Genomic DNA, 288,358 nt, shown 5'->3' on the forward strand with positions numbered 1-288,358 from the left:
TTTTCCCACATCTGAACTTCCTTAATGCTTTATTTGCACCAATCTCAGAACACTTACCCAATTCTGCCTTGCATTATAGTTATTTGGGCATATGTCATTTTTTTCCCTAAAAACAATCATAAACTCCTTGAGCAGAATGGAAAAAATATCTCTAAGTTCCTTGCTGATTTTATGATTTTGAGTTAGGAAGAGTGTGAAAGGGCTTTATTTTCAAAAACATAGCCCAGTATCTTGGCACATAGAAGGCATTCTATCACCATATGTCATTGAATATGCATTTTATCAAGGTACAGCTGAAGTTTTCCCTGCTTTGTGGTACCCTCCTCACCCTCTCTTTGAAATTCCTATGACACTTATAGTTTACACGACACCATTTAGCCCTTCTTTATTTATTATAATTGGGAGATCATCAAGGTTTCTTGCTGGCTAGAATAAAGGGCTCTGAAGACAGAGCAAACCTACGGTCATTCTTTTCTAATCTGTTCTTGAAATGCTTGGCCCACTCAGAACTTACAGTTCCCTTAGACATGGGTTCTGCATCTTGGGATTTTATTCCTGACAGATATTCAGGATAAAGACAAGAATATGAAACAGGTTTGAGAAGGCATGATGAGCTTGACTCCATCTAATTTTTGTCAGAGTCAAGAGTTCTCTGGGAGCAACATAGGTTTCTGTACCCCAGCTTTCACACAGCTCCTTTTTCAAGGCTCCAAAAGTTTCAGAAATACAGGATCACAAACAGTTAATTAACAGGAATTAAAACAGAATTTTCTATTCCAATCAAATAGTTGTCTGGAGGAAAGGACCATTGTTGAGTCTGCACCTGAGAAAAGCAGTCCAAAAATAGACAAGCTTAGCCTGTGGGATTCTGATAGACTTTGTTGGCTGTCTGGATCATAGACTCAGCTAAGTACTGAAGGGACATTAGCATTGTCCCTGCAGCTTCTAGGCACTCCACCGCAGTAGTGAACAGCAGCAGATGACTAACACCCAGCAGATGGTAGCAAAGAGCAGCTTGGCAAATATAATCAATCTTCCAATCAATCAACAAGTATTCTTATTTATATGTACTTTGTGCTATGCTGAAGGCCAGCAGGGGCAATATAAGGGAGAGGACATGAGACCCCTGGTAGAAATGAAGCAATGGCCAGTAGAAAGCTGGGGAGGAGGGATGACATTTCAATGACCTTACCAGAAGATATTGATAGCTCTGCAGTATAGAAGGTTTGCCTTTGATGCAATTTAGGGTTGCTGGAAACCCCAAAATGTAAGGGTAAAGGGAGAGTCTGCCTGGGAAAAATTCAGGCACCCAACCCTTTTTCCAGTGACAGTAGCAATGTTTATTGTAACACCAATAAGAGCAGGCAAGATTCCTAGTGAATCTGGGCCTCAATGGAAGTGAGGTTGATACTTACAAACAAAAAAAGACAGTGAGAAGATTTGGATCAGATTAAGGAGTGGTAATTAAAATAGTGAAAGACTATTAAGTAGTCTAATCAGGTGATCTAGAAGGGATTGAGGAGTGGTAGGTATATGCCAGTAGTCTGGGGTAGGCCAAGAGCAACAGTGAAAGGAATGTCAAGTAAGTTAATTAAGTGATCTAGGTGGGCCAGTGAGCTGGGCTACTGAAATGTATGGGAAAATTCAGGGACTGGGTTGCTTTTGAAGACATGGTCTTTTCCTTTTTTCCTTCCAGGTCCCATCACTTTGACTTGGTCACAAGTTTATCCTTGTCACAAGCTTTCCCACTATATGTGCACTCTGGCCACATGAGTCCAATACAGGTGCTTTCCATATCTATGCCTGGCCACTATATTCCCTCCATATGTTACCATATATGGTCACATATCTTCTCTCCATGTATACCCTCCTCCATTGATGTCATGGTTACCTGTGGACGAGTGGACACCCTGTGTATATACATGATGGGGAATAGAGCAGGCAGGCGGGAATCTTTTTTTAAAAATCACTTTATTTGTTTTTAGTTAATTTGCCAATCCCAGTCTAGCTCTCAGGTTAAACTGCTTAGTAGATACTTGACTGCTTCATTCAAACACTGAAGATAACAAAAATCCTCAAGACATGCTTCACAAGGAGGTGAAGAGGCAGCCCTATTTCTAGAGCTATTAGAGGAAATTAACCATCAGGACAAAAGAGGGCTGGGCTTCTGTCCAGGAAATCACCTTCAATCTAAAAATAAGACTTGCTCCGCCCCAAATTCTCCTCCTTCTAGATCTCTTCCTAAACTCAAGGTACTTCTACACTCTTGAGTTCTCCAAGCCTTCCCTGTTGTCATCTGCCCATCATTTACATCCCTAGAGAGTGATTTTTAAAGAAGATGAGCAAATATAAGTAAAATGGGGTATAAAGGTGGGGGAAGTTGAATAAAAATAAAGTTGGTACACTGGTATTCAGAGTTTTGTTTTTGGTAAAGGTCATAAAATGTATATCATCATTACTTAACTATGTGCAAAATACTGAATTAGATGGCATTTTGATATAAACCCCTTTAGACAGGAACTGTGGCTTTTATTTCCTTTGTGCCTCCCCCACAGCATGCTTCAGGCTCAATAAATGTTGCTGACTTTGTAGGAGCAAAATGACAAAAATGTAAGAGGCAGTTCCTGCCTTCCAAAAGCTTATAGTCTTAAAGACTCAGCTGCCATGGTTAGTTGAGCTGTACCAGTCTCTTGTGGTATTTAGCATATTCTGTCTTACAGCAATAAATGTTTGAAGAAGAAAGAGATGGAAAGAAGAAAAATAAAATTCACCAAAGTTCACAAAAATGAAAGTGGTAGAAGTTGTTTACTAGTGAGAAGAAAGGGAAAAAAAGGAAGGAGAAAAATGGGAAAGAGAAAGATCACAAATGAAAGGGAATGGGAAGGAAGGGAAGGATCATAAGAGCAAATGAGGAGGAAACAGACTTAGAAACGTGAAGTGATTTATCCAAAGTCTCAGAGATGGTAAGTAGTCAAGAAGAGAGAGGGATAGGGAAAGAGACAGAAAGAGCAAGAGTGAGGGAGGGGATGAAGGGGGAAGGAGAAGAGAGAAGAAGAACAAAAGAAAGTGAGAAAGGAGGGGAAAGAGGAAGGAGAGGGAAGAAGGGGAAGAAAGGAGAAAGGGGAAGAAAAAGGAAGGAATGAAGGAGGAAGAAGGGCAAAGGGGAGAGTCTGGGTCTTTGGCCCTTTTTTTTTTTGCTTTTTTCCATTCTAAATGCGAAAAGCAGAGTTTCTGATCTGGGCCAGGAGTCCAGAAATCCAGGCCATGTGTCAGAGCCAGACCAGCAGCAATACCCTGAGGAAAAAGGGTCTCACCCAGTAGAAGCTAGTAGCCATGTTGTTGGATATGAGCTTAGATCAATGATATATAGGAAGTAAGTTAAATCGTAAGCCTGACTCCATCCCTGGAGACTGAAGTAATACAGAAGGAGTTATGCCCATGAGGTGTTGGGGCAAATGTTTCTATTTGGTCCTGGTTAGATCTCTGAAATTAGTATTCCTTTGTAGGAACTGGAATGTTAGTCAGTGGCCCCTTAAAAATGGGAGGAAAATAGCTAGTGGGGGCTTGAGCTGATGGCAAAAAAGAGACACTCCAACCCCCTCTGGTAATCTGAGTACCCTGAGGGAGGAGATTTAAGAGGCCTGACCCTCAGAGAGCCAGGCCAAAGTCAATTCATGTTACATTTGGATGCTTGTAGAAGAGAAAGAGTGTGCCTAGGGTCAGAGAAGAGAATAGCCCAGTTGGAGTATAAAGTTTATATTGAAAAGTAGTGGCAGACAAGGTTGGTGCACAGGTGGGGCCAATTGGAGATCCAAAATGAAGGGGTGATGATAAGACAAAACTAAAACATTAAGGTATAGATGTACCAGAAAGCTATGGCAAATTGTTTATATCATTAGTCAGTAAATATTTATTAAGTGCCTACTATGTAACCAGGCACTGTACTGGGGCATGTCCCAATTCAGATTTGTTGATCTCTCTGGACTACATTTCCCAGAAGGCTGTGCACAGAATCCACTGTGCCCCATCATGCATCATTGACTTAGATCACGTAGGCATTCCTTCTACAAAGAATTTAAAGACAAGACAGTCTCATGGTGGGCTATGGGAAGGAGGAGGTTAGCTAGCAGAGAAGAGAGACTGGAATGAATGGCAGCTTCACTGTGACCTTACTGAGGTGGGTGAGAATGGACTACAAGATCTGGGATGCCCAGAGGAATAGAGCCAACATGGAAATAGACCAAACGCTGATGGTGGTTAGGGCCCAGAGCAGGGCCATGAGCTGAGTTGATCAGCACTCTCTATCCTGTTGGACTAACAGTAATTAGGCAATGAGTTAAACCACCTGTGTGCTTTCTCATTCTGTCACACTGACAAAGAGAGATGGAATGCCAGGTTGGCTTACAGTCCTTTAAGGAATAGGCAGTAACTATTACTGAGTATGGGGGCTAGGAGTGCTTGCTATGTCACCTAATTCTTTGTTACTACAATGCTTTTGGCTTCCTTAAATGGTTTTCACTTTGAACTCCTCTCATCTACCTTACTCTGGTAAAGTGAATGACAGCTCATGAGCTAAGGATTTTAAAAGAGGGTAAGTGTAGCTTTCAGAGGGTCATGTTGAGAGGACCACCAGACCTAAATTTCACATTCACCTTACATTCAAAACTAATCCTCCCTTGTTTCTTCATGCCAGGCATTCCTAGACCTAAGGGGTAATCTTTCATAAAGAGGATGAAGAGAAGCCTGCCTAAATAGACTGAGAGTCCCCTGCCATGGTATTCCACCTCATCACCATCCTCTGTTCCTCTGGAGGGTGGCACCATGAACTTCAGATCTCCATTTATGGAGGTTTCAGTTCAAAACATCTCATTTCTCACCTGGCTGCACTACTGCCTCAGGAAGCTCCCCCTCCTCCTCTGCATTCTTTTTTGTGTTATCTTCCCTAATAGACTGGAAGCTCCTGGAGGGCAGGGTCTCTCTGATTTCCTATTTGTCTCCTCAGTACCTGGCACATAGTAAATGCTCAATAAATGTTTGTCAACTGATTGACTTACTGAGCACTCAATTCCCTAGCTGGGAAAGGCACGAGAGACCAAGCTCCTAAGAATTCAATTCCTCTCAAATCGTCTATTCATCCTTCCACTTCTGTTGAAACGTTATTACCTTTTGACTCCCAGAGATCCCTCTAGTAGGCATATACCCCAAGGAAGTAAAAGAATAGTAAGGATTTAAGGGAAAGCACTTTATCAGGTTTATGGAACTTTTTCAATAGGAAAGAAAAAAGGACGATCCAGCACAGTTGTTTTCATACACATGCCCAGGGAATACTCTCCTTCCTGTTTTGACACAAGCCAGCAATACCACTAGGTTCCAGCTGGACACTCAGACAACATATTTCTTTCCAAAGTAGAGACATGATACTACAGTTAAACAAAAATGTTATTATGCCTGGCATCAGAGAAGGAGAAAATACTGGCCCTAAAAAATAAAATTCAATAAAGGAAAGTGTGGTTGAAAGAGTGATTTTCCTCCAACACCTGTCCTCAAAGACAGACGTATTTCTAGTTCAATTCATAGCATCATAGATCCAGAAGGGAGCTCAGAGGCCATCTAATACTAGTAGTAATAACTAGCATGTACATATTACTTGGTTTGCAAAGTGCTTCACATGTTATCACATTAGATGACATTAGCATCTTCCTCCCAGGGGTGTTGTGAAGATGACGCCCCTGGGCAGTAGGGGCTAATGTCATCTCTATTTTATGGAAGAGGAAACTAAGGCAGAGACAGATTAAGTGATTTACTCAGGGTCACCCTCCATCTGACTCATCTCATTACACTAATGATTACAATATTTGTAATTCATGCAGCATTTTAAAGTTTACAAAGAGCTTTATGTCCCACAACCCTATGAGACAGTTACTAAGGTTTTACCATCCCATTTTTCAGATGAGCAAAATGAAGCTCAAAAAAAGTTAAATGGGAAAGGAATTAGCGTTGTTCAGTTTGGTCCCAGAGGGAAGCTAGAGGAATGATAGGTGTGTATCATAAGGAGGCAGATTGAGACTGGATCTCACGAAGTTCCCTCCCACTCAGAGCTGTTCCCAAATTGAATGGGCTACTCTGGAAGGTAATGGGTTCTTCCTTCATTGGGGATCTTAACCAAAGGCTAGATGGACATTTAGGTAGTTTATTGTAGTGGGGATTCTTTTTTGGGTATGGATCCCTTCTATCTCGAAAATTCTGTGATAATCTGATCATCGGTTCATGTTCACATCTAGTAAGCATCAGAAATTGAGGGCTTACCGAGAATGCGAGAAGTACTATAAAAATCAAAATAGTTTGGTTCCCCAACCCAACACTCATGAATATTTTCACAGGAGTTATGATAAAATTTACCTTTGTACTATGTATTCAAGAATTTGAGAATCAAGTCAATTATGTAAGTGAAAAGAGAAGCAATCCAGTTATTTAAGAGAATGTTACTTGTTAAAAAAAAATTTTTGCATCATTGCCCCCAAAAGGGTTGATCATTTTAACTTTTAACAAACATTCAAATGTATACCAAAAAAAAAACTCTACAAGCGAATACACACACACACACACACACACACACACACGCGCGCGTGCGCGCGCACAAGCCTAAACCTTCTAAAAACAAGGGGACCTAAACATTACAAAAAAGCATTTTAAATTATTTTATACTTAATTATATATTTTTGTAATTACAGATTATTAAAAGGAACAAGCATCTGTATTAACTTTTTAAAAACTGTCTTTTGTTTTTATTATCACTTTCATATTTCAAAAATGGTGGTACCAAGATTTCAAAAGAGTGGGGGAAACATTCAGCAAATCTAACCAATCCATATTGCAGGATCATAGATTCAGAGCTAGAAGGGAGGTAAGACGTCATTTAATTCAACCCCCTTATTTTGTAGATGAAGAAACAGAGACCCAGTGATGTCACAAAAGTAATAAACAGCAAGGAATCAGCCAAGCAAGCTGACGATACTTTCAATGTTTAAGACCCAGTCTCCTACCTCTGCAAGTAATGGAGAGATGCACATTTTCTCATCTCCTCTGGGGCCAAGCCTGTTTATTATCATTTTATTATATATGATTTTTTTATCCTTTTCTGTCCTAGAGGAAGATGGATGGTGCAGTGGTTAAAGTGTTGGGCCTGGAAGACCTGAGTTCAAAACCAGTCTGAGATAATTCCTCAATATGTTACCCTGGGCAAGGCACTTTAACCTATGTTGACTTCTTTTTGTCAACTGTCTCTCACAGGGTTATTGTGAGGATCAGATGAGATATTTGTAAAGTGCTTAGCACAATGCGGCAAATAGTAGGTGCTTAATAAATGCCAGTTCCCCTTCTATTTACATTGTTTTTCTGGTTCTGCTTAACTGCACTTTGTATTGGTTCATATAAATCTTCCCATGATTCTCTGAATTCTTCATAATTATCACTTACAATGCTGAAGTGTTCTATTACATCTATGTATCACAATTTGTTTAGCCATGCCCTGACTAATGGGCTTCCATTGTTTCCACCTCTTTGATGCCACAAAAAACATTGCTGTAAATATGATGGAATATATGAGACCTATTCTTTTACTTCCTTGGGGTATATGCCTACTAGAGGGATCTCTGGGAGTCAAAAGGTAATAACGTTTTAGTCACTTTCTAAAGCAAAATTCCAAGCTGCTTCCAGAATGGTTAAACTATATGATAAATGAGGTAGCACCAATACCATCAAGTACACTTGATATGAGCTTGGTAGCTGATTCAAGTCTTTATCTACAGAAAGGTAGAGTGAGTGTACAAGTGGTTCTTTCTTTATTCTTCATCACTTCACGTAAGTTTTCCCATATTTTATTCAAGTTCTTCATATATTATGACACAATCATAATTCATTCTGTCCTTATGAAGAATTTAAAGTCATTTCCCAATTGTTAAGTGGTTGAGAATTTTTCACCCTTTCTACAATTGTGAAAGGTATAACTTTACAATATCCTCTAATTTTTTCAATATTAATATATTGAATTAATATATTGCTATATTTGGATCATTGTGTCATAAGTTGTAATATTAGAATGATGCAACTTTCTAGGACTACAAACTACAGAGAAGTTGCTATCTGCACTGGTAAAGGAAGTTTCTTTACTGGGAGCTCCCTACCCCAAAGAAATTAAAGGTTTGCTCTTCCTACTTCTCCTTGGTGCAAGATACTGGTCTGTGCTCATTTTCTGCCAAACTTAATTTAGTCTTCTCACTAGTTTTTGTTGTACAATGAATCCTTTCTCTAATAATGTGTGTTCTTTTCAACAAATATTTACCAAATGCTTACCACTAGCCAATACACCGTGGGTCCTATTGAACTTACTGTTGGGCCAACACATGTGGGTGATTAGATGAATATCCTGGTGGGGAATGGCACTCTATGTTGGGGGATAGAAAGGATCTGAATGTGGAGCTTAAGCCAGTAATCCAAACTAGGTTAGTACAAGCCTGTGTTCAGACCACTGAAATTCAAAGAATCAGAAGGCAATGGGGGGAATGGCTTTTGGAGGAGAGATAGAGTCAGTTATAGATCAGAAGGCAGAAATGCATGGAGTTCCAGGGAACTAACCATTTGTCTGGCTGAACTTGCCTCTCCAAAGCCTCAATCCTTTTATGGTAGCTGTTTACCCTTCCCTGTGCCCACCCTGGTCCCCATGATGATATGCTAGGGGCAATAAGAGGCAAGTTTTTCCCTGTCCCCTCCTGACTCTTCTATGCCTATCAAGAGGTAGGATAACTCACTGTGCTAGTAGGGGCTTAAAACACAGGAAGTCTCAGTTGCTACAAGCACTTCAGTCATGGAACCAACAGACCCGGGAGGAATGTTAGAGATCACCAAGTCCAATCTACTCATTATACAAATGAGGAAACCAAAATCCAGTGAAGTCATACCCCAAGGATGATACCTGGTGGATTAGAAACCAGCTCCCTGTCCTCTGTGCTGGTGCTGTTTTCACTGCCTTCCAATGGTCTTCTCCTTGGCCCTAACTAGGAAACTGTTATTGAACTCCAACCCAAGGTCAAAAGGTTATGGATCCTGGACTCAATTTTATGCATATAATTGGTTAATAAAGATTCCAGGTTTCATCAATGACTATTTAAAACGGTTTAGGAATATAAACACTTAAAAAAAATTTAGCATTATAAGAAATTATTGCATTTTTCCACATACCATATAGATAGATGTATGAATAGGGAAAACACATTAAGTGAATGCATTTATAATGTTTCACTCGTGGGAAAAATTAAAGAGGAAAAAATGAAAAATTCAGCTTACTTAGAACCAAACAATTTACTCTGTTGAAGTAATTTTAAAAAATAAACAAAAACACTCCCCTATGCTTAACAAATTATTTACCATGTGGAAAGCAGAGTCAAAGATCTGGACTGGAGTTGTTTAGCTCTGCCTCTTACTAGCTGTGGGACTGGGAAGTCACTTAGTCCATCTGAGCATCAGTCACTCCTCATCTGTAAAATAGAGCTATTGACATGCTACCTACTATATAAATTTGTTCTTTGAAAAATGTGAGCTCTCATTATTTTGCTGGTCTCATTTTTTAATTTATTATAGCAAACATAAGGATGTGTCGGCTCAATTTTCACATTTTCCAAACTATTTTACATCATAAAAAACACAATTAAAACTAAGCAAAACATCTCTCCTCTGTAGATCATGCAGGACACTTAAAGTATTAACATTTTTTAGTCTTTTTTTTTTTTTGGAGGGGTAGTCTGATACGTCTGTTCTAAGCTTTTTGCCAGATGAGACCAAACCTTATTGAATAAGAAAACAAAATAGTAAAGGAAAAAAAGGGATAAGTAAGTATAGCATAATATAATAATAAGTATAGAATAGTATAATGTGATATAGTATAATATAATAACAAATATTCATGCAAATGTATATGTCTATATATGACTATGATTATCAATATTTATATGTATGTATAAGTGTATGCATGTACAGGTATGTGTTCACATGTATATCTTTGTGTGTATGTCTATATGGGAAAAAAGAACAAAGTAAAAAAGTGCACAGCAGAGAACAAAAGAACTTACAAGGAAGCAAAGATAGAGAGTTTTGAATACAATGCGTAGCATTTATTACATAGGCTTTCTTGAAATGAGAATTTATTGCATGATACTTTGAATCCTCTCTCATGTTCTGCTGTGCACGTAACAATTCTTTTTTTTATTTTGTATTATTTTAGTTTTAGAATTTAAGTTTGTTTCTTTTTTTTCTTGTTTTGTATTTAAGTTTAAAATAAAATAAGAAAAATGTTTTCACTACTCACTTCTCTTTAGATGTTAACATGGGATTTCTAGACAAGCATTCTGTGATTCTTTTCCATGAAGCTATATTAGAACATTGACCACTCAAAGCAGTTAAAAACATTTCTCTCTAAACTCTCAAATCACTTGTATTACATTGTATTACATCTGTATTTGGTAGACCAAAAGACAGCATTAAACAGGTCCATGTTGTGTCTGCTCCAAGAACTGAGTTTTGTCTTTTCGATTTCATTCATATTAGTATTAAAGTGACCAGAGATAAGTTTTGTCTTTTCAAGTTCATTTATATTAGTGCTGAAATTACTATGCACTTTAAAATCATCCACAAATATTTATTACCATTTTGTAAGATAGTGCTAGGTGCTATAACCAAGAGAACACTGTATACAGTAACAGCAGTATTGTTCAAAGAATAATTGTGAACAACCAAGTTATTCTGAGTACTATAAATACTCAAATCGACTACAAAGGACCTATGAAAGAAGATGCTATACACCTCCAGAGAAAGAACAGATAAATAGAAGTATGCATGGTATGGTTTTACATATATTCATAAATCTGTGTCAAATGGTGGCCTTCTCTAGTAGGGGATGGGGTAGGGTAGTAGGAAGGGAGAAAGTTCAGAACTTAAAAGGTAATAAAAAATTAAGTTAAATTTTTAAAAAAATTAAACAGGAAGTAGTATCTAAAGAGATCCAGAAAGCTAATTATTTTTGTAGTACTTAATAATAATTCTGTTCCTTTCAATTTGCTGTAATAACAAAAACCCCAAGACACTGCAAGTTCCTTTAAAAGTTCATTTATTTACAATGTAAGCAGAAAAATTTTCAAACATAAAAATGCACTGTTACAGTCTCCTTGGGAGCGATAAACAAGTGGTGCATTTGTCAAGTGAAAACAAATGAGATATTTTCAAATAATGATGTAGTAATGGGTCCTGAATTTTACACACACACACACACACACTCTCTCTCTCTCTCTCTCATTCAAAAGGTAATTTCCAGTTTGCTCTATAAAAAATAAAAACTACCACAAAGCTTGGCCAAATCAAGCCTAATTTCAAGGAATCATGTTCTATGAAAACATGGGACTGAATGTTAGCTACATAACATTTTCGTATTGCAGAGTGCAATCAAATTATGATGGATGCCTCATTCAGAGCCCCAGGTCCCTCCTCCTTTTTCAACCTTTTTTAATCCCTAGCAACGTAACAAGATGAAAATATGCATTATTATCAACCCCTTTTGCACTGCATGCTACTGAACAATACCCAGACTTCTCTGCCAGAAAGAAGTAGATGAATGTAAGCTGCTTGAAAGGCAGGGCCTGTTCCATTTTTGAATGGGTATCCCCAGTGCTTAGCACAATGCCTGGCATATATAAGGTGCTTAATAAATGCCTATTGAATTGATTTTAACTCAATCAAGGAATGAGGGGGGAGAGAATAAAGGGAATGGGGTACAGGAGATGGGAATGGCTCAGTGACCTCACCGCCAATCCCTTAGCTTACCCTCACCTAATGGCATTAATGCTACAGGTTGTTGACCTCTGCTAGCACTCAAATCAGAGGGTAAATCCATTCCCTCCCTTTCAACACACACAATTCAACATTTTTCATGAATGTAAATAATGTATCACATTCAGCCTTTTGGTTGAACACATGCAATTTTGTCATTACTTCCAAATATAATGATTTCATATGAGTTAAGGAGGTTTTGATGGTGCCGTTATTCCATTTCTCGTCCACCCTTTCAGGACTGTGTAAATGACAAGGTTACGATTGCATTAATATATCGAGTTACCAACACCATAAGTGTAACATGAAAAATTACACATTTATGACTTACAAATTCCCATTGTCAAAATAAATGCCAGATAACTTACAAGCAACTTGAAATGAGTGCATTGAGTATGAAATGTGTATGACTTAAAGTGAGAAATGAAATCTATCATATTAAAATAGAAATCACTAACTTTTTTGAAATGGCAGTAAATAAGTTAACTTTCTAGCTGTTCATTGTCTATAAAGGTTGGAGTTTTCCACTTAAACCACAATGTGTGGGGAGGTGGGGAGGAAGAGGGAGAGAACCTTGCTGGAAAAATACTCAAATTGGGCCTTATTTTCCTTACCTGCAAAATGAAGTGGTTCAATTTGATGGCATTTGCATTCCCTTCTTGCTCTAAATAGATGATTCCGTGATTTCTAGAGACATTTGCTGAAAATCTCAGGCCTAACACATAAAACATATCTCAGGATGACTGGGTGGAGAGATTCTTAGGGAACTCAGAAATCGCCCTTAGTCCTATGACCCTCATTTTTCATTATTATTATTGCTACTTTTTTTTAGAAATAAAAACAGACTCAAAGAGGCTTGCCCAAGGTCACATAGGTGGTAAGGGATCAGATCGCAGACTCTTTAAAATTCAAACTCAGTGTTTTGTTGTTCATTATTTCAGGATACCTCTAGTTTTCTAATAGCAACTCTGTTTCAGTGTCAAATGAAACAATAATTAGTCACAAATGTTTTGCAGTGTAAAAAGCAAACACCACTCAACTATTTTCTTTCTCAATCAAAACTCAATTGTGGCTTTAGAATAGCTGACAGCTCATGGGAGCTCAGATGGCATATTAATGACAGGACATTTGTAGTTCTAAGATTCTGGGGTTTCATAATGAAGCAGCTAGATTAGAATTAGACTAATCCCATTAAATGGGGGGGGTGGCAATAAGGAAGAGGGTAAATACTGCCTTTTGATAACTTCTTGGCCATAAGAGACAAGCTGAGTTAGTTGGAAAAAGATGTCCCTATAGTGTAATATGACAAGAACAGACACACTTAGAATATGAGTGGTCCCTTTGTGCTTTGCAAATCAAAGCTTCTCCATCCCTTTTCATACTTTGGGATTCTTGTCCATATGCTGGGTCCTCAGACTAAAGTGTGGGATAATTAATGGGATAGTTCAAATACTTCATTGCTGGGTTACCAGGGAAAGGGAAGAGAATGGGAGGTGAAGACTTGGATACAAGAAATGCAGGTAGCTTTTTCTAGTAGCTGGCAGAGAAAGGGAGAAGGAGCAATGGATAGAGTGCCAGGCCTGTGTCAGAAGTCTCATCTTCTCGAGCTCAAATCTGGCTTCAGATACTTATTAGCTGTGTGACCCTGGGCAAGTTATTTATCCCGGTTTGCCTCAGGTTCCTCATCTGTAAAATGAGCTGGGGGGTGGGGAGGAGTGGCCATTGCCAGTTGTCTTGACTACTGTTTTGCCCTGGACTTTGATGATTCTGGAGTAGAGAGGCTGGTTATCTGTGCCTCACTTGAATCCAACTCATACGCAAGTCAAGATATCACCCTCATGATATGTCCTCTTTGAGAACAAGGGATGAACAAGAATAGTGATTTACCATTTCCTTCTCCAGCTCATTTTACAGATGAGGAAACTGGGGCAAACAGGGCTAAGTAACTTGTCCATGGTTACACAGGGATTAAGCGTCTAGGGTCATATTCGAACTCAGGTCTTCCTGACTCCAGGCTGGGTGCTCTATCCACTGCACCTACCATAGCTACCCACTACACCACACTGTCTCCCTAACATACTCTTTTAAAATCACATTCCAGTCATGCTTCTGATCCCACCAAGTCTCTTTAATAGTATAAGGTCAAATTTACATGCCCAACATTTGCAGGCTTTCCTTTGGTTCCTCTTCCACTTTGAGGCTACCAACACTCTTCAGCCAAATTAGGTACAGCCAAAACCAAATGTATTTTGATGCAGAAAGTCACAAAAGGATTCACAATATTTACATTTTTATACTTTTTCTAGGACTTAACAGGGTGGAGTCCTGGACTCCTGGGCAGCTCAGTATCCTACCTACCACAGCAGCAGAACTTGGGTTTTCCTTTTCTTGGCTGTTCAAGTCTCTTATGGAGAGAAGCATCCAGAATTGTGAACTAATTGTAAACATATTTATCACTATAAAAAGGCACTGCTTTTAGTTATATAGAGAAAAGATTTTTATATAGTTATCCAGTTCAGGGTTCAGAAACAATTTTTACTTTTTGGCCCTGAATGCTACCACCATCAGGACTAAAGATGTCTGTGAAGACAATGGGGAAAGCCTAAGGCAGTGAAAGAAATACTGGATAAGCAGGCAGACAATAGGGGTTCCAGCTTCGACTTTTTCAGAGGTGTCCCTATTCAACTGCCTATGTATGGGATCTTTGGCAAGTAGCAATAGAGTCTTCTAAATTAACTTTCCTACCTGTTAAATGGGGATAACATCTGGCCCACACTCCCCTCAAAGAACTGTCATGAGGGAAACCACAGATTTAGAGTTTCTTGGAAGCTATCTGGTCCAACCTTATTTTTATAGAGGGAAACTAAGGCCCAGAGAGTTTCGTGTCTCAGCCAAGATCATACAAACAGTGAGTAGCAGGACCAAGTTTCAAACTCAGGTCCTCAGACTCCAAAGCCAGCAGCATTTCTACTGCCTCTGCAGCACAGTTATCTAGTCAATCAATCAACTGAACTTTGTTAATCGCCTGATATTTGCCAGGCACTGCTGTAAGCACTGAGGATTCAAAAAGAGGCAAAAGACAGCCCCTGCCCTCCAAGGGCTTACAATCTAATTGGGGAGACTCCCTCATTTTACTGGTAAAGAAAAGAATGCTTAAATAACAGAATGGGAGAGTCAGGATTTAAATCCTGAACATCTGGCTTCAAATCCAGTGGTTTCTCCACTGAAATATACTGCCTCTCAAAATACATGTAAGCAAACCCTTTGAAAAGTACAGACCTACAGCATCCCCGAATGATTACAATCTCACGGCACCAAAAGGAGATGAGGGGAGACCCCTGTGTAAGAGGAGAACTTCCTCTACTCTGCGCAGGTCCTAGGACATTAGTATTTTCTTGGCAAATGCATAAACTTAAAGCAAAGTATAAAACAAGAGAGTTTCTGTGGCCAGCAGAAAGTTAAATTTTCTGCCAATTCAATTGGCTAAACACTTTGGTGTCCATTACAACAAGGTGGAGTTGCCTTTCAATTTTCTTCTCTTGCCAAAGAGCTCAGAGACATTAGATACCTGATGGCTGGGACTCATGAAGATGGAAGCTAGACAATACCTCTGTGTGTGTAAATACATCTCCCTGCCCCGCTCCATAGCTCAATAAGCTCCTCAGGGGGTTTAATGATTACCGTATTTCCTTTTTGAATCTATTGTTGCCTAGTAAGTCCTGCAGGTTCAGAGTCTCCAAATGACATGGAAAAACTTCTTGTGAGAAGCACCTTGAGAAATCCTTATTGCCAGCGACATTGCCTGATAAAAACCTAATTAATGGGAACCCCGAATCACTTTGGAGTTCTATCAAGAGCCTTCAAATGGCACACTGTAAACACAAAATTCATCGTCTCTTTTTCTCTAAGGCCACTATAGATGATCTTGGCATATATGCCCGAGTTTACTTACACTACCTCTCACAGATGTGTTGTCATGGAAAAGGCAATTGAACGGGCACTGTCTCCCTCAGGAGCCCGGATGGTGGTAAGGTGCCAATCGACCTTTAATATTTCTGTGCAGCTAATAGGAGTCAGAAAGCTCCCAAAGACTCCTTTTCACATCTAGTTTATACTGTTGCAGCAATTTTTTATGAGCAGTAACATGAAAACCTACCAAAAAAGAGATTTTAAAAAATCCTTTAACAAAAAGCATACTCCATTGAAGCAAAATCAATACTGCAAAATTTCTGCAAGCATTTTTACTGACAGTCTGGGAGCATCATGAAACTGTGAAAGAGGATCCAGCCTGCTTCAAGCTTTTTCTATCTCCTTGATCATGAGAGATGCAATAATCTGCCAACAATAAACCAAATTTAGAGTATCTAAAGAAAAAAAAAGACCAGAAGGTGTATTTAATAATACATCCTGTTGGATCTGAGGTGGACAATGACATGCTTCTCATACACTCTCTTCATCGTTTTCTCAATCTGCTTCAGAAAAACCTGCGGAATCCGTCCACATAAAGTATGTACGGTTTCTAAAAACTTCAGCTGAAGCGGGTAATACATGGATTGAAAAAGATTGTCTTGAAAGGGAAACTGAAAGACAGAAAACACATAAACACAAAGGAAAGCAAATTAATTTTGGCAACTGAAAATACTATTCAAAGAAAGAAATGCAAACCATTCTTACAGGAAAGGCATAAATGGTAAGGAGTTTCATGGCTTCATATGGAATCTTTTTTTATTCTGCTGTGGCTGAAGAAGTGATTTTTTTTTTAAATTTTAAGTCCTTAATATAAACATTTTTAAATTTGAAAAAAAAGGACTCTAAGAAATAAATGCGAACCATTTTTACTGGGAACTCAATAAAAGTGGACAAATACTGATAAAGGAGATACAGTTTGTGGCTTGTTTTGTAAGTATGGTGTGGTGGAAAGAATACTGAATAGGGACTCATTTGGCCTGGGTTCTACCTCTAGCTCTGCACTAAAAATGGTGGACTTGGAATCATATGGCCATAATTCACAGCTCGTTAGCTGTGTGACCTTAGGGATGTAAATTTACTTCTCTAGGCCTCAGATTCATTATCTTCTGGGTGTATAATTCTTCATCTGTAAAAGGAATGAGTAGTACAAGACCACCTCAAAGAAATCTTAAATTAAATTGAAAATTCAGATTCTCCAAAGATGGGTTCAGTTTGAATAAGAAATACTGAATAAGGTTTCTGCTTAGTGCAAATGTAGTTTGTTTTTTAGGCATTTTTGTTTGTGTGTTACAAATTTCATACATTAAAATGGTGTGTAGGAGGCATAGAGAACCTAGGTCATGGCAGGTGCTTATTTTAATTTCACCCTCAAAGGGGGTGTCAAAGAGAGCAAATAAAACATAATTGGGAAATATTCAACAAAATAAATAAAAAATACAACAGAATATAGATAATGTGGCTTTCTAAGTTATCACATTGCCTACGGGGATCCTTATGAATGGTTTAGTGGCTACTGTTTCTATTTGAATTTGACGCCATCACTCCATCACACTCCACTGTGAAAAGATGCTAACTCATACTGTTAGCTACTTAAGGGAACTTTTTTTTTTTTTTTGAAAACTTTTTTGGAGGTTTATTATTTTAATTGTCCAAGTAGTAAGCATTGTAAAAATTTAATCTGTCTTGCCCACTGTCACTTTCCCCCAATGAGAAAATTAATGCAAACTAGACCGAAAAGCAAATCCCTCAGGATGTATCTACACAATCGAGAAAAAAAATTCCTTCATTGGCCATGTCAAAAAAATGTCCGTCTCTGCATTTTAAGTTCATCACCTTTCTGTTAGGTGAATGGAACATCTCATCTTCATTTCTTTTGGACATGGCCTACATGGTAACGACTAGTGTTTATATAGTGTTTTAAGGTTTGCAAAGCGCTTTACAAATATCATCTCACTTTATCTTCACCATAATCCTGGGAGGTAGGGGCTATGAATGATGATTACTATTCCCATTTCACAGATGAGGAAACTGAGTCAGGCAGCAGTGAAGTGATTTACCCAGGGTCATACAGCTAGTAGGCAAGTGAAGCAGATTTTGAACTCAGGTCTTTCTTACTCCAAGTGTAGCAATCTATGGTACCACCTAGCTGATTGCATGTAACATGTACATTGCCTCAATTAGAACCCTCAAGTCTTTCAAAATGAGGCTCCTTCTCATGTGGTTACCACAGTATAACTGCTCGCCTTGTTCCGCATGGATTCATAATGATCTTCCCCATTCCCTCCTCCAAAATTGTACATTTGGTCATTTCTTATTGGCCCAGTAATATTCCATTACATTCAAATACTAATACTCACTTAGACTCCAATTTCTGACTACCATGAAAAGAGCTGCTATAAATATTTTTTTGTACAGATAGATCCTTTTCATCTTTCTTTGATTTTTTTTTTGGGGGGAATATTCCTTAGGGAAACATAGTTAAAGATTAAGAGGTGGGGCAGCTAGGTGGTGCAGTGGATAGAGCACCGGCCCTGGAGTCAGGAAGACCTGAGTTCAAATCCGGCCTCAGACGATTGACACTTACTAGCTGTGTGACCTTGGGCAAGTCACTTAAACCCAATTGCCCTTCCCCCCTCCAAAAGAAAAAAAAAATTAGAGCCATAAAAAAGATTAAGAGGTCATCTAGTCAAACTCCCTCTTTCATTTCGCAGCTGAGGAAACTGAGGCTCCAAGAGATGGCATGACTTGCCCAAGATTACACAGGTAGTAAAAGGAGCAGAGCTGATATTGAAACCCAGATCCTTTGACTCCAAAGCCAGTGTGCTTTCCAATGGGCCACACTGTCTCTACTTGGATCAAGTATCAATCAACCTTTAAGTACTAGTTGGGTAAGCACTTAGTAAGCTCCTACTATGTTCTAGGTGTTTGAGCCACAAGGACAAGAGGGAAACTAGTCTTTGTTCTTAAGGAGCTTATGCAATCTAACGTGATGCAGCATATCTATACAAAGATATATACAAAATAAATCCAAGATAACTGGGGGGAAAGAGCAGAAGTAGAGAGCAGTCATTATTAAAGCATCTGACCAGTATTCAATGGGCTTTTTGAAAAAATCGGGCTTCTTAGTCTTCTTACTTTTTATTTATTGTTAGGGTAGGTTTAAAAAAAAGAAACATGCGCTGCTGTTGCTCTGGTTTGCTTCCTGGGACTTCTCCTATGGAATGTGCTTATTACAGCACTTCCCAAACGAAGTTGGTCATGGAAAACTTTGGGGATTGAAATATCTTCACTGAAACCCATAAAAGCCTTGTCCGGGTAGTCTGAGGCATCCTACTGAGGTGACATGAAATCCCAGCTCAGATACTTAGACATTTTGTGACTGTGGGCAGGTCATCTAACCTGTTAGAGCCTCAGTTCTTCATCTGTAAGAGGAGGATAATACTTGCTCTCCCTATCTTGAAGGGTCACTATGGGAAAAGTGCTTTACCAACCACATGAGCAATTTTTATTGCTCAATACTTTAGAAGAGGAAATAGCACTAAAACTAATATTTTCTCAGGGAGCCTCTGGTCGTGTTGCAGGGAATGATGCCAGGGATTGCAAAGAAGACAGTTTGGGATGGCAGGTCTATTGGAGTACAGCCAACCTACCTGTGAGACAGACAAGCTATCTTAATATGATAATGGCTATCTAGTCCAGGGATGGATGCTGCAACTGAGGAAGGGAGAGAAAGCTAAGAGGCACTGGCTTGGGCGAGGTGTTGGTTGGGTACAGACATAAATCCTTTGGGAAAGTCCATTTTAATTAGCCATTTTTCAAGTGATTATTTTTTGTTCCTGAATAACCACTTCGATGATGTGACTCTGTAGAACCAGTCCAAGCATGATCTTAAATGTTTCATGCATGACCAGGAAGGCAACACAATTTGTCCACATGCTAGACATTGTAATTCAGCTACAACATCAGCTCAGTGTCATTCAACCAGAGAAACTCACAAGTTGCCTCCATGTGCCCAAAATTTGGTTTACTTGTGTATTCTAGTAGGATCTTGCTTCACCCCTTGATTATCTGAATGTGTTGATTATTACCAAAAACAGAAGTTTCTGACCTCTTTTCCCTAATTCAGTTTTCCAAGCTTTGAAAACCCTGGAAAAGAGAATATTCAAGGGGGAAAGGAGAAGAAAATAAGTATTTATGTAGTACCTACTATGTGCCAGGCACTATGATAAATGTTTTTTTAAAACAAATATCTCATTTAATAATACTTGAGAGAGATAAAATATAAAGGAGCACACACAACATATAAAATGTGCTCTGCTTTGCCCCTAATCAAGCAAATCCAACTTTAGCACAAGTGCCAGAGGAACCTTATTGGTGTCAATATTTCCTTTTCAAATGTGTGATAAATAGAATGGAAATAACCCCTGGGAGTTTTCAGCAATGCCTTCTAATGTCCTAGGCATGTTTATGGCGTTGCATACATTATAAAATTTGGTGTAGTGTAGTCTACAAATAGGCAATCGACCAAAGAATCCTATTTGTCATTTTGTCCAGCCTGTAGGGTCCTCCAGCTGAGGTAGCTAGGTGACTCAGTGGATAGAGTGCTGGCCCTGGAATCAGGAAGATGAGTGCAAATCTGGCCTCAGACACTTGTAACTTGTGACTTTGGGCAAGTCATTTAACTTCCATTTGCCTTAATCCACTGGAGAAGAAAATGGCAAGCCGCTCTAGTATCCTTGTCAAGAAAATTCCGTGGATGGTATTGGCATGCTATTATCCATGGAGTAGCAAAGAGTCAGACATGGGTGAACGACTGAACAAAAACAACAAAAACCAACCTGTATTTCCAGTAAAAGAGTGCACTCATTACCTCCCAAGGAGCTAATCACACTTTGGGATAGTTCTCATTCTTGGGAAACTGTTCTTTCCATCAAGCTGAAATTAGCATCTGCAACTTCCATACATTGATGTTAGTTCAGTCCAGTGGGACCGTGAAGAAGAATTCCAATCCCTCCTCCCAAGTGACAGCCCTTCAAATATCTGAAGACAGCTATCACGTCCCTCCAGAATATTCTATTCTGCTGGTCAGACCTCCCCAGCTGCTTCAATCATCCTATGACATGCCATCAAGGTCCCTCAGTGCCTAGAAGGTTGCCAGGAGGAAAATAAGCACTTAATAAATTCATATTGCCTTCATTCCTTCGTGGTCACCTGGTCATCCTCTGAAAGTATCCTGGATACTTTCAGCCTTAGAAGTGTCTTTCTTACCACATGACAGATAGAACTAAATGCTCTCCTTCACATGTGGTCTTTGGTATCGTGCCTTCCTTAATAAAAGCCTCAGATGGCATTAGCTTTCTTGGTTGGCATGCCGCTGTTCACTTATTCTGAACTTGCAGCACAATGAAAGAACCAGGTCTTTCTCAATCTCACTGCTCTCTAGCCACGACCCCCTCCCCACATTATACTTGGGAAGTTTATTTTTTAAACCCAGTACTAGACTTTCCATTGATGTCCATGAGATTTCATCTTTGTGAATCTGGCCCAATGTGTTAACCTATCAAACTCTTCTTCAAACCCTAGCTCTGTCACTCAGTTTTATAATTATCCCTTCTCAGCTCTGCATCATCTCAAAATCAAAGCCTTCTATGCCTTCACTCAAGTCACTGATAAAAATATTGAAGGACAAAGACAGCCAGGGACAGATTCCTTGGGGACTCCTTTCCTCAGCCTCTTAAGCTGTGGAACATGATAGGTATCATGTTCCACACTATATCAATCAATCAATAAACATTTATTAAATGCCCATTAGGCACTAGGCACTGTGCTAAGAGCTGAGGATGCAAAAAGAGGCAAAAGACAGTCCTTGCCCTCAAGGAGCTTGCAATCTAATGGGGGAGACAACATGCAAACAAATAGACATAAAACAATCTACAGGATAAACAGGAAATGATGAGCATATTAATGACTACCTTTTGTGCCTGGTTGTTCAAGCAAGCATGCTTCTTGCCTGGAAACAAGTTTATCCCCAGAATTAGAACTTACATCACGCATTACTTCATATAACGCTTTGAAAGTTGGTTGCTTGTCATCATGATAGACACCTCGATTGCCATGAAGAACAGACACACCTTCTTGTTCTGCTCCTTTACAATTACTGCCGTACATGCAGTGGTCAGGCCTGTAATTCCACTGGCATGGAAACACATAGAGACACTCTGGGGGCAAAAAAAAAATGTATATGCATATATATATATGTATATATATATACACACACACATATATACATACACACACATTATATATATATATATATATAAACAAATTCAATTGACTCAGTAGTAATTTCTAATATTTTAAAACAGCAATTCTGCCTGCTACAAATTTCTTTTAATGTGTTTCCAGATCTCCATAATCTATGCACACCCTTATAACCCAATTTCATTGAAATCTGCTAAAAACGATGGAATAGATGTCCACTGGCAAACTTTTACCAGGCATAAGTTTGTCTTAACATATTGATTGAACCAAAAATTGTACAGAGGTGGGGGTGGAGGGGATGTCCTGATACCCTATAGGAATGTAGCTTATTTCATCAAAATCACAGGCTTGTCAAAGTGGATTTAAAGCAGGAAGGGGCCACAGAGGTCATCTATTTCTACCCACTCATTTTATACATAAAGAAACTGAGGCCTCGAGAGATTAAATTATTTGTCCAGGGTCACACGGTTAACAGTAATCTTAGTAAATAAAAGAGCTTAGATCCCAAATCTAATCCTCTTTCCAAGATGAATAATTTCGTTCTCTTTAATGTTCCTCTCAAAAAAAACATGGACTGTACAAAAAAAGCCTAATCATTCACTGGAACTGTGAGTTCCAATTCTGTGGGCTAAATAACTGGGAGAATCTGCAGAGCTAGCATTTATACGGATAGCATTTTAAGGTTTGCTAAATGCTTTACACGTATTACCTCATTTGATAAATACCTGGTGTGGTCTTTGGTCATAAAGCCCAGTTGGTTTAAGAGGTCAAGTTCCTAGGTTTGATTCCACAAATAACTACAACACAAAGTGGTTTACGATGTGCCATAAGATAGGTACAAAGTGTTATGGAAAATCAGAGGAGAGTTCACTTCTAGGAGAAATCAAAGAAGAGAAGGCTTCATGAAAAAGGCGGCCTCCACGGACCTTGTAGGATGGATTGATTTCAGCAGGCAGAAATGGGAGTGGGAGGAGGGCAGGACATTCTAAAAGGAGGGAACAGCAGAAGCCAAACCCTGGAGGCATAAGAGCACAGACAACATCCAGAGAATAGTGAGTGACTGGCACAGGGGACAGAGCGCTGGAAGACCTGAATTCATAACCAGCCTTAGACACGTAAATTATCCAACTTCCGTCTCAGTTTCCTCATCTGTACGATGGGGATAATAACCATACCTACAGATAATAACAGTGCAAAGTTGTTGTGAGGATAAAATGAGATAATATTTGTAAAATGCTTTGCAAACCATAAAGTGCTACCTAAAACCTAGCTGTAATCATAATAATTCAAGTCTAGACATTGTGTAGGGTGCATGGAGAGGAGGAGGTAAATGAAAGGCTGGAGGTGTCATCAAAAATGCCACTTTGGTCCCAGTGCTCATGTCGCATTGGGCCAAAGGACATTGGGAACCAGAGTCTAAATTTTATCCAAGTCACTGTCACATTCCGCCATTTCCCCAGTGGTCACAATGTGAAGGTAAAAAAGTATTCATTCAGCAGAAACGTAATACGTGAAATGGACAAGCGGCCGATTTAAAAAGATGGCACAGTGAACTTACTACAGGGGTGACGTCGCTGAATTCCCTTCACCAATCGGCGCCTTAGTTTTCCACATCCATAGAATGAGAGGATTAGACAAAATAATCTTTAAGTTCCTCTCCTAGTTCTGAATCCATTAAACTTTCAGCTTGTTCTTGCTGCCCTCATGATAACCACAATGTAACACGCGGTTTTGACATTTTAGCTAAAAATTGCCATAATTTTTAAAAATGACTTTGAAATAGCACTGTCTTTTGAATTTCTGTCCCTAATTCACTCCATAATTTACAGAAGTAAAGAGGCCCTTTAGTACAGTGCCTGGTGCACAGAAAGTGTTTAATAAATGCTCACTGATCCATCCATTTGCTCACTCATTCATTCAGTAACTGACTTTCCTTAGGACCTTAGGTTTTCCTGGAAAGGTCCATGTTCATTTCCAAAGCATCGTGAGCACTTAAAGAATGCTTTGAGAATGGCCTCTTCTTTCCATTTATGTTCTTGAGTTTTTGTAATCTGTTTACTACAGCAGATCAGTTCTATCCCTCATCTACCACCTTCCCCATGGAACAAGGCAGAATGAGTTAATAAGTTCTCAGCAACAAAGGTTTTCCACTACTCTGCTAATAGTTTTGGAAACCTGACTCATTCTGGGACTTCACCTCCCTTAGACTCCTTTTCATTCTCCTCCCTAAGGACTCACCATAAAAACAACAATGATTCATATTTATGGAGTGCGTTGGAGCTCACGAAGGAAGGCTTCTCTACTCTGTATGACTCTGTGAGCTATTCCAGTGTCAGAACTATTACCCTCAGTTTATAGGTAGGGAATGTGAGCTTCAGAGACATTCAGAGACCTGTCCAAGGTCATACAGGTAGTAAGTGATGTTGGGCCACATATGCCAGGGGTGAGCAACCTGTGGTACCAGTCACCTCGAGGAGCATCTGAAGTCATGAGGTTCTCTTATTCAATCAACAAGCATTCAGTAAGCACCTACCATGTACTAGGCATCTGCTAAGAGCTGGGGATATAAGGACAAAAGTGACCTTAAGAAACTTACATTCTATAAAGGGAGACGACAAATACATATATAGTCATATGCTATATATGTGTATATGTATATGTATGAGAGGAAGAAAAAGTATGTCTTAAACACTTATTATGTTAAAACACTGCGAATACAAAACCACAAAAATGAAATGCCATCCAAGCCCAGTGGTATGATAGACAGAGCACTTCCTGACTCAGGCAGGAAGGCCGGAGTAGGATCTTGCCCTAGGGACTTATTCCTCCTCCAGGCCTTACTTTCCCCATCTGTAAAACGAAGGGAGTTAGACTTAACGACTTCTAAGGCGCCTTCTAGCTTTAAATTTATGATCCTAAAAGAGCTTAAAAACAAAACACAGAGGGGAGTGGTAGCCAGGGAAGGGAGGCTTAGCTGGGGAGCTACAGGGATGATGAAATGCCATATAAGGCAGTAGATGGACATGCCCTTTCTAGGAGCAGTGGTCCCACTGATTTGAATACTGTGCTAATGGTATGAGGGAGAACAATGGGGATGGCCAAGGATGGGGCACCTACATAGGGCCAGACTGATGGCTAAATGGTCTAGGTAAATGGCTAACTAGGATACAAAGATGAAGCAGTCTGGGGTCTGGGCCAGCTAGTAAATCCAGCTAGGACATTAATCACTTAGTCTAACTCCTATCAAATCAACAGACAAATGTGATTCATTCAGTCACCAATCAGGAAGGCTGGCCTCTGGAACACCCAAAGATGCGTGGATTAATTTCAACAGGGACCCAAGGATTCCAGAAGTGTAATTCAGGTGAGAGGGCGAGCCAAGCAAGAAAAGGAAAGAGGGCAAAATTCTTTTGGAGAAGGCCCTAGCAGCTGGGAGAATCAAGAAAGGCTTCCTGTAGATAGTGGCAACTGGGTGGCACAGTGGATAGATTGCCTAGTCTGGAGTCAGGAAGAACTGAGTTTAAATCCAGCCTCAGACGCTTATTAGCTGTGTGACCCTGGGCAAGTCACTTAACCCTGTTAGCCTCAGTTTCTCATCTGTAAATTGAGCTGGAGAAGGAAATGGCAGACCACTCCACTATCTTTACCAAGAAAATCCCAAATGGGGTCATGAAGAATCTGGCACAACCTGAACAACAGCAGACAGTGACAGCTGAGCTGTGTCTTCAAGGGCCCTTGGGATTCTAAGATGCAGAGGTGAGAAGAGCAGATTCTAGTGGGGAGGGGCAGCTTATGCAAAGGTATGATGGTAATATATGGAATATCTTAAATGAGTCATAGAAAGACCAGTTTAGCTGGCAGGTATGTGAAAGCTGCAGAGACAGGATAGGGCTAGGATGAAAAAACATTTGATCCTAGTTGTAATGGGGGATCACTAGAGATTAGTGAGCTGAGGAGAGATGAGATCTTTTTTCTTTTTTTGTTTTCTCATTTTTTTTCCTTTATCCCTTCCTTTCCTCAGAATCTCATTTCCACCCAGCTGCACTCAATCTGGGCTTCCTTTGCCTTCTCCACCATGCCCCCATCATTGGGAAATCTCATCATCTTGCAAGATCCAGTCAGCCTTGTTACCCTCTGCCCCTCTAACTAGCACCATAAACTCCTCCACTTAAGGAAGAGAACAGGACTGACATCTCCTCATCTGTCACCCAGCTGCCACCTTTGTCTTCTCCACCATGCCCACTCCTGCTATCTTCCTCTCCCACCCTTTCCAACTTGTTTTTCTATGTTGACTTGCATTAAATTATAACCTCCTAGAGGGCAAGAACTGTCTTTTTCTTATTTGTACCCTCAATATTTAGCACAGCGCCTGGCACAATTAATAAATGCTTACTGACCATTGACTTCCCTCACTCTTTTCTCTTTCCTCCTGCTTTCTCTGATTTCCTTTTCTCCCCCTTTATCCCTGGAGGATGGAGAGGAAATCTGGCATAGTGGGTAGAGTATTGCACTTGGAGACAAAGAAGACCTGAATTCAAATCTTGACTTAGACACTTATCTCCTGTATGATCCTGGAAGAGTCCTTCATTTAGCCTCAGTTTCTTCATTTGTAAAATGAGGACAATAGTAGCACATATCTCACAGGGTTGTTGTGAGGATCAATCATCATCATCATCATCATTGTTATTATTAGCAGCGGCTAGGTGGTACAGTACATACAGCATTGGGCCTGAAGTCAGAAGACTTGAGTTCAAATCCAGCCTAGATACTTACTAGCTATGTGACCTTGGGCAAGTCATTTAACTTCAGTTTCTTTCTCTGTAAAATGAAGATCAAAAAAGAACCTACTTTCCAGGGTTATTCTGAGGATCAAATGGGATATTGCTCAAGCTTAGCACGGTGCCTGGCAGATAGTAGGCACTTAATAAAAGCTTGTTTCTTTCCTTTTTATTACGATGCCTAGGGCAGAGCCCTCACTGGGGGGTACTGCAAATGTAAAAGATGATAAATCCTGACTCTGTAGTATTTTATGGTAGTATAAAGTGGGTTACAGGATGTTCTGTTTTTTATGTTGAGCTTCTAAAAGAGGATTTTTAACATGCTTTTAAAATCACATTCAAATGAATGCTTTTGGCTCCACAAAGCCAGGATTACTTGAAAAGCAGCAGTTCTGTGGAACCACTCTAGATAATAATAGATATTACAATCTGATGGTATTTACGATAAGCCCAGGGGCAGGGGGAAGCCTGATTGACTCCTGTCATGCTCTGCTCCCTCTGGCTCAGGGTAACAAGCTTTCCCACACCGTCTTGCAGCTTGCTCTCCAGCTTGGAACATTTAGGAACTATGCTGGCCAGCAACCTGAAGCCTCTTTAGGAACTAATCTCTGCCACACCCCCATTGGTCATTGATGTAACATGTTTTTATTTTTATTCAAACATACCGAACAAAAACAGACTTCATTTTTACATAAAAGGGAGTTTTTTTTTTAAGGCAGTTTAAGTCACCTTGTCCCCATCACCATTTCTAAGCAGACTCACCCCTACTCTAAGCAAGGTCCTGGGTCAAGTGCGAGGGATACAAAGACAAGGAACAGCTAAGTGCTGAAGTGGATAAAGCCCTGGACCTGGAGTGGGGAGGACTGGAGTTCAAAGCTGGCCTCAGACACTTAGTAGCTACATGACTCTAGGCAAGTTACTCGACCTGGTTTGCCTTGGTTTCCCCATCAGTAAAATGAGCTGGAGACGGAAATGACTGAGCAACAAAAAATACAAAGATAAAATCAAGAACGGTCCCTGACTTTACAGATCTTAATTCTACTAAACAGGTGATAATCTAATGACTATGAATTTGGAAGGGCCTCAAGGAGAAGAGAAGGAATAAGGAAGAGAGGAGGAGATAGAGGTCAGGAGGGAGGGAGAGAGAGAGAGAAACAGAGAGAGAGAGACAGAGACAGATAGAGACAGAGAGAGGGGAGGGAGACCAGAAAGAAAGAGGAGATTGAGAGGTCAATGGGAGGAGGAGGAGAATATTGAGGGCAAGGACTTGTTTTTCCTTTCCTTTGTAACCCCAGTACTTAGCAGAGTGGCTGGAATATAGCAATCCCTTAATAAATGCTCAATGATTGATGAGATCAAAGGCACTAGTAGAGTGCCTTCTCTCAATAAGAGAAGGCCCACCTCTTCATAAGAGACTGGACCATAGGAGACAATGTTGAGGGATTCTGAGGTGTAGATAGATGAGGGGACTGGTGAAATTCATGACAAATGGTCTCTTGTTGCAGTGAAGTATGAATCAAGGTTATCTGTTGAAAGGGAGGTAGGAGAGAACTGGTATGAGAGGCTTGAGGAAAAATGAGAAAATCTGGAAGTCATTATGGGGAGTGTAGTAGAGTCAATAGGGAAGAATAAAAGTATTGCCTTGCTGTAGTGAGGGCCCACTTGGGATTAGATATTCGTACCTGACCTTAGCCCAAAGGCCAAGAAGTTATATTAAATTGATAGGCAATACAATCAACGACGTTCTGTGACTCCCTGGAGCCTTATTCCAAGCAAATAAATAGCGACACAGAAGGCTGATGGTGAAAATACAGGGGATTTCTTCCTTAACAGTCAATCCTCATTGAACTTTTATTGAAAGTCCAAAATTATAAAAGGTATTTATCTCCTTAGTCCTTTTCAAAGCAATACATTTTTTGTTAAAGGCCTACTACATGCAGGGTGTTGTACTATGCAGGGTAGGAAGCAACATTAGCCATGGCCCTGCCCTTCAGGGGCTTATAATCTGTTTGGGGGAAGAGATTTATGTCTTTGAGATTTGAATTGCAGCTCAAAAAATAATAGCTGTCACATGGCAGCACATGAATCATGTAGACAATGACTGCCACAGATGAAGGGAGGGACAGGTCACTTATATCAATGCGGGAGGCCAGAGAAGTTTAGAGGAAAACATGCATAAAATGTTTATGAGTGTCTAAGGTAGACAAAACCATAGGGAGGGAGCACTAAACATTTAATCATATTTCTATCGGATCAAAAGACAAAAGGCTGAAAGCCTTCTTACTACTATTCTATCTCAATCCTGGGGACATAGTAGGCACTTTAAAAAAAAATCTATTTCCACTTGGTCTAGGCACAGCTTTGGGAACAGGACATTCTGTTAACAGAACTTCCTGACTCACTCATTCACAGATGCATTAACGAGCTCCTGTTGACAACCATTCTCTAGGCAGGCATTTCCAACTGCCTACTAAACACCTCCACTTAGGTGTTCTGGAGTATGTGGAACACGATGTTTGAAATAAAACTTGTCATCTTTCTTCCAAAATAAGATCACTCCACCCCCACCTTCTTCTTCTGAGTTCCTGTTTCTGTCAAGAGCACCAGCTGATTCAATCATCCCCTTCCTGGATCCCTAAATTGTCTTTCCCTCATTTGCCCTATCCAGTTAGTTACTTCCATACAACTCCAGAAATCTGATCTGGCCAGGAGTTAGAAAAAATGCCCCTAGACCCTGAGGGAATTAGTTCCTTCTGCTTTAGCCTCCTGTAGGCAGCTGGGCCCAGACAATCCATCCTTCTTTTTCCTCCAAATGACTCCAAAACATTCCTCTTTGTCCAAAACTTATGCTGTCGATTGGAAGGTAAGCTCCTTAAGGACAGGGATTGTCTTGCTTTTTCTATGTGTATCGCCAGGGATACAAACAGCATAGTGCTTGGCCCAGTAAGCCCTTAACAAATGCTCATTCTTTTATTCATTACTGCTCTGGGCTCAGTAAACAAATCTATAAAACCATTTTTCCTGGAAAAGTAGGAAACGAAATGTCCTTTAGACTCCTCATTCTAGGATTCCCCAGTCTTTCTCTGGCCATCATTACCATCACTGTACTCTTTTGAACAAGAGAGAGATTCTACCATTTTTCTTTCCATTTGAAGGGCAATGGAAACTGATATGGTGGGGTGCATATGGTTTGGTAACAGGTTAGGAAAAAGTTTGAAAGTCTGGTTAAATTACAAACCTGTGCCTTGTTCATTTGGGGCAGTGTTTTAGAACTCCGCTCTCAAAACCAGTCTCTGATATACTTTATAAGAATATACAGAGTATGCCATGCAGGACCTGTGATTTCTTCCATCATGGGTGAGTGGGATGGTGAAGCCCTCTCATGGAATCTGGATCTCGGTCTTTCTGTGAGTTCAGTGGGATGAATGGGGTGGGGACCTTTTGACATGGCTCAGGGCTTCTGATTGACAGCTAGGCCTAAGTTTCCAGTTACTAAAATCACCTGAACTGTGTCCTCACCAAATAAGGATAAAAGTGTTCTTAAGAATTGTTATTGGCTCAATTAGCATTTCCTTGTGCCTTGTACCTGGGTTAGATTTCTCAGGAAACTGTGAGCCTGGACTCCACCAATGAGAGTAAAAGGTCAGTGATGGTGGGGTGGGGGTTGTTTGCAAAGTATAAAGCTAAGTTCTGCCCTCTGGGCCCCGCCTCTCCCTACCGATTGTCTATCAGTTGGGAGATTGCCCTTTCTCGAGGGATCATAATAAAGAAGTTTTCTGTTTCTATCTTGAGACCTCAGACTCTTTTAATTAATTGTTGGTGGGTGGTCTCACCCCATACCTGGGGAAACCCCTAATAAGAGAAATCACTTCACTAATGCAGATTTCCATCCATCTATAATTTAGTAGGTAAGACTTGAAGGAGTTGCCTGAGGTACAGAAAGATTAAAGGACTAACCGAAGATCCCATGGCTAGGAAGTGTCAGAGGCAAGATTTGACTCTAGGTCTTATTCTAAGTTAAATATTCCATTTGCTATGCAACATTGACCCCAATAATAATCACCAGTCAAGAAAAACAATCATGTCTATCTTACCAATGAGAATACCTTAGAGCTTCTGAGAAGCCCGTTAATTTTTTTTTCTATCATAAAGGTCTTACTTTTATTCAAAAGCAAATTATTCTTTTATGGAAAATGGTTCCAGATACAGTTAACATTAATTTAATTCAGTAATCATTTATTAAAAATGCTCCCTTCTACCGGAAGCTTTTCCGGATTCCCCTTCATGCTAGTGCCTTCCCCCTTGATTATCTCTAATTTATGCTATCTATAGTTTGTTTGTATATACTTTTTTTTGTTTTTTACTTGTTTTTTACTTTTCTTTATCTTTCCAGAGCTTAACACACTGCTTTGCACATAGTAGGCCTTAATAAATGTTTACTGATTGATTGAATGACTAACTGCTGGGGGGAAGGAAGGAAGGAAGGAAAGAAGGAAGGAAGGAAGGAAAGGAGGGAGGGAGGAAGGAAGGAAGGACCCAAGGGAAATGTCCCTGCCCTCAAGGAGTTTACATTCTACTAGACAATAAGGAAAGGAGTAAAGACATTTAAAGTCCCTGGAATTTGACACCATTATATCTTATGCCAAATAGAGACTATGTAATGATCAAATAAAGAAATACCTGATGATTTTAAAAGAAAAAACTTATCAGTTACTTAACGCTGCTAGGAATCAGTTCTTTGAATTATTGCATAGTTCTTCCAAAATAATTTACAGCAAAACATCTGGATTTAATATAGCAGAGTCAAGCATGGCCAACAGTCCAAGGAAGGCTGAGTTCTATAGCTTAGTTGTGGAAAATCAGCAGTCTCCATTCTATAGAGAACATCAGCAGAGTAGCGACTCCCCTGGGTTTCTCAGTAAGTCACTTAAAGACATCAGAGGCCAGCTATTCCAACTCCTCATTTTATAACATGAAGAAACTGAGGCCCAGGACCTCCCTGGCCTTCTTTATGTCCCAACTGAAATCCCACCATCTATGGGAAGGCTTCCCTAACCCCTCTTAATTCCAGGGTTTTCCCTCACTTAATTATTCCTTATTTCTTTTATACATAGCTTGCTTTGTATATATTTGTTTGCATGCTATCTCCCACATTAGACTGTAAGGTCCTTGAGGGTAGGGACTGTCTTTTGCTTCTTTTTGTATCTCCAGTGCTTAGCACAGCGCTTGGCATGTAGTAGGTACTTAATAAATGTTTACTGAATTGAAGTAAATTCTCTAAATGGAAAATTAGCTCAGGTCTAATCATGACACTCGCCTGCTCAATAAATCAATGGTTCCCTACTTCCTCTAGAATAAAATACAGATTGGCATTTAACACCCTTCACAGTATGGTACCAGCCTATTTGGTTTCCTTCCCATTACATAGGACTCTCCCTTATGCATTCCATGTTTCCTCCAAACCTGCTGACTTTCTGTTTTCCCCACACATAACAAACATCCCATTTTCCATATCCCTGCCTAAGTGGAGGTAACGTCTGTGCCTGGAATCCCTTCTCTCCTGCCTGAGCTTCCTGGGACCCCTCGATGACTTGAACAGTGTTATCCCCTACACAAGGCCTCTTGCTGATTCTCCTCCTTGCTCCCATTAATTCTCTCCCTGCTCCTTGGTATTAATTATGTTGCATTTTTTTTCTAAATATTTTGTATTTATCTGGTCACATGTTGTTTGCCCTCCTGGTAGAATGAAAGCTCTTTGAGGAGAGGAAGCATTCTGGGTTCTGTTATTGTATCCCCAGGGCTTGACACAAAATAACAATTAATAAATGCTTATTGAATTATGTTGAATTGAAAGCAGGCTCAGTCATTCAGTTATGTGACCTTGGGCAAATTATTTAATCTCTCTGGGTTCACTCTATCTGTAAAAATTAGAAGATTTATGAGAGTCTTCCAGCTCTTAAATGTCTAGTCCTAGTTAGGGCTTAAAAGCAACCCTCCTAAGTGTGGAAAGCATCCAACACTTATTAAGCACCTACTATGTGCCAGGCCCAGGCAAAAGACATTCCTGGCCCTCAAGGAACTTACCCCGTAATTAGATTAAAAGTACAAACACTTCCAAGAAGCTCTGTATCTGAGTGTCTGTCGGGCTTAGAGGATTTCTCATTCTTCTAAAGTCAACTAAGATAAAGCCATCCCAGAGTTTTGCTCCTAGGGGCCTTGATCATCTGGATAAAGTATATTTTCTGGCCCAAGGACACTAACATAAAGCAGAGGGCATAGAACCCAAACTTCCAAAAATGAAACTGAAAAAAGTGGTTCTTGGTAAACAGAGCTTTCTTAGAGAAAAGATGTGTGTGTGTGTGTGTGTGTGTGTGTGTGTGTGTGTTTGTGTACACATGCTGATGCTGATACTAAATAAAGGCTACGAGCTTGCTTACCAGATGTGCGTAAAAGAAAGAGAAGGAAAATTCATTAGCTTCATGTGTGAATATGATAATAACTTGCATCCCAAAATTCTAATTGTTTTCATTTTCTCAAAAGCATTGTCCTGAATGCAAATAAAGAGTTCCTTGCCTTGTGTATTCTTTTGCCATAGATGATGAGGGGGGAAAATGAATGATCAGAAAATCATGGATTCCAGGGAAGGAAGGAACTTTTCTCCTCCCACACTGCATGAATCCCATTTATAACACCCCTGAGAAGGGCTCCTCCAGTCTTAGCCAGAAGACCCCTGAGGAAAAGAGGACTCCCTGCCCCAAGGCAGCCTGGTCCATTTCTGGTTTGGCTCTCATGGTTAAGAATGTTTCCTTATGTTAACTCCCAATCTGTCTTCTCCTCTGGTTCATCCTCTGGACCTAGTACTGCCCTCCAGGGCCAAATAGAGAAAGGTTAATTCTCTTCGACTTGACAACCTATTAAATATATGAATGCTGCTCTCATGCCCTCACCCCTCAAGTCTTCCCTTATCTAGACTAAACATTCCTAGATCCCACGACCAATCCTCCTGTGGGCTCATCTTCTTAGAGAATTTAGCTTGGATGTGTTTTCATTATTAATGAACTTGGGGACGTAGGGGATTCCTTCACCAATCAGGGCATGGCACTCTTCAATTTCTAGGCTCCCTTTACCAAACCAGTCATACTTCCTGTGGAGATGCTCTAGTTTATTAATGTCCCTATCAAACTATGGCATCCCAAACTAGACATGACATTCCAGAAGTGGTCTGACCCGGACAAAATAATAATGGGAAAGGGGGATGGGAAGAGAAGGGAAGAGAATTTTTGTGTCTTTATATACACACATATGTATATATGTGCATATGTGCACATGTATGCACAGATACACATACATAATTTGTGGGTTCACATAGATAAATGAACTGCTTTCTATGTGCCAGACACTGCGCTAAGCACTTTTAACAAATATTATCTCACTAGATCCTCACAACTAACTACCTTGGAAGGAAGGTGCTATTATCTCCACTTTACAATTCGGGAAACTCAGGCTAATAGAGGTTAAGCGACTTGCCCAGGACCACACAGCTAGGAAGTGTCTGAAGCCACACTTGAACTCAGGCCTTCCTAACTCCAGGCACCAGCACTCTATCTGCTGCACTCACTCTCTGCCAATAATAACAGCTGGCGTTTCTATAGCTCTTTCAGGTGTACAAAGCTTCCTACAGTGTCATCTCATCCGAGCCTTACAACAACCCGGTGAGGAAGGTGCTGTTATTATCCGCATTTTACAGATGAAGAATCTGAATCAAAGAGGTTAAGTGATCTGCCCTGGGTCACATAAGGTATGTGAGAAAGGAATTGAAGTGGGCTGTTCCTGATGTCCAAGACCAAGCTCTATCCAGTGTACCAGCCAGCTTGCCTCGAATACAGCAGAAATCTCACTTCCCTTGGTCCGTACACCATATTTTTAATGTAGCCTAATCTATGAATATAGCCTAAAGCCACATTAGTTTTTCAGATTACCACATATCACTGTTAACTAGTACTGAGCACATAGTATCTACATATAAATAAAACACCATTAATTTTTTGGATCCCAAAGCTAGGACTTTACATTTAACCTTAGGAAACATGATCTTGTTTTTTTAAAAAGCCCAAAATAACAGAAGTCCAGGTAGACTTGGAAGGGGACTTAGAACAATTGCATTTTATTTTCTGTTTCTAAACTGTTTTTTCTGCTTTAAGTGCTGAGGGTTTCATTATTCCTCACTGCATATGTCTCCTGGATTGTTTTTGGGCATGATTACTAAGTTTGTAATAATGTGGGTTTTTAGAATTATTATTTGCATCGGGTTCAGCATTTTTTGTGCGCACATGATAAGCATTCCATCTCTATACATGAATCTAATTCTAGTGGTCAGAATTTCTGAGTCCAGAATCCAGACTATAAGCATTTATTAAGTGCTTATATGATAAGCACTGAGCTAGGCACTCACTGCAGATATAAAGAGAAGCAAAGAGATGCCTCCTGACTTCAAGAAGCTCACTTCCTAATAGAGGAGACAACATACAAATAACTATGTACAAGAAAATTATACTCAGGGTAATTTTGGGAAGAAGGCACTGAGGGGGAAGGAGGAAGGCTTCTTGAGATGGTGGTATTTGAACTGAGACTTTAAGGAGGTCAGGCAAACCAAGAGGTCAAGATAGGGAAGGGGAATATTCCAGGCATGGGAGGTGGGGGCAGGCCATGAAAACACAGAGCTGGAGATGGAGTATTGTTTTTGAGGAAATAGCAAGAAGGCCAGTGTAAGAGGACAAGCAAAAATTTTTGAAGTTAAGAAGAGTTTTAATGAGTTAGGAAGAGTCTTACGTTATATATGTCTCCCTAAGTTACAAAGAACTTTGAATGCCAAATAATGCCAACTTTATATTTGATCATGGAGGTAATAGGGAACTATTGGAGTTTAATGAGTAAGGGGATGGCATGGATTGGAGGAAGGGGATTTGAGTGAGGGAGACCTACCCAAAGGCTATTGCAGTAGTCCAGGAGGGAAGTAATAAAGCCTGCGCCAGGGTGAGAACCGTGTGAATGCATGGAGTTATTTTTTGTTTCTCTACCAGGTTTTTTGTTGCTGTTATTTTTTAAATCCTAAATGAGGCCAGCCTTGGTGGCACCTGCCTGTAAACCCAGTTACTGGGGATGCTGATGTTGGTGGCTCTTTTGAGCCTGGACGTTCTGAGCTGTAGAGGGATAAGAGGATTGGGTGTCTGCAAGAACTCTAGCATTAATATCATGAGTGCCACGGAGGGCCACCAAAGTCACCTAAGAAGGGGCAAACCTGCCCAGGTCAGAAACAGAGTAGGTCACAGCTTCTTTGCCACTCAGGAGTGGGATCAGGCCTACTAGTGGCCCTTGTATTTCCAGCTTGGGTAAGACAAGGAGATCCAATCTTTAAAAAAAAACAAAACCCTTGTTTATAGGAATTTAGAGGCTCAAAAATCCCAAGAATCAAATCCCATCAACCCATTTCTATAAATTTGGTTTATAATCCAAATCAATCTTAGCTAAACTTCCTATATGCAAAGTGTTACATTCTTGGAAAGAAATTATCTCAAAAATTAGTCCAGCAAAATGGATTCTTCAGTATTTTGCCTTTTGTGCTGGCAGTAGCAAGGACACGCCTACACTAGTTGGGGGGTAAGGGGGAAGAAGGGGGGGGAGAAGCAACGTTTGCCAGGAACACACAGACTGCCACTGTGTACAATCTGACCTATTCAGTGATGGAGCCAAGCTCTGGAATGTGCTCTTTGGGGTTCGTGTGGGAATCCTCCTACACACACAGCCCTCCCAATGAGTGACCTACCTGGGTTAAAGTAAAAAATAATATTCAGTAAATCCTGGTCTCCCCACGTGATGTAATTCTTGTACTTCTGGTACAGAGGGTACAGCATGTCCTCCCAAGCCAAGCCCGTTGGAATCATGCTATTCTGTAGATGAGAAAAAGCACAGGAATAATGGATCGAAGGTCACCAGGTTTCCCCTATTAACAGAAAGTACAGAGGGGCCATTTTCAGGCCGTAAAGGAAATGAGACAAATAGAGTATGGCCGACATTCTTCTTACCTATGAGTTCTTAACCTACAGTCCATTAACTTGCCTTTTTTTAATGATGGTAATAGTAATAACAAGCATTTACATAGCATTTTCAAGTTGCAAAACATCCTATATGTTAACTCATCGGTTCTTACAACAACCCTGTGAAGTAGGTGCTATTCATATCTCCATTTTACAGATGGGAAAAATGAGAGGGGAATGACTTGCCCAGGGTCACACAGCTAGTGAGTGTTGTAGGCATGATCTGAACTCGAGTCTTCTTGACTCCATTTCCAGACCAAGGCATCTCAGTATTTTAAGATATTTCGATAACTGTAATTCAATATAACTGGTTTCCTTGGTAATCCTATGGGTTTTTTTTCCTGGGAATTTGAGAAAATTTATTCTGAGAAGGGACCCACAGGCTTCACGAGATGGCCAAAGAAATCCATACCACAAAAAAAAGATAAGAGCTTCTGTTCTAATCTCAGCACGTGAGACAAAACTGGTCCAGGAGGAGAAAGTTTTACAGGAGAAACAATGAAAACTTTACTGGGTCTTATGTCAGCAGTCATGGCAGATGCTACTGTGATGTTATGGTCCATGGCTTCTCCTAATCATAATCTGTTCTCCATTACAAAGATGATTCTTGACATTAGAAATGCTAACACAAAAAATTAAAATAGAGACAGAAGAAACGTGGCCATTCCTTGCTGCACTCTGGAAAACCTGAAGCTGGAGCAATCTGATTGAAAGAAACAAGATTCTGATCCTAAACTGAATTTTTTAATACATAAAGGATCCTAGTCAGTTACCTCCGTGCCTCAGTTTCACTGTCTGTAAAAAGAGGAAAATATCTATAGTATCTACATCCTAGGCTGTTGTAAATGAGATGACACATGTGAAATATTTTGCAAACCTCAAAGCTCTGTGCAAATGACCAATGTTGTTATTGTTGTTAGCATCTGTGATTTTGGAAGAGCAAAAATCCTCCATTGTGAAAACTTCCTTCACCAGCTCAAACACAGATCATAACTCACCTCTGCCTTCATAGACAGTACTAGGGCACTGAGTGAAGGAGAGATAAATGACTTGCCCAGGGTCACCAAGCTACTGTCAGAATCAAGATTTCAACTAAAAATTTCCCAAAATTTCCCAACTCCAGGCCCAATACTCTGTCCATCATGCTGTACTGCCTCTAACCAAATATGACTAAAGGGCTTAAAAATGAACCCTGATATTTCTGAATGCCAACCATAATTATGCTCTCAACTCAGTAATACCACAGACTGCACATTCAAACAATAAAGCTCCTTTCTTTACCCAAAAGCCTTACCCAACCCATGGAACTAAGTCAATACATTATTCATCCAAGGAAATGCCACCATAGAAACATGAAAGTCCAGTTTCCTAAAAAGTGAATTTTTTTTGGGGGGGGTAGGAAAATTTTTCTTTTATAATGCTACATTATCTTACCTTGAACTGTGTATTTCTTATACGAGTTAAATTCATAAGCATCACTCCTGAATTGACTCCAGTCATTCCATAGTAGGGGTGACGAGCAAAACGGCTGTACCATCCAATCTTGGGGATCTCATGCTCTGGGGCCATGGCTGCAAGCTGGGTGGAATTAAATTGCTTCAGAAGCCTCCAGATATCATCAATGGGCCGAAGAAAGAGAACATCAGTGTCTACATAGAGAAGTGAGTCCACGTCCTTTAAAATCACCTTGGGGAACAAGTCATTTAAAAAAAAAAAAGAGGGATAAAAAAATAATTATAAAACACACTGCTCACTTTTTACTGCTAAACTGTAAAATCTGTGTGTAAATAAAAATATGAAAAGTCTTTTATAGACAAGGCAAATACTGCTGATGTCATGGGTGTTTTAGTAATAAAGACTGGAATGAGTAACTACCCAGTTTTCTTTCCTCCTATGAGACAAACTTTTATTGAGCACATACTGAGTCAGGCACTCTGAAAACAAAATGAAACAATACTTGCCATCAGGGAGTTTACCTTCACCCAGGAGGCAGCGAAGGGAGATATGTGTATATATTTTTAAAATATTTATTTAAATATAATTGAGTTTATATAAATATATTTTAAATTTAAATGTAAATAGATTTTTTAAAATTAAAAATGTATATAAATTTAAAAAATATTTTTATGAATATCTTATTTTTAAATATCCCAGATTTTATTCATCTCTTTCCTGCTTCGCAGAGTACCATCCCTTATAATAAAGACTTTTAAAAAGAAAACAAGGAAGAGAAAAAAAAATTCTACAAAACTGATCACCACATTAAATACAACTGACATTCTATGCAAGATTTCACATCTGTGGAACGCAACTTCTGCTAAGGAATGGGGGTGGCATGGGAACGGTATCTTTTCATATACCTTTTTTGGGGTCAATTTCACAATAGTATGAATTTTAGTTGGGAGAGAGCACTAACAATGGGGGTTGTGGTTGTTTAGTTGTTTTTCAGTTGTGTCTAACTCTTCTTGACCCCATTTCTTGGCAAAGATACTGGAGTGGTTTGCCATTTCTTTCTTTAGATCATTTTACAGATGGGGAAAGAGGGTTAAGTGACTTGCCCAGGATCATATATTTAGTAAGTGTCTAAGACCAGATTTGAACTCAGGAAGATGAGTCTTCCTGATTCCAGGCCCAGCATTCTATCTCTCTATCCACTGTACCATCTAGCTGCCCAACAACTGTGGGGTGGGGTGGAGAGGGGGGCAATAAGGGAGTATGGTCTCATGCAACCTGTACTCTTAAGGAAGCTAGAGATTCTAAACCATGGAACTAAGAAGGAAGTACATTACAGGCATAGGGACGGGGGGGGGGGGGGGGGGGGGGGAGGTAAAGAAAGGAGAGGATCTGTTCAAAGGCCAAAAACAGTCTTATAGAAAATAAAGTCCTTGAGAGCAGAGAAACAAAAGATCATTCTTCATCTATGTTCCCCAGCACCTGGAACAGTGCCTGGAACAAAGCAGGCATTTAATAAATGCATGTCGATTGATGCCTTTTGTCTTTTATTGACATTTATTTCTAGATACGATCATTTTCTTGCCTCTCTCCAGAACTGACATCCTCTTGTAACAAACTGCTGCCCCCCTTTGACTACTCCTTCAACTGATACTCTCAGGTTGGGCTGGGACAAGAGTGGGGAGGAGGGGTGGGCAGGGGGGGAATGACTGCTCCAAGCTGAAGGCAAATGTTTGGCTCCTCTCCTGGACCTCATGATCTCCACAAATTCAGGATCCTTCAAGATGACATCAGCTTCGAAATTCACACCTCTTCAGCACCTCCTGTCCTGACCTAAACTATGTCTGTCTTGGACTTAAAAAGTATTTAAGTCCTTAAGTCTAAAGCCAAAACCTGAAAGGAAAAAAAATCCTAAATGTAAGCAACATTTTTCCGTTGTATATATGTAACCTACAGGCTAGAAGCCAGCTCTGGGCTTGCAAAGAATAGGTTTGATTTTAGAGGCTCCCTACAAATCATGCTTTTTGGTTCATGCCTCCATTAAGGGTTTCCTCTAGAAATTTCCAAATATGGCTCTCATCTGTCTCTAAAACAAATACAAAAAGAAAGCAACAACAACAAAAAAAAAAGTTAAAAGGCCTATCATCATCTATATAAGGACTCAAGCTAATAATACTCAAATATAAGACAGACTTTCTGTCTTATATTTAATGAGTTCTGTCACCTAACAAAATGCAAAGGCCAAAGGATTCCCACTTGAGCCCATAAACCATGAAGACAACCCTCTTTCCTTCACCAGTGAGCCTGACTTGTCTGGAGACTTAGGCAGTCCTCTAGACTTGTATAACCCTGTAGTAGAAGCTCCAAGTAACTGTTTAATGCATTAGAACAGAGCTGAGCACAGATCCCTGGGGCACTTTACTAGAGACCTCCAAGCTCACAAGCAGCCAGATTTGCATCCAGCCATTTGGCCAGTTTTAAATCCATCTAATTATATAATCATCTAGCACATATCATTCCATTTTTTCCTACAAGAATAACTTGAAACATTTTATCAAAAATCTTGCTCAAATGTGAAGAAACGCTATCTACTGCATTCTCCAGATACGTCAGTTTAGTAACACTATTGACACACAGTGGCCCTTAGTCCTTATCATGATGAGTCCAAACAGTATAATAATGATGATGATGATGAAGAACTCATTCTAACAGCTGCAGTTTGACACATACTTTTCAAAGTATGGTCTTAGAGCCTTTAACTTTTCTTAGGTCATGGGCCCCTTTGGCAGTCTGGTAAAAGGCGCGGGAACCCTTCTCAGAACCGTGTTTTAAAATAAAATACATAGGACCACAAAGGAAACTAAATTATACCGACATCAAGATGTGATTTTTTTTTTCCCATTCAAGTTCACAGATCCCAGGTTAAGTATCTAGTCTGAGAGTTAACCTGGGAGACTGGGAGGTTAACTGATGATCATACAACTAGTATTTGCCAAAAGGTGGGCCTTGAACCCTGATCTTCCTGATTCTGGCTCTCTATCCATTAGGCCCAGCTGCCTCTCAACAGTAATAACAGTTCACATCCCCTTTAAGGTTTGCTAAGTCCTTCATAGCCATTATCTCGTTTGCTATGGCAACTAAGAGTTCACAACATCTCAGGCTGTATATCAACAGACACACAGTGTCTAGGAATAAGGAGAGGAAAGTCTGGCTACATTCTGCTCTGGTCAGACCTCTCTGTCCCCATTGTGTTCAGTTCTGGGCATCCCATTTTTAGGAAGGGCACTGATAAGCTGGAGACCACACAGAAGAGGGAAGCAAGCAGAATGCTGAATGGCCTTGAGTTCATTGCAAATGGCCTTGAGTTCATGCCTTATGAGAATTGGTTGAAGAAAGTGGAGGGTGTTTATCTTAGCTGAGACAAGACTTGGGGTGGGAGAAAGGAGGGAGATGTGGGTTGTCATCAAGTATTGGAAAGGCTGTCAGGGGAAAGATGAATTCAAATTGTTCTGTTTGGCTCCAGGGCAGAATTAGGAGCAATTAGGAAGTTACAGATTCTGGGCTGACAAGAGGAAAAACTTCTTATCAAGAAGTGCTGTCTAAAAGTGAATGAGCTTCTGTCTTGGGAGGTAATGAGTGGCTCCAGATGATCCTAGAGGACCATTTATTAGGGACATAGTAGAAAGACTTCTTGGTCAGATAGAGATTGGACCAAATTGCTCCACCACACCTCCCCCAACCCCCCTACTCCGAACTCTGTCCCTTCCAGATCTTATATTCTGTGATTCAGCAACATTCTAGCTATCAAAGAAATGAGAAGACATAAACTGCAGTTAAAAGAATCTTCTTCAGAAAGGCAAATTAAACAAGCTGGCGAACATGGTTTAGTGAAGGGCACAGAGACAATAGGAAATGTTTCATAGGACAATTGCCATGATTACAATGAGTATAAGCAGAGAGTCCACCATAAAGATAATTGTAGCTTATATACTAACATCTGTTGCAGAGAATGAAATAGAGAAATTCTCCAAAGAAGTTGACAATTTTCTCCAAACAAGGTTAACACGTACCTTGATCACTGGTGATTTCAACAGAAGGGAAGACATTGAAAACTAAATTGGAAAATAGAGACAAGCTACAAATATTTATGTGGTTTCATATTTATAAACGAAAGAGGTCAAGGTGGGTAGATTGCTCAGAAGACTCATGCTAGACCACATGAAGACATTCTTCAAGAACAGAGTGGGAGATACTAGACATCGCAGGTGCCAAATACCAAAAAAAACAACTTGATGAATAGTAACAGACAGGAAACAACTGTAAGAGTCATTTCAGAACCTGCTATCTTGGTATTCTGATTACTGAACAATTAAAGGTCAAAGTTCACACCAAATAACAGGGATAGGTAAAGATTTATGGGTAAACAGTTCTGGCTAAACTGGCGATGGATTCTAAAAAGCAGAAAATGGACAAAAGGAAAGACATTTACTCTGATCATAAAATGATCACCCAAATGAGGCTAAAACTGACCCTGAGATGCAGTAAAACTGATCCATAAGAATAATAAACAACACTGAATTAGGGATTTAAAAGTTTGCAAAGCACTTTACATGTATTATTATTTCATTTGAGCCTCACAACAGTACTGTGTGGTAGGTGCTATTATCAGCCACATTTTACAGATAAGAAAACTGTGGTTGGGAAGGTAAGTGACTTGCTCAGGGTCACGCAGCTACTGCAGCTTAGTAAACGACTTGCCCAGGGTCACACAGCTAGTAAGTGACTGAAGGGCAGCATTCACACTTGAGTCTTCTTGATTCCAAGTCCAGCACTCCATCCCCTAAGCCATTAGCTGCTCTCCAATGAGATTGTCAATGTTATAGAAGATATCTCATGTGAAGTCCAAGTGAAAGAGGGATTTCTTATAGGTGGTGAGGTTACCAGATGCTCTTGTTTGTGGATGAGATTGTACTGATTGAATTCAGTTCTGGAATACAATCAGGCTTCTTCAAAGAGATGGTCAGTTACTTGAAAGAAATCAGCCTTGCGATCCACATAGGAAACACCAAGTTGATGAAGAAAGTATATTGCTCATCCCATAGAGTTAGCCCATCAATGCATATACCATGGAGAGATACCGCCCTTAGATGATGAGTTGGACCCTGAGTTGATTATGAAGAAGAGAGTGGGTTAGGGAAAAGCACAGACTTTTCCCTCTGCAATAACCTATCTTTTAACTCTATTGTTCTCCTGGAGGTAATTTATATGATGTGTGGAATATCACAACCTCAGAAAGAATCAGTATGGCAGGTGACCCAAAGGGCAATGCGGAGATGCTTGACAGCACGCTTCCCTCCTCTTGGTAGAGATGTGGTAAATTGCATGCAGAATGTTGCAGATATGGTCATGTGTAGTCTCTGTGTCAGTCGGCTCTGACTAATTGTTTTCTTTGTTACTGGGGAGGGATTATGGGGAAATGACTAATATAAAAACCAAAAGGCATCATCAAAACAGTTTTTTTCTGAAAGGAAGACATATGGTAGATATAAGTAGGATGCAGCACACTGCCAAAGATGATTCTGTGGGTGAGAAGTGGCATAAAAAATATCATTAAAGACACATATGATTAGAAAAGACTACCAATAACAAATGGACAGCCCAAGTCTTGCAATGCTATCCACAAAATTTTAAAGGTTTCAGAAGAAGGTGACCAGCACACTGTGTGGAGGAGGCATGGAAGAGATTGGGCAAAAATTGCCCGGGTTGAGAAGATGTGTAAGTTTGCTACCTGCACTGGAAGAAAGAATAGCCACATTAACAAACTCTTGGATCCATCAAATCTAGGCTCATTGCTGCGAGAATGAAGAATTCAAAGATGAATGAATCTTAATAAAGATAATTGTGGTCCCAGACTCAAATGTTGTATTCCTGGCCAAAAAAAATCTGAGGGAAATGGGTAAAACTATGATGAATTACAGAAAATGCTAAACCATAACTGAAATGAGCAGCAGAAGCAAAAAAAAAAAATGGTCAAGATGGGAGAGGACCTCTAAAATATGTTTAGCAGGGGCGGAGAGAACAGAGGGAGAACCACGAAATGGCTGATAATTGGAAAGCCAACAGCTGGACGCAGCCTTCTGTTTGCATGGGAATTTTGGCAAGAAGCTGTGTACTGTCAATCAAAGGCAGTTGAGCAAGCTAGTGGGAGAAGGAGGGAAAGACTGCCATAAGTAAAGATTTGCCAGGAGATGCCAATGACTATATCTTCAGTAAGGTAAATCAGGAAGTTGCCATGGCAAGATTTACTGTAAGAGTTAGCCTCAAAAGTCTCTACTGACTAAGGATCTACATTCTAGCCAATGGCAGCTAGGTGATGTAGTGGATAGAGTACTGGCCCTGGAATCAGGAAGACTCATCTTCCTGAGTTCAAATCTGGCCTTAGACACCTACTAGCTGTGTGACCCTGGGCAAGTCACTTCACCCTAATTGCCTCAACTTCCTCATCTGAAAATTGGCTGGAGAAGGAAATGGCAAAACACTGCAGTATCTTTACCAAGAAAATCCCAAACAGGGTCATGAAGAGTTGGACATGACTGAACAAGGGGAATTTTTTTCTCTATTTTATTTCTCTCAATTAACAAGTATTTGTTTTATCTCCTTCCTATATCCTTCCCCCCTCCTTAAAAAAAAAAAAAACACCAAAAAACCCTTGTAACAAATACGTACAGTCAAGCAATGCAAATCGCTACACTGGCCACATCCAAAATGTCTAACTCGTTCAGTGTCTTGAGCCCATCATCACCTCTCTAACAGAAGTATTCTTCACCATCATTCCTCTGGAATCATGGCTGGTCAATGCATTGATCGGAGTTCTTAATCTTTCGAAGTTGTTTAAAGCACTATATAAATGCTAGCTGTTCATTGCTTTACAATGTTGCTTTTATTAAATAAACTGTTCTGCTGGTTCTGCTTGCTTCACTTTGCCTAAGTTCAGACAAGTCTTCCCAGGTTTCTCTAAAACCATCCCTTTTGTCATTTTTTACAGAAAAAGTCTTTCATTATAGTCACACACCATAATTTATTCAGCCATTCCTAAATTGATGAGCACCTCACTAAATTGATAAGCACCTCGACCAAGATAATTTTTCATTGATTTGTAGCAAATGTGGCTACAACTATTTATGTTTTTTCAAGTACCAAGTAACAGTAATGTATGTAAAAAATTCAGGTTGGCTTCTCTCTTTCAGAAGAAGGTTAAAAAAACAGGAGGGGAGAATAAAGACCTTTCCACTTTCTAGGTTACTTATCAGGGGAAATGAGAAACATTACCTAAATGAATAGAAGGAACACCCCAACAAACTTTGGATAAAAAAGACAAAGAAGGAGAAGAATCTGGCAAAAAAGAACAGAAACCTGACCTAGAACAGGAGTTGTAGGTTGAAAAAAATGTAGCAGAAGAGGAAGGAAAGAAGCTGCCAAAAAAAAACTTTAAGCTAAGTGCTAATGATGAGGCTTTTGCCAATAAAGGCTATCGGAGCTCTTCAGCTTCTTGGGAGCCAATGAACAGTAGCATGAGCCTACAGCTGACATCAGGAGTGGGGACATCAAGGAAGAGAAAGAAGAGACGGGGAGATGGTGGCTGGTGATTCCCAGAAAAGGCAGTGTAGGATCACAGAGTTAGGGCTGGAAGGGTCTTTGGGGGCTGCTGAGTCCAACCCCCTCATTTTGTAGATTTCAAAACAAAACTGAGCCCCAGAGAGATGAAATTACTCAACAAAGGTCAGAGAACTGGTAAATATCTAAGCAAGGATTTGAACTCTGGTCTTCCTGACTCCAAGCCCACTAAATTTTTACTCTCTAAGTCACCAAGCTGAGGTGACTGTTTATCATGCTGGCATTAACCATAGAGAAACTAGCCAAGAATTGGCAAACCTGACAACCACTACCCAATTCTGATCATTCATGGGGAAGCATACAATATCACCAGAAAGAATCTAGAAAATATTGTGAACAGGCCCAATGGATGTGGTTTGTTTTTTTTTTTTTTCAAACCAATGCAACTGATTGAAAGTAGAAGATTCAAAAAAGAAAAACCAATCTGGGAAGTGACCAGCTAATTAACAAAAAGGTGTGAGAATGGGATTTGGACGTTTGCAACACAGCTGAAAAATAGGAATGATGAGCTTTTGGCCACAAATGAAGTATATTGAATGGGGAACGGTAAAAATATATTCCCCAGGATCATTATTACAAACCTTTTTTGTTTCATTTTACTTAGGTCTTTTTTAATAGATATGGATATCTAAAATGTGTCCATTTTTTTTAAATTACATCTAGAAGATAGAAGAAGCTAAGACAGGGAAGAGCAAATGAAAGCAAATGGGCGGCATCAACCTATAGGAATAATTCTAGGATTGCTAAAGCCCAGAAGGAACTGAGGTTAGTGATGAATGCTAAGATGAATAAAAAGGGCTTTAAAAATGTGCTGGGTTTAAAAAGGGAATTAAATAAAGGATGGGAAGGAAAAAGCAGAAGTACTCAATTTCTATTTCTATTTTGCTTTTCTTGGCTAAAGAGAATGAATTCTGGACCAAGAAAGGTGGAACAAAAATGGGTTAATACGGCACTCACAAGTCCCATAAGGGACCTTAAGAGAGCACCTGTCTGCCCTCAGAGTTCAGGACATCAGTTCCAGAAAGACTCCACTTCAGAGTCCTGAAAGAACTGAGGGACTGTGACAGCCTCCCAACCAGTCTCACCGAAATGACTGAACTAGCCTCCTTACTGGCCTTAGCATTTCCAGTCTCTCCCCCACGGACTCCATCATCAATAGAGCTACTAAAACCACCTTCCTACAGCACAGATCTGGCCATGTCATTCCCCGGTTCAAAAACCACCACTGGCTCCCTAGTCTCTAGAGTCAAGTATAAATGCCTTAGACTGGCAATTAAGACTCTCCACAATCTAGTTCATTCCTGTCTACCTTTCTTGGCTTGTGCCAAGATCTGTCCTTCAGATACTATGTATTCCTACCAAAAGGGAAGGACTCCTGACTGTACCCTTAACGCAGCATTCAAATTTCCTAAAATCTATCACCTATCCCAACTCTGCCTCTTGGAATTTTATCTCTCCTTTAAGGCTCACCAGAGAAGCCACCTCCTCTTTCAATCAATTAATAAACATTTATTAAGCACCTACTATGTGCCAGGTACTGTGCTAGGTGCAAGGGATACAAAAAAATAAAAAGGCAAAAGACTGTCCCTGACCTTAAGGAGCTTAGGAATCCTTCTCCAATCCTTCTAGTTGTTAGTACTTTCTTATTTCTCAAATCACCTTCAATTTAATTCAACAAACATATATTAATTACCTACTATGTGCAAGGCACTGTGGTGCTTGCCCTCAAGAAATTTAAATTCTGCTGGGGGAAAGGGAGATACAACATGTACTCAGACAAATAAATACAAGATACCATGTAAGCTCCTTGAGGGCTGGATTGTTTCTGTTGTCTATGTGTCATCAGAGCCTAGCACAGTGCTTGGTACATAGAAGGCCAAGAAGTAATCTGCTGAAATTAATTGAATAACACAAGGTTAGGAGAGGCAGCTAATTCACTGGGCGAAAGAGGTTATGGCCATAGTTTTTTCTTATAATAATTTCCATAATTATTTAATGTACAAGAGACAGTATAGGATAGCATGTAGATTGCTAATCTTAGAAGCAAGAAGACCTGGATTCAAGTTTTGCCTCTGACATAATGGCATGGAGTCCATGGCCAAGTTCTTTACCTTCCAGTGACCAAGATGGCTTTTAAACTAAAAATTGATGAGTCTGCATGTGAAGATGGAATTTCCACACAGGGAGTTCCTCATACTGACGAGATCACAGTTCTCAAACAATGACAACAAAATACACTTACATTCAAAGACAGAAAATCAGGCTAGAATGTGATCTACACAGACACGGAAACAGACACTAAAATCACTATTCAACTCTGTGATTTCTGGGTATAGATAGAACTATGTAAGTGTTCATAAACATACTGTACATATAAAGTAAACATTTAAAATATTTTTCCCAGGGGTCTAATTTATTTTCCTTTTATTTCAACTGTGCAATGAACAAAGAACTTCCCGTCCTATACTAAATTCACTCACATGGGAGAAACCCTTTGAAAATATGGGAAGTATTTTAAAAAAATAGGAAGATAAAATCCTAAATACACAGTAATTGTTATTTTCATCCCATGCTTTTTTAATAGCAAAAATACAGCAGGCAATTCTTTAACAAAAGTCCGCATTAGTGTTTTTTTTCCAAGTCATAAAGTTGACTTCATGATTTTAATTCTACAATTCCAAACTGTTTTGCTGTGTAGTCAGTAAAACAGCTGGGAGATGTATGTATTTAATTTTTATTTTTGCTTCAACTGTGCCCCCTTGTGGAACTCCATATTCATAATTTGAGCAGGGATTTACTCTAGCCCTTTTTGGAGGACAAGTGAATACTTCTACTATAACAGACTTAGAGGGAAAGGGGACCCCCCCCTACAGAACATAGAGTCCAACTCTCCCATTTGACCAATGAGGATACAGAGGTTAAGTGTTCTGCTCATGGTCACACAGCTCATGAGTGGGAAAGTCAAGATGTGAACTTTTGTCTTTCTATTAAACTAGAGAAATGTCAGTTTCTATCCCCTAGTATCCACTGGAGCAAATTTGTAGGGTATTTGGATTGCTATATAAGAGAGCTTAACCTATATAGATTGCTGGTGGTGGTGGTGGTGCACATGTGTGTGTGTGTGTGTGTGTATGTGTGTGTGAGAGAGAGAGAGAAACACATGTACATATATACATACACACCACACAGCTTTACTCTACCATTGGTGGTGTGGTATGTGTTTACAACAGAGTGACAAACATGCAAAGTCTCTATTTTCTTTTACAACTTTAACTGACTTTACACAGGTGTCGTCAAGGAGTCTACAAACAAGGTACCTAGATTCCATTTGCAACTATCTCCACATTTCCCTGGCTCACTGGGGCAGACGTGTTTGATCATGTTGGTCTTGGTCTTAGAAATATCCAGGCTGCAACAGGTTGATCAATGCATACTAGCTTATACAGGATGGTCTTCCTATGTTTCTGGGTATTCAACTTGGGTTAAGTGTTCGATTCCACCATCTTAATCATGATGCCAGCTGTCCCGTCCAAAGACACAATACTGTACTTAAGACTCCTACATTTTGCAGCACCTGGTTTCTGTGTGTTCTGATAATAGCGAGCAAACGCTCTTCCACCTGTTTTAATTCTTCCTTTGGTCTGCCTCCCACTCTCTTCATCCCCCACCTTTAATCAGGTGTTACAATACCAGCCAGGGAACATATCCAACTTTTTTATGTTGACTTTAACTATCCCTGCTTTTTTCATGACAATTCATGTAAAGCAGAATCCAGTTTCTTCGGTAGATGGATTCTATGCCATGTACACATAACCTGTCATAAAGAGGAATATGGCAGAATCAGTGGATCACGAGGTATCTAGGTTAGCTGCCAGACAACCCTGAGGGGACTACCTTTCAAAGGATGTTGTTTCTAGTCCTGATTCTCTTTCTTTTTTACGTTTTAAAAGAAATTATCACACAGTAAAGTCACCCTATACACACACACAAACACACACACACACACACCACACTCCTGCCCCTCCAAGTCAACTCAGGGAAAGTTTTTTAAAAATTTAATCTTTACAAAAATGTATTTTCTCTCCCTCATGTCTCCCTCCCCTACATTGGATTTTAAAAAAAAGGAAAAGAAAAACAAAACTCTTATAACAAATGTGCATAGTCAAGCAAAACAAGTTCACCCACTGGCTACGTCCAAAAAAATATGTCTGGTTCTTTACCCTGAGTCTATCATTTCTGTGAGGAGGTGGCTAGCATGCTTCATCATTGCTTCTGTGGAATTGTAGTTAGTCATTCATCAGAGTCCTTAAGTACTTTCAAGTTGTTTGTGCAATGTTATTATTATATAAATTACTCTGGTTCTGCTGGCTTTACCTTGTATCAGTTCATGCAAGTCTTCCCAGATTTCTCTGAAACTGTCTCCTTCATCATTTTATACAGCACCCTAGTATTCCATCATATTCATATGCCATCATTTGTCCTGCCATTCCTTAATTGATGGGCAGCACTTCAGTTTCCAGTTTTTTTGCCACCACAAAAAGCTGCTATAAATATTTTCGTATATATAGGTATTTTTCTTCTTTTAAAAAATCTCTTTAGGGTACAAAATCTGATTCTAAATATTTAATTTCCAATTAGCTTTTTGAGGAGGTTGTCAATGGAAATCTGTCACTTGTGATTTGGTTGGTTTGAAGTGAACACGAGTCCCCATGGTGAATGTCAGTTGGGCAAAATCTGGGATATATTATGTCACTGATGCAGTTAAATGTTTTTCAAACTAGAATAGACCTATTGCCACAACTCAGTTTTTCTAGAAGTTGAAGGTTACTAAAAGATGCAAAAACGTCTTACCACCCCCCCTAAGAAAAGTCTAATGGAAGAAATCTGCCTCCAGTGAGTAATATCAAGTTCAACTGTTTTTCTCATTAACTGTATGACTTAGGTTGGCACTAAGTTCACTTAATGTTTATGGAGCGTTAAAATCATCCTTGTTCTACTTGGTTTGTAGTCTGATTACTATTTCAGGTACCAAATTTGGAGTTAAAGCTGTAATTCTAGCTGACGGGTTTTCAGGAATGCCATATCCTGGATCCAGACTTTTTCCCACTCTCTTTGCCAAGATCAGGTGCAAATGATGATTCCATTCTAGTACTCCATTCCCAATGCCTTAGACCAGCTGGGCATATTTATTCAAGTCCATATGGGTATCCAACCTTGACCACAGTCTGGATATCTTGGGATCAGTCCATATGAGCCAGTTAAAAGAGGAGGTTTAAAAGAAATGTATGACATTAATTTGTCTGACTAGTTCCCAAATCCCAAATGATGGTTTAGCTGAGGGAAAATTCTGTAATTCTTATTTTACTTTGACTTGTACTAGTCTTTGATTTCATGAGGCCTTTTGGTTTCATTGGATCCAAAGACTGGTGAGGAGCTTATAAATCTGAAAGGAAATTTTAGCTCTATTCCTAGATGTCACAAAGGTCAAATGGCTGGAACTAGAATGAAAGATGATTATACTTGAGAATGAAATAATTCTATATTGTGAAATTTTCTGTTGTCAATTTGTGCCTGTGTAAGAATCTATCCACAGAACATAAAAAGAGAGTGCCACTGTTTAAAAAAATTACTGACAAGCTGCAAGAAGCATAGTACCTGGCACGCAGTCAATGCTTAATCAATGCTGGCTGCCTGCCTGCCTGACCAGAGGAGGGACACCAGGATAGTGAAGGGTCGTGAGTCCAAGTCATAATGAGAACTGTTTGAAAGAACTGTGCAGGATTATCCTAAAGAAGGAAGACTTAGGGGAGACATAATAGCTCTATTTAAGTATTTGAGGGGCTGTCCTTGGAAGGCAGGTTTAAACTTGTTCTTTCTGGCCATGAAGGGCAGAGTCAGGAAGAATGGCTGGTAAGTTGCAAAGAGACAGATTTAGGCTGGATATAATGAAAAACTCAACAATTAGAGCTCCCCAAAAGTTTAATGGGCTGCGTGAAGCCTTCAAGCAAAGATTGGATGACCTCTTGTCAGGTCTGCTTCATTGACAGTGCCTTTTGGTTATGGATTGGACTAGATGGCCAATGAGATCCCTTCCAACTCTCAAATTCTGTGATTCTAAATGCTGGACACCAAAGCTCTGCTCCGATTCTGTTTTAGGCACCAGCCTGGTGTGATTCCCCACCTAGTTGCTAAGAATAGTTCAGTGTGGCTCTTTCCCAATCAACTCCACCTGGATGCTTATTTTTAAGATTCCCATTGTCTGTGCTATACTTCAGCAGTATAACTGACTTGGTTTTTAAAGAGATGGATTACAAGGGAAAATTCCACCTAGACTTGATTTTAAATTACCTCAAGGCTCAATACATCTCTACTATACCTCTGAAATGCCAAGTTTTTAAGCTGATGCCATGATATACTACTGAAAAAAGGTAAATGCACTGCCAACTATAATCGACCTTTACTGTCTGAAGTAAGGGCTGGTTTCTATTATCAACAGAAGATAAGTAATGGCAGCATCCATTTGTCATTCAAAAGGGAACATTCAGTCAGCAGAGAATGAATGGAAACCAACAGCAAGGGTTTTTGTTGTTCTAGTGGTGGAAAGGAAATCACGATTCTAGATCAGGGTATGATCACGTGCCCTTTCCATTGATTCAAGAGCACAAAAAACTACATTCTTCTTTGGGGTGTGTGTGTGTGTGTGTGTGTGTGTGTGTGTGTACATACATATGCTCACTGTGTATATGTACACATATATACATATACACACATACACATACGCACACATATGTGTACACATGCCAAAGAAGATATTATTCTTATAATGCAATTTTTTAATATATTTGGTATTTGGCATATTTTGTATGTGTGTGCCTACATACACACACACACACACACACACATACATACACATATACCATACATACAAAAAAAGTCATTATTCTTTGGTCTAGGTATATACACACATATACATATACACACACATATAAATATATATTCGGTCCATCCCTATGACTTCACAAGTGTACTACAATTATGGGGACTTTTCTTTAACTTTTAGTCACTTGGAGACACTAGAGATTACGGATGGAAACCAGACTTGTGATTTCATGTATACAAGGAACTCCCAAATAGGGAAATGTCTTCTACTGAGGTAGGTGGGCATTTTCTCTCTCTGTTATGTCTAGTTTTAGAGAGCTGCCTAGAGAAGTAAGGAACCAAGTGACTTGCCCAGGATCACACAGACAGTTAGTGGCACAGTCAGGATTTGAATCCAGGTTTTTCTGGCTTGGAGGCCAACTTTTTACCCACCATACCACACTGTCTTTAAGTCTGAGATTAAGCATATACAAAATAAATATCAATATTGATGGCGTAGAGCAGAATGGAAGGGGGGGGGTAGTGGTGGAGCATCAGCACGGTGCCTGGTGGATGAAACGTATTTAATGCATGTTGAATTGGGTTAAGGGAACTCAGGACCCGGTCATGGCCAGAGACAATTACTTCCTTTGAGAGTTTCTCAAGTTGTCATCCAAACACTGCCTCTTGTATGAGATCAGCTACTCATTTTCCATTAGAATGTAAGCTCTTTAAGAGCTGGGCAGAGTTTTGCTGTGTGTGTGTGTGTGTGTGTGTGTGTGCGCGCGCGCGTGCGCGCACATGTGTGGGTGTGGTGTATCCCTAGCATTTAGTACAGCACCTGGCACAAGAAGCCATGTTTTCTGACTGATTAATTGCTTCATGTACATATTGTTTTCCCTGGTAGGACGTGAGATCTCTGAGGGCAAGAGTCCTTTCACCAATGTCTCTGTATCCTTAATGCCTGGCAAAGTAGGTGTTTAATAACACTGCTAAAAGACTGACTTGATCTCACCTAGCTCCCTTTAATCAAATTTTTTTTTAAAAAGAAAAAACTCCCATTTGGATTATGAAGAATATTTCAGAATAGAAGCAGAAAACATTCTAATCATGGAGAAGCCATGGATAAGGCCTATTTGTTCTGATGAGAATCTTGTAGATTCTTCTCCCCTATGCATATTTGACAAGCAAACCCAAAATGACTGCATTTTTAGTGCTAAGAGAGTGATCTCCAAATACGCTTGGACCAACACAGCCCTCCATCCAAAAGTGCTCCATTGCCAAATTGCCTTTGATGGAAACCAGGTGTCCCTACCGGAAGAAAGAGCCTCTGGGCAGCGCAAGGCTTGAACAGCTTCTTCCACTCCTGAGCATTTCCAACAGAAAATGTGATCGGGTAGATGCTGTGTTCAAACTTCTTTGTGTATGAGGAAGGCCACTGTCGCAACTGAAAGACAGGGAAACAAGAGAGGGGAGATTAGAACCCAAGAAAGAGTGAAATGACCTGTAATGCTGTCAAATGCAGGAGGGAGGAAGTCGAACAGATAAGCCATAAGGTGGTGTGCTCGACCCCTGATATTAATATCTGGCTGGAGTTCTGCCGCCACCACCTCCATCACCAGTACACATAGGCTGGGGGAGATTTATACCCAATTAACCCTACTAGATGTAATCATCAAAAGAGTAGCACACGCTTATACATTTTCTGCAACCTGTTCAAAAACAGTGCCTAAAATTCCCCCATTTTTTGGAAGAAGAATGAGCTCTGGGGTCGGAGAAGCTGGGTCCCAATTACCTTAGATAAGTCACTTAACTGATTTGGGCCCGTAAAATGAGGGTGTTGGAACAGATGGTCTCTGAAACTCCAAGCTCCAGAGCCATAATCTTATATTAGTATATAGAAAGTTGGACTTGGAAAAAGAAAGACCTGGGTTCAAATCCTACTTAAGACACTTGTTAGCTGTGTGACTCTGGGCAAATCACTGAACCTCTCTGGTCCTCAGTTTCTTCAACTGTAAAGCGGAAACCATAGCACCTACTTGAAAAGGTGGTTGTGAGGCTCGATGAGATACTATGTGTAAAATGGTAGCCAACTTTAAAAGTGTTATATAAATATGAGTTATTATTCCTATTATTATCATTATCATCATCACTATTCTCTAGATTCCTGTATCACCCTAAAGACCCATAGGCTTTGCCACCCACCTTGACACTGTGTCCTGAGGATTTCTGAACCTTTCTATCCACCTACGGTTGAATTCTTTGCTATGGTGGTCTCCCCCAAATGGAGTGGGGGCTTCTTTAGGGAAGGAATGCTTCCCCCGCTTTTTTTTTCTATTTGTATCCTTAGGGCTCTGCCCAGTGCTTGGCACATAGTAAACACTTATCAAATGCCTTTTCACTAATTCATTCATTATCCTGTGACATAGCACACAATATTGATAATAAAAGTCCTTATTAGGCAGTAGGGCCTTTTTATAAACTCCTTTGTACTTTAGTTAGCAAGGTAGTGACAGAATGAGACCTAGAACACAGATGTCTGACGGAGCAGAAGGTTGGCAGAAAGTCTGAGCAAGGGGAATTCAGAGCACGATGCTGAAGCTAAATAGCATCAATGGTGCTGGCCTTTGACACCTTCTCCTGTTCCTTCCAAACCTTCTAGGCTTCTGGGGAGCAGAATGAAGACCAAAGCATCGTTGATAGCACATAATATGTGTCTTGATTTTTTATTCTCCCTCTGCCCTGATACCTTCCCCCTTAAACTCAACACAGTAAAACACAGATGACTTTTTGTGGGGTAGCAAACCCCTGCAAACCAAGTGGGTGTCCATGGATTGGGGAAGAGCTGAACAAATTGAGATATGACAGCAAAGACGTATTACTATACTTTAAGAAATGATGATATGAAGAAGTCAAGTTGACAAGCATTTATGATGTACCTACCATGTGCTGGGTACTGTTCTAAATGTCAGGAGAACAAAGAAAGGCAAAAGGAGCCCCTACTCTCAAGGGGCTCAGTCTAATGTGAGAGACAATGTGAAAACAACTACAAACAAGACACATCCTCCACGCCTGGAATCCTCTCCTTCATCTCTGCCTCCTGGCTTCCTTCATATCCTTGCTGAAATCTCACCTTCTACAAAGAAGGTTCACTTGTTCCCCTTTAATGCTAGGACATTTCTTCTCTTGATCACCTCCCATTTATCCTATATATGGCTTCCTTGTATATAATTGTTTTTATATTTTCTCCCACATTGGTCTGTGAGCTCTTTGAAAGCAGGGACCATCTTTTGACTTTTTTTGTATCCCCAAGACTTACACACAGCAGGCATTTAATCAATGCTTGCTAACTGACTGATAAATTGGAAATAATCTCAGAGGGAAGGCATTAACATTAAGGAAGAATTCAAAAGGCTTCTTTCAGAAGGTGGGACTTTAGCTGAGACTTGAGGGAAGCTAGAATGCAGAGCTCCAGGCACCGAGGAAAGACATCCAGTAAGATCCATGTTTTTGTCTAGAGCCAAGAGATGGAGTGTTATGTAAATGGATCAAAGAGTATGAAGAATGGGTAAGGTGTATGAAGACTGGGAAAATAGGAAGGGGTCAGGTTGTGAGGGCCTTTAAAAGCCAAACAGAGGATTTTACATTTGATTCTGGAAGTAACAGGTTGCTGGAGGTGATGTGGTCAGACCTGATTGATTTAACAGCTGAGCAACTTGAGACAGGCAGACCGATCACAGGTTAATTCAATAGCCCAGGTGTGAAGTGAAAGGGCCTAGACCGGGGTGGTGGCCGTATCAGAAGAGAGAAAGTGGCTTCTAAAGGAGAGATGGGACAAGGGTAGAAATGACAGGGCTTGGCCACTGACTGGATGAGGAGGGTGAGAGAGTAAGGAGTCCAGGATGGCCCTCTGGCCACAAGCTTGGCTGACTAGGAGGATGGTGGTACCCCCCACAGTAATAGCAAAGTATTAAAGAACTATGGAAAAATTTGTCCAAACTAAACACATAGTTTTTGTGGTTGCTCAGTCATATTTGACTCTTTGTGACCCCATTTTGGAGTTTTCTTGGCAAAGATACTGGGGTGGTTTGCCATTTCCTTCTCCAGCTTATTTTACAGATGAGGAAACTAAGGCAAATACAGTTAAGTGACTTGCCTGGGGTCACCCAGCTAGCAAGTATCTGAGGCCAGATTTGAACTCAGGAAGATGAGTCTTCCAGACTCCAGGCCTTGCCCTCTATCCACTGTAGCGCCACTTAGTGTCCCCTAAAAGACAGTCTTATAATGTTAATGAAAACAATACTAAAAGTCATCTCAGTCCTCCACAGAAGTGAATGTGAAAACATCCTTTCCTCCTCTCAGTAAAGAAGTAGGAGACTCCTGATGTGAAATAAAGAATTCTCTCCCTCTTTGCCTCTGCCTCTGGCTTTCCTGGCTTCCTTCAAAGCTCGGCTCGAATCCCACTTTCTATAAGAAGGCTTTCCTCCACCCTGCTGGCCCATCCCTAAGGTTAGAGTCTTTCCCTTAAGACTAACTGCAAGGTAATTATTAGTAACACTGTATATATCTTATATGTAGGTAGTTGTTTGCATGTCATCTCCCCCATTTAGAAAGTAAGTTCCCTGAGGGCTGGAACAGGTCTTGCCCTTCTTTGCATCCCCAGCAATATTAGCACAGTGCACACAGAGCATGATAAATGCTTGTAGATTGACAGCGTTGGTGGGCTCTATTTAAATGCTCTTCTTTGTTACAAAAGAAGGGTTCAATTAGGGGTGGGGGAAGTTAAGGGGAAATATCTGGAGTAAAAACAAAAAGGACCAACAAAATTAAAAAAAAAACCCCACAACAACACTCCTGATACTTCAATGAACTAAAAGATATTTCAGTGGTGGCTGACAGGAGGTCACCCCTTTTCCTCCTCCCCTTCCCCGCGGATTCCAGCTCTTCCTCTGCCATTTTCAAACCAATTTACGATCCCAATTTATTCCAAATATTCCTCAGGCTGCTCTTGATGAAGACATTAGCGCCGCCCCCCCTTTTTTTTGCTCAGAAAATGTAATATTTCCTAGCTTTCTTATCATTAACCTTCTACCCAACCTACTCCTCTTAGGTATTTCTCATTACTATAACTAGCCCAGAGGCATGATGTAAATTGGGGGATGGAGAAGATAGGTATGAAACAAGAAAGGTTCATTGTTCTTCCACAAGTGAAAAACATCAGGGATTGTCAAATTAAGAAGAAATGAAAAGGGAGAAAATAAGGTCTCTATAAACAGATTTGATCACAAGATAAAGTGATGGTCTCCATGGTTGACGCGTGGAACTAAGAGAGAAGAGCTGTGATCCAAGCTCTCCTATCATCAGGAAATAGACAATTCTCTCTGGGCCCTGTCCAAGTTTAGGCCTTATTTAGCCTGGGCCTCATATACAGTTACTACGATTTCCCATAAATTCACCTTCTTATCAAACTCAGGCTTCAGTGAATCCTCAGCAAAGATGTGAAATCGAATCTTCCGATAGCTGAAGAGGATGGCTGATTTGAGCATAATGAGCGTCTCTTCCAGACGGTCCCCACATGCCACGACGGCCAGGTGCATCCATTGCTCTGCTGGTGAGGCTGGTGAGTGTTTTGGCTCCCCATGCTTTCTAGGAAGAGAAAATAAAAACATTATTGGGTATAAAGCATAAAAATATCCCAAGACTGCTGAGATCAGTCAGTCAACAAGCATTTCAGTGCTAAGTAAGTTATCTCCAATTAAAAAACACATCAACAGACAAAATCTGTTACATTTTGTGACGTGATAAACATTTTGACAATCCTGTTTATTTGAAAAGTACAAATTTAGACCTATGTTTATTCTATTCAATTCAACATGCACATATTAAGCGAATCCTATGTACCAGGCCCTGTGCTGGCTTTGGGGATACAAAGACCGTTCTCAGAACCCTTGCTGCCCCTCAAGTCGCTGCATTTACTGGGGTGACGAAACATGCACACAGACAGGTACATGAAAAATATACATGCTATTTCAAGAAGGATTGAACCCTAACATTTGAAGGGCGATCAAGAAAGGCCTTGCATAGAAAGGTACTTGGCCTGTGATTTCAATGAAGTTAAGAGATTCTAAGGTGGGGATGAGGAAGGAGAATATTTTGGACAAGGGAACAGATGCAAGAGATGGGGTCTCATATATAGAAGATGAAATAGATAATGTTTCACATATAATATGTACATAAACATGCATATATACGGTATATACCATACATGTGTATAATATAAATATATGCATGTATAACATACGTCTATGTATTGTCTATTCTATTATATAGACACACACATATATATATATTTGTATATTATATATTTGAGGCAGCTAAGTAGTTCTGTGGCCCTGGAGTCAGAAAGACCTGAGTTCAAATCCGACCTCAGACACTAGCTGTGTGACCCTGGGTAAGTCACTTAAGCTCTGTTTGCCTTAACCCATGGGAGAAGGAAATAGAGAACTACTCCAATATCTTTGCCAAGAAAACCACATGGACAATATGGTTCACAGGGTCATGAGGAGTTGGACACAACTGAACAACTAAACAATATTATATATATTGTGTGTATATGTAGTATATGTGTATGTATATGCGTGTGTGTATATATGTCTCTGTGTGTATACACACATATATACATACCAGTATCAGCAGATAAATCACTTGGATTGTTAAGGGTTTTTGAACTGTTTCTGCCTCCACTAAGGGAAGGCTACCCAACTACAGCTGTGAGTTTCATTCAGCCTATTTTGAAATAACACCGCTGATTTTCAACAACTGACCCGGTTTTCCTGACGGCTGAAGAGGCTTTCTATTTGCACAGGCCATGGAAATTTGATTTGGGCATAACCCCAACAAGAAGTTGGTGGGAGGGCCCTCTACAACTTTCCCATGTATCATGAGCAATACGATATTTTCCACCCCCCATCTGGATGTTTTTATTTTAAGAGTGGAATGCATGACCACAGCATAAAAGGAGAATGTGCAAGTCAGAGAGAAAGGGAGGAGGTGAGGACAAAACATTTGGATTTCTAGGCCCAGTGAGAGCCTCAATGCACACAAATTTAATACTGGCCATGCCTCACTGCAGGCTCAGTGAGCCGATGTGTATTAAGTTCAGCACGGAGGAGAAACAGAGGCAGAGTGAGGCTAAGTGATCTGCAACACCAACGTATCAAGTACTGAGTCAGTCGTTGGACCGGGAACACCGTCTGAGAGGCCAGAATCTTAATTCAGTTGCCGAACAGACATTTCCTCCCCATAAGAGACCTGTTCCAAACAAGGAGAAGGAGCCAATTCTCAAACACGCTGAACGCTGAGAAGAGTTTTCAAGAGAGTGGAGGAGGTCAGTAAGGGGCACTTTGAGACAACTGAAATTAATCTGAGAATTGGATGCCTCCTTCCCACCTGCTTTCCAAAAGTGCACAGGCAAATGGGCCGTGCCACTTATTCAGCTAATAGAAAGCTTAATCAGCTAATAGAGGGCTCTTGGCTGCCTTCACAATCACAAAAGTTGAAGATCTGGGTGGAGTCATTTGGCAAGCTTTACAATTTGATTATCTCAGACTGTAACCGGTACTCAGAAACTCTAGGCGCTGAGTCTCAGACATACTGAGTCTGAGAATAACCTTCATCCCATTTCCTTTTGAGACCACATTTCTCTAACAGTGCACCTAAAAATTAACATTGCGTGGCAATGAGGACAACTTAGCACTTTTCCCCAGACCCCAACATCTGTCTCTTCCTGGATCTCTCACCCTCACCCACCTCTATGATTTCCTCTCTGTCCCTTTGCCTGTCACAACAGTAATCAATCAATAACAATAGCTGACATTTATATAGCCCTTTAAGACTCACAAAGCACTTTAGAGACATATTCTCATCTAGGTCTCACAACCTTGATGGTTGGTATTCCCATTTTCCAGATGATGAAACTGAGGTCGTTGTCAGAGAAACTAAGTGACTTAGTGTTGGTCACGGAGCTGCAAAGTCCATCGGCAGATGGCACCGGACCCACATCTCCTTCATCTAGGGGGCCTCGGCAAGTTCTTTCCACTACTCTGTCCCGCCCTGCCCATCTCCTCTGTGCCAGCTGCTGCAAGCTCCCCTGCAATTAACCTGGGGTTTCCATAGCCCTGCATGTGCTTGAGGAAGCAATGCCACTTATTTCTCTTGGGTCAGAATTAGGAGCCAATTGGCCTCTTCAGCTGTTCCCTACCCTTTCAGCCAAGCGCTGAGCCGGGGATCGCCGCCTAGCTTGGTGTCCGGTGACAAACACTTTTTCTAAATCCACAGGGGCCAGAAGGAATAACAGCCCCTGGAGACACGGCAGCACCCCTCGGCCTGCCTCTCACATTACCCTAGTCATCTCAGGCTTCAGGTAATGAATTGGTCTTGTGTAGGCACAGTACAAGATGAAGCTTTAGGTCACTAAAGTGGGCACCTTTCCCAATCTTCTATTAGAGGCGAACGTAGCTGGCTATCACTTTCTGGCCAGTGCTATTTAATGACGGCAGAGAATCTGGCTCTAAAGGCTGGAGCCCATTTCCCCCCTCAGATCGATAGTCTTTGGGAAGGTATTTACTTCATTGTTTTGACCATTTAATTATTTTTATTTTTTTCCTTTATTAGATGAGACTCAGAGGCTGTTTCTAGTCTCCCCCTCCCTCTCCTCTCTCTCTCTCCTCTCTCTCTCTCTCTCTCTCCCCCCCCTCCCTCTCTCCCCCTCTCCCTCTCTCTCTCTCTCCCTCTCTGTCTCCCCCTCTCTCTCCCTCTCTCTCTCCCTCTCTCTCTCTCTCTCTCTCTCTCTCCCTCCCTCTCCCTCTCTCTCCTCTCTTTCTCTTTCTCTCTCTCTCTCCCTTTCCCTATCTCTCTCTCTCTCTCTCTCTCCTCCCTATCTCTCTCTCTCTCTCTCTCTCCTCCCTATCTCTCTCTCTCTCCTCTCTTTCTCTTTCTCTCCCTCTCCCTATCTCTCTCTCTCTCCCTCTCCCTATCTCTCTCTCTCTCCCTCTCCCTATCTCTCTCTCTCTCCCTCTCCCTATCTCTCTCTCCTCACTATCTCTCTCTCTCTCTCCCTCTCTCTCTCTCTCTCTCTCTCTCCCTCTCCTCCCTCTCTCTCTCTCTCTCTCCCTCTCTCTCTCTCTCCTCTCTTTTTCTTTCTCTCCCTCTCCCTATCTCTCTCTCTCTCCCTCTCCCTATCTCTCTCTCCTCACTATCTCTCTCTCTCTCTCTCCCCCCCTCTCCCTCTCCCTCTCTCTCTCTCTCCTCCCTATCTCTCTCTCTCTCTCTCTCTCTCTCTCTCTCTCTCTCTCTCTCTCTCCCCCTCCCTCCCTCTCCCTCCCTCTCTCTCTCTCTCTCTCTCTCTCTCTCTCTCTCTCTCTCCCTCCTTCCCTCCCTCCCTCCCTCTCCCTCTCCCTCTCCCTCTCTCCCTTTTACCTCCACATATGAGCGATCATCACAGCTTGAAGACATATCCATTAAAAGGCTTCTCATCACCCATGCTTCCCAGTCCTCCTGTTGTACGCCACCATATGTGATCACGTAGGACTGGAAATTTTCAGAGCCATGAGGGATTTTAGAGAACATTTGGTCCATTTTCCTTATTTTTCAGATGAGGAAACTGAGGTTCTGATGATCTACCCAAGGTCATATACTCCAGCAAGAGGCAGAAATAGCATTTGTACCAGAGACCTCCTTATTCCTGGGCAGTATGGTATAGTGGATAGAGCAGAGGACTTAGAAGTTGGGACGACACTTGTTCAAATCCTGCCTCATATACTTACTTACTGGATGTATGTCCCTCAGTAAGTTGCTTTACATCTCAGGGTTGTGGTTTCCCCATCTGTAAAATGAGTTGGATTTGATGGCCTCTGAGGTCCTTTTCAGCTCCAAATCTGATTCAGCCCATTGTTCTTTCCACCACAGAAACCTCCAAAAGTGAGCAACTCAATTCTACAAATAATTATCTAGCACCTACAAGATATAGAATTCACCATTCTGAAATATATCTCTGTTAATGATACAACAAAGACCACCATTCTGGCAGCCTTGGGATCATACAGGGTTCATTCTATCCCTTGCTCCAGACACTTGGACAGCAAATTCCATTTGTTCTTAACTCTTCCTTTTGACTTTTATGATCCTAGATCCTAATCCATTCTACCAGAATTCAACAAACCTTCCTCCCCTCCTCTTCTCAGCAAGGTGACTCACGCAAGGGCCCCATGTGGTCCTCTGATCCAAGCCCCTCATTGTGGCACATTATTCCTGGAAGTTAAAAAGTTCTACAACCCTGTGGACACATCAGAAAAGCAAAGTCTTCAACACTTTATAGGACAGTTAGGTGGTGCAGTGGATAGAGTGCCAGGCCTAAAGTCAGGAAGACTCATCTTCTTGAGTTCAAATCTGGCCTCAGACACTTACTAGCTGTGAGACGCTGGGCGAATCACTCAATCCTGTTTGCCTCAGTTTCCTCATCTGTAAAATGAGCTGGAGAAGGAAATGGCAAACCACTCCAGTATCTCTGCCAAGAAAACCCCAAATGGAGTCAGGAAGAGTCAGAAAGGACTGAACAATACTTTATAGCCCAATTTAGCCCCGTAAGGCTTGCAAACCTCCTTTGCAAAGAGACAGTGTGTCTTCTTCAAACAGGACTGACCCACTCCAATTCCTAGACAGTCCCCTCATATAAAAGTCTCACATTTATCCTTTCTTTCCATTTCCACTGTGAGACCCCCTCCAGCTGTAGGGATAGGGCAAGGGCAGGCCCAGGGCAGGAAGGCCATCAGCCTCCTCCCTTCCTGCCAGGGCTCCACTCTCTGAGGTGCCTATTCATTAATCATCTTGGGCATGGGTTGAATTTAAGACTCTGAGAAACATGCGAAGCCACTTTTTACAGTGATTCTCATCCAGAGGATAGGAGACTCTTACTCTGAAAACACTGACCAGAGACGTCACTAGCGAATCACTTGTACCTTATGTCATTTTCAAGTGCCTATCATCAGTATTCCCATAAATTATCTGTTAACCGACCCACTTGCAGGTGGAGCTACACCAGTTGCTGAACCAAGACCACCCAGAGTGACTGCCTACAAGCCTATGATATAATAAATGCACATTTACCTAACAAGAGGATCAAAGTCATGAAGCTCTGTGACCTTGTGCCAAGCATCGTTGCTTTGAAATCTGTTTTTCTATAACACCAAAAAAGAGTATTTCTGTACGCACAACAGAGCACAAAAGAGGATTCTAAATGAAATCATGAGTTACAATTTCATACTCTTTGCTTTTTTGCTCTAGGACTAACACCAATACCTAACTGCAGCATCTATTGTGTTGACCACTCAAAACATAGATCTTTCCAAAGTCATCTTACAATTCAACAAGAATTCACAAACACCTACTATGTGCTAGCCAGCATACATAGAGTAGGCTAGAGAGAACTGGCAAGGGCCCTCCCTCCTTGTTCTCCCTTCTTTTCTTCCTCCCTCCCCCTTCTCCTCTTTCCTCAGACCTTGATCCACCCTGTCACCAACTCCAGGGGCTTGGAAGGAATTTATAACTGCTCTGCAGCTGCTTCTGTGGTCCCCAACCCCAGGTTCAGGGCTTCCTTCCTGCCAAGGTAAAGAAATACAGGAAGCCAATAACCAAAAGTCTTCCCTTCAAAAGGCAGAAGCGTTTTCCTTTTGCTCCTGAAAGGCTGGATATTTTCACAGCTGGCAGCAGCTGCCCCATAATTCTGCCCCACATTTTCCCGGGGCAGCTCAGCCCAGCTCAGGGCACCCTGCCCATGCTGGCTCTACTCAGATCAGCCCCAGCACTCTGATTCCTTATTATAGCTGCAGACCTCCATAAAGACCTTTTAAAAGCTTTTGCCATGCTAATTCTGGCTACTCAAGGATGTGGGTAACCAAAACTGGCCATTTATAACACTGTACCTACAGATCTAATTATCCCCCTGAAACAGAACTTTGTCAAATGGATGCAATTAAAGATGTTAGGGTATGTACTAGTAGATTAAAACCTAGTCTGAGGTGGTATCATGGATGTACTGCTAGACCCAATCTTGCCTCAGACACCAGCTATGTGACCCCAGTTAGGATAACTTAACTTCACTGGGCCTCTGTTTTCTTATCTACACAAATGTTGGTGTTAGACTTAGCCTTCACGGTCCCTTTCAGCTCCAAATGCACGATCCTATGGCAACCTTCTATTCAAAAAGTACAACCATTTCTAAAAAAGAAATACTGGGAAGTGTGTTTCTTGTGTATCCAAGACATAATAGCACAAAACCCTATGGATCTTACTGAATTCTACTGGTTCACATGGGAACAAAGTCAGAAGACATCTGGAACACATCTGGAGAAAAAAAATGAAGTTCAGGGCCTTGGATATTGCTGGGTAATGCATTCCTTTGTCTGCTGCATGACTCCACAGCAAGTGTTTCAAGGCTGTCACATTCTCCTTTTAAATGACCAGTACTCATCCCCAGACCTTGTCACCCTTTACATGTTAACAAAAAAAAAGTCAAGGTAAAGAAACAGACCTAGAGATTAAAGGATTCTCCCATGCAGACTGTTAGTGGCAGAGTCAGGACTAGGACCCAGATCTCCTGCCTCCTAACTCAGTAACCTTTCAAGTATATCAGATATGAGGAACTCAGTGGATAACTGTCCATTGATTCTAAGAGAAAGGTCCCACCCAACTCCAAATTCTATAATCCTGTGATTGCAAAAAGCAGCAATTTTGAAACAAGTTTATTTAATTTACCACAAAAATCAATCAGTCAAGCTTTTATTAAATGTATGCTGTGTGCCTGAAGATAAAGAGACATATGAAATAGCCCCTACCCTTAAGCTCTTTCTATTGGAGGAGATAATATGCATACATGTAAGCATTTTTAAAATGGGGATGGACCTGTGATTTCCCAGGTGAAGAAATGCCTTCTACCACAGCAGGTTGGAATCTTTTCCATAACTTAAGTTCTTACAAACTTGCCTAAAGTAATGATTCAAAGTATGGTCTGGGGACCACTTGGGGAGTCCAAGACCCTTTCCAGGAGCCTATGAGATGAACTCTTTTAAAAGTAATATTACAACATTTGAATTTTGAATATGATAAATATCAATAGATATAACCCACATAAACAAAAGGTCTTGGGGGCCCTCGTTTTTGTTTTTGTTTTTTGGCAGGACAATTGGGGTTAAGTGACTTGTCCAAGGTCACACAGCTAGTACATGTGTCAAGTGTCTGAGGTGGGATTTGAACTCAGGACCTCCTGACTCCAGGGCCAGTGTTCTACTCACTGTGCCCACCTAGCTGCCTCCTCAATAATGTTTAAAGAGTCCTGAGGCCAAAAGAACCTTTTAAATGACCAGTACTCATCCCCAGACCTAGAGTAGGAAGAGGTAGGTGATTTGCCTAGGGTCAGAGGAACAGTAGGGATATATTGTACAAAATAGATATGAAATAAATACAAGACAATCTGAAGGAAGGAGAGACTAGCGTCTGGGATGAACAGAAACAGGCTCACATAGGAGATGGCATTTGAGCTAAGCTTTGAAGGAGACTGGGGATTTGAAGAATACCATTATAAGTACCAGGCAGAAGTCCTTCAGGAAGCTAGCAGATTAAAGGAAGAAGATAAGAGCATCTACCAGGACTCATTACCAGCTTCCCTTTCCATTATGCTTACAAAGCTGTCTATGGAGCTGATTTTGGAGACAAGAAAAGACATGCTTTTAGACAGATTCAGAAGAAAGCAGCAAATTACATCTACTCTGACTCAGACCCTCTGCTCCCAGGAACCCCAAACAAAAATTATATTTGGGATAGAAACTCAAATATTCAGCATGATGTAATGGCAAGAGTGCTTTAGAAGGAGTCAGGAAACCTGGGCTCTGCTCCTAAATCGACCTCAGGCACACCCCCTCCCTCCCTGGTACTCAATTTCCTCATTTGTAAAACAAGGGTTAAGGCCCCTCCCAACTTTGAAAAAATTAATCTAGAAATTCCAGAGTATCTGAAAAATTGGCGTTGCTTGTTTTCCTGGCTGCCTGAGATGTAACGTTTTCTTAATAGCTTAAATGTCTCAGGCGTTAGAGTTAATTAAACCTCAATTTCTAGAGATTATAAATAATGAAATACGGCATTTATGTGAAGTGGTATTTACTTTCCAGCCCATTAGTGCAAAAAACACTGAATTATTAAAGTGAATAATTGACTCTACAAACAGAGTCTTTCCTCTTGTCTTCTCTCTCTTTTTATTGCTCCCTCTCAGTTGATGAGCTAAATTCCTCCATCCAATCCAACCCTACAATCATTTATCACATAGTACCTACTATGTGCAAGGCAGTGAACTGGGTACACAAAAGCAAAACAAAAATACAGTCCCTATCCTCAAGGAGCATGCTTGTGCATAAATGTGATGCTTTGCTACTGGCCAGTGAATAAGCTTTTAGGACTGCAGCTTGGTGGCATAATGGATAGAATGATGGACTTGGAGTCAGAAGTCCTGAGTTCAGATCTCATTCCAGATACTTCCTAACTGGGTAACCCTGGACAGGTCACTTAATCTCTCTGGGCCTCAGTTCCTTCATCTGTAAAATGAGGATAATGATAGCACCTACCCCATGGGGTTATTGTGGGGATCAAATGAGATAGCATGGGCAAAACGCCTTGCAAAAACTTTAAAGTGCCCTATTATTATTAGGAAACAACCAGCCTCTAAATTAAGACCCAAGTCAGGGTTGTCCACAACTAGTCAGAGCAATTAAAAGATATCAGACAAAGGGAATTGATGCTTCCAGCTTAAAGGATGATGTACTCAACTTATAGGAACATTACATGAGCCCAGTTCTTCCTCCTTGGTTGAATTTCTTTTAAGATTCCATCATAATGATCTCTTTTTAGGATACATTGTCTTACTCCTGGAAGAAAGACCTTACCAAAATGGCAGCATCTACTATAACTGAGCATCACCTATAAAATGAGGCGGTTGGACCTGAGGGCCTCTGAGGACCCTTCTGGCTCTAAATCTATGATCCTGCCAGTCTAGAATCACAGAATCACAGAGCTGGAAGGGCCCTTAGAGACCATCTGGTCCAATACAGATCAGGACAAGAATCACTCCTACAATATACCTGACAGGTCATCACCCAGCTTTTGTTAGATGGGTGGTGAATAATTAATTCCTAGGGGTAATTCAGAATGGCTGATTAGGAGCACATTTACTTTTCTTAGATGAGATTTCAATCCTGGGGTCTAGCTATAGCTAGGGGCTATAGCTGGGGCCTCAGCTATAGGGATATGTAGAACATACCAACTCCAGACATGGCAATTCAGTGAAATAAAACAAGCATTTATCAAGAGTCTTAATATGTGTGGAAAGAACAAAAACAAGGAAATTGAAAGTTATATAATTACAGTCAAGTCAGTCAGCATTTATTAAGGACCTACTATGTGTCAGGCACTGTGCTAAGCTCTTGTTTGTTCATATTTGGTTGCTTGTTATCTCCTCTCTTAAGACTGTGGGCTCCTTGAAGGAAGGGGCTGTTTTTTGCCTCTCTTTATATCCCCAGCAATGAGCACAGTGCCTAGCACATAGTAGGTGCTTAATAAATGCTTATTAACAGATTGCCTATTGTCTTAAGGAGGAGAGGAGGGAGAAAAATTTGGAACTCAAAATCTTATAAAAATGAATGTTGAAAATTGTCTTTATATGTAATTGGAAAAATAAAATACTCTTAAAAAATAAATGCTTATTGACTGACTGGCCCTGGTGATACAGAAACAAACAAAATGGATGGTCCATACCCTTAAGGAATTTATACTCTAATGGAGGAGACAGCACATAAAAGAGAGATGAAAAACAGGCGGGATGTGCCCATAGTGGGGTAGGGTGGTAAAATTCAGAGAGAGAGAAGCAGAGCTGCTACAGGCTCTTCCTGGAACTCCCCAATGGGAGAAAGGGGCCATTAGGGTAGAGGGACAAGTGGGCTGAAAGATTTTGGCAAAGTCCAGAGAGAGTGATCAAGCTTGGCCCTGCAGAAGAAAGAAAACTCCCTTCCTTTCCTTCCAGCAGAATTTGGGGGACTCTGGGTGTGAAACATTGAATATACTGTTAGACCCAATTGGTATGCTTGGTTAATTTTACTAAACTGCTTTTTTGGAGTATCTTTTTTATTCTTATAAAGGATGGTCTTCTGGGGAGAAGAGGAGGAAGGTATATATTTAGAAATGAAGGTGATGTTAAAATATATATTTTTAATGTTTTTAAGCACCTAAGGTATGAAAGTTTTATATCATGTCATGGGCATTCAAAAAAATTTTTAATTGTCTCTGCCCTCAAAGAGCTTACAATCTAATGTGGGGGTTGGGTAAAAGCACAACATAACATAAATAAGTATGACACTTGAAAAAATGTAATAACGGCAAGAGAACATCCAGAAAAAAATTTGAGTTGGGAGAGATGACTTTCTTCTAGGTGAAGGGAAGGTGTCAGAGAAGGTTTTGTGAAGGATACTGAACCTAAGCTTGACTTTGGAGGCAGAGGATTTCAACAGGCCAGAGGATTTCGGGTGTGGGGAATGGTGGATAGGCAAGAGATAATCCCATTCTACTTCAATGTTAGTGGGAAGAAAGAATGCTAAGGAGATGGAGAATTCTCCTAACTGGCCAGAAGAGCTATCAGAATGACACAGAAACGGAGTTCTTGCTTCCAGAAAATACGGAGAACCAAGGGAATTTCACAGTGAATGTGCAATGACTACCTTTCTGTCAAAGCCAAGGGGTGATTATCTATGGTCCACTAAGTGACTTCAAAGCCCACTTCTCCACTGTCTAATTTATTAGAGACAATAAAATTGTTTGTTTGTTTTAAAACAGAAGAGGCTTGAAGAGGCAGGGAGTAACCTGGGCCAACCCTAACTGCCAAGCATTCAAACTCTGCTTCAGAGAGCACAACTCCGATGGGCTGGCCACGTTGTTCAAATGCAAAATGCACGCTTGCCAAAAAGACACAGGGCAAGCGTTCACATGGTGGTCAGAAGAAGTGATACAGGGACACTCTCAAGGTCTCTCTCAAGAACTTTGGAATTGATTGTGTGACATGGGAGACACTGGCACAGGATGGCTCAGCGTGCCGTTCCCACATCAGAGAAGGTGCTGTGCTCTATGAGAAAAGCAGAATTGAAACAGCTCAAAGGAAATGCATGATACGCAAATTTGGAGTATCCACCCCAAATGTTCACATGGACTATTTATGCCTGACCTGTGGTTGAGCATTCCGAGCTCATATTGGCCTGATCAGCCACAGTCAGACACATTGAATCTTGACTCAAGCATAGTGATGTCATTTTGGTCCTCTTTGAGAATGAAGGACAACAACCAATATCAGGAAGTGGAGGGTAGGAGAATGTTACACAGTGAAGGTGAAGAAGAAACACTAAACACTTGGAGCTAATGGGCAGATAATAGGTGCTTCTGAAAGAGGGGAAAGCTGGCCCCCTCCTCCAGCAGTTAACAAGAATTTACTAAGTCCTTGCTATGTACCAGGTACTGTGCTAAGTTCTGATGACATAAAGAAAGGCAAAAACACCCCTACCCTCATAGAGCTAACATTTATTGAATGATAAATGATCAAGCTTTCACCATACATAAAATGGAGAAGACAGAGTATAGGTAACTATGAGATACATGCGAAATAGATGGGAGACAATCTCGGAGTGGAAGACCTCAGTGGCTGAGGGGATTAGTAGAGGCTTTATGTACAAGGTGAGATCTGAACTGAGTCTGGAATAAAGTCAAGAAAACTATGAGGTGGAGAAGAGGAAGGATGGGAAACAGCCAGTATCGAAGCAGGGAGATGGAAGATGGAGCACCATGTTTACCTTCAGGTAGAACAGTATAGCTAGGAGGGGAGTGAAGGTAGAAAGTGGAAAGGTAGAAAGGGGCCAGGGTATGGAGAACTGTAAATGTCTAACAGAGGATTTTATATTTGGTCTTGGAGGAAACAGGGAGCCACCAGTTTTTATTAAGTAGGAGGGTAACATGGTCGGACCATCACTTTAGGAACCACGGCAGCTATTTCTCCACCTGGCATTTACAATAATGATATCTACCTTCTTTCCTATATATATTATGTGAAAGAATTATCAAGTTTAATGGATATTATAGAGATTTACCACAAAGCAAAAAGACCAACAACCCTAAAGACCCTTAGAAATTCCTAGGTGACAAACACAAAAAGGAGGCAGAAAAAAAAAACACAAAACCCTACGGCATCCTATTTTTATATGCATACATAGAGTATGGATGACAAGAAAGATGAAATAGAGACACTAAAACAAGGAGGAAATTTTGACTTCATAGATATTATTGAAACTTGGCAGAATGAGACCCATGACAGGGATACTGCCACGGAAAGGGATATCTTTTTTTTTCCATTAAAGATTTTTTTGAACCTAAACAACAAGCAAAATGAGCATTTGCATGTATATTGTAGGACAGAAGAAGTTTGTACATGAAACTGCAAAACTCTATTATACACAGCCCACCTTCTTTTTAAATAAAAGTAAGAGGACTGACCAATGAAAACCCAGCCCTTTTAATCATGTACAGTATACTTGGCTTTATGCAATCCCATGTGTGGACTTCAGAACACACGCAGATATTGTATTACTGTTTTCCTGTCTGCTTAGCATGTGGTGAAGAAAAAGGCCTTGTGGCTGGTTGCTGAGCTGGAACTGAGTGTTCATTCAGAAAGGCTAAAGAAAGCCCTCTCTTTCCTGGTGGCGAGTGAGGCAAGGAGTTCTAGAAGACCCTGAAGTCTATGTAAGGCACAGCATCAGGCAGAGGCTGCTACATATGCTCAAAAGGACCAGGCTTTCATTGGCCAATCACCTGTTACATATATAAAAAATTCAATATGTAACTTTCAAAATTACCCTGCTTATCTCTGATTCCTTCTGGCCTTCCTTCCATTTGGTTTTCCTTTTTGGAGGAGGGAATCACATCCCCAGACCATTTCTCTTTCATACATCTAATGTTAAACAAATAACTAGAAAAAAATGGACACAGAGGAATGGTTAGTCAGTCATGAAAAAGTCCATTAAGCTCCTACTATGTGCCAAAGTGCTGGGGATAGAAATGGTAAAAAAACAAAACAAAACAAAAACTAGTACCTGCTTTCAAGGAGTTCACAGTCTAATGAAACAATCTAAGAATCACTGGTATTCTTGAAAATTATGATTAAAAACAAGCCTGGATACTATATTTTAAGAAATTATACATTGAAACTGTCCATATTTATTAGAACCAGAAAGCAAAGACAGAAAGAAGCCATCTTTTTCTGAAAGGAAGCCCTAAAATAAAAGTCCCAAGAATATCCAAAGTTCCCATGTCAAAGGGAAAAAAAAGGATTGTAAGCATCCAGGAAAAAGCCAACCTCCCCGGGAGCCAGAGTAAAGCTCACATAAGATCTGAGAACTTACACTAGAAATAAAGAGAGCCTGAATTACAATATTCCAAAAGGCAAAAGAAATAGGCTTGCAACCAAAAATAATTTACCCTGCAAAGCTGAGTATCATTCAACTGGGGGGTGGGGGGAAGATGACCCTTTAATGGAAGAGACAATTTTCAAGCATTTCTGATGAAAAAACCAGAGCTGAGGAGGAACTTTGAAATACAAACACAAGAGGCCAGAGAAACCTAAAAGATAAGTTTATTTATCTAATTAGAAGGAGCTGTTTAATGATAAAGCACTAACATTTAATGGGGGAGAAGAAACAGATGTCCCTTTAGAATCTAATATCTTCAAAGGCTATTGATGGAGTGAAATAAGAAAAACAGAAGTTCAGGAGGGCAGATTGCTCCTGTTCTGAAGACTAAAAGGGAAGGCAAAAAGAAGGAATATACTAGTGCAGAAAGGAAGAAAAAAAGGGTACAATTAACTACTTTTCATAATTGGGGTATCTGAAAAGAAAAGAACTGTGAGTTGTTGTTCAGTCACAACTGACTCTTTGTGACCCCCATTTGGGATTTTCTTAGTCAAGATACTAGAGTGGTTTGCCATTTCCATTTCCAGCTCATTTTAGAGATGAGGAAACCGAGGCAAGGAGTATTAAGTGACTTGCCCAGGGTTACACAGCACATGGAAGAAGGGTGAGGAGCACCTATATCACATGAACCTAGCTCATTCTGAAACATAGCTATTAAGAAGAAAGTTTTTGTTATCTTTATCTTTCTCCACCAGCCTCAGCTCCTTCTGAACCTTGTATCAGTGACAGTATTCTTGCTGGATCATAACATAGTTTTATATTCATCCTCCATGATATGCCTTTGTTTCTGTCCAAAAAAAAATTTGGATTCATTCAAAACAAATTTCCCAATCCAAAGGGGGGGTGGGGTAAATAAAAAAGAGAGAAAAAAACTCTAATTAGAATCTAAGAAGGTACCTTAGATACTTCTTAGATAATTAGGTCAACAAATTATGGTATATGAATGTAATGGAATGTTATTGCTCTGTAAGACATGAAGAAAGAGCCAACTTCAGAGAACCTTGGGTAGTGTGAATGGATGAGGAGTGAAGTGACCAGAACCAAGAGAACAATTAATTATACAAGGACAGCAACACTGTAATGAAAAAGAACTTCGAAAGACTTCCGAACTTTGGTCGCTGGATGTCTCCAGAGTGCCTAGGATGAAGTACATTACCATCTCCTGACACTGAGGTAATGAGCACAAGGTGAAGAAACTTCTATTTCCAGACAGTGCTACTGTGTGGATTCATTTTGCTCCACTATGTTTATTTGTTACAAGGGAGTCTTTTTCTTTAACTTTTTACTGAGCTTGGAAGCTCAGGGGGTTAATTTAAACTGTGGCTAGTTGGAGTTACTAGAGAATAGATTTTTGTTCTGATGGGATTCCCTCTCGGATCCCTTCTAAATTTGAGACTGTTAGCCTCCAAAGCCAGAACAAGAGAGAACAGGGAGCAATCAAGGGACTGCAGGTCACGATGAGGGAAAACAAAGGTCAGGTTGAGCAGTAGAGGAGTAATCAGCAAAAAGCAGGCTAGGGGACTTATGGAAGAAGGAGATTTCAGAATCCAAGATCTTGGATATGGGGCAGTTTTTAGTGATGGTAAGTCCCTCCCCTGTCCACATTCCTGTATGTGGCCGAAGTAGAGTGGGGAGAAGTGCAGGTCATGGAAACTGAAGAGGTCAGAGTTTTAGAAGGATAATGAATATGAAGGAAAAAGTCATCAAAATGACATCAGAAGCTAGGTAGGAAGGGAAGACTGACAGCCAGGTGATAATGTTATTGAAAAAGGTGACAAGAGTTTCCTGGAGGTTGACAGATGGCAACCAGCAAGGATGCATCCAGGGTGATATAATTGGATGCCTGGAACATCAAAGGAGGCTGGATTCTTGAGTGAAGGCACTCAGGGCTTTACTAATTGGTTAAATCTGTTGTGGTAGCCAATGTTTAGGCCTCTGCAGTTACATAAAGTGTAATTGGCTTGGCCTGACTGATGGGAAATCTGATAGTTGACTCTGATCCCAATATTACTTTCTGTATCAAGGACTATGCCATACGTCTGAAACTATTCAAGGGTACAGTCAAAATGTCTCTTTTGTAAATATTAGAGGAATCATCATAAATCAATTCGTCATATTGAATTTGGTTCATAAACTTTAAAGGAAAAAATAACTGTGTTACATACAAAGCCCAGGCCTCCCAAACAATAGGCATTCAATAAATGTTCAATGGTGATAATGGTGATAATGAAAAATAGGCTGATTCCAAAAAATGTATAGTAATTAATCCAAGCTGTAAGTGACCCCTTGTTTTTGTTTCATTTAAAAAATAATTTTAATGATATTTTTTGTTTTTATATCTTATTATATCTTTTGGGGTTTTTTATCAACCACATTTCTAAGTGAAATCTGTCTTCCTATCCAAGAGCTGTTCCTTATAACAGAATAAAATGGGGGGGGGAACCCAAGTGAGCAAAACTAACCAACACACGAAAAAAGTCTGACATTATATGCAGTGTTCCATTCCCATAAACTCCCATCTCTTCAAAGGAGTGAGGGAGATCCCTTTTCATATCTTTTGTCTGACCACTTGGCTTTATCATTTATAATTTCATTGGATTTGTGCCCATTTCATCCCTCCCTCCCTATATACCCTCTCTTTTTCTTTTATTCAAAGTATGTTATGGAGATATGAAATACAAACCAGTAGCATATTAGAAATAATTGGCTGTCAACCTATTAAGAAAAGGAATTGACTGATTATTTTCCCTGCTTGCTCTAAAATTCGTTGACTCCATATGGACTGTAAACAGACAGAATGCCTATTTTCTCTTTCCAAGCAAGGCTCAAGTAAATAGGGATGGCAATAGGAGGAGAGGAAAAACCATGTCTTGAACAAAATTACATCTCACAGATGGGAACTTTATTAAGGGGATCTATTTCAAAGGGATTCCAATAAGGACTTAATGGCATGAATTAGATCACAAAGTTTCTAGCTATGTACAGTTTTAATCTCAAAGAGTAGAACTTAAAATAACTTAGAAACCTCCCCTGACATAAGCAAAGTCTTTAGAACTGAACTTGGTACATCTATGCTTAAAAGGGCAGCCTTAAGATCCAAGAGACTTTGTTATCGGCTCCCATTATCCCATCCCTGGAGAGCAAATGGTTATGAGCTTCATGCTTCTACAGATTGTAGGATTCCATCATTTGTAGTCATATGGCATCACCAGAAAAATATTGCTGCTAAAAAGATGAGATTGTGCATCAGAGAGTAGCTTGTACTCATTTAAAACACTGCACAGTATCTCAAATACAATCAGCCTGCACACTTCTCTGTTCACTGTATATCTGCAATGCTTCCCCCAAGAAAAAAAAAGTGTAGTCCAGGAAAGGAAGCATTAAAATTGGAGTCAGAGAACCTGGGTTTGAATTCTTTCTCTGCTATGTATTGTCTATGTGATCTTGGGCAAATAAGTCACAGACAGTGTACTGAACTTGGAGGCTGGAAGAATTGGGTTTAGATCCTATTTGTGTGTGACCCTGGACTCTTAATTTCTCTGACCCTCAGTTTCCTTAACTGTAAAATGAGGAGTGGAACTAGATAACCCTTCTTAGGTCCCTCTGGCTCCAAACCTATCATTTTAAGTGGCCACACAACCAAAGTTCTCCTAATTTTTTCACTTAGACACACAATATACAACTCGGAACATGAAGCCAAAGCTAAGCCTCTAGAAATGACAAATCCAAAAAACTCAGGCCCAAAAATTAGCAGGGTCTTTGGGAGAGAATGAATTTGATTTCTTGGGAAAATTCATGACTCACAGGAAACTCTAAACTTACTCCATGCTTTTCCAAGCTGGGCAATCCTAGCTTTTGGCTGCTGGAGAGGCGGCAAAACTAAAAATTCGATGGAGGGAGAAGATTCCAACTCAATAAATATCCAAGCCTTTTACTGCAGCCCAAAGGTTCTAGTCACTTTTTCAAGTCTTAAATCATGAAACAAAATACTACATGATTTTTAGTGCATTTGTCCATCACATTTCCCACTTCATTCCCCTTTTCTCCCTCTCTTGAGGCTTTTCCAGAAAAGGTCTTATTGCCTCATAGCTCGGAAGATTTCTAACTTGGAAAGAAAGAGATTATGGGAGAAAGAGACTAAGTGGAAAGGGAGCTTGGTGTGGTAGAAAGAGCCAGAGGCTCTTGGTTCAAATCCCAGCTCTGTCTCTTACTCCCTGTGTGACTTTGAGCAAGTCTCATGACTTTTCCACATCTGTAAAAGTAGAGGGCTGGACTAGATAATCTCTATGGCTCCTTCCAGCTCTAAGTTTATGTTTGCATATTGTCTCCCCCATTAGATTCTAAGCTCTGTGAGGGTAGGGACTGTCTTGCCTTTTTTTGTATCTTTGGCTGGGTGCTTGGCACATAGTAGGCACTTAATAAATGCTGATGGATTGGTTGAACCTAAAAGTAACTTGGTCAAGGGCACACAGTTCTCAGTTAGTGCACAAACATTTATTAAGTGCTTCCTATGTATAAGGTATTGTGCTAAACCCTGGGGATAGGTTCAAAGACAGGCAAAAGGTCCCCACCTTCAAGGAGGTTCACTAGCTAGTCTCTTGATCAAGTCTTAGGATCACAGGTTTAGAGCTGGAAGGCACCTTACAAGGCAATCTAGTCCAACTTCCTCAATCATAGATGGACCAGTGAATCACGTGGGCCTCAGCTTCCTCAAGGTCATTAGGGAAGAGATGGCAGAATCAGGATTTGAACCTAGGTCCTCTGACTACAAATCCAGTAGTCTTTCCACTGTACCAGGCTGGCTGTGCCTAAGATTCCATTTCCAAGAGGGTTAAATTAGATAATCTCCGAGATTTCTCTCAACTCTCAGGTCCTACAGATCTATTGTGCTTATTTTCCTCTGAAAGATTACAAGGATACATTTCATCTTTTTCAATCAAAAGATCTCCTAAGGCTGGGGGCTAAAAGCTAAGAAATGCCATCTTCTTGGCGGTTTGGCAAAGGAAGTCTCATCTAAGTGGACATCTTCTGAAAACCAACAAGAGACCATGTAAGAACCCATTCCACCACCATTTTGTCTACTGGGGCACTGTTTGTCACTGAGATACTAAAACAGCTAGGAGGCTTCTGTGAAGCCTTGCTCAGAACACAAAATGAAATATGGAAATTGGCTAGTGAGAGAAGATGAAGTATTTAGTGAAAGGGAAAAGTGAGAGAGTAGAGGGAGGGGTAGAGTATAAGAGGTAGCTCGTAATAACAAGTGAGGAAGCATGAAGGGAAGATGATGATGCTGATAGTACTGGTGATAGCAGCTAGCATTTCTGTATCACTTTAAAGTTTACCAAATGTTTATTGTGTGTTATCATGACTGATCCTCACCACAACCCTGTGAGGTTGGTGATATTATCATCATCCCCTTTTTACAGATGAAGGAACTGAGGCTAAAAGGTCTTAGAGAGCCCTAAATTAAAGAACTGCCTAGGGGACTGAGAGGTTAAGGGGACTTACCCAGAGTCGTGAAGTTGTCAAGTGGCTGAGAATTTGAACTCAGGTCTTCCTGACCCAGGTCCAGCACTCTATCCACTGTATGACCCAGCTGCTGCCTTATAGTGAATAGAGAGCAGAGACTGGAGATTCAAATAGCACCCCTGACACATATTGACTATGTGACCCTTGGAAAACCCGATTATTCTCTCAGTAATCTGGGAAACTCTCTCAAGCTATAGATTGCAAAGCAAGCAATGATCTACATCAGTAGAGGGCATTTCCTCATTGGGAGTTGACTACACCACTGAAATCAAACAACTAGTCTAAAAACAAGAGCTCTCATGATCAGGTGATCCTCATGCCTCTTTTCTAGTAGGTGTAATCCTTTCTTACTTTCAACTCATTATAAAATGGTTTCTTGTTTAGGGGGATGGAAGAAAGAAAGGCTGACATCAAAATATTTTATGATTTTAAAAAGTGATGATGGATGCAAAGTCATGATGGCAGATGGTCCTTCAAATACAACCTGTAAAGCATTTACCATATTCTAAACCTGCACTCTTTGCAGACCTGTGCACGTATATTCAGCCTTCAGAATAGGTTTGCAAATTGTAAACAAACAAAAAGGGTGGAAGTATTTTAATATTAGAAAATTGCATTTATAAATGATCTGCGTTAGAATATAATAAATCTCCAGTATAGTAAACTACTACCTGTATTGTACAACAGATACCTTCTATTTTAGTTGCTAATTAAGGACTATACAACTTAAAATAAAATAAAAAAACAACCCTGGGAAGTAGGTACTATTGTCATTCAGTCATTTTTCAGTCATGCCCAACTAAAGGTTTTCTCAGGAAAGATACTGGAGCGGTTTGCCATTTCCTTTTCCAATTCGTTTTACAGATGAGTTAACTTAGGCAAACAAGGTTAAGTGACTTGGCCAAGGTCACACAGGTACTAAGTGTCTGAGGCCATATTTGAACAGAGATCCTCCAGACTCCAGACTCGACACTCTCTATCCACTTCTCCACCTAGTTGCCCCTAGGTACAACAGGTATGGTAAAGTGGGGACATTTTACAGAGCTGACATTTCACTGAAGCTCTGAGAAGGTTTAAGTGAAAACAGTTAACCCATTATGAAACTGGGAGAAGAGAAAATAAAGCAAGAGCTCTCGGTTGACACCACGGTGGGCATAAAGTTTTGGAAGAAGGAGCTCCAAGCTCTAACAAGAGTTTGTATTTTCCCATCACTGTTTAGAGTGCTGAGGTTAGAACCAGTATTGAATCATCATCTCACTATCAGAGAAACACCAGAACTTCAGAGCTAGATTCAAGCTCTTAAAATCATCCAGTTCTTTATGTGTGTGTGTGTCATAGACACCTTGGGTAGTCCAGGTGAGGCTATGGGCCCCTTCTCACAAGCATGTTTTTAGATAATGGAAGGAAATGCTAAATTTCAGTTAGAAGTTAGTGAAAATAAAGGTATAATTTTGTTTCCAATCCCTATTCACCCACCCCTTGACTAGCCATAACACCCTTTGATGGTCCATATTTAGTCCAACCTCCTCACTGAACAAACAAGGAAACTAAGGCTGGGGGAAGTAGAAGAGCTGGGACTAGACCCCAGACCTCCTGACTCAATCTATTACTCAATCCATTACATAGTTCTGCTCCTGCCTCTTCAGCCACATAGAGTTCCACTTTTAGATTTGACATTAAGTATTCATTTTCTTGCATGTAATGACATTGTGGTCTCATTTCACAGACCCCACCAAGAAAGGGAATGCCTTATCCAAGGCCTATCTCTTTTTTTTATAGAGTCTACGCCTGTTGAGAGCAACATTGCAATCAAATGACTAGTTGCAAAATTGTAGGGTCTGGATGAACCTAAGCAAATCCCTGGAAACTTAATTAAAATGAAAACAAGATGTTGGAAGAAAAAGAGCATTGTGTTTCATGAATCAACGTGGCAGGACTCCACCTCCCCCCGGTATCCCTGGGGAACAACCCACTGCATCTCGGATGGTAGGCAGGTGGTAATCTGCGTCTTATCCAACTCCAAACATTTTTTTGCTCACCACAACCACAAGTCTGACCTTCCTTAGGCCAGAAATGATGAGGTCACCCATATTGCTCCACATCTCTTTTGGGTTCTAGCCACTTAAAGGGATTGAAGCATTTGTATTCTAAAACACATGTAGCCTTTTACCCAAGGTGAAATTCTTATTTAACTATACAGTGTAACCCAGTCAGGAAAAAGTACTTCAATGCAGTGGTCCTTGACTAGGCTGCATTTGGTACCATGCCCATCAAGGTGGCTCAAGAAAAAATGAATAAATAAGGTTCTAAAAACTGTCAACTTTTCCAAAGGATATGAGAATGAATTTCATCTTTATTCATTTGAGTCAGAGATTTCCTGGGGCTTATTTACTCTGTGCAAAGTTTTCTCATTTTATTCCTTATTCCTCCAGTGTTGGCCACGATTTCCATGATAATCTAATCGATATGTTCAAAAGAAAAATGACTTTGGGAGGTATTGTTGTTCATGGAAGTAATCCTACTTTAAAACACCCATTTATATTCTGCCCATGACCTGCTCTGTCAGAGCAAACTTGGCCAGCTGGACAATAATATGCCACCCAAATGTGTTTCCCAAACATCTTTTTTTTTCTTTTTACCAAGTTTGAAAGTCTCTTAGGTCTCTCATCACATTATTTTCTTTATAAAAATCTCTGTAAAATGACGAGCTAGTACTTTTCATGTGTTGACTCATTCTGTTCAGTCAGTCAATAGAATGTAGTCAAGGAGAAACTCTTAAGATACTTAGGTGTCTGGTGTGTGAGTTTGCACATTAAGCACAACTAAAATACCATATTTGCTACTCTGAAATAAGGATGGCTTTTTAAATCTCCCAAATCCCAATGAACTTGCATTTGAGCCCAACACAGGAAATTAGAGGAACCAGGTGATATATTTTCTGAGATCTGAATAATTTTCTAACAGAAATATCTCAATTTTTTTTTAAATCTTAATACCTCCTAACTTTGAAGGCTATTGTCAGAAGGGGTAAAGGTGCCACACTTACACTTAGTATACCACCATAGCCTACTCGAAGGTTGAAAAAAAGCAACTTCAGAAACAATCAAGTTTTCTCATTTTACAGATGGGCCACTGGACATAATGTATCAGAAACAGGATGCAAATCTAGGTCCTCTGACATGAAAACCTATGCACTTTCCAAAATATTATGCTGCGCAATATTAATCTTCAACCCCATCCAGCCAACTAATCATTCAGTAAGTACCTAAGTTGTTCTGGGTACAGTGCTAGGCACACAGGAGACCAAATAATCAAACTAAAGACCCAGTTATCTCATGTTTCCGATAAATATCCACATAGTATCAATGGAATGTATGCCTCCTGAGGGAAGGCACTGGGTTCATATTCTCTCTCTCTCTCTCTCTCTCCCTCTCTGTCATTATACTCCCAAGGTATCAAAATTCTTGGCACAAAATATGCTTATTGAGTGAGTGGTGAGTGCTTACTGAATGAATGGACAAGTGGAAATAAAGGCAGAGTAATCAAGATTTACTTTCCTTTTACTTCATAATAATACCTCACATTTATAAAGTATCAAACACTCAGCAAAGTAGTTTTCCTCATATATTTGATCCTCATGAGACAGGCTACGAGGTAGGCAGGGCACCGTGCTGTTATTCCCATTTTAAAGATAAGCAGCGAGGGTCCAAAAGCTTTCATGAGTTGCTCAAGGTCATCCAATGAGCCAGATACCAGGACTCTGATTTTCTGACTCCAAGCCTAGTGCTTTTTCTCTACACCTGGCTGCATTCCATTTATCTTCAGTTAGTTTCTGCCAAAACACTAGAACAGATTTAGTAGTTTCAGCTGGGGGAAAAAGTTCTTCAATTATTTGCAAGCTATTAAAGACTCCAACAAATGTGTGTATTGCATCTGAAGTGCGGCAAGTTGGAAACATCAAAAGCTCTAATCAGACTAAAAGGAAAAGGTCCAACTGACAGGAGATTGTAAAAAGCTGTTCACAACAAAGGAAATGAACACAAATCCTTAAACTGCAAGAGAATGGGAAAGCACGGTTAAGGTCAGGGACAGAAAGAACCCTTTGATGAATACTCACAACATTTATATCTCGCATCAAGAAAAACACACATATTTAAAAGTAACCACAGCATCTTGCGATACAAAATTGCCAGCCCCAGGACCTTTAAAGAATATTTTTTAAACAGGCGCTTTCTCTCCCTTCCTTGCCACCACTCCCCCTAAAGTAGAGACATTTACCAAACTACAGATTGATAATTAGAATTGCAAGAACAAATAAAAATTGTTCTGGTGCAATAAGAAAAAGGGGCTGCCAGCTGAGTAAAACTTGAAACCACAAACGTATGGAGGGATCTAGCGAAGGGCTTCCTCTCAGCCCCTGGGTAGAAACTGACAACATTCTCGGTCAATTACATTGCAAAGCTCGGATTCCAGGGCTGTCGCCCCGGGCAAACCCGAGGGGGAAAAGGAAGATGGGGGTGGGGGGCGAGAAACCTGGGCTCAGGGCGGCGGCGACAGCCCTTCGACAGGAGGACAGCCTCCGGCCGATGTCTCCCCCTCCTTCGATCTCTCCCCATCTCCCTGGAAGGGCTTACCTAACGCCGGCAAACTTGTCTTGCCTCCCCGAGCTCCTCTTGCCTGGCTTCGTGTGGAGACGTGGCTGCCTAAGCCGCTTAGAAACTTGAGCTGCTCCCAAGGGTCTGACCAGGGCGAAGGGAGAGGGCGCGCTGGCTCCCCCGGGGCCGGAGAGCGCAGCGCGCAGCCAACTCTTGCCCGGGGGCGCTCTGGGGGGCGCCTCGTCCGCGCTGCCCCCGAGCAGATAAAGAAGCAGCAGACTGCCCAGGCACAGCAGCACCGCCACGACCTTGCAAGAGAGTCTCATGGTGCGGCGGAGCAGCCCAGGCGCGCCGCGGCCGCCCCACTGCTCATCGCAGCGCAAAGAAGCGCCGGGACAGGCTGCCTCGGCCGCTGTGGCCGCGGGCGAGGGGGGCAGCCAGGCGGCGCGCGCGCCAACGCGGCTCCTCGGGCCAGCCGCGGGGCTCCGCTGGAAGAGGAGGAGGGGAGAGAGCCAGGGGAGGTGGGGGCCTCGGGGGAGGGGCTGCGAGCCACTACCGTACTGTATAGAATAGCCGCTCTCTTGGCCAGGGAGCTGGAGGGGTCCAGGAGGAGCAGGCTGTTTGTGGGTCTCAGGAGCTCAGGTGTGTGTGCATCCCTGTTATCCACCCTGGTGCCTACTGTGTGCACAGCGTACTGCATGCCGTTGTGTACCTATGCTAACAATTGGGCACATCCACCAAGTAGTAGGTGCAGAAACAATAGTGAATGAATAAAAAAGGACTTATTAAGCTCTTTGTAAGAGGGCTGTGTTTGCGGAGGTCTTAGCTTTAGAACTGGGAGGAACTTCACTTTTCCCATTGTTTTCTTTTCTCTTCCTCCCCCCTCCCCCCTTTGAAAAAAGAGGACTGAGGCAATTGGGGACGAGCTAATCAAGTTGTGGCACTTGAATGTAATGGAGTATTACTGTGCTGTAAAAAAAATATGCGTGATGATACAGAAAAGCTTGGAAAGACCTACGTGAACTGATGCGGGTGAAGTCAGCAGAGCCAAGAAAACAATGTATACAGTAACTACAACAATGTAAATGGGAAAGAAAAACTACGCACCAAAAATTCAAAACTAAATGTAACAAAATTATAGATTTTTTCACTCGAGTGAAGAGGTATGAGAGGACACTCAGTGGGAGGTCCACGGGTGTTACACATGATTTACATGTTTTTGGACTTTTTTTGTTTACATGATTTTGGACTGTTTTTAGGGTATCAATCAGTTGTACTGACTTTATTTTCTTCTCTTAAAAAATACTATTTGTCATGTGGGAAGGCTCTGTGGGAAGGAGAGAGGGAGGTATACATGGGATAACTACAGTGATGTAAGAAAACAGAAAATATCAATAAAACATTTTTAAAGGGGGAAAAGAGGGGAGGAAACTTTTAAAAATATTCAGTAAAGCAAACCGAATTCTCATATTGGCCGTGTATGTCTCAAATAACCAAGGGACTCTGATCAACTCAACGTGAAGACCATCGAACAATGAACAAGTACTTACTATGTACCTGGTGTGGTGCTAAGCACAGTGCTAGAGGACTCAATGATGAAACATGCTCCTCATCTCTTGATACATGAGATGCCTGTGATGTTTTTGATGGGTACTTGATATTGTCACAGGATTTCATCTCAGGTGGTGAGGTGTTGATGTGATAACAGTGTAAACATCAGGTGATCTCTTTACTAAGTATGAACACTTTTCTCTGAGTCAGAAGAGGATGAAAATTGTTCATGTCCTTGGGGTCTTTAATTACTTTTACCCTTAAAATAGCCAGTTTGGGTGGTTCAGGCAAGTAGAGGCAGGGGACAGCAGTCAAAAAGTATTTGAATACTCACTGAGTGTCAGGCATTGTGCTAACCTCTGGGGTTAAAAAGATGAGAACACTGGCCCTGACTTCAAGGAGTTTACATTCTAATTGGGAAGATCACTGGTAAAGAACTAATACACAAAGAGTTAATAGAAGGCAATCTGAGAGGGAAAGGCTTTAGTAGCTGAAAGACTGGGAACAGCCCCCTGTAGTAGGTGGGATTTGAGCTTAATCATGAAGGAATTCATAGAAACTAAGGCAGAGGTTAGCAAGAGGATAGCAAGTCAGTGAGTGCAGCTGCATCATAGGGTGCATGGAGAGCAATAAAGAATGAGAAAGCTGAAAAGATAGGAAAGGGCCAGAATGTGTGTAGCATAAACATGGAAGAGTATAGCTGGACTATATTAAACTGTATTTGGTAAACTCTGCCTCTCTAAATAAAACTTTAGGTTTTATTTGATTTTTTTTCCTGTTATTGGACCCCATGTTGCAAACTTTGGGAGAACATGGACAAGATGAGTGGGAATTGATGGGCTGCCACCTGTATCTCTAGAAGGACCTCTAGAATCAATAAGATCACAGATCCATTGAAATTTATGTCCCATTGGTTTTTTAAATTTTTTTTAACATTTCTATTTAAAATTTTGAGTTCCGATTTCTATCCCTTCCTCCCTCCCACCCCTCACCCATCCCTGAACTGGCAATCAATCAGATATAGGTTATACATGTGCAAATATGTAAAACATTTTCATATTAGTCATTTTGTACAAGAAGACTCGAGTAAAAGAAAAAAATGATAGAAAGTGAAAAATAGCATGTTCAATCTGTATTGAATCAATATCAATTCTTTCTCTGGAGGCAGATAGTATTAGTCCTTTGGGATTGTCTTGGATCGTTGTAATGCTGAGAATAGCTAAGTCATTCACAATGCACATATTCACATGCACAATATTGCTGTTACTCTGTACGACATTCTCCTGCTTCTGTTCACTTCACTATTCATCAGTTCATGTAAGTCTTTCCAGCTTTTCCTGAAATCCTCCTGCTTGTCATTTTTCATAGCACGATAATATTCCATTACAATCATATACCACAGCTTGTTTGCCCATTCTGCAATTGATGGGCATCCCTTTAATTTCCAACTTAAAAAGAGGTGCTGTAAATATTTTTGTACAAATAGGTCTGTTTCCCTTTTTATGGATATTTTTGGGATATAGACCTATCAGTGGTATTGCTGCATCAAAGGGTATGCTCAGCTTTCTAGTTCTTTGGGCATAGGTCCAAATTGCTCTCCAGAATGGCTGGATTAGTTTACAACTCCACCAACAATGCATTAGCATCCCAGTTTTACCATCCCCATTAGCATCCCCATCCAACATCCAACATTTTCCTTTTTTGTCATATTAGCCACTATGATAGATGTGAGGTAGTACCTCAGAGTTGCTTTAATTTGTATTTCTCTGATCAATAGTAATTTGGATCATTTTTTATATGACTATAGATACCTTTGATTTTTTTTGTCTGAAAACTGCCTGTTCATATCCTTGTATGTCCCATTGTTAATGCATATTGAATTTGCATTCCACAAAACTCTCTCAATGTTTTCCACCATAACTGTTGTCTAGACATGCGCCTTGTATCCGACATCATACCTTTTATCTACCACTCTAGTTCAAGAACTTTTCTTCTGCAGATTGTAACCTTGAGGGCAGCCTAGAACAGTGCCTTAAACATTTTAGGTGTTTAATAAATACTTGTTGGATTGGGTTGTTGGAAAAGAAAATTAGTCTATCATGACCTGTTTTTATGATCTTACAAAAAAATGAACATTTTGGCTCTTAGGTCAAAGCTTCCCTTTCTAAATCCCACAAAGCCATCACTTCAATAGGGACATACCAACAATAATTCTTGTTGTACCCAGAGGAACAAAGATCCTTCTCCATTAAAGGACCCCTCTTAACATATGGACCAGGTTTAGTCTTTGGGAAGCCTAGTCTCTAAACAAAGTAGTTAGGCCCTGAAAATTGCTTAAAGCCTAGGTTTCATTAAGCCTTTGCATGACCTACTGTCTATGGGGAGAATAGTGAGGCACTCAATGTATGATGTAAATCATGTATAGGACAGCTATTTATTTACCCACCAAAAAAAATGCAAGATATTTATAAGCATACATTGATTTAAAAAAAAAACCCGAGCAGCATTAACACAATTATTGCTATGTTCTCCCAGGTGGTTGGTGAATAAATTATCAAAATATGAGGAATTTTCAGGACTGCTGAATAGATATTTCATTTCTTCTGACTTTTGCACTGTTGTTTCCCTCGATGTCCAAGTCTTCCGGCAAGCTAGGCCAGAGGTCTAATTCTTCCCCTTGTTGGTGGTCATCCTCTTCTCTAAAAAGCTCTTTAGAAGGTGTCAAAGGTAATTTTTACAGTGTAACTGGTACCAACTGAGGACCCAAGACCTGCAACTTCTCTCACAAAGTTGCCTCTACCAGTAGAAACTATGTTTCTCAGAATCAGTGCTCAATTATCCCTACTCAGGAAAGAAACATAAAGCAGAAAAGGCAACTAGTGATTTAAGATTCCATCTTAAGCTCACTTAGGCCAGGACATGAGGTGGCTGCCATGGTGAGAAATTCATCATTTTTCGCTAGGGTGGGAAAAGAGCTTGAAGATTCCCTATCCTACTTGGCAGAAAGGAAGAAGGAGCCAGGCAGGACAAAATCACTTCCTTCTAAGGTCTACTGAATCAGCGGCTCATAGGCTTAGTGTCTAATAAAAGGAGTCTTTTGTCATCTCCAAGGACAATTCCTTTAATTCTGAGCTACACGTGTCCCTGGCAGTTGTCAGGGAAACTCAGAGCATGCTCTATGGTATTGTCATTGAAAGCTATGCTCCATGAGGAATACTCCAATCCAACTACAAGCATATTCTATGGTTATTTCCAGGGAGCAAAATGAGATTCCACCCATTTCTCTTTGGAAATTTGGGACAACAGTGCTCATTTCCAATCCTGGAGCAAATGTATACTATATAAACAGGACTGTGTTTCAAGAGTTATTATGAAGGAAGAAAAAAACTCAAGCAGAAACTATCAGAGTGTTCACCATTTGTTGACATCTGAACTTGGATTTCTAGAACTTTGTTTTTTGGAGAATTCTGAGAAAGAATGGGGTAGGGGGGCAGGTAAGGGGGAGTTCATCTTTATTTGAGATTGGGTCTCTCTGTCTCATTCATGGGCAGCTAGGTGGTGCAATGGTTAGAACACTAGACTGGGAGTCAGGAAGACTCAGCTTCCTGAATTCAAATTTGACCTCTGACACTTACTAGCTATGTGACTCTGGGCAAGTCACTTAATCTTTGCCTCAGTTTTCTCAGCTGAGGATTACTATGAGGATCAAATGAGATATTTGTAAAGTGTTTAGCATAGTACCTAGCAGACAGAGGTTGTTGAAGGACCAAAATGACATCATTATGCTAGAGTCAAGTTTCAATGTGTCCAGCTGTGGCTAATCAGACCAATAGGAGCTTGGAGTGTTCTACCACAGGTTGGGCACAAATAGCCCATGTGAACATTTGGAGTGGATATTCTAAATTTGCATATCCTGCATTTTCTTTGAGCTGTTTCAATTCTGTTTTGCTCATAGAGCATAGCACCTTCTCTGATGTGGGAACACCATGCTGAGCGGTCCTGTGTCAATGTTTCCCATGTCACACAATCAATTCCAAAGTTCTTGAGAGACCTTGAGAGTGTCCTTGTATCTCTTCTTCTGACCACCAAGTGAACACTTGCCCTGTGTGAGTTCTTCAAAAAATAGTCTTTTTTCAAGCATACTTTATGCATTTGAACAACATGGCCAGCCCATTTGAGTTGTGCTCTCTGAAGCAGAGTTTGAATGCTTGGCAGTTAAGTTCGAGTAAGGACCTCAGTGTCTGGTACCTTATCCTGCCTGGTGATCTTCATAATCCTCCTAAGACAATTCAACTGGAAGCAATTCAGTTTCCTGGCATGGTGCTGGTATACTGTCCAGGCATCACAGGCATACAACAAAGAAGTCAGCATAATGGCTCTGTCGACCTTCAGTTTGGAAATCAGTCTAATACCTCTTCTCTCCCATACTTTCCTTCCAAGCCTCCCAAACACTGAGCTAGCTCAGGCAATGCATTGATAGGCTACTGGTACATTGGTACTGGAGTTAATTGAATTGTCTGAAGAAGATTCTGACAATCACCTAAGAAGATAAGGTACTGGAAACTGAGGTCCAATCTCAGGCTAAACTGCCAAGCATTCAGACTCTACTGTAGAAAGCACAACTCTGATGTGCTTTGCTGCATAGTTCAAATGCTAAACCTACATTTACCTAAAAGACTATCTTACAGAAAACTCACACAAGGCTATCACTCACATGGAAGTCAGAAGAAGGGACATGAAGACACCCTCAAGGTCTCTCTGAAGAACTCTGGAATCAATTGTGAGACATGGGGGACACTGGCACAGGACTGCCTAGCGTGGCATGCCCGAATCAAAGAAGGCACTGTGTTCTACGAGTGAAGCAGAATTGCAGGGGCTCAAAAGAAACATGAAATGTACAAATTTGGAGACATCCCCACTCCACAAGTTCTCACAGACTACTTGTGTTTGATCTGTGGAAGAGCCTTCCAAGCTCATATTGGTCTGATCAGCCCTAGTCCAACACACTGTACCTTGACCCCAACATAGTGATATCATTTTGGTCCTCTTCAAGAATGAAAGAAACCCAACCAAACAAGTAGATTTAATATGGAAACCTGATCAGCTTTAATCCTACTGCAGCTCAGAACTCCTGAATTCATAGAATCCACCAGCCTTACTTAGCCTTCCCCAGTAGCAGGGATTACAAGCATTTGCCACCACGTCTGGCCATGTTCCTTGTTAGAGCCATTCAGGGAAGCAAGGTTAAGCATCTCTGACACCTGTGTGTCTACTCCCCATGCCTTCTTTTTGAGACTTTGGTGGAATGCTGTTGCTAAACCAAATGAAAGGACAAGCCTAGGAAGTGGACATAGATGTGTTACTGTGGTAACCCTTAAAGGAACCCCCACAAAAGTAACAAAGGGAAACAACCCTTCCTCCTCTACTATGTACCTTACATGTGGAAGCCTCAACAAGCAATGCTACATGAGAAAAATGCAATTTATTGAGTGATTAAAAAACAACCCACACATAAATGCATACTCACACTGAGTAGGGGATTCCTGGAGGGGTAATTTGTCACAGGGATGCCTCACACAGCTAACATTAATGGTCTCTTTCTAGTTCTGCCTCTCCCAATTTAAAAATAATAGTTCCTTATTCCCATTTTTGTGACAAAAGTACTAAAGTGGGGGATAATAGGTTTATCCTATTTTGACACTGGATTAATAAAAAATATCTCATGTCTATTTTCTCCCATTTCTAAAATAGAGAATTTTACCTTACTGGCTGACTCACAGGCAGGATGCAGAGCTTAATTGAACACTTTTGTAAATTGTTTTGAATTCAGTTATTGGCATTCAGAATATTGTGTGTGTGATGATTGCAGGATGAGATTAGTTTCCGTTATCCAAAAAAAAAGGCTTCTTCTCACATCATCCATTCAATTTATCCATATGGCTTTGTAACATTCATTCTCTAAACTAGGCTCACAGAAAGCTAAAAATAAATTGAATGAAGCAAAGTGACAGTAATGCATAAATGAGTCTTTCTGAGCAAAAGAGTGGTCCACTTAGGCATTCAGTTTTATTGAGTAATTGAATTCTCTTGAGGAAAAAAAAAAACAGCTGTCACTTTTTACCTAACTGACCTTGAACAAGTTAATTTCTTGCCTCAGTTTCTTTATTTGTAAAATGAGGGAGTTGGACTAGATAACCCCTAAGCCATAAATTTACATTCCTATGGCAAATAACTTTGCTGATCTAAGTTAAGGGGGGAGAATAGAGAACATTAGAGTGTCTGAGAATGAGACAGCTAGGGTACTTGATGGTGAGTGAATCTTCCCAGAGAGAAGTGATTTTACAGAATCTTGCCATTGAAAGGAATCTCTATTCTGACTCATACCTGGTAAAGAGTCACCTGGACAACATAAGCAGTTGTAGTCATCCAGTCCTTGCTTGAAGAGCTCTTGTGAGGGGAGCCCCATCCCTTCCAAGGAAGGCCTTTCTACTTCTGGACAGCTCTAATTTTTAGGAATGATTTCTTGACATTGAACTTAAACTTGCTTCTTCAAAACTTCTTCAATTGCTCCTGGTTCCCTCTGATGTCAAGCAAAACAACCCTAATCCCTTTTCCAGGTGATGATAATCCTTCAAATATTTGTGAATTCTTATTTTTGCTTTTTCTGATAGTATGCAGGTAACTCCTACTTTGGGGGCATTACATGACACATGGTAAAAAAAATTTCTTGGAGGTAATCAGTGTTGTCACTTGCTCAAAGTCACACAGGGATTTGAACTCAGGCTCTCCTGACTCAAAACTGGGTACTCCATCCACTGTGCCACCTAACTGCCCTGACACATAATAAATTATGTTCTAGACTCTCATTTTCATTCTGTATGTGCCTTGATTTTTAGATATATTTCTAATATCTGGCAAATTATTTTCATATCAATTCTTCTACTTTTTCCATGTAATGTTAATCCATTCATATTTAAGGCCATGATTGCCAGGTTTGTATTTTCCTCCATTCATTACTTTTGCATTCATTTATCGGCTTGTTTTAAGCTAGTACTCTCTCTCTAGGATTACTTTTGTTTATACTACTTTAATGTTATTCTATCCCCACCGGGGCTCTCCCACCTCCCTATTTACCTACCTTGTTCTAAATTCCTTTAAGTTGTTAATTTCACTTTCTTTTCATTTATCTGTCTGTCCCCTGCTCCCCTATCTTTTGACTCTTTCTTTTTCCATTCAGATAAGCATGGGGATCAAAATCTTTCTTCTTCCCACCAATTTCTTAGCTTAAGTAACATTACTTTGTGGTGTCTTTTTTCTAAGATGTTGTTATGTACCTTGTCCTGCTCTTTATTTAAATTCCTTTTCTAGTGTATTCTGAATTTTATTTTACCATTCATGGAGTATTCTCTTACTTATTTCTTCTTCATTGCCTTTTTTGTCCCTAAGAAGTAGAGCTTCTAATAGCACCAAGTTTGAGGCTCCTTCTCTCTCCCACTTATATATTATTACATTTGTAGATTTCACCCTATTCTCCTTCCCCTTGTATATTTACTTATTTATTTATTTTTGGTGAGCCTTTCTGTTGTGCCTGAGTCTTGGAAATATCAGCTCTCGCTGTGCCGTAGGAGGTCATACAGCACACAAAGTCATTGTCTCCTCCTATACTTTGTCCGCATGCTGATCACTCATCCCTCCTAAGGTGGAATGCACTCCTGGGAAGTACAACCCTTATCAGAGAATATGGTCTATTATTGTGTCTATTTCACCTAGATAAAAGCCATTATCAGCCATGTCTCTTACCACAGATATTTACTGCATACTCACCGAAACATCCTTTTATAGTACCCTTTCATTTCAACACAGCCTTCCACAGCCCCCTAACTCCACTCTTGTTAAGAGACTAAAGAAAGGAATGCCTTCTCTGTTCACTTCTAGGCTGGGTATGTATGGGGTGAAGGGGGTGTGGGGGGAAGCATATCTGCATATCTCCAGCTCCTCTTGCCTCAACTCTCCTTGATTGAGTGATTTCTTCTTCTATGCTCACCCTCCCCCACTGAAGCTATTAATTCACTCACAGGGAAGCATGGGCTTTAAAAGTCCATATACTAAAAATCTTTAGCCTATAAGCCCTTCTTTCCCTTTATGTAGCTTTTTATATACCTCTTAAGTCATTAGCATGTTAGATAATTTTTGCCTTTTGCTATACCTCTTTGTTTACTCTTTGTTCTTTTACTCTCAATCCAATTTTTAAAAATAGTTTATGATTTTAAAAGAATTCCTTGTTGCTTATTCTTTTGTTAATTATTGTACTTTTTGCCTTAATTTTTTTTTCTTTTGTTTAAAGTGTTTATAAGTTGAATGTTCTGCTCCCCTCTGATTGTGGTTGTTGTTATTTTTGAGGAATGTCTCAAATGCTGCCCTTTTTTGTTGAAGATCTGAATTTTTTAAATGTATGATTACATTCACCTTTACAGGGTATATTATTTTTTGGATTAAAACCTAAATTCCTTTGCTTTTCGGAATATCTCATTCCATTCTTTCCTCTGATTTATTACAACTACAGAGTAATCCTGACTTATTTGAATCAATGTTCCTTCACACTTAAAGGTCCTTCCCCAAGTTGCTTGCAGATTATTTTGTTTGTTATTAGAATTCTCAAATATAGACATTATATGCCTTGGAGTTCATAAACTCTATATGCAGAGATCTGACAAGATCTAGTTTTCTAACCCCCTTTCCTTTGGACACAGAAACTTGTTCATTCTAACCAGCTGTTCTGCCACATCTTCCACATGCTTCCCTTCTCTAAAAGCTACACCCCCTTTGTTTTGTATGGCTACTTAGAGTCAATGTTTTTGGACCCTTGTGGAAAGGGCATGGGGGACTAGGCTGAGTCAGTGCTCTGAGGAAACCAGGCAGGATTCTCCATAGCCAGATGACAAAACATAATTAAGCCTATGAGGTAGCTGATGCTGTCTGGCTGGAAGATGGGGTGGTTAGATGTGGAAGTTTTATGTATATAAATTCTCTGGTATTATTCAATGAGATCTGTAACATACATGCCACTTTCTTCTGAATTCAGCTTTAATTATTCCAGGTTTGTAATATACTTCCTTCTTTTGAGATGTAACAGGGAGACTGTTCAACGAATCTTACAATTAGGAACATGCATGGAGTGCTTTCCCCATATGGAAGAGGCTGGGGAGTCCACACCCAAGAGAATTGGGAAGTTATACAATGGAAGTGTTTGGAGAGACTTTGGAGCCTGCATGGACATTCCGTGACTGGTTTTGGCCTGGTTACCATGTGGTGAGGAGAACCCTCTTTGATTGATTATGTTGCAGGAATTGAAGGGGCACTCAAAAAAAGGCATTGGTCAGCCTCCTCCCTTCTTTTCTGGTTTGACCTCTTCTCCTTGTATGACTTATTTCTGACCATGGAGTCTGGTGATAAACAATGTTGTAGGGGGAAAGGTCTTGGATTTTCCCTCTCTGAGACCAACAATGTGGCCCATGAATACAAACCTTTTAGGATTTTTTTGTCTCTGTGAAAGGACGAATACCTACCAGTTTTCCCTCCTATACTGATCTCTGTCAATGCTGCCTCCCTGCCCTCCACAAAAGATTCCTTTCCATTAAAAGGCAGTAAGTCCTCTGCCTCCCTTGATACAGTTTCCTGGTCATCTAAGGACATGAAAAGTCCCACTCATGTGGCTTTGGGGTTCTTCCAACTTGATGGTGTTTTGAAGACTACTCAAGTCCACATACCCTACCCTACAATTGAGGGAGGCTTCATCAAAAGAAGCTAAATGCATCCTTGTTGCATATTCTTGCTATGTTAGGCCTAAGGAAACCTCTTTTTGTTAACTCTGTTCAATTACTTATGAAAACCTCATTTCATCCCCAAACTGAACCCGGACTAACATGGTGCTGACATCATGCCTACTTCTGATAGCCTTGGTGTTTGTTCCTTTGGTTTTAAGTGGAGGAGATTAATTTGGAAGCCATAAACTTGTGAGTTTTTAGAATTCAAGGGCGTGAACCACCAAAGGGCAAGGATTCCAGGTGTGAAGAATATCCTGGGATTTATGGCCAAGTTTGTATCGACACCCTGAGGAGGAACCTTTGGGATCTACTTGAGGGGTAGTTACAAGGTTTGCTATCAAAGCCACATGTGGATGTGAACTTGGTTGGACCAATGCTATGTAGAAATTGTGCTAAGTTGGAGCCTACTCTACATAGAGACTAGGATAGCCCAGGTAACAATAGACCCTAGGGGTTTTTTTAGGAGGGGGGTGAAATTCTTGCTACATCTTCTAAATAAAGATTGCTTTATAAAAGCTAGTCAATGTTAATTTTTTTAAATGGAAGAGGCAGTTAAGTGGAACAGTGAATAGAGCCCTCGGTCTGGAGTCAGGAAGATCTGAGTTTAAATACAGTTTCAGATGATTACCAGCTGTGTGACCCTGGGAAAGTCACTTGATCTCTGTCTGCCTCAGGATCCTCAACTGTAAAATGGGGATTATAATAGCACCTACCTCACAGGATTGTTTTGAGGATAAATCAAATAAGACAATATTTATAAAAGCACTTAAGACAGTACTTGGCACATATTAGGCACTTAGTAAATGTTTATTCCTGTCCCCCTTTCCTAAATGAAATTGGGATGGTAGCCACTGGTGTCTAATAGTCTGGGAAGACCATACTGGAAGGAGAGTTTGAGCTCATTGCATTGGAGGAAAGATATCATAGCCGTTTAAGAGCACCTCTAGAACCCAGATCAGTCTTGCTCTGAGACAGAAAGGCTAGAGTACTCAGTTCATGTGGGATCTCATTAGGGGTTTCATTATAAGAAATTTGCACAATGCTTATGACTGGGCTCATTGACCAATCCCCTTCACTACAGAGGTTTTGTTTTGTTTTTTTAGAGTGCTTAGCCATGAAGACCTGACTTCAAATCTGGCCTCAGATACTTGCTATCTGTGTGACCCTGGGTAAGTCACTTCACCCTGTTTGCATCAGTTTTCTCATCTGTAAAATGAGCTAGAGAAGGAAATGGCAAACCATTCCAGCATCTTTGCCAAGACAACCCCAAATGGGGTCACAGAGAGTAGGACATGACTTAAACAACTGAACAACCACCACCACTACAACACAGATGTTTTTAAATGGGAAAAATATTTGAAAAGCTACTACTCTACTATTATTTTTTTTAAAAAGTTATTATTTATTTATTTTAAACATCCTTTTCTTTTTAAATTTTGTGTTTCAAATTCTCTCTCTCCCTTCCACCCCCTCCCCCACCCACTGACAAGGCAAGCAATATGATATCAATTAGATGTGTGAAATCATGCAAAACATTTCCATATTAGTCATATTTCCAAAAAAGCAAGAAAAATAAAGAAAGTGAGAAAATTATACTTCAGTTTGCACTCAGAGTTCTTCTGTTCTCTCTCTGGAGGTGGATAGCATTTCTTCATCATGAGTCCTTTGGAATTGTTTTAGATGATTGTTTTGATCAGAGTAGCCAAGTCTTTCAGAGTTGATCAACATTATAGTATGTCATTGGTCCTCTTTAAGAATAAAGGACAAACAACAACAACAACCAATTTCCTTCAAATGATTCGCAAATCCCATGAAATCAAGGCCTATACTCCTCTGGATAGCTGTAAGCTAATTGATGACTTTCATTCATTCATTAATTTGACAAGCATTTATTAGATACCTGTTACATGTAATGTGCTGTGCCAATTGCTGGGATTACAAAAATGACACAGTGCTTGCCCTCAAGGAGCTTCCATTCTACCATACAATGTAACATTCAGACCTGAATACATTATTTCAGTCGTCAGATGACAAGACAGAATACATCAGGAAGATCACTTCCTTATTCAGTCTGTCAATAAACATTTACTAAGTGCCTCCTATGTGCCAGGCACTCACTATGCTATGTATTAGGCACTATACTAAGTGCCATTCTTGGAGGCTAGACCTTTCCTAAAACACCGTAACATTTCTTGTATGTATCACATTAGTGAATAATACTGAATTTGCTCTCTACCCATAGGCACAGATCTTCAGGTGAAATGTTAGTGGGCTTCTTCTTCATGATTAATCAATAATCAAAGAAAAAGCATTTATTAGATGCTTCCTATGTGCCAGTCACTGTGCTGGACAGTGGGGCTACAGGTGCAAAAGAATAAAATAATTTCTACTTGCAAGAAGCTTATATTCTAATTGAGTAGTCAACAACTACATATATAAACATATACATATATATATATATAAACATAAAGTAAGTACTCTACATGTATATATGTAGCTATACACACATACATAATACATATACTACCTGGTAGTTTGTGAGGGAGGGCACTGGCAGTTGGGAGGGATTGTGCAGAAAATGATGCTTGAGTTGTGTATTAAAGGAACAGAAGGATTCTCTGGAATAGAGGTAAGGAGAGAGTCCATTTCAAACACGGCGGATTACCGGTATAAAGTCACTGAAATGGGAGAAGGAATGTCATGTGTGAGGAACAGAAGGTTAGTCTGGCTGTGTTACAGAGTATGTGTGTGGTGGGCAATAATATCCAGTGAGGTTGGAAAAATTGGTGTGACCGTGTTGTGATGGGCTCTAAGAGCTAAACAGAGGAGTTGATGTTTTATCCTAGAGGAAAAAGAGAGTCACTATAGTTCACTGAGAAGAAGGAATCATGCGGCCATATTTGCATGTAAGAAAAATCACTTTGTTTTCCTCCTGTCCCTTTGACTCCTCTTTCTTAGGGCAGTGATTTGCCCAGGGTGTGTATGCCTGCCTCCAGCGATATTTCCCACCTCTCATACTCATGCCTACCGTACATAGTAAAGTACAATGCACACATGCACATGTCCCCTTACCCTGTCCAATTTGTTATTTTACTTCTACTGTGGGCTGGGAAGCCAGATAAACAAGCTTGTTATAGTTCCATACCAAAATAAGGCTAAATAACAATTGACATTCATAAAACATTTTACAGTTTGCATTTACATGTATTGTAGTATTTGATTTCTTTGCAACCCTGAGAGGCAGCTGAATTTGTTATTCCCATTTGATAGATAAGGGACTTGTCCAGGATTTTCCAGCTAGTAAGTATCTGAGGTGTGGTTTTAAAAATTTAATAGTATTTTATTTTTCCCCCAGTTACATGTCAAGAAAATATTTTTGGGTTTTTTTTTTTTGGGCAGGGCAATTGGGTTAAGTGAGTTGACCAAGGTCACACAGTTAGTACATGTGTCAAGTGTCTGAGGCCGCATTTGAACTCAGGTCCTCCTGACTCCAGGGCTGGTGCTCTACTCACTGCGCCACCTAGCTGCCCCCAAGAAAATTTTTAGTATTCGTTTTTACAAGATTTTGAGTTTCAATTTTTTTCCCCTTCCTCCCCTCTTCTGAAAATGGTAGGCAGTTTGATGTAGTTTATACATGTGCTATCATGCAAAAATATTTTCTTGTTAGTCACAGTTGTGAAAAAGAAACTAATCAAAAGGGGGAAAAACATGAGAAAGAATAAAGTAAATGAAAAAAATATGCTTCGATCTGCATTTAGAGTTAGTCAGTTCTTTGTCTGGATGTGGAGAGCATTTTCCTTTGTGAGTCCTTTGTACATGTCTTGGATCATTGTGTTGCTGGGAAGAGCTGAGTCATTCATAATTGCTGAAGTGTGTTTCAAACCCATGTCTTCCTTACTCCAAGTCCAACACTTTAATCAGCTATGCCTATGAGCCATTCCCCAATTGGTAAATGGTTAAAGGATATGAACAGGCAATTTTCAGAAGAAGAAACCAAAGCTATCTGTAGTCATAAAAAAAAATGCTCCAAATCACTACTGATAAGAAAAATGGAAATTAAAACAACTTTAAGGGACCACTTCATACCCATCAGATTGGCTAACATGACAGAAAAGGAAAATGACAGATACTGGAGGGAATGTGGAAAAATTGGGACACTAATGCACTGTTGGTGAAGTTGTGAACTGATCCAACCATTCTGGAGAACAATTTGGAACTATGCCCAAAGGGCTATAAATCTGACCCAGCAATACAACTATTAGGTCTGTATCCCAAAGAGATCATTAAAAAAGGAAAGGACTTACATGTAAAAAAATATTTACAGAAGTTCTTTTTCTGGTGGCAAAGAATTGGAAACTGAGGGGATGCCCATCAACTGGAGAATGGCTAAACAAGTTATGGTATATGATCGTAATGGAATACTATTGTGCTATTAGAAATGACAAGCAAGATGATTTCAGAAAGACCTGGGAAGACTCATAGGAGCTGATGCAAAGTGAGGTGAGCAGAACCAGGAGAACATTATACACAATAACAGCAATTTTGTATGATGATCAACTGTGAGTGATTTGGCTATTCAGACCAATGAAACGAGCCAAGACAGTTCTGAAGGACTTAGGGTAAAAGAAATGCTATTCACCTCCAGAGAGAGAATTGATTAAATCTGAGTACAGATTGAAGCATATTTTTTTAACTTTCTTTTTCTTGTTTTTTATGCTACATGGCTAATATGGAAATATGTTTTTTGACCTCACATCTATAATTGATATCACATTTCTTGCCTTCTCAATGGATAGGGAGGGAGGGAAAAAACTTAGAAGTAACAATTTATTTTAAAAAGTATGTTAAAAAGTAAACAAATATATGCATACATACATACATATATATTTAAAATCCACTATGCCAGGTTTCCCAGGTTCAGTTACTTGTCCAATATTATCCCGCAGAAGTACTGAAGACAAGAATATTACATATCCCGGGTAAGTCATTTATCCAAGGAGGAATAATCAAAGAGGCAGAAGGGAAACAAAGAAACTGTCATGGAAACCAACATAGGACAGAGTGTCAAGAAGAATGGGATCAGCTTAAGTCTAGGAAGAGGAGGAGTGAAAGCAGGTCATTGGATTAAACAATTAACGTCACTGGGGACTTTGGAGGAAAAGGTTCGACTGCGGTGTGGGAGAAGGGAAGCACAGAAGCTAGGTTTCTGGGGCAGAAGAATGAGTGGGTGGTCAGGAAGCAGAGCTAGCTCAAAATTTTATTCAAAAAACATCAGACAAGGACAAAAACCTCAACTCCAGTTTATAGTGCTGCTCTGAGACTACTAAGGATTGTAAAGTCCAGAGAAATTAAACCAGCGACTTGTAAAATAAATTTAGGTGAAGGAACACTCCTTTAGAGACAGTTCTTAAGGGCGCTGACATGAAATTCATAGGCTTTTTCTGAATGGTTCCTGGGGATCAGAATAACTATACCATGACATCCACTTATTCATGCTATTATATAATTGTATAGTATGTTATGTATTTAAATATTTTTTCTAATGTAAATTTGAGAGATAGGAATGACTTCAAGATATAACAAGCACGTACTCAATAAACTCAATAAACTCTATTAAGCACCTACTATGTGTCAGGCATTGTGCTAAGGGCTGGGAATACAAAGGAAACAAAAGACAGTCCCTGCCCTCAAGAAGTTTACAATTTAATGGGGAAAACAACATGTGACTACATGGCAAACTATATATAGGATAAATAAGAAATAATTAACAGAAGGAAAGTACTAGAATTAAGAGGCATTGGGAAAAGCTTCTTGCAGGAGACAGGTTTTTAATTGAGACTTAAAGGGAGCCAGTAGGTGGAGATGAGGAGAGAGCATTCCAGGCACCGAGAACAGAACAGGCACAGATGCTGAGTGCCCAGAGGTGGAGTGTCTTGTTCACGGAACAACAAAGAGTCCAGTGTCACTGGATCGAAAGCATACATGGGGCAGAAAATAATGTGTAAGAATTGGAGAAGGAAATGACAAACCAACCCAGTATCTTTGCCAAGAAAACCCCAAGTGGGGTCATGAAGAGTCAGATACGACTGAAATGACTAACCAACAACAACAAAAGTGTAAGACTGGAAAGGCAGCAGGGGACTAGTTTATGAAGGGCTTTGAATGCCAAACAGAACATTTTGTATTTGATCTTGGAGGCAATAGGGAGCCGCTGGAGTTTATTGAGTAGAGGAATAACGTCGTTGTACCTCTGCTTTAGGAAACTCACTTTGGGGACTGAATGGAGGATGAATTGGAGTGGGGAGAGACTTGAGGCAGGCAGACTCACCAGCAGGCTATTACAATAGTCCAAGTGAGAGGTGATGAGAGTCTGGTAGTAGCTAGGTGGTAAAGTGGAGGGAGTATTAGCCCTAGAATCACTATGATCTGAGTTCAAATCCAGCCTCAGACATTTATTAGCGGTGTGACTCTGGACAAATCACTTAATCCTCTGTCTGCCTCAGTTTCTTCAACTGTAAAATGGGGCTAATAATAGCACCTACCTCACAGGGTTTTTGGGAGGATCATATAAGATAATATAAAAGGTTTAGTACAGTGCCTGGAACATAGTAGGCTCTTAAATGCTTACAGTACACATGGGTTTGGAGGGCAGGGGATAGGCTCAGCTAAGACATTTACAATCCTCTTCACAGAATCTCAGAGTTGAAAATCATACCAAATGTCACTTATGCTTGACTAAAAACTGCTTTCAACATATCACCAGCAAGTAGTCATCCAGCCTCTAAGGATTTCTGGTAATGGGGAACCTATTTCTTTGAGAGGCAAGCCAATCCATTTGTAGGTGGCTCTAAATATTAGAACACTTAGAGCTGTCCCCTCAGGCCAATGTGTATAAGTCTGGTTTGTCTTTCACATTGAATCCCTTCAAATACTTGAAGAGAGCCCTCATGTTCCCTTTTCTTCTCTTCTCCTAGTTCTTTCCACTGATATGGGATGGTCTCCAGCACCTTCACCATTTTTGGCTGTCTTCAGTACAAGTAAGCTTGTCAATGTCTTTGCTAAAGCAGAGTAGCTGAAATTGAGCACAACGTATTCCAGATGACAGCATGAGCTTTTTTGGTTGCCTCAATATGCCGTTGATTCTATTTGATTCTATTCTACACTTTGTCCTACCCTATTGATTCTAATGTGGCAAGAAGAACTACCTCCTGCCACATTCCCCATCTGCCCACCCTCTCTTCACATGAGTGTAAACCCTCTGTAATCTGGATTCTGACCTCATCATTCAACTGAAACTATTCTCTCTGAAATTACCAATAATCTTTTTAAGAATAAGTTTTTATTTATTTTTACATAATCATAGTATCCCTTCCCTACCCCTCTCAGAGATCCTATATAACAATTAATATTTTTAAGACAAAAAAGAAAAAAGGAAACAATCAGCACAAATGATTAAAATATTGAAAAAGCCTGAGAATATGCATAATGTGTAACATTTGTGAACCTTCCACCTCTGCAAAGAGGTGGGATGGGAGTGTCTTCTATCTCTTCTTTGGAGCTATGCTTGCTCCTTATAATTTTATAACATTCACTTTTAATGTGTGTGTGTGTAGTTGTTCTTTCCACTTAGATTGCTATAGTAGTGTACAAACATTACAGTTTGTAGAAAACAATAAAAGCATGTCATTTTCTTGGTTCTGCTCATTTCTCTCTGCATCAGTTCATGTAGATCTTCCCAGGCTTCTCTGAATTCATCACATTTACCATTTCTTCCAGTCAAATAGTATTACATTGTATTCATGAACCATGGATTTTTAGCCATTCCCCAATTGATGAGCATCTACTTTGCCTGAATTCTTTGCTATCCCAAAAAGTACTACTATAAATATTTTGGTATATTTGGACACGTTCTTCTTATCAATGACCTCCTTGAGGTATAAGTTCATTAATGGAATCTCTGGGTCATTTATCTTTCCTTTAAGTCTATCCTAGACTTTCCTTCTTTGATTCATGGCCTTCATACTTATTTATTTCTTCTTTATTCACTGTATTTCTCATGGAATTAAAATTTTTGAGGTACCTATTTTGTGTTCTCTCTTCTAAACAGTTTCTGCTATTGCCTTGTAGATCTTGTACCACAGTGCCCTTTTTTTCTGATATGCCTCACTCTTAGAAATACAAATTCCTTTAGGTGATAGACAGAATTGCCCCATGGTATTAATCTTCCTATATGATTCCTGATTATGAAGTTTGCAAATTTTTTTTGCTCTCCCTTTGGTGATTCCCTCTCACCCACATTGTTCTCAGACTTTCTTCTCTGGGCCTGTTCTTTCACTCTTCTGGGTCATTTGCCCCTGCAACTTTGATTCCCTTTTCCTGAGACAGGATGAGTGTTCTCTCTAAGCATCAAATCCTTGCAGGTAAAACTCACTGAAAGGTCCCATCTCCCTTTACAGAATATCTTTTTTCTCTCATAGGGGCATTCACCAGTGGTACATCTTCCTATGATAAAAACAAGATTTCCTCCTTAAGCCTTTCTCCTCCCCACCCCTTCCCCACCCCCCTGCCCTTTGTAAATCCCTCTCTTTTCTTCCTTGCTCAATCTCCTGTAGATGCTCTTCTTCCTTAGAGACTATAGGAGTTATTTTCCTTCATTGTTAATCTTTCACTTGATTAAGGTACAACATATTCCCCTGTCTTCTTCCTCCCCTCCCCTTTTCATGCATCCTCCCATTCTGTAATTTAGTCCATAAAAAACATTGATTCATCTGTAGGCAGGATGTTATTAGAGACTCACAGAGGAGTTTTCACCCAGGACAGTTTGGTTTTTCAACTGAGGGTGATGATATGACTTCTAGTAAACCTCAGATCCTGAATCCCTCTGAGAAAAGATCCACAAAGCTTGTCTGACCCTAGGATATTGATCCCAGAGAGTACTTGCTACATACGAAACATATAAAATAGTAAACGATTACAAATGTAATCCATGGAGACTATTGGCCTCTGTTTCTACATGCTTTATAATATATTCTAATTCAAGTTAATTTAGCACAGATGCAACCTGATAGACCCTCAAGTACTTAGGTATTTTCTTTTGAGGGGAGTGTGGAAGACTCACTGAGCTGTGATGAGTCAGAGTTCACCATAACTGACAGGTTTCTGAAAGAGAAATCCAGAAGAGATTTGCGTAAGTGACATACAAGCTAGGCCCTTAGTAACTACCTAATTTGAACAGTTCCTTTTTTCCTTCCTTTCTCCCATTCTTTCTTCCCTTCCTCCTTCCCTGTCTCCTTCCTTTCTTCCACTCTCTCTCTGTCCCTTCCTTCCTTCTTTCCTTTCTTTTTTATTAACAGTACCCTTATCCTCTTGGTCCCCTGGATATGATAATCAAAAAGAACCAGATGAGCTGATAAGAAAGCATTAGTGTTGATAATATTCTGTAAGCAGGAGTGAGTGATAACTCACAGCTGAGACTGCAAAGAAGAGTTACATTAGTAACTCTTGTGCCAGGAGACAGTTGCTAAGAACAATCTTCTGATGTCAAATTAATTGACATTTCCTGTAGTAACACCCTATAAAATTTGCCTTTTTATATGGTTGTCAGCATACTGTACAAATGTGGAATTGTCATGGATTTTCTTTCCAGCAGAAATATTAATTTGGGATTCTGGGTTGGGGTTTGATCCAAGTAAGTGGAAAAAATAAATCTCCCATAGGAATGCCAATCAATTGGGGAATGGCTTGAATACATTGTGGTATATTAATGTAATGGCATATTATTGTGCTGTAAGAAGTTACTAGACAATTTCAAAGAATCTTAAATCATATGAAATACTGAAGGGTGAAGTAAAAAGCACCAGACAACACGTTTATGCAAAGATAATAGCATTGCAAAGAAAAACAGTGTTGAAAGACTTCAGAACTCTCATCAATGTCCAAGTGTGTCTATGATGGACCTATGATGAAGCATGTTACCTGTCTCCTGACATAAGAGTTGATGAACTTAAGACATTTATTTGGACATGGCCATTATGTAGATTCATTCAGCTTGAGTATGCTTATTTATTAAAGGTATCTTTCTTTTTTCTCTCTTGGTTTTTAAGGGGAGAGGAGAGATTAGCAATGGTAATGTCCTCAAAAAGAGGGCCATTAAGTATTTTTTTAATGCACAGAAGAGAACAGAAGGAAGCACAGACAAGTATGTCAATTTTGAAAGTAATGCTTTTATTTTTTACGACAGAATTTATTACATACTTTAAAAAATAAGTGGTATAAAATGAAGATCATGTTTTCATATGAAACCCCTGTTGTATTCTACTGTGTATATGGAAATGCTTTGTGTATGTATATGTAAAATTCCAGAATAAAAGCAGTTTTTTAAAAATTCCCAAAGCTAACTTGGGTCTTTTGTGTTACAGAGGCCTATGACAAATAGGCAACACAGAGAACATACACATACTAGTGAAAAAAGAAGCAAAACAGAATGGAGAGAATTAAATTTTTAAAATTCAATATAAAAGAAAAAAGTCCAAAGTTATAATTTTGGTCATGTTTGCTTAAAAATAGGAGCAAAATTGCTATCAACATGAGTAAATGTTATTGTATCTTCCTTAATACTTTTCTTTCTTTTGCAAATTTGACATTAGCTCATATGGAGGGGAAACATACTGTAATTTTAAGGAAATGTTCATATAATTAGTTTAATTACACAGAGATGATAGTGTTTCATTGATCTCTACTTGCATTTTGCCAAACTGATGAAGACCTTTTCCCCTTCCTCCAACTTTTATCTAATTGGAAATTATTATATGTCAATTATTGAGTTTGTCACTGAATTTTATGAAAGACTGCTTTGCTACTAAGTAATTTTATTGTATAGAAAACTGTGATTACGTTAGGTGTTGAAAGCACTAACATGGAAAATGAGCCACAGTTCATTCAGCAAGTTATTTTCAAAATCCTTTGCCACTGACATCCTATAGGCCTGCCACCTTCTGGAAACAAACAGTATCTCATTATAAGAAATAACTCTAGCATAGAAATTTTCATAAGGCTGAAAGTGAAATGATTTGCTTAAAAGAATTTTCTAGCTAACAAATATAATTTGGAATTTAAGGTAAATCAAATTTATAGTATAGAGAAAATATATTTCTATAAGACAGGGGTTAGACCTCTGATATCATTGGTATGGGGAACTCTGAGGTGAAGAAACTCCATCAACCTTTTTTATAACTTAAAGTCTTAGGGAATTGGCCAGAACACTGAGGGGTTAAGTGATTTGTCCAACATCTCCAATGCAAGACTGGGATTTTGTTGTTGTTCAGTCATGTCAGATTCTTTGAAACTCCATTTGGGATTTTCTTAGTAAAGCTACTGGAGTGGTTTGCCATTTCCTTCACCAGCCAGCTCATTTTACAGATGTGGAAACTGAGGCAAACAGGGTTAAGTGACTTGCCCAGGGTCACACAGCTAGTGCCTGAGGCCATATTTTAACTCAGGTCTTGGGACTGGGATAGGTCCTACTTAATAGGATAGGTTCTGCTGATTTCAAGCTGGCTCTCTTTATACCTTATGCTGATTCTCACTTCTTTGAAATAAGCAAGCATATACTGAATAAATTAGTAGGTAAAAAGAAAAAAAAAACTATGTCAAAGTATAGGGTGACTTGTCTCTTTATTCAGAAAGAAACAATAAAAAAAGGCAGCAAGGGAAGGAGTGCAGAAATAGGACATTCAGAGGGTAGGGGTTTTGATGTAGAAGGAAAGATCCTAGACCAGGAATCAGGAAACTTGGGTTCTAGTTTTCACTCTTGGCCTTGGGGGAGTATATTGTTTTGTTTTGTTTTTTTGAGATTTAAAAATTTTTTTTAATTTATTTTGTTAACTATTTCCCAATTACACGCAACAATTTTTAGCAATCGATTTTTAAACATTTTGAGTTCCAAATTCTTTCCCTCTCTCCTCCTTTTTTTAAAATTTATTTAATATACTTAGTTTTCAGCATTGATTTTCACAAGAGTTTGAATTACAAATTTGTCTCCCCATTTCTACCCTCCCCCCCACTCCAAGATGGCATATATTCTGGTTGCCCTGTTCCCCAGTCAGCCCTCCCTTTTGTCACCCCACTCCCCTCCCATCCCCTTTTCCCTTCCTTTCTTGTAGGGCAAGATAGATTTCTACGCCCCATTGCCTGTGTATCTTCTTTTCTAGTTGCAGGCAAAAACTTTTTTTTGTTGTTTTTGAACATCTGTTTTTAAAACTTTGAGTTCCAAATTCTCTCCCCTCTTCCTTTCCCACCCACCCTCCCTAAGAAGTCAAGCAATTCAACATAGGCCACATGCATATCATTATGTATAACCCTTCCACAATACTCATGTTGTGAAAGACTCACTATATTTTGCTCCTTCCTAACCTATGGGGGAGTGTATTGTTAATGTATTTTTGCTTAATTTAAAGATCTTTCCTGTACATTAATAGGCCCATGTGACCTGCTTAAGTCACATGGAAGCCTAAGTCACATGTGGTGGGAGGGGCTTGCTGAACTGATAGAACAGGAAGGGTGTAGTGGTGGGAGAGAGAGAATGCAGGCAAGCAGACACAGCTAGGATTGTGTTTGGGGTAAGAATCGGTGGGGGTGGGGGGGGTCCCCAAGGAAAGCCTTGGAATGGTGTTACTCCCTGCAGTGATAATGTGTATTAACTTTGTTGCTATGATGGATTTGTTTTACTGATGTTGGGATTTGGCTTTCTGGTGTCTGAATAAATGTTTTGGTTCTATCTTCTATATAGAGAGTCTGTTATATTTTGTAATTCAGAACTATGCCAGCATATTCATAGTCACCATCAGCGCTGTGAATATTGCTTTGGAGATACAGGGAGTCATTTCACATTTGTGATCCTGTTTCCCCATCTACAGAAAGAAAAGATTGAACTAAATGATTTCTAAAATACTTTGCAAGTTTTGCTTAACTGTTTTCCTGAACTTTACTTAATATAACAGAATTTGTTTGGAAATACTGATTTTATCAAAACAAATATATCAACTAAAGCAGTTAAAAAGCACCTTGCAACAATGTTTTAGGTTTCTTTGGTAATGTGAAAAGGACAAAAAACCCAGGATTAAGAGGTTGAACACATTTTAAAAAGGTTAGAATGTCATATAACTTCCAAATGTACTTTCTCACAAGGAAGAGATCACAACTCATCCACATTTTCTCAATCTATGCGATTCTTTTTTGTCTTTCCATATGTTCTCTATTGAGAATATGTTCAATGTACTGGAGGCCTTCCTCTGAATACCATTATAGTATTCAGGCTTTTCACCCATGCTCTTAATACATGACTAGCCTACATCCTTTTTTGTTCACATGGATGATCTTGTGTTCTACCAGTTGTTCTCTTGTTTTCTACCAGTCACTGTAGAGGGCCAGCTCTGAGAAAATCCATTCTGGAATAAGGTACAGGCCAGAGGCCTGTTGTTGCCTTTGGGCTGATAACTTGGCATGTGGACTCTCCACCCCCACCTTGGCATGCATGTGCTGCTCAGGATGAAGGCTCTTCAAGCCTCCTCGGTACACATGTGCTCTCTCCAAAACCCCTATGGCACACATGTGCTAAATACCACCTGTGGGCTATTAACACAATACTGTTTATGGCAAAAGGGGAACAAAAGCATGAGGAAGTCATGCAAAGGGGAACTAAGCACAGGAAATCATGCATTATGCAAATGGCTCCAACGTATATTTGTTGATTCTGCTTGCCTAAAAGGGTATATAAGCCCTGTCCCTCAGTTTAATAAACAGAGCTGTTCTTTACTCTTTCGCCTGGCCTGTGTTTTCTTTTCACTCTCTGAGCCATTCAGCCATCTCCGGCCATTTTGACATGACAGCCGCTGGCGGCAAGTCACCATTGGCAAAATATTTTATGTATTTTATGCTACCTTACATCTTTCCACTGTTGTTTGCCATTAGCAGGCTACTTACTAAAGTACCCATAAAGGACATACTTAAATCATAACAATGATTCTGTGTATCAGTCAGTTCTGAGTGGATATATAAAGAGTGGTAAGGACTGGAGAGGCAGCCTCACAAAAGATGGTGGCAGAACACGCATTTTTTGTTTTTGCTCCCTTTAAAGGGACAGCACCCACTTGATCGACCATATTTACATTTCTCAAGTTAGCACCAATTAACAATCCTAGAACCAACCTTTACTCAAGATGGAAAAATAAACTGAGGCTTAGAAGAATAATGCACCTAAAACCTTTGCTAGTTAAGAATATTGCTTGATTGAATCAACCAATCAAAATCATGTGTGAATGGTCCTTGAATCAGTTAAAGTCATTGTCTGTGACACTTGGTCATGCTCTAAGGAATTTGTATAAAAGGAAGGTCCTAACTCACAATTAGATAGAGATTCTAGCACCTGAAGCTCCTTCTCATTTTCTTATTTAGTGTCATTTCCCTTTCCACATCATTACTTAACAAATAAAGTCAGAAAATGAAATATAAGTATAAGCTTTGTTTATTCTGGTTATCAACGCTGATAACAAAACAAACCATATTGTTTAATCTGTCAGCTTTTAAAAATCAGTGTGGATTATACCACAGCATTAATCTAAGAATTGGTTTATTTTGCAGCATCCTGTAGACATGGCTTGCACATAAGAAAAGCTCTTTTCCTGGATATGTTTCTCTTCTCCACTTAGAGGCAGTTTGGTGTAGTGTAAAGAGCACTAAAACTAGTCAGGAGAAACCTTAGGTTCAAATCCTGCTTCTAATACTGACTTTTGAGGTCATGGTCAAGGTCTCTCTAACCTTGCCTTTAACTATAAAATAGTCTGTAGTATGAATTACTGTGAGGGTGAAATGAGATGAGAGATACTCTTTATGACTAAGTATTTATCTGGAGTTTATCTTGATATATAATGTGAGATATTACTCTATATACCAAATTTCTGCTAGGCTGCTGCCACATTTTCCAAGTAGTTCTTGTCACATAGTGAATCCCTACCTTAGTAACCAGAGTCTTTGGATTTACTGAATACCAATGCTACTATGTTCATTTGCTTCGGTATGTTGTATACCTGATCTATGCAGTGACTGATCCATTTTTAAATCAACATTAAGTTATTTGGGTGATTGTTGTATATATTTTTTTCTTTGTCTGCTATAACTAGCATTTCCAGCATTAATTGTAAAATTGTGTTAATTAGTAATGCTGATCATGGGTATCCTTGCTTTACCCCTGATTTTACTGGAAAGGCCTCTATCTTTTCTTCATTACATACATTTGATAAGCAGCTGATTTTTCGGAACCTCGTTGTACAACATTTCTTGCCATTAAATTTTATTCATCTGGCCAAATGAAACTGTTTTTTGGATCTAATTCTGCCAACCAACATACTGGCCATAGCCCTTCCAGTTTTGTTTCTTCTATAAATCTGACAAACGTAGAAGAGAATTAGAATAGGGCAACAAACATGTATGGAATATTGTTAGAAACCTAAAAAAATAATATAGGTGGGCAATTTAAGATGGGACAGAACATGAAGGGCTTGTTTATATCACGGGAAAACCTCGGGGATGAGGCCAGTAAAGAGGATAGAGACTGGGGGGAAGGAATGGGAAGCGTCAGCTAAGAGCAAAGGAGGGAGTGGCTGGTGAAGGAAGAGACTTTGGAGGCCATCAGGCCCAACACGCTTATTGTACGGGTGAAGAAACCGAGGCCCAAGACGCAGGCACTAGATTTCGAGGCGGGGACTTTAACCCCCTCCTATCCTTTAGGATACCAACCTGGAGGAGAGGCGGAAAAGCCAATGGCGTAGAAGCAGAGGCGGAAGAGCCTTTACCGAGGGGTAAACTGAGGCGCAGTAGGTGCTGTGCCTTCCTTTGCTTCGGGTCACCGAGATGGGTATTTGAGGTGGGGCTTGAACCGTATGAGTATTGTAAAGCGCTTAGCACGGTGCCCGGCCCATATTAAGCGCTATATAAATGTTATTATTACTATTCTCGTCCTATGCTGGGGGAGGAAAAGGAGAGGAGGGAAAGGGGGGGGGGGGTGGAAGGCTCCTTAGAGGCCCGAGCCGAGGCCCAGAGCGCCCCCGTGGTCCGGCCAGGGTCACCGGGACCCGGGCTGTAAGGAAGGAAATGACTGCAGGGCGTAGAAACACCAGCAGAGCCAGAACCCAGATACAACCGCGGCGCCCCCTCCCCTTCGCCTCAGCTCCGCCCGCCTTTATCTCCTCTCCTCCCCGCGCCGGCCGCAGCCGCGGACTCCGGCGGCGTCCCCATGGCAACCGGGGGTGGGACTTCCTGTCTGCAGTAGGGCCGTTTCCGCCGAGACCCGGAAATCCAACGCTAAGCCGGTGAAGGAAGGAGCGCATGCGGCGTTGTCCTGACGACCCCGGCGTGCGTTCGTCCGTTCCTCGGCTGGGGGCGAGAAATTTCAGCGCTTGCGTCGGTCAACATCATCGAAGAGGACATCTTTTCAATGGGGATAGGTTTCCGGTAGCGGAGTTATCCATCATCGCCCCCCCAGCCTGTGGCTTCCTCGTGCGCGCTGTCTTTGCGGTGGGAGTGGGGTCCGCCGCCTGGCCAATCCATCCCCGAGCCGTCGATCGCGCCCTCGCCGCGTCATGATTACGCCCGCGTTCGAGTTGAGCCAGGACTCCGAGTCGCTGACGATTGCCATCCGCGTGCCGTACGCGCGCGTCTCCGAATTCGAAGTCTACTTCGAGGGCGTCGATTTCAAGTTCTACGCCAAGCCGTACTTCCTCAGGCGAGTGCGGGCAGGGCGGCGGGGGGAGCGCTCTCCAGGGTGCCCCGCGCCGGGAGAGAGGGAGGGGGTGGGGCCGTCCTCGAGGACGGAGAGCACGCGTGGGAGCAAGAGGGCGGGTCAGTGTAGGCAGGCTATCGCTTATCGCGGTTGTGGGCGCTTGGATATTTTTTTCTTAACACCAACTTAAAAAAAAAACCAATCAAACCCCAAATTTAAGCAGGCACCCCGAACTAGAAGGAAGAGACGAAACCGTTTACTCTAAAGAAAGCCCCAGGCGCGGGTGGTCCAGCCTGTGGACTTTGTCACATTTCTGTTCCGCCTGGTGTTGAGAGCTCTTACTTGTAGGTGTCTGTAAAAACCTATTTTCGTAGCCGTTTGTTCCCGCATTCCTCCCCTATGTTGCCTTTTTGTGTCCTAGCAGTAAATGTTTATTCAGTTGAATATTGTTTTAAACCTCCTTCCAGACTCCCCCTAGAGCAGCCTCCCCTTAAAAAAAACAAACAAAAAAAAAACCAAAAAACAAAACCAAAAGAAAAGGTTCGGGAAAAACTAAACCACTGGTGGAAGAAGTCTGACATCAGCCGTGTTCCTGACTCTTTAGTGCCTAAATCTGGAAGGAGAACTGGATTTGTAGGCAGAGGACTTGTTTTCACACCGAAGCTCTGCTCTTGTGTGACTTGGTGCAAATTCACTGTATTCCTCAGTTTCGTTATTTGTAAAAGGAAGGGTTTGGCTTAGATAACGTCCCTGGTCTTTTCCAGCTCTGAATCTGTGATCTTGCTAGAGGAGATAAAATGCCTACTAGTCGGTTTTCAGTGCTTGCAAAACATTCAGATGTCCCTGTGATTTTGATGACTACTTAGTTTGTGCCTTTGTAGCTCAGTTACGTAGTTGTGCTACTTAAAAATGCTTGTTGAGACTAATTGAATTGGTGTGAGTATTCCCTCACAACCCATCCATGCAAACAGCTCTTTCTGGCCTCTCTAGGCTCACTTCTTTTCATGGAGTGGGTTCAAGCATCACGTTTCAATCTGGGATAACTTCCATCTGTTGGATGATGATTTTGGTTCCCTCCTGAGTCCTCTTCTCCTTCTGTACCATCTGACTTGGTAATCTCATAGCTCCCAAGGCTTCAATGATCTCTGCTCCTTATCCTCAGATATACTTCAACTCTCCAGGACCCTGTTAGGTATCCCAAGTGGGATGCTCCAGAGGCACCTTCAACTCAACATATCCAACAACATTATCCAAAACTGAACTCATCTTTCCCATGAAACCCTCCCCCTCTTCTGAACTTCCCTTTTATAGCCAAGGGCACCCCCAGCCTTGCAGTCTACAACCTTTAGACTTCATCCTTTATTTCTCACTGTCTCTTACTGTTCCCTCTCCTTCCATCCCCACCCCCCCAAGTCTAATCTTTTGCCAAAGCCTGCTGATTTTATCTTTATAATTTGATTTTAATTCAGTAAACACTTATTGAGTACCTTCTCTATGCCAGGCTAAGCTCTGAGGATGGAAATAAGAAAGATGGCCCTTGCCTGCAAAGAGCTTACAATCTAATGGGAAATTACCGAATGCTGGAAAGGGGAGGTAGGGGTATACCGGGGGTATATCTCTAGAATATACTACCTTTCCTCCTTTGACATGCCCTGAGCACCTCATGGCTGGTCTACGACAATGGCCTGTCTCAGATCTGTTAAAACTCCAGTCCATCTGCCACTAGGTTGTCAGATTGGTCTTTCTAAAGCACAGATCTGACCAGGTCACCGTCTTATTTAATCAGTTCCAGTTGCTCCCTATCTCTTCCTGGATCAAATATAAAAATCCTTTTTCTGGCATTCAGAGCCCTTCACACCCTGGCCCCCTCCTACCCTCCCAATCTTCCTATACCTTACTCTCCTATTCCTCCCTGCTCCCACAAACTCTGCCATCCAGTGACTCTGGCCTCCATGCTGTTTCTTGAACTTGGCACTCCATTTCCACTCTGGTCGTTTTCCCTCAGTTTTTTTCATGCCAGTAATGCTCTCCTCATCTCTGCTTCCTGGCTTCCTTCAAGTCCCGACTGAAATCCAAGAAGCCTTTCTGGGCCCTGTTAAAGCTAGTGTTTTACCTCTAAGATTATCTCTACTTTATCTTATCTATTTTTTGTTTGTACATAGTTGGTTTTGTGTTGTCTCCCTCCTTAGATGGTGAGGTCCTTGAGAACAGGGACTGTCTTTGCTCTTTGTTTCCCCACTGCTTAGCACAGTGCTGGCACATAGTAGGTCCTTAATAAATGCCTGTTGGCTGACTGACTGACTGGAGGATGAATGATAGAGGCAATTGACCAGATGTGGGAAAACCAGTTCTGGGCCATTGTAGTAGGTGAGACGAGAGGACCTGAACTCAATTACTTGATTGTGCTGTGAGTGGAGTAGAAGGGAGAGGTGATTCAAGTAACAGACATTTACTAAGTACTTATGGTGGGCCAGGCACCGTGGTAAGTGCTGGGGATAAAAGAAACTAAAAAAACAGTGTCTGCCCTTAAGAAGCTCCTGTTCTAATGAGGGACACTTCCTTAAAATCACAATTAAAATCCCATCTTTTACAGAAAAAAGCCTTTCCCAGGCTCAGGAAAACTCTTCTTTGTGAGTTCAAATCTGGCCTCAGACACTTAATAGCTGTGTGACCCTTGGCAAGTCACTTAACCCTGTTTGCCTTAGTTTCCTCATCTGTAAAGTGAAAAGGAAATGGCCAGCCACTCCAATGTCTTTGCCTAGAAAATCCCAAATGGGGTCATGGACTGAACAACAAAGAACAATCCCTTTTAATTTTAGTGCTTTCCCTCTGTTAGTTATTTCTTATGTAGCCTATATATAACTTGCTTTGTGCATATTTGTTTGCATGTTGTCTCTCTTGTTAGATTGTAAGCCCTTTGAGGTTAGGGATTGTCTTGTCTCTTTTTGTATCCTTGGTATTTATCGTAGTGCCTGGCATGTAGTAGGCACTTAAATGCTTATTGATTGATTGCTGTAAGTAGTTATAAAATGTATATTCGAGGTATATACATTGTAAATGGGAGGCAATCCCAGAGGGATTATGGGAGACTGACAGGGGACATAGGAAAGTCCTCTTTCAAAAAGTGGGATTTGAGACAAATTGTGAAGGAAGCCAAGAGGTGGAAAGGAGTAGAAAGAGTATTGGAAGCATGGGTGAGAGCCAGTGCTCAGGCGTGGAGTTGAAAGATTCGTTGAGTGAGGAACAGCAAGGAGGCCAGTGTTGATGGATACTGAATTTGTAGAAGGTGCTAAAACTGAAAGAAGACGTGGAGGCCAAAGGACCATATTTCTCTTTGATCCTGGAGGCCATGGAGAACTTACCGGTGTGATGTGTTCAGCCTGCACTTTAGGAAGGTCCTTTTGGCTGTGAAGTGGAGGAGGTGCATGAGGCAGGGAAACTTTGTGAAGGTAGAAAGGATAAGATTAGCAATAGATTGGATTTGTGGAGGGAGTGTGAGAGAGGAATGGAGGATGCCACCTAGGGAGAGAGCCTTGCCCTTAACAGTAATAGGGAAGTTGGGAAAAGGGAGGAGTTTATGGGTAAAGATAATGAGTTGTGTCCAAGATGCGTTAAGTTTGAGATACCTGTGGGATGTCCGGGTCAGGATGTTGAAGAGAGAGGTGACTTTGAAGTTCTGAACTTGAGTGACTGGAAAAAGGGTGTCCTTGGCAGAAACAGGGACATTGAGAAGACAGGTGGATTTAGGAGGAAAGGTAATGAGTTTCTTATTGGCCATGTCAGGTTTGTTATGCTAATGAATATCCAGGTGGAGACGTCCACCAGGTGGACATACATACTCAAATAGAGAGGAGGGCTGCCTATATAGATTTGGGATTAGTCTTCAGAGAGATGTAATTTGGATCTAAGGGGGCTAAGGAGATTACCAGGAAAGAGTGTAGAGAGAACCCAGGCTAGATCTTGGAGGTGCAGCCATACAACAGGGGTGAGATCTAGATGTTGATGCTGTAAAGAAGGCTGAGAAGTCTCAGTCAGACAGGTAGGAAAGGACTTAACATTTGTGTGGCACCTTAGAGTTGTAAAGTGCTTTACGTGTAGTAGCTCACTTGATTCTCACAGCTATGCTGTGAGGTAGGTTCTGTTATCACCATTTTACTGGTGGGGACATTGAGCCTGAGATGGGCTCTGTGACTGATCCAAGGCCACAGAGCTAATAAGAGTCAGAGGGAGGGTTAGAAAACAGATCTTTTTGATGTCATGTCCAGGACTCTTTGCTACCTAGCTGTTAGTTTACTATGTAATCCTGATTAGTAAACTGCTAATGAAAGATAGCTTTGCCTAGTGGATAAAGGGCCAATGTTAGAGTCTGGAGACTTGGTTTAAAGTCCTGCCTTGAATAAAAACTGGCTGAGTGACCCTGGACAAGTCCCTTAACCTCTTAAACCCTCAGGGAACCGAAGCAACTTAAGTTACTAGGGATATGGGAGTTTAGTGCAGTGAAGTCAGATTTGTGTTAGAGTTAGTTACCTGGGTTTGTGAGTGGAGATTCCATATCAACAAATTCACAGGTCCACAATCCTGCTCCCTCAAAGGGGAAAAAAAGATTAATAACTTGTAGAGTAATTTTTTCAAATGTGATTTTGTTCATTTTATCAGTTTTTTTTTTAGGTAAGTCCTTTTTACTGTGGTTTTTGTAATGTCACTAAATAGCTCAAACACACTGCTATTTGAGTTAAGTGCTTGATAAAGACTTTTTTAAATTCACAGATTAACTCTTCCCGGAAGAATTGTGGAAAATGGAGCTGAAGATGGTTCGTATGATGTGGATAAAGGTACAACATTAAATTCTTTATGCCAGGAATAACCACATGACTGCAACTTGAGGCTCTCTAAGTGGAACTAGAATCAGTCTAATAAAACATGCCATTACTTTTTGTTTATTCCTTAATGTAGCGTGTTTGACATTTTATTTTAATGCTTTTATTTGCCATTGTAATTTTAATGTATTTTATTTTATCATAATGTACCTTATCTGTAAAATAAGGGAGTTGAACTAGATAAACTCTGAGCTCACTCTTCAGCTTTAGAGTTCTGTGGTTTTGTATTCTGTGTTAAATGGGATAATAAAAAGTGCTTTGGAACCTTTGAAGTGGAATCTGTCAGCTGCGGTGGTGGTTGTGATTCTGTACCTATCCTTTTTTAGTTATTGAGAGAAAGTGTGTAAGGCAACTTCGAAATGTGGTCATCTGTGAACAGTGACCTTTGTTATGGAAGCGACAGCCCAGCACCTTAATACTGTTCTTGTGCAATTTTAAAATTAAAACATAAACTTTAATACCTTAGCTTGCTGTTATCGTAGAAATAATTATGAATGACATTCAAAAACAGGTCAAATTTTCTTTACTTAGTTTATATGAACTTCAGTTTTCATAGTTTTTTGGCAACATATATTACTTTTGTTCATTTTACGTTCCCATTGCTAATACCCTATTTCAAGGCCTCTGACCTAGACAATTGCAATAGATTCCTAAAGAATATATTTGTCTTGCTAATTTGTTCTATACGTTGCTGCTAGGATAAACTTCCTTACTCATAGCTTTGACTATGACATTCCTCAGCTCAAAATTTTTTATTAACTCCTCATTTCCTGTCCATTTTCTTTAACCTGGCCCTCTGCAATCTGATTACAAAGTACTTTTTGAGCCTGTCATCCAAACATCATTTTTAAAGCAACTACAATATGCCCAACACTACGCAAGCTCTGGAAAAGAATGGGATTCCCTGCTGACAAGGAGCATACATTCTAATGGAGATGTCAAATACACGTAGAAACAGCATAATTACATATACATAGTTATATAGAAGGTAGTTTAGGAGAGGGGGTGCTAGGAATTGGCAGGGATTGGGAAAGACTTCTTGCAGGAGATGGGACTGTTTGAAGTGTCAGAAAGAAGGAAGTGCACCCAGGCATGCAGATGGGAGATGGGACAGGATTGAGGAACCTTGAGAGAAGGTCACTGTGGCTGGATCTCAGAGTGTAGGAGGGAGAAACTGTGTCCATGAGGCTGGGGGGGATAGGTTAGGATGAGGTTGTAAAGGGCTTTATATAGCTAGAGGCATGGAAGGAGGGAGCCACTGAAGTCGATTGAGGATGGGAATCACTTGGTTAGAGCTTTGCTTGAGGAATATTGCTTTGGCCGTGGTGTATAGGATGTGCCAGAGTTGGGAGAGATGTGCAGCAGCAGGGAGACCAAGTAGGGGGCTGCTGTAATCCAGGTTAGGAGAGGTGAGGAATTGGAAACTTCGAGTGAGAAGCGGCAAGAATCACACCTAATTGGCTGTGTGGGATGAGGCAGGGATTTAGATGGCAAGGATGGTGCTGAGGTTACTGACTTGGGAGGCCGGGAGAATGGTGGTACCTTCTATAGCAATAGGAAAGTTTGGAAGAGGAAGGAGTGGGTTTAGGGTAAAAAACAATGAATTTAATATGGGACATGGTGAATTTGACATATCCCTGGGACATTCAACTTGAAATGTATGGATGGTAATTGTGACGCTGAAGCTCTGCGTAAAGACTGGGACTGAATATATAGATTTGTGGGTCATGTGAATAGAGGTGATAATTATTCTTGTGGGAATGAAAATATACAATTGAGACCTGCAGAGGAGGAAAGTGAAGTGAGAGCAAGGCTTGTGGCCTGAGAAGATGCTGAGAAGTGGAGAGATTGGAGATTTCCATCAGGGTGATGAATAGGTTTGGAGGAGGAGAGGCATAGGGAGAGATGAAAGTGATAAGAGTTCCTTTCACATAAAGGAATGGCAGTTTTTAGTTCAAGAATTTCTAATTCACTGTTACATCTACTTTTTAGGAACAATTTTGAAATTTTATACTATCTGCTAAATTGTAAATCCTTTTAATTCAAAAATTATTTCGTCTTTAAGGAATCTTTACTCTTCGAATGTCAAAAGAGACTCCTGGTCAGTATTTTGAGGGGCTGAATATGCTGACATCGCTCCTGGCATCAAAGAAATCCAGATCTGCAAAGCCACTTGTGGAAGTGACAGGTATGTTCCTTTCCATTAGGAACGGTAAAGCTTTTGGAATTGTTTGAACAGGAGGGTAGAAATGATTGGTGGATACGTGGAAGAGCAGGTCAGATGAGGAAACAGGGATAAGTTTGTGGAAGGGAATTATGTGGTTTATGTTTATAAGACGTACTGAGATTCCCAAGCTAGAAATGTTGCTTATAGAGTTATTTTGTTTTTTTCCTCCAATTTCAGAGAATGTTACAAAATACATGCTTATTTGCCTAAAGGATGTGTTTTTCATATGTTTCTGGGCTTGGAGTCAGGGAGGCCCGAGTTCAAATCTTTCCCCAGACACTAGCTGGAGGATCAAAATATATTGAGAAAAAAAGGTTTATTAAAAAAGGTTAGTCATAATCACAGCCGTGGGGAAGTGGCATCAGATCACTTTTTTCCCTACAAATTCACAGAGCATGTGCAGAGGTGGCCCTCTGCGTCATTCCGGTGGCCAGAGCTCAGCATCTCCACCAAGTCCTCGTGGCCAGAGGGGTCACTGAGCTTGCCCTTCTTCCAGCTGCTGTAGTTCTGTAGCAGAGTGGCTGGTGGTCCTTAACCTGTGTTTGCCTCAGTTTTCTTATCTGTAAAATGGGGATAGTAATAGCACCTGCCTCCAGGTTGTTGTGAGGATCAAATGAGGTATTTGTAAAGTGCTTAGCACAAGGTCTGGCAGGTAAAGTAGGTGCTGTGTCAACATTAGTTGCTGTTGTTATTAAATTGCCATGGATTTTTAAAAAGAAACACAAAAACCCTTCTATAATGGGCTGACTGGAAGAAAATTTTGGCACGTGAGGTAAAGTCTTTTGGCAACTATGAGAAACTTGACTTTCAACCTCCAAGTTAATGAATTTTTGATAAGAAAGTAATTTCCATAATATAATGAAAATAATCTGTTTCCTTCATATACTATTCAACATGTTTAGGTTCTGAGCTTCCTGCAGAGTCCAATGAAGATGAGGAAGAAGACTTTGATTGGGAAATTGAACAGTCTCCTTATGAAGAATTAACAGAAAATGACTTGAATTCACAGTGCCATTATGGGTTTGGAAACTTACGCACAGGAGTGTTTAGAAGATTACAGGTTTGTTGTTTCCCTCTGAAGATTGTCTAGGACTTTTTTCTTATATTTGAAATCAGTGTTTCTCAGACTCGTGATCACAGCACTTTCATTGAGTTTGATAAAGCTGTGAGTTATTATTCAGTGTTTATTGACTATTTTTATTATGATTCTAAGCTCCTGAGTAGGGTGCTGCTAGGGGGCGCCATAGTGCTCAGAGTGCTGGGGCTGGAGTCAGGGAAAGCCTGAGTACAAATCCAGCCTCAGACATTGACTAGCTTGTGATGACCCTGGGCAAGTCACTTAACCTTTGTTTGCCTCAGCTCCATCATCTGTAAAAGGGGGATAATAGCACCTATTTCCCAGGCCTTAGCACATAGTTAGCACCACATAAATACTACTATTATTACTATTACCAGCCAGTAGGCACTTGATGTTTGTTGATGATGAAGATAATAAGCCATCCACATGGATGAAGAAAAGATTTTCATTTCCCCCTACAGCTTGAACATTGTTATATTCTGTGAGGATAAATGAGAAAAATGGAAGACACTTTAAGTAATTTTCCCAAGGGATGTTATAGGATAAAAATATTTGAGAGCTACTGTCTTAGTCTTTTTCTTAATGTAACATTTCTTAGCAGCTTATTAGATCTAGTGTGTCCCAAGAGACTTTGTGCAGTTTTAATAGCCCACAACTTCACTAAGGCTTTTTGGACACCCTGTGCATTAGTTTATTGATGTTAGTCGGTGGATGTAACCCGTGAGAACAGATGTGCTTCACTCAGTCCTGGGGGAAGGAGGCCTGGCTTTTTGCCTGGCCCCTCCAGGGCTCTGCTGTGTGTTCTGGGGCTGGTCACTTAATTCTTCTGAGCCTCAGTTTTATTGTTGTATGAGGGGCTGGTGAGGTCATGCAGGTACAGACATGGAAATAATGATTTACTTGGGATGTTACTTGTATCTTCATGAGACTTTAGGTAGTTAAATAAGGGGTTAATGATTTCCCAACAGGTTGCTGATGTAAGTCAGGAATGCCTTAATGTTCTTTCAGACCTCTCCCTGATGCCTATATAATACAGGATTTATTCTGTATTGGATCAGAGCTGGTCTGTGCTTGTACTAAAATATGTTCATTGAAAAGTAAATACATTAACATAATCTCATTTAAAAATTTTTCCCATCATATAAAAGAAGGCTTAATTAGTAGGCAAGTAAAGCCACCTACCTGATCAATCTGTTTTGTCTTTCAAAAGGGTTTTCCTTCAAGGTTTTAGTTATATTAGCTATGTGACCTCCTTCGTCCTTTCTAGTTTTGAGATTCTTTCTTCCTTTTGCATCAATTTTAATCCATTATGTTCATGAACATTAAGAAATTACTAGACTTCCCAGAAATGCATGCAAACTGAGGTGTCATATATTAAAGGATACTTTTTTGGGGGAATATTAGTATGGCATAAAGCTGTACTTTGTGGGTACGGTTCCAGAAACTTCCAAAAAAACTTGCATAGTTGGGTTTATATGCACCGTTTCTGGGTGATTTTTTTTTGTACTCTATGATAATCGTTCCATGTGATTAAAACAGATTTATAGCTTTAGACTAAAAATATGACCCTTTTAATAATTCATGCCCGTAATGCAGTTAGAAGAAATTGAAATAATTGCTGCATGAATAATAGCTTTGAGGAAATTGCTACTAATTTAAAATTGTAGATTCAAAGTCAACTTTAACATGCTCTAAAATACTGCTTTCACATTTAAAATGACCAACTAGTATAGTGTGCTGCCTTTGGACAAGATAAATTCCTGAAGTTATTTTGACTGTTGAGGCAGACCTGAGTTTTAATCCTTCCTCCAGGGTTTATAATCCATGTAGCCTTGGGCAGGTCACTTAATGTCCCTGATGTGAAGGTGTTAGGGCTTGAGGGCTTCTGTGGTCCTGTGACTCCCTAGGCCTGTTGCTGCCAGCAGTTGGAGGAGGGGGATTGCGCATAGAAGGCTGCCAGGTGTTGGGGGATTCCTTGGTGCTCCTCTGAGTCTGTGCTCCTCTTTCTCCATTTCCCTTTTTTAGAATGGAAATATCAGGGAGAAGACAATGAAAAATTAGGTGCACAAATACTGTGTCTGTCTGGTTCACTGTCCTGCGTTCTGTGCAGTGGTTCACTTCAAGGTAGAGGGTTTTAACAGTCATTTTTCTGAAATCCTATTTCCAATACTCTATGGGGAATGGTTTTTTTTTTTTTTTTGCTTTTCTTTCAAAATATATTTAGTATCAAGCAAGAAGAGACGTTGCTTAAAACACTATAGAACATTTCAAGACTTGAGTTACCAAAGAATACCACATTATTTGCATTTGTGATTGGCTTCCCTTTTTACACGTCTTTGCAGAAGAGTAAAAGCTAGCTTATGGTTGAAAGATAGGACTAAATTCTGTGGACAGCCTTTAAAAGGAAAGGTGAGGCTTATGTTAAAAGAATGGATTAACATGTTTAGTAATCCTGATTTTTGTTTAACACTGGTTAATCAAAGGTTAGTTTTTTTCTTTTGATCTCCTATTTGTCACATACAGACTGGTAATAACAGAATTCTTGTTTTACATGTCTTTCTGCCCAGTTTGTTGTTTCAACAAAGTCATCTAAATTCGGTCCTTCCATTCAGATTTTAAGTGCTTTGATTTATTAAAAAGAGATTGTTCATAGAAAAATTACTTTGAACAGTGTACAGGACTGGTGGAGATTGGGTATTTCACAACATGGGATAGTACAGTCAGTATCTGGCATATGGCTGCTCTCTGTAGATTCCCTTTGTTGTCCTTGATGAAGGTACCTTATGACTTGAGTTAGTCCACTCTTCTTGTCCGTATGAATCACAGGTCTCTTCACTAAGTCCATGCTCATAATCATAGTAATCAGCACCACTTTGTGCTGGGGTACTATAGCTGTTGTCATAGGAGTCATAACTTTGCTCATCATAAGCAGTGCCATTTCCATCATCATACTCATATTCTCCGTGTCTGTGGTGTTGATGGTGGAGGAGGAGGTCGGTATCCTTCTGGGAGATGTTTAAAAGCAGGCCTGAGGATAAAATGAATGAGCCACCAGACAGAAGATTTAAGAGTGGTCAGCAAAGGTCTTCCCTCCAAAGACTCAGAAGCCACATTTGGCCTGTCTGGCATGTAGCGGGGGTACGCCTGGGGGGCAAAGTGCACCCCAAGTTCCATGCTCGCAGCACCCTCAGCTGGTGTTGTGGGAGTGTGTGTGATCTTACATTCTCCTTGTTCCTTTTCCTTTACAACTGCATGTAACTCAGGCATTCATTTTGGCCAGGTAGCTTTGGTATGTGGGCATGTTAATGGGGATTTCTGTACAAATTGCGTGTGTTATGTTGAACTCTGCAGCCATGGCTGTGGTTATGGCTCGAACTGGAATGTCCTTTGCTCTGGTGACTGCTGCCTGGAAGGAGTTTGGAGTTGTTTCGAATGAGAGAGCAGTTTACATTGGATCTGCTTCGTGCTGCTTGGCTGCTCCGCCTGTTGGGGGCCATCTTCACCTCTTGCTTGGTGTATAATTAGGATTTTGCCTGTCCACCGTGGATTTAATAATAACCAACCTGTAATAGTATCTCCTGTGCTGGTTCTGTATGCAGATTTCATCACACAGTGAGCTGCTGGAATCTACTCCCGACTTGTCTTAGGTTCCTGGTTGATTGTAGGATTGAACCTTGTGTTCCTAGTAAGTAGTGTTCTTATTGTAGTAGGGAGATTTCTGTTTGAGTGTCAAGGTTTGACCTTGGCAAGCCCCGTCCATGATACATAGGCTCCCAACCTTGCAAGGCTGTTAGGGGAACCCTTTGTAGACTGTCAGGTGCTGCCATATAGAAATGTCAGTGCTTATGCTTTCCTTTAGCTTTACCTATTTTGTTTTGGTTTGTAGCCATTTGAGGATATTGGTGAAGGCTTGTTGTCCTTGTAAGTAGGGTCCAAAGAGAAATGACTATCTAAGCAATCTCCCTAGTATATTCCTATTTGGATTGGGAAAGATATATGTGTTTGTGCAGGTGGAAATAATTTTATTGTAGACCTGAATTTCTTGAAAATGTTTTTGTGTGTGGTTTTATTTAGCTTCCTAGGTGAAAAATTCAAACATTTCTTTTTTTTTAATTTTTTTTAATTTTTAGTTTACAACACTCGGTTCTACATAATTTTGAGTTCCAGATTTTCTTCCCTTCCTCCCCCTCTTCCTCCCCAAGACGGCGGAATCCCATATAACTTCCACGTATAACTTCGCATTGAAATTCAAACATTTCTAATGAGGCATTTCTCTCTTAATAGAGAGGAAAGCATTTTCAAAAGTTGTGAATATAAGGTAGCATAATAAGTTTATTCAGTTTGATATATTGAATTGACATTTAATTCGGTAGAAGACATCAGTTTACTAATGTGTTTTCAAAGGGAGCTACTTCTGTCCTCTTTACTGATAGGATCAGGTACCATATCTTACAGAATCAGCTTACTGGTAAAAGACTTGTTGTGTTTGATGTTCTGTCTGAATTCTGGGCTGACGTATGTAACTGAGCTGATGTGGCTCACTTCCTTCCTCCAGGATGAATTGAGTGACGTCATTGATGTTAAAGAGCCAGACTCCACCCCCCCAGCCGAACGAAGACAGAAGCGCCTAGCTGCGGAAGAGTCAAAATTTGATCCCGATCATTACCTGTAAGTGCAATGTTAAGTTCTTCATACTCTTTGGAGCTTCCAGTGGGTGAAATAAAGTCATCAAACTGTTTCTTCCTCACTCCTCCCCTGGCCTCAGTTTTGAGAAGAAAATTTTAAAAATTGATTTTTTGGGGGGGAGATAGTGATTTTTAAAATTTCATGGAGGCCTTTGGCTCTCACACTGGGATGGACCTTCTAGATCATCTAGACCCACTCTCTTATTTTATAGATGAGAAAACCGCAGCCCAGAGAGTAACTTCTTGCCCAAGTTACACAGGTTGTATGTAACTGCCCGAGTTCATTGAGGTCCCCAGCCTGCACATCCAGCCAGCCTTCCTTCTGTGATACGACATTGCACAAGGTGCTGCTTCTAGTTCTACTGGCCATTGAGCTAAGCTATGAGGGCAATGCCTCTATGAACTAAATATACATAGATGTAAATAGATGTGTAAAATGTTGCTTCCTAGATGACTACTTTACCAACGGCAAAAGCTTTGAATAGATACTTCGAGCTCTGTTTGTCCAGGGTAAAATAGAAGAGTAAATTGAGTGAATGAGGATATTTTTGACATTTCTATTATCTATTTGCTCACTATGATGAGCAAAGTTATGACTCCTGTGATAGTAATTTGTTCTAAAATAAAACGATCAAAGCCATGAGTAAGTGAAACTGTATTTGAATTTTCATAAGTATAAGTCAGTTTTTACCTTCTTTGCATGATATAGCAATGCTTAGCTAATACTTTCATGCCCTAAATCCCATCTTCAACTGATGAATACTTCTTCACCAAGGAAGCAAAAATAGAATGCTAACATAGATATATAAACAAATTTCCCCCTGCTTCTGTTAGCTGTAGTCTGCCTTTAGTATTCCAGTTTTGCATTTTCTCATTCTTCTTGTCAAGACATAGTTAAATGGTAATAGGTAATATTAAAGGTCAGAGCTCAGTTCTGGAATCAAGAGGAACAACATGGCATGGTGGATAAAGTGTCAGACTTGGAGGCGGGAAGACCTGGGTTTGAATCCTGCCTGTTGTCCATGAATAATTCACCCTTCTTAACCTCAGTTTTCTTATCTCTAAAATGGGGATAATAATACTAATTCCATACTGTCAATACTGAGGCTTGTTGGTGAAACTCAAGTGAAATAATGTGTATAAAACTCTTTGCAAATCATAAAGTGCTTCATTAATATCAGTTGTTATTTTATCATATTGACTATAGTTCTGGCCTATTTTTTGGTTGAGCTTCATAAAGTGATCTGGTAGCCCTCATTGTTTTAAACCATTATAATAATAGGTTTTGATATGTGTAATTAAGTTTATTATTCAAATCATTAAATACCTTTGGGCATATACAACTTTCTGTGTTTTATATTTATTTGAACTTACTGGGATTATTCAAACATTTGCAGATTTTAATAGTGCCAAAGTACTGATTACAAATATATTTTGAAGGACTTTTCTGAATTTACCATTTTGACTTGAGTCATTTCCTTGCAAAAGCTTTTCCAGATTATATTCTGAACATAAACTTTCATTGCTGCCATGTTGGCCCTTTTTGGGGGAGACAAGTTTTTGACAATTGGGATCTGCTATTAAAATTAGAGAAAGAAGTTAACATTTTCCCCCTAATTCCTTCTTATGTATGATCTGTGAATGCTTGCTGTTACTCTAGTAATTAATATTTTATCTCCCGTCACAGTATGAGACTAATTGGAATAAAGTATATCTTGTGTGCAAATGTCATGTACTGTATGATATAGTGATAAGAAGCCAGACTTTGGGACATTTTAAGGGACAGCGAAAGCAGGCTGTCTTTTATATTTTAGAGGACATCAGAGGTTCTCCCCCATTTATGTTGCCATTTCTAATTATGTTTATCTCGCCAATTGATGGTTTTAAAGGTCTGCTGAAGAGCAATTTGAAGAAGCCCATTTAAATTCATGCTGAATATTTAAAATGGAATCTTCATTGTCAGCAGATTTCTCAGGCAAGGGTAAGGGCATCAGGAACATTTCTGAGAGGGAGGGAGCTTAATTAGAACAATGGCCTAGCTCTTGTAAAAGGGAACAGAAAAATAACTGTTTGGGCTAAGGACATTAAGAAATTTGGTTTTATAGTCAGAAGCATTGTATAAGAATTGTGTTTTTCTCTCTTCCTTTCATTCAGAAGTTCACTACTTTAAGTGGTATGCAAGAACTAATCTTTTCTGTTTATTAACAACTAATAGCTTTTTTTTCATAACCTCTGAAAAGGATATTTTTAATTGAGATGCAGAAATAGGGAAAATGGGAGAATGGAAGGTGTGTTCTTGTCCCATTTAGTGTCCTTGGATATTCGAAATTTCAAATTTTAGCTGTCTTACAGGTTGTTATCGACGATTGTGTGTTAGCTGATAAATCAAACACACATTTGTTGATTATCTGGATGTGAATTATTTACTTCATGTATTTTGATACTTGCGTAACTCCTTGTGTAAACAGACTGATTCTTTTTACTCTCAAGTCGTGTGTCAATTCAGAAAAATAGTAGTTTAGAAAAAACTTGGCCCTCTCTTCTATTTGTCTTTGGTTTATTGTCTTGGGGATCCTTGAAATAAAAGAGGTGATTTACAGAAGGGAAACTGTCAAGGTATTATCCTGTTTAAAATATTAGGTTTGGGGAAATGGTTATTGGCAAAATTCTCTGAATTCAAAATAATTTGAATAATCTGAATTAGTGAAAAGGCTGAAATGTGTGATTTCCTTTTTAAAGAACTTTAATAATGTTGCTGCCCTTGTGTGCAAATTTCTCATTCTGCCCATTTCTCCCTGAAATCCATGATTTTGTCATTTCTTACAGTGCTAGAATATTCAGTCACATTCATATTCTGCAGCTTGTTCAGCCATTCCCCACTTGTGACATATATAATTATTGGGGTTAATATAAATTCACCTTAATCTCCTATCTTACTACATCTGCTCCTGAATTATTATGTAGGCATACCCTGCTTAGAGTCATTAATTAGTTCTGTGAAACATAATGTTAGAAGAAACATTGTAATATGGATAGTTCAGTAAGACCGTTGCTGTAAATGAAAGAGAAGTTCCTGGGGAAGGACAAAATTGATTATTAAAGTATATGCGCCCATCTATACAAGTTCACATACACATCCATGTGTGTGAAGGGTCTTTAAAGAGATCTGAGACTCGTTTTCCTAAATTGAATCGCCAGACTGAACTCTCATCTAGTTCTTTTGTAGTCTGCAAAGAGATGTTGAAGTTACCAAGAAACATGAAGGGAAGAACAGGCTGGTTGGGGATTTGGTCTCCTTTTATCCCTGAACCACAGGTGTGGGTAGGGGGTTTGGGACGAGGTGGGCACAAGGTAAAGGAGCAGTACTGGAGTCAGATAGGAGGCGATGCAGAGAAATAGGGACCTCTCAAAGATTACTCACTGTTTTAAAGTAAGACATTTACTATGTAATTTGTGTGTTTGATGATGGACCCCAAACCATTATGATAGGATTTCCTAATGTTGTGGTAAAATTTGCTTAAAAAAGGTAATCTTGTGAAAAACCACCAATTAAGGAAGTAGCATATGGGTTATTCCTATAAAATGAGGCTCAGGATTTTGACTGGAGTCATCAAAGAAAGTTTGAAATATGTTCAGTATACTTTGCCTCCAAGGCAAGAGAATGAACAAATACATTTTGGAATAATAGAATTAGAAAGAATAAGGGGTTTGATCTTAATTGATTGGATTTTTAACTGCGGATTTTATCTGGTGAAATCTTGTAAGAAAGTATGTTCGCAGAGTGGTAGGTACACTTATGATGTGCTGGTGAATTTCTACTTAAAGTATAAACTGAATTTAGTCTTTATCTGAAATTTTCCTGGTAGCTGAGTACTGTCAGGTATATGCTTTAATTATATTTTATGAAGAATGCCCATGGGGCCTTTTGGTAATAGTGTCTTTAGTATTTTCTATTGCATTCTCTTCTCTTTAAAGCATTTTTTGGTAGATGTAGTGGTTTTCCCTGTTAAAATCTTAAATACCACTGATGTTGCATTTCTAAAGTCATCTTAAATGTCATTGATTTAATCATTTGAACAGCTGTAAAGGTAGTTTTAAAGAAAGTGAAAAGCTACTGCAAATACTATGTGTAATCAGCCTACCAAGTTATTATACATTTGATCTTGGGATAGTTAGTGTTAATATTGATAATAATAAAAAGTAATTGCTAACATTTAGGTCATGTTTTAAGATTTGTAAAGAATTTTATATATATATTATCTTATTTAATTTGATCTTTACAACGGAGCTTCAAGTTAGGTTCTATTATTGGCCCCATCTTACAGTAGGGGAAACTGAGGTAGACAGAGGTTAGTTGCTCAAGGGCATACAACTAGAAAGTATCGAAGGCCAGATATACAGACTCTGGTCCTTAGGTCTTCCCAACTCCAAATCTGGTATTCTTTAAGTAAAATTCAAATTAGAACAGGTTATAGGACTTGAATTTTTCTTCCAGTCTTTCTCTTCCCTATCTTTCCGTTTTTTAAATGGCCTATATAACCATCCTCTCTATTTTGGCCTTCTTTTCAATTTGGACTACAAGTAGAGGTCAGTACCAACTTTGGGATTGACATGAAGCTACTACAGCAATTCTCTAAGTACCATTTTATCTCTGTAGCATAAAGAATTTTCTGCTTTCTTTGAAGTGATAACTAAGACTTTAAGTTGAATGATTAATGAGAATGTGAAAGAAATTCCCTTCAAGGGAGTATTCTGTTCTTGTAGTTTCTCCTGATGCCATGCCACCTTCATCTACCAGGGAGTGAAAAAAGTATATACAAGTCTGAGAGCTGTTGTCTGTCTCTGGGGGTAGAAAGAAGCAGGAACAATTAGGGGAAAACCACACAATGGAAGAACCAACCCAATGGGGAAGAGATGAATATAACTTTACCTTTCTCTCTGTTGTCTGCCTGCAAGTCAGTAGCTACGGTAACTAAAATTAATTAATTTGCTGAGCTCCTCCTCTGTGCATCACCTTCATTGTATTAAGAACTGTTTTAGACTGCTTTGGAAGAAAGGGAAAAGACTCCATCAGTAGATTGTGGGTGGCTGTCTGTGTAGATTCTGAATATTGCTCAAGTCTTTGTCTTGATTTTTTTTCCCCATTTGATTGAAAAAACTTCCTGCTTATAATAGCCTTACCAAAACCTGATGTATGGAGCAATGTCAGATGTTTGTATGCTGCCAGATCTAGTACTTCATCAGGTTGCACATCTCCCCTGTGGAATACTTGTGATAGAAGGTGTGTGTGTTGTGTATTTTTACTTTTTGAAGATACTAGGAATGTGGGAGGCATCTTTTGTAATCTGTGCTTTTCTTTAATTACATGGTAATTAGCAACTAAGAACAAGTGAAGTGTAATTAGAAATTAAGATGAGTATGTATTGGATATATAACCCTTTCTTCTAGGAGTGTTGTTGTTTGGTCAGTTATGTACGACTCTTTGTGACCCCATTTTTTCTTGGTGAAGACACTGGAGTGATTTGCCATTTCCTTCTCCAGCTCATTTTACAGGTGAGGAGACTGAAGCAAGTAAAGTTAAGTGACTTGCCTAGGGTCACACAGCTGGTAAGCGTCTGAGACCAGATTTGAACTCAGAAAGATAAGTCTTCCTTGACTCCAGGCCTGGCATTCTATCCACTAGCTGCCCTGTTTCTTTTAGGATCTGTATAGTCAATTTAAAGTAGCTTATTGAAAGAAAGATTCAAAATAAAAAAGATGTGATAACTTATTATAACAAACGCATTCCCTGTTTTTCCAGAGCGGACTATTTTGAAGATGAAGCTATTCGAAAAGTTTTGAAGTATAAGCCTTGGTGGACTATAGCATTTGCAAAAATGACGGCCTCTCCAGAAAGGAGTCAGGAGCAGAGTAATCAAGAAGAATTTCAGGGTAAACTCACAATTCATTCACTTTGCTTGTTTTGGTTTGGTCTCAGTAGGTGTCCAGTTTTATGGTATTTATGCCCATCTACTAACTTTCTGACTAAATACACAGCTATGACTGCCCTGTAGTGCCAAGGTAAGGTTTTGATTTCTTCTCCTAAAGTCTTCTTGCAGTCTTCTCATGGCATCGAAGGGATTCTGGGTTTTCCAAGGCTGTGCCAACAGAGTACATGCTCTGGGGAGGTCCTTCAAAGCTGGAGAAGGAGGCTTCAAGTACAGGCCTCACAATAGGCAGAGTGACTGTTGTCCCAGTAAAGACCAAGCTGAATTTGGAGAAGCTTATGACCAGAAATTTGGCAACCTGATGGTGAATATTTTTGTCCACAGCAACTCCTCATTTGTGGAGGGAGTGCTTTTTGCACTAGAATGATTAATTTTCACGAAAGATTATTTCTGTATTTCCTAGTTTGCTCATCATGTTTCCCATGATGGTTATTCCAAATCATCTAGTCCCCCATGACATCCTCATCCCCTTCCCTCACAGCAGAGGCAATCCTTCCTTGCCTCCTACTTTTTAGAGAAAATGGATGCCATCTTCTGTGACCTTCCTCTTCTCTACTCGACATTTTCCAGACTTTTTCTCTTCCTTTGCTCCAGTCTCTGAATAATGGTTGACCTTTCTTCTTACCTAGAACAACAAATCTGCTTATGCTCTTTATGCCTTCCCTTCCCACCACCTATAGGAGCTTGTCTCATTCCCACCCATTTTCAGTCTCTCTTTTTCCATTGGCTGCCTACAGACATGACTGGGCCTCTGTAATCCTTCCCTGAAGAAGACTCACATGGCCATTTCCTCAAGCAGTTATCTTGTATCTTTTCTCCTTTTTACAGGCAAACTCCTAGAGAAAGCCATTTACAATTGTTACCTCTGGCCCTCCACCTTCAAATCACTTCTCATCCCCTTCCAACCTGGTATATGATCTCACTGCTCAACTGAGCCACTTATCCACGATTGCCAGGGTTCATTTTTTAAAATAAATTTTTATTGATGTCTTTTGTTTTTTACTTGCCAGAATTTCTCTGCATTTCTCTTATTATTTGTGACTTGTAATATTCTTTCATATAGTTGTTAATCATTTGCCATTCTTATTTTGAAAATTGTCTGTGCATATCCTTTGATGACTTACCTCTTGGGGGTTGAATACCTCTTTGATTTCATAGGTATATCATTTTTCTCTTAAATTGCTGCTTTTGATGCTGTTGAGCACCCCTGCTCCTGTTTACCCTCTCTTCCTTTGACTTTCATGCCATTGCTTTCTCTTGGTTCCAGTCTTAAGTGTTTGATATCTCCTCAGTACTTTGTTTTGTGATCATCACCTCCTTCCCACCAAGCGGGAGTGTGTCCCCTAAAACTCTGCCTTGAGCCCTCTTCTAGATTTTTCTCTCTAGACAGTCGCATCTGCTTCCATGAGAGCTGAATCCCTATATCCAGCCCTAATCTTGCTTCTGAACTATAATCTCATTTCTAGTTTTCTCCTGCACATCTTCACCTGGAGGTTTGCCTCAAATTCAACATGTCCAAAGTAGAGTAGATTATTATCCCTTTTCCCAAATCCGTTCCTTATCCACACTTCCCTATTTCTGGTGAAAGCACTGCCACCAACTCAGCCATCAAGGTTGGAAACTCTGGATTGCTCCGTGGTTCTTCCCTTTCTCTCAGTCTCTCCACTGGCAGTCTTGGTCAGGTCTCCGGTGGTTGTATTTCCACATCTCTTGTCTTTCCCCTTCCTTCTGCTCATAAAGCTGCCAGCCTAACAGAGGCCATTATCATTTCTCACCTGGATTCTTGTACTAACTCCCTGCAGCCATTCTTCTCCTTCAGTCCAGCTTCTATCAGGTACTAAATTAATCTTTCCGACATACACGTTTGCTTGTTTAACTTCCCTGTTTAAAAGTCTTTAGTGGCTCCCTGTTGCCTGTAGGATAAAATAGACTCTTTTGCCTTGCATTGGAAGCCCCTTACAGACTAGCTCCTGCCTCTCCTGACTCATTTCATATTGTATCCCAAACTGCCCTTCTAGTTGTTTTTCCAAAGGGCTCTTGCCATTTCCCATTCCTGGAAAGGACATGGCCCACATTTCCATTTCTTAGGAACCTTTGCTCCGTTCGAGGCTCAGCTTAGCTACTACAGGAAGATTTTCCTGATCAGTCTAGTACTTTTTATTGCCAAGAATTAAAATAATCTTTAATTGTTTTTTAACTCTGAAGAATATATTCTTGTGTATAGTGCATACCTGACATTAAGTTTTTTTTTTAATTAAATTTTTTAATGAAAAATTGATTTTTCTCTCCTGTCATCTTACCATTAACCTACCCCATCCCACCACCCCCAAAACCCTTTATAACAGTTATGCATGGTTAAGCATAACAAATCTCTGAATTGTCCACGTCCAAAAAATAGGTTTCATTCTGCACTCTGAGTCTTACCATTTCTTTGTCAGGAGGTGAGTAACATGTTTTATCATTGGTCCTCTGGATTCAAGGTTGGTCAATGTGTTAGAATTCTTAGAGCTTTCACAGTTGTTTGTTTGCTTCTTGTTATTATATAGATTGTTCTTCTGGTCTGCTCATTTTACTCTGTGTTAGTTCATACAATTATTCCCAGATTTCTCTGAAACTATCCTTAATACTATTTCTTACAACCAATAGTATTCCATTATGTTTGTATGTCACCATTTGTTCACCCATTCCATTCCCTTTAGTTTCCAGTTCTTGGTTAATACAAAAAAGAGCTGCCATAAATTTTTTGTACATCTGAGACCTTTGACTTTTTCTTTGACCTCTTTGGGGTGTAGGCCTAGCGGTGATAGTGAATTAGCCTAGTTCTTAGTGCCCTCTTTTGTTCCCCCTCAAACTGTGTTGTATTTACTTATCTGTACACATGTCGTATCTGTCCATTACAATTTTAGCTCCTTGTTGTCAAGGACTGTTTGATTTTTGTCTTCAATCCTCAGGACCTAGCACAATGCCACACACATAGTAGACATTTAATAAGTGTTTGCTACATTGAATTGAGTGAAGGAAACTTCTCAGACATTTGTTTTCTCTTAGAAAATACCTCTTGAAATTTTTTTCTTTTGCTTTTTAAGGTTCATTTGTTAGTACTTTCAAAGAAATTACTATCTTTATATGTTAAGTTGATTATCTCTTTGGGGCTCTGAAAGCATCACTGTTGGAAGGACAGTTGAGTAGCAGCAAGATTAGAAAAATAGCCTTTCTCTGTGCCACTGTCTGTTAAATGAATTAGCATGTTTCCTTAAAATCTGTCAGGTGATTCTGTGAGGCACTAGGCATGGTTTATTGCTGCATCTGCAGGTTATAAACACCAGGTGGACCACCTGTCCAACTTATTATCAAAGACAGCTAACAGCAAGGGGGTTCAGTGAGGCATCAGTACTTGCCATATCGTTATTTAAAAACTGAATCCGACCTGTGAATTGCCTTTCCCCCTTTAATCCTTTGGTAACATTCCTTGGACTATTAAGATTGTGTTCATTTTGAAGCGTAACCTGATAGTAGTTTGAGTTCCATGCCCAGATAAAAATACTGTTCTCTAAGCTTGCCTCCGCCTCATTGCCTTAATTACTTATGTGATGAGACTCTAAGGCTGCAGAGAAGGAGGAAAGACCAACTGGTTTGGTTGTAGTTTGTGTCATTTTAGAAAAGTTATCGTGGCTTAGAAAATGAAAAGTTGGGCCCATATTGTAATCAAAGCTCATCTATAGTGACTGCTTGATAAAAATTCATACGTTTACCTCACCATTGTCTGGAATCTGCATTCGAGTTGATTTGGAAAATGACATTTTTCGACACTTGGACAAATTTCATATAGGTTTGATAGACATAATATGCCAGCTATATAATTGAAAGTCTTAATGCCCATTAGACCTGTTTAGCAAGTTTAGATATACTAGAAACATTTTGAATATCAACTAGGGAGTATTCTCATATTTTAAAGATATCAAATTAAACAAGTGGCATGCAGAAAAATTTCAGTCTCCCATTTATAATTTCCTTTTATAAGTTTGAGCTCTGGTTACCCAAGATTCACAATAGGCCATTTCCTTTTATTTAAATTATTAAGTTTTTCTCTGATAGGATGTTACAATGATAATACTTTATGTATGATATCATTAAGGGGCTGAGTTCACTCCTGATCTTCTTTGGTCTCTTGCATATCTTCAGTCTTCTAGCTGTTGTGCATACTGAAGGTGCTGATATTTTGTATCTAATTCAGTGTAAATATTAGCAGTGAAAAAGTAAATTTTTTTAAAATATTCATTTTTAAAATTTTGAGATCTAAATTCTCTCTCTCCTCCAGTCCCTCCCCTCACCCATTAAGAAGGCAAGCGATATGATAAACATTATACATGCAGAACATTTCTATATTAACTGCATTGCAAAAAATGAAGGCAAGAAAAGTAAAGTGCAAAACAATCTACTTCAGGCTGTACTCAGGATTCATCATTTTTCTCTCTGGAGGTATATAGCTAAAGGTGAGTCCTTTGGAATTGTTTGGGATCGTTGTATTGATCACAATAGCGAAGTCATCATTACAATATTGCTGTTACTATGGACAGTGTTTTCTGGTTCTACATACTGTACATCAGTTCATTTAAGTCTTCCAATTTTTTCTGAAATCATATCCTTTTATCATTGCTTATAGCACAATGATATTCCATCACAGTTATATTTACCACAGTTTGTGCAGCCATTCACCAATTGATGGATATCCCTTCCATTTCCAATTCTTTGCATCTACAAGAAAAGAGCTACTATACATATTTTTGTGCATATAGGTCCTTTTCCTTTTCTTTGACCTTTTTGGGCTATGTAGTGTTATTGCTGGGTCAAAAAGTGTAAAACAGTTTTATAGCCCTTTGTACATAGTTCCAAATTGTTGTGCAGAATGGTTGGATCAGTTCACAACCCCACCAACAGTGTATTGTGTCCCAATTTTTCCACATTCCCTCTAGGATTTGTCATTTGAAAAGTGGGTTATTTGTAAGTAAGAATACCTGAAGCAAGATGGAAGGTCTTGAGATGTGTTGTAAAACAGTGTGATGCTCCATCTTTGAAGGGTTCAGTAGCATCAGTGGGCAAGAAATGCATGTGTATATATTCTTTTTGTGTAAAATGATAGTTTCTGTTATCTTTCCACATACAGAGACCTTGTATAGTCTTAAATAAAACCCATTATTTAATTATTTGTATCATCTTAAATAATGGGAATTTTCTTAAATAATTTTTGAGATAAATAGTTGAGGCATAGAAGGTATAACGTTTAAAAATATTGTGTGTAATAGTTTTGCGATCTCATTTATTTGGAAATTCTCTCCAGTGATATAGATTGTGGCCCATTCTTGCCTGCCCAACCTGTTCTAATCTTTGCTTTCTTCTGACATTGGGAAGTTACCTGTGGAGCACTCTAGCTGTCTACTTTTTATTTCTGGCTCTCACTATGGGACCAGCTCATCTTCTCTTTAACTGGGATAAAATGTGGGCTGAAAGAAATGTGTACTTCTTAAATCAAGATTTTTGAATCTTGTCTAAGGCTGGACAGAACTGTGGGAAAATGGCATGTACCTACACTCTTGGAGTTAGTTATGGTCACTTCTTTTTCTTCTCCTTTTCCTCCCTGGTCTTCTTAACAGCATTGATTCTGTCTTAGCTGTTCTTTGGAGCAGAAGGGCATGGCTTCTTTGCCTCTTCCTTTCCTCCTCTCCTTGCTAAATAAGTCGGCACAAGTTATAGGAAAACAAGTGATTAAGTTTCGATTGTTCCATCAAAGGGTTCTTAACGTGAATATGCAAAATTGAGTTATAGTTGTTTAAAGTGCTTTGCCTCTTTCTTTATGAGGCTGTTCTAATCTTATAGCCAGACATGATACTGTGGCTATTATTAAAGTAATTATCTTTGGAATTATCTATATTTCTTCCCCTGAGGACTTTTAAATGGATATGTCAGATGTTTTGCTGATGATCTGAGTTCTTGAAGTTGGCTTTGTCACATTTTTTATGTCTTTGAGTGGTTAATGTTAGTCTAAGAAGTTTATAGTCAGTGTACTTCCTGTCAAGGATGTCCTGTTTAGCTCCTGTGAATTGAGTGTTTCTAAGTTGGAATCATCCGTCAGCTTGGCAAGAAAACCTATAGCTGTAGCACTGTAGTACCCTTTCAGTCTGTGGTATGATGATAGAGAGGTGACCCCTTGTGGAATATTGCCTGAAAAAGTCTTTGTTTCTAAGGCTTCTTGGCCTTCCTTAGGGCAGAGCTGAACTCATTCCCCATGGGGGTGAGAGGGGAATGCATCCAGAGGAGGTGTGAAGGCTTAAAAAGTAATAAGGGATGGAGGTATTGCAAGCCATGGTAAGGAAAACAACACAGTCAGGAGGAGTAAGGCACAGGGAGAGAGAAAAAAATAAAATATTATGATGGGAAAAAGGGAATTCAGAGTTGAACTTGGAAGCAGAACACTTGTGACTTAATGGCAAGATAAGGATGTGACCAGGTATGTGCTGGCAACGGTGGAATGGTCATGGGAGGTGAGCACATTAAGGAGCTGAGAAATTAGGGTCAATGTAAATTAGGGTCAGCATCAGCATTTATATTGGAATTCCCTGTAAAGAGGGTAGGGTATAGAGGAAGACCATGAATCTGATGCTTAACTCATTGAGAAATTAGGGTGAATGCCTTCTGGGGGCAAGGAGAGATCAGTAGATAACAGTTACTAGAATTTGGATTGCGTGAACCTCAGAGGAGCGGAGGTTGTTAAGTGGTTGTGAAAGAGAGAGAGAGTTTGGAAGTGGCAGTGGGGGGAAAATGGAGTATTCTGAGTCCCTTACCATGACAAGGGAGTGTGAGTGCAGCTGGTCCTGGAAAAGGTAACCAGAGATGCAGTGTTATCCAGATGGAACCAGCTCTCCCAGAGTGCAGGGAAAGAGAAGAATCAGACAGGAAGTTGTGCTGGGTGAGAGGAAATTTAATTATGAAGCAAACATTCCAGAAGGACTATGAATGAGATGGTATTTGTAATGTGCTTAGTACAATACCTGACACACAGTAGGTGCTTAATAAATGCTTGGTCCTTTGTTCCTCTCTCTCTTCCCTTACAAAGGAAGGGGTAAGCAGGTGTGGAGGGGAATATTGGAGAGGCACTTAGGGTTGAGGTTGATGAAAATGAAGGCGTAGGCAGCTGGGCTTGGGCAAGAGGGGTGGGTAGGTCTGGCATTCAGGGCACTCAGTATCCCTGGATTGAGGAGACTAGGGAGAGATGGGAGTATGTATGCCAGCCATTGGAGAAGAAGTACAGGCAGAGTAATACTGAGGTATGTTGATGAAGCAGGTGCTGAGGAGGTTCACAGACAGCCCTCGAGGCTTTGGCACAGCTTTTGGTTGCCCAGCTTGCCAAAATTGCTGTGTCTGAGGAGGCATAAGCAAGTCCACTTGGCACCTGAGTTGGAAAGAGGGCATATGTTTCATGCCAGGGGATGTTGCCTACCAAGCTGATTCAGAGCAAGCCTAGCAGTACTGTAGTGTGTCTCAGCTTCCTCATGGGGATTCAGTAGGTTGTGACCCTCAGGATATGTGGAACCTAGTCAGCGGAGGGTGGTGTTTCTAGGCTAATTTAGGATAGACTGACACCCTAACGCTCCAAAACAAGACTAATAGGAGACAGGAAGGGATAAAAACAGAGATGCCAGCAGGGAGCCTCTGGCACAATGTAATAACCATTTCTGTGACATTTTAGATGCCATTTACAAAGTGCATTTCATATTAACTACCCTGTTATTATTATGATTCCTATTTAACAAACGAGTAAGTAAAATAATCCAGAAGCTTACCTGACTCCAGAGCTGCCTGTGCTCCTCTGAATCTTGGGCTGGAGATTCCTGCACAGTCCTCTACTCCCTTTGTGTTGTGGCTTGAAGACACTGCTCTGAGTCAACATTATTTCATTTGTAAAATAGGGATCATGTTACCTGAACTACCTGCTTCACAGTGTGGTAAATGTGGAAAGTATTTTGTATATGTTAAAATCGTATAGAAATTTATGACATTGTGCCAGAGGCTTCTTGCTAGAATCCTTGGTTGTCTTTTCTAATCTTCCTTGGGAGGCATTAGTTTCTGCCTCAGCGCGAAAGGGATTGTGGACCACTACAGCTTGGAAGTATCATTTCTGGCTCCAAAGAGGGGACCAGCAAATAGGCTGTTGTGGTGCCTGTCCCTTTTTGTGCCTGCCTCCTGCTCCCTTGACTGACTTCCTAGTTGATTTCTCTGAGGAAGTATTTCCAGATGAAAATGAAGAAACAAAAGCCCAGATTGGGTAAGTGACTCGTCTAGGCTCATGTCACCAGTATGGATCAGAGACAAGACTTGAACTCAGGTCTTCCTGGTTGGTTCAGTGTCCACAGCCACCATCCTGAGAAGGCGCACCTGTGGAGATATAGTCTGACCACTGAGGATCCGGGAAAGAAAGTGCTCCCTACAAATTCGCTCTGTCCAGTAGTTCAGCGTTGGAAACTGATAGGATTTTAACAGTGCCAATGACCCAGAAGAGGAGAGGTTAGCCTCTCCTTTGCTGCTATACCTCACGATAGTGAGATCTTTCTGACTTAAGGCTGTTTCCACCATTAGAGTATAAGCTTCTTGAGAGCTGGGAATGTCTCACTTTTCTTTTTGTATCCCCAGTACTTAGTACAGCTGTGTGCACATAGTAAGTGCTTTAACGATGCTTAGTGCATTTTTTATTTGTGCCTTCGTTCTGAGACTGGCCATCTCCACCATCTCATGTTGCCTTCCTCTGCGTATAGAAGTAGATGGAAAATAATGAACACAGCAATAGGCTGGTGAAGGATCTTGGTGGGTCAAGAAAAGCTTCCCAAAGGAGATGACTCTCCATCTGAGCTTCGAAGGACACTGGCGATTCTGTGAGGCTGAGTGGGAGAGAGGACAGCGTTCTAGGCAACAGGGACCACGGGTGAGGACAGGTGAGTAGGGATGGGAGCTAGAGAAAGTCTCAGAAGAGGGATGGCCAGGAGATCAGTTTGGCAGAGAAGCCCTATGGCATAACGGGAGATGTGGGTTCCAGCCTGGCTTCTGATTCATACATGCTTTTACACACACACACACACACACACACACATGCACACGCACCCCCCCTTACTGGCAGGGGTCCTGGCCCCCTCCCATGTTAGACCACCATTGTTGGTCCCCTTTTTTGTTTTGAGGATTTCCTCAAGGGAATTCGTCTCCAAATGGCTAGTCTACTGGGTATGACCCTCTCCATTATTAGTAAACATTGATTAAGTGCCTGCTGTGCGCCCAGGAGGCAGACAGTCTGCTGCTGGGATTGTATCTGACACTATTTCAGCTTCGTATTTTGCTGGGAGTCTCTGAAACTTAGGGTCACCAGTTTGCTGTCATGAGGCATCAGAGTAGGACTTTGCGCAGGACAGACATGATGCTGAGACAGAATGGTGAGGGGAAATGGGGGAAAGCAACAAGGATTTATTAAGTAGCTACTATGCATCAGGTACTGTGCATTTACCAGTCTTGTCTCCTTCGATCCTCACAGCAAGGAGGGGATTGCTATTATCACACTCATTTTGTAGTTGAGGAAACTGAGGCAGACAGGGTCACAGAGCTTGAACTCAAGGCTTTCTTACTATAGGTCCACTGCTTTATTTAGTACACCAGCCAGCTCCTTCAGATAGAAAATATAAAAGCAAATAGGGGGAAAATGTTGAGAAAAGCTCCAGAGACATAAATCCCTTTTGAGGGGAGGCCTCCTGAAAAGATCAATGGGACTATGGATGATAAAGAAGGGCTCAGGGTTTTTGTGCTCACTAGAGTAATTCTCACTTCCTTTTTTGAAGTCAGAGGTGACAGCATAGCAGTAGGCTCATTCTCTCTTCTGCTGTGGGTTATTTTTAGTGGTATAATTAACAAGAAATGTGAAAGATGTAGCAAAGCAGCTTTCTAGATTAGCTAAGTCACAGAAGTGCATGACGAATGTTACTCATGGTGGCAATTATCCAAGTACAGTAGGCCCTGTCTTTGTAGCTATTTCTGGTGCTGATGCTTGATTAGGCCTGAATTGTGTGCAGAGCCCCCCAAGTCCTAATGAGGCAGCCATCAGGGAGTTCAAACATTTAGGTCCTCCCCATTTTATCTTGAGCTGCCTCCTTCCTCCTCCTTTTTGGGGCTTGTTTTGTCAAGTTGAAGTGTGTGCTGTTAGTGTAGGAAGTTTGCCAGAATGGAACTTGACATCAGCCTCCTGAACCGGAGGGCTCTTGTAGCCACCAAGAAGAGTCATGTGGGCATTAAACATGTGGGAAAGAAGTCCTTCTGCAGCAAGCTCCTGCTCTATTAGCTGAGATAGAGAGAGAAGCAGCTTAAAGGAAGGTGATTTGTATTTGGGGAAGTATTAGAACTGTAAGACTGTGTAGACACTGTGTAGATTAGGACCTTACCTGAGGGAATAGACCAGAAATCTTATTACTGAACTCCTGCAGACCTTTTATTTTCTCTATGTAGAGAAGTCATTATCTGTATACCCAAAAAGTTTCATCTATGTGAAATTATATTTTATGGATGAAGTTTCTAATCATATTTTAGATAGGAATTATTTATTCTTTGTAAAGGAAACCTTTAAACCTCATTATCTTTTAATTTATTAGAGTTTTTCTCCAGTTTTTATGTCAGTTCTTTTTATTTCTATTTTAATTAAAACTTTCCCCCCAATTTTATTTTCAGTTTCAAATTCTCTCTCTCTCTCTCCCCTCTCCTACCCATTGAAAAGGCAAAAAATACAAAGCCCATTTTGCATAGTCATGCTAAATGAGTTCCTACATTAGCCATAGCTTAAAAAAAAGAAGGAAAAGAAAATATACTTCAGTCTTCACCTTGAATTCATCACTTCTTTATCTAGAGATGGGCAGCATGTTTCATCCTTTGGAATTGTGATTGGCCCTTGTGTGGATCAGAGTTCCTAAGCCTTTCAGGGCTGATTGTCCTGACGCTGTTGTTGTTATTGGATAAGTTGTTCTCCTTGTTCTGCTCATTTTACTTTATATCAGTCACATAAGTCTTCCCAGGTTTTTCTGAAACAACCCCCTTCATCATTTCTTGTAGCACAGTAGTATTCCATCATATTCCTGTATTGTAACTTGTTCAGCTATTCCCCAACTGATGAGTATCCCCTCAGTTTCCAATTCTTTGCTGCTGTTAAAAAGAACTGCTATTAATATTTTTGTTCGTTTGTGCCCTTTCCTTCTTTGATCTCTTTACAGGCTGCACCTAGTAGGGCATTGATGGGTCAGATGTTATACCAATTTAATAGTCTTTTTTGGACATAGTTCCAAATTGCTTTACAGAATGGTTGGATGAGTTCATACTCTAACAGCAGTGAATTAAAGTACATGTTTTCCCATAGCCACTCCACTAATTGTCATTTTCCCTTTTTTATCAATTTAGCCAACCTGACAGGTGGGAAGAGAAGTGGTACCTCAGAGGTTTTTTTTTTCTTTTTTTTCTTTTTTCTTGAAGGGGGGAAGGCAGAGCAGTTGGGATTAAGTGACTTGCCCAAGGTCACACAGCTAGTAAGTTTGTCAGGTGTCTGAGGCTGGGTTTGAACTCAGGTCCTCCTGACTCCAAGGCCAGTGCTCTACTCACTGTGCTACCTAGCTGCTCCAGAGTTGTTTTTTCACTGGCAAATTATTAGTGATTTAGAGTAGTGGTATCAAACTCAAATAGAAATAGTCCCCTATGAACTGCATATTGACAGACACAAATTTACATTATATATGTTTTGTTGTATTTTTATTTATTTTGTTAAACATTTTCCAGTTACATTTCAGTCTGGGTCTGTGGCCTTCATGTGGCCCACAAGTTTGACACTAGATTTAGAACATTTTTTAATATGGCTATTGATAGCCTATATTTCTTCCTCTGGAAAAACTCCTTTTCATATTCTTTGACCATTTATCAATTGAGAAATCACTCCTGTTCCCAATATATCTTAGAAATAAGAAATTTATCAGAAAAACTTGCTGTATATATTTCCCCCCAATTTCCTGCTTCTCTCTTAATTGTAGCTGCATTGGTTTTGTTTGTGCAAAAACTTTTTTATTTTATGTTCTCAAAATTGTCCATTTTATCTCTTGTGAGCTTCAGTCTCTTGTTTAGTCATGAATTCTTCCCTATCCATGAATCTGACCAATAATTTCTTCCACAATACTCTAATTTACTTATGATGTCACTATATTTAAATCGTGTACCAATTTTGAGCTTATTTTAGTATACAGTGGGAGATACAGGTGTACACATAATTTTTCCAGATTGTTTTCCAATTTTCCCAACAGTGTTTGTTAAATCGTGAGTTCTTGCCCCGATATCTGTGATCTTTGGGTTTATCAGACACTGAAGTTATTGTGATAATTTGCTAGTATGTATTGTGTGCTTAAGTCTTTTCCATTGATCAATCTTACCTAGTACCAGATTATTTTGAAAATTACTGCTTTATAGTATAGTTTGAGATTAGGTAATGCTGTGTTTCCTTCTATCCCATTTTTTTTCATTGATTTCCTTGATATTCTTGACCTTTTTCTGTCAGATGAAATTTATTATTTTTTTCTAGCTCTGTAAAGTAGTCCTTTGATAGTTTGATTGATATGGCACTGAATAAGTAAATGAATTTAGGTGGTATTGTCACTTTTATTTTATTGACACAGCCTACCCACGAACAATTAGTATTTCTTTGGTTATTTAGATCTCCCTTTATTTGTGTAAAGAGTTTTTTGAAATTGTATTCGTAAAGTTCCTGCATGTGTCTTGGCAGGCAGATCCCCAAATCTTTTATGCTGTCTGTAGTCATTTTAAATGGAATTTCTCTTTGTATCTCTTCTTGCTGGTAATATAAAGAAATGAAGATGATTCATGTGGATTTATTTTATATTATACAACTTTGCTGAAATTGTTAATTGTATCAAAGTTTTTTTTTTAGCTAACTTACTTAAATTCTCTAAATAAACCATCATATTATATACAAAAGTGATAGTTTTGTTTCCTCTTTGCCTATGCTGATTCCTTTACTTTTTTTTTGTCTTGTTACTATTGCTAGCATTTCTAGTACAATATTGAGTAGTAATGGTGATAATGGACATCCTTGCTTCACTCCTGATCTTAAAGGCTTCTAGCTTGTTCCCATTGCAGGTTAATACTCTTAAGTATTACTTTTCTTGTTAAGGAAAACTCCACTTATTCCCATGCTTTCTCGTGTGTTTTTTTTTTAACAGGAATAGGTGCTGTTTTTTGTTAAACTTTTTTCTGCATCTTTTAAAATAATCCTATGATTTTTGTAGTTCATGTTTTTAATATGGTCAGTTATACTTACAAGTTTCCTAGTACTGAGCTGGACCTTCATTTCTGATTTAAATCCACCCTGGTTATAATGTTTGACCTTTGTGACATTGCTGTAATCTCCTTGCTAACATTTTATTTAAAATTTTTGCATCAGTGTTCATTAGGGAAATTGTTCTGTAGTTTTTCTCTGTTTTCACTCTGCCTGGTTTAGGTATCAAGACCATATTTGTGTCATAGAAGGAATTTGGTAGTACTTCTTTACCTATTTTTTTTCAAAAAGTTTATGTACCATTGGAATGAACTTTAAATGTTTGGTAGAATTCACTTGTAAATCCATCTGGTTCTGGGGCTTTTCTATCAGTCTGCTGCCTTTTTAAAGAAGCTACATTTGTGTCATTGTGTATTGATTCTCTTGAAAATGAAGGATGAACAACATTTGTTTTAGTTTGAGTAGAATAGTTTGATTAAAACCTATATAGTTCTTAACTTTTAATAAGAATTTCCCTAACTTGATGGTTTGCAAATTGATTATATCTCTGTACATATTTTGGACATAGTTTCTCATAGAAATAGTATTTATGGAACTACTTTCATCATAGATATTGAACTTAAAGTTTGTGAGAGGCATCACTATATATCTGTTGAAATACATCAGTGGGTAGGTTAAAAATACATTCTCAGAGGGCGTGGGGGCGTGGGGGGCAGCGCCGGGGAAGATTTAAGAATGACTGTGTTAAAAGTCTGCATAGTCTAAGCTGGAAAGCTTTGAAGTCTTCAGAGGTAACAAAATAATATTATTTTCAAAAATCTGATGGGATGAGTGAGTCTTTCTTGTTTGAGGAAAGAGAATTATTCCAGTTTGATTAGAGAAGGATCATCATGAATTTTTCTTTGTTCTGGATTTCCTTGAGCTGTATGAAGGAGAAATCCAAGTTTCTTGCCCTTGGGCAAAGAAATAGAAAGGAATGACTTGGGCAATTTAGTGGCTTTTTCACTGACGAGGCAGTTGACCTTTTCTCATGAAAGGGTAAAAAAAGGGAAGTCTCTCAAGTGCTGAGACAGTCTTACTTTTTTGTTAGTATCCCCAGTGAACAATACCCAGGCCTAGCAGAGATCATGGCACATGGTTGGCGCTTAATAAATACTTGGGTGGTAGATGTATTGAATGATTGGGAAAAATCATCTATTAGGGTTCTTGACACTGAACTGCTGAGAAGCACCAGAATTGAATAAACTCTTAACATAAAAAAAGGAGAATGTGATGAGTTTTTACTTTAGGCCTGGGAAGTGAAATGAGTTTGATCAGGCAGTTCATAATAGTTGAAGATTAGTGAGAAGGTACTTAATTAAATTCTCTTCATATATGTGTGTGTGTGTGTGTGTGTGTGTATCTTGTACAAAAGTTGTATCTCTTTATAGAATTAAGTTACATATAATTATTGCTTTGTTAATTAAGCGATGTGGAGTCAGAGGACCTGGGTCTGAATCCTAGTACTGTGTGACTTTAGTCCCTTATCCTCTCTAGGCCTTACTTTCCTCTTCTGTAAAATGAGGAGGTTGGAGTAGATGACCTCTAAGGTCCTTTCTCGTTTTCCTTCCATGATCCTATGAGCTAAGCTAATTATCTCATAGAAAATGGATAATTGAATGGAAAAGGGAGTTAAATCATATTTCTTGTTTGTTTATATCTGTAGTACTTTCTGTTTGGATCCTCTGACTATAATCTAAACACTATGCTTAGTTTTGTGGTGATGTGCATTAGGTGAATAGCACCTAAGAGGAAACCTCAGACGTGCATTCTCAGCTAATTCAAATTCATCAGTTGGTCAGTTATCTGTAGCATTTTGTAAGCATCTCCTGTGATTTGCCAGTTTCTTTTGGTTTTTTGAACAGTCAGTCAAACTCATAAAATTGAGGGTTTTATGGTGTTGGGTTCTGACCTTTGATTAATTTCATTTACTTGCCCCTTCTGAATGAAGTCAGTTGTGTATGATACGGATACTGCCCCTTTTCATGAGGAACTGAAACTTCTAATATCACTAATGGTAATAAAGGATATAAGGTTGGATGTGACTTCCCCAACAGAATCTAAACACCTTGAGGGGAGAGATCTTTTTTGTTTCGGCGTTGTGTCTCTTGTGCCTAGCAAACGCTTTGCATCAGTAGCCATAGGTATTTGTTGCTAGACTGGATGAGTCACTTGAGGTAATTGGTAGAGATGTGGGCTTTGACTGTTGTTTCCCCAGGATTTAGAGGTTTTTCTTGCATTCTTCATCCCATGTGTTGGCTAACAGTCTTCTGTGGCTTTGGCCTATCACACGTGTTTTAGGACAGTTGGGACGTGAAGCCAGAGAAGCCAGTAGGTGGTAATCATATTTTACAAAAGAAGTTTGGACTTAATGCAGTGTCTAAACTGGGCTTCTTAAACTTTTTCCACCTCTTCAGCACTTCTTAAACTGTGGGTCAGGAAACCCACAGTTACTCTAGGAGAAGTCTATCCACACTAATGAAATGTGAATCTTTTTAATTATTTGAATGCTGACCTTTTAAAAAATTATTCATATAAAATCACTCTCCTCTTAGTAGATGGCATTGAAATAACATTTTTTGTTTTTGTCTAATTTGGTGAGCTTAAAAAATACCATGTGCATTCTCTTTTAACATATTTTAGATCATTCTTATTTTGTGAAATGCAGATAATGGTATTTTATTTTCCCCAAAATAAATAATTTTTTCCAAAAGTATTCAAGCAGTTTAACACAGACTGTTCCGTTGCCTATAGAAAAAACATTAAAATGATATAGCTTATCTCTGATCCATCATGGGATTCTTTAAGTTCTAAACATTTTTTAGCTTGCAGACCTTTTTATTATATAAGAACATTTTCACCAGTCCTTCGCACAGTTCATCCTAAGACTTACCATGCTCTCTTAAATTTCCTTCACAACTGTAATATTAGTTGAGGTTCAGTTGTGAAAGTATGTGTAGAACACTTTAAAAACTTTAAAGCAATGTATAAATGTTGCCTAGTAATGATAGCAATATTTTTAGTACTGAGTTTTAGTAGAAACCAAGTTTTTGTTTTTTTCCATTTATATAGCTCTAGCTTATTACTAGTTGCTAGCAGTCTTCTTTGATGTTATTGTTTTAAGAAAATTCCTTCTGTTCCCCAGGGCCTGACTCTTAGTAGATATTAAATAAATGTTTATTTATTGACTGAAGAATAGATTCCATCAGCATCAGACATTCTGTGCTTGCTTCCCATCTTCTCAGTCCTATTCCAGGGCCTTCTCTAACCCTACTCCTCACTACTACCGCCTTCCATGCCCCTGTCACCACCTTTCCATCCTGGGGCAAGATTCACAGGCTCCCAGCTTCTGTCATAGACCCTACCCCAGGACTTTCTCCAGTGCAAGGTCCACCAGGTGGCCAGCCCGAGACAAGACACAGTTTCCATGGCCTTCTCCGGTGCTGCCCTGTACCAGATCCCCTCCATGTCCTCACACCCAGGACAGGACTTTCTCCTGGGCGCTGTTGGCAGTGCTACCTCCTGGCTGGGCTCCTGCCTTCCGTGAGGTGACACCCCCTTCCCTGCCCGCCTCTCCAGGCCTCATAGACATGTGTTGTTGCTCATTGCCATGAGATTGGACCTTGAAGAAGTAACTTGAGCAGTCTGATTGCACCCTTCCCTCAGAAGACTCTGTTTACCTACTGACTGACTCTCTGGACTCACTCTTCTTGGCTAGTTAGCATACTCTTATCTTGTTATATACTCTCCATCCCAGTGATTCTGAAATGCCTAGCAACTAATGTGTGAATTTGAGGACCTCCATCTATATTTGGTGTGTCCGTGTCTCCTTTTGCTTTCATCTAACCTCTCTTCAGTCTTGCTTCTGCCTTAAATACTTAGCTGAAATGGCCCTCTTCAGCATTACCAGTGAACCTGATTTCCAAATCTAATGGCCATTCTAAAATCACCATCATTCTTGACCTTTCTGTGGCATGTTTGACACTGTTGATGACCTTCTCCTTCTGGATACTATCTCTGCTAGGTTTTCATGACACTGATCTGTCCTGATTCTCTTTCTACCTGTGTGAGCATATTCTTTTTTTCCAGATCACCATCCGTGTCATGCTTGTCGGTTGTTAGTTGGTTGTTAGTTGGTCAATCAATGAACATTCATTAATTAAGCACCTACTACGTTCTGGGTACTGCACTAAGTGCTGGGGATACGAAAAAGACAGTTTCTGCCTTCAAGGAATTCACAACCTAATGCAGAAGACAGTAAACAAATATGTACAAACAGGCTATATCCAAGATAAATAGCTCATTAAAAGAAGGAAGGTACTAGAACTAATAGGAGTTGGGAAAGATTTCCTGTAAAAGATAGGAATAGCTAGAGAGAAACAATGCTCGGAGCCAAGAGATGGAGCGTCAGGAGGCTGGCGCCATTGGGTCAAAGAATATGTAGAGGGGAGTAAGGTGTAAGAAGGCTGGAGAGGTAAGAGGGGTCTAGGTTAGGAAGGGCTTTGAATGCCAAATGGAGCATTTTGTATTTGTTGCCCTGGAGGCAGCAGGGAGCTGCTGGAGTTTGTTGAGTGGGGATGGGGGTGGGGTGATGGGGTCAGACTTATGCTTCGGTGGCTGAATAGAGGATGAATTGGAGTGGGGTTAGACTCCAGGCAGGCCGCTTCAGTAGTCCAGGAGTGAGGATGACAAAGGCCTGCACCAGAGTGGTGTCAGTGTCAGAGGAGAGGAGGCGGGTGTATTTGAGGGATGTTAAAGGGGTGAAAAAAGCCTTGGCAACAGCTTGGATATGGGGAGTAAGAGGAGCCTGAGGGACTGGGGAGATGGTGTTGCCCTCTACAGTAATAGGGAAGTTAGGAGGGAGGGAGGCTTTAGGGGGAAAGATAATGAGTTCTGTTTTGGTCTTATTGAGTTTAAAATGTCTGCTGGACTGGATGTTAGAGATGGCTTAAGGGCAGTTAGAGATGCAGAATTGGAGGTCAGCAGTGAAGTTAGGGCAGGATAGGTTGATTTGAGAATCTTCAGCATGGAGATGGTAATTAAATCTTTGGGAGCTGATGAGATCTCCAAGTGAAGTGAAATAGAGGGAGAAGAGGGCCTGGGACAGAACCCTGTGGGACACCTAGGTTTAGAGGGTGTGAGGTGGATGAGGATCCAGCAAAGGAGACTGAGGAGAGGCCAGATAGGTAGGAGGAGAAGCAGGAGAGAGTAGTGTCCTGAGAACCTAGGCAGAAGAGAGTATGGAGGAGGAGAGAGCGATCAACAGAGGGGTCCACAGAAAGTTGGGAATGTGGATGGAGAGAACACTTTTGGGTTTGGCAAGTCAGAGAGCAGATTTGGGGGAATGCTGAAGTCAGAAACTGGATTGTAAGGCGTTAAGAAGATGGAGGATGATAGTGGAGATAGAGCACGAAGGAGATGTGGGTGTATTTGTAGGAATTGTAGAAGGAGCCACGTAAACAGGGAGGTTGAGAATCAAGTATAGAGAGGGGCAGTCTGTTGGAGGAGACAGATGGAATGAGTTCACCTGTGCAGGTGCAGGAGTTGTCTTGGTGAGGAGTGAGGCCCCCTCTTCATGCGAGACTGGGGTGAAGTTGGAGATGGGCAGAGAAAGCCGCCTGAAGGGTGGGAGATAAGGGAGAGGAAGCTTACTCATAAAATATGCAGCAGAGTTTTCAGCTGAGAGGTTGGGGGAGGGGAGCCATAAAGTGGGCTAGTGATGCAGGTAGCAGGATTGCTGAGCAGCACTGAGTGTTCCCAAGATTCTTAACCCCTGCATCCTCTCTCACTTGGTGATCTTCTCAACTCCCCAGGGTCAGTTTTTGGTCTCTGGAGGTACAGCTCCACAGCATCATCAGCTGCCCTTTGGATTTCTCAAATGCCCTTAGGCATCTCCAACCTGATATTCCCCAAGTAGAACTCATCATGCCTTTCCCAGGGGCTCTCTGACTCTCCCGGATTGCAGCCTCTGAACCTCAGAAGCCTCCTCTGCAGCTCCCTCTCCCTCAACCCGGTGTCCGGTCCTTCTCTCCCAGCATCTTTCATCTCTGGGCCTTCTTTCCCTGCTCAGTCACCTTTGCCTCGCCTCGAGCCAGCTCCTTCCTCTGCTCAGCTGCTAGGGGGACCCTTCCAAAGCGCCTGTCCGCCTGAGTGACCTGGCATCCCTGCAGTGAGCTCCAGCATCTCTACTTGCTCTAGAGTCGAACACGTAACACGTATATCGGCATATCACATGATTCCAGTCTTCTTGCACTCTGGGATTCAGCTGCACGGGCCCACTGCTTGTTCTTTGCCCATGCTCCTCCATCTCCTCTCTGGGCTTTTGTGGGGGCTGTCTCCCAGGCTTTTTTGAAGCCACAGTGCAAATCCTACTTTCAGGATGCTCTCTCCCAGTCTCCACAGCTACTCTTTCCTCTGAGATTATTCTATCTGCTCTCTTGTATGTGCCTTGTTATTTGTTCCATTAGAATGGAGTTTCTTGAGGGCAGAGAGACTATTTTTATCTTTCTTTGTAAAAGGCCTGAATAATAGCACATAATAAACACTTGATAAATACTTTTTGATTGATTGAAATTACCCTCTTACTTTTCTCCCAGCCCAGCTCTTACCATTAATACCACACTGTGAAATAATGCTTGTCCTCTCAGTTCTGCCTCCCTTCATTACTGAGGTGGGCCCCTGTGAATGTGGAACATTGTTTTGCTCTCAGTCAGGGTATTTATTAACTAAGTAGTTAATACCCTGGTTAGCTTTGCTGAAATTTTTTTTTAAGGTTTTGTTTACAAGGGATAGTTCTCTGGGCAGCAGAGGGATATATTTAGAAATTAATTAGATGTAAAAACAAAAGGCACCAATAAAAGTGAGATAAATTTTTAAAAATAATGCCAGGAAAAGCAAAGCTTGCTTATAAAGAATATTCTCGGCAAGGATTAGAAATGATGTGCCCATTGAGCATTCAAGTCATCTTTGTTCCTCTCATTTTCTCTTCTCTTTTTGCAAGGCTGCTGGCAGGGATCATTTGTTCCTGTTAGAATATCGGTACATTTGAGCAACTGCTAAGATTTTATGTAAGATCATCTGTGTTAGGCAGAGCAAATCATGTTCTTGTGGCTCTTTGAGTAGAAATTTTTTGTTCTCATATTTGCTATCACTTTCTTTCAGAAAGTTTAAACTATTTTACAAGCATTTTGTATCTGATTTATCTGTAATATTGCCATAGTGGATAGTATGGAACAGATATTCCCATTTTCCAGATGAAGAATCAAAAGTAGAAGGACATGACACGGTATTACTGTCATTATGGTCTGCACTCAGCTCATAAAACTTTGCGTAGTTCTTACAGAAGTTACATAGTTTACTGGGTTAGGGTACTGTGCAAGGAATCCAGAGACCTGCTTCTGGCCTTGTTCTTTCAATTAACTAGTTTGTAATATGATGATAGAGAATTTATTTAATCCCTCTGTGACTCCTTTTCCGCTCTGCATAATTTAGGCAGTAATCTATATAAAGGTGTTGTAAGGATGTGAGAATGGAACCTTGTGTGTTTCCCCAGCAGATTTTAGAAATAACTCAATGAAGAATAAATAATATATGAAACACTCTGAATGCTTTGTGTGATGATATGGAAATTAATAACTAATTAGTCCTTTCATTTTATCTTAATTATGAGATTATTTTCACAATGTCACACAATTCTGCTGGTGATTTAGGTGCGTAATTAATGCTTGTTTTGACTAGAAATGGATGCATCTTGCTTGTAAAGGATCTAACTTTAAATAGCTGGCATAGGAACAACCAAAAAAATTGTGAGCAAAATTCTTTTCTTCATTAAATTTAAAAACTGGTATTAAATGCACTTGAACCAATGACTTTATTTATTTTTTTTTTAAAGCATGCATTTTTCTTTATTTTCCTTTTTGTTTTTTTTTTTTAATGCAATTTATTTATTTAACATATTTGGTTTTCAGCATTGATTTTCACAACAGTTTGAATTACAAATTTTCTCCCCATTTCTGCCCTCCCCCCCCACTCCAAGATGGCGTATATTCTGGTTGCCCTGTTCCCCAGTCAGCCCTCCCCTCTATCACCCCCCTCCCCTCTCATCCCCTTTTCCCTTCCTTTCTTGTAGGGCAAGATAAATTTCTACGCCCCATTGCCTGTGTATCTTATTTTTTAGTTGCATACAAAAAGTTTTTTGTTTTTGAACATCTGATTTTAAAACTTTGAGTTCCAAATTCCCTTCCCTCTTCCCTTCCCACCCACCCTCCCTAAGAAGTTGAGCAATTCAACCTAGGCCACACATGTATTATTATGTATAACCCTTCCACAATATTCATGTTGTGAAAGGCTAACTACGTTTTGCTCCTTCCCAACCCATCCCGCTTTATTGAATTTTCTTCCTTGACCCTGTCCCCTTTCCAAAGTGTTTGTTTTGATTACCTCCACCCCCATCTGCCCTCCACTCCATCATCCCCCTGCCTTTTATTTTTTTTTTTTTATCTTCCTCCCTCTTCTTTCCTGTGGGGTAAGATACCCAACTGAGTATGTATGGTATTCCCCCTCAGGCCAAATCTGATGAGAGCAAGGTTCACTCATTCCCCCCTCACCTGCCCACTCCCCTCCTCTCCTAGAACTGCTTCCTCTTGCCACCTTTATGGGAGATAATCCACCCCATTCTATCTCTCCCTATCTCCCTCTCTCAGTAAGTTACTCTCTCATCCCTTAATTTCATTTTATTTCTTTTAGCTATCTTCCCTTCATCCTCAACTCACCCTGTGTCTGCTCTCTTTCTTTTACATATATATATATATACACATACATACACATACATACATATACACATAGATACATGCATACATACACATTCACTTATATATATACATAAACATATATATATGCATATATATATATGCATATTCCCTTCAACTACCCTAATACTGAGGTCTCATGAATCATACTCATCATCTTTCCATGTAGGAATGTAAACAAAACAGTTCAACTTTAGTAAGTCCCTTGCAATTTCCGTTTCTTGATTACCTTTTCATGCTTCTCTTGATTCTTGTGTTTGAAAGTCAAATTTTCTATTCAGTTCTGGTCTTTTCACTGAGAAAGCTTGAAAGTCCTCCATTTTATTGAAAGTCCATATTTTGCCTTGGAACATGATACTCAGTTTTGCTGGGTAGGTGATTCTAGGTTTTAATCCTAGCTCCATTGACCTCCGGAATATCGCATTCCACGCCCTTCGATCTCTTAATGTAGAAGCTGCCAGGTCTTGGGTTATTCTGATTGGGTTTCCACAATATTCAAATTGTTTCTTTCTGGCTGCTTGCAGTATTTTCTCCTTGATCTGGGAGCTCTGGAATTTGGCAACAATATTCCTAGGAGATTTCTTTTTGGGATCTATTTGCGGAGGCGATCGATGGATTCTTTCAATTTCTATTTTGCCCTGTGGCTCTAGAATATCAGGGCAGTTCTCCTTGATAATTTCCTGAAAGATGGTATCTAGGCTCTTTTTTTGATCATGGCTTTCAGGTAGTCCAATAATTTTTAAATTATCTCTCCTGGATCTATTTTCCAGGTCAGTGGTTTTTCCAAGGAGATATTTCACATTGTCTTCCATTTTTTCATTCCTCTGGTTCTGTTTTATAATATCCTGATTTCTCATAAAGTCACTAGCTTCCACTTGCTCCAATCTAATTTTTAAAGTAGTATTTTCTTCAGTGGTCTTTTGGACCTCCTTTTCCATTTGGCTAATTCTGCCTTTCAAGGAATTCTTCTCCTCATTGGCTTTTTGGAGCTCTTTTGCCATTTGAGTTAGTCTATTTTGTAAGGTGTTGTTTTCTTCAGTGTATTTTTCAGTATTTTTTTGGGTCTCCTTTAGCAAGTCATTAACTTGTTTTTCATGGTTTTCTCGCATCCTTCTTATTTCTCTTCCCAATTTTTCCTCTACTTCTCTAACTTGCTTTTCCAAATCCTTTTTGAGTTCTTCTATGGTCTGGGGCCAGTTCATGTTTTTCTTGGAGGCTTTGGTTGTAGGCTCTATGACTTTGCTGTCTTCTTTAGGCTGTATGTTTTGGTCTTCTTTGTCACCAAAGAAAGAATCCAAAGTCTGAGACTGAATCTGGGCGTGTTTTCGCGTCCTGGCCATATTCCCAACCAACTAACTTGACCCTTGAGCTTTTCAGTGGGGTATGACTGCTTGTAGATTACAGAGTTCTATGTTCTACGTTTGGGGGGGAGGTGCCAGCTCTGTCAGAGCCGCACTCCTCCTTCCCCAAGGACCCCCAGTCCAGACTGGGCTCAGATCTTCGGCAGGCTGTGCACCCCTGCTGTGATCCGCCACTTAATTCCCCCCACCAGGTGGGCCTGGAGCCGGAAGTAACAACAGCTGTAGCTGCCCCACCTCCGCTGCCCCCGGGGCTGGAAGCCGAACCGCGAACTCCTTCCACTCCCGCAGCTTTTCCCACTAACCTTCTCCGCAGTCTTTGGTGTTTGTGGGTCGAGGGGTCTGGTAACTGCTCACGTATTCAGGGCGCTAGGGCCCCCTCCGCCCGGCTTCCGGTCTGGATCGTCCACGCCGCTCAGGCTGGGCTCTGCTCCACTCCGTTCCCAGCTCCCAGCTCCCAGCTCCGTGTGGAATAGAGCTCACCCAGAGACCATCCGGGCTGTCCTGGGCTGGAGCCCTGCTTCCCTCTGCTGTTCTGTGGGTTCTGCCGTTCTAGAATTGGTTCAGAGCCATTTTTATAGGTTTTTGGAGGGACTCGGGTACGGAGCTCACTCTAGTCCGTGCTTACCAGCTGCCATCTTGGCTCCGCCCCCAATGACTTTATTTTAGGAATGGGTACAGATTTGGAGATGACCTTTTAAAAAATATTACTGCAGTGAGAAAAAATAACTAACCTTTTAGTTCCACTTAGGCTTTAGTGTTAACCTGGGGTCTAGAGACCCCTGAGGGTCAGTGGATAGTTTTCAGGGGGTCCATGAATTTGGACTGAAAAAATGACTTCTTTATGATTGATTTCCTTTGCAATCTTATGTATTTTATGTTAAACATTTAAACACATCATTCTGAAAGAGGGTTCATAGACTTCACCAGATTGCCCAAGAGATCCATGGTACAGAAAAGATTAAGAACTCTTGCGGTTTCTTTTTTACCCAGACTCTTTAATAGAATAACTATATATTGACATAAGTATGAAGTCTTTATTGAAGATTGTTGAAATTCCTAAAGGGTAAATGTGTGGTTCAGATTTTTTGTTCACCAAAGTTGTAATGCTTGACATTCTGCTTTAATTTTGACAAATCAAGATGTGTTATTGGGTGGTGAGAACATTGTTTTTCTTTTATGCTTTGTCTTTGAAAATCTTTTTTTTTTCCTTTCTAGTTTCTTTTTCTAAAGAAGAGAACTATCAGCTACTAAAATTTACGAATAAATCTTATCTGCTGGATAAAAGAGCTCAATATTATGTGTACTATGGTTTGATTGACATTCTTTTGGCTTACTGCTATGAAATTCGTGTTACTGAAGGCGAGAGCAATGTAAGTATGTGTTTATTTCTGTAGAACATTGCATGCACCCAGCTAGACTAAAATACCACCTGCCTATTAGCAGAACCTGAAGCTAACTATTTGAATATGATTCTTTATAAAATAGCAACATGAAATTTGTACCCAGTGGCCTTTTTCAGCCATGAGTACTTGATTAGATGTAGGAATTTAAAGGGGTTAGTAGCACAGTATCAGATGCATTCTGGCATAACTCATCCTCTCCACTAGAAATGACAGCCAAAGAGGCAGTCTGGACAACTTGGCCAACGTTAATTTTTTTCAGTGCTTTCTGTTTGTCAGGCACTCTTGAGGTCAGATGCTGGGAAGATAGAGACAAAAGTGAAACAGTCCCTGCCCTCACAGAATTTACCTTGTCTTGGGAAGGGTGGAGCTGAGGACAGATAGACCACATGCGCAACTATGTCAAAACAAAGGATGTGCACATTCATGCAAAGTGGGGGTTTCCTCCCTGAAGAAGAGGGGACTGTTGGCAAGGAGGGGGCAGAGAATGTTTGGCACCAGGGACCTGGCTTCACATAGTTGAATTAGTGGTTGTGTGGTAGAGAGATTAGCTCTGTTCTCCTTGGCCCCTTCAGGGCTGAACTTGGAGCATTGTGTAGAAGTAGCAAAGAGGCTGATCTAGGCTTGATTCAAGGAGAAACTTGCCAATATTTATAGCTTGGTTGGTTTGGCTGCATGTGCTGTCTGGCGTATTGTGTAAAAGAATGATCTAACAAATGTTAAAGAATGTCCTTCTATTTTTTAAAAGTTACTTCTCTCATAAAGACTTGAAGCCGAGGTTGGATGATCACTTCCCGGTGTGTTGTAGAGGACAGTGTTTTCAGGTAGAGGTTTCTTCTAGCCTTGAGGTTCTGTGATTTCATGTACCCCATTTTAGGCCTTAGTTCCCCTCCCCCAAAGTGTCTTAATTACATTTTTACACACCAAATCATGTTCTGGTGTATTCAGCTTGTTATGTATAAGAATTCCATAGGGAATCCTTGTGTTAAGATGAATGATTGCCTAATTTTTTGAAAGTTAAGATTTTGGAATTTATCTGGTTGTTTCAGGTAGTGCTCACACAACAGTAAGTCAGTAACCACAGCAGTAGTAACAATAGCTAACTTATATATAACTATGTATTTCCTCATTTGATCCTTACAGGCATTCACCTCAAAGGAGTGATTTTCCCTGGGTCACTCATTATTAAGTGTCAGAGGCAGTATTTGATCCCAGGTCAAAAGCCTAAATGGTTATATTTATGGTAGATTAAAAAGTTCTGGGAGAAACAGAAGCAGGCTTCCAAATTAAAGGTTTTGGTTGTCTCACTACCAAGGCTATTGTTTTTGAAAAGCATATGGTTAGTATTTTTCTTGACTACTTTGATAGAGTTTGAGTATGACATGTCAGTTTTTATCATTTTTAAAGGATTTCTGTTGTATAGTAACAAAGACCCCTTTTTTAGATTTCTGTTTTTTCCCTGTAGTGAACAAGGTTTATGTGTCAAAGTGCTTTAATAGAATAACATGGCTCAGTTGGTTTCATAAATTTATGAATAGGAAAAATATTTTACCTTTGAAAAATTCATGCTTTGATTTTGTTTGAAAAAAATGAGAGATTAGGATTTTACAATATTTTATTTGGCTACCATTTTGGATTTGAAGTTTGCACGGTTGAAGGCATAATAATATAATTTGAGATTTGTAGAATCTACTGCACTCTCAGATCTCAGCTGTAGAGAGCCCTTTAGAGTTAGAAACAGCACTGCAACAAAAAAAAATGATATTAGTTGAAAAAACTGTGATGGTTGTAGTGATGAGAGGTGTTGCTTTTACAGGCACCAATAACTTCAAAAGGGTGAAGACTGAGTAAGCACTTTAATTTTAATTGCTACTTCTAAAGTTTTGACTCATCTAATATGTTTTGATATACTTACTCATAGAAAAATGTTATCATTCCTTCGTCCTTTCCAGAAATGAAGTAGAAATGTGGTTCCTAGCAGCGTACCCATTACTGATTTACTCAAGCAATTAGTGCTTAAAGAACGGCTAGTTGATGAGGCAAAGCATGTTAAATGCAGGTTTAAAATATCCTTGTCATACTGTTTTGTCACCTGGCATAAAATAACAAAAAATAGCCTTCTGTGTCTTTTAAAAAATGGAAACGTGGCATAATGCATTGCATTAAGAACCACACACTTAGAACAGTATCAATAGATTGTGATTCACTGACCTCAAAGAGTTAACTGTGCAGAGGGCTGATGGCGGGCCTGATGGGGCATTGATTCTGACGTCGGTGGAGTGGTGAGCCATTGAAAACTTCCCTTTTGTCAAGATTTGTCTTAATACGAAGGGTGCAGTGAGAGCTAATTGCTGCCGTTACCCCATTCCTGAATAAATCTTAGGTCAATCTGATTGCCAACCAAAATTGACTCATTCCTGTGAGACCATCAGTGACTTGTCTTTGGAAAGAATTAGGTTAGAATGTGAAGGTCTTATCATAAAAGGTTTGTTATGAAGTGGCTACTGGGAACTTATTCCAGTATGGTGATATTAGTACTTAGTATATTGAACAAAAAATGTAAGGAAATCCTTGGTATCTTTGAAGAGTTGATGAAGAGATTTCTTTGTTATAGTAAATATTTTCTTTCCTAATTGAAATTAAAAGTGATAATAAAGTTTGCCCAGAAATTTATAATTCAGGCAGTTTATCAGTCAAGGAATGGATCTACTGTTGCTGCATGATTACCGTAGCTATATTTTTATTCTGTAGTCATGAGCACTTGTTAATTCTTGAGTTATCCAAAAAGTATATCACTATGACTCAGTTGCAGACTTAAAAACACGTGTTCTGCTGTTGTTATCCATTTAGATATGTATTTGCCTTATTTTTAAACGATTTGATGTGAGACAAACACAATTTTCTTTCCTAACCAAATAAAGGTCGAATCTCCTTGGAATATCAGAAAACTAAGTGGAACATTGTCCTGGTTTGAGGTAAGATTTTCTGATGCTTAAAAGCTTATATTCCTACATGAAGACATTATTTAGTTCTTTCTAGAGAATTTGACTGATTCTTTATCTTTTTATAATGGAAATTGCATTCTGCAAGTTCTCTTAATATATTTGTGCCACATTTTGGTACCAAGAATTCAGTAACATTTTAGTAGGAATCTTTTATGAGAAGCGCTTAGTTCAGTTACCTGCATCTTATAAGTTACAGAGTCTGAGGAAGTAAGATTATTTGAAGTAACGGAAGTGGCTTAAACTAGGTAGGATTATTTGATGAAATGAGTTTTGAGGAAGATTGAGAACATGAGTCGAGAACGTTAGGGGAGCAAAAGTCCTGATGGTGAGATAAGGGTATACATGATATCCAGAGGTGAGAGAGGGCAAGCATGCACAAGATAGGAAGCTTATGTTTATATGTCTGGAGGAGAATGTACAAACTACGCCATCATTCTAACATTTTAGCATAGCACTTTATCCTTTCTAAAGCACTGTTCCATTATTTTGGGAGATATGGACAGGTAGGTTTGTAGGAATTGTGGGGCCTTTTAAGGTCCACTGTAAGAAGCTTTAATCTGATTCAGTAAATAATCATGTTCAGAAAAGGTCAAGAAAACCGCTCTTGCTTCGTATGCAAGATACAGCTATTGGAAGGGAAGACCAAGAAGTTGACAGAGGAGCTACTGTAGACTAAACCTGAGCTGACATCCTGGATTTGGGATGATAGTTATGAGAGTGCAAGGAAGTAAGGTGTATCTAAGAAATATATTTAAATTAATTTGAACTTTTATTTTCTTGTCCAGTTTCAAAACTAAAACATTGTATTGCTGACTTTTGGAATCTGTTTCTCTCTCTCTCTCTCTGAAGTGGCATTTGGGATTAAGTAATTTGCCCGCTCACACAGCTACTAAGTATCTGTGGCTGAATTTGAACTCAGACTTTCTTGATTCCAGGGCCAGTGTCTATCTATTACTTAGCTGCCCTGGTTCATATATTGAGTGACTATCCTATTATTCCCATTTCCCCAAACATTAAAATAAATTATGAGTTTTCTTTGCTTATCAAGACTGACAGTGAATTTAATTCATAAGGGAGAGATCATTTTCCCATCTGCAACACCTAGAACTTCTCAGAATGGGGGAGATATTAAATATAAATCATTTTTAATAGATCTCATATACATGTGTTCTGTAATGGCATATGTTTTAAATTTCTTTATATTATTTTTAAAGTCTTCTTATGACCTCATTATGCAATGGAAAGAGCAGATATAATATCTAGATCTAATAAGAATAATAAAGATAACACCTACATATTTTATTGTAAAGAGTTACAATATTCCCAATTCAAAACTGCTAGTATTCTCTGTGTACTTGGTTTGGCGGTAATGCTCATGTTTTTAGATTCTTTTATTGAAAATCATGCCATTTATTTAAAGATTTTTCTTCATGTAATGTTTTCTGGAAATTAATAATTTTCAATGACAATTAACAGAGTTGGAATAATGTTCATGAAATCCTGGTTTCTTTTGGAAGAAGAGTTTTATGTTATCCGCTTTATCGACATTTCAAGCTGGTGACAAAAGCCCATATTGATACAGTAAAGATACTACAATTAGGTAAGATATTTTTTTGCCTACTAAAATGGGAGAGATTCTCCCATCTTCCAGTAAAGTGGGAGAATTCTAAACCTAGAATCCTTGAGAAGGCAGGTAAGTTGCTGTTATAGTCATGACACATACTGTGTTACTTCTGTCCTTGTAGAGTATTCTACTTATTCTCTTATTTTCTAGTTAAGTGGTATGAATTATTTGTGTAATATGCTTACCTACTTATCCCCCTCTGTAAATCTTGTTGCCTCTTTAGTGGCTTTATACTTAAGTGACACTTTCAAGTATTTGTGGTTCCATCATATAGGCATTTGCTCTACCCCTGCATGTCACAATTCCGCAGTGACTTTGTAAACAATCTTCAAGAAAAGGTTCGAGGAAAAATTCGTTGCCATGTAGCCAACCTGGTGATACTTACAGATACTTAGACTGACCTCAGGGGACCAAACCACATTTCATGGCCACAGTTGGACTTGAAGGTTTTCCAGCTGGATTTGAGCTTCACTGACACAGCCTTTGAGAATCTAGGGTCCCTCTCATATGATGATGAGGCATCACCATCATCATCAGTTATACCTCTAGCTTTGGGGATTGGTAAATAAACAGGGTTATTTAACAACAGTGACAGTAACTCACTTTATATTCTGCTAACTTCTGTGCATATATGTACACACACACACATACACACACGCTATACATCCTTAAATTCTTTATGGAGTTCTGATGAAATTTGATTTTTTTGAATACACGTGTAATCTTTATCCTTATGTTCTAGTCTGTCATGATCTTTCGAATCAGGATTCTATTATTAATTTATAAACAAAAGTTCTCCAGGCCTAACAGTACTGCTTCCATTCTCCGTAGTCTTTCAGAGATCATTGAAAGTGACTCAGGAGTTACATCTTTCATCTTTTGTATAAAATATATACCTTTTAAGTATAATCTGGACCAGATTACCTGAGCCCATCAGGGGCACATATAAAAATATAAACAGACATACACACATACATATGCATGTGTGTATATATACATGCAGGTATATGTATATATACACATATTTTTTAAATTTTATTTTTTCAGTCAGCAACAATCATTTTCTCTTCCCCTGCTCCCTCTCTCCAGGCCCCAAATGAAGAAAAAACCCTTGATACAAACATATGTAGTCAAGTTAAACAAAGTTCCTCTTTGGCCATGTCCAAAAAATATGTCTCATTCTGTGCTCTGAGCCCTTCACCTCAAAGAAGGAAAGTAGCATGATTTATCATTAGTCTTCTAGGATCATGGTCATTACACTGATCGATGTGCTCTTGGTTTGGTGGTAATACTCATGTTTTTAGATTCTTTTATTGAAAATCATGCCATTTGTTTAAGGGTTTTTCTTCATGTGATATTTTCTGGAAATTAATAAATTTCAAGGACAATTAACAGAGTTGGAATAACATTCCTAATTCTTTCAAAGTTGTTTGTCTTTTGCATATTTACCATGCTTTCTTTCTATCAGTTGTTCTCCTGGTTCTATTCACTTCACTCTATATATGTCTTCCCAGGCTATCTCCATCATTTCTTACAGCACAGTAGTATTCCATCATGTTCCCATCCCATAACTTGTTTAGCCATTCCCTGGTTGATGGGTAGCCCATCAGATTCCCATTCTTGGCTACCTCAAAAAAAGCCATAAATATTTTTGGTATATCTTTAGGGTTTGTTTTGCTTGGACTTCTTTTCATTTTTAAAATAATTAGTAGTTGTGATTGACTGTAGTATGAACTGACATGATAAAATATCCTTATAATTAGATGTTTAAAGCTTAATTTCATTGTTGAAATTCACACAATCATTATTGTATACAGGTGGAAGTAATTATTCTCATCATTCTCTTTCATAGAATAAAACTATTATCCTCCAAAGGGAGTAGGTAACCATCAGAAAGAAATAAACACAAATACAAATATTTACACTATACACATTCGTGTATACATGTACAATTTATGTATACATGCGCATGCATAATTTGAAGCTGATTTTAATTTGGCCAGACTACCAGAATTTTGTACAAACTTTAAACCTAAAGTTGACACAGAATATTATTGGTCTTTTATTCTTCCAAATCTTAGGTGAGGCCTTGAAGTGATAGGATTTTCATTTGTAATCTTTGCTGTTATTGTATGCATTTCATTTTTGGGATCAGACTTGATTTTTCCTTTAAATTTGGTTCACTTCACTCTTCATAAGTTCTTACTACTTAACATTCACTGAAGTTATCTTTTTTGTCATTTCTTGTGGCACAACAATATTTCACATATCACAGTTTGTCCAGACATTCTCCATTTGTCTTAAGAGAAAATCTAAGGCATGCCATCCTTAATTTCTAGTTCATTTATTTTGGTGGGGTTTTTTTTGTTTGCTTTGACTTTCTTTAATTCCTTTTTTTTGGGATTAAAAGGTTTGGTCCCTTTATCATCCTCCCTCTTACCCCTCCTCCCTATCCCTGCTTGTTTCCCTGATGACTGTGGTGTTCAAATTCTTAAGTGTTTGTGTTCAATTCTCCTTTGTCTGTTTTAGATAAGAATGAGCTTCTTCTCATGCCCAGTCCTCCCACCCCTTCATACTCTTCTGGTGTTTGTGTACTCTTCTGGTGCACCCCAATTAGAAAAAACAGCAGGTTTTACCTGCTTCCTTCTCTGTTCTAAGCTGGTGTATTCCTTTCACCTTCCATTCTCTTTTTCCTTTTCAAAATCTCCATAACAGAATCAATCTGTCCTCAGGATTCCCTCATTACCCTTAGAATAATGGACATTCTGAAAGTTTCTTCTCCCTCTTATTAGAATATTAGCATTACATCATTGTACAGCTCCTTCTAGCTGCTCAAATAAATTTTCTTTTCTATGTTTCTCTGGACTCTCATGTTTATATTTCACAGTTCCTGTTCAGCTTTAGTGTTTTCAGCAGAAATGCTTGAAAGTCTTCTTTCCATTAAAGGTCCATTTTTTGCCCTGTTGGATGATATGCTCAACTTTGGAGAGTAAATTATTCTGGGTTGTAAGCCTATAACTTTGTTTGGAATATTGTATTTCAAAATCTCCTCGTGGTGGAATTGGCCAGGTCTTATGTGCTTCTTACTGTGGCTCCTTGGTACTGGAACTGCTCTCAGGATTCTTATAACATTTTTCTGTGATGTAGAAATTATGGATTTTGGTTATGACATTCCTAGGATTTTTTAGGGTTCTTTTCAGTAGTTCATCTAGCTGTTTTCTTTTTTTTTTAACTTTGTCCTCTGGTTATAATAGTTTTGGGTAGTTTTCATTTATGAATACTTGAAATATTGTTGAGGTTTTTTAATTATTGCTTTCAGAAAGTTGGTGATTCTTAAATTGTTTCTCCTTGACTTGTTTTCCAGGTCATCGGTTTCTTATGTCAGATATCTTACATTTTTTTTTCTCATTTTTCAGTCTTTTAATATTATTTTTATATTTTTATCTCAGGGAGTCATTGATTTCTGTTTGATCTATGGTTTTTAGGGAGTCTGTTGATGAATGAGGTTTTGCTACTTTTTGAAACTATTGCTTCTCTTTCTAATGCTTCTAGAGCTTTTTTTTCTTTTTAAAATATCTTGCTTTTTTCCTCCCCTTTTTTTCTATTCATGTAGTCCTTGTGAAAAAATTCATTTTTTTCTTTTGAGTCTCTGCTTGCACTTGTTATAATGTTATTCATGCTTTTGGGGGATCTTGACATCTATGATAATTTTTCTACTGACTGGTGTCTTCTCTCTCCAGCTCCAGTTCCACAACTGGGGCTATTCTCCCTGTAGGTGGCATGGGTGGCCCTCCTTGACCTTGCCTTAGATCCCCTGAATTCCTACACTGACCTCTACCTCCTGAAGTTAGCTTCCCTCAGATCTTAGAGTGTTGGAGCACGAGATCTCCACAGCTCTTGATTGGGTCTTTCAGAGTCTTAGAGACCTCCATTGTTAGAGCAGCATCTGGGATGTCTTGGTTTGAGTACCGTAGCACTACACTGGTTGATCTTGTGCCCCAGGGCCTCAGAGGCACTCTTATTGGGGCTCTGGCCACTTGGAAGTCTTCGTTGACGCTGGGGAGTGGCACAGAAGGCTTCACTCTTGCTTTCTCTGGCCTTTCTTAGGAGGCTGTCGCCTTTTTTTGCTGGTAGCCCCCTTTCTTATCGCCCATGGGCTTCAAGCTGGCTTTTTGTGCCCCTCACATCCATAAGCTCTGTGATGCTGGGCAAGGCATTTTGGGCAGTTCTGGAAGGCTCCAAAGTACACATCAGATGCTGCCGTGGCAGATGGAGGCCACACACTCAGAATTGCTCACGAACGCACGCAAACACAAATGCACACTTTAGTCATTCAGCTTGAAAGGCATTGTGGTGTGTTGGAAATCAGATTGCCTTAGTGAGGACCGGTTCAGTTTCCTCTTCAAACCTTTCCTTTGCTAAGTGACCACTGGCCAGTCTTTGAACTTCTCAGAGCCAGAGTTTGCCTGCTTGTAAAATGGGTGAGCACTTTGCATGGTCTGCTTCATAGGGTGGTTGTTTTTAGGAATTGTGCTGACCAATTTCAGTATTAACTAAATGTCAGCCTGGCTGAATGAGCCTATCAGTTTTGCTTGTTTTTTTTTTTTGTTGTTGTTGTTGTTGTTGTCATTCTGTTTTGTGTCATAGAAAACAAGCAGAGGGAACACTTCCTTGCTTGTGCCTTAGTGGAGCCCTCCCACTGGGGAAGGTGACAGCAGTTCTCTTTGTTGATGGGATTGTGTATTTTATCGTGGTCCTTGATAGTTTTAGGGCCCACTGGCTCAGTAGCAGGTGAGCTCACATTCAGCTACATGGCTGATTAACATATGTACATTTGCATATAGTGACCTTGAAAATCTAGCTTCCAAATAGCAGCTGTTTCCCCAAACCTTGATTAGTTAGGATGTGCTGTGGGTGTGGTAGGAGAGGACTTCTTTGTACTTTCAGATCAGGCTGCTTGGCATGTTTGAAGGGTGACATCAATTACTAAGATTAGGACAGTCAGCTTGAGGCTAGGTGGTGTTGCCAGTTGTGGCCATTGTTCTTTCTCTTCCTCTCTGCAACTTCCTTATGCCACATTCCTCTTGCCACTTACTCCAGCAGGCCTGCCACAGTCCTCCTTAGAAATATCACTTATCTTCTCTTAGATCTTTGAAAATAAAAGATAAAGAAGGTTCTCTAAGTATCTTTATAATTTTAATTCTTATTCTGTGTATTGGGTTCTGGGTGACACTTTTAAACTACATTATTATATGTGATTTATGTGCTAGTTAATCCCAATTCCTTTTTTGTATTAATATTTACATTTCATTATAGTTTGAAATGGTATTACCCTTACCCTAGGCCCATAAAATTCTACAGTTTAATAATACAATTTAAGATATACCTTGGTCCTTTCTAGAACATATATTTCAGCACATACCATTTCTAAAAATGCCTGCATTATTAAAGTACTTTAAGTATTTGGCTATATTCTTTATTTTTCTGGTCATTATATATATGAAAATTTCATTTTTGCTCTGACAGTAGTATTTTTCTGTTTAAATTAAATTTTCTGTTTAAAATTGCACAGATGTTTGATAGGGGTCTTGAGGCTACTAGAAATTGCTTTGTACTAGAGACATTTTATGAAGGCTAATGAGTTAACCTTCTGTATAGCAGAGCTTTACACAGGGAAGCTTATTTGAGAACACACCTTCAGGAGACTAGTTCTTGTCACCAATTAAAAACTGGTTTGTCATTTTACCTTAGACATTTAGCAGTATAAAAGATCAGTCATTACTTGGGTTAATAACCAGTTTTATTGAGACTACTCCTTTTCTAAACTATTCAGTAAATATGATAGTTTTTCTCTTTTATAAATTAATTGCATTAATATACAAAATTGTTTGAAGGCTCAGTTCAGTAAACATTTATTAAGCTCTTACTATGTGCCAGGCACTGCACTGATAAGCTCTGAGGATACAAAAAGAGGTAAAGGACTGTCCTTCCCTTCAAGGAGCTTATAACTTAATGAGGAAGCAACATGCAAACAAATATATATAAGTAAGCTATATACAGGATAAATCGTAAATAATTAAGAGAGGGAAAGCATTGGAATTAAGATGGGTGGGGGAAGGCTTCCTGTAGGAGGTAGGATTTTAGTCGAGACTTAAAGGAACCCCAGGAGGAGAGAGATCAGTAGTGGAAGCAGAGGATGGAGAGCATTTCAGGCATGGGGGACAGCCAGAGAGAATGTTCAAAGCCAGGATCTGGGAATCTTGTTCTTGGAACGACAAGGAGGCCAGTGTGACTGGGCTGAGTACATCTTGGGGAGTAAGGTGTAAGAGGGAGCTGGGTTATGAAGGGCTTTGAAGGCCAAGCAGAGCATTTTGTATTTGATTCTGGAGGTGATAGGGAACCACTGAAGTTTATTGATTAGGGGAGGTGACATGGTCAGGAAAATCACTTTTAGATTGGACTAGGGAGAGACTTGGGGCAGGCAGACACCCTTTCTCTCCTCCTCCTCCCCCTACCCCGCAAGCAGGCTACTGCAGCAGTCCAGGTGTGAGTGATAAGGCCTGCACCAGACGGGGCAGTGTCAAAGGAGAGAAGGGAGAGTATTAGAGGGATGTCGCTAAGGTGAAATGGACGAGCATTGGCAACAAGATTGGGTATCAGGTGAGACTTAGTGAAGAGTCCAGGCTGTGCATGAGTATGAGGGACTGAGAGGTGGTGGTGTCCCCTGTAGTAATAGGGAAAGTGGGAGGGAGGTTTAAGATGTCTACTGGACATCCAGTTTGAGATGCCTTGAAAGACAGTTGGAGATACCTGATTGGAGGTCAGCAGCAAAGTTGGGGCAGGAAATGTAGGTTTGAAATCATCAGCATAGAGATAACAGTTAAATCCATGGAAGCTAATGGGATCACCAAGTGTGAAGTAGCATAGTGGGAGAAGAGAAGAAAATCCAACACAGAAACCTGGGGAACACCTGTGCTTAGAGGATGTGACCTGGATGAAGATGCAGCAAACCAGATAGAGGAGTGGTCAGATAGGTAGGAGGAGTACCAGAAGAGAATGGTGTCCGGGAAACCTAGAGAGGAGAAAGCATCGAGGAGGAGAGAGAGATCAACAGTGTCAGAAGTCCACAGAGAGGTCAAGAGTGAGCATTGAGAAAGGGCCATTGGATTTGGCAGCTAACAGATCATTAGTAACTTGGGAGACAGAAGTTTTGGATGGAATATCCCCTCCCCCCACCCCCCCACCCCCAAAAGTGTAAACTTGATGTTCAATGAAAATCAGACTACATTCTTATTTCTGGAACTCTTATTTTTTTAATAAACCCTGAAAGAATACTCTTTAGTCTTTACATTTTAAATCCTGTTTGTTGTAAATTTTTTTTTGAGGGGGAAGGCAGGGCAATTGGGGTTAAGTGACTTGCCCAAGGTCACACAGCTAGTAAGTGTGTCAAGTGTCCGAGGCCAGATTTGAACTTGGGTCCTCCTGACTCCGGGGCCAGTTCTTTATTCACTGCACCACCTAGCTGCCCTATGTTGTAAATTTTTTTGTACCAAGAGTTGGCAAATTGAAAACTTTTAATTAAAAAGATTTTGTGAAACAATTCTGTACAAAAAAGTTGTAAACACCACTAGAGTAAAAGTATTACATTCCAGTGCCGTCCATTTCCCTACCTTTCCCATGATTCACAGAAGCTGTCTTTTTTCTAGTGGAAACACGTTGCCTCGAGTCAGGAGACCTGGGTTATAGTTTAGTTCTGGCACTGTTTTTCACTGTGATCTTCACCTCCAGGGTATCAATTTCTTCATCTCTAAATTGAAAGGGTTAGACTAGTAGAAAGCAGAACCCCTTGAGGACAGGGATCTCCAGGTCTTAGCACAACGTCTTGAATCTAGGAGCATTATTAGATGCTTGTTGAATTGACTTGGCCAGATCACTTCCAAGGTCCTTCCAAGGTCTAACATTTGATAGTTCTCAATCTTAAGAAAAACTGGAAAAAAAATCAAATAAACACAAATTAGGGTGAAATTGCTAGTAGGCTTTTTCGTATCTGCCCTTTAGTACAAAGCATACAACCATTGTGATTTTAAATTGTTAATATTGATGTATTAATTGACTCTTGGGTTTCCCATACAATTTTTAATGCAAAATTGAATCTATTTTTCCAGCCTGAGATATCTAAGTCATGAATAAGATTAACATAACTATTTCTTTCATGTTAATAAAATACCCAAAGAATATAATTCTTGCTCTCTTATTTCTCATATCCTCTTACAGATTCTAAACAATTCTTTTATCTTTCCTTTTCCATTTGGGATTCCATTTCTCATTGCAGAATGACTACTATATTTAGATTTCTAAGAACTAAAGAAAAGTAGTGCTTTGGGGGAAGTTTACGTTGACTGGGAATTCAAGTCAGTTTTGGAAATGCTGTTAGATGTGCTTCTATATCATATACATGTAGATCATATTTAATGTGTTGGTGTACACATATCACATATAACGTGTGTATGCGTATACTCATATACTTATTGCATTTATTTACATAAAAACTCCTAAAAAGAAATTGGTGTCAGAGGGACAGCCCAGTGTCTCTGAAAAGCGGGATGGACAGCGCTAAGCGGCATTGTAGGGGTGAAAAGGAGAAAACTTCTTTGCTGAATGCAGGCCAGCAGAGTGATTATCGGTCTCTCCCAAACCGGGCTATTCCTCTAGCTTACTAAGTGACAGATAACTTCCTTTCAATCCTTCCTTCCTTCCTACCCCCCTCTCCCAACCTCATGAGCCAAAGTCTGTGTTGTTTCTCCCAAACCAGCTTGCTGTCTTCTATCTTCACATTTGTTTCACTTTAAAGGCTAAGATTATGCCCTGTAACAAAGCATTCGTGGGCACATCTACTGTGCATCATTCTTAGAGGCTAATGCGTCCGTCTGTGTAGAGCTTTTTTAGGAATCCTGTTCATGATAAGAAAATATTTTAGCAGTTTTATTTTTCAGGAAGCTCTTTCCTTTATTCCTTTTTATTTTTACTAAAATTAGAGAGGTCAGGTTCCTCATTCAGGGTCACACAGGTAGTTAATGACTCTCAGGCTGACTCTATACTATTCCCTGGGTGCGATGATCAGTCAGTTCTCAGTAGACATTTGTTAAGTGTCTGCTGTGACCAGGACCTGGGCAAAGTGCTGGGGATACAGAGGGGGGCAGAAATCAGCCCCTGCCCTGAAGGAACTCACAATCAAATGGGCAAGAACATCCACCTGGGGTTGTGTAGTGGGGCCAGTGGTTTTTTAGGAAGAACCCACATAAATTGATCTGGGAAACCAGACCTCATAACTGGATGATCAGTCAGAAGCATTGCTCTAGGCAAGGTAACCATTGTGCCCTACTACAGTTGAGTAGCCTGGCTGGTTCCTTTTTAGGTTTCTGAGGAACAGAAGCCAAATGGACATAATTGATTTGCCCCCTTAAGCCTCTAGGAACAAACATTTCCTCTTCAGGTTTTGGAGTATGAGGTTTGGGATTGTGCCACGCTTCTCAGTGGTGAACTCCATTCTCTTTCACAGCTGTTGGCAGCAGCTGGCATTAGAGAGCCTTTTGTATTTGTGGAGAAGTTCTAGGCCTTCATCTGTAAAATGAGGAGTGGGACCAGGAGACTGGAGCTGAATGGAAAGGGCCATAAATCCTCCTGATTCTCTAGCACAGGCTCTAGGGGGCAGCACACACTGGTTTACTTGGAGATTTTTGCTTTTTCAGCAGAACCAGTGATTAATTAACTTAATAATTTAAAGGCTTTTAGGCCGTATTACTATATTTTGGGAACTAGATTATACAGAGTGTTCTAGAACACTACAGGTTGCTTTTAAATTTTAAGTGATTTTCAAAATCAACTTCTCTCTGTGGTAGTAACTTCTTATCTACTTTAAATATACACACCCTGTTTTCTTTATGTTATTTTAGTGCTCTTGTTTTAGGTACCCTGATTTTTGACTTTAATGTCACATAAAACACAAGACATTGATATTTAGTACATAGTGTAGTGGCATGACTAGTAGGAATGCCTTTCCTCTTCATGCTTCTCTCCCCATTGCTGATTCTCCTCTAGTGAGATTGAAAGGATATTGTAAGGTTCTAGATATTTAACGTTCTGTTCTCTATAAGCATGGATATGAAATAAATACACATAAGAAATTGGGAGAGATGAACCCTGACATTAAAAACTAAAGCTCTTGTTAGAGGTAAAAAAAATTGTCACCTAGAGAAGATTATTTTAATAGATTGAAAAAAAGCAGATGTTACCTGAAAAACTTGTTCAAATTATGTTTACATGTTTAGTGTTTCCTTTTTAAAAACTAAATCGTTAGAAAAATGGAAAATGATAAAAAAATACATTTAGCAATTTCTTTAAAGTGAAACATTTTGAGTATAATAAACTTCTTTATGTTTGATTTTGACATATCCACTCAAACTGGATGACTTGATAGACATCTTATATTCAGTATGTCCCAAAATCAACTTCTCTTTCTCCCTGAACCCTCCTCACCTCCTAAATTCCTCCTAAATGCCTGTGGGCAGTATCATCCTCTCAAGCCAGAAAACTCAAAGTCATCCTGGGCTCACTACTCTCTTACTGCCCCATCCAATCTGTGACTACCCCTGTCCACCACCCCATCCTATCCATGACCGGGGCCTGTCCATTTTGTTTTTGCAACATCTGCCCCCTTCTCTCCTTTGACACTGCCATACTCTAGTGTAGGCCATCATCCCTTCACATCTGGACTATTGTAGTGGCCTGCTGGGGGTCTGCCTGCCTCAAGTCTCTCTCCACTCCTGTCCTTTTTCCATTCAGCCACTAAAGTGATTTCTTCAGGTGCATGTCTGACCATGTTACCCCTCTACTCATTAAACTCCAGGGACTCCCCATCTTCTCTAGGATAAAATACAAATCCTCCTTTGGTATTTAAAATACTTTATAATCTAGGACCACCTCCCCTCCCCACCTTTCCAGTCTTGTTACTCCTTATTCACAGCAACTTATTCTTTAGTTCAGTGATGCTGGTTTCCTTGTTCCACAAAAAAGATACTCCAGGTGTTTTCTCTAATTGTCCTCCGTTCCTGGGATGCTCTTCTTACTCTCTGCTTGCTGATTTCCGTAGGTTCCTTTAAGTCCCAACCAATATTCCATCTTCTACAGGAAGCCGTTCCTAACCCCTGTGAATTCTAGTGCCTTCCCTTCCTTAGCCTATTTATACCACACATAGCTTGTTTTCCATGTGTGTTTGCTGCTGTCTTCTTCATTAGATAGGGAGCTTCTGGAGGGCATGGACTCTCTTTTGCCTCTTTTTGTATCCCCAGTGTTGGCACATAGTAGGTGTTTAATAAATGTTACCAGCTGTCTATATTAATTAAAATAGTTTGCTTGTTAAAGTGTGAACTCCTAATTGTACTTTTAGAGTGCCATGTAAATCACAGTAATAATAATTGGCTCTTGGCAGGACAGAATGGCCCTACTCCTTGTCATTCATGAATGGTAACAATAAAGGAATTAGAACTTTGAAGCTTAATTGGTATCTTTCTAACCAGCTAAACTAAAAATTCATGTAACACTTTATAATTATAGTCACATAGCTAGTAATGGGTGCAGCTTAAGTTTCTAATCCATCTCCCCAGTTTATAGTTCACTAACTACCAAAATAATTTCCCTAATATCTAGCTCTAGTCATGACATTCTAGGGTTGAAATGGCTTCCCACTGTTGTAAAGCCTGGATTTCTTACCCTCCCTTTGGAACCCTGTTAGGTTTTGACCCCCAATTTTATCTCCAGCCACTGGTTGCCTGCTCCCTGTTCTTATAGTGACTGTTCTACTTAGGTTATCCAGAACAGTCACAGTTTAAAATATTCCTTTTCTGTTTTACCCAACTATTCGCTGAATCACAGTATTTCAGCACCTGGTAGCAAAATGAAGTAAGGAAACATTTTAATAAAATATTTGTCATGAAAGATGGAGAGTCACAGTCTGTGAGTGGTACTTACTCATTAAAAGTATGAGCCCATCTGCTGTATGCTGTTGGCTCTGTATGTAATCTCTATGCAAGTGGGACAAGTGTGGGCTGTATGGTGGTGACAGTGCTGTCATTAGTTTAGTATATTTTTATAAGTCATTGATTTACAAATCAGAAAATTCTTTATCAGGGAAGAATTCATGACCCAACGAGAGATAGAGAGCATTACAAAATGCAAAATGGATAATTTTGATTATGTTAAATCGAAAAGTTTTTGTATAAACAAAGCCAATGCAACAAAGATTAGGAGAGAAGCAGAAAATTAGGAGAAAATCTTTACAACCAGTGTCTCTGATGAAAGTCTCATATCTAAAATATACAAGGAATTGATTCACATTTATAGGAATACAAGTCATTCCCCAATTGAGAAATGGTCAAAGGATTTGAACAGGCAGTTTTCAGAGAAAGAAATTAAAGATATCTATAGGTATATGAAAAAATGCTCTAAATCTATTGATTAGAGAAATGCAAATCAAAACAACTCTCAGGTACCACATCTGTCCTGTCAGATTGGCTAACATGGCAAAACAGGAAATTTATAAAGGATGTGGGAAAATTGGAACACTGTTACATTGCTGGTAGGGTTGTGAACTGGTCCAGCCGTTCTGGAGAACAATTTGGAACTATGCCCAAAGGGCTGTAAAAATGTGCATCCCCGGTGAAAGAAAGAAACTGCTGGAGCTCTCTCCCAATTCTGTCAGATACGTCTAAAAAAGTGAATCTGAGCAGATTTGAGAGAGTTAGAAGCCACTAGTAGACTGAGAGGGGTAGGAGTGCTGGGCACGCGGAAGGGCACCAGACTAAACCAATGGGGAACAGCAGAGGAATCCAGCCAATGTGCCAGTCTGGGAGGTTGCTGGTTGAGTGAAACGCTGGAGCGAGGAACAGGCTTAGGGCAGAAGTACCAGCTGTAGCTGCGATCGAGCCCCAGGCCTCTCAGCCCAGGACAGGAGTCTGTTGGAGCACATAGCCTGCAGCTGCGATAACAGCTAGCCTGGAGGCCTCCAACCCACAGTCTAAAGGTTTGAAACTCCCCCTGTTGAACTTCTGGGAGCCGTGATGGCTAGGTAAAACGGCTCCCATCCCTCCCTTGAATAAACCCAGAGAACACTGTCTCAGGAGAAACAGAGGAGCCAGAAGCAGGGCTTCAGTAGCAAGAGAAGTTGGGGAGAGGGCCCTTACTGTGGTGGCGGAAGGAGACTAGTGCAGGAAGAGAGGTGTCCCAGCAGCCCTCACCTCAGCAGAATGAAGAGTAACTGAGCACCAGGGGGTGGAGCTAAGAAACGTCAATGCCAGGACCCCAGACGTGGCTTTGCACAGCCAGAGGAAGTGGCAGACATCAGCGCAGACAACACCTGAGACCACCCGTGCTGTAGAGCGGTCCTGGAGAAGAGGAGACTCCCAGCAGCCAGACCACCCCTCCCCCACACCTCACGAAACCAGAGGCCGTAGAACATAAAGCTAGTGAGCAGGCCCACAGATTCCAACACAAGAAACTTGGGACAGAGCCTCCTGAGCCTCAGAAGCAGAGATCCACCGTAGAAGCCAGGAGGAAAAAAAAAACACCATGAAAAAACACGCTAAAAAGCCAAAGATCATTGATTCCTATTATGGAGACAATTCAGAAGAGGACAGCATGGACACCACACCCACATCTGAAACCTCAAAAGGGAAAGTGAACTGGTCTCCAGACCAAAAAGCATTCCTGGAGGAACTCAAGGAGGACTTTAAAAACAAAATTAGAGAGGCAAAAGAAAAAATGGGAAAAAAAATCACTAATGAAAATTAATCTTTAAAAAGTAAAGCTGGTGAGATGGTTAAGGAGAATCAGAATATAAATGGAGAAAATGTCCCATTGAAAAATAAAGTCAACCAAATGGAAAAGGAGATGCAGAAGATAAAGGAGGAAAACAGTGCATTAAAAATTAGAATTGGGCAAGTGGAAGGGATCAAACAAAATGTAAAGAATGAAAAAATAGAAGAAAACGTGAAATATCTGATTGGAAAAACAATTGGCCTGGAAAATAGATCCAGGAGAGACAATCTAAGAGTTATTGGTCTACCTGAAAGCCATGATGGAAAAGAGGAGTCTAAATCTTCCATGAAATCCTTAAGGAAAATTACCCGGAGGTCCTAGAACCAGAGGGTAAAATGGTCATCGAAAGAGCTCCCAAACTGAAAACTCCCAAGAAATATTATAGCCAAGTTCCAGAACTACCAGGTCAAGGAGAAAATACTGCAAGCAGCCAGAAAGAAACGATTCAAATATAATGGAACTACAGTCAGGATCACGCAGGATCTGTCAGCTTCTACATTAAGTGACAGGAGAAATTAAAATATGATATTCCAAAAGGTAAAGGAGCTTGGACTGCAACCAAGGGTCAACTACCCAGCAAATTGAGCATAATTTTCCAGGCAAGGAGATGGACATTCAGTGAAATAAGGGAATGAATTCCAGGCCTTCCTGATGAAAAGGCCAGAGCTCAATGGAAAATGTGATCTCCAAATAGAAACCTCAAGAGAGACATGTAAAGGTAAGTGCGGGGGCGGGGTGGGGGGGCCCTAGTTACTCAATAAGGCTAATTAGATACATCCTTGTATAAGGTTATTTTGTTTTATATATTTTATATCTATATGTCAGTCTTGAGAATAGTATAGTTATTATGACAATTGAAAGGGATATTCGTAGACCATGGGTGTCAGTATGAAATAATCAATATAATGATAGAAAATGTAGTTAAGAGATATAAAGGGATGGTTCTGGGAGAAGAGGTAAGGAGGTAGTAGAAAAGGGTAAATTACGTCACATGAAGAGGCACAAAAACACAGTAGTAGAGGGAAAGAAGGGAGGGAGAAGTGCAGTATTTGGGCCAAAAATGGAAGAACATACCCTGATAAGTATAGAAATCAAACTTGTCCTACCGGCAGTAGGGGAAAGGGGAAAGAAAAGGGAGGTGGGTGGTCAGGAGGGAGAGAAGAAGTAGCGAGGGAAAAAAGGTAAGATAAGGGAGAGGAATCAAGAGGGAGGGTAAACTGAGGAAGGCGGTGGTCAAAGGCAAAAGTCTGTTGAGGACCAAAAGGGAAAAGTAAAAGCATAAATGGGGTGGGGGGTGGAAATAGGATGGAGAAAAAGACAAAGATAGTGATCATCACTGTGAATGTGAATGGGATGAACTCTCCCATAAAATGCTGTTTATAAGAAACACATTTGAAACAGGGGGATACACAGAGGGTAAAGGTAAAAAGCTGGAGTAGAATATATTGTTCTTCAACTAAAGTAAAAAAAGCAGGGGTAGCAATCCTAATCTCAGACAAAGCAAAAGCAAAGATAGATCTAATTAAGAGAGATAAGGAAGGACAATATATTCTGCTAAAAGGCACCATAAACAACAAAGCAATATCATTATTTAACATATATGCACCAAGTGGTATGGCATGCAAATTCTTTTTTTTTAAATTTATTTAATATATTTAGTTTTCAACATTGATTTTCACAAAAGTTTGAATTACAAATTTTTTCCCCGTTTCTACCCTCCCGCCACTCCAAGATGGCGTATATTCTGGTTGCCCCATTCCCCAGTCAACCCTCCCATCTGTCACCCCACTCCCCTCCCATCCCCCTTTCCCTTCTTCTCTTGTACGGCAACATAAATTTCTATGCCCCATTGCCTGTGTATCTTATTTCCTAGTTGCATGCAAAAACTTTTTTTTGTTGTTATTTTTGAATGTCTGTTTTTAAAACTTTGAATTCCAAATTCTCTCCCCTCTTCCCTCCCCACCCACCCTCCCTAAGAAAGCAAGCAATTCAACGTAGGCCACATGCGTATCATTATGTAAAACCCTTCCACAGTACTCATGTTGTGAAGGATTAATTATGTTTTGCTCCTTCCTAACCTATCCCCCTTTATTGAATTTTCTCCCTTGACCCTGTTCCTTTTTGAAAGTGTTTGTTTTTGATTGCCTCCTCCCCCCGTCTACCCTCCCTTCTATCATCCCCCCTTTTTTATCTTATTCCTCCTCCTTTCCTGTGGGATAAGATACCCAATTGAGTGTGTATGGTATTCCCTCCTCAGGTCAAATCCAATGAGAACAAGATTTACTCATTCCCCCTCACCTGCCCCCTCTTCCCTTCCTACAGAACCACTTTTTCTTGCCACTTTTATGTGAGATAATTTACCCCATTCTATCTCTCCCTTTCTCCCTCTCTCAATATAGTCCTCTCTTATCCCTTAAATTGATTTTATTTTTTTAGATATCATCCCTTCATATTCAACTCACCCTGTGCCCTTTGTGTGTGTGTGTGTGTGTGTGTATATGCACACATATATACATACATAGATATACACATATGTATATGCACATATATATATATATATGTATGTATGCATATTCCTTTCAGCTACTATGATATTGAGGTCTCATGAATGATACACATCATCTTTCTACGTAGGAATGTAAACAAAACAGTTCAACTTTAGTAAGTCCCTTATGATTTCTCTTTCTTGTTTACCTTTTCATGCTTCTCTTGATTCTTGTGTTTGAAAGTCAGATTTTCTATTCTGGTCTTTTCACTGAGAAAGCTTGAAAGTCCTCTATTTTATTGAAAGCCCATATTTTGCCTTGGAGCATGATACTCAGTTTTGCTGGGTAGGTGATTCTTGGTTTTAATCCTAGCTCCATTGACCTCTGGAATATCATATTCCAAGCCCTTCAGTCCCTTAATGTGGAAGTTGCCAGATCCTATGTTATCCTGATTGTTTTTCCACAATATTCAACTTGTTTCTTTCTGGCTGCTTGCAGCATTTTCTCCTTGATCTGGGAGCTCTGGAATTTGGTGACAATGTTCCTAGGAGTTTTCTTTTTGGGATCTATTTGAGGAGGCGATCTGTGGATTCTTTCAATTTCTATTTTGCCCTGTGGCTCTAGAAAATCAGGACAGTTCTCCTTGATAATTTCTTGGAAGATGATATCTAGGCTCTTTTTTTGATCATGGCTTTCAGGTAGTCCAATAATTTTTAAATTATCTCTCCTGGATCTATTTTCTAGGTCAGTGGTTTTTCCAATGAGATATTTCACATTGTCTTCCATTTTTTCACTCCTTTGGTTCTGTTTTATAATATCTTGATTTCTCATCAAGTCACTAGCTTCCACTTGCTCCAGTCTAATTTTTAAGGTAGTATTTTCTTCAGTGGTCTTTTGGACCTCCTTTTCCATTTGGCTGATTCTGCCTTTCAAGGCATTCTTCTCCTCATTGGCTTTTTGGAGCTCTTTTGCCATTTGAGTTAGTCTATTTTTTAAAGTGTTGTTTTCTTCAATATTTTTTTCAGTATTTTTTTGGGTCCCCTTTAGCGAGTCATTGACTTGTTTTTCATGGTTTTCTTGCATCCTTCTCATTTCTCATCCCAATTTTTCCTCTACTTCTCTAACTTGCTTTTCCAAATCCTTTTTGAGCTCTTCCATGGCCTGAGACCAGTTCATGTTTTTCTTGGAGGCTTTTGTTGTAGGCTCTTTGACTTTGTTGACTTCTTCAGGCCGTATGTTTTGGTCTTTGTCACCAAAGAAGGATTCCAAAGTCTGAGGCTGAATCTGGGTGTGTTTTCACTGCCTGGCCATGTTCCCAGCCAACTTACTTAACCCTTGAGTTTTTTGTTGGGGTACGCTGTTGATTTCAGAGCTATTTCTATTCAGCCAGCTCTGCCACCCCAGCACTCCTCCTTCCTGAAGAACCACCAACGCCGATCTGACACAAATCTTCAGCAGGCTCTGCACTCCTGCTCTGATCCTCCACTTAATTCCTCCCACCATGTGGGCCTGGGGCTGGAAGTAACTGCAGCTGTAGTTCTGTAGCTGCACTTCCCCCGCTGCCCCTGGGGCAGTGGCTGAACCTCGAACTCTGTCCCCCACAGCTTTTCCCACTAACCTTCTCTGTTGTCTTTGTTGTTTGTGGGTTGAGAAGTCTGGTAACTGTCACAGCTCACTGATTCAGGGTGGTAGGGCCTGTTCTGCCCGGCTCCTGGTCTGGCTGGTTCTGCTGCCTTCCATGCTGAGCTCTGCTCCCTTCCACTCCGTGCACGATAGACCTCATCCAGCAACCATCCAGGCTGTCCTGGGCTGGATCCCTGCTTCCCTCTGCTATTTTGTGGGTTCTGCAGTTCATAGCATCCATTTCAAAATTTTTCTTACATCTTCAGATTTTCAACAGCAGCTCCTTCCCCCAGCCTTTCATTTGAAAACCTTACCTTATACCTTAATCTAAATTCAGCCTGGGAGCTCATAACAAGGGCTGGCCCAGAGTCACGCACACCACCACGGCTGTGGGTCAGAGCTTAGCTTGCAAATTCTTAGAGGAGAGGTTAAGGGAGTTACAGGAAGAAATAGACAGCAAAACTATAATAATGGGGGACCTCAACCTTCCTGTCTCTGAACTTGATAAATCTAACCTCAAACAAGAAAGAAGGAGGTGAATAGAATTTTGGAAAAGGGAGATATGATAGCTGTCTGGAGAAAAATGAATGGGGATAAAAAGGAATATACTTTTTTTCTCAGCAGTACATGGCACATACTAAAAAATTGACCATGTACTAGGGCATAAAAACCTTACACTCCAGTGCAGAAAGGCAGAAGTAGTCAAAGCATCTTCTTCATATCATGGCACAATAAAAATTATTTGTAATAAAAAACCGTGGAAAAATAAGCTAAAAATTAATTGGAAACTAAATAATCTAATTCTAAAGAATGAATGGGCCAAAGAAGAAATCAGAGAAACAATTAATAACTTCATTCAAGAAAATGACGATAATGAGACAACATACCAAAACTTGTGGGATGCAGCAAAAGCAGTTCTTAGGGGAAGTTTTATATCTCCAAATGCTTACGTGAATAAAACAGAGAAAAAGGAGATCAATGAATTGGGCATTCAACTGAAAAAGCTAGAAAAAGAACAAATTGAAAATCCCCAATTAAATACCAAATTAGAAATACTGAAAACCAAAGGAGAAATTAATAAAATTGAAATCAAGAAAACTATTAAATTAAAAAATAAAACAAAGAATTCATGACACAACAAGAGATAGAGATCATTACAAAATACAAAATGGATAATTTTGGTTATGTTAAATTGAAAAGTTTTTGTATGAAAAAAGCCTACGCAGCAAAGATTAGGAGGGAAGCAGAAAATTGGGAGAAAATCTTTACAACTAGTGTCTCTGATAAAATATACAGGGAACTGATCCAAATTTATAGGAATAGAAGTCATTCCCCAATTGAGAAATGGTCAAAGGATATGAACAGGCAATTTTCAGAGGTAGAAATCAAAGATATCTGTGGGTATATCAAAAAATGCTCTAAAGCACTACTAATTAGAGAAATGCAAATCAAAACAACTCTTAGATAACCACATCTCTCCTGTCAGATTGCCTAAAATGACAAAACAGGAAAATGATAAATGTTGGAGAGGATATGGGAAAATTGGAACACTGTTACATTGCTGGTGGAGTTGTGAACTGATCCAGCCATTCTGGAGAGCAATTTGGAACTGTGCCCAAAGGGCTATAAAAATGTGCATACCCTTTGACCCAGCAATACCACTTCTAGGGTTGTATTCCAAAGAGATCACACAAGTGGGAAAAGGACCTATATGCACAAAAATATTTATAGCTGTTCTTTTTGTAGTAGCAAAGACTTGGAAATCAAGGGAATTCCCATCAATTGGGGAATGGCTGAACAAGTTGTGGTATATGAATGTAAGGGGATACTATTGTGCTATAAGAAATGGGGAAGATACGGACTTTACAATAACCTGGAAAAACTTGCACAATATAATGCTGAGTCAGCAGAGCAGAACCAGGAGAACATTATACACAACCACAGATATAAGGATTCTCTGATGACTAACCTTGATAGACAACACAAGGTGCAAAGACAACTCCAAAGGACTCGTGATGGAGAGACCTATCCACATCCAGGGAAAGAACTATGGAGTCTGAATGCAGGTTGAGGCAAACTGTTTGCTCTCCTCTCTCTCTCTCTCTGTCTCTCTCTCTCTCTCTCTCTGTTTGGTTTTGTTTTCTTCTTTCTCATGATTCATTCCATTGGTCATAATTCTTCTTTACAACTTGACTATTGTGTAATAAGTTTAATGCAAAGTTATATGTAGAAGATGTATTGGATTCCATGTCATCTAGGGGAGGAGGGGGGGGGGGGGGGAGGAAGGAAATCTGGAACTCAAAATCATGTGGAACTGAGTGTTGTAAACTAAAAGTAAAAAATCTTAATTTAAAAAAAATGTGCATCCCCTTTGACCCAACAATACCACTTCTGGGGCTGTATCCCAAAGAGATCACACAGGTGGGAAAGAGACCCATGCGTACAAAAATATTTAAAGCAGTTCTTTTTGTGTGGTGGCAAAGAATCGGAAATCAAGAGGATGCCCATCAGTTTGGGGAATGGCTAAACAAGTTGTGGTATATGAATGTATATTGTGCTATAAGAAGTGGGGAAGATACGGACTTCCTAATACCTGGAAAGACCTATTTGTTATGATACTGAGTGAAGGGAGCAGAACCAGGGTAACATTGTATTTAACCACAGACACATGGTATCTGTGATGACTAACTTTGATAGACTTGGCTCTTCTCAGCAATACAAGGTTCAAAGACTGCTCCAAAGGACTCGTGATGAAAAGAGCTGTCTACATCCAGAAAAAGAATTATGGAATCTGAATGCAAATGGAGGCAAACTATTTGCTTTTTTTTTTTCTCTTCTTTTTTGATTTTGTTTCTTCTTTCTTATGTTTCATTCCATTGGTCATAATTCTTCTTCACAACTTGACCGTTGTGTAAATAAGTTTAATGCAAAGGTATATGTAGAACATATATTGGATTCCACACCATCTTGGGGAGGAGGGGAGAGGGGAAGGGGAAAATTTGGAACTCAAAAATTTATGGAACTGAGTGTTGTAAACTAAAAACAAAAAAATCTAAAAAATTTAAAAAAAGAAAATCCCTTATCAGACTGAAAGCAGCAGATCCTGATTTGCATTGAGATAATGTCATCATACTACATGTACCATAACTGAATTTGACTACTCATGTTTTACTGCTGCTGAAGCTTTTGTCGTATTTCTTTTCCCTTGAATGTCCCTTCTTCCCTTCCATGTGTGTTCCCTCCTGGAGGTCCTTCTCATTATTCAAGGCCTACTTCAAATGCCATCTCCATGAAGACTTTGCTAATCTCCTTTCTAGATATGATTTCTCTATCCTTAGATCCCCTAAAGCACTTTTTATCTCAAATGACACTTTTTATAACGTGCCTTGGAGTTACCTGTGTACTTGATTTATGCACTTACCTGCTTATAATCTTTAAGGTGTAGACTGGTTTACTCATCTTTGTATCCTATACAATGATTTTATTCTTTTGTCAACAAACTTTTTTAAGTGCTTACAATGTCCTGGGGACTGTGCTGAGTGCTGGGAATGCAAAGAAAGGCAAAAACAGCCAGCCTGCCTGCCTTCCAGGAGCTAATATTCTAATTTAGGAGGAAATGTGAAAAATTGTACATTGAAGATATAAATAAAAATACAATGTAGTCTCAGATTGATTTGCTCATAGTACTTTCTCATGAAATAGGAAATATCTTTTCTACCTAGCTATGTAGTTTATAAGATAACTAAAGGTAAAAATTCATGGTTAAAATTCATAAAAGTGTTGGGCTGGTCCTGTCTCCCTTCCTTCCCTTTCCTCTCTCCTTTCTCTCTCCCACTCTTTTCCATCTCTCCCTTCCTTGTTGCTCTTTCCACTTCCTCTCCTCCTTATGTTGTTTGTCTGTGAAATTGGTTATCAGATTGTAAGCAACCAATTTAAATTCTTATATTCTTTCTTTCATATACTCTTAGTAATGAAAGTTTAAAAAAATTACTGTGTATGTCTATGTAGCTTTCCATTACATTTTGCTAAATGAAGACATATAATTTTGAGTAATTTCATCATGCAGATAATTTTAACAACATGAAAATAAATTAATAATAATAGGATTCCCAAAAAACAGTTTTCATTTATGTTGCTGATTCTATGAGAGAAAAAAAAAAGACTGGGTGTGGTGGCTTATAGTTAATAAAACCAACTGCTGGGAAACCTGACGCTGTTGGATCTCTCGAAATCAGGAGTTATGAACTTCAGTGGGCTATGCAGATTTGGTGTCCAAACTAAGTTTGGCATCAGTCTGCTGAGCTCCAGGAAGATGGGGACCAGCCAATTACCTAAGGAGGGATAAACTGGCCTAGGTTGGAAATGGAGCAGGTCAGAGGTCCTTGCCAATCATAGGATCAGGCAACGATTAGCCCCTGCACTTCTTGGGGAGATCCATTCAGAGAGAGAGAGAGAGACAGAAATAGAGAGAGAGAGAAACACACACACACAGAGAATTTTCATCTGAAATTTTAAAAATGAGAAACTTTGATTTTAACCAAAATAATGCCAAGTTAAAATATGATAAAATAGTTTGTGCTCTATTTTATAATTACCTTTTCTCTATTATTGATGTGTGTATTTTCAAGTCACAAAACAAAACAATCTTTTGTCGGATTCGTGTAAAAGGAAGTTTGTGCTGATGTTTTTTCCCCCTTCTATAAATGATTTTACACATTGTTTTGTCTTTTATGGGCTTTTCTCAGTCCTATATTCCTTTGTGCTGTGTTTTCTTGCTGTTGATTCCCACTTCCTGGCTAGTCTGTTTCCCCTGGGCTTTCGTGATACTGTTCTCTCCTGGTTCCCCACCTGTCTACCAGGATCTTCTTTGCTAGATCATTATCTGTCTCTTGTCTTCTACACCTGAATATCTCAAGGCTCTGTCCTTATCTCTCCGCAGTTTCTTCCTTGGCATTCTCATCTGCTCTCATGGATTCAGTTCGTTCTTCCAAATCTATATCTGTCTAGCCCCTAATATTTCCTGAACTCCATTTGGACATTTCTAATTGTCTGCTGGACGTCTCTACCTAGATGTCTTATCTTATCCTAGACATCTCAAACTTAACCTATCCAGTATAGAACTGATGGTCATCCTTTTGCCCCAAATCGATTCCTCCTCCAAACATCCTCATTTCTGTTAAGGGCTGTACCACCTGCTCTGTCACTTGGGTATGCAACCTCAGATTGTTTCCATGTTCAGCTTTTCCTTTCCCTTGACGTCACTTGTATTTTATCCTTTGCCAGGACTTGTCAGTTGCACTTGCGCAGTGGTTTGTGGAGCTTTCCCTTTCTCTCCACTTACACAGCCACCAGCCTAGGTTAGGCCCTTATCACCTGTGACCTGGACTAGTTTCTTCCAAGGCTTAGGTTAAGTTCCATCTTCTCCATGAGCCCTTTCTTGCTCCCTCCTCATGTACAGATGTACAGATTGTCTCCCGCAGCTGGACTGTAAGTTTCTTTGGGTCAAGGACTGTTTGTCTTGGTTTCCCCCGTGCCTAGAATAATGTGTGGCACATAGTAGGTTCTTAATAAATGCTTATTGATTAATGGATTAACTCTTGTAATAACCTCCTCATCATTCCAGTCTCTTCCTCTTCCTTTATTATCTTCCTAAGATACAGATTTAATTGTATCACTTACTTTCCCTAAAACCTTTAGTGTCTCCCTGTTTCCTCTAGAATAAAGTGCTAATTTCTCCCCCTGGCTTTTAAGGTTTTTCTACAGTCTGACTTCAAGGGACCTTTCTCGCCTCAAGTCCTATATTATTGTTCTACACATTCTCCTTCCTGTCTGTATGCCTTCACAAGGGCTGGCCCCCAAAGCCTAGAATCCACACCAGCTCAGCTCGGATTCCCCTCCTATACCAAATTTTTCTTGATCCTTTCCCTTGTCAGTTCTCTTTTCCTCCTCAGATTAGCTGACATTTATCTATCCATTTACTTGTTGTAGTTTCTCAAAAAAAATATTCTTCTATAGAGTGGGGGTTATTTTGTTTGGGTCTTTGTATTCCCAGAGGCTAGCATGTGCCTTACACGTAGAGAACTCTTAATAAATGCTTGTTGTTTAATATATTGTAAAATGTAAGGACTTAAAATTGCAACCTCATATATTCAGAAGCTCTCATAATACTTTATTGTGCGTGTTTTATTGTTAGTGATTTGACATGTGTAATTTCTTACCAGTGCCCTGAATTAAAGGAAAATTGTCACACTTACCTTTCGTAACTTTGATTAATTTGCCAGGGTTTTTAATCCCCCCACCTCCTTTTTGGGTATTTATTCAAATTGTAATTAGATGGTCTTTCAGTTCCTTTCAGAGGATTCATCAGAGGATATAGAAAAGCATTCTTTAAAGTAATGGGAAAATGATTTCACGGATTTGCTGTGTCCTAAGAGGTCTTTTTTGATCTGTGATCTTTGCTAGAAATGAGATTGAGGTTAAAATAATTTATAATGTATCCAGCCATCCCTATTGTCCAAACATATTTTTAGAATGCACATTATACAGACATAACCCTAGTTATCCTTAAAATAGTTGGAAGAGTTTATTTGTATTTTGACGTGATTTTCTCTAAAGGTCCTGTCCATAAACTATTAGCCAAATCATCAATAGTGATTCAACCCTTATTCAACATTATTTAGTTCTCACTGTCCTATATTGTTGGAACCTCTAGAGGGCAGGACTAGGCACACAGTAAAGTACATAGAGTTAGCTGTATAATATAAATAATCGAAAATAAAGATAGAAGCTGGAAAAACTTAGTTTGTACCTGGGACAGTACTTGGTACCTAACAGGTGTTTAATTGATACTTGCCTGCTTAATTGATTGAGTTAAAATCCCACAAAAGCATGCCCAGATTTAGGACCTAGATAATTTTTAATTGCCTGGAGTTAAGAGACTTCATAGATTTCTTGCTGGTCATTGTGACAATACACATTGTCTCCCAAACAAGTCTGTTAATAATGCATGATTCCAAACAGCCAATTTGACCTAGTTTAGAACAGTCTGAACTTGTCTCACATTCACAATGAGCCTGTAAGACTGATAGAAATTAACCCAGGAAGTCATTATCTGTTGGAAACTGAAAAATCTCCTTTTCTTGGACACCTTCCAATATTAGGAAAAGCTAGTGAGGGAGTAGATACATTAAGTAATCAGAGGAATTACTAACCACACAACTTGTGATGTGGTAGGAATGATGTATTTTCATAAATACTATGTACCTCTAACTTTAAGAACTCTTAATTCTCCCTAAAGTAAAATGTTAATACTGCCTATGAATGTTTTCTTTTTGTGGACAAAGTTAACTTAAGGTAAGAACAATCAAATTAGTTGGCATCCTTTGCATGTTAGTTGATGGATTCTGGAGAATCTTATCATGAAAATAGTTACCTTGGTTATTGTCCAAGTTTTACTGACTTGAAATAGTCATTTAAAATACTTTGTGCCCAAGATTAGACTCAGTGCTGGGTATACAAATATAAGCAGAAAGAAAGACAGTTCCTGCCCTCAAGGTGTTACCCTTCTAATAAGGGAAGACTACAAACAAAAATGGAGGGGAGGAGGGCAGCTACATGATGCAGTGGATAGAGCACTGGGCTTGGAATCAGGAAGGCTCATTTTCAGGAAGGTTCAAGTCCAGCCTCAGATACTTACTAGTTGTGTGAATCTGCAAGTCACTTAACCCTGTTGCCTCAGTTTCCTCATCTGCAAATTTAGCTGAAGAAGGAATTTTGAACCATTCCAGCATCTTTGCCAAGAAAACTCCAAATGGGGTCGTGTAAAGTTGGACACAACTGAAAAACAGCTTAATGACAACAACAAAAAAGGAAACTGGAAGGGGGAGGAAAGGGAAAAGAAGGGATACCTGCCCAAGGGTGTGATGTTGAAGTCTGGACAGTCAGGAGGGAAGCCAGGAAAGAATCGCTAACCTGGGCACTTCCTCAAAATGGAAGTTCCAGGAGGTTCTAGGAGGAACTCACCATTGACTGGAGGGGGGCTGCTGGGACAGAGCAGTCTTCCAGAGTTGGGTCCATCGTAGACATAATCTAAGGAAGTTCAGTTCCTGGAAAGAGGAGACCTTTGTCTTAAAAATGAGCAAGTCTAAACCCTTCCTCTTGTTTCTGTTTGTGGTTCTGGCATATTTTTCTTTCTCATTTCTCTACTGTATTTTTAAAAGGAGTAGCCTGAATTCCTTGCCTCATTGCAGGTGCTATCCACAGCTCCTCTTGCTCTGATTTTTTGTCTCACACTCTACTGAAGCTGCTGTCTCCAAGTTGGGAATGATCAATGAGCAGGATATAGTTCTTGAGAGGGGAGTGACAGAAAGGCTTGGGGAAAGAAACCACTCGTCTTAGAATTTGTCATAGAGAAAGAAGAAAGGCTAGAAACGGCCAATTTCAAGGGTCAGAGAAAGGATAGGCAGGATCTCATGGACTAAAATTCCTCAGGGAAAGTCAAGTCAGGGGAGATGGAAAGCTCTTAAAGATGAAATTTGGAAGATAGAAAAGGCCTCTAAAGAGATCAGTGTGGATACACAAAGAAGTCATCAGCCAACCTGAATTTTAGAAAAGCGTGTAAACAAAGGCATATGAATAATTCTGTGAGAAATGTGAGAACAAACTGAAGATGGTAGAGAGTTGTGATCAACCAAAAAGGATTTTTTAAAAAGTTATATTGGGGAAAAGAGGAATGTCCAACCAGGAAATTTGCTCTAGGTGGATAGATGGATGCTGAGGAAGGACAGAGAATGAAAATTTACCATCTTCTTATTTTGCTTCTATTGTGCAGTCTTTCCTTCCAAATACTGATCCATTCTCATGTCTTCAATTCTCACTTTTTGTAAGGATAACTCTGATCTGAATTTCTAGTCCCCATAATCTTGGTTTTAGTACCATATTTCTGACTGTCTACTCATCTTTCCTGCTTAGCTATCCTCTTATAACCTTAGATTCAACAGAGGTACTATGTCTCAGTGGAGAGAGTGTGGGATGAAAAGTCAGAGGAGCCGGGTTTGAATCCCCAAATTTCCTGTATGAACTTGGGCAAGCCATTGACCTTCCCTTGGCTACTCTCTCCTCAAATGTAAAAATGAATGGGTTAGACTAAGACCTGAGTTCCTTTTTATCTCTTACTCTGTGACTCTTTTTTAAAAACCTTATCGTGTGCTTATTCTAAATCTCTTTGAACTTAAATATTTTAGTTAGAGATGATGAAATGATGAAAACAAAATATTTCTAGTAGTAGGTGTGCAGTGTAGATTGGAAGGGAGGAAAGCCTGAACTCAAGGAGATTGGCCAGAATGCTCTTATATGGTGAGTCACAGTCTAGGTATGACTCAGTGAGTACCTGGCTGTGTTAGGATGGTGGCAAATGACAGTGGATGAGAAGATACAGATGATATATGCAGAATCACAAAATCAGTCATAGAATCAGTTCCTCATTAGCGACACTCTATCATCCCCACCTACCCTCCCCCCATTCTACATGAAGCACAAAGAGCCCTTTGAAAGAAAAATTATTAGGACTCAGTAAGAGACTGCATGGCATTGTGTGAGATGGATGAATTCAAAGGTGACTCCACAGTTTTGTTTCTGGCTAAGTGGAAGAATTATGGTTTTCCTGACAACGGTGTGGCTAGCAGCTGCTGTAGAGGTATAAGACCCAACAAGACCAGCAACAAGAGTTGCCAGCACAGGTTTTTTGATCTGCTTTACTAAGGAAAGTAACTGTAAGGGGTCAACAATCTCACTTTAATTAAACATACAAATATCACTCACTTAGTTCAGGAGGAAAAGCCAGTACCCTGAACTTCAGAGCAAATACAAACAAATTACAAAGAGAGACAACATAAACAGACCAAATCACAATTCATTTACCAGAGAAGAACCAATAGGTCTGGGTTAGCAAAGCTGGGGGAGGGGACAGTTACAATAGCTTGCCTGGAGTCACACACCACTCTTCCAGTGAGTGAGAGCCCCAAACAAAACATCTGGGTTTCTTCAAAGCTGGAGGGCTCTTAACTATGGCTACCCAGAGTCTCCACACCCACACTCTTCCAGTGAGTGAGAGCCCCAAAGGAAAAACACCAACCTCTGAGTTTATATACCCTGTTCAGGGTCAAAGGGCATCACAACATTGGACTCAAACCCACTTGGCCGTGGCCTAAAAGCTTCTGACGTCACAAACATGTGACTCAAATCCATGTAAATTAGGCTTTCCCTTGAGGCAAGCAGGTCATCAGAGACCCCTGATTTAATCGAAGAAACAAAGGCCTGACTCATCGAGGGCACTTGATTAAATAAGTGCTCCAAAAGAGAAAACAGTTAAAAAAAAAAAAGGTAAAAGTCCCACCTTAATTGCTGATGCACTGACAGAGAAGTAGAGAGAAAGGGGGAGGGAACTGGTTGGGAAGCATGGGGTAAAAAATGTTGAAGAAATTCTGTCAATAATGAATGTTCTATCAATGAAAAATCATTTTTCCTCCAATCCTGTAGAGTTTTTTGTTTTATTTGTCTTTTCCCGAGAGTTATAATAAACTTTCTTTCTTTTGTGTTACGATGTTCAGTGTATTTCAGAATGTTTTCCCTCACTCAGTTGCCTGTGAGGTGGTGGGGTTTGCCCCCCACTTTTTGTCATCAGAAACAGAGAAGCTTGCTGGGCTTTGTCTTTTGCTTGTGTTGTCAATGTTCAATGGCAGTGAGCTGGGATCCTTTAAAATCTTGATATCCAGCTCATTATGACCAGATATGATCATCAGATGATTTAGCATGATGAAATTCATGTACACTTTATGTTTTATCAGTATTAAAACAAAAGGCAAAATGCTCTTTGTAGATGAAAAGAAGCAGTGCTGCAGATTTAGTAATTTGTCACATGATTATTAAATTTAAAGGAATCCCATGACTTTTAGAATATGGAGAATTCTTGTTGAATTGTAGCATTTGCTTACTTGTTTTTCCAATGTCCACTAAAACCTTACTCTGATGTCTTGTGGCAAGGAGGTGATGCTGGATTCTCAAAGTGTATTTTGGCTTATTATAAGCTCCAGCAAGTCTTACCGGACTGGAAAAGCTTCAAGTATGTGAGCAGAAACTGGGTATCCATCATCTGAGGATCAGCCTAGGTTTGGAGAGATTCATTATCAGGAGGTTGGCTGCCACAGCAGTCTACTAAAGAATGGAGGTGCTCTGTCAGTGAAAGGAGTGGCCACACAGATAGAACCATTTCTCTTGAAGTTATAGTAATGTTGAAGCTGTTGTGTCCACGTGAAGCAATTTAAAGTGGATACCTTTAAATAAACAACATTATAATGGAGTTTTGTCATGTTTTAATGTTGTTATATAAACTATGTTGGTTTATGTAGGCTATTATCTATGTGAAAATCACTGAAGATAAAGATTTAATTTTTCCTAAGTAGTGAAAAGGATTTATTTCACTAGTCATATTTCAGTCAATTAGCAGCATTTATTAAATGCTTGCTGCGTGACAGACGCTGTGGTAAGTATTAGAGCTACAAATAGAAATAATGTAGCCATCCTTGCTCTCAGAAAATTTATATTCTAATCAGGAAAATGAAAAGTACATGTATATGTCAGAAATAAAGAGAATAATATACAAAGTAAGGCAGGTAGTGCTTGCCTTCTACCTCTTAAAGGAAAAGGTGGAATTGAGGAGTGAGTACATTCTAGGCATGGGTCATGATGGAACAAATACATCTGATAAAGTTCATATAGTACCAATGTGTTTCTATGCAGTAAAGTAATATTAAGATATTCTTAGTCTTAAAACATTGTTCTGTACAAATTATGTTAAATACTCTTCTCTTACCCCGTTTCCAATAAGCTTTAAATTTTAAGTGTAAGAAAAATTGGACATCATCTCTAGCCTTTTTGAAATAATGTTGTGATTTTGTTTTCTATATTTCTCCAGGAAGAAGTGCTATTTTGAAGTGTCTCTTGGATATGCACAGAATTTTTCAAGAAAATGACCCAGCGTATATTCTAAATGATCTCTATATCTCAGACTACTGCATATGGATTCAGAAAGTCAAGTAAGTAATGTCAACTGGACTGGAGCTGGCCTCTAAGCTGTGGGTGGGCGGAGCCACACAAAGCAGGCTAGAGATAGGAGAGTCAGGACACAAACAACTTTAATTAATTTCAGAGTGAGGAAAATGGTGCTTGCAGGTGGAAGCCCCTGCCCTAAAGAAGGAGGGCTTAACCTGCTACGGCAAGGCATAAAAAACCACAAGTGGGCTGGACCATGACATAATCATTCTCAGGTCTTGAGTAGCATTTCCCAGCAGGCTCATGTGTGGACAGTGCAGGTGTTGCTGGGTTCTGTGGGAACATTCTCCAAGTTGATTGTCTCACAGCAGGGTACAGAATCAGTGGAAACAAACCTGGTTTGGTTCACTTGGCAGCTACAAGGAACAGGGATTATGAGCATGTCTAGAGATGGAATAGATGTTGGCTCTCAGGTCCCTGGGAAATAGGGGGATAAACCATAAATCCCTCAATGAACACCTGTTGCTGGTCCAAGCGAAACACTTTGCCAGAGGGTGAGATCATCCAGCACGCAAAGGATTATTGTTATGCCAAGCTCAGGGCACAGCCTGCTTGCTGGGCCTTAGCTCTAGGAAATAGGGTGTCTCCAAAATATTTTGACAGTTATGTTACTGTGTTTATGAATATACATGTGTTAAAGTATTGGAAGATAGCCTATTTTCTGAACATCTTAGAGCTAAAAATGAAATAATCTGAAGGACTGACTTCATATGGAAATAGGGAAACTTAAATTCACCATTTCCTAAAAATGAAAAGTTCAGTAAGGGTGAGCTGTATTTGCATAGGGAGAGAGATGCAGGCAGCTGTCTGTTAACTCTTTACTTAATCAGATTAACATTGAATCATGGGTTAAATTTAAAATCTTAATGCCTGCATATTCTGTAGTGCAGCTGATGATTGTGTATATCCAGTGTTACTGTTCTTACTATTCACATTTTCCATTTCAGGACATAGATCTTGTTTAGCATTTCTTTAGCTATTAATATTGAGGGACGTGATATGCTTATAGTTAAAAGATTTGAGAAGAAACACAGACTGTCCATCATCCACAGGCTTTAGAATGTAGTAATGATAGCCGCATTTATATGGTATTTTAAAGATAGCAAAGCCTTCTTAAATATATTATTTCATTTAATCCTCACAGAAACCCTGAGGAATAAGTGCTGTTATTATCTGCATTTTACAGTTGAGGAAACTGGAGCCGACAGGTTTAGTGCCTCGCTGAGGGTCCCAGCGCTAATACAGATTGGAGGGAAGTCAGATCCAGCATTCTGTTAGGACACTTAGTAGCAAATGTTTGGGGGTAATTCTTAAAAACACATTTAACTAATAGTGTACAGAACAGTCAATCACAAATGGAAATCTGGACTTTCATATGCCCCGTTTTATTCAAGAAATAAGAAATATGTCAAGTCTAAAGATATAACTAAGTTTAATTTGGTTGAGAATCTGGATTATTCCATGTATTATGGATTTAAAGGATTCATAAAAGCATAGGTTTATAGTTGGAAGTGATTTTATAGTTCAACAAATCCAACCCCTCTTTATAGATGAGGAAACTGAGACCCAGAGAAGTTAAACTTGCCCAAGGCTATTACAGGTAATATGGACCAGAGCCCAGATTTGATCCCACATCTTCCTGACATTCAATCCATCAATTTTTTCCATGTACTACTTGACACAAATTTTAGAGCCTTCCATTTCGGGAGCTGTTCTCTGTTAACTAAATTAACTCTGTTAACTAAGAACATGTGAGGTTTTCATGTAAGGATCAGTTGAAAAAATAAGTAATATTTAGCTTAGAAAAGGGAAATGACAACTGTTTTCAAACACGTGAATGCTTATTCTATGGATGAAGGATTTGACTTATTCACCTTTTGCCTCTGTGACTGTGCATAGGCCCTTTACAATATCTGGAATATCCTGCCTAGCTTCCTTCAAAACGTAGCTTCAGGGGTGCCTTGCTGTTCACTTCTCTGTGTACATGTTGCATCTCTTTTTCTTTTCCCCCAGTATAATGTAAGCTGTCTGAAGGTAAAAACTGTCTTATTTGTGTCACCTAGCTTATTGTTGTATATTTCAAATTTAACAGGTTATTTCCAGCATTGTTCTACTTGCCTGTGTCTGCTTCTGAACTTTTCTGCCTCTGTTCTGTATATATTTTGTTAATGTTTCATTAAAGCCTCTTTTCTTGCTTTTTTTAGTATTGGTATCACTGCACTCTCCTAAGTTTCCCCTCCCCTGAAAAGTCCTCCTTTATTATAAATAACGTAAAACAAATACACTCATTAACCATGTCTGAAAATATAAGTTTCTTGCACCCCTAATTCATTATGTCTTTGCCAAGAAATGGGAAGCGTGATTTACCATCATTCTGGAACTGGGATTGGTCATTGCATTGATTATACTTCTTTTTTTTTATTTTTTTATTTAATATATTTAGTTTTCAGCATTGATTTTCACAAGAGTTTGAATTACAAATTTGTCTCCCCATTTCTACCCTCCCCCCCACTCCAAGATGGCATATATTCTGGTTGCCCTGTTCCCCAGTCAGCCCTCCCTTCTGTCACCCCACTCCCCTCCCATCCCCTTTTCCCTTCCTTTCTTGTAGGGCAAGATAAATTTCTACACCCCATTGCCTGTGTATCTTATTTTCTAGTTGCATGCAAAAACTTTTTTTTGTTGTTTTTGAACATCTGTTTTTAAAACTTTGAGTTCCAAATTCTCTCCCCTCTTCCCTTCCCACCCACCCTCCCTAAGAAGTCAAGCAATTCAACATAGGCCACATGCATATCATTATGTATAACCCTTCCACAATACTCATGTTGTGAAAGACTCACTATATTTTGTTCCTTCCTAACCCATCCCCCTTTATTGAATTTTCTCCCTTGACCCTGTCCCCTTTCAAAAGTGTTTGTTTTTGATTATCTTCACCCCCATCTGCCCTCCCTTCTATCATTCCCCCCCTTTTTTTTAATCTTCTTCCTCCTTTTTTCCTGGGGGGTAAGATACTCAATTGAGTATGTATGGTATTCCCTCCTCAGGTCAAAACTGATGAGAGCAATATTCACTCATTCCCCCTCACCTGACTTCTCTTCTCTTCCTACAGAACTGCTTTTTCTTGCCACTTTTATGCGAGATAATTTACCCCATTCTCTCTCTCCCTATCTCCGTCTCTCAATATATGCCTCTCATCCCTTAATTTGATTTTATTTCTTTTAGATATCTTCCCTTCATCTTCAACTCACCCTGTGCCTGCTCTCTCTCTCTCTCTCTCTCTCTCTCTCTCTCTCTGTATATATATATATATACACACACACATACATACATACTCACATACACATATATATACATAAACATATATATATATACACATAAACATATATATGTATATGTATATATATATATATGCTTATTTCCTTCAGCTACCCTAATAATGAGGTCTCATGAATCATACACATCCTCTTTCCATGTAGGAATGTAAACAAAACAGTTCACCTTTAGTAAGTCCCTTGTAATTTCTTTTTCTTGTTCTTTTTCTTGATTACCTTTTCATGCTTCTCTTGATTCTTGTGTTTGAAAGTCAAATTCTGCTCTGGTCTTTTTACTGAGAAAGCTTGAAAGTCCTCTATTTTATTGAAAATTCATATTTTGCCTTGGAGCACGATACTCAGTTTTGCTGGGTAGGTGATTCTTGGTTTTAATCCTAGCTCCATTGACCTCCAGAATATCGTATTCCATGCCCTTCGATCTCTTAATGTAGAAGCTGCTAGATCTTGGATTATTCTGATTATGTTTCCACAATACTCAAATTGTTTCTTTCTGGCTGCTTGAAGTATTTTCTCCTTGATCTGGGAGCTCTGGAATTTGACGACAATATTCCTAGGAGTTTTCTTTTTGGGATCTCTTTGAGGAGGCGATCGGTGGATTCTTTCAATTTCTCTTTTGCCCTGTGGCTCTAGAATATCAGGTCAATTCTCCTTGATAATTTCTAGAAAGATGATATCTAGGCTCTTTTTTTGATCATGGCTTTCAGGTAGTCCAATAATTTTTAAATTATCTCTCCTGGATCTATTTTCCAGGTCAGCGGTTTTTCCAGTGAGATATTTGACATTGTCTTCCATTTTTTCATTCCTTTGGTTCTGTTTTATAATATCTTGATTTTTCATCAAGTCACTAGCTTCCACTTGCTCCAATCTAATTTTTAAGGTAGTATTTTCTTCAGTGGTCTTTTGGACCTCCTTTTCCGTTTGGCTGATCCTGCCTTACAAGGCATTCTTCTCCTCATTGGCTTTTTGGAGCTCTTTTGCCATTTGAGTTAGTCTATTTTTTAAGGTGTTGTTTTCTTCAGTGTATTTTTCAGTATTTTTTTGGATCTCCTTTAGCAAGTCATTGACTTGTTTTTCATAGTTTTCTCACATCCTTCTCATTTCTCATCCCAATTTTTCCTCTACTTCTCTAACTTGCTTTTCCAAATCCTTTTTGAGCTCTTCCATGGCCTGAGACCCGTTCATGTTTTTCTTGGAGGCTTTTGTTGTAGGCTCTTTGACTTTGTTGACTTCTTCTGGCTGTATGTTTTGGTCTTCTTTGTCACCAAAAAAAAGATTCCAAAGTCTGAGACTGAATCTGGGCGCGTTTTCGCTGCCTGGCCATATTCCCAGCCAACTAACTTGACCCTTGAGATTTTCAGTGGGGTATGACTGCTTGTAGAGTTAAGAGAACTACGTTCCAAGCTTGGGGGGATGTGCCAGCTCTGCCACCCCAGCACTCCTCCTTCCCCAAGAACCCGCAACCCAGACTGGACTTAGATCTTCAGCAGACTCTTCACTCCTGCTCTGATCTGCCACTTAATTCCTCCCACCAGGTGGGCCTGGGGCCAGAAGCAACTGTAGATCTGTAGCTGCCCCAATCGCTAACTCCTTCCACTCCCTCAGCTTTTCCCACTAACCTTCTCTGTTGTCTTTGGTGTTTGTGGGTTGAGAAGTCTGGTAACTGCTGCAGCTCACTGATTCAGGGCGCTAGGGCACACTGCACCTGGCTCCTGGTCTGGTTGGTCTGCACCACCCACACTGGGCTCTGCTCTGCTCCCAGCTCCGTGCGGGATAGACCTTTCCCAGAGACCATCCAGCCTGTCCTGGGCTGGAGCCCTGCTTCCCTCTGCTATTTTGTGGCTTCTGCAGTTCTAGATTTGGTTCGGAGCCATTTTTTATAGGTTTTTGGAGGGACATGGTGGGGAGCTCACGCTAGTCACTCGTTTCCAGCTGCCATCTTGGCTCCACCCCCCAGCTCCTTGATTATACTTCTTAAGTCATTTGAAATTGTTTTCTTTTACAAGGTTTTCTCTGGACTCCTGTGTATTTGTATTTCACAGTTTCTCCTCAGCTCTCGTTCCTTCATTAGGAATAATTAAAAGTTCTCTGCTCTATTAAAGATCTATTCCCAACTCCCCTCAAAAGATGATACCCAGTTTTTCAGGGTAAGTTATTCTTGCTTGTGAGCCTCTATCTTTTCCCTTTGGGAATATTTTTTCTCTTCTTTTCTGGTTGTTGCTGCCAAGTCTTTTGTGATCCCGATTGTGATTACTTGACCTCTTTCTTTCTGGCTGATTACAATATTTTTTTTATTTGATTTGGAAGCTCTAGATTTTGGTTACGACATTCATGAGTGTTTTTAATTTGGCATTTCTTCCAGGAATGGTGAATTTTTTTCAATTTTCAGACTTTTCTCTCTAGTTCTAATAGGTCTAGGGAGTTTTATTGTGTCTTTTCTTGAGACATGGTATTCAGGATTTTTTTTTCTTGTTCTTGGTTATCAGGAAGTCTGATGAGTTTTAAATTATTACTCCTTGAGTTGTTTTCCAGGTCAGGTTTTTTTATGTTAAGAACTTTCCCTCCCCTATTGCCTCACCTCCCCCACCCCTTTTTTTTAAAAAAAAAACTTTGTTCTGTTGTTTCTTCTGTTAGGGAATCATTGAGTTCTTATTGTTCTACTTGGGTGAGGTATTCCATCTTTTGTTCTAAGCTATTTATTCTCATTTCAATTCCCCCCCTGAAAAAGAAGTCTTCTTTTATAATTTCATTTTTATCTCTTGTAACATTTCTTCTAGTTCCTATCAAAGTACTTTTGGCTAAACCATCTTTTTCTCTGAGGTTTTGCCTGTTGTAGGTTATTCTTTTCTAGGTTTTACCTCATGAGCTTCTCTTGAACCATAGTATTTCTTCATTTCATTTGTTGTTTTCTTCTGTTAGCTCATGTTTTCAGCCTCAGTTTTGGGATTAGAATTTTGTGTTCGGGCCAGTCCTTTTTGACAGTCTTTAATGGGCTGGCTAAGCTTTGTTTGGTTTTGTCTCCTTTGTAGTTTGCATTCTGCTGCTGTTGCTGTTGATCTTAATCACCTAGTTGGTATTAGGACCTGCCTTCTGACTTTCTGACTTCTGTTCCAGTCTCCTAGTGGCGGGAGACATTGTGTGCTCTGGCCTTAGTTGGCCTTTGCTTCTTACATGGTTCCCAATTGAAGTTCTGATCCTTAGTGTGTCTGTGAAAGGCCCCAGTGGGTTATAGATTATTCCAGTCTTAGGTCTCCTTCATAGTCCTCTCTGTCCCCACACTGGTGCCTAGTATGATTTGGCCATTTCTTAGGCAGCTTAAGCAGCGGCACAGTGGATATTGCGCCAGGCTTGGAATCAGGAAAATTCATTTCCATGTTCAAATCTGTCCTCCATTTACTAGCTTGTGGGACCCTGGGCAAGTCCCTTACTCCTGTTTGTCTCAGTTTCCTCATCTCTAAAATGAGCTGGAGAAGGAAATGGCAAACCACTCCAGGATCTATGCCAAGAAAACCCCAAATGGGGTCACAAAGAGTCAGTCACAACTGAAACAACTGAACAACAACAACGTCCTGCTACTTCTTCTACCCTTTTAAATGAGATCTGCCTTCCTAGTGAGCTAAGGGGATTGGTGTTGTCTCTGAATTCTCTTCTGACAAGAAAAGCTCTGCATCTAGCTTTAGCTCTCCTCTTACTGGTGCTTATGTTGACTTGCAGTTTCACTTTTCGGAGCACTGGCTCATCAAGACCATTTGTGAGAACTCCTGTTAGTTTCCCTGAACTGGAGCTGGCTTCCCTGGGTTATTACTGCCTCCACAAGCTTCCATGGTTGCCTGATCTTGAATTGGCTTCCCTGGCTCTTCCCACCAGCCCCACTTTTACCCAGACTCAAGCTAGGTTTCATGGTATTAACCCTCTATCCACTGCCCTTTACCTCTGAGTGCTTCTGGACTAGATGGAAGGACTTCTGTTTTTCTTTGGCTTTCTTTCTTTTTGTCTTTCTGGTATCCTTTTCTGATATTTGCAGTGGTATGTGTGGGAGAGCTGGGATTTTCTACAACTTTCCAGTTTGCCATCTTAGTTGGAAGTTCTACTACAATGATTTGCTCCATAGGAGGCACCTAACAAGTATTTTAAAAATTGATTTGTGTTTAGCTTTACAGAACAATGGGTGCAAGTGATAAGGAGGTGGATTTTGATACAGAATAAGTAAAAAAAAAATTCTTGGTTTTAGAAATAATTTTTATTGGTATCTTGTTTTTTCATCACCTCCATTCAAGTGTTCCTTCCCTAACTCTCTCCTTCCCAGAGAGCCATCTTTATAATAAAGAATTTTTTAGAAAGAGGAAGAAAGAAAAGAAAAGAAGTCAGGCATTCTTTTTCTATGCCATATTTCATAGTCGTGGTCCTCCACCTCTGCAAAGAAACAGGGAGTGATGAGTTCATATATCTTCTTTGGAGCCAAATTTGGCCATTATAATTAGAAAGCATTCTGTTTTGTTGTTCTTTCCATTTTAAGTAAGAATTTCTCAACAGTTATAGTTATCCAAAATTGAACTTATCTGTACAGTTATAAGTTACCCATCACTAGAGCTGGTCTGGTGACATATAGTTGTCAAAAGCTTAAACTGGCTACAGTAGAAGATGGTAGATCTGGCCTACATATGCTTCCTGTCCACATGTGTAAATAAAGTGTGATATTATACCGGATGGCTTAAGGGAAAGTTGGAAGACCTCTCTCATCTTCTCCTCCAATCTGTCTGTTATTTCAGTATTTTCAGGGATTACGATAGAATGGTTTGATCAAAAACATGGGGATTGCCAGCAAGGTCCTTGACCTGTTTACCTAAGTCTAATAGTCTTAACCTTCATGTGTGTGGTGGTCTTGACAGCTGCTGGTTACTCACAGTTTAAGGCTGTAATTTGTCAGGAATGTTGGAGAATAGGGAGTCAGCCTTCAGAAAGAGGTTACACTAAAGGTCCCTTCTCACTCTAAGATTCTATAATTCTATGCCTTTACTGGAATGCCTGTTCAAAAATAATGTAGCAGTATTCATTCTGATTTTTTTCATATTCACAGCCACATTTACTTAGAAAAATTGGCATGTCTTTTGGAGACAGTTTTTAAATACCTAATATGATTATACCTTGGTATAGAATTGGCATAATTAGCTTTTTATTTTTAACTTTTGATTATGAGAAGTGGTCATTTTTCACAACTTAAAGAAATAAAGACATAATTAGGTTAACCTCTAATCCTGAAAATACTAAGAAACTGCTGAAGACAACTCATATTAACGTACAGCAGGTGGTCTCAGTATTTGTGTTGAAAATCCAGATTCAGCCAGATGGAAAATTACATCTTTAACCCCTGAGGTCATAATGGCATGTCATCACCTCACTTGATCCTCCTGCTAATTGAGCTTATCAAACACCCTGCTGTCATTTCCTGTTATTACTTTCATTTTTGTAATAAAATGAAATTTAATTTGTCTCTTCATGCAGGATTTCAGTTTTGTTAGTGTTAGTATTTCAGGTCAAGGGTATTATAGACATATAAGGACAGCTCTCAGAGACATACCTGCATTTTGTTTAAATTAATTGCTTTATTCATGACTTTCCTTTTAATTATAGAAAATAAATAAAATTTCATGAATATAGATGGCCTCAAATTGTAGTGGAGAAAATGAGTCTTTACCTTTCCTTTTAAAAATGTTATTATTTGGTTTTAAATTGTGTAAAAGAGACTAAAGCTCTAGGCCAAGAGACTACATGTTTCTTGTATGTGAATCCTGTTTTACATCATTAACCCCATACCATATAAATATGATAATTGAGCATCTGTGTGACGTACCTGTGGAAGTAGAACGATTTGGTGCCAGAACTTACTCTGGAACGCCCACATTACTTCCAGAGTTCCAGTTCTCTCTCCTCTAGTTTTTGCTGCTTTCCTCCATCATTTCTAGAAAAGGGGTAAGCCAGGCCTCCCCTGTAACTAAGATGCCTTACCCTAGCTCCTTCCGGGTGGATTCCCCTTTTTGGAGAAAAATCTGGCTTCTTTTCATTTTTTTTTGAGGGGGGAAGGCAGGGCAATTGGGGTTAAGTGACTTGCCCAAGGTCACACAGTAAGTGTGTAAAGTGTCTGAGGCTGGATTTGAACTCAGGTCCTCCTAACTCCAGGGCCGGTGCTCTACTCACTGTGCCACCTAGCTGCCCCCAGCTTTGCTTCTATCAGGGCATTCAGTGGATTCCTGATACTAATAGCTGAGCTGGGTCATGTCAAGCATAGTCTTTTCACTTATTTATTTATTGTGCATCTATCTTTTTATCATTTTTTTAATATTAATTTTAAAATTTTGAGTTCCAAATTATCTCCCTCCCTCTCATACCTCCCCCACCTACTATTGAGAAGCCAAGCAATATGATACCATTATATATGTGAAGTCAAAGCATATTCTTTTCAAAGTTGTATTCTTTCCTTTGCAACGGCTGTTTTTTTTTCTCTTGGCTTGGAGAAGCCCTCATATACATACTTTAGCAAGTTTGGTTATTTACAAGTGTGCTATGGAATAAGCAATATTAGCTCTCCTGTAGAGTAGTAATTTCCAGGATTTTGCCTGTTTTTAGCTATGTATAGTTAGAATAATCCTATGATAGTCAAGATGATTAAAGACCCACTCAGTTCAGCCATACAAAGTGATCGGTTATCTAAACTTATTAGGTATTTTTTCTGTAATGTGAAGTTAAGTAACTTCATATTCAGTACAAATTCAGCCTCACATACTTACTGGTTATGTGAACCTTGGCAAGTTAGTTAACCTCTATTTCTTCCTCATCTGTAAAAAGTGGATAATGATAGCATCTCCCTTTGGTTGTTGGAAGGATAAAATGAGATGATATTTGTAAAGTATTTTAGAAACCCTCAAGTGCTGAATGAATACTAACAATGGTCAAATATTGACAAAAATGTTACATTATATCATGTTCATTTTATGTTATGAATTTTAGATTTTTGAAAGTTAAATGTAATTTGAATTGATATTCTTGTAGGAGATTTAAACTGTTATGTTAATTTGAACTTCATTTTCACTATTTATTTTCAGTTAAATTCACCAATTCGTCCTGAATGGAAGGATTTTTTTCTTTAGCCTAGGAAAGATTAATACATGCTGATATACATTCAGTGATATCTATTCATTGTGGCTTTACATAAAAAGGCTTTACCTAATGGCTCTTTCCCTTTTTGCCAGCAGTTCAGCATTGTCCACAGGGCATTGTTGCTCTTTATTAGACTTTGCTTATTAGATATATGCCAGTAATTCATAGGATTATGAATATTAAATAACCCCCTGTAAAGATATGAATGCTATCCATAACTATTCTGATTGGGAAACCTAGCAAAAGAATTATTCCTTTCAATGTTAAGATTTGTTGCTAAGAAGTACAACATAATTCAGCAATACTTATTCTCTTAGCTGTTTTGAATAAAAAGGAGTCACCTCCCGATTCTCTAAAAGCTCAAGCACTTTATAGGAATAGAGTAAAACAATTTAATTGTGTAATAAAAATTTCTTTGAGTTTTGCAGTATCTTTTGAGGAGCTTAAAAGCACACAACCAGAAAAATTATCACAAAACTGAAGCCTGATCAAAATATGTTTGGGACATTTTAGGATTTTTATTAAATTTTAAAATATATAAATGATATTGTCACTAATTATATTATTGGAGATATCAGTATGAAATTAACAAATCTAGAAGGAGCTAATGAAAATTACTTAATGTTTTTTAATTTTAATGTTTTTATTTTGGAAGAAGAGGAAAATTTTTGAATTTCATATATTTATAAATAATAGATAATGTATTTTCAGAATGGTGAGAAATGAACATGTTTCCTGAATTTAAAGTACTGTGGTTTTACCCAAGGAAAAATTTTGAATTTCATAAGCTCTTTTTTAGTTCATACCTTTTAGACCAGTGAGCTGCCAAAATCACAACCCAGGTATTGTGTGATTTTTTTTGTTTTTATAATGCTTCTGGCATCAAATCTGAGCATTGGAGTAGCTGATTTCTGGGGTTGGTGATTGTGCTTCTTGGATCTGTTGTCCTTCTCTCCCCTTTCCCCCCATTTGATTGTCTTTTGAGTGAACAAATTGTTATTAACAGCTCTCTTCTCTACTTTTGCCCTTAAATCTTTTTGCATCCCAAAGAGGTGTTCACCTTTACCTTGAATAAATTCAATATAGGCGGTGATTGTGATTAATTCTGATTTTAGAAGCCATATTAGAAGTCTTTTTGCATAAATTTTCAAAGTATTTTGGATTGTTTTTAACATCATACTTGGTAAGAAGTTTTGAATCCTTGAATATTGTAACACTTGTGCATCACACTTAGAATAATCTATGTTTGGTATAGCTTTGTCTGGAAAGTCATTTGAATGGAATCAAAAGTAAGCTTTTTTCCTAAATTAACAAACATTCTAATAGAATTTTCGTTTCCTCTCCTAGTTGAGATTGAAACTCAATCCATTTTGTATCTTAATTACCTCAACTGAAATCATTAGAGAGTTAGTATTTTAATGTGAGAAGTATGAAACCCCCTAAATAAACAAGATTAATTATATTCATGTTATGGCATAAAGGTGATGAGATTGGTTGTGATTTTTCATTTCTTCTCCTTTCTTGCTCTAGGATTTTTGAATTAACTCTTTCTGTGGTAATTAGAAGCTATCCAAATGATAAAATCTAGGAAATTTATTTGTTTGGAAGAGAGAGTGACGTTACCGACATTTTAAATAGACAGAATCCATTGTTTCAATGCATTCATATCTGAGACACATTCAGATATATAACTTTCCAGAAGTAGTATCTCAAAATTTAATTCAGCATTTTAATGATGGTATTTTGAAAAACTACTATGTGGAAGGCACTGAGAAGGATATAAAGATGAATTAGACTGAGTTTTTGTCCTGCAGGAATTTATGATGTATTTGGAGGGCCAGATAGGAGAACAAGTAGGCTGAAATGTGAGTTAAATTAAAAACTCCTCGAAGGCAAGAGCTGTGTGTCTGAGTTCATCTTTATAATCTAGGTGTCTAGCACAGTAGCACGTAGTAGGCCCCTGATAAATACTTGCTAAATTGAATAAAATAGCTATAATGTAGAGCCTATGAAAATGTATGAGATAGATGTTATGAAGCTTCAAAGGAAGGAGATTATTTTTGGCTGATTGGGATGTGAGTTGGGAGTGAATTACAAGTATTATGTAGAAGATGTAATTTTTGAATTCAGCCTTGAAAATTGAGAAAGATTTGAGCCAGTATGGTTCTGTCAGCAAGCCAGGAGCCCAAGGTACCACAGATAAAGGGAAACAGTTCTTGATCTTAAAGAGGTTACAACATTCCATCAGGTGAGAGAGACGGCCTATGGATGTCAAGTAATTTGGGGGATGTGGGGAGATTGGAAAAACCTGCCTCTTGAGCTGAGGCACAAAACAAACTTTGGGATTCTACGCAGTGAATATGAGGAAGAAGCACATTCCAGATATGGGGGCCAACCAATGAGAAGGCTCAGAAATAGGAAATGGATTGTCATGTTTGTGGAACAGTGAGAAAGCCAGCTTATCCAGATTGTTGATTGCATGGAGGAGATGATGTACAGTAAGGCAGGAAGGGTGTGAAGGACTGCCAACCAGATTTTGAGTAGGGAATGACCTGCCTTAAGAAAAAAAAATGGACAAAATGGTGGTGCCGGTAACAAATGTTGAAATTTAGAGGAAGAAGAACAGATTTTGGTGGGAAATGTTTGATTTCATATTTGAACTTGTTGAGTTTGAGGTGCCAGTGGACCATTCAGATGGAGATGGTCAACAGGACACAGGGTTTAGAGTCTTAGAGGTCATCTAGCGTCACCCCTTCATTTAGTGTTGAGGAAATGGAGATTCAGAAAGGTTAGGTGGCTCACCCAAGGCCATGTGGAGTCAGAGACATGAGATGTAGAAAGGTATGTTTGGACAGGGAACAGCCTCTCAAGAGTGATCACTGGAGCTCTAGCAGAATGAAATGAGGCTGGAGAAAGAAACAGTGTGGTCAGAGCAGTAGGAGAATGAGGAGAGGGCAGCATCCCAGAAGCAAAAGGGCATGATCAGCGGTGTCAAGTGCTGCAGATAATTCAAGGAAAATAAGATCTTAGAAAAGGCCATTGTATGTCATTAAGAATGAATACTTGGTGACAGAAATTGTAAATTATGCTTTAATGCTTGCATAGCATATGATATCAAAATTAGTCTTTAGATATTATTTCATTTGTTACATAAGGCCATTTGCAAAGTTTGAAGCTAAAATAAGTTATCCTTTCTGTTCTTGAAAGAACTTCAGACTATTCGTTGACTTGAAACTTGAGAAGCAGCATAGTATAGTGTTGTAAAATAAGTGGGGATATCCACAGTCTGTCCTATCGCTAAAAATTATTATCCTTTAGATTCCTTTCTTTAAAGGGTACTTAGTTGTCTGTAAACTCCAAAGCCATGTATTTTGAGTAACACATTCATTCATTTATACTATGGGTCTTCTACTGGTGTCTAAGAAAAAAAAATTAATACTACACTTTGCCTTATAGGCTCGTCTTCGAGAAACAATTTTTATTAATTTGTCATTATTCTAATCCACATATTTCTATCTTAAAGAGAAAAGTGTCTGAAATGATAGAGCTCCTCTCTGCCCTCAGATCTCTCTCTAGCAGATGATTTGAAGTAATATTTATAGGACTCTTGAATGAGGAAAGGGGTCTCAGGGTAATAAATCTCAGTTTGGGCTCACATTCTATTTCATCTAGTACAACAGTAGTCACTAGATTGGGGGAGGTAGGTAACATCCCTGGAGAGGCATTCCCTCTTTGACCCTTTGACTTTGTCCTCCAGCTTGTCACTGGTTACCAGAAACAGTCAAAGGGACCTCCTGATCAATATCCCAGTCTTTTCAGAAAATGAGGAAAGAGGCTTAGATGGTTCATAGCTAAACCCTTCCAACAGTTGGGGGAACTGGATATGAGATATTTTTCATTCTAAATTTGGTTACCGTCCTTAATTCCAGGGCTTGAATTTTGGAGTTAGGCCAAAGAGAAGGGGAAAAAAGTCTGGAAGGGACTTCAGAAAGGAGAAATACTTATTTCTTTATATTTTGAGTTGAACTGAAAAGGTTTTTAACATACTTCTCCACTGAGAAAATTATCCATACTACCAAAGCAGAGTGGGGCATATCATTTTACCCTCAATTACTGTTAGAAAGGTATTGATATTAAATGTTCCCACCCTTCTGTTATCTCTTGGTTTGGAGATCTTTGCTCAGGTGAAACTTCGATCTCAGTGTTGTGGATACTTTGTGAGCATCATTCCATTCTATCTCCAGGTTACAAATATAGCAGCACTCAGGACATCTTGTTAGTGTTTCTTATTCTTCTTATATGATTAGCACTCTCTGCTTTCCTGGCCAGACATATCCTTAATGATTTTCTATATTTACTTAAATGTAAAAGGAAAAATATATACTTATTTTATAGAAAGTTGGTAACTTCTGGAAGATATTTTAAGTTAATCTAATGCCGAATAATTTAATAACTTCATTATTATGTTAAACAAATGTGTGCATATGTGTGTATATATATACCTACATACACATACTTACATATATAATTTACAAAGGTGTTTGCTAACACATGTCAATAAATCCAATTCTGCTAGTCGTTTTACATGAAACCAGTTCTTTCCCTACTAGGACCCTAGGCCAGTATGTCTCCATACATCCTAATCACAGACCACTGACACGTTATTTCTGTTGAGATTGCTTTGATTCAGCAACCATTTAAATATGTGTCTTCTCTAGAGAGAACACAGAATTAGGCACATATGAGGTCTTTTCTGCCTTCTTTTGTTAGGATCTCAAATTTACCCTTTTTATTACCAATAATTTGTGCATTTGTATATAGATGTCTAAAGCAATGGGTTTTATTGCTGACTTACTTGAGTATGAGTTCTGGTCTGTCCCTTTCTTCTGTTCTTTTTTTCTCCTATATTGTAACTGCTCTGCTCTGTAGTATCTTGCTTGGCCAGATACATGTAGGCAGTTTTTTACTCCCCATCCCCTTGAAGATTAAAAGCCCTCTTGTTTAAATTCCTAAAACTCCAAGCAATTATTTGTATGTGTATATCTTTTTAACCAAACTGTTGTTAGGTGCCAAGAGCCAGTCGTTACTTCTGTATTTTAATCTGTGACCCAGAAATCCAAATTACCTTTCTTACAGATTGTGATTGAATCACTCCTTGTATCCCTAAACTTTTTAGTGTTTTGACTAGAATTTCATAATCTTCAGCAGTGCTTTCTAGGTCTAATGCTAACATTTTAATGCTTCAGGGAATATCATATGGAATATCATATGTCTCCACAAGAATGACCATTTGGGGGTTAATTTTCATCAGATTTGAGAAACTCCTGTGTGTTCTCATTCATGTCCAGGATAACTGCCTTTGGACAGACAGCAGACATTTCTTTCATTTATGTCAAGCTGGCAAAAAGCAACATCAGTTCCCTTAAATAAGGAGCCAGCAAGCACTGCTTTTACCTCTTCTCTGACTGTTACGACTTGGCTACTGCAGCTGTGGATGCATGTCATTATTCCTCAGCACAAGAAGCCCCTTTTGTCTTCAGAGACTTCAGCTCCTTCCTCTGCCTTGGCATTTTTCTTTCTTACTTAAGCTTGTCTTCTATTCTTTCAAGGAAGACTTCTTCCTTGATAACCTCAATTGCAGAAAAAACTTTCGTCTGGCCCTTTCACTTTGTCCTCTAGGATGGAGATTAATTTAACACTTCGTGAACACCTAGTTGTTGCTGGGTACTGGTGGAAAAGCAGATGTGCACTCTTTTAACAGGTCATTACTCAGTTAACTTTGCCCACCATACTTTTTTTTCCTCAGTCCTTTGTAGTTGCTGTTGGTAGCTGTTATAGCTAATCCTCATGACAATTTACTATTCACGTTGACTGTGTGTGGGCTTTTTGGCATGGGTTCTTGCCTTTTCTCACTATATTGAGTTCATCTGCCTTGCTTGACATTTAGCATTATGTTATTGGGCCCTAATAAACAGATCTGCTGTAGTTAGTAATAATGATAATAATTACTAGCGTTTATATGTTGCTTTAAGGTTTGCAATGTGTTATCTCATGGCTCTTAAGTAGCTCTTTTTTTCTCTGCCTACCAAAGAGCAGATTTTCTCAGGCTTCTACTAGCTACTCCACCCTCAGTATAAAAGAATGGGGAAAAAATGGCCTAGCTATATAGTGAGAATGAGATGCCACAGAGCAACAGCCTGAGTGCTAAATTGGTATGACCAAGAGGAACCTCTGGCATTTTGGATGGATTGTCTATGCAGGGTTGTCTCAATTGCTTCTACAGAAAGTTATGGACAATAATTATCCAATATGAGAAGACATAGAGGCTTAACAGTCTTTATACCAAGGAAGGCAGTAACCACTTTGATGAGATCATAGACTCATCAGAGTATCTCAAAATATTTCATGTTGTGAAAATATTTTCATCTTAAACTCTTGAATGTAATATTTGGTGTTACTAGGTACTGAATCCTAACAAGTTGGCCTTAGTGTGTTTTAGAAGAGCAGGGACAGAATTAATTAAGAATTATTTATTTAGGCCTATTTATTGAGGCCTGTTATTAAAGGTAATTACAATGGGAGTGCCAAAAAAATAAAACATACCCATATTTTCAGCATTGCGAAAAACCCTCAGTTGATCCATCCCGCCCTACTAGCTATCATTCTATGCTTCTCCTTCCTAAACTCTTTGAGAAAGGTATCTGTGATCTGTCTTCATTTCCTTTCCTCTCATTCTTTGCAGGCTGGCTTCTAACCTTACCGTTCAATTGAAACTGTCCTCTCCAAAGTTACCAAGGATAGTTTTAGGTCATACATTTTTATTGGCGTCTTCTGTTTCTTACATCATAGTGATCTCCATTCCAGAGAGCCAGCTCATATAATAAATAATATTTTTTAGGGAGGAAAAAAAAATCAACACAACTGTTTGATACTTTGAAAAAGCCTAAAAACATGTGCACTATGTGACATCTTGTGGACCTCCCACCTTCACACAAGGGTGAGTTGGGGCATCCTCTAAAATCTCTTCATTCACGTCCTATTTGAACGTTATAATTTTGTTACATTTACTTGTTTTTTGGTGTGTGGCTGTTTTTTCCACTTACATTGTTATAACCAGTGATCTCTTAATTTCTAAAATCTAATGGCCTTTTCTCCATCCTCATCCTTCTTGACCACTTTACCTCCCTTAACCATGCCAGTCACCCACTTCTCCTTGATGCTCTCTTGATTTCTGTGACACTCTTCTACCTTCATTCTCTTCTTACCTGTTTGACCTTTCCTTCTCACTCTCCTTTGATGGATCTTCGTCTAGGTCATATGTGCTAAGGGTGGATATCTCCCAAGACTCTGTCCTGAACAGTCTTCTCTTCTCACTGTATCCTGTTTCCCTTGGTGATCTCATCAGCCTTTTTAGATTGAAATAGAATCTATGCAGGTGAATCTCATCGGTTCATCTGGCCTGATCTCCAGTCTCATGTCTCCCACTGACTTTTAGGCATCTCAAAATGTATGTCTCGTAGACATCTTAAAATCAGCATGTCTAAGATTGAATTCATCTTTCTCCAAATAACCTCCCCTCTTCCAAATTTATTACCATTGAGAATACCACCATCCTCTCATACGAGTTGTCATCCTCAGCTCCTCATTTGCTCTCCCATCCAGTCAGTTCCCAAGTCATGTCCATTTTGCCTGTATAACATTTCTTCTCTCTCCCTGCCACTGCTCTGGTTCTGGCCCTCATCACCTCAAGCAATAACCTTCTAGTTGGTTATCCCTTCCTCAAGTCTCTTCCCTCTGTAGCCCATTCTTCACTCAGCTGTCAAACTGATCTTCCTAAAGTACAGTCTGACCTTCTTCCTCATTCCCCTGTCCCTCCCATGCTTTACAGAAAGAATCCTTAACCTTTTTTTGTGTGTTTTGGACGCTCTGGGTAGTCTGCTGAAACCTATTGACCCCTTCTCAGAATCATATTTGTATACATTTTTCCTTGTGTTTTGATGCTCTGATTTTAGTTTTAACCAAATAAAAGTATATATATAAAATATATATATAAAGGAACATTAGTTATCTTTAAATGTAGTTTTCTTCTAAGAGTTTTAAAATGCACCAGGCTATAGCCGTGCACACCAGTAATGTAATACTGCCTTTGCCTTTTGTTCTGGCTTTTTTTTTTGCCCAGTTCTTTTAATATTGTAGTGAAGGCCATATCATTTTACAACGCAGATTTATAATTACATGGTAGTGTGTTTAAGTGACAAAGTGAAGTTTGAAATGCAATGTCTGTTATAACCATCTTATTTTCTGAGATTCTTCTTCCCTCAATAAACAAATAAACCATCATTTGAGACAACCTGCTAGAATCTAAAAAAGTCTTTTTTTTTTTCCTTTTTCTTGAGAGGTAGAGGGGGGAAAATTCCACACTTTCTGTTTTCTGTTACAAGAGTTCGCCTTGTCCCACTTCAAGGGAAAAAAATATGCTATTTTAGGTTTTATTAACATCCCTCAAAAATAATGCTTCATCAAGATGGCAGTATTTTTTTTTCTTACCAAAGAGTAAGAAAGTATACAAGTATAAGCATATTGTCTACTTTGTTAATGAATTCTTCCTTTTAAGGGTACATCAGTTTTAAGACTTTGTTAGTTAGAAGCATCTGAATAAAATTATTCCCCCTCTCCCCCAAATTAAAATGACATCAAACTTAAAAGCCACGATCTACAAAATAAAAATCGAAGGCTACCATTGTTCCTTCTCCCCTTTCCTGGACCAGGACCCTTCTCCTAGATCTGAGAACCTAGACCAATAGATCTGAGTCTTCCTTGGTCCACGCCCCTGCACTTGGGGTAGACGATCCTCTTGTCCTTGGATGTCCTTTCTCTGGTCTCCTCTCTCCTTTATTCTTCTAAAGGTCAGGGACTGCTTCTTTTTTAATCTTTCTGTTCTCTGACTTCAGCCATTCTAATTCAGACCCTCATTATTTCTCATGTGGATTGTTGTAATCATAGTCCCTAAGAAGTTGGGGGCAGCTAAGAGTGCCAGGCCTGGAGTCAGGAACACTCATCTTCCTGAGTTCAGTCTGGCCTCAGCCAGTGAGAGAGAGAGAGAGAGAGAGAGTGAGAGAGTGTGTGTGTGTGTGTGTGTGTGTGTGTGTGTGTGTGACCCTGGGCAAGTCACTTAACCTTGTTTGCCTCAGATTCAGATGGTACAGAGACAGGTACCACAGGCAAAGTTCCTCCTCTTCTGTCATTTCCAAGACAACTCATAAGCTTGGCCTATACCATCTGAATTGATTTACTTAGGACTCAGTAGGGGGATTGTTGGCTTCAGTGGTTTATCTATCTTTGCTATTGAGGATCATAACATATGGAGGTCCTTAATAAAAAGATCCAAACCATAAGATTCTATCATGATTAGTTTTTCGCCCCCAGATGAGGAGTAGAACTTGAGCTGTTTATGACAGAGGGGTCAGACCTCTGTCTTCCTCTCCCTGTGCCAAATCTCAGCCATTTGTTACTCCCTTCCATTGTAGTGCCCCCACTTGAAGTTATGATATTTCATGTTTTAAAAAATCAGGAATTAAGAATGGCTTTAAAAATTAGAGAAATGTGTATTAAATGCCTGCCAGCTCCAGTATGGTGGTCAGGGAACCACACTCTGGAGCATCTGACTTCCCAACTGTCAGATCTCAATGTTGCTCTCAGCTGAGCTTCCTCTTCCCTCTGGAGTCCTGGTGCTCATTCTCATGATGGAAATCTCAAAGATTCTGTGTTGACTAGTGGCTCTTCGGCATTTATTGGTGTCCTAGAGGTACTCTTGTCACTACATATCCCCAGCACTCGTCCATTGTCTTGCACAAAGTAGGCATTTCATAAATATTTGTTGAATTGGACCATGAAGAGAAAGCCACAGAGATGGACTCGGTTGAGAGAGACATCAGTTGTGCCGGACAACTCTGGAAGATATAGTAGAGTGATGAGCCCCTGACAGGAAAGCAGTGATCGAGGCCAACACCTTGGCATGTGCCCTGCACAGCTGGGTAGGCTATTCTGAGCACAGGCCAGTAGACCACAGAAGATAGAGCTCAGCTCATAGTTGTTTAAAACCAAAGGCAGTGCCCAGATGTTTATAATCTAGAAAGGAAGATCTGGATAGATGCTGCTTTTTCAGCCACACCTGTCTGGACACAACGCAACTGGCTTCATTTTCTAACCCGAAAGCCAATAGTACAAAAGGGGAAAAAATACTCATGTGGGGTCCATTGTGCAAACTGGCTCAACAAAGTGTCCAAGTAAGGAGACTGAGCAAAACCTTGTAAACATGCGATACTTTCACTACCGCCCGTCGTAACTGCTGGTGGCTGGTTTCCTAGGTGGTTTTGCTGTGTTCTCTCCCTTTTGTTTATTTTTTTATTTTCCTTTATTCTGCAGTTGATATTCCTCTAGGCTGCATCCAAATGCGCCTTGCCTTAGGGAGAGATAGACAAGAAGAAAGCCTATGTCTTTCCCCTCAGGCTCAGGCTTTGGGAAATCAAAGCTTCACGGAAGCAGCTTCTGCCTGCCTGTTGTGGGGTCAGTGATTTGTGTAATATTTTCTCTGTCAGCTCAGCTCTCCTGATTTCTTTTGAGTAAAGGAATGAAAAGCTGTGGAGTTGCTGCCTTTTTAAACAGGTGTAGTGTGTGGCTGTGGTCAAAAGCAAATCCAGCACTCCTGCTGCCTGCATTTCCTCTTGTTCCTCTTGTTTTTCTCTATAGTGAGGTAATTCCATTGAAACTCACCCATATTCACTGAGAAGCAGCAGAATGGAAAAGGGCTCTGAGCACCTTAGATTTTCTGTAATGTGCATGAAGGATTCTGATAACCCAATTTGCAATCAAACTATAATTGAGCTTTTTGCATCAAATTATTGTTACATGAAATGTTTGTTATTCATCTTATTTAGAATACTTTATATTGTGTTCTGATTTTTAGTAAATTAATCTCTTAATGACTTTTTCGTTTACATTTTCAGGAATAGTCAGTACTAGAAATTATGATTTGGGTCTGATTGGGACATTTTGGCGACCTTTCAGTTGCTGAAGCCCAGACAAAATCTAATTATAAGAGAATGTAGGATTTATGTAGGACTGGCTTTGCCTGATCAAACTGCTAGCACTTTTTTTAGAGTTTTCAGTCTTGCCCTATACAAAATAAGTGAAACGTCACCCTTTGCAGCGTCATTGATCACATTCCATGTAACCTTGAGTTATTCTTGACTTTTTTCCGTGAAATGTAAATAGGTGTCATTGTGATCAAGATTGGAATAATTGATCATGAACCTAGCTTACTTTTTAAAAGAAAAAAAATTTAGTAATACTTTTTTGCTTTTAAATCTCAATCATTGTTAGATGAAGGCTGCACTCTCCATTTTCTACTCTCTCGAATTGAACTCTTCCTTGTGACAAAGAAAAGCAGTTAAGCAAAAACAATCAATAGAGCGAATGTGTGTGACAATATATGCACCATTCCATCCCTAGAGACTGCCCTAACTCTAACAAGGGGAGCAGATCCCCAATACTTCCCATGTAAAATGCTGTTTGGGGAAAACCCCATCCTGCTTCTCATGTGAAATAAGCTTCAGTGAGACCTTTTATTCAAAGGGAGATTACTTTAAGGGCAAAATGCTGTGTAGTAGGTCTTCTAGACATTGTACCATGCATAGGTAGCAGGTAAGGGCCCTAGAATCTCATACAGCATTCTTCTAGTGTGGTCCAGTGACGTAGTCTTTAAGGATCACATTATAGTGAGGTCTCCAAATTTTTTTTTTTAATAACTGATCAGCGTACTTTTTTCCCATTATTGGGAATACCAAATAATAGAAGTAGTGCGTTAATATGAAAGCTTTATCTTACTATAGTACTCATTATGAAATATCCATATACACCCTTTTATGCTTCAGTGATTTAAGAGCTTCATTGGTTCTCTTTCCATTGATATAGTATTCAACTCCATTTGTGCCTTAGGAGATGGTTTTCATGAATTGCTGTGGCTAAAAAATATTCATTACCTTATAGCCACCTCTGGAGAAGAGCTGCTTTGAACTTAGGATGGTCCTTTTATAGCAGACGCATATATTTATAGGCCTATACTTAGGCTTTACCAGCTTAGTAGGACCTACCAGAGCCTCGCTCTGTTGGCTTTGCTTTGTAGTATTCAGAGCGACTGCCATACCATTAGGAGATACTGGATTATTAAAGTTTTTTCAAAGTTGTTTTCCTTTACAATGTTGTTGGCCGATATTGTATATTGTATGAATCTCCTGGTTCTGCTTACTTATTTCTGTTCATACAAGTCTTTCCAGGTTCTCTGAAATCATTCTCTTCATTCCTTACAGTGTAGTAATAAATAGTGCATTACATTCACTGATATTGCTCAGCTGGTTCCCAATTAATGTGTTCTCCCTGAATTTTCATCTTTTTGCCACTACAAAAAGAGTTGCTGTAAACAGTTTTGTACGTATGGATCCTTTTCCTCTTTCTTTGATCTCTTTTAGGATATTGGCCTATTGGTGTGCACAATTTAGTGACTTTGAGCATAGTTCTGAATTACTTTCCAGAAAAAATGGCCAATTCACAACTATGCTACCAGTGCATTGATGTTTTATTTTCCCTCGGCTCCTTCATTTGTCATTGCCCTTTTTTGTTAATTTTACTAGTTTAGTGAATGTAGAGTAGTACCTTAAAGTTGTTTCATCATGCATTTTTCTAGTACTTGTGATTTGGAACACTTTTTCACATGACTGTTGATAGTCAATTATTAATAGACAATTAATATTTGATTTCTTCCTTTGAAAACTGCCTGTTCATATCCTTTGGCCATTTATTGATTTGAGAATGACTCTTGTTCTTAAAAATTTGAATCAGTTTCTTATATATCTTGGAAATGAGATCTTTATCAGAAAAAACTTGGTGCAAAGATTTTTTTTCCCAATTTCCTTTCTAATTTAACTACATTGGATGTTTGTGTGTTCAGCTAGGTGGCCAAGTGGATAAAATGCTAGGCCTGGAGTCAGGAACACTCATCTTCTTGAGTTCAAATCTAGACTCATACACTTCATAGCTGAGTGACCTTGGGCAAGTCACTTAACCCTATTTGCCTTAGTTCCTCATCTGTGAAATGAGCTGAAGAAGGAAATGGCAGAGCACACCAGTGTCTTTGCCAAGAAAACCCCAAGTGGGGTCACAGAATCAGACTCAACTGAAATGACTGAACAAGACTTCTTCATTGTATATAATCAAAACTGTCCATTTCATTTGTGTATTCAAAATTGCCCATTATATCTTGCATAATACTGTCACTTGTTCAGTCATGAATTCTTTCTCTGTCCATAGTTTTGAAAGTCATGTTTTTCCTTCTTCCTCTGATTTATGATATAACCTTTTATCTCTAAGTGTATCCATTTGGAGCTTTTCTTGGTACATGGTGTGAAATGTTGAGCTATACCTAATTTCTTCCAGAGTTTCCCGTGTTCTTAGAATTGTTACTTTTTACCCACAAGCTGGGGTTTTGAGGTTTATCTATCTCTAAGCCACTATCTTCTTTGTTTCTGTATATTTTGTTCCTAATCTTTTCCACTGATCAACCAGTCTTATTTTTAAACCAGTATCAAAACATAGCCTCCTCCTTTTTAAAAAAAAATTTATTTCCTTGAGATTTTTGACTTCTTATGTCTTCCAATGACTTTCATTATTGTTTTTTGTAGCTCTGTAGAGTGATATTTTGGTAGCTTGATTGGTATAGTACTTAATATATAATATACCAAAACCAGTACACCAATACAAAATTAATTTAGATAGTATTGTTATTTTTATTATATTGGTTCAGCCTACCCATGATCAAGGAATATTTCTCCAATTATTTAAAAAATTTCTCCAGTTCAGGTCTGTATTTGTTTTTTTTAAAATTTATTTAATATATTTAGTTTTCAGCATTGATTTTCACAAAAGTTTGAATTACAAATTTTTTCCCCATTTCTACCCTCCCCCCACTCCAAGATGGCGTATATTCTGGTTGCCCCATTCCCTAGTCAGCCCTCCCATCTGTCACCCCACTCCCCTCCCATTCCCCTTTCCCTTCTTCTCTTATATGGCAAGATAAATTTCTATGCCCCATTGCCTATGTATTTTATTTCCTAGTTGCATGCAAGAACTTTTTTTTTCTTGTTGTTTTTGTACGTCTGTTTTTAAAACTTTGAGTTCCAAATTCTCTCCCCTCTTCCCTCCCCACCCACCCTCCCTAAGAAGGCAAGCAATTCAACATAGGCCACATGCATATCATTATGTAAAACCCTTCCACAGTACTCATGTTGTGAAGGATTAATTATGTTTTGCTCCTTCCTAACCTATCCCCCTTTATTGAATTTTCTCCCTTGACCCTGTTCCTTTTTGAAAGTGTTTGTTTTTGATTGCCTCCTCCCCCTGTCTACCCTCCCTTCTCTCATCCCCCCTTTTTTATCTTCTTCCTCCTTTTTTCCTGTGGGGTAAGATACCCAATTGAGTGTGTATGGTATTCCCTCCTCAGGTCAAATCCAATGAGAGCAAGATTTACTCATTCCCCCTCACCTGCCCCCTCTTCCCTTCCTACAGAACCACTTTTTCTTGCCACTTTTATGTGAGATAATTTACCCCATTCTATCTTTCCCTTTCTCCCTCTCTCAATATAGTCCTCTCTTATCCCTTAAATTGATTTTATTTTTTTAGATATCATCCCTTCATATTCAACTCACCCTGTGCCCTTTGTGTGTGTGTGTGTATGTATATACATACATAGATACACACATGTGTATACACACACACACATATATGTATATATATGTGTATATATATATATATATATATATATATATATATATATATACATATATATATGCATATTCCTTTCAGCTACTATGATATTGAGGTCTCATGAATGATACACATCATCTTTCTATGTAGGAATGTAAACAAAACAGTTCAACTTTAGTAAATCCCTTATGATTTCTCTTTCTTGTTTACCTTTTCATGCTTCTCTTGATTCTTGTGTTTGAAAGTCAAATTTTCTACTCAGCTCTGGTCTTTTCACTGAGTGTAACCAGAATGGCCTTTGTTTTCTTTGAGTGACTCAGCTTACCTCATTGAGCCTCTGAACGCTGTGGCTTGCTCTTCTGGGGCAGGAAGTCCAGCCACCATACCAGGAATCAAAACTTCCTATGTGATGAGTCATGGGCCTGGCTGAGGGAGGTGTTAGCTCCAGAACCTGGTCTACGCTAGGGGGAGGGGCCAAGTCAAGAACCAATCGGCCCTGGTCATTCAGGCTGCGCTTGATGATGTCAAAAACTCTATAAGAGGGGAGAGGACAGCTTGAAGCTCTCTCTTCCCTTTTCCGGTTGGTCTGGGAGCAGCGGCAAGCAAGCGTGACTCTGGGCTAGCCCTTGCTCTCGGGCGAGCCCAGATGTTGGTAACTATGAATTGTATTGGGTCTGTCTGTTGATATTTGTAACTTGTTTGTATTTTGGTTTTGAGGTTCGGGGTGCTGGTTTGTTTTTCCCCCAAACTAAATGAATGTTTTAAACCTCAGGGTGCTGGCTTTTTTCCCCTGAAGTACGTGAATCTGTATTTGGTCTGTCTCTTGATGCTTGTCTGTATGCTCCCCTGAACTAACTGAATGCTAACTGAATGCTGGCGTTTTCCCCTGAACTAAATGAATGTTGTCTGTATGCTAAGTGAATGCTGGATTAAAGTAAGCTGGTCAACCCCTTCACCGTGCTTTCCTTGTTTAAGCAGATAAAAAGAACCTGTGCTTTCTTGGCAGCCTCCTGGGTCCCAGCAGCCCCCTGGTGCTGGCTGTGGGGGAGGGATCTTACTCCCCCACAGAAGCTGCTAGCTGGGTTGTTAAAGCACTGAGAAAGCTTGAAAGTCCTCTATTTTATTGAAAGTCCATATTTTGCCTTGGAGCATGATACTCAGTTTTGCTGGGTAGGTGATTCTTGGTTTTAATCCTAGCTCCATTGACCTCTGGAATATCATATTCCAAGCCCTTCAGTCCCTTAATGTGGAAGTTGCCAGATCCTGTGTTATCCTGATTGTTTTTCCACAATATTCAACTTGTTTCTTTCTGGCTGCTTGCAGCATTTTCTCCTTGATCTGGGAGCTCTGGAATTTGGTGACAATGTTCCTAGGAGTTTTCTTTTTGGGATCTATTTGAGGAGGCGATCTGTGGATTCTTTCAATTTCTATTTTGCCCTGTGGCTCTAGAATATCAGGACAGTTCTCCTTGATAATTTCTTGAAAGATGATATCTAGGCTCTTTTTTTGATCATGGCTTTCAGGTAGTCCAATAATTTTTAAATTATCTCTCCTGGATCTATTTTCTAGGTCAGTGGTTTTTCCAATGAGATACTTCACATTGTCTTCCATTTTTTCATTCCTTTGGTTCTGTTTTATAATATCTTGATTTCTCATCAAGTCACTAGCTTCCACTTGCTCCAGTCTAATTTTTAAGGTAGTATTTTCTTCAGTGGTCTTTTGGACCTCCTTTTCCATTTGGCTGATTCTGCCTTTCAAGGCATTCTTCTCCTCATTGGCTTTTTGGAGCTCTTTTGCCATTTGAGTTAGTCTATTTTTTAAGTGTGTTTCTTCAATATTTTTTCAGTATTTTTTGGGTCCCCTTTAGCAAGTCATTGACTTGTTTTTCATGGTTTTCTCGCATCACTCTCACTTCTCTTTCCAATTTTTCCTCTACTTCTCTAATTTGCTTTTCCAAATCCTTTTTGAGCTCTTCCATGGCCTGAGACCAGTTCATGTTTTTCTTGGAGGCTTTTGGTGTAGGCTCTTGCACTTTGTTGACTTCTTTAGGCCGTATGTTTTGGTCTTCTTTGTCACCAAAGAAAGATTCCAAAGTCTGAGACTGAATCTGGGTGCATTTTTGCTGCCTGGCCATGTTCCCAGCCAACTTACTTGACCCTTGAGATTTTCAGCGGGGTATGACTGCTTGTAGAGCAAAGAGTACTTTGTTCCAAGCTTGAGGGGATGCGCTGTTGATTTCAGAGCTCTTTCTATACAGCCAGCTCTGCCACACCAGCACTCCTCCTTCCTCAAGAACGACCAACCTGGACCTGATGCAAATCTTCAGCAGATTCTTCACTCCTGCTCTGATCTGCCACTTCCTCCCACCACATGGGCCTGGGGCGGGAAGTAACTATAGCTGTAGTTCTGTAGCTGCACCTCCCCCGCTGCCCCTGGGGCAGTGGCTGAACCACAAACTCTGTCCCCCACAGCTTTTCCCACTAACCTTCTCTGTTGTCTTTGGTGTTTGTGGGTTGAGAAGTCTGGTAACTGCCACAGCTCAGTGATTCAGGGTGCTAGGGCCTGTTCTGCCTGGCTCCTGGTCTGGCTGGTCCTGCCGCCTCCCATGCTGAGCTCTGTTCCCCTCCACTCCGTGCTCAATAGACCTCATCCAGCAACCATCCAGGCTGTCCTGGGCTGGATCCCTGCTTCCCTCTGCTATTTTGTGGGTTCTGCAGTTCTAGAATTTGTTCAGAGCCATTTTTATAGGTTTTTGGAGGGACGTGGTGGGGAGCTCATGCAAGTCCCTGCTTTCCAGCTGCCATATTGGCTCCACCCCCCTTAGGGTTCATATAGTTCTTAATGAATGTATCTAGGTAGATAGACTCAAGTTTTTATATATTCTGCATTTATTTTAAATGAAATTTCTCAGAAATGCTGATTATTTTGTGGAATTATTTTATACCTTGTATCTTTGCTACAGTTATTGTTTCAATTTCTTTTTGGGTGGCTCTCCAAGATTTCCTAAGTAAACCATCATATTGGCAAAAAGCAACAATTTTGTCTCCTGTTACAATGTTTATTTCCTCAATTTCTTTTCTTATTGCAATGGCTATCATTGCCCTATATCAAATACTAGTGGTGTGAGAATGAACATTCTTTGCTTTATCCCTGCTCTTACTAGAAAGGTATCTTGTTTATTCCCATTACTTATAAGACTGATTTTTTGTTTTAGATAGACATTACCACCATTTTTAAAAAAAAGATCTGTTTATTCCTGGTTCGTTGTTGTTATTGTAGTTTTTAAACAGGAGTGAGTGTTATATTTTGTCAAGCTTTTATTGCATTTATTGCTATGAACATTTTTGTTATTGTTAAAAATATGATTTATTATATTGTTTTACTAACAGCCAACCCTTCTCACCTTGTACAAATCTAACCTAGTCATAGTATATAATCTTTGTGATAATTTTTTGTATTCTCTTTGCTAACATTCATTTTAAAATTTTGCAGTAATGTTCATTAGGGATATTGGCTTTTAGTTTTATTTGTTTCGACTCCTGGTCTGGACCATATTTATGTCATAGAAAGAATTTGGTAGGATTCCTTCTTTTGATATTACAAACAATTTGCGTAATAGAGGAATTGTTTTTTGAATGTTTGATAGAATTCCCTTGTAAATGCAATCTTCCCCCTTTGTGGTTAGACTTTGTTTTACTTATGACTAATTACTGTCTTAATCTATCCTCCCTCTTATTTCCCCTACTCCCCTTTCCTCCTGTTTTCCTGTTAAGTGAAATAAATTTTTTGTCTCCAACTCTGAGAGAGAGAGAGAGAGAGAGAGAGAGAGAGAGAGAGAGAGAGAGAGAGAGTGTGTGTGTGTGTGTGTGTGTGTGTGTGTGTGTGTGTATTCTTTCCTCATTTTGGCAGTTCAAATGAAAGTGAGATTCAGGGGTCTCCAGCTCTCCAAACCCTTCCTCCTTATTTGCATAATCTTCTACTGGTATAACCTAGTTATGTGAGACAATTTCCCCCTTTCTTCTGCTCCAGTCCCCCCAGTCCCTCACTTATTTCTCTTCACCTTCCATTCTTCTTAAGATCATTAAAAGCATAACAAAATTGGTTCTAGGACCTCTCTCTTATTTGACTCCTTCTATGACTATGATGATATTAGGCTGTAGTTTGCTATAGATTATGTGGAGTGTTAGAGACAAATGTTTTGAATAAGAATTATTATACTAGTGCAGTCAAACCTCCACTTTTGTGGGGGTAACATTCTTAGAAAATGGCGTGAAAATCAAAAACATGAATATTGATACATTGAACTTCTGGAGAATAGGAGCTTAGGTTCCCGTGACCATAAAAAACTGTAATCTTTCACTAGAGATTGCTGAAAATACACTTTTCAGCATGCAGTTCTTTATAACAAAACATTAATTCTGATAATATGAACTTTTCCTAACACAGAAGCCATGGAATAATCCATAAAATGCAGTTCGCAACATAAAATTCTTAACATGCAAAACATTTTTTCTCACTTAGTAATTTCCTAGAATTCTGTGACCTTTTGTGCTAACATCTCAAAAAAAAAACCCCAAAGCATATTGATTTCAGGCTATATTCGCTTTTTATAACGCAAAATCTATAGTACCACACAGCAAAAAAAGTTCTTAAAACTAAAACATTTTTTAACCTGAATCTTAGTTTCCACTAGGTCCGATGGCAGTGTGAGGATATTGTACTAGGTCTACACTGTACTGCTGTAAACCTCTGTCCATCTTGATTGCCCTCTGAAAAGCGAGGGAGAGGTTGCTGGGACTTTAGTCACTGCTATTGGAAGATGCCAAGGTTGGTGAGGTCTCTGCGTCTTCTCCAATGCTCTGTCCTTCGTGGCTTGTGGATGGCACTGGAGAACATGAAGGACACACCAGCCTGAAATAACCGGTCAGCAACATCTGCTTGGTGTGCCATTAGAGATCTGTAAGTATCTTGGAGTATGGGAGCATGACAGAAGCTAACGTTCAAGGGGGTCGGCAGCCTCTCGGGTGAGCAGCCTCAATTTCTCTAGCCAGCCGGTTGGTTAAGCCGACTGAGGCTGCAGACATCTGCCCCTTAGTGGTCTGAGGCCCAGGGAGTTCATCCTGCAGTCAGGATGGTCATTCACTCATTCATTCATTTATTCACAGGTTCACTCACTCATGCATTTCCTTCCTTCTTTCCTTCCTTCCCTCCCTCCTTTCCTCCTCTCCCTTCTTTCCTTCCCTGCCTACCTTCCTCTTCTCCTCCCTCCCTCCCTTCCCTTTCCTTTTTTCCTTCCCTCCCTTCTTTTTCCCTCCCTCCCTTCCTCTCTTCCTCCCTTCTTTCCTTCCCTCCTTCCTTTCCTTTCTTCCTCCCTCTCTTCCTTCCTTCCTTCCTTCCTTCCTTCCTTCCTTCCTTCCTTCCTTCCTCCCTCCCTCCCTCCCCTTTTCTTCTTTCCTTCTCTCCCTTCTTTCTTTCCCTCCCTCCCTTCCTTCCTTCCCTTTCCTTCTTTCCTTTCCTCCCTTCTTCTTTGCTTCCCTCCCTTCCTTCTTTCCTTCCTTCCTGCCTTCCTCCCTTTATTTTCTCACTAAGCTGCATTGACTTTGCATGCTTGGGCTTAGAGCCCAAAGGATTTGTACCACTCTTTGAGGGCATAATTTTAACACAGAAAGGCAAATGATGAAAATATGCAACAAATGCACAAGAAGCTTTTTACAACTGTGTAGGGTGAACAAGACCAGTGAAGCCCCTAGTAGGATACCAGCTACTCCACAAACTTACGTGCATCATTCCTCTCATTTTTTTCCACTGTGCATAACTGCAAATGTGCATGGTTGCCAACCCTAGAGTGAAAATGAGATTACTCATCTCCCTCGCCCCCCTCCAGTCCTAGCTGGAGCTGCAGAAGTTCTTTTCTTCCATCCTGGCTGTCTGTGAAGAAGGCTCCTGTCGCTGTGGGCCCCAGGCACCACCCCTAGAAGCCCATGGAAGATGCAAGTTGTACCTGAACCCACGGCCCCAAGGGGCACAGCAGCCTCTAGTGCCCATGGTCCTATCACCACCCCCTTGGAGGATCTGGAGCTCTGGACCCAATTCTGCCAGGCTGGCACAGAGATCGTCATCACCAAATCTAGCAGGCGGATGTTCTCTCAGTGCAAGATCAGACTCTTGGGCTTGGTCCCCTACTTGAAGTATGTGGGGCTGGCAGATTTTGTGCTGATGGACAACTTCAGGTATTAGTGGACCAAAGACCAGTGGGAGGTGGTGGGCAAGGCAGAGCCACGGCTCCCTGGCCACTCCTACATCCACCTGGACTCACTGGCCTATGGCGGCCACTGGATGAAGGAGCCTGTGTCCTTCCGCAAAATGAAACTGACCAACAACACCTTGGACCAGCTCGGCCATATCATCCTTCATTCCATGCACCACTATCAGCCCCGCTTTCTCGTGGTACAAGCCGATGACCTCTTCAATGTCTGCTAGAGTCGCTTCCAAGTCTTCACTTTCCCCCAGATGGTCTTCATCTCTGTCACAGCCTATCAGTATGAGCAGATCACCAAATTCAAAATCGACAATAATCCCTTTGCAAAAGGATTCCGGGAACAAGGGAAGAAGCCAAGAAGGGCCCACAGACTCAGCCCAGCCCAGGGGCAGAAGAGGAAGAGGCTTGGGGAGCTTGCTTCCAGTCCCGAGTCTGAGAAATCTGGTCTGACCAAGGAGGCGACTGTGGAGGTCCAGGACAGTGCCAGCTCTGGGCCGGTCAGCTGCAGATACTCCCCTTTCTGGGGAGGGCCTCGGTGCCAGCGGACCAGAGAGAGGAGCCATCCAGAGAAGCATCCGTGCCCACCCCTGGGCCTTACCCTGTGTGCAGGTTCCAGGATTATGGTCCCAGTGTCTGGAAAGCTGTTCCTGGCAGTGATCGTCGGCCCAGGCCTGTGGTTCCAGGTCCTATGCTATCTGGTACTGAGCCAGAGCTCAGACAGCTGCCTGGGTTCTGTGCTCCCCCAGACAAGGCTGGCCCCCATGGTCCCCTGTACCCTCCCAACAGCCTGGAGGCTGGGCCAGGTCAGTGGCTGGTCCCCACCCCTGCACACAGACAGCCCTGGCCCTTCCCTTCCCTGGATGGTGCTGCCCACGGGGGCACCCCAGACTGGGGCCAGCGTCTTCTCTTTTCCTATGCTTGCTGGTGAGAGCCACGGTGTCCTCCTCCCCTCTGGACTCAGGCCTGGAAGGAAGAATTAATAGCCCCATGGCTGCTTCCCTGTCTATTGATAGCCCTGGCGTCTTGAAAGGGAGGCTGAGGCAGAGGCTGGAGAGGGGGCAGAAGAGGATGCGTCTGGCTTGAATGAGGCTTCGGCAGCTTGAGGAGATGGGCGCTCTTAGTCTATAGGAAACTGGTGTTGGGACAGGGTCCAACAGGCTCGGTTTAAGCCACACTACGAGTCCCAGCAATTCTGCCATTCCCACACCTGGCTGTCTGTCCCTCCACTAAAGCGCCCTCTTTCCTGGCTCTCCCCCACCTTCCTTCCTTTCCCTCTACCGCCTCTTCTGTCTTCCTCCTTCTCCCTCTTCCCTCCTGTCCTTCCTCCTTTCCTCCTTGGAGGAGACTCAGAGTTAGGGAATCATTCACATCCCCTGACACTGCTCCCTCTGGGTGGGTGGGGGGTCTTCTGGACCCCAGCCATTCCTGCCCTGAACCCACAATCCACAGACACCCAGCACTGGTAGGACCCAATGCCCTCCTTCCTCTGCACCCTCCTCTGTCTGTAGTTGATAATGATGATAATAATAAACCATACTGTGCTGCTTGAAAAAAAAATGAGATTACTAATAAAATTTTGTGAAATGCTTGAAGTTGCAGAAGTTAAACATGCTAATAATTGGTATTGACTTTATATCCAAATGACCCATTCTTTGAGTTACGAGCTAACTATTGGTATGAAATTCAAAAATGGAGGATGTTTTTGTTACTGTTGATATGTTTTTACTTTGCCTTCTGTCTATTATCCTACTGGGTTTTCTTCTTGTGTATCTCTTTCTGCTTCTCAAGACTGGTATATGCAGATGTTGATAATTATGCAGTTATTAGCCTAGCCCAGTTTTGATAATCTTGCATTCATCTCCACTTGAGATAAGTTTCGGACATTGTCATCACAGTTGGCAACTACAGTATTAAAATGACGTATTAAGAATATCTTTATTCTGTTTGACCTATAATTCCATGTATCAAATATGCATTACTTATATTAATAGGAAATTAATGAAAAGTGAATGGCAATTTTTGCTTCCTTCACTTAAAACAAACAGAAGAGAGAGCCCATAAAAAGCTTAATCAGAGAAATGGACAGTTGCGTAGTAATAAAGTGAATGAGGTTGTTGCCTCTATAAGAACGTTTTACATCTTATTAGAATACTCATAATTATTTTAGTTCCTTCACAGAAATCAGTAATTATATTTTTATTTTATCTTAACATTCTTTGCAGCTCTTTGGAAAATTATAGATTGTGTTTTCTGACAGGGACTTTTATGAAACATTGCCTGTGACAGTCCTTAAAAGAACAATTTGTTTTTGAGTTTGTATTCTTGGCTATAACATTTTTCCCATTATTTTATCATGATCTAAAGTTAACTTTCCTCTGCAGGAATTAAAGTAGCATTTCCCTTTTCTTCTTAATCCTTTTATTCATTTAAAAGTTTAAGAACTTTTCTCCTAGGTATGTGTTCTAGGCCAACCATTGGTGTACATATAGGAGATTATCTCATGTCTTGGGCAGAATGGAACAGTTTCCATTTCTATTCTGTGTACTGGCCCTTCAAAAACATCAAGACGGCTATAGTATTTTCCGTCTCTTTTTTTCTTCAGGCTAAATATCCCCAGCTTTTTTCGTTAAGCCTCATAAGTCATGGTCTCAAGGTCCAGCCTGATGGCCCATCTCTAGAAGCTTTCCAGCTTGTCAGTGTCATTCCTTAATTGTGTCATCCAGATGAATATGTAGTCTGACCAGGGCAGTGTTCAGAGGGGCTTTCTCCTCCCATGTTCTGGCTGCCTCTCAGTGTGACTTAATGGGGCATTCACTTTTTGTAGCTACTTAAATTGAGCTTGCACAGTCCACCAAAATCCACCCCCCCCCCCCCCAAGCTGTCTGTCCACATCTCTCCTTTCTTCTGGTCTTAAATTTGGTTCATTCTCTAGCATCCCAATTAACTACTTGTGACTCCACCCAGTTCTCCATCCTCCCCACAATTACAACAGTCCTCTTAATATTGTGCCTCCTGTATATACTGAGGAACAGAAGAACCTTATGAATAAAGTCTGGCTATTACGTGGTTGTCTTTTTATTTTCTATAACACTCAATTATAGGGGTTAGTAGTTATCCCATAAATAATTTGATGACAATATGACAGCATTTCTTATGTGTATCTACATCTGGTGAGCTGTGTCTAGAACATGGGAGATGATATTCCGCCAAATTCAGAGTAGTGGGAAAAGTTGCTGAGGGGCATATTCAGGTTTGAGAATAACAAAATCTGACAAACAGAACTTTCCAAAAGCAGAATGGGCTGTCTTCCTCCCTACAAGGAGTCTTCATGTGAAGCCTGGATGACCAGTTGAGTGTTGACTCCACAAGTGGTTGTATGGGAGGTGCTTTTTTCCTTTAAGATTAATGATTTTATTTTAAAGTCAGCATGCTTTCCCTTCATCCAGCACTATAGGACTTTTAATGCCATATTGACCTTATATGAAATACCCTTGAGTTTTTGACCGGGGTTTGAGTGGTTATTCTCAGTTTTTCAGTGCCGTGATTCATTGAGGTATAGAGTAAATGGAATTGTTCCAAGGTGAAATAACTGACTTAGAAATACAAATCAAGTGTCTTAATTTCCTGTCTGCCCTTTAAATCTCCCCAGGCTTAGAAAAATACCCTACACTTTTGTCTGAATGCCTTCTAAAACCATGTCTACACAAGGCTACTGCATTCAGTACTTTCACTCTTCTGCATGGAATAGTGCAAGTATTTGCAGGAGCCATTTTTGGGGGGCGGACCCCTCTACACACCCGACATTCTTTTCACGTGCCACTGGCCACCTGTTTGGGCAATGAGTCAGTGAAGAGATCCTGCTTATATGGTTAAATCTACCCCGCAGTCACTTCTGGATACAAACAAATGAGGTTGGAAATGCAGAAAGCTACACCAGAAGAAGACAAATCAGCCAATACAAGAACAAGCCACAATCGAGACAATTCGTTGTCCTAATATGGATCTTCTATTTTGGTGACTGGTTTTGAGTTCCTTCTGCTTTTTTCAAATTAATTTCTTTCAGCTGGTGTGGGTGGAGTTCCACAGTGCAGACAGCACTGAATTTGGAGCCAGAAGTCCTGCATTTGGTTTTCAGCTATTCCATGAACTTTTTCTGTGAATTTGGACAAGTCATTTAATCTTTCGAGGCCTAATTTTTCTCATTTGTAAAATGAGTGGGTTGGATTAGATGGACCTGGTTGGTCTCTGATCTTTTGTTGTAGAAAGAATTCTTGTATGGGTTGGATTCAGTTGTTTCCGATGTCCCTTTCAGTTTTCATTCTATGATTCTCAGTCATACATGTGGTGTCCCTCTAAATTTGGTGTTTCAAAAAATGGTCGATTCTTTCATCACATTCACAAAGGTATATGGTTTCCCTGTCACTCATTTCTATCTACTCTTTCAGTCCATATTCAAATTTCTAGTAATTTTAATGCAGTATAGTGTGGTTCCTCAATTTTTATGCTTTAGAGTTAGTAGGTCTTCATGATTTGACTGCGTTTAAAAAAAACCAAAACTTTTGTTCTTTGATAGATACATAATCTCGTTGGCTTGTTAGGTTAATCCTCTCCACTGGTTCAGACGGTGACCCATGTGTGCCTCCTTATCCTTTGCCGTTCTTGCCACTGTTAGTGATGTTTGCAAGATAATGGAATATGAGGAGTATACCACAGAGTTTGAGAGGGGCAGATGTCTTCACTTTAAAGAAGGAGGGGTGGGGAATGACATCTAAATTCTGAGACATGAAATTTGATTTCATTTCTGGACAGAATTCTAGAACATATTATTAAACAAATGTTTAGTGAACATCATGAAAAGAAAGGTATGTTCACAAAGATGGCTTCATTCAAAAGTAAGTATTGGCTGTTCTCCTTCCTTAAAGGCCTCTTAGACCCTTCCATGCACCAGATTATCAGGGATGATGATGTGTCCCTTTTAAGACAGAAAGAAGGGTTTCAACGTAAAAAGAAGGAAAATTGATTTATGACCTGTGTTTGGAGATTAAGAGTAGAAGAACGTCTCCCAGAGGATGAAGGGAGCCAAGAAACAAATTTGAGTCACTTCTTGGAAAGGGAGGAAGTTGATACTTGAGGAGGAAGCCACTGCCTGCCATTCAAGGAATGATAAAGATCTGTATCTAGATCAGCCACTGAGGCTCAGAGAAAGAAGAAGAAAGGAGGGGGTGGTGGGGGACCCTAAAACTGGAGAGGTATTGTGGACTCTCATGTACGTTTGTATGCCAAGTTTTTTGTTGATTCTCTCTATTCCTATGCTACTTTTGGCTATGTTGTAACATAGGCTTAATTGTTGTCTTTGGTCACCCTGTTCCCTAATGTTTTGCGGTTGAGTATAAATGCTAAACCGATATTGTCCTTGGCTTTCACCCTTTCTCCTCGGTGAGGTCAGGGTTTTTTTGGACCGAGTCAATTTCTGAGCTCTTTGGCCTCCTGTTAATGGTGATTTTTGTTTATATCCATTAAATTACTCTGAGAAATGGTGGTAGCCAGAGTCAATGTTTTTATTTTTTTATACATCTTATTTTTCATTGTCAGCAATTTATTTAAATAGGTCAGGTTGGAGCTTTTGTAATTACATAGTGTTGTGTTTTTATCTTCATCCTAATTTGATGTTAATTTTGACTTTTGCCCTAACCAGTTGATCTTCTGATTGTGTACCAATAGCTAATTCTAAAATACCTCCCAGGGCAGCAGCCAGTTGTTTACTGTTAGGATATAATCAACTGTTTCTTTTTTAAATGGTTCTGTGTTCAACCCCTTACTACAATTGTCTTTTTTTTTGTTTGTTTTTTATTAGATTTTTTATTTTTAGTTTACAACACTTAGTTCTACATATTCTTGAGTTTCAAATTTTCTTGCCTTCCCTCCCCTCTCCCCTCACTGTGAAAATGGCATGCAGTCTGATATAGATTCTACGTAAACCTTCGCATTAAACTTATTTACACAATAGTCAAGTTGCAAAGAAGAATTATGACCAATGGAATGAATCATGAGAGAGAAGAAACAAACCCAAAAAAGAGCAAATAGTTTGCCTTAGTCTGCATTCAGACTCCACAGTTCTTTCTCTGGATGTATAGCTAGCTCTCTCCATCATGAGTCCTTTGGAGCTGTCTTTGAGCTTTGTATTGCTGAGGAGAGCCAAGTCTATCAAAGTTAGTCATCACAGAATCAATGTGTCTGTGGTTGTATACGGTGTTGTCCTGATTCTGCTCCTCTCACTCAGCATCATGTCACGTAGGTCTTTCCAGGTTATTATGAAGTCCATATCTTCCCCATTTCTTATAGCCCAATAGTATTCCACTTCATTCATATACCACAACTTGTTCAGCCATTCCCGAATTGATGGGCATCCCTTTGATTTCCAATCCTTTGCCACCACAAAAAAAACTGCTATAAATATTTGTGTACATACAGGTCCCTTTCCCACTTGTGTGATCTCTTTGGGATAAGGCCCTAGGAGTGGTATTGCTGGGTCAAAGGGTATGCACATTTTTATAGCCCTTTGGGCATAGTTCCAAGTTGCTCTCCAAAATGGCTGAATCTGTTCACAGCTCCAGCAACAATGTAAGTGTTCTAATTTTCCCACATCCTCTCCAGCATTTATCATTTTCCTGTTTTGTCATGTTAGCCAATCTGACAGGAGAGATGTGGTATCTAAGAGTTGTTTTGATTTGCATTTCTCTAATCAGTAGTGATTTAGAGCATTTTTTCATATACCTATAGATATCTTCAATTTCTTCCTCTGAAAACTGCCTGTTCATATCCTTTGATCATTTCTCAATTGGGGAGTGGCTTTTATTCCTATAAATTTGACTCAGTTCCCTATATATTTTAGATATGAGGCCTTTTATCAGAGACACTGGTTGTAAAGATTTTTCTCCCAATTTTCTGCTTCCCTCCTAATCTTTATTGCATTGGCTTTGTTTATACAAAAACTTTTCAATTTTACATAATCAAAATTATCCATTTTGCATTTTGTAATGCTCTCTATCTCTTGTTTGGTCATGAATTCTTCCCTTTCCCATAGATCTGATAGGCAAATTATTCCCTGCTCTCCCAAATTGCTTATAATATCAGCCTTACAGTTGTCTTTAAGAAAATATTCATGGTAGGCAGTCATAGGGCTCTTTGGACCTTCTCATGTCTCACTTCCAAACTCTGTTTTCCAGCACAGCTTTTCTTGTCCACCCCATGCCCATCTTTAAAGTGACATTGAAGTTCACTGAGTACCAAGGTGTATGTTGACTTGGAGTTTCTTGTTAACTTCTTCATAGAATTTCTTTATTGTATTCATCTTGGTGGGGGAGGGGTACGGAACATAATACTTACCATGAGCGAGGCACTGTGCTAAATGTTTTTATCTCATTTGATCCCCACAACAACCCTGGGAAGTAGGTGCTGTTTGTTATGTTCTCCATTTTACAGATGAGGGAATGGTGACCGACAGAAGTTCAGTGCCTTACCTGGGATCACACAGCTAGTGAGTGTCCAAGGTGGGATTTGAACACAGTCCTGATTGCCAACCTGACGCTCTGTGCCCTATGGGGCGGCCAGCAGCCTGCAGCAGATAATCTCCAGCAGCAGTCAGTGTTTCACCTGCCTGTGCTTATCAGGAGCACAGCCTAGTGTCCCATGAGCAGGTTTCTGGTTTCGTTTGGGCTCATAATGGAACTAGCTCCTTTATTAGGAGACCTTGTGAGCCATCCTATTTAGCTGCAACTTCTTTATTTCCTCTGTTTGCATTTAAATTGAGAATGTTCATATGTATGGTCTTGTTAGTTACTGAGCAAAGATCTCACGTTTAGAGTACAAGTACCTAAACTAATTTGTCTAGAGGATAGAAGGTTGGTGAGATTCTTAATACCCTCTACTCTCTTTTTCAGTCCTTGGTAGCCATCACTTTGGAAGCAGAGAGGTAGTCCCACACACTGCCTTAGGGCCATTTGGTGTGTTTATTTGTTCCATGAGATCCTGTAGCCAAAGGATCAGTACTGAATGGCCCCCTCTGCCGGCAATGAACCTTGCTTCCTGAGCAGGGCTAGGCCTTCTGTAGCAGGTACAGTTATCAGGACCACCACAGGCTGATGGGGCCTGCAAAAGTTTGTGCTTGCTGACATAGTCTTCCATAACTAGGGGGCTGCTGAAGCCCACTCATATCAGCTTGTGAAACCAGACTGAAATTTTCAGTATGGACATTTACACTTCAGAAATTGGCAAATGCTACAAATCAGGGCTTCATTTATTGTTTTGTTGGTGGTCTAAATTTAAGAAATTGATGGAAAAATGTTAATATTGCAGAATAAACCTAAAAGTGTGCCGTGCGTGGGGTCCCTCCTTTTCAAGAGCTGGTTGTTAAACATTTACAAGTATACTCCCTGTCTAAAACCTCATGCCACATTGGGGCATGAGAATAGAATGTTGTCCTTTGGGTTCTTAGCAGTCAGGACGTTGTCTGTTTTTCCTAAGTTGTATACCTTCTTGACTCCTGTTGTCAGACCTGCTGCTGTTGCACTTCTCCCAACTTGGAGCACTTCCCTCTAAACCGTATCTCCAGAAGCATTGCCCTCAGACCCTGTGGAAATTAATCCATTCAGCTTTGGAACTTTTGCCCTGGGAATGGGTGAGCTGTCTTCGTTAGTGAATGCTATAGAACATTCATTAAAGAAATGTCCTTTAGTGGTCATAAAATGCATATGGTATTTGTCAGCTGTCTTATTTTCCATATCATGGACTAAGTGCCGTGAGGTCCAGTTGGAATTTGTAGAGAATCCTGTCTCATCTTCACAACATGATGCTTAGTATTATTACTGTTATTAGCACAACTATTTTTGAGAAGGATTCTTTTTCTATATGCAATGATAAATTTTTCTGAAATACGCCCTTTTGATGACTGAGTGAATAGTAGATACCTTTGTGCATCCTGGTCAAGTGAAGAATCCCACCGTGACATCTTTTGCTGTCTTACCAGAGAAAATATGTGGTCACCTGAGCATCAACCAGTACCCTGCTTTGATGGCAGTCCTCAGAAAGTGAAACATGCCATAAGGGGTTGAATAAATTTTGGTTGCAACTTCTGCTCACATTTTACTTTGCTCATCTTTCCAGCACTAGGGAGAAAATGTAGGTATGTGCTTCATTCTGTAGCATGTGTGTGGAATTGTTGGTGAAGTTTTGGATGAGGCTTTTTCAGTAGAGAAATTAAAAGGTGATCATTGTGTCGTCACGCATTAAAAGAAAAAAAAAAACTTAGGTCTCCCCATCTTTTTCCACCAGGCTGAAAGTGCAGGGACCACTCATGTTCTCTGGGGGAGGACCACCATATTGATGTTAAACCTAGTGTGGACCAATTGGCATAGCCTACTGAGTAGCTCAGAATTCCCATGCTCAAGAAATCAGCAGCCTCAGCCATTCTCCCCCCACGTCCCCCCTTGTAGTTGGGATATAGGCATGCACTGCTAGAACTGGCTTTATTATGTATTAAATTTTTTTTAAAAAAGACATACCATTGAGATACTAGCTAACATCTCTATAGCACTGTAGGGTTTGCAAAGCACTCAGCTGAGTTCTGAGCAAACATGAAATGCTTTCCTAAGATTCTAAAGCCGTTTTAAGCTGATCTGGGCATGTTGAACAGTATGGCTCCATCCTGTATGACAGTCTCAAGACTGTACATTCATTGCCTTTTCTACTTCATACTTAATAAACATAATTCCCCCACCCCAACCCCCCAATTTCTATTTTATGAATAACCCCAGGAAACAGAATGTGAAGGTCTTTAAAATGGACAGAGAACAAGCACTTCGCACTTGGGCCTTGTAGGAACTGCGTCTTAGGTTATCAGTGGCTTGCTCCCGTCTCGCTGTGTCTGCTGGTAGGTTAGCTGCTTTTGGCAGAGGAAATGAAACCTCGTCAGTTGTTGCAGGATTTATAGTAGACCTGCTGTTGCAGGAAGTGGTGAAAAGTTGATTGATGGTCTGAGGCAAAACTCTCAAGCAAGAAACAGGATGCACGCTTTCTATTTTTACCCAGTGTTCTTTTCCTACATTTCTTTGTTCCACTTGCACTATGGTTTGGCTGTTTATCAGTAAATAAATCTGTGGTCCAATTTTCTTGCAAACTATATACCAAATTTAAAACAATGGTAATAAATAGATATCAACACAACTATGTTAAGGGTGTGCTGCAAAAGTTAGATCCATATGGCTTGTGGTGGTTGGTTTTCTTAACCTCTCACAGAATATTCACAAAGTGTAATTGGGGGCTGTGTTTTCATGCCCTAAAACCGATGATATCTCAGATGTAGCCATAATCCCACCAACATCTCATTTTGGCAGACATTTTTAAGTGCCTGCTGTGAGAAAGGCGCGTTGTATTAGTCAAGGTGAATACAAAGAGAATATGGCACAGACCCTGCTGTAAAGGGAGTGTACTATCTAATGGGGAATTGGGGAATGGTTAAACAGAGCATGGGGAAGGGGGCGCTTAGTGGAGAACGTTGGACTTGAAGTCGGTATGACCTGAGGTCGAATCCTGCCTCCAACATCTGCCAGCTGTGTATGACCCTGGGTCATCACATCATCTCTTGAGGCCTTGTTCCCTCATCTGTAAAGTGAGGATAATGATAGTACCTTTCTCTTAGGGTTTTTGTGAGGATCAAACGAAGTACACCCCTCTCTTCCCACCCCCCACCGTGATGCTCTAGTCTGGGTCTGGTTCTCTCTCTACAGTTCCTTTGTGATCTCATTAGTTCCCATGAGTTCAGTCTTATTGTATGCAGAAGACTCCTGTGTCCATATCTCCACCTCTCATCTCTTTCCTGAGCATTAGCAGCATTACCCACATTACCAACACTTACGTGGCCCATATGTGTTTCAAAATCAACATTTTCAAAATAGAACTCATTTTGTTTTCTCCTAAACCCATCCTCCATCAAATTTTTCCCATTTCTGTGGCAGGCACCACCATCTTTCCAACTTCTTGTTCTTAATTCTCCCCTCACCTCCTTTCCCTTCTCCTTCCCTCTGCTTCTTTTTCCTCCCCTCCGCTTTTTTTTCCTCCCCTCCCTTCTCCCTTTTCCCCTCTCCCCTCTCCACCCCCGTATCCAGTGAGTTGCTAAGTGTTGTTGATCCAGGTCCACAAGACCTGAAACCTTGACTGTCAGTAGTAGCCTCTCGATTAGTCCCCTTGCTTCCAGTCTTTGCCCTAAACCATTCTCCTCCCAGCTGACAAATTGATGTTCCTCAAATTCAGATCTGACGTCATTCCTCTCTCCACTCAAAAATCTTTGTTGGGTCTCTGATGCCTTTATGATAAAACACAAAATCTTTAGCTAAGCCTTTCAGTCCCTTCATAATATGATTCCCAAATGTCTTTGCAGGATTATTCCATATTATTCCCCTTCAGTTTCTCTTTCAGTCAGAATAAGTCAGCTAATTATTTCATTTCATCTCCTGCCTCTGTGGTCTTTGTAATAGTATTGGAGAGGTTGTGGAAAGACAGACTTGCTAAGCTACTGTTGGTGGGACTTTTAAATTGGTCCAACTATTTTGGAAAGCTATTTGGAATTATGGTTAGAAAGTAACACTGTCTATACCTTTTGACCTGGAGGTCCCATATTGAGGCATGTACCCCAATGAGATAACAGGTAGAAAGGTCTGATTCTCAACAGAGTATGGTAGCACTTTTTTTGTAGTAGTAAAAAAGTGGAAACAAGCTAGCTGTCCATCAGTTGAAGAGTTTCTGAGACATTGAGATGGGTGGTACTGGAGTGATTACCACTTACCCCAAAAGTGTAGAAGAACCAGGAGAACAGTGGACACATTTTCTACAACCTTGTAAATGGAAAAAAAAAAACCCAGAAAATTGAATCTGTAAATATAATGGCTAGACTTTGCCCCTAAGAACACATATGAGACTGCACCTTCTTTGCAGAAGTTGGGAGTGATAGGTTAGCCTTGATCGATGTGTTCCTTTTTCTTAAACAGCTTTTCTCTCCCTTTTACTTTATTTTTTATTTTTCCCTTTTTTATTCTATGTTATAAGGGGTGGTTCTTTGAATGGGAAAGGGGAGAGTGATATATTGGGGGACTGAACCAAACTAAAAAGCCAGCGGCCTACCATGTCTGGGATTCCCTCCCACTTTTGCTATCCCTGCTTAGCTGGCACCAGCAGGAAAGTTTGGCCAACTTTCCTCTCCCCAGGCTCTTCTGCCTGAAATGAGTTTACATGACTCTTTTTTTCCTTGTCTTTGTATTCCCAGTGGCCAGAGTAGTACTTTTCATGCAGTAGCGATCTAATAAATGTTTATTGATTTGAATGGAATAATTTAAATTGTTAGGGTGGCTGCCAATGTGGGTGTCGGATGCTGCATATGGGTTAAGGAGAGTGAGGACAGAGGGGTATCTTGAATTTAGACACAAGGAGAGACTATTAGTGACCTCCAAGAGAATTATTTTCCATGAAGTGATGGTGACCTGAGCCAGATGAGAAGGAGTGGAAGTAGAAGAGCCTTCTCTTTGTAGAATCTTTGCTGTGAAAGGGAAGACAGGGGAAGGGAGGGGAAGGGAGTTGGAGGTTGGGGGAAGGGGAGTGTCTGGTGGTTTTCACCCTCATGGGGGGACTTGAGATTGGAGATTAGCCTGTGAATGAAAGGAGATGGAGGATGAAGAAAGGTTAGAGAGGAGACAAAAGGGTCAGACCCGAAGGTGCAAGTGGAGAGAATGAACGTAAACAGAACGAAAGGCCTTTTAAAAATGGGATGTTCTAAGTGAATTTTATAAAAAGAGCATGTTCGTTATAGCAGTGAACTCATTGTCATCGGGCAAAGATCCTTATATTCTTAACATCAGTCATTCAATAAACATTTATTTATAAATGCCTGCTTTGTGCCAGGCTCCATGCTAAGCGCAGGATGTATGCTCATGGCAAGAGAAAGATAATTGATAATGGGAGGGTCTTTTTATATTTGGTGTGTAGACTTTGTCCCCTTGGGCACCTTCCAACTCTGTCATTACAAGATTTTGTTAGGATTTTCACTAATTAATGACGTCATTTATTTTGCATGTATATTTCTTGATGTGAAAGTTGTCTAGTCTTCATGAGCGTTAGAATGAAAAAGAAAGCACTGGTTTAAATTAGGTGCTTTCTGAGGTGAGTCAATTAAAATAGCACAGTTTGGTCTCCATAAAGAGTGGCAACTTTAAAACCAACTTAAATTTCATCAGTGACTGAGAAGACCAAACATGTTTCATGGTGTTGCTTTTTTTGGAGGGGATGACTTCCTGTTCTTCAGATGGCTATTACTAAGCGATCTGTCTAGGGAAACAAAGGCCAAATGAACCCTACTTTAACTCCTTAGGCAATGGATTTCTTTTCTATAGCAATGGTATTCTAAATGTTTATAAAGTACCTTTTTCTAAGCATTTCTAAGGAGTTTGGAGTGCATCCTGTGTGTATCTTTAGCTACAATCAATACACCTGATTGAATTAGGGAGGTTAGGAGGTTGTCACCCTCATCTTCCAAATGTGGGATAATGAGGCAGAAAAGTGAGTTGATTTGCCTAGAGGTGTCACAGTTCATAAGCAGCAGAAATGGAAATAGAAACCAGGTTCCTGATTCAAAGCCTACTGCTTTTATCTCTACACAGTATAGTATCTTCTGCCTATGTTACAAGTTATATTGTGGGGTGGTCTCTTTAAAGTGTAATGATAATATTTAGAAACAAACTTTTTCTTAAGGAGCATAGTAGGTTCCATCAGCTGCTACTACAGGAAGACCTGGAGGAGCTATAGCCTGCTCTGTCTTTTTCAGGGTCCAGGAGGTTTGGGTTGATACCATGTTTATGGTTGTCACTTTTCTAGTTCATCTGATAAGGCAATCCAGGGTCTGGGAACCAAGGTTAGAGGTGAATGATTTGAGAATTTTGGAGGTATTACATGGGAAAAGGAAATCAGAGTAAAGAGTATTTGAAAGTAAGAAGTAATTAAGATATATACCTTGTTGTAACTTTAACTAAAATGGCTCGTGTCCATCTTTTTGTCTGGTATATTGAATAACTGAATTCTCATTAAACCAGGTTTGATTTGAAAAGAACATTTACGTATAAAATTAAAACCCAAGTGGTTTTGTTATATGCTTAATTGAACTGGCCCAGTGAAGTTCCTCAGCTACGGATGATAATTGGGAGTAAATCTTAGCTGATAAAATTCAAACAAGGCAGTGTGAGTGAATGATGATGAGGATCCAATATGCCGTTATGAAAAACAGTTCTCGATCCAGAATTCAGGAGAAAGCTGGGTTTAGATCTGTGATCATAGACAAGTCAAGTTCTTAGCCTGCATCTCCTCATCTCTAAGAGATATATATTATGTAGCTCATGAAATTGTTTCAAAGCATCAGGGAAACTTTACAGTACCACATAAATGTCTCCTTCCTGCTGAGTCCTATCCTAGTATACATTGTGTGGTAGGCTGAGTGGCAACATAAGGAATGACTTTGGCTCATTAGATGTCTACATACATCCCCTGTTAAATTCCACAATGATGCCACAAGGGGAGGAGATCCATTGGACCAGCACAGTCCTGCCACTGCCCTCTGCTCCCTAACCGCCACCAGTAGTCAGCACTCAGCAGTCTGCCTTCACCAAATGAGCTCTTCACACTGATGAACACATGCTCAGGCTCATTCATGCTATATCAGGGGTTCTTAAACAAGGCTTATTAACTTAAAAATAAACCAAAACATTTTAATAATTGTATAATGTAATGTAATGTAATAATTGGTTTCCTTTGTAATCATAACCTATGTTATATGCATTTATAAAGATTATTTTGAGAAGGGATTTATAGGCTTCATCAGAGGGTTGGGGGTAGGGGAGAGGGAGTGGTTCATGACACATTAAAAGTTAAGGACCGCCCCCCCCATCTGTATCATCAGATAACACCTAGTCTGTGCATCCAGAAAATCCCATTTTACCCCAGCAGCCTCCCCTTCCTGATACCCCTTAATCTCCTTGTACATATGCCATTGATGAGTGATTCCCGTATTTAGCTGTGACTTCTAGGCTACAGGTAACGGCACGGGTCCATCTCTTAGCTTCCCTGCAGGGCCTGAAGAAGTCAGGCATTTCATTTTTGATGAGTGAAGCCCATGTTGTAAGAGGAATACAGTAAAAATGGACCTAATAAAAGTTTTTTTAATAGTGTGTTCTCATTTAAGGCAAAACTCTGTGCCCTTTAGGCCTCCCTCCTTACTAATGTTACAGTGCTCACTTCAGACATTTGCAGTGACTCCTTTATGAATTGTTGGGCAAAAGGGATTTTACAACCCTTTGAGAAATCGGTAACTCGCTCCAGTTGATCTCACAGTTTTCTTTACCAGACCTTCCTCTTCCGTTTCCTAGGCTCTCTGGAAATTCTTGCACTCAAGCATAGGGTTAACTTGGCCTATGAGAACATCAGTCCCACTATTAACACCCTTACTGTGGCTGGTTCACACCATTATGAGTTTGACTCACCTTTATCCCAAACAACTGAAGCCTGTTGTAGAAATGTTAATATATGACCATGTCTACACTTTCACAAGTGAAGATTAACCCCATGGCTAGCCCTGACCCTGTTTTGCCTTCCAGCCATGGATACGTTATGTGTTTATATATTGCTTTCCATCTCCCAGCCGTGGAACATCCTTTTGCTGAGGCCACTACATGAAATTTTTCTCTGAAAGATGGGGTTGAGATTTTTGTTGGAGGTGGGGAGGATGCTATATGACTATGAACTTTATGTCGACATTTTGCGTTTTTAAAAAGTTCCATCTTAATAATAAATTTATTCAATGTTTATAACTTAAGTGATTCAAGAGAGGAGCCACCTTGAAATATATAAGCTATGATTCTCACCCAAGGAAAAAAATGCTTTTTGTGGGGTTGTCTAATTTACCTTTATTCTTTTTTTTTTTTTTTGGAGGGGGAGAGCAGGTCAATTGGAATTAAGTAACTTGCCCAAGGTCACACAGCTAGTAAGTTTGTCAAGGGTCTGAGGTCAAATTTGAACTCGGGTCCTCCTGACTCCAGGTCCGGTGCTCTCCTCACTGCGCCACCTAGCTGCCCTGTCTAATATATCTTTAATTTTGTTTATTTAAGGTCCAAAAAGTTGGCAAGTCTTGCCGAAACTCTACAGAGAACCTACCTTACAAAGGGTCAGCTGGGATTAGAAATAGAAGAACTGGAATCAGCTGCACTTCTTGTGCAGGGGGAAGAAACTGAATCAGAAGTCCCCTGGTCTGTTTCCAGTCAGCAGCTCTCTGGCTTTGATTCACTCACAGGGGGCACTGCAAAGTCAGACGGGATTTCATCATCTAAGACAGAAGACCTGAGTGTAGACAGAGCTAAGCCTGCACATGATGAAGGTGAGAAAATAAATTCTCTGGAAGAAAACACCACCCTGAATACTAATTCTCTTGAACTTTCTATGAAACCCAACATCTGGATGTGTGATGTTGGTCAAGAAAAGTCAGTCAGTTCTTCACAGTATCCCAGGGTTTCTGCTCCACTCATCGTAGAATTGGAAGAAAAAATGGAAACTGAACCTCGGCCTTCTCAACAGCATGAAACTTCACCAGTGGAAAAAGGCAAGCAGCCCACCTAAACTGGTAAACACTACCACCACATCACTCAAGGTCTTATTGTTGGGAGTAGCATTAGATTTCTTACCCTCTTGCTGCTTCTGTTGAATAAAAATGTCATGACTCTGTCATAGTTCATTTTCTTGTTTAGTATTTGTAGCATTGTTTTCACAGAATTAATGTTCATTATCCTCGTTTCAAGTTTAAAGATGAAGTTTTCAAGTATTATGACAACATAATAAAAATGAGTGTTAGCAGATTGTCAGCTCTTTGAGGGCAGAGACAGTTTTGTTTTTGTCTTTGTGGCCTCAGCACATAATGCAAGTGCCTGGTGCAAAGCAGACTTTTAATAGATGTTTGTTGAAATGAATCTAAGATGTAAATATTTCAAGCTCAAATTCAGTAATAAACCATTGCTTTGGATGAAACTGAGTAATTATTGGTCTCTTTTCAGGAGGACTTTTACTTCAAAAGATAAGAAAAAGTACATGTCCTTTATTTTGCAAAATATTTGCATAAATTGTAGTTTTTTGTTGGCCTATCCTGTGGGCCACATAAAGTTGTGGTATATTGATAAAAAACAGGTTTTTTTTTTTACAAGCAGTTGACCCAAGTTCATACTACAGCCATTGCATGGGGGTTGGTCAAGGCTAGAATGGGGTGTCAGGAAATAGCGGACATCAAGGGGAACTTTCCATGAGAATAGAAGGCAAGATGGGCAGAATCCAACAGAACATAAGAAGAGCTTAGCTGGCTTTCAAGGCCAGAGAGTTAGGAAAATGTAAAGAAGAAAATCAGAATCATTAGTTTTGCATGCGGATTATGAAGAAAGGTCATCACTGGCTAACAGTTATTAGCAGAATTTGTAGTAGGAGATCCAAAGGCTGCCATGAATGCCTGTAATTAAATAAGCAGTCATAGAGATTCAGATCTCTGATACCTTAATTCATTTATTCTTTCTAACCTCTTGTTACTTATAGAGCCAAATCCTGTTATGAGAAGTTGAATTTTTGCACCCAGATAACCTCTGACATGATTGCTTCAGCACATCCGTGTTCTGTACAGCTGGTTTTTTTAAAATTCAGAATAATGTGGACAGACGAGTGTGATGACATGGTGATAGTTGCGCATGTTTGTTCTAGATAAGCTGGCAGCAGAGAACAATTGAGGTATTGGAATACATTGCTATGGAATACGTTATGGGCAGCTAAATGTCCTAATGGATAGAGCACAGCACTGGAAGTCAAGAAGACCAGGGTTTGAATCCTGCCCCAAACACTTGCTAGCTGCGGGACCTCAGATAAGTCATTTAACCTCTTGCAGACTTATTTTCCTCATCTGGAAAATGGTCCTAATAATAGCAGCCGTCTCTTGCACCTGGTTTCTGTGGAGATCAAATGAGGTGATTTTAGGTAAAGCTCTTTGCAAACTTTAAAGTGACATGTGCATAATTGTTATCTATAGCAAGATTAAAATATATTAAGGATATTTCCCAGAAATATTTAAATCATAAATACTTTTTCCTCCTTGAAAACTCTCCTGCTCAAACAAACGATCACCGGGGTATACTGATTAGGAACTAAAAACATTAAAACATTGTCGTTTATGTTGAATCACAATGTAGTATGTTACTGTAGAGAACAGGAAAGTATGATCAGTAAGATCTTGGTGGGAAGGCGGGAAATAAACTTGACTGCCTGCTCCATATTAGAAATGTGACACCGATTTCAGTATCCTGTCTCATGGACCCGGGACACCGTCACTGTGTGTTTAAGAGGAAGTGGACTCTTGAGACTCAGCAATTTTACTCCTTTGGGATAATCTGTTAATTCTGATAGAAAGTGAGTGACTGAAATGGAGAGAGAACTAGGACAACTCTCTTGAGAACTGTTTTAACTCTTACAAAGAAGGATCTATAAAGAGAATTCTTGAGAATTTTAATTTCAGTTGGTATTCCAAGACAGCAGAGTGGTGACACTGCATCTCCAGAACTGAGGAAGGAAACGGTGGTAGTGATACTTAAAGGGGACTCAAGCTGTATGTCTGAGTGCCACATCTGGTACAGTGAATCACTCCCAACACTGGGGATTCAGGCAGTCTTTTACTAAAAAATGTATTCCAATGGCCTCATGTGAAAGCAGTTCAGGAAGATAAAAACCGGTATTGGGAAGGTTAAAAGCAGATGGTAGGAAGTCTCTCTGGGGTCTCAGGAGTCCCTTTCCAAAGTTCAAAGAACTCTGTTTATTCTCTCCTTATCTAAAGGGCTAATAGATGGTTCTCGCACCCTCCCCTCCCAATTCTACTTGGGAGCAAAGTTACCCAAAGTGCCTCAGGTCTGCCCCCACAACTTTCTTGCTTGAAGTAGTCCTGGGGGATGATGTGGGAGTGTTGGGGATTAACTTATGCCTTCTCCATTTGACTAATGTTGGCACATGACACTTTTTTCTTTTTCATAGCTAACATGTTATAAATAATTACTTGTATTTGTTTTGCTGTTTGCTACGCTTAATAAATTTTATAGCACTAACTTTGATATTTATTTAGGCTTAGGATGTTGGGTAGTTTGATTAGAGAGATGAGTAAAAGGGAGAAAAGATGTTTCTCCAGTTTAATAAATAATATTTGATAGTGTGGGGCTCAGAGCTAATTGACTAATGAGATTTTAAAATTTGTGTCATTTATGAGGAAATATAATAATATTCCACGATTGCCTTAGAATCCAGGATGAGGATGAATGAAAGCAGAAACCATTAGAAGTGAGGATGAGTACCCTATATAGGCTATACAAGAGAGAGGCCAGCCCTAAAACCCTTTTACATTTGGGGGTTTATATAGGATATCTCTATGTGGCATTGAACAATATTAGTGTGGCATGTTTCAGCCCCAGCAAAAGGAAAAACAGCTTGATTTGGAGAGAAACGTGTCCCCTTCCTTCACGGCCACCATGATAGAGCTTGCCTGAAGAACTTTATTTCCATAGGAGGTTGATGTGTTCACTGTTACAGGACACACCTGGTTATAGAGCTTATTCGGGAGGAACACTGCACCCATTAGAAGAAAGAGGACTTGGGCTTCTAGGAAAACATCTGGTACAGTGAAGGAACTTTCCGTTTGGACTCTATGCCTGACTGCCACTTATTATCTGTGTGACTTTAGTCAGCTTACCTCTTCTCTGAGCCTGTTCCTCATCTTAAATGAGAGTTGGACCATATTATGTGCTAGTGAAAACTGGTTTGGTTAGTATGGCCCTGACCCCAACCCAGGATGCATGGATACGAAGGCTCAGCTGACCCAAAGACCAAGCATTTTCCCATTTCCTAGACACTTGCTTGATGTGGCACAGAGTTAAATTTCCTGAGTCCCTGCCCTTTATTCCTAATTCCTTATTAGGCAACTCAGATAATACTTTGATCTTTTGATTACACTGTTGCTTTGCTCCACAGGTAATGGGCTAGACTTCTACTCATGTCACATCTAGTTTAAAACCTAAGTGGCTGGGGCCTGAGGATCAGAGTGAGCATCTTTTTGCATGTCAGAGGCATTAGCCTGCTTATGGAGCTAGGGACAGTGAAAGAAGCACCCCCATGCTGTTTCCTGTTGGCATCTGCCCAGTGTGACAGTGTCACTCATTGGCGTTCCCTCTCCCCTTCCCCCCCGAATATGAAGTCTCTAAGGGTCCTTCTACCTCTAAATCCATGACTATGATGATCTCCTATACTTATTCACTGGAGGAGGGGCGGTCAAGGCCCTCTGCCCTTTCAATCTCCAACTGTTTGTATTCCAGAAGTGCTCAGCTAGTTGAAGGAGTAGGCATCTCATCTGCAATAGACCTAAAGAATACTTCTATTTGCAAAGAATCCTGTAGATTTTTCTTGGAGCCTTGGAAAGCTGCAAAATTCCAATGGCCATTTGACATTCATGTCTTCCCAGGAACGTAACACTGGCACCCACTTTATGATGCATCATCAATTATTTGCTTCACTTGTTTTTTCAAACTTGTTCACTTGCCCAATGACTTCAAAACTACAAAGGACCTTTCCTTCCAGAAGCTTATGTCCTTCTGTATTCAGCTGGTGGCTTGACTGCCTATTTTGGAATGGTTTAGTTGTCTTTGACTGAAAAACTTTCTTCATACAAAGAATAATAACTCAATCCTTCCTTGACGTCCTTAAGGCAAAGAAACTCATAAAACAACTGTGAGAGGTATAAGAAATCACAGCAATTGAGCTTTTTAAATTTGGCCATAGGTACCTGCAATGCTTCCCTTGCCCTCTCTTAGCTCAGAATAAGCTTAAAGCATTATATTTAACCCTGCCTTTATTTACAGTGGGCTAAAAATATGATATGCCAATAATCCAAAAAACATCTAAAGAAAGTTCTTTGCATATGGACAATTGGTAAGGCTGCTTCAAGAATCTCTGGTAACCATGTCAATCACTTGAGTCAATTGATAGAGAAAAATAAATTATATCACTGTCTGGATTCCGTAACAGCAAGTAGGAGTTCTTAGCCCTAACTTTACAGATCCAGTCAGGGCTTACCTTTGCCTATTTGGCTCTGTTCTCTGGGAAAGTCAGTCTTAGGCAAGCTTATTTCCCTTTTAGCTGCTCTAGAGAAATGTGAAGGGCTAGAAATATAATATGACAGACAGAACCATGACTCTGTCAAAGTTAAAGGACCTGGGTTCAGATTTTACCTCTGATGCTTACTCTGTAATGACCTTGGGAAAATCATTTAACCTCCGTGGGCCTTATTTTCTTCATCTATAAAGTGAGGGGATTGAGTTAAGTAGCTCCTGAGGTCCCTTCCAGCTCTAGATGAACAACATCTCCACAGTTCAGTAGTTTTACTCGTAATGGAAGCATTGTTTGGCTTCCCGATTTACATATTCTATGATCTCTTTTAAAAATAGGGTCCCGGTTTGTCTGATAGACCATTCCTCTGGCATCTGGATCTGGGGTAATGTCATCTTTCGCTGGTATAAAATTTAGCATCATAAGGTTAAAGCTGTTAAGTGCCAGAGCCAGATTCCCATCAAGTCCTCTGATTCCAAATCCATCCCTCTTTCCACTGTTTCATGTGGCCCCTTGTTCACGAACGAGTCAAAGCCTACCTTTACAGCATTTAGAATTTATTAAGCAAAAGGAACTGAAGCAAACAGGGTTAGTGACTTGCCCAGGGTCACACAACTTGTAAGTGTCTTAAGGTCAGATTTGAATTCAGGAAGGTGAATCTTCCTGATGGCAGGCCCAGTACTCTATCCACTGAGCTACCTAGCTGCTCCTAAAAATACAATAGAACATAGATAATGTAAATATGTGGTATTCTAAGTCAATATGCAGCCTGCAGGATCCTTATGTTCCATTTAGTGGCCCTGGTTCTATTTGAGTTTGATACCCCTGGTCTAGGGCACCAAGAACTCTAATGAGGTAAAACTCTAGGGAATTAATAGCAGAGAAGGCTAATCTCCAACCCCTAATTTGCTCCCTCAGTACCCCTCCCCCTCAACTACAATTTGATGGGATAAGAGGAACCAAGCATTTGCAATAGAACTCCACTCCATCCCATGCATTCAGAAATCAAAAGTTCTTGGTCTGGGACTGCACTGTGGCAGAGCTCTCTGTACTGCAAAAGTCCTTGGACAGAGAATGGAAGAGCAGAGGGAACTGGGGCAATGCATTTGTGGCCCTCCACAGACTTTGAGAGAAAGGTCATCCAACTGGAGCCAGTTCTGTTTACCCCATAGACACTTGGCCAAGAAACTGTGAGGCTGGTGCCATGAGAATTGCCCAACTTGGAAGGAGGCTTCAACTGCTTTGAGCCCTCAGAGAAAGCACAATCAAGAGGGGAAGGAGTCAGAAAAGTGAGACATAGGGGAAAATAGGAAAAAAGACCAAAATTATCAGAGATCTTAGGAGGAAGAAAATTCAGTTAAAGACCTTGAGCAGAAGCAGATGAATTACAAGGGAAGATATTAATAACAGAAGGGAGTATGGCTTCCAGATCAGCTGAGCAAGTCCAGACATCTATGAATAGATATCATAAAACAAAGGAAAATGAATCAATACCTGATGATACAGGAGATCTTTTGGATTTCCAAGAGAGTATAGAAACACAGCAGGATATTCCTAAATAATTTAAAAGTGACATAAAATTATGAAAGCAGAATTTATGGCCTGCATAGTAGAAATAACCAACATAATAGGAAAACTTGAATCTATGTTGGCAAGTCTTACCAAAGAAGCTGGAGAGAGAATTACTTATTGGGAATGCAAATAAACAGAAGTAAAGGACAATCTGGAAGAAGAGAGGCAAAAAGCATGATCTCCATACAAGTAAAACATATTAATCTTGAAGACAGGATACATAGAGACAACTTTGGGATTTTAGGTCTCTCAGGACACATCAGAAAACCTGAACACTATAATGCAAGAAAGAACATAACTGCCTAGAAATTTTGGACACAGAAAACAAAGTGTCAGTGGAAAGAATCCACAGATTTCCTCCAGGAAAAAAAAAATGCTGAAAGCTCTGAGAAGCAGAATGGTTATATCAGACAACTGCAATGCAGGCCTTTCTTGCTCTCTCAAATTTTTTAGTACTCTCTTCCTCTAGAAATCACTTTGTACATATACACATTCCAGTATACATAGCGGTAGGCAGTGTGATAGAGTAGCTTGATTTCTGGGCTTGGAAATTTGAAGACCTGGGTTCAATTCCCACTTCTGTCAATAGCTTATATGCCTGGGCAAATCACAACTGCACTGTACCTCTGCTGACCCTCTCAGACTTACCCAAATTAAGGGGTATGTGAGTTTGGGCGAATGGCAGAGAATCACATTCTGCAGTGATGAAAGTTCCTACTTCGGGCAGTCCCCATTCTGTTCAGTAAGTAGGTCTGTTGCAAGTGTCTGCAGGTTCAGCCCTGGTACTATGTCCTATTCAAAGTCTTTCCTGATTCTCCCAGTTATTAGAGCGCTCTCTCTTCTGAAATTGCCTTAAATTTACTTTTCTTTGTGTATCCCACAATCCAGTGCAAGACCTTTGAAGGCAGGGATCATTTTATCTTTTTTTTTTTGTCTTTGTTTACCCAGCACTTAGTACAGTGCCTTGCACAAAATAGGAGTTTACTAAAAATTTATAAATTGAACTATATCAATCTAAAACTTTTTAAAAATATAAAAACTGAAAAAATGCTCCAAAAATGTCCCAGAGATGCAAAAATCCCTCAGTGATAACTGATCTTACAGAGGATGGGGCAGCTAGATGGTGTAGTAGATAGAGTATTGGGCCTGGAGTCAGAAAGATGAGTCTTCCTGAGTTCAAATCTGGCCTTACACTCTTATAAGCTGTGTGTCCCTGGGCGAGTCACTTAATTCTGTTTGCCTCAATTTCCTCATCTGTAAAATGGGCTGAAAAAGGAAATGGCAAACCACTCCAACATCCCTGCCAAGAAATCCCTAGAGTCAGATGTGACTGAAACAACTGAACTACAACAAAAACTTAGAGAGGATATTGGCTGCTCCATCAGCTTCTACTTAAACTCATTTCCATGATTTGGTTTGTAAGATGGCTCCATTTCTAAAAACAAAATTGTTACCAAATTATTTCTTAAGACTTCCAAATCCCCAAACTAAGGGTTATTGTCATCTTCTTCTCCCTTTCACCCGTTTAAAAAAAATCCTTTATATATAGGTTTCAATCCCTATCAAGCAGGAGAAGCCTTGATTAGACTAGATTTAAGGCAGCTAGTGATAAATGTGGCTGAGAAATTGATTCATGCCTCTGGAGTGACTAGGGGCATAGCCATCCAGAGCTGACACCACTAGTGTCTCAAGGCTGGAGAAAACAAACAGGGAAACACATGTCAAACAGATAAATTACTTTGCTGTTCAGAGCTCTCTATAGAGGCCATTTGTTTCCTAGATAAGGAAGGCTGCTCTCCAAAGTTGTGAAAAGATAAGCGAGGACAGAAGGATGAATGTGGAATTCTTAGGTTATTTGGCTACCTAAGCTCTTGAGAAAGGGACTTAGCCCCAGAAGGGATCTTGCAACATATATCTGCAGTCATTTTTCTTAAAACATGCCATGATTTGCAAGTTTCCCATGTAAATTCTGTGCCTTATGTTTTTTTAAATTTAATTTAATTTTTATTGTTTTTTTAAATCCAATTCATTTCTGAAGTCATCGATTTAAAAAGAAAGAGAAAAAATTTCCAACAAAAGTAAATCAAGCTTGGCAATACGTGCAGGATTCTATATCTGTAGTCCCTCTTTTTTGCAATGAAGGGATGGAGATTGTGCTTTCTAGTTTAGAGTAGCGTGTTGCTTCCTTCAAAGCTATCCATCTTGTTAATGGAGTCTGGTAGTTGGATCCATGGGATTAGAAGATTTATTGACTTAAAATAGAAGCTGCTCATACCAGTTGGCCTGAGGAAAAAAACAAGCAAAGTTCTCAAAAACATCTCAGAAGATGAAATCTGTCCCTTAAACTCAAGTTAATGAGAAAAGTGAGAGATGTACTTACTGGTATACAGCCAAACCCCTAACTGGCACATTTACAAGAGCACATATAGAGGGGTCTTTCTCAGATTCTTTCCACCGTGGCTCCATTTACTAGAGGGTTGGAAAGAATCCTGCCTAATTTATGGGGGAAAGGTTTTAAAGAGTACATAGAATTTCCGTGTTGGATGGAAGCTCAGAGGCCATGTAGTCAAGCCATACCCTGAATAAGGATACCCTGTAAAAACATACCCAACAAGGGATCATCCCAGCCTTTGCTTAAAATCCTCCCATGAAGGGGCCCTACCACCTCTCAAATTGGTCCAATTCACATTTGGACAACTCTAATTGTTAGGAAGATTTTTTTCTCAAATCAAAATCTGCCTCTTTGTAAGTTCTGCTAGTTTCTCGTTTTGTTCCTAGGGCTAATTTCCTACATAGTATGAGAAAGTGCTGATCCCATACCCTCTGGATCCTACTTTTCTCTAAGGCTAAATATCTCCTGTTCCTTCAAATGACCGTCACAAGGCCTAGTTTACCTCAAGGCCTTTCAGTTCAACTCAAGTTAAAAAGCACTTATTAAATGCTTATATGTGCCCGATGCTGTGCTTACACTAAGGATACAAATACAAGAAAAAAGGGAGACAATCTCTGCTCTTGTGGAGCTTACGTTTTAATCGGGGAAGATAATATATAAAAGAGGAGAGGAGGAGATACTCACATGGTGGCAGAGTTTGGAAAATGGAGGTTGACTGGACTGGGCCTTTTCTTAAAAGGGAGTTTTTGGAAGGAACTCACCAATGAGAGAAGAGAAGGGGGTTGATGGGGCAGAGGAAGAAGGCAGGTGAAGAATGGTGGCAAAATCTGGCAGCCATCTGGGTTTTCTTCCAGTCTGATCCTTTCATGTTACAGATAAGGAAACTGAGACTCAGAGAGATCATGCCTTGCCAAAGATCATATGCCTACTCAATGTTTGAGGCAAAGTTTGATCCCAGGTCTTCAAGGTTGGTATTCTATTCACTGCAGCTTGTTAATGACCTTTCTCAAATGTGATGCCCAGAACCAAATGCGGTACTCCTGATGGGGTCTGACCAGTCTCACTTGCAATTGGTTATCTCAGCTTCTGTTGGTCTTTTCTGGAAAGTGCTATCACCCAATGCCTCCCAACCTCTGTTATCAGAGATAGGAAATCAACCAGATGCTTCTGAATGAAAATGCCGTCGTTCCCCACTTTCCTCTCCCAAATAAAACCTATACCCCATTACCGTTGAACCTGAGCTACCCTGTTGGAAGCTCCCCGGGTGCATGCTTGGCTTGTTTCCTGTGCCCTTTTGCCCTTGCCCCCAACTCTTTCATTTCAGACTTTAAAGCCTCCCCAAGTGTGAGTTAAAACATGCCTTAATAAAGCCCCTTGCTTTGAGCATGTACTTACTGACCTGTCTGATTCTTATATGAAACCTCCATTAAGATGGCACAAAGACAGAGAGTGACTATTACCTTCCTAATCCTGGGTTATATCTCTTGTGATATACTCTGGTCTCATGTTAGCTTATTTTTTTTCTGCCATGTTGAACTGGTGCCCTTTTGAGCTTACGGTTTGCAAGAATGTTTTTGGATAAACTGCCTTGTAGTTGTGAAATTGTGGTTTGGGTTGGTTTTGTTTTTTTAAAGACTTCTTTGAGACTGTGAGCTCCTGGAGAGCAAGAAGTGTCTTTACCCTTTCTTTGTATGCTCAGCCCTTAGCACAGCGTCTGGTGCTTAATAAATGTTTATTGATTGTCCGACTTCACTGTTATCTCTAATTTCATCTCGATAGAATTGGCTGCTGTTCTAGACAATCAAGATCTTTTTGGCCCTGACTGTGTCATCTAGTGGTTTCAGCTTACTGGATGTGGCTGAATATTCTGAAACACTTCAGAGGTCCATCTTGTATAAGCACAGCCCATTCAGCAAAACCAAAGGCCTTGGCAAGAATACTCTTTTCTGGTAGGAGACAACTTTCAGAAACCAAAGGCACTTACCCTTTTAAGACTGACCGTACCCTGAGTATTCTCAGTGTCTGCATTGGCATACTACTTTTTTTAGGGCAGCTACGTAGCTCTGTGGATAAAGTACTGGACCTGAAGTCAGGAAGGTCTGAGTTCCAATCTGGAATCAGATACTTATACCTGTGTGACCCTGGGCAATTCACTTAATTCTGTTTCGGTTTCTTCATCTGTAAAATGAGCTGGAGAAAGAAACGGCAAACCATTCTAGTACCTTTGCCAAGAAAACCCTAAATGGGGTCGCAAAGGGTTGGACATGACTGTAGAAGGTAGGATTATTTTAGCCAGGATTTAAAGAAAGCCAGGAAGTCCCTAGATTTAACTAAAATGCCTTTAGAGGACTTTGAAGTGGTTTATTGGCAGGACCAGATCAAATAAATCAGAGACTTATTTTGGAGGCCCCCAAAGCTCTTCTCTTCAACAGAGAGCCAATGGACTTTAGCCAGGCTCCCATTGATTTGATTATATAGGGAAAAGCTTTCCTATCTTATTTGTACGTGGTTGCTTATGTTGTCTTCCCCATTAGCCTGTAAATTCCTTTAAGTCAGGGATTATTTTTCACCTTTCTTTGCATCCCTGGTGCTTAGCACAAAGTTGGAGCAAGCACTTAATTAAATGTATATTGACTGATTCACTTGACTGATTGACTGGTGGTGGTCTAGGGCAGTGGTGTCAAACTCAACTATCAACGGAGGCCATTAAACTGTACATAAAAATCCCTGTGGGCTGCAGACTGACTTAGAGAACTACATCCTAACATTATCTGTGTTCTATTGTATTTTTATTTATTTTATTAAATATTTCCCAGTTACATTTTAATCTGGTTCAGTTGTACCCTGGGCTTGCCAGAGGCAGGTTTGACAGCCTTAGTCTAAGGCAACAGAACTAAGCTCAGGATTTGATTTATGGGGCATAATAGAAACAAGAATAATAAATAACAGCAACAACCACAGCCTGAGCTGGATGGGTTGAACTGAGTGGGGTCTTAGACTGTGTGGACTCCAGGTCATTATCAGCTGCATTGTCCCTACTTGGTTTGTGCCATTCAGTCAATCAAAAAGCATTTATTTAAATACCTACTATGTTCCAGGCACTGCACTAGACTGGAAGGCACAAAGACAAGAAGAAAACTGGAGCTTAGATTCTGTGAGGGGGAGGGGATCCCACTTGTCCCCCATCCTGATAACCTCTTCACAGGAATAAACACCAGCAAATGTAGGTATTGACTAAACAAGGTAACCTTATAGTTAAGACATCTGTCACCGAGGTCACCTCTCCTGCAGAATGGGCTCCTGAACTGAGTGTCGAGCAAAGCCTGGGATTTCAAGAGGGGAAGGGGAGGATGCAAGGATATGACTGGTAAAGTGTTTGGACCATAGAGGGCATGAAGAGGAAGGACATGCAATAAGACTGGAAAGGTCAGATGGGGCCAGGTCGTGCAGAGCTGCAGGAACAGAACCCCATGCAATGACGTAGGCACTTCACCTCTGTCCCCTTAAGTTTCATCGTCTGTGAAATGGGGATAATGATAGTGCCCACCTGGCAGGGTTATTGTGGGGATCAGATGAGATGAGGTAGTAAACACTTTGTGAATTCTCTTAATCACTGCCCAAAGGGCTATAAAAATGTGCATCCAGCACATACCGCTTCTAGGGCTGTGTCCCAAAGAGATCGCACAAGCGGGAAAAGGACCCACAGGTACAAAAATATTTATAGCAGCTCTCCTTGTGGTGGCCCAGAACTGGAAGTCGAGGGGATGCCCATCAATGGGGAATGGCTGAACCAGCTGTGGCACAGGAAGGTAATGGGGTACTATTGGGCTATAAGAAATGATGAGCAAGCGGACTTCGGGGACAACCTGGAAAGACGTATATGAACTGATGCTGAGTCACGTGAACAGAGAACCTTGCACACAGTAACAGCCGCAGTGTGCGATGACTGATCTTGATCGGCTTAGCTCTTCTCAGCAATGCAAGGATCCAAGACAATTGCAAAAGACTCACGGTGGACAATGCCATCCACATCCAGAGAAAGAACTGTGAAGTCTGAAGGCAGATCGAAGCAGACCATTTGCTCTCTTTTTGTGTTTTGTTTTTTTCTTTCTTACGGTTCTTCCCATTTGTTCTAATTCTTCTACAGAACATGACTAATGTGAAAGTATGTTTAATAAGAATGTACGTATAGAGCCTATATCAAATTGCATGCTGTCTTGGGGATGGCAGAGGGGAGGGAGGTGGAGAAAATTGAAAACTTATGGAAGTGAATGTTGAAAACTAAAAATAATCTGTAAAAAATAAAAATATAAATTCTCCTGCTTATTACCCTTCCAATCGCTCAGGTTCATCACCTCAGAGTCGTTCTTGACTCCACTCTTCCTCACGCCACGTATCCAATCAGTTTGCCATTGATACTTTCACAGTATCTCTGGCATATGTCCCCTTCCCTCTGACTACACAACCAGCAACCCTGGCTCAGGCTCTTATCCTAAGGGGTCTCCCAGCCTCCAGTCTCACCCCTCTCCAAACTCTCGTCCATACCGCCCCGTGGACCTAAAGCACGGGTCTGACCATGTCCCCCTCCTCCTCAAGAAGCTCTCCTTACTCTCAGCCATCTCTGGGATCAAATAGGATCTCCTCTGTTGGCATTTTAAGCCCATCACAATCTGGCTCCAAAATATCTTTACAGACGTATTTCAGATCTCTCCCCTCACGGGCTCAGCCAAACAGGCTTACATTTCCCAGATATGCCATTCTTCCAGATCCGGCTCTTTGTCTCCCGACAGACAGTCCACATGCCTAGAATGGGTCTTTTCTTTCCCATGCCTCTAGGAATCTGCAGCTATCTTTAAGGCTTGATTCAAGTGCTGCCCTTCAGGAGAGGCCTCTCCTGGTTCCCCTAGTGACTGATGTTCTCCCCCTCACAGAAATTACTTCATACTTACCTGTGGATGTGTTGTCTCCCTCAATAGAATGTAACCTGTTTGAAAGCAAGGAGTGTGTGTGTGTGTGTGTGTATGCGTGCATTTTTGGCACTAACCGCACTGCCTGGCACACAGAAAGTGCTTATAGTAAAAACTTGTCAAAATGAATTAAATGAGTTACTGGGGAAGAGGGAAAGGAAAACAATTGTTTATCCCTTTACAAATGAGGAAACTGAGGCCAGGTGTAACACAAAGTCACATGGCTACTCAGTAGGAGGGATGTGATTTGACCGCCATTAACTCAGCTGAGTAGTCCACTCTGGCGGTCCCCGGCTCATCTCACGAATGTGGTGACGAGATGGATTTGTCATCCCTTTGGGCAGAAGACTGATCTAGTGATGAACATGCCCATTCAGGCATAGAGATGCAGGGAGAGGGTGGGAGCGCTGCCATGTCAATACACAGATAGAGATTTAGACAGGCAACTTATCAACATTAATGAGAGGTGTTCTGCAGCATAAATCACCCTGGCAGCAGAATATAAAAATAAACCTGCCTCAGTGTAGAAGAAGCCAATACCAACAGCCCTGATTGGAGGGGCAGAAAGTCCCCAGCCCCCACTCGGTCTGGTCATCCTCCAGGTTTGGGGGGCAGTTAGTGGAAACAGACCATCCCTAATCCACAATTTCCGGCTTCACTGTCCTTCGTCTTGCCTAATTACACGTATTACAACTGCATCCTCCTCCTACAGCAGCAGGGGTCCTTACGGCAGAATAAGGAAGATGATCGGTCCATCTGTTCCTCTGGCACTGAAGGGAGAAGAAAGGAGAGCAGTGGGCACGTGTGTGTGTGTGTGTGTGTGTGTGTGTGTGTGTGTGTGTGTACATGGCTATATGTTTATTTGAGAAGGAAAGAATTGAGTGCAGGTGCCATCCGAGAAAAAATCCCAACGCCAGGTGCTGCTGGGGATTGTACCTAGTCTGTTATACATAAACACAGAGGGCTGTGGGTTAGTGGTGGGGTTTTTTAATTTCATGAGGTCATTTCAGATGAAGTTAAGAACAAAGCTGGGAGAGGGAGCAGCCTCTCTGCTGCAGAGGCCCGAGCCTGTCACTGACTGAGGGTGGGCGGGTGACTCACCCGGGAATGACATATGAAAACAATCACCTGGAGGAGAGTGGTTTTCTTCTCTTTGAAAACCAGAGCCCACTGGGCACTGATTAAATTCATTGTCACAGCCGGAGTCTGATCTTTATTTCATAAACACAGCCATTGTAGGACTGCACCAAAACATGTTCTTTGGCAGCTTAATCACAGGCTGGAGGTTCAAAGGCTTCAACATCTTCAGAGCTTGGAGGGGCCTGGGTCTGAAAGTAAAGGCTGATGTGACTCTGGCACCTGAAAAACATTAAGTATTTCCTTCCAGCTGTTCTTTGAGTGATTGGCTGAGCTTCTAGAGACTCAAAAAGACCAAGAACTATTGACTTTAATATGTATTGAGGGCAGCTAGGTAGCACAGTGGATAGAGTGCTGGGCTTGGAATTATAAGGACTCATCTTCTTGAGTCCAAATCTGGCCTCGGGCACTTCCTAGCTGTGTGACTCTGGGTAAGTCACTTAATACTGTTTCCCTCAGTTTTCTCATCTGTAAAATGAGCTGGAGAAGGAAATGGCAAAGCACTCCAACGTCTTTCCCAACAAAACTGCAACTGGGGTCACGGAGAGTTAGACACAACTGAATAACAAATATTTGGAATAGGGTTGGCTTTTTAGTATAGAAAGTGGGACAGGTGGGTACGGGACAGGGATGTGCCAAGGCAGCTTGAACTGGTGATCCGTCCAAATTTTCCATGTGGGCATTTACACCTTGGAAATGGGCAAAGGCTACAACTCAGAGTTTGATTTATTGTTTTGTTGATTGTCTAGACTGAAGAAAGTAGCGGAGAAAATGTTATTAATGCAGATTAAGCCTAAAAGTATGTTGTAGGTGCACATTGGTTTGTTTTCTGGAGAGCTGGTTGTTAACCATTAACCAGCACACCCCAGGCTCCAGGGTGGGTAGGCAGGAATTTTAGTTAGTGGTACCAAGGAGTGTAGCAGCCAGCCTCTTTCCCTTCAGCATAGAGGGGTTGTTTGTTAAATATCTCTTTGTGAGACTGTGCTCTTAAAATGCCATTTATGGAATAAAATAGGACAAGAAGGCAGGCCAGCCCAACTGTGGTGGATGCAGGACACTACCTGAAATGGCCAGGAGAGCCAGTGGAAGCAGGTTCCTCTCACAGTGTCTTATTTGGCAAGAAAGTGAGGCGCCGCTGCGGAGTCTGGGCACCATCTGGGAGTAGCCTGTGAAATTAACCTTAAGGAAACACTACATTTCTGTTAACTCCTCTCTGAGAAGCCTCCTAGGGCTGGCGAGGGCCCTAGAGGGTGACGTGAATGGATTTTATCATTGCCGACTGAGAGACATAGTGACATGGCGGACGGAAAGCCCACGGTGTAGCCAAGAAAGTCTGAACCAAATAATATATCCAGGCTGTGTGACCCTGGCCAAGTCAGTGACCTAGGCAGCTCCCTAAGGTTTGCCAAGGTGATGTCAGTCTTCATTTGTAGAGGGAGTTTTCCCCTCTGGGAGCTCCCCAATGCCAATGATGTCCAACATCCAGTCCCTCTCCCTGTCCCCCTGAGAGTCGGTGTGCTAAAAGGGAAACTCCTGGTCTTGACTCCTGTTGGCGCTAAGAACAAACAGGCGTCTGAATTCCACCTCAGGAGGAATGGGACCCCAGGCAAGCCATTTGCCTTCTCTGTGCCTTTGTGGCCTCATCTGTAAAGTAAGGGTAATAGTGTATATGATTACTGTGAGCATCCCATGGGTTAATATATGTAAAGCACTTTACAGATCTCAGAGCACCATTTAAATGTCAGTTATTGTTGACCATTTGAAGTGCCCTCACTCTCTATTTGTAGGCAATTGCCTTTAACGTTGTTCAATAGTTAATTGTTGTCAATTATTTTGTGTAGATTTATAGACTTTATCAATATAGATAATTTGTTCCATGAGAGTTATTTGGTACATTCAGGCCCTGGGAACCCTTGAGAATCACACAATTAAGGGACATATTTGGAATGTTTTCAAATGATGTTGTTTCCATAGAAAAGAAACAACAAAAATATTAACAAGCTTGTATTTCTTTCTCTCCTGCCTTCCCCACCGGAACTTTGGGATCTCCACATTAAGATGTAGGTTTGTCTGTGCTGTGGGCAGAAGATGTTTCCCGCTCGGATGTGGGATCGTGCCCATTCTTGGGTTCAGTGTGAGGGAAATGGTGCTTCTTAAGTCCCCCATCCAGGTATGTCCTACTAACAAGCCAGGCAGGGACCATAAGGCAAATAGCAAAATGTTAATTAGGCCTGAAGTAACACAGAAAGGTGCAGTTGTCCACAGATCCCCCATGGTTGTGAGGAAGGACACAACTCCCAGGCAAAGTCGTGTACTGAGTGAAGAAAGGTTGCTATGGAACGGCCACCTCTCTGGCCTGAGTTCTCCTAGCACTATCTCCTACTAACTGGCTGGGCCTCTCCTCTCTTGATTTCCTTCCCTAAAACATTCTCCCTGGATGCTATCATCTCTGCTAGTCTTGGCTAAACTCCTTGAGAAACCTGTCTGGACCAGGTGCCTCCGCTTTCTCTCATTTCATTATCTTCTAACCCCCTGGCAATCTGGCTTCTTACTTCATCATTCACTGGAAACTGCTCTCTCCAAGTTACCAGTGATCTCATAACGATCTCTTAATTGCTGTATCTGAAATGGCCTTTTCTCTGGCCCCATCCCTCTTGACTTCTCTTCAGCATTTGGTATGATCAATCAGCCTCTGCTCCTGGATATTCTCTCCTCTCTAAGTTTTTGTGACACTGTCTCTTTTTAGTTGGCCAACTGCTCCTTCTAGATCTCCTTTCCCAATTCTTCATCCATGTCATGCCCACTAATTCTGGGTGTCTGCCAAGGCCCACTTCTCTTTCCTTTCTATGCTTTCACGTTTGGTGACTTCGTGAGCTCCTGTGGATTGTTATCACTTCTCTCCATAGATGACTCCCAGTCTATATATATCCAGCCCTGGTCTCTTTCCTGAGCTGGAGTCCAGTATTGCTAACTGCCTTTTGGACATTTTCAACTAGATGTCCTCTAGGCATCTCAATCTCGACCTGTCCAAAACAGAACTTATCTTTCTCCCTCAAATCTCCCTTTTCCCCTGTTGGTGTTAGGACACCACCATTCCCCCTCAACTCCATTGCCAAACATTATCATTTCTTCCTTTGCAACATCTCTTGTATACGTTCCCCACCTCCACTTGCACAGACAATATTTGGGTTCAGTCCTTCATTACCTTTCACCTGTACTATCATAATAGCTTTCTAATTAGTTTCACTGCCTTGGATCTCTACCTGCTCCAATCCATCCTCCACTCATTTGCCAAAGTGATTTTCCTAAAGCCTGGGTCTGACCAACTGCCCCTCCCTCTATTCAGTAAAAACCAGTGGCTTCTTATTATCTCCAGATTCAGATACAGATTCCTCTGTTAGGTAATTAAAACTCTTCATACCCTGGAATCTCTGTACCTTTCCTGTCTTCTTATGCTTTAATCTCCTCCCTGCTGTCTCAGATCCAGATGAACTGGCCTGTTTCTGTTCCTTACTTCCAACACTGAATCTCTTTCCTCCGTGCCTTTGCCACTGACTCTCCCTCATGCCTACATCCCTCGTGTTCTCCCTTCTCTCTTAGGCTTCTGAGTTTCCCTGGCTTTCTTCAAGACTCAACTCAAATCTCACTTTCTGCAAAAGTCCTTTTCTGTTCCCTCATCTGTTAGTGCTTTGCCCTCTGAGGTTGCTCCCTTCTACTATGTAAATATCTTGTATGTACCTAGCTACTTAAATGCCAGTTTGCTTGCTTGGGTTCTGGATAATGGGATGCTCTCATACTTTCCCAGTCACCAATGGATGAAGCAGGGATGGGTTCTTGCTCCCATGCTCTTCGTGATATTTTCCTCAATGTTGTCACGTGCCTTCAATGAGGATGAAAGCAACATCTAGGTCAGCTGCCGAAATGATGATAAACTATTTAACTTGAAAAGGCTATGAGCCAAGACTAAAGTGAAGGGAGAGCTGATGTGCAATTTTTTGTTTGCAGATGACTGTGCACTCAATGCAGCTTCTGAAGCCGGGGTGCAACAAAATGTGAATTGATCCTCTGCCATGCGTGTTAATTTTGGCCTAACAATTAACACCAAGAAAACACAGGTGCTCTACCAGCCAGCAGCACACCGTCCATATGTGGAACCATTGGTCAGAGTAAATAGACACATTTTGGATGCTGTGGATAAATTCACTTATCCTGGCAGTATACTTTCCAGGGCAGTCCACGTAGATGCTGAGGTTGACACATGCAGTGCCAGAGCTAGCTTGGTGTTTGGGAAACTCTGAAAGAAAGTGTGTGAGAGAACAGGCATCAGGCTGCTTACCAAGCAGAAGGTCTACAGAGCCACCATGTTGACTACACTATCATATCCCTGTGAAACCCAGAGAGAGTATCAGCACCATGCCAGAAAACTGAGTTGCTTCCACTCGAATTCTCAGGAAGATTGTGAAGATCACCTGGCAACATAATGTACCAGACACCGAAGTCCTCTCTAGAACTGAACTGCCGAGCATTCAGACTCTGCTGCAGAGAGCACACAAACATATAAACAGCCAATATTTGTTCTGTGAAGTTTGGATTCAGCCAAAGGGCCACACTTGAGGACCTAGAGGTCCACATGTGGCCTTGAGGCCCCAGGTTCCTCACCCCAATCTAGTCCAACCCTCTGACTTTATGGGTGAAGAAACCAAAGCCCACAAAGGCGAAGAGATTTGATCAAGGTTGTATAGCTAGTAACCAAGAGAAGTGGGATTTGAACTCTTGGCCTCTGTCCTCTTTCCACCACACCTCCTGGTCTCTCTCCTTCTTTTCTTCCAGCTTTCAAGTGAGGTAAGCTTTGAAGTTCATTGCCTTTTAATGGCCCCTCCAGCAGTCTGGGGATAGGGTAAAGACATGTATAACATCTGTCCTTTGTTCAAAGCTTTGCTAAAGCTCTCTGAATTATTCATCTTCATACCCAGCACCCTACTATGGTATCCAAGAAGCAGAGGTAGGCGTCCTTGAAGGGTGATGTGGAGGAGACCTCCAGCTCTTTTCTCTAAAAATATCCATCTATCTCTCTATTTAGCTCTCTCTCTCTCTCTCTGCCTCTCTCTCTGTCTCTCTGTCTCTGTCTGTCTCTCTCTCTCTATATATATATATATATATATATATATATATATATATATATATATATATATACACAATAAAGATGTATTTTTGTTCTCCTCTTCTCCTTAATAGTAAGGATGATAAGATCAAAAATGGTTCCAAAGTGTCTATGCCAAACCAATTTCCTTCTTAAAGTGGCCTGAAAACAAAAATCTAAGAGGTTTCCACTTTGAGGTGATTTCCCCCAGTGCTGTTCAGCTCACAGTCTAACTGTTTAATGTGCTAATGGTATCCTCTCAGCAGAGAAAACATTATACTTAAGATCTGAAGTGGTTAACAGAAGCTGTGATGGAGGATGTGAAGTGACTTTTCTGCCGAAGAAGGGGCCATTCAACTTCCCCTTCCTTACTTGACCTGCACATGGACCACTCTTAGCCATCATGTTGACAATTAATGTCGGGCATCCAGGGAGTTCCCAAGCTACACAGGCCCCTAAGGGATTGGCATATTAGATTAATGATTTGCTGCTTAAGGAAGATTGCATTTGTCCACCCGGAAGGGGAGGAAGTCAGATTTCAGAGGGAGCAAGAATAAGGACAACAAAAAAAAAAGTCATTTCTTAGTTCTGAATAAAAAGGACCTTTCTGAAATCTCTGAAGTAAACGGGTGGTGGTTTATAAACATCTGTAGTCCTCCTTGGGGAGGAGAATTAAGGGTGTACAATCATGAAGAATCTTATTTTCAGCAGATTAAACTTACCATTTTCCTCCCAGTTTGTTGAAATGCCATCCTTGGAATAATTTGTACTTCTCTACAGTAGTGATGATTAATTTTTAATCCTGTATCTTCAGGTGGGAAAATTTTGAATTTACAATATGATGAATGTGTCTATGAAGCATCCCTGTTGCATGATGATCTCTTAAAAGATTATCATTCATCCATTCACTCATTCATTCATAAGTATTTATTTAGGGCTTCTCTGGGCCAGCGCTTCCATTGTGTGGGACATGGGAAGATCTTTGAGTAGATGGGCTCTTGGCACTGCTACCATTATGTGAGACGTCAGTTGATATTAGGTATCCTAGCTCTGGTCACATTAACATTTTATTTAATGAGTTGAACAGCAGCATGCATTTCAGGACAAGTAAGTCAAGAAACTTGGGATTCTTTGTTTCATTTTAGAGCCCTGAGATTCACGACCCTGAACCTTTTAATGTTAGAAATAGCCTCTTTGTGGGGATTGGTCAAGAGGGAAATTTAGATTTGGGAGGGAGGACTGTTGAAACCCAAAAGAAAATTAATGGGCTGTTTTGGCTGCATCTCTGATAGCATTGAAGAAACAAAGTTAATTGCCCCCCAAAGGCACCAAGGGGGAGAACGCATTGCCTATCATTATCATCACAGAACAGATTTCAAAGAGTGCAGAAAGAATACCTCTGATCCCATGTCCTAAAATTTTACAGAGGAAATAAATCAATGAGAGATGAGAAGCTCTCAGAAATGAAGACACAAAGAGAAACCTTTCCAATGAGAAGGAAAAAGGGAAGTTGCCTAAAGAGTAATGCAAATGCATATGGTACTCAACAGATTTGATAAAAACTTGCATAGAAGATGCATAAATGGACCAGTAACTAAGGATGGATTCAAAAGCAACAAATAAGAAAAAGAATGGTGTTAGAAACATTGAAGCTCAGAATGGGCTGAGATGGACAAGAAAAGCTAATGAAAACAAAAACGGGGTTTGCATTATTTTGGTTTTTAGCTGTTCCAGGAAAAAGAATGATAGGCCCGCTGCTTGAGGTGGACGGGGTGGTGATAAAGGACAATGGAGGTGGAGCTCCGGAACCCCTATTTTGCTTCCGTTTTGCCTGAAAAAGAGAATGGTCTTTGGGTCAGAAAGGACAGAAAACAAACCAATAATAGGCAGTCGATATCCACCATAAGTAGGGAGCCAGTAAGGTAGTACCTAGTTGCCACTGCTGAGTCTTCGAATCCTAAGACCCAGATTATATCTTTAGGTCCCGAAAGAACTGACTGATGTGATTGACAAGTCAGGTGTATCCATGCCAGGCATGCCACATTGCCACCAGCACCTTAACCTCCATTTCCCCTCAGACTCTGATGGACATACCCCAGGATCCTGAGCCCAAGAGCCTTGGAAATGGTAGTACCCCCCAAACCACCAGACTTACTTCTAGTCCAGCTCCTACACCCATGATTGCAGAGAGAAGCCCCAATTTCTCATCACACTAGCAACAATTGCAGATCAATTGCCACTAGTGATCAAATTGGTGCCAGAGCCCTGGGAGTGGCAGCATCTCCCAGACCACTGGTCCAACTTCCAGCCCAGTCTTTACAAGAGTGCCTAGTGCTTAGCATAGTACTTTGCACATAGTAAGTGCATAATAAATGCTTCATTCATTCATGGTTTAATGTTAAATTGCCTCTTTTTGTGTGTTGTCTCCCTTATTAGAGTATAAACTCCTTGAGGGCAGGGATTATCTTTTTATTAATTATACCCAGTGCTTAGCGCAGTATATGGCACAGAGCAGGCGCTTAGAAGATGTTTATTGGATTGGATTGAATTGTTAACTTGGTAGGAAGTCTTCAGTTAACTACCTCAAGAGATATGTGCTTGGTCTTGTGTTGCTTACCATAAAGGCATTGGTGACAAGCTTATCAGAGTTTCAGATGGTTGGGAGGTATAGTTAACACATTGGTTGACAAAGTGAGAATCCAGAAAGATCTAGACAGACTAGAATATTGGACTTAATCTAATAAGAAATTTAATAAAGACAATGTCTTCACTTGGGCAAAAAAAAAATCGACCTCACAGGTATAAGATGAAAAAGGTATGGCTAGAGAGGACTTCATTTGCAAAAGAGTTGGGGATCTTAGTGGATTGCAAAACCCAAAAGTAATCAACTGTATGACATGGCAGCTAAGAATGCTAATACAATCCTAGAGGGGCAGTTTGTCCAGGACTGGGGAAGTGAACTTTGCTATAGTTAGACCCTGTGTCACGTATTGAGTTCAGTACTAGATGGCACATTTTAGGAAAGCCATCACTGGTAAGCCGGGGAGACTGTAGAGTAGGGTAACCAAGACGGATGCCTCTAAGAGAACTGATGGGAGAAATTGGGGTATTTATCCTGGAGAAGTGAAGCTTTAGAAGGAAAGATACCTTTCTTTAAGCACTCCTTAAGTATTTCAAGGGCTCACACATGGAAGAGAGATTAGACTTTTTCTACTTGATTCCGAAGGTCAGAACTAAGAGAAGCTGCAGAGATGATTTAAGCTAGATATCAGGAAAAACTTCCTGACAATTAGCAGACTTATCCAAAAGGGGAATGTGCTGTTCCACAGGTCACCTGCCTCTCAATGGAGGTCCTCAAGCAAATGCTGGATGACCAATTGTCAAGTGTATTATGTAGGGGGTTACTCTTCAAGTATGGGATGCTGAGGGTCTTTGAGCTCCTGGAGATTGGAACTGAGGACACTTACAAATACTTTGAGTTCAATTATCCAGGCACTCTCTTTTTTTCCTGCTCCCTCCCTTCTTTTTCCTATAGTCAGGGGTATGCTGGAGGCAGCTCATACAAGCTTCCTTGCAAGAGCTGATTGTTAAATTTTTAATGTAAGCATTTAGAAATCAGAAATTGGCAAAAGCTACAAGTCAGAGCTGGATTAATTATTCTGTTGATTGTCCAGACTTAACAAAGTAATTGAGAAAATGTTAATAATGCGAATTAAATTGAAAAGTGTGTCATATGTACATTTTTTCCCTGGAGGGCTAGTTGTTATACATTTATGGGCAATCCTCTGCCCTCCCTTCCAGTAAGTGCCAACTTCTTGACTTATCTTTGTGCTTCAGATGTGAGGTTACCTGAATGGCAAAGAATGAGCTACCCTGGCCCTGAACTGATTCCTCCTGGGGAAGGTTTGACTTAAAGCTAATAATGAGTAAGAATCCCTTCACAATTTACCATCCCCCCTCCCCAACCCCTTCCTCCTCTATCCCACCCTCTCCCTCCCCTCACTTACCAGAAGCCTGGAGGAAAACAGGTTCATTAGGTCTCAGGTTTCCTTGGCTTTTGCCCATCCACGTGCTACATCACCTGCCTGGGATAATTCTCTCGCTGAGGGTTTGTCAGAGGTATAATGTGTTGACTCAAATGAGAAAAAAAATTATTGAGTTATTGTAGCTTCCCCTTCCTCCAAGTGCTTTTTTTGGTTCACTGAAAGTTTTGATGCCACTTTTCAGTTACCACTTGAATTTTTTTTTTGCCTTGTTACAGGAACAATTAATTAAAAATGGTACCACTGAACTCTGTTGATTCATTTAGCACTGCTGAGCTAATGAGGTGTAAATCCTACAGACTTCTGCATGGTACAGCTGACATAGTAATTTATATCAATTGGTGTGATTAGTACAAGTCTTCAATCATCCCATTGTGTCTCTCTGCAATCTGTCATAGTTCTAATAGGGAAAGCTTAACTTGGAATTGGTGTCCAGTGGGAGAAAGGGCTTTTTGGAGCTGACTAAAAGTGGAAACACTGGAATGGAATATCATGCCTATCTCCTAGTCAGAATTTGTATTTTTTATACCTGAGTTGTTAGTTTAATTTCGTAGCCTTCAAATGGTGGGGTATTTACCCCTTGGGAGAAATAACTGGTTTGGCTGAGGACAAATTGCCAGGCTTTGTCATCTATGATCAGCTTATTATAGGGTCCGCCTGCAAACATCCACAGACTATAATGATAGCAGTGTCCATTTTGTTAGGATTTAGAGCAGTGAATGATAATTTATTGTAATGAGATCTACTCTAATGAACTCCTCTTACAATTAAAATGTTTTAGAAAGCTTTTCTTTTCTCTTGGGTCTCACCAGGAAAGCTCAATATGGACAAAAAGTATGTACAAAGCTGCCACTGGGTGGGAATGCTCATTGACTTGACAAAATGTCAGGGAATAGGCCATCTTTTTCAAGTGCTTTTTCAAATGTTTGAAAATCCATTTTCATAAATTACTGAATATGAATTAAAAGTCAACCATTTGGAGGACTCTTGAAATGGCCTGTGTTAATTGGGGAGTTTTGGATGTAACATTCCTAGCACCATGGAAAAGGGCAGCGCAACTGGGACAACCAAGGCAGTACTATCCAGGTCCTAAGAAGAGAGCTGGAGGAGAAGAACTTAGAAATGCTTGGTACAGGTTACTATTTCCTCCATGCTGCCTCTTGGTAAACTAATCTTCTTAGGTGACCCTTCTTTTGTTCCCTGCCAGTCATCTGCCTGGTATCACACTAATAGAGCTTGCTTAGGCTTTGAGAAGTTACTCTTTAAGCAGGATTTGAATCAGGACACCTAGCCAAAATTAAGGGATAGACAAATTTTGGTTTGTAGCATCTTTTCTTCCTTTTGGTCCCTTTGCCTAGGGGCCATCTCTAGTCATCTTGATCTATATCTTGCCACTGGATGGCTCTGGAGAAGAAAAGTGAGGCTGGTGACTTTGCATAGCCCTTCCTCACTTAAATCCAATTCATTTTCAAGTCATGGCATTGTCTTCCTGATGTCGTGGTCTTTGAGAACAAAGGAAAAACAACAACCTATGAGTAGCATGAGCTGCCCCACTTGGGATCTAAATGGCCAGTTGCAGTTGGAAAATTTAGCACCTTCCTGCCTTCCTGCCTGCCTTCCTGCCTTCCTTCCTTCCTTCCTTCCTTCCTTCCTTCCTTCCTTCCTTCCTTCCTTCCTTCCTTCTCCTCCCTCCCTTCCCTTCCCCTCCTCTCATCTTCCCTTCCCTCCCCTCCACTTCCCTTCCTTTCCTCCTTCCTCTTCCTCTATCCGTATAGGGTATCATACCCTTACCTGCGGTCCACTGACAAAAGGAATGTAAATTTTGATTGCTGAAACTCCAAAAGATATCTTGGGGTTTATGGGTGAATTTTCTTTCTTAAGTACCATGCCTTAAAGCCAGATCACTCTGGCTCTCATTGACTGACCAACAATAGGTCCCAGCCCAAGTCCAGGGGTGAGTATTTGGGTCCTGATTGCTCAGAGTGGATGTAAATAGCAGTTGTTTCTGTTTTAGCCAGAAACCCTGAGGGTCTTCCCCTCCTAGATTTTTTTGACTAGGTAAAAGAGGCCATTTTGTGCCTCATTTCTTACCTAGCCTTAATCACTGAATGGGCATTGCCTTAGTCAAACTGAGACCTGGGAAAAACCTTAGCTTTAAAAAGCCACGGTTTCTCACTGCATCTGGAGCCATCTCCAATTGCCCTGATCCATATCTTGCCACTGGACTCAGATGGCTCAGGAGGAGAAAGTGAGGCTGGTGACTTTGCACAGCCTTCCCTCACTTAAATCCAATTTACTTGCAAGTCATGGCATCACTTTCCTGATGTTATGGTCTTCTTCGAGAACGAAGGACAAACAGCAACAGCAACCTTCTGCCTAGGACTCATGAATTACACTATAACTATATAAGGACCTGATTTGTATTCCAAAGTTGCCATCAAGTCCCAGAAGGGACATACTTTCCCCCATCAATATCTTTTTATGTAAATCATTCATTCAGGTTTTTCATAACATTCCAAATACCCAAAGTACCAACTAACTAAGGGGATAAGACAATTCAATTGAATGTAATTTTGAGTTGTCCCTAGGTATGGGCATCATTGCTAGATTTCTGAAGGGTGAGTTCATTCTTCCCCTTATGGACACTTTGTGAATTGGTAGGAGAGTATGGCCCAGGCATATTTATCGGGTGTTAATGTTTTGATTATTCCTATGTTTGCCTTCTGTTTGATAAATGTTATGATTATTCTTGTTTAAATAAATGTTTCTTATTTAATGTTTCATGTTTAGGAGTTAATGCTGTCATTGCAATTGATTTACATAAATGTAAAGAACACCAGTGGGGGCTCAGAGCTACTACAGTGAGCAATAGGTGTATATTCTCCTTCCCGCCTCCTCCATATCAGGGTTACTTCTGGGATCATGACAGTGAGTTGTAGCCACATGGCTACTCCCTCTGAAGAGCCACCTCTACCTAAAAGAGTGAGAGAGCCTAGATAGTATTGAGGACTGCTGTCACCCCCTCTATATACACTACATTAAAAATAATTATTAATGAATTTTTGTCATTACATCACATTCATTTCTGAATATATTTCTTCAACTATCCTATTGAACAAGCCAATGCTAATAACAAAGATTTTTAAAAGCCAAATAGGAGGGAAAACAGTTTAGTAAAACCAATGTATTGACAGATTTTGATAGCCTATGCAATATTCCTCGCCCATGGTCTTCTACCTGAGCAAAGAAGGGAGGGAAGAACACTTTCTTTACTTTGTATTGGGGCTAAGCTTGGTCATCATAGTCACAAGGCTTTTGGTTTCTCTTTCTTGTTCTTTCCATTTACATTATTGAAGTCATTGTATACATTTTTTTCTAGTTCCAATTACTTCACTCTGAATCAGTTCATAAGACTTTTCTCAAGCTTCTCTGAATCTTTTTATCTGTGGTTTCTAACAATGTAGTAATATTCTGTTACATGCACATTATCACATTTTGTTTAACCTTTTCCCAATCGGTGGCACTTGCTTTGTTTCTAATTCTTTGCAATCACAAAAAAGGAAAAAATTTTCTCACCATCTCTGCAACTTTTGCTCATGACTACTAGTTATGCTCCATGGGAATTAGCAAAAGAAATAAACTTAATCCTTATTCCATGCGATAATGCTGTAAATACTTGAAGACTGTTATCATATCCTTCCTACATCTTTTCTTTTTTAGGCTAATTAGGTACAATGGGGAAGTGCTAGGACTAAAATCAGGAAGAACTGAGTTCAAATCCAGCCTCAGACACTTACTAGCAATATGACCCTGGGCAAATCTCTTAACCTTTGGGTGCCTCAATTTCCTCAAGTATAAACTACTTCTCAGGGTGGATATGAATATCAAAGAAGATGATCTTTGTAAAGAGTTTAGCACCATGCTTGGAACATAGTAGGCACTTAATAAATGCATATTCCTCTTCCTTGCTCCTGAGCCCCCCACAAACTCCAGTTCCTTTAACTGACCCTCCTCTAGCAAGGTTTCTGGCTTGTCAGTGTCCTGCCTAATATGTGACTCCCAGACCTGAACACAATGCTTTGGATGTAACCTGACTAGAGCAGGGTAAAGTAGGATTATCACCTCTCTTGTTCTGAATAATGTTCCTTAATTATTGAAACTCAAGATTGCTTTTTTTTTAGCTGCCGGGTGCCAGAGTGCTGACTCATTGAGATCTAGCCACCGCTCCACCCTCCTGTAATTGTGAAATTGACTTTACTGATTCCTATTAAATTTCATCTTATTAGATTAAGCCCTTCATGGTAGTCCTTCTCTGACGCCTCATTGTGGCATGATAGGGACCTGAGGTAGCTAAGACTATACCAGCAAAACACAAGGTTTGGCAGATTTTACTATTCCAGAAAGAGGTTGAGCAGGGTTCTGGCAAGAGACTGTGTCCTTTTTCCCAAGGGTCTATTTGGCTAAGTACAGAGGGGGCTCATCACCACTAGGTTAGCCACTTGTTGATAAATTCTTTGTCCTTGATGGCCCATTAAACAAAACATATGTGTGTGTGTGTGTGTATATGTATGTATATGTACACATGTGTGTATATATACGCACACACACTATCTATACATATACATATGTGTGTATCTATTTATCTAGAAATGGTCTTTAGTTTTTCTCTTAATATAGTTTGGGTGAGGTTTGAGATTCCAAAGTGCAGCACAAAGTATGGTGGCAATGCCACTTATGCTGCTAAGGGAAATACCCAAGGGGCACGTGGTTGGGGTGGGTGTCTAGTTACAGCCCCGGGGTCAGGGAGAAGGGAGGAGGACCCACCATCTGGTTATGGATCTCCTGAACCCACCCTTTCACTTTGCATTCTCTAAATTGTGTCTCAGGAGGTAGGGTGGTGTCCAAGACTCTTGTTCCCAGCCCTCCTGGTCAACAGCTGATGCTTCTAAGGAGAAAATTTGTATGGCATATAGCATGCAACATTTGTGTACCACACGGAAAAGCACAGCCCAACATGGGAACAGGCAGAGAGAATTTTATTAGGGGGAAGTGTTATTGGGTGAACCAAGCAAATTTTATTCAGGGGAAATATAATAAGAAGGGAGGCAGTCAGGGAGGATGGACACGGCAGGTCTAATGAACTCCTGCCCAAACCAATAAAGCAGGGTGAGTTTTTATAAGGATACTTATCTGGTTCAAACACCAGGCATTGGGAAAAAGGTAGGGAGGAGCCCAGACCTGTTGCATAGGTCAAGATCTGGGACCATTGCTAACTCATGATGGAGAATAACTGGGGAACTGATGACCAGTTGGTGTTCAAACTCCTCACCATCAGGAAAAGAAGCTTTGAAGCCATTTCTGCAGTCCTTATTTTGACAGGTTGACTCAGAGGATTTGAACCTTTTCTAGCTTCTTTGTTGAATAGGGCAGGAGGCCACAGAAGTCCTTATAGTCTCCACCTTCTGCTCATTCATTGACAGTGGCAGAGAGACAGGAAAGAAATCAGCATCACAGAGTACTAAGAATCAAACAGTTTTTACATCCATTATAAATATAAATTTTACCATTAGTCCTACGCATGTGAGAGCCTGGTCCATTGGACCTAAGTCTGAAGAGCAATGAGAACCAGGAAGATTTGTGTTCAAATTCTGCTTCTGACACTTATGAGCTGTTTGACCACAGTCAAATCACTTAACCTCTCTGATCCTGATTTTCTTCACCTATAAAATGAGGGGGTTGGACAAGATGACACTGTGGTAGAAATTTAGATTTGAAGATCTTTCCCACCCATTAATAGGCCATGTAACCTCCTTACATCACAGGAAGCCCAAGTTACATGGTGGGAGGAGCTTCCTGACAGGAAAAGGAAGTTATGTCATAGGAAATGTGGGGGGGGGGAGAGAGAGAGAGAGGACAGAGAGAGAGAGAGCAGTTATGGCTGCTAATGGTCACCCTGGTGATTGTTAGAATTGAACAGGGTGACTTAGCTGTACTGGGAGTTTGTTTTTGGGAAGACCCCAGCATGGGGTTGGAGAGGTTTGGGATGGTGAGTTTCCAGGTTGTGATATTGTGTGTTGAATGTTTTGGGTTCCTTGCTGTTATGATGAAGTGGACTGACCGGATAAATGGCTTGTGGGATATGGTTCTCTGGTGTCTGAATAAATGGTTTACTTCTTCTACCTTCTATGTGGAGAGTCTCATATACTTTGAGATACAGAACTACATAGGCATTTTGACAATTATCATCTACATTGTTATTATTGCCTTACTCTTACAGACATCTACAATCCTTTCCAGCCCTGAATCTATGAGCCTATGAAAATATAATAATTATTATTATATAATACAATAAGATGGCAGAACTGAGTCACATTGAGTTTTTTTTCCTATAAAGGAAACCAGCAGACAGGAGGAATTTGTAGCTAAATGGAAGGATGACTCCCAAGTCTTTCTTAGAGAGGAAAATAAAGGAGTTACAGAATTGATTTAATTATGTATCCAAAAGCACTGGTACACTGGTCATGTCAAGTTACAGCTTTTTTTTTAAATGAAGATTTACAAAAAGATTGTGATGTATCGGTGATACCTCATTTGAAAGTTCAATTACTTGGAAAATTTGGGAGCATCATAAACCTTGAAGCATAAATAATTTCAATTTTTTTCAGATAAACGGGTATGCTGGTAATGATGATTTTCCTTTTTCATATCATGCTGAAAGCAAATCAACACTTTTATTTTAGAAAAGAATTTAGTCATTCATTGAATGAAAACTTTCCCTTTCAATGTCTTGCTTATTTTAAATGTTTCTGAAGGGAAAGCAGTATTCATCTGTGAGTTTTATACACATTTATATCAAGATTTGGGTCTCAGTATCTTGTTCATTAAAACCAGCTAAAGCAAAAACAAAAAGCATTGAAATTGACATCTCAACAGACAAGAAATAACTGGTCACCATTGTAAGAGTCATTTCTCGACCATCTCTCTGGGAATAGTTAGACCACTGACACATTAGAGCAAAACCCCAAAGCCAACATAAAATTAGAAGGAAGAATAAAGTTGAGAAGATATGGTGTGCCATTAAAGCAGCTCCAACAAAACTCATTTGAACAAACTATTGAGATAGAAATATGGAAAACAGGTAAAGGAAGAGACACTAAGTATGATCACCATTTCCTAAAAAGTTTAAGCAATGTCAGTCAATCATCTGAAAAAAAGGGCCTAGAAATTGCTTCAGCCAGCAAATACTCTCTTTCCAAGGAGAAAGAGATGGAAATTAAGGGAAGCACTGTTTTAGGATATAAAAAAGGAATCCTTGATGAAAGTATAAGAAGTGACTTTTGTGAATGAGAGCTTATGGAAGACCACATCTATATGCCTTTCTTTCCTTCTTTCTTTCCTTCTTTCCTTCCTTCTTTCCTTCTTCCCTTCTTCCTTCCTTCCTTCCTTCCTTTCTTTTTCTTCCTTCCTTCCATCCTTCCTTCCTTCCAACAAATAATAAACCCTACAGCTGTTATATTTTCTAAATCTCTGTAAAGATGTGGTCTAATATGAATGTTAATGCACTAACTGTTGCTGGAGCTAAGAATTAGTACATTCATTTCGTAAAGCATTTTGAAGTTATGTAAAATGCCTAAAATGACTATATACCAAATTTGACCCAAAGATTTTGCTGCTACACACATACCCCAAAGAGGTCATTGACAAAGAAAGGCTCCTTATACAGCAAAATACCTATAGCATCACTTTTTGTGGAAAGAACTAGAAACAAAGTAGATGCCCCTACATTGGGGAATGGCTGAACATTAAATTGTGGTACGAGATTGCAATGGAATATTACTGTGCTGTAAGAAAGACAAACGTGATAATTCTGAGAAGCATGAGAAGACTTACATTAATAAAGTGAAGTAAGCAAAACCAGGAAAAATGATATACATGAAATGACAGCCACTGTAAATGGAAAGAACAGCAAATAAATCATTTGAAAATCAATGCTACAAAATTATAAAGACCCTGCAGGCTTGGTCCCAGAGAAGAGACATGAGAAGACAGCTCCTACAGCTGCTTTGCAGATGTGGTAAGGGTGGGAGGAGTGGGAATCCATGATTGCACAACGTTCACATATCAGATTTTTTGCAATGTATTGATCTATTTTACTGACTTGTTCCTCTTCTTCCTTTTTTTCCTTCTCCCTGCCTTTTTTTTAAAAAAGAACTCCTAACTCTCCAGACTTCTCTACCTTGACTCTCCTCCCCCTTCCAGCTTTTCACTTCTTTTAATCTTTCTCCATTAGAATGTAAGCTCTTCGAGGGCAAGAATTGTCTTTCTGCTGGTATTTGTACCTACTACTTAGGACAGTGTTAGGTACTTAGTAAGTGCTTTAAAAAATGTTGGTAGACTAGACTTAAAAAAAATCTTTGTTATAAAGGCATGTTCTCTGGTGGAGAAGGAGGCATACAGGAGGACTTAGGTGATGTGAAAACAAAAGATATTAATAAAAATCTATTTTAACATAGATAGTCTGAACCCCACCCCCACTGCCCAGTCCATCTGGTTTTACTTGTGAATTATATTATTGAATGGATTTGATGTAATATATTTACTTGAGTCCAAAACAAGAATCACCGAGTATAAGAAGGTGTGGATGGGTTGCAATCTACAGTCTTGGAGAAGGTAGCCATAATAGTGAGATCACAGAGCCATCACAGTAGATTCAGCTCATCTTTCTAAACTGGTGAGATTCTTTTAGATGTCATGTTGTTGTTGTTGAGTCGTATCTAACTCTTCATGACCCTATTTGTGGGTTTTCTTAGTAAAGATACTGGAGAGGTTTTCCATTTCCTTCTGTAGCTCATTTTACAGATGAGGAACTGAGGCAAACAGGGTTAAGTGACTTACCCAGGGTCACACAGCTAGTAAGTATCTGAAGCTGGAAGATGTCTTCTTGATTCCAAGCCCAGGGTTCTATCCAGCGTAACACCTAGCTGCCCTTAGATGTCATATACCAGTTAGCTATTCCTTCAAACTTCCTGTCTTCTGCAAGTCTGATAAACATGGCCCCTAGGTCATTACCAAGTGGTTGATACAAACATTTTAAATAGCACGGTATCAAGCACAAATCTCTGGAACACTCTATTGGAGACTTCTCTTCAAGCTGACTGAACCTTTAATGACAATTTTTGAGGATCTGGACATTCCACTGTTTCTGGGTCCATCTAATATTGCATTTGTCTCGCACACATCTTTCCTTCTGTCCCACAAGAATAGCATCAGAGCCTTTTTCAAAGATTTCATTGAAATCTAGGCACTGATAGCTTCCAGAATTCTTCTGATCTAGTTGTCTAATTCCTCTGTCCAAAAAGGAAATGAGTTAATCTGGCATGACTGGTAGTTAACAAACCTTTGAGATCTCTGCTTCTCTTCCTGTATCTTAAGAGGACATCCCAGAATTCTGCCAGGAATCGAAGTCAAGCTCAGTGCCATATCGTTTGCAGCTTCCATTCTGTTTTCTTAAGAAAAAACGAGACCATCATTTGCCCTCCCCTAATCCCGCCGCTGTTCTCTTTGGTCTTTACAAAGATCACTGACAGAGGCTCAGCAATCACAGCTGTCAGGTTTTTTTCAGTATCCTATAATATAGTTCATCTGGGCCCTGAACTCAGCAAGGACAGTTGGTGCTCTCTGACCAGCTCCCTACTTATCTTGATTTTTCACTCCCTATTAGCTCTTTCTGTTCGGTCCTTTCCAATCCAAAGGTCATTCTTCTTGGCAGAAAAAAAAAGAAGCAAAATGAGAATTGAGCAACTCTACTCGCCTGCTGTTGCCAGTTTTCATCCATTGTCTTTTTCTAGCTGAGCAGCAGTCCCACACTTCCCTTAGGCTTTCTCTTTTCTCCAATGAAGCTTAAAAAAAATCCACCCTTTCCCCCTTCAGCTTTCCTCACCAGCCTCAGCTTATTCTGACCTTTAGCATCGCTACCTCTGTTCTTACACACAATTTTGTATTCATTCTATTACCTCTTCTTGTCTCTGTAATGGGGGAACTGACCAATGAATGCCCACCTGGAGGCTTACAGCGTTCATCCTCCTCACTTTAATGAAGCCAGGGAGAGAGATTGATTTGGCATGGCTGGTAGTGTCTTCTGAATATTCCAGGTTGGGCCCAGCAGCCAATTAAAGATTTTCTTTGCTGTGCAGTAAGAAAATACCTGTGTGTGGCCTGAAGTAGGGAGCTTCTATTCCATGGCAATGTGAACTTCTAGATGCAAAATAACCCCCAGGTTCCAAGTGAAGAACCACGATGTGCACATTCACATGGACTGGGCTCTCACTGGCCAGTCACCTCCTACTGTTACATCCCCATCTTCTATGTAGGTCTTTATAAAATCGAAGTTGGTGGATGAGTTCTTTATCCATCCCATTGATCTCATCCCTATCAGAATGGATTTTCTTTGTGTCTTCAGAACTTAGCTCTTTGGAGCTGTTCCTGTTTCTCTGACTTATCACCACAGAATTTCCTTCCTTCCATTAAGGTCTCTTTTTTGCTATCTATATTTTGTCTTGGTGTACAGACATCTAAAGCATTGGGTTTTACCTCTGTCTCTCTTCTTGTACATTATTTCCTGTGAATTACTAGTCCTCTCTGTATTGATTCTTTTTGTGTTGTTAGGACTACTTTCTGTGGAACCCAACTTAGCAGGTAGATATTCGTGGGCAGTTTTCTCCTCCCTTCTCCATTTTTAAATGAAAGTCCTTTACCTCAGATTTGTCAGCCTCCAGACAAATATGGTTTGGTTTTTTTTTTTGGCCAGCCCTCTTTTGATACACTCCAATCCTGATCTAGACCCTGGGATTCCCTCCCTCCTCCCTCAGAGGTCCGTATCTTTTTCGGACATTATTTTATTATCAGTTGTTCATTTCCCAAATCTGGTTCTCTCTACTGAAAACCTTGCTGTCATTTTGTGGCAGTGATTTTTAAAAATCACCTGTACCCCTAAGGTCTTCAGTCTTGGCTACAACTTCATAACCCTAAGCAATGATTTCTAATTTCCTTCTGATGGCATGTGTCATTTGTCCCCCACATGAATTGTATTGTGGTCCTCACATTTGACAGATTCCAGGAGGCTCTTTGTTATGTACCAGATACATGGGAAGATAGCCAATTTTTCTGTCATCAAGTTGACAAATGACTGTTTTGCCAATCTTCATCGAGGGAATCAACTCCTACCATTATTCATTTCATCTCCTTTTTCCATCTTCTCTCCTGATCATGCCACTAACGATGCCTTTACCCAGGACTCTCCCTTCCTCTCCCCTCCCCTCCCTTCCCCTCCTTTCGCCTCCCTTCCCCTCCCTTCCCCTCCCCTCGCCTCCTTTCCCCTCCCCCCCCCTCCCCTCTCCTCTCCTTTCCTCCCCTCCCTTCTCTTCTCCTCTTCCCTTCTCCCCTCTTCTCTACCTGATTCAATTATCATCGCTATAGTGATGATTCTCAGACCCCCGTACCCAGACCTGACCTCTTTACTAAACTCCAGACTGAAATCTCCAATGGCCTTTTGAACATCTCAAGACTGGATGTCTCATAGATATCTTAAGCCCAGCATTCCCCAAACTGAACTCATTATTTCTCTTTCCCCCTTTCCCTGTTTGGAACTTCCTCATTACAATCAGCAGGCATTACCATCCTTCCAGTCACGCAGACTTACAACCTGAATGTCATCCTTGAATCTTCACATTCTCACTACCCATATCCATTCTACTGCCAAATCTTGATTGCAGAAGTTCATTACCTCATGCCTGGATTACTGTAATAGGTTTTTGGTTGGTTTCTTTACAAGTCTCTCTCTACTGTCCATCCTCTACTGAGCTGTTAAATTAATCTTCCTAACATGTGGTTCTGACTATGTTATGTTTTCCCCACACATACCCATCCACCACCAAATCAATAAACTCCAGTGGCTCCCTATTACCTCCAGGATCAAACGTGAGATCCTCTGTTTGGCATTCAAAGCCCTTCATAACCTGTGTCTTCTTTCCATTCTTCTTACACCTTCTCCCCTCGCCTTTTCCAAGTTCTCTGTGATGCAATGACACTCATATCCTTGTTCTTCCTCCCACAAGACTCTCCGTCTTCCACCTCTGGGCATTTTCACCCAATGTCCCCCATGCCCAGAAATCCCTCCCTCCTCATCTCTACCTCCTGGCTTCCCTGACTTCTTCCAAGTAAAATCCCTCCTTTTGCAGGAAGCCTTTCCCAGTCCCCCTCAATGTTAGTCTCGTGTTTCTTGATTATTTCCCATTTATCCTGTATGTAGCATTTTTGTACATGGTTGTCTCCACTCATTAGACTGTGAATTCCTTGGGAGCAAGGACTGTTTTTAGACTTTCTTTTTAAATCCCAATGCCTAGCATAGTGCATGGCACATAGTAGGTGCTTAGTAAATGCTTATTGACTGCCTTGGAGCTGTGGAGTCACATCATTTTTCCTTGGAGCATAAGAAGCGAATTCCACCTTGTACTACCTAGCTCCACCCTCTCTTGGAAGAGCCTCAAGCCTCTTCTACCCCTCTGTATGTCCAGGGTCCCCTTTACTCTCTCCAATCTCCTCACCCAGGCAAGGACTCTTCTCTGCCTCTCTAGCCTCTTTTTCTCGGAAGCATTTTTCAATCTTTCAAGCAAGACTTCATTTTCCCTGATAACCTGGAGGATGGAGAACTTTTCTTCCAGCTCTTTTACCTTTTCCTCTTGTAGGGAGCCCACCTAGACTTTATATATACAAAGTACGTCCAGCTGTTAACTCGTCACTGCTAGAAATGCATCGATATTGCACCCTATGGGTTATGCAATTCCTCTTGCCAGCCTCACTTGAGAGAAGCACAGTCCACAATCTTCTCATTGGCTCATTCTCAATACCCCCTGGCAGCTCAGTCTGTGGGCTCTTTCTTTCTAGCAGCCTTCTTTCCTTTTCTCTTGAGAGGATGCTCACTCAGGCTCCTTTGATCAACTATTAGTGATGTTATATAAGGGTGTGTCCCAAAGCCCTTTGAGCCTGAGGTGTAAACTAGGAAATGTTTAACAACTAGATTTCCAAAAAAAAAAATGTACACAGGATAGACTTTTACGTTTAATCTGAACTATTAACACTTTCACCATCACTTTCTTAAGTCTAGACAGTTATTAGAACAAAGTGATCCCTGATTTGTAGCATTTGCCAGTTTCCAAGGTGTAAATGCTCACACTGAAAACTGAACAACCAGCTTGGGCAGGCTCCAGTATTTTCTAGCTTTGGGTTTACTGTATCTCCACAGCAAAAGGCCAGGATTATGGTTAGGAAGGTAGAGTCCGGAGATAACTTGTCTTTGTGATTTTCCTCTGCCCATTCATAAGCATGAGAGAACAGACAGTACTTAGGTTTCAGAAATTGGGGAACCCTAACCTCTAAAGTTGTTTGATAGCTATTGGGAAAATACTGATTATGTGGGTTATAGTCCAGCCCTCAGAAATTAATGTTGGGAGTGGATTCTCCCCCATCAGACTGTGAGCTCCTGGAGGGCAGAGATTGTCTTTTGCCTTTCTTTATCTCTCTGGCACTTAGCACAGTGCCTGGCATGTAGTAGATAGCACTTGGTCGATGTTTATTGACTAACTGAATATATAAAAAGATCATTATAAACTAGGATAATGGGGAGAGTCAAGATTCTGGACCAGCAAGAGCAGTATCATTAAATGCTAAACCTGAGGGCATTAGGAATTCCCCATTCTTCCTTCTAATGAGGAAGAGCCCCTGTGCCTGGGGTTCAGAATCTCATTCTGGGGAAATGGGAGGTTCTAATAACCGAAGATCACTAGATGGTGCAGTAGACAGAGAGCTGGACCTGGAGGCAGGAATACTCATCTTCCTAAGTTCAAATCCATTCTCAGAAACTTACTAGCTGCGTGACCCTGGGCAAGTCCTTTAACCCTGTTTGCCTCAGTTTGTTCATCTGTAAAATGAGCTGGAGAAGGAAATGGCAAACCACTCTAGTACCTTTGCCAAGAAAACCCCAAATGGGGTCACAAAGAATCAGACATGACTGAACAGTGATAGACAAAGACTCTTGGGGAACAAGGCAGGAGAACCTTGAAGGAGGTTTTTTGCTGGTTTCCAGGCCTGATTTTCAGGCCTTTTCTAAAAGATCTGGGAAAAGCTTATCAGTTCTAAGCTGGTAAAACATAGACCAATGACGATTCCAGAGAACTGATGATGAAGCATGGGACTTACTTCTTGAGCCAGAAGGGAAGGAGTAAGAGTGAAGAGGGAGATTTTAAACACACACACACACACACACACGCGCGCGCGTATACGTACATACACACATATTCATACGTACATATATGTATGTATACACAATACACATACACATACATATATGCCCATACATACATACACATACATACACATATACATACACATATACATACACATATACATACACATACATATACCTTGATACATATACACACATACACACACATATATACACGTACATATACATACACATAGACCCACACAAACATATATATGTATCTGTACATATGACATAGCCAATGCAGAAGTTTGTTTTGCTTGACTGCATACACTTGTAACGGGATAATTTTTTCTTTTGTTCTTGGCTGGTTGGCAGGGTTGGGGGCAGGAGGGAGGGGAGACGTATTTTTGCTCATTGCTTGTCCACGTCCTTCTTGTCTTTCAAGACCCGGCTCAGGTGTGACCTGTCCAACCTCAGATGTCTCTGATATTTTCATGAGGCTCCATTTGCTGCTGTTCCTGTTTTCGTACATGTTGTTTTCCTTTGCCAGATTACAGATTGCATGAAGGCAGAGACAGAGTTTCAATTATCTTTTTATCTTTCCCCGGTGCCTCTGCATAAAAACATGAATATATTAAAGTAAGAAATGTTAACTATTAAATGATTAATAAATATTTGTTGAAATGAATGAAGAAGCAGCACACTAGAAAGCAAAAATGGCCCTGAATTTGGAGCAGAGAACCTGGGTTCAAATCTTGACTTTGTGATTATGGACCACTGTGACCTTGGGGTGAATCACTTAACATCTCTGGGCTTTAATTTCTTCATATTGCTAAGTGAGGGAGTGGACTAGATCAGGGGTTATTAACCTGGAGTTCATGAATTTATTTTTCTTAAGAGCTTAAAACTTAAAATAGCTTAGAATTTCACCACAACTTTTGAGACCCCCTGTATTTGGATGGCCAAATTCCAATAAAATTGGTCTCCTTTCTAATCCTATATCGTTTATTTGAAAACCTCATTCTGGGGAGTCCCCAGGCTTCTGTTGATGCTGCCAAAGGGGTCTACAACAACAAAGGTTAAGGAGCCCTGGTCTAGATGGTCCCTTACAATCCATCAGTCTCTAAATCCAGGCCCCTATGAATTGAAACAGAAATCAAGCGGGTACTTCCTCCAATATGCGGCATCCTAACAGATGCAGGACACAACCTTTAAGGAGCAGCATTAGGGCTCTTGTGGTATCTGGCAAATCCTGAGTCGACCTAATTTTCCCAGAGATAGGTTGAGGATTGTGATTATTTTTAGCTTCAGGACATGGTCAGTTTTATTCGAATGAACTGTTAGAGAGACACAGAGGCTGACCTTTCTCCTTGCTATCCTTCCCCCAGGGAGGCAACTCAGGAAAGAAAGAGAGTAGAGTGGGCATCGGGCTTTCTGCCCATGCCACTGGCCTGGCTCTAGGCCCTAGCTTAGGAGAGGAGTACCTCCAGAGAGGGAGCCAGACTCCCCCAGAGCCAGACCACTAGGCATTATTCCTAGGGCTCTCCATCCCCTTTCCCTTTCTCTAAAAGCACAGAAAAGGGCAGATAATGCTGTTGGCCACCCAGTACATTGTCCTCTGGGCCAATCTGGTTCTAGGGGACCCAAGAAGAGGTCAGTTAGCACACCCCCACCCAATTTACAGATAAGAAAACTTGAAGCTTAAAGAGGTTAAGCAATTTGGCCAAAGTTACCTAGTTAATAAGAAGAGCCAGGAGGAGCCAAAGAAGGTCCTCAAATTTGGATCCAACTTTTTTTCCCTGCTGGACTACAAGCTGCCAGCTCTGCTTCTCCCACATCTTATATAAGCTCCTTGAAGGCAGGACCTGTTTCATTTTGTCTTTGTGAGCCCCAGCATCTAACAGAGTATCTGGCACGTAGTATTAGGCACTTAATAAATTCTTGTTGATTGACTGTCCCCGGACTCAGTAAGCAAACTCATTTGGCTTGTTTTTAGTTTTAAAGATTCGACATTCAAAGCCTATCTACAAAGAAAACTAGGCCTCACTGAAGAGCAAATAGTCAGTAACATATGGGTGGAAAAACCAGTACCACCTTAAAAAAATTGTTGTCCTGTGTTTGTACATGGAGCGCAGAAACAAATTACAGTAATAAGAAAATAAGGGAGCTGGAAGAAGAGTTAATCACCAACACAGGCTCAGTATCCTTTTAATTAAGCACAATAAGACTAATGAAATTATGCACCTAGCAATGTTTACAGCTTAGCTATTTATATTTCACCAAAAGGAGAAAAGGAATGGATGGCAGGCACAAAGGAGGAATGGTTGATACATAGGGATGGCTTCTGTCTCCTTGCCACGGCCAGCTCTGTAAGTGTAATGTGGGACATATGGTGCTATAATGGACAGAGGACCAGACCTGGGGTCAGTAGTCATGGGTTCCAGTCCCAGCTATGGCATCAAGTACTGGTTTGATCTTGGGCAAAATATTTCATCTCGCTGTCCCTCAGTTTCCCTGCCTATAAAACTAGATCAGTTGTGGGTGATGGGAAGGTCAAGGGCATGGCCATCTCTGTGGGTGGCTGAGATGGAGTAGAGGTGTACTGAAGAGGAGTATGGGCATTTCTGAGCTCCTGTAGGATCCTCAATAGCTGTGGTTCAGTTACATTTATCAGATGACACTCATCTAAGTAGATATTTTAGCCTTTAAGAAATATAGAAACCAGACTGATGGATAACCCATAGGTAACCTCAAAAATGGACTAAGATACTTATGCATAAAGTAGAGATGAGTTGATTAGCTGTTGTAGGTTGCAGTCATTCTTTTGTGCTAGGCTTAGAAAAAGGGTTTGGTTGCAGACTTGACCTTTTCCCTCCATAGACCAGGAAGCGTCAGATCTAAGAATGGAGTGGGTCCTGGAGTGGGATATGGGGCACATTGCTCTTATCCATATACCCCAAAAGATGGCAGCAAGAGGTAGGGGCAAAAGCTGTCAACCACACAGCCCCAGAAGAGGGGAAATTATATGGCCAAGTGTTGGGGAGGTCCTGGCTTATTGGAGATTTATTGGAGAACCCTGGGAGAGGTCAGGGCTCCAGCCTTGTAGAAGGCAGAAGTGCTGGGCAGCACTAGCCTCTTGAGAGTAATAAGATGATCACATATATGGACCCAAAATTTGAGGAACAGCAAAGGGGTAAGTCACAATATGGGGGTGCAAAAGACTTTGATTTTGTCCTCCATTATTCCCATGAGTCACTTGGACAGTCCAATGGAAGTTATTTCCCTAGCAGCCCTAAGATTGTTTTTCTTGGGTGGGGAAAGCCCAAACTCTTAGTATTGTAAGGTTGGATCCCTAGATGAGTTTCTGGGGTGAAAGTGGGTCTCACTGGAATGTGGAAGGTTGTCTTTCTGGCAATCCTCAGTTCCTTTTCCTTCTGAAGGGAGTCTAAACCACAAGGTGGTGCTATCAGTCTAGAGGATTGTATGGCTCCCTAAGGAGGGAGGTAGAACTCATTGAAAAAAATTAGGGGGTCGGGGGCAGAATGGAGGACTGGATCAACTATTTATGGGCTACTGGGTATCCTTTATGTATTTTTACGGGGTGAAATAAAAGTTGTCTTTACTATATTTGCATGTTACTTTGAGTGCTTGCATAGGAGCTAGGGCCCCTCTACCCATGAATTATATTCTGAGATTTCCTAGAGGAAACTCTGGATGAGATCAAAATGAGGAAGTGATGATTTTCATTTTATTTTACTTTTTGGTTTTGCCTCAAAAATCGAAGCTGTTTCTAGTAAGTATTGTGAACTCAGACCACAGGTTAAATAGAGTGCCTTAGGTTGTACAAAGTACTGTACATTATCTGAAGAGGTTTTTTTGTAAATGATGATTGTAGGGAACCATATGTTTCTAGGGGTGACCGCCGCGGTCCCAAAATACCTACACACCGGGTCCTGCCGAAAGAATTCGACTCAAGCCTTCTCAGCCAAGGGAAAAGAGAAAGTTTATTAGGGATTCACCATAATGGGCTGTCTTAAGAAATCCCCCCATTTGTGATGCCTGTTTCCACAAGCGGGCCAGATTCAACCTGCTGAATTAGATTGAATCTGAGCACTTTCATGGAGGCAAGATGGAGATTATATACACAAAGATTGTAGGAGGGATTGAGGGGTGGTCTGGGGTGACTAGAGGAGGGGTTTAGGGAGGGTCTTGAGGGGAAGTCTAAGGAAGATAAGGTGGAGCCAGAGTCCAGGATCCAAGATAGTGAGATATCAAGGTTGGGAAGTAACTGAAGGCATGCATATCTAAAGTAACAATAGAGGGAGAGATCTGGGCCCAAAGACAATGTGAGGCTTGTAGCCCTAGGGGAAGGCCAGATCCAGCCGGAAGACTCAGGGACAGCTCAAGGGGGCTCCCAGAGACCGCACTCCAGACTCAAGGGGGTTCCCAGAGACTGTGCCCTCATCATATCCATTTAATCTCCAAAGTAACCTCATGAAATAGGTATTCACAGGTTTAGGGTTATAAGGGACCTCGAGAACTGACTTGGTCCAACCCTTTTCTTTTACAGTTGAGAAACTGAGGCTCAGACTTACCCAAGTCTTTCGGTTCCAAATCCAGTCAACTTTTCATGGTACGATGAGGCTAATAGGATCCCACATACTCGAGTGGCAAAGATAGGATTTAGACCCAGAGCCCCCTCATTCCAAATCCAACACTCTTTTGCCTGTGCTTCCTCTATAAGATTCCATTTCCCAGTTTTCTTTAGTAAATTTTATGATGAGAATTACTCAGGGTTTGTATCTGTGTAGGTGAATTTTGCCGTTACTCTTGTCTAAATGGATTATGCAGGAATATATTAGTAATCGTGCCTCTCTTACCCGGCTGACCCCTAACCCAAGTTCACCTCTAAAATCCTGTGTTTTTCAGAGACAGAAGAACAGGGTTTAAATCAGTGATCCCTCTGTGAATTGGTACCAGAAGACTTGCCCTGGGTCTCACAGCATGAAACTCACCTGGGGCACAAAGCCCCAAATCAGCTCTGCGGTGTTGCTGGGGAGCCACCTAGCAGGGGTATACACTGGGCTGAGGGAGTTCTGCTGAGGTGTGGCCATCAGTTACCATCTGATAACTTCCTAAGAGAATGAATTTCTATCGCTAAGTTCATTTGTCTCTATACTGCTGAAGCATTCGCCAGTGCTGTCACCCCTGCTGAAAGCACGAAGCAAAGCCCTGGTAGTCCTGCCCTAGTTAGAACTTTGCTTGGCTCTCTTCCCTTTCAGGGCTCTCCCTACTCTCCCTTTCAGAGGTGGCTGAAGCTTTCCTCAGTAGCCCTAGCAGCCCTAGAACATCTAACTCTGTCTTTCGGTGCCTAATTACAACTACATAGTCAGACTGTTATTAAGAACTCTGTTAAAAATTTTTTTAAACGTTTAAAAAAAATCTTTTTGCTAATTGGGTGGCAGGCATGGGGTAGAATGGGGGGTGTGGGAGGGATAGTACCACAGCTGCCTTTAATATTGAAGGGATGTCATATAGATAGAACAGTCGATTTATTTTGTGTAATAATAACTGATATTAGGTTGCAGTCTGCAAATCACCTTACATATATCATTTCATTTAAGCCTCTCCAAATCCCTGTGTGGCAGGTACTGTAGGTAACACTTCTCCATTTTACAGGTGAGGAAACTGAGGTTCGGAGAATTGCCTGTGGTCACACAGCAGGATTTGAGCAGCCTCTGATTCCAATGCTCTCTTCTCGATATCATGTTATATCTCCTGTGACCCTAAAAAGTACAACTAGGACCAGTCAGTAGCAGTCATAGGGAGGTTTATTTTAGCTCAGGATAAGGAAAAAGTGGATAGCTATGTGGCACAGTGGATAGACTGCTGGGCCTAGAGTAAAGAAGACCCAAGTTCAGATTCGGCCTCAGACACTTATTAGCTGTGTGACCTTGGGTAAGTCACTTAACCCTGTTTGCCTCAGTTTCCTCATGTGTAAAATGAGCTGGAGAGGGAATGGCAAACCACTCCAGTGTCTCTGCCAGGAAAATCCCAAAGGAGGCCACGAAGAGTTGGACATAATTGAAATATGACTGAACAACTAAAATAAGGGAAAATTTCCAATTAGAGCAGTCCCCAAATGGGATAAGCTGAGTGGGTGAAGGGGGAGAAATGAGGTGAAATGAAAGAAGAATTGTACTTGGAGTCGAGGACCTGGGCTCAAGTTGTGGCTTTGTTGCTTACTGACCTTGGACAAGTCACCAAGGCTGATCAGTGGCAAAATGGATAGAGTTACACCCGGAGTCAGGAAGACCTGAGTTCAAAATCTGGCCTCAGACACTTTCTAGCTGTGTGACCCTGGGCAAGTCACTTCACCCTGTTTGCCTCAGTTTTCTCAATTGTAAAATGAGGATAATAGTAGCACTTACCTCCCAGGGTTGTTGTCAGGATCAAATGAGATCACATGAAGCACAGCCCTGGAACATAGTTCCCTGTCTTTGGAATGCTCTGCTCCCTCACCTCTGCCTCCGAGAATCTTCCTCTCTTTCAAAATGCAGCTAAAACACCACCTTCTTTATCAGTTTGTTCTTGTTCCTGCCAGGGGCTGGTGCCCTCGGCCACAGATCACCTGGATCTGACCCAGAAGAGCCCCTCCCAGAGGCTGGTGACTTGTATCCCTCCTGAGCTGTTCTGCATCAGGTGCATTTCAGGGAAAGCCTTGCCTCTGTGTTATACAGGGGGACCTTATTGGGGGCTTTGAGGGGCTGATGCCAATCAGCCGAGTCCTTAATCCTTTTTGGGTGCCCCAGGTGTATCCGGGGTTTATCAACCCAATTGTCTTTCTTTTTGTACAGACTGCTTGCTGTTGTTCGGTGAAGTGGGAACTCCATTTGAATGGCGTAAGGCAGTGGGAAGAGATCTTTTGGGGAAATTTTGGGTGCAGTTATTTACGGGAACCCAGAAGAAATTTTTGTCTGGACCTCCCATGGTTTGGTTTGGTTTTTTTAAATACAGAGACTAAGAGGATTTTTTTGCCCGGATATCTACACCTTTGTGTTTGGAAAGCCCTGTAGAAACTGTAATGTGCTCTGTGTGTGAAAGGGACCCCTAGAGATTTTCCCCCATTAAACCTCTCCAATTGGATGCCTTTTGTGATTCAGTGAATCATTGGATAATTTTCACCCAATTCAATTTTTTTTCTCATCTAAGAGCGAGGGGGTGATTTCCAGAAGGTTCTGGGTCCCTAATTCCTATGGGAGGAGAACCCTGTGTTAGAGGCACCTAGTGATTTACTGAAGAGAACTCTGGGCCTGGAGTCAGGAAGATCTCAGTTCAAATTTTACCTCAGACACTTCTGTATGACTCTGGCTAAATCATTTAACCTCTGCCTCAGTTTCCCCAAACTATAAAATGGAGGGTAATAATAGCACCTACCTTGCAAAGCCGTGAGGAGCAAATGAGAAAACATTTATAAAAAGCTCTTAGCATATAGTTGGTGCTATATAAATGCTTATTCCCCCACCCCACATGTTATGGGAGCTCAGTGGAACTAGAGTTTCCCTGAGAGGAGAAGCTTGGGTTTTCCCCCCCTTTTCTCTGTTTTCCCCTTTTTGTTAGTTGTTTTATCCTAATTTCCACATTTTTATCTTTTTCGCTATTTTCTTGGGTTGGGACAATCTTCTTTTAAATACTAAGCAAGCAATAACTTCTGATAAGCTTCTTAAAAATATCCTTTGTTCAGTTTGTCCAACTGTAAGTTTTAGATGAGATCTGTGCCCCATGGATTGTTTCAAGATTCTTTAATTCAAGGAACTGGAGAAAAAAGCCTCTGAAAGCACAACACTTGAGCATCTATGGGATTGATTCCACAGAACTTTCCTGGATTGGGGAGATGGCCAATAAAATTATTATTTCTAAGCCCCTTTTCCAAAGACAACAAAGTCCTAACTGGGGGAAGAGCAGCCAATAATGGGTTTGCATGCTCATTTGCCTTCCTGAAGGCACTGAGGAAGTTGGGGGAGCCTTAGGTTCTCCAAGCATGACTCACCACTGAGGGCCTGGTCGGGAGTTACCTGAGTGGCTTCTGACCCAGACTGAAGTAGGCATGCAGAAAGAATGACTGGTTCCTCCTCCTCTCCCTTCTTTTTGGTTTTGAAGAGACCTGCTCTGAGCTGCTTCCCAGTGGAGGAGAGGCAACTGGTCTCCTTTCTCCACCTGGCCTCCATGTGGCTGTTTCATACCCCATTCATTATATATTGGGTGTGTATTTTATTTTATTTTCTCCTTAGTGGGGACCCAGATAGGAACCATAACTCAAACTATAATTATCCTGGTGCCAGAAATGCTGGGTGGGTGGAGGTTGTTAGCTAATCCAATGAGTATAAGGATGGGGTCTCTAATCTCTCTAATTAGAATAAGGCTCCCCAGAGCTGAATCCTGGCAAACAGGAATGACTGGACAGGACTGGGGAGGGGGGCAGGTCGCCCGCCCCTGGGAGTCCCAGTAGGACATGTCTCTGCCAGGTATTCATTTTGCACATACTTTCATAAATAAATGGTGTCTTCCACGAAAGAGTGTAAGGTTCTTGAGGGCAGGGCTTGTTTCATTTTTTTTGTTTGTTTTATTCTCTGTGCTTAACACAGTGCCTGAATGAATGAATGAATAAATGAACAGATGACTAAGCATTTAAGCATTTACTGTGTTCCAGGCATTATGCTAAGGGGTACAAATAGAAAAACCTGACAGTCTTTGCCCTCAAGGATCCACATTCTAATTCAGTGAAACAACAGACTTTGGGCAAATCGCTTCATCTCTAGCCTCAGTTTACCATATTTGTAAAATAAGGAGGTTGGATAGGGTCACTTCTATGGGGTTATTGCAGACAAGGCACATAGTAGGTGCTTATAAATGCTTGTTGACTTATTGAGAGCGGGGGCTGTTTCTGTTTCTGTCTTTGTATTCCCCAGGATCTAGTACGGCACCTGACACACAAAAGTTGAATGGGTTGGTAACAGCGTTGTATTCCTACCCACACAGGGTTCAACTGAGATCCTGTTTGTAAAATGCCTTAAAGTACTAGATAAATGTAAGCTTATCCTTTGTGCTATGCTGAGACCCATATCAGCAATAACAGCCCAGATGCGTTCATAAAGTGAAATGTTTTCCGCCTGGTTACCACTCTGGGCATAGTGTTGTCTGCGTGGTTACCATTGGATGCACTGTATTCTGATCTTTGTCAGGTTTATTGAGGAGTTTGAGTGCCAGGCTTAACTCTATAAAAATGCAAAACCAGGCAATTAGCTCTCCTCCCAAGACTTTCCAAGCCTACCGGTGGGAATTGGGCAGGGGAAGGCTAAATCAGCCTCAATTATTTCTCCTCTAACCTGATCAATTTTATGTCATTGCATTACTAAATGGTCATTTTAGGATGAAATACTTTGAATGCAGCCTGAATACGCTTCGGCTACTTTAGGGTCTTCCCCGCCTTTCACAATTTCTTCATAGAAAACATTATTCTCCATCTTGTTTCTCAGTAAGAGCTTGGGAGAGGTTCTTTGGGTAGGAAAGGAGGCAGCCTGGGAGAGCAGCAAGAACGCTGGATTTGGAGTCGGTGACACCTGGGTTTGCCTCCTGCCTTGGCCGCTTCCTGTGTGAATGTAACCTTGAGCAAATATTTACCCTCTTCTGGGCCTCAGTTTCTTACACCCTTTAAATGAAGGAGTTAAACCGGATGACCTCGAAGTTCTCTTCAAATAGAAGATGCCCTCATCATAGAGGTATTCTTTAGGTGGGGTATATTTAAAGCCTGGTTCCTGCTGAGTGAGTATTTATGAAAAATGTTCCCTCCATAACACCACAACAGAACCTAAAGCAAACCAAAAGGCCCAAATATTGGCTCTTTTTTTTTTTTTTTTTGAAGCTTACTTACAAATGCTGGAGATCAGCTCCGGCACTCTTTCACTATTTATTCTCAGTGTAAGAAACTATTTAAGATGCCACTTGGTAAATAACTCTTTCTACTCTTGGATCATATGACTACAGATTCAGGGTTTTCTTAGTCCAAATCCATTCATCTTTTGGCTCTACCACGGTTTCTTCGTAATTTGCCAAATTCGACTAACTCAGAACTTTCCTCCCCACACTTCATAGTATTTTATTTTTTCCAATTATATGCAAAGATAGTTTTCAACATTCACTTTTACAGAATTTTTGAGTTCCACATTTTTTCTCCTTCCCTCCCCCTCCCCAAGACCACATGCAATCTCTCATAGGCTATACATGTATGATCACATTAAACATTTCCACATTAGTCATGTTGTGAAAGAAGAATCAGAACAAAAGGGGAAAATCAAAAAAGAAAATAGTCCACTTCGATCTTCGTTCAGACTCCATGGTTCTCTCTCTGGATGTGGACAGCATTTTCCATCAACTCAGAACTTTTTTTTTTAGTCTGTAACCTGGTTGACACTGGCCCCACTCTCTGAAAGCCAGGCCTATTACACCTCCTCCTCGGGACTCTCAGGTACCCCAAAAAGGGTTGTGGTTTTCCCTTTTCTGTCATCAGCTCGAGCCCCCACTGGCCGTGACGGCCAATAACGGGCACGCTTGTTCCATTTAAATATCGATTGGCTTTTATAAAGGGGTAATTTTTGTCACAGGTGCAGAAACGACCACACATACAAGTATTCCCTCAACATTTCAGGAGCATAATCCCCCTCAGTTTCTAGGGGAGCTTAGGCTCACAATAGAGCCAGCATCAGCATCACTGCTAGCTTCTTTTGGGCTAGAGTCCAGGACCACTGCTTCTCAGGGTGGAGATGCTCGGCTGGCTGTAACACTTGGCCTGGATTCCTGAACTCTCGGATTCCCACGGCTCTTGCTCCCAGCCTAGCCTGAAGACTCCACTCCCTAAGAACGAATAAAAGGGTCAAGGTACACAGGTCGGTTTCTCAGGTGACCAAATGGCCTTAGGTGGGGGAGGGGAGGAAGGGGGGAGGAGAGGAGGCTTTAAGGCCCTGCCCTGCCCTGCCACTCCACAGGTATCATTGTTATGAGTGAGACAGTCACCTTACTCCCCTGGACATGAATGTATCAAAGCCATGGCTGGTGCTAAATCTGGCAGTTTTGAAGATGTTAACTGTTCTGGCTACCTAGCCAATGGGAAAAGGGTCCTCCCAACCACATGGTAGACCTGGGCAGGATGTCCACATATGCTATAATTCTCCTAGAAGTAACTCTCAGACTGTCCACATGGAAAGATGCCGTCTCAGGTGGTCTTGGAATGCCAATTGGATCACCATTGGGCCAACTGGGAAGTTGCCAGGGACCAGCCTTATCAGAAACCACAAATGATTCTCTTTGACCGTTTTGAGAGGGTTTGGGTGTCCGCACTCATGGCTGGGGATCTGATCTGTTCTTTCTTGCTCCCTTTCTGTTTATGGGCACTGAGTAGAAAAAGTGTTGGACTCGGAGTCTGGAAGAGCTGTGTTCAAATCCCACCTCTGCCACCTAGTGAGACCCTGGACAAATCACTTAATCTTTGTAAGCCATAGACAGATCCAAGAAGTAGCCAAGTCATAGAGAAGATTGATCTATACTTAGGTAGAGGTGATTCCCATGCAAGGAGTTCCTGGTGACAAGATCAAAGACTCTGTGTGTGTGTGTGTGTGTGTGTGTGTGTGTGTGTGTGTTTATTCGTAGATAGTGCTTTTAAGTTGGTAAAAGCACTTTTTACATTCATTATCTTCTACTTCTTTTTTGCAAGGCAATCAGGGTTAAGTGACTTGCCCAGGGTCACACAACTAGTAAGTGTCAAGCATCTGAGGCTGGATATGAATTCAAGTCCTTTTGACTGCAGGGCCAGTGGTCTATCCACTGTGTCACCTAACTGCCCCATATTCATTGTCTTATGACATTTAAGTCTGATAACAATCCTGGGAGGCAGGTACTACAGGTCTTAATGTGCCCATTTTACTGAGGATCAGAAAGGTCAAGTGACTCACCCAGGGTCACACAGCTAGGGTCTGGGGCCAAATTTGAAATTGTCTTCCTGCGTCTAGGTATGGTGCTCTGCCTGCTGCAACATCTAGTTGCCTCATTGGATTTGGAGTCAGAGGACCTGGTTTCAAATCCTACCCCTGAGAATGCCCTTGTAACCTTGGGTAAGGTGCTTGACCTCTCTGGGTTTCAGTTTCCTCTTCTACAAAATAAAGGGGTTGAACTAGGCTGGCCTCTCAGGTCCCTTCTACATCTAAAGCTACGGAGTGATGGGGTACTGTTGTGATATAAGAAATGATAAGGATGGTGGTTTCAGAAAAATGTGGCAAGACCCATTTGAACTGATGCAAAGGGAAGTGAGAAGAACTGGGAGATCATTATGCACAGCAACAGCCATGTTGTAATGCTGAGCAACTGTGAAAGAATCGACTACTCCGATCAATACAATGATCCAAGAGAATTCCAAAGGACCCATGATGAGATATACCGTCCACCTCCGGAGAGAGAATGGATGAATTCTGAGTGCACATTGAACTGTAATTTTCTTTCTTTTATGCTTTTTTTTAACAATATGGCAAATATGGAAATATGTTTTGCATGATTTCACATGTATAATTGATATAGTTTGCCTTCTTAGGGGGGCAGGGGTGGGAGGG

General features: G+C 40.4%; 2 protein-coding genes across 2 annotated transcripts; one reads left to right on the forward strand and one right to left on the reverse strand.

The window, feature by feature from the left end:
- Positions 1-15,049: 15,049 nt before the first annotated feature.
- On the reverse strand, positions 15,050-83,008 carry GXYLT2 (glucoside xylosyltransferase 2). The gene is made up of 7 exons (XM_036738884.1): positions 82,722-83,008; positions 58,417-58,606; positions 54,276-54,407; positions 38,411-38,662; positions 36,706-36,829; positions 21,889-22,061; positions 15,050-16,454 (listed from the first exon to the last, which is right to left on the reverse strand). Exons 1-7 carry the CDS (start codon positions 83,006-83,008, stop codon positions 16,269-16,271), a joined length of 1,344 nt encoding a protein of 447 aa, XP_036594779.1. The 3' UTR covers positions 15,050-16,268.
- Positions 83,009-110,370: 27,362 nt separating this feature from the next.
- On the forward strand, positions 110,371-238,021 carry SHQ1 (SHQ1, H/ACA ribonucleoprotein assembly factor). Its single transcript, XM_036737427.1, has 11 exons — positions 110,371-110,834; positions 115,599-115,663; positions 117,774-117,896; positions 118,838-118,995; positions 123,569-123,681; positions 129,499-129,629; positions 154,456-154,610; positions 157,562-157,615; positions 159,122-159,245; positions 189,222-189,342; positions 237,115-238,021. Exons 1-11 carry the CDS (start codon positions 110,692-110,694, stop codon positions 237,617-237,619), a joined length of 1,692 nt encoding a protein of 563 aa, XP_036593322.1. The 5' UTR covers positions 110,371-110,691; the 3' UTR covers positions 237,620-238,021.
- Positions 238,022-288,358: the final 50,337 nt, after the last annotated feature.

The sequence above is a fragment of the Trichosurus vulpecula genome, chromosome 9, assembly GCF_011100635.1.
Source record: "Trichosurus vulpecula isolate mTriVul1 chromosome 9, mTriVul1.pri, whole genome shotgun sequence".
In the NCBI taxonomy this organism is placed as follows: Eukaryota; Metazoa; Chordata; class Mammalia; order Diprotodontia; family Phalangeridae; genus Trichosurus; species Trichosurus vulpecula.

What these genes read in the sequence shown, in the direction of transcription:
- GXYLT2 (XM_036738884.1), bottom strand. Translation starts at nt 83,008, where the DNA reads ATGAGACTCTCTTGCAAGGTCGTGGCGGTGCTGCTGTGCCTGGGCAGT. An exon ending in GACAAGTTTGCCGGCGTTAG is followed by an intron (nt 58,607 to 82,721) that starts GTAAGCCCTTCC and finishes TTCTCTTCCTAG; the next exon opens with AAAGCATGGGGAGCCAAAAC. An exon ending in TATTTTTTACTTTAACCCAG is followed by an intron (nt 22,062 to 36,705) that starts GTAGGTCACTCA and finishes TTTTGCCCCCAG; the next exon opens with AGTGTCTCTATGTGTTTCCA.
- SHQ1 (XM_036737427.1), top strand. Translation starts at nt 110,692, where the DNA reads ATGATTACGCCCGCGTTCGAGTTGAGCCAGGACTCCGAGTCGCTGACG. An exon ending in GAACATTGTCCTGGTTTGAG is followed by an intron (nt 157,616 to 159,121) that starts GTAAGATTTTCT and finishes GACAATTAACAG; the next exon opens with AGTTGGAATAATGTTCATGA. An exon ending in ATATGGATTCAGAAAGTCAA is followed by an intron (nt 189,343 to 237,114) that starts GTAAGTAATGTC and finishes TGTTTATTTAAG; the next exon opens with GTCCAAAAAGTTGGCAAGTC.